This window comes from Sus scrofa, chromosome 16 (assembly GCF_000003025.6).
Source record: "Sus scrofa isolate TJ Tabasco breed Duroc chromosome 16, Sscrofa11.1, whole genome shotgun sequence".
In the NCBI taxonomy this organism is placed as follows: Eukaryota; Metazoa; Chordata; class Mammalia; order Artiodactyla; family Suidae; genus Sus; species Sus scrofa.
This window is the reverse complement of record NC_010458.4, coordinates 24,583,188-24,871,545: the sequence shown is the minus strand read 5'-3', so window position 1 is coordinate 24,871,545 and position 288,358 is coordinate 24,583,188. Positions and strand designations below refer to the sequence as shown.

The following is a 288,358-nucleotide window of genomic DNA, read 5'->3' as shown; positions in this document are numbered from 1 at the left end:
AGAAAGCAATTAATTTGTGCAATGAATAAAAACTCTGGAAAAGATCACCTGAATATAAAATTATCTGACCCATTTAAAAAATTTTCAAGTGAGGCATTTCAGTAGATTTTGAACTAATTTATTAAAATTGTACAAAATCCAATTGTTTTATATGATTAACAAACTGAACTTAAGGACTATATAAATGTACTGATAAAAATCACCAAATAAACCCTTTATTTACTTTGTGACTGACTTTTAAAAAATAATAGTATCCTGAGCTAGTAAAACAGCCCATAATGCACTTGTGTTATTTGGGTTTGCATGTATTTATGAAAATCTTCCTCAGCTATGATAACCAGTAGTAATGTGTCACAAATTGCTATATAGAAATTAACAGAAAAAAAACATTGACTTACATTTAGTTACATTCCTTTCCTTCCAAAAATACCAGTCTACTAATCTGTGTGGGCTCAGTTTTGTTTTTGTTTTTATTTGGGGGGAAGAGAAAAGAGGGGGGTGATGGTAAATAGCTAAAATTAAAAACAAAAACTAGGAGTTCCCGTCGTGGCGCAGTGGTTAACGAATCCGAGTAGGAACCATGAGGTTGCGGGTTCGGTCCCTGCCGTTGCTCAGTGGGTTAAGAATCCCGCGTTGCTGTGGCTGTGGTGTAGGGCGGTGGCTACAGCCCCGATTCGACCCCTAGCCTGGGAACCTCCATATGCCACGGGAGCAGCCCAAAGGCCCAAGAAATAGCAAAAAAAAAAAAAAAAAAAAAAAAACTAATTCAAAATAATTTCCTCATACTATTCTTATTTTCTGTTTCATTTTTATTTAAAATTTGCATAATGTATTAGACTAGAAATAAGTATATAGATTATAAAATAATGAAAATATGCATATTTATTATAGGAATATGTTCAGTCAGTATGTGTTAAAGTGTTCTTAATGATAAAGGAGAATAATTAAAATCCTGGAGATACAACATGAGGCTACCAAGAAGAATGTACCAGCTTACATAAAAAAAAGGAGCTTATATACCAAACATTTGAAGAATAAATGCCTATTCTTCTCAAACTATTTCCAAAAATTGAAAAGGAAGGAATGCTTCTGAATTCACAGCATCAACCTGATGCTAAAACCAAAGACATAACACACAAAAAGGAAAATTATAGGCCATAATCACTGGTGAACATAGATGCAAGAATTCTTAAAAAAATACTAGCACATCAAATTAATCGACATGTTAAAAGAATCATACATCATAATCAAGTGGGATTGATCCCAGTGATGCAAGGATGGTTCATTATTCACAAATCAATCAGTGTGATATGCCACACGAACAAACTGAAAAATAAAAATTATATGATTATTTCAGTTGCTGCAAAAAAAGCTTTTGATAAAGTTCAATATCCATTTATGACAAAATCTCTCAACAAAATGGACATTAAGGGAATATGATAAAGGGTATATATGGTAAGACCACAGCTAATATCATTCTCAATTGTGAAAAGCTGAAAACATTTCCTCTAAGATCAGGATTAAGACAAGAATGCCCGCTGCCACTTTTATTCAACATGGTATTGGCCGTCTTAGCCACAGTGAGACACAAAATAATAAATAAAATAATCTAAGTTGGAAAGGAAGAAGTAGAATTGTCACTGTTTGAGGTTGACCTGATACTATATATAAAAAATCCTAAACACACCATCAAAATACAATTAGAACTAATATATCAATACAGTAAAGTTTCAGGATATAAAGTTAATATACAGAAATCTGTTGCATTTCCAAACACTAACAATGAACTATCATAAAGAGAAATTAAGAAAATAATCTAATTTGCAACTGCATCAAAAAGAATAAAATATTTAGGAATAAATCTAACCAAGGCATTATAAGACATTGATGAAAGAAAGCGAAGACAGCAAAAACAAATGAAAAGACATAACCAGCTCATGGTTTGGAATAATCAATATTGTTAAAATGAATATACTACTCCAGATAGGACTCGATGCAGTCCTTATCAAAATGCCAATGGCATTTTTCATACAACTAAAACAAATAATTCTAAAGTTTGTATGGAAACACAAAAGACCCCAAATAGCCATGGTGATCTTGAGAAAGAACAAAAGTTAGCATGCTCTCTGATTTCAAATCATACCACAAAGTTACAGTAATTAAATATTTTTTACATAGTTATTAATCATGATCCTCTCAACCCTCCAATTTCAGCCTGTACTCACAGTGGGAAAAAACCGACTATTGCATTATGAATGACAATAATGGTAATAAACATAAGGGTTATAATCATATTCCGCAGATTAAAAATAACCTATTCTCTGTCTGAGAAGGTAGTAGATTTGATGACAGAAGTCTTGGATTTAAAATGAAAAGACCTGCTTTTTTGTACTGATTCCACTTATTATTTAACTGTAGACAAGGAATTCACCTTCTCTCTACTTCAGTTTCTTCACATGCAAGTTGAGGATATCTGCTCTGTCATCTCAAGGGATTGTTGAGGGTATCAGATAATATTCGCATGTTCTGTATAAGCTATAATCATTTATATTTGCTGTAATTTGATTTAGGATAGTATTATTATTTTATCATATGCCCATGTACCAAGCTCAGGCATGAGGTTATAGGAATATAAAGAACAGAAAGATATATAAAGAATAGGAATGTAAAGATGCTCAATAAAAAAAAAATAGGTTTGAAAGGCAGATAGTTAGGAAAATGATTTTTTATGGATTAAGCCCAAATCATGTACAAACCTACTACAAAATGTACATTTTTCAATAATAGTTCAATTAGTATTTTTTTCCACTGAGTCCTAGTCAAAGTTGACATTAACAAGTATCAGGGGAGTTCCCTCGTGGCGCAATGGTTAACCAATCCGAGTAGGAACCATGAGGTTGCGGGTTCGATCCCTGCCCTTGCTCAGTGGGTTAACGATCCGGCGTTGCTGTGAGCTGTGGTGTAGGTCGCAGATGTGGCTCGGATCCAGCGTTGCTGTGGCTCTGGTGTAGGCTGGTACACAGCTCCAATTAGACCCCTAGCCTGGGAACCTCCATATGCCGTGGGAGCGGCCCAAGAAATGGCAAAAAGACAAAAAAAAATAAAAATAAAAATAAAAAACAAGTAATCAGGTATTTGCTGTATAAACTGTCTTAGAAAATCAATAAGAATTCAAAGCAGATGTACTTATCCTCATAGTCTATTCTTTTTGAAATAGATTGCTGCCGGAGGGTGTAATCATTACATCTAGCTATGCTTGTGAAAAAAGTTACAAATGTATTTCTGACTCATTTAGCTTCATAGTGAGAGACACTATTTCTCTGAATTTTGCATTTGTACAAACATTTGCCTCCTTGAGTCTGAGTCCCAGAGAATTTTGCAGAGATCAGTTGAGCTCATATATCCTATAACTCACTGTCTGTAGTAAGAAGCAGTATAATTCATGGTCAGTTTATGAATCTGATTCTTTTGCCCAATTTTATATAAAACTGGGGTTCTATTGGACAGTTGTCTTGGAATAATAAGAGTTGGCCTAAAGTTAACCAAAAAAAAAAAAAACTGTGAAACAGAACATAATTATTTAGAATAGACCTTTTCTGTAAAGTGGCAAGTAGTAAATATTTTCAGCTTTGTGGGCCATACAGTCTTTGCTGCAATTACTCACCTCTGGCACAGTGTAAAAGCAGCCTCGGGCAGTACATAAATGAACAGGCAAGGCTGTGCCAACAAAACTTTATTTACAAAGAGGGACCATGGGGCAGATTTGGCCTGCAAGGCAGAGTTTGCCAACCCTGATTTAAAGATTACTGGAGGTTTATACCAAGCATTAAAATTAATGAGTTTCATAGATTGCTTTATCCCCTTGTTGAAATTAGCACCCAACTATTCTAAAGCTAACTCTTTCATATTTTAACTAGTGCCTCCTATATCTTGTCTTATGAAATCTTTTCTAAAAGGAGGTCTGTACCTTCTTCCCCATGATACTTAGTTTTACTTGAATTAGCTTTCTGCTCAGAGTATCTTGCTTTCTCCTACAAAACATTGTGCCAAGTGGAGTAAAAAGTGATGATGCTTTTCTTCTTAGAGTTCAAGCTCAGAAAAATATTGAACAGATAGAAACAAAAGACACAGATATAACACAAGGCCTGGCTTATGAGAGCTGCCTAACAAAATTAATAATTTTTAAAAAGGTACTAAAGAAACAATGAACCCAATAAAGAAAAGAAATTCCCTTGAATCTATTAAGGATACACTCATGTAAGAAAAGTATCTAGTAGACTAGTTTGTCAGTCCTCAAATGTTATCATTTTTCAATAACACACTTTTCTCCAAAGATATTTAAATAATTGCTTCAAAAGACCTTCTTTTTAATATGTAAGGAAAAAGTTAGGTATTGGTTTGAAACCTACGAAGCTTCCCGGGTGAAATCTGAAATTGGCCCCTGTATGTAGAAATCAAGGATAAAATGAAGAAAGAGCCAGACCATTCCAGATTGGTAGGTGGCAGTTTTAATAGGCAAGGGAACTTACATAGGAGGCTTGTCTTGGGCAGCTGTAAGAAGTATAGATGTCTGAGCCCACCTACCAGAATTTTAAAAGTTAAATAGAAGCCTTTACTGGGTTCAGTCACATATACCCACCAGATGGGCTCAACAACACATTCCTCTTTTAAGGCTGTGTCCTTGAAACAGCTCTGGCTATGGGAACAGTGGGCTGAATGTACATTCTGAGGACAGGCGAGAAGGTGAAGAGCCTTTAATTGCCTGGGTCCAACTCATAGGTCAGTCGGTGGTCACGTCCTCCGACAGAAGGTAACATACATAATTTTTATATACATAATATCTTTATTTTTATTACTCCCTTTATCACATTGGAAAGATATTTTTTAATCAAAGATGACATCTGAGTTGGTCTTCACAATCCTTTTTTCTAAGACTATTTTCTAACAAATGGTCAAATAAATCAGACATTAGCTTACCATGTTTTCATATTGTATTCAATATAAACATGTTCAAATTTTGCTTTTAATATGAAAATTAAAACATTCATTTTCCTTTTTTTGTAATGCTTTCTAGGATGTAAACATTCTGGTATACCAAGACTACTCACTATCTTCAAAATAATCTTTATCCATTGAGACTTTTTCATAATTGCAAAAATAATGTTCTTTCCTGGGAAGAAGCTATCAGTCACATCTCACACTTATCTCTTTGAAATCGCTCTTTGGATATTGGGCTTTAATAGTGGACAGTGTACTGAGCTGGCTTTGGCATTCAATTCTGAGTCTACCAGGACTGAAAGCAAAATAGATAATGTCCTCTCATTCTATGCTATTCAAAAGAGTTTCTTTTAACAATGCAAATAACTACAGTGGGCAGATTTTGAACTTAAAGAAATGAATGCGTAAGTGTACTTCTGCAGAATAGAAGTGTTTGGTGTTTCTCACATGAAGGCTTGAATTACCCTTTTTGATTTCATTATAAGCATCACAGTCATAATACCTGAATTTTAAAGCTTTATCTTGTATAAGTTTGTTTTGTCTTGTTTTGTTTTTTTCTAATTTGATGGATCACCATAGGAGTACCTACTTGACATAGAAACTAACTTTTCCGGTGTTCCACTCATGGTCTTGGCTTATCTTAGTAGTTTTATTAAATAGTATTGTATTCACATTCTGGTATCTTGTTTTGTACTTCCAGAGGCAAAACATCTATTCTTGGCCTCCATTCTTCTAAGAAGATTATAACTGTTTGATTAGTTCTATCTAGTATTTTTATTTTATTAATCATAAGGCATTTTATTTTTCTCATTTTTAATCTTCAGTGTTCTCTGTTCATCTTTATTGTCATAGTTTCTTTTCCACTTCATGATCAACTTAGCTTCCGTTTCAAGTACACTTCTGTGGTTTCTTGGTGTCTCTCTCATAGTTAGTTATCTGTATACTCCTTAAACTTGATCCTTTTACTAAGTATATAAATGTAAAGAAATGTATAACATTATTTGTTTAAATACATAAGCCCTTCAAAATCTGTACAATTACTTATCACATCTTCATACATTAATGTTTGTTTTATTTTACTTTTTAAAAATGATTAATTAAATAAATGCTGAGAATTATATACAGTACCTACTTTTCACTTCTCAATGTCAGATAGGTTTCCCCCACTCTCTGAAAGCAGAGCATTCCTATGAAACCTTTGGTAAGCCTAAAGAGTGGAAAGCAAAGAAACAATTACCTTAGGATGTATCTTGCTAACAGAGCCATTAAATTTGGATCTAAAATGAACAGAGGTAAAGCACAGATACTCACAGACACAGTTTAAAACTCTGGTAGTTTGATGCTGAGATGCTGAGAGTAATTCCCAGGGAAGGAGCTTGGTCCCACTTTTACCACTGGGAGTGTGCACTGCCTCTAAAGTGGCTTGCTATTTAAAAAAAAAAAAAAAAAGTGGTGAAGCTATTTTTAAAAATATTTTTATTGAAATATAGTTGATGTACAATATTATGTAAGTTTCAGGTATACTGCATAGTGACTCAAATTTTAAAGGTTATACTCCATTTATAGTTATTAAAATATTGGCTATATTCCCTATGCCATGCAATATATCTTTGTAGCTTATTTATTTTATATATGGTAGTTGGTATTTCTTTCTCCCTTACCCATATCTTGCCCCTTCCTCCTTTCGTCTCCCCAGTGGTAACCACTAGTTTTTTCTCTGTATCTGTGTATCTCTGTTTGTGGATCTGTTTCTTTTTTATATTAACTAGTTTTACTTTTTAGATTCCACATGTAAGTGATATCATATAGTATTTGTCCTTCTTTGTCTGTCTTATTTCACTGATCATAATAACCTCTAGGTCCATCCATGTTGTTTCAAATGGCAATATTTCATTCTTTTTATGGTTGAGTAATATTCCGTCGTGTATGTATACCACATCTTCTTTACCCATCTATCTGTTGATAGACACTTAGGCTGCTTCCATATCTTGGCTACTGTGAATAATGTTGCTTTGAACATTGGGGCATATGTATCTTTTTGAATTAGTGTTTTCATTTTCTTCAGGTATTTACTCAGGAATGGAATTGCTAGATAATGTGGTAATTCATTTTTAGTATTTTGAGGCAACTCATACTTTTTCCCACAGTGGCTACACCAATCTATATTCCCACCAACACTGTTTCACTTTTCACCTTTTTTTTGTAAAAGCAAAAATTGAATTTGTTTTGTTAGTGAAAACAAATACTAATGTTGGTCTTTCCAAAAACAAAGAGGTGTAAAGCAAACCTTTCAAAATTCCTGAATTTATAAAAACTATGCATGTTTTCCCGATGACCGAGATAATCCAGTGCTTGTTGGGTGGACTCTTCAAATGAAACCATACTCAGCTGAGCTTCATGGCATTTTATAGTACAGTTAAGATGAAATAAATGACAAAATTTTACATGCCGTTATTTTTTAATAATGGGTTATTTTTTAAATAAGGAGTCTTCCCATAAAAGAGCATATATGGAAGTTTTTAGAGCAATGAAAACACTCTGAGTTTGAGTAAAACAATAAAAATTTATTTTAAGCAGCACAGAGGCAGGACTGCTTTTGTGCTGTGCCCGTCTTTATTTCTAGTGTGTGGCAGACTGCCTACCCATGGCTCTCCAGAAAGTATTTGTTTAAAGAATATTGACTTTGTTTTAAAACAGAAATTTCTAACAGCACAATGTTTAAAATATTCCTACTGCTAAAGCACCATTCTAACCTTAAGAAAAACACGTAGTCATTGAGAGAGTTGTGTGTGTGTGTGTGTGTGTGTGTGTGTGTGTGTGTGTGTGTGTGTGTGTGTTTTAGTGTGGAGTGTCCAATGAAAAGAGATTTAGAATTCTTACCAGGTCATTTAAAAATCTCGTCCTTTCTGAATTTAGTTGTTGAACTGTTTAGTCATGTTTTGAGTAAATGTTCTGACTTCACCTTATTTTTAAGCATTCTTAGTGGCTCAGCCCCTACTGTATATTAATCTTTCATAACTCTAAGTATTTATCTATTTCCCAAACCTTCAGTTTCATGTCAGACTAATGAAAACTGATCAGAAGACCCACTATATTTACAAAAATGTCCTAAGTTTCTACTCCTCAATAAAGCACAAACCAAATCAACCAAATAAGGAATCGAAAGTGAAGAATAAATGTCAGTCCGTAGCAAAGGCTTTGGTTTCTCTCATTTCCGTGCCAACTGTCATTAGGCTTAGAATGAATGGAATTGCCTGACAGAAAGCAGAGAAATATCTTTGACTAATGAGATAACAGGCATGTGAGGCACTGTTGGGTAGCTACCTTACCTAGTCTGCCCTTGTTTTTGGCTTATTACTTCATCCCAGTGTCTTTATCTGCCTCTTCAGATAGGTTGGCTCACCCTGTGATGTGTGCCTTTAACAACCTGTCCTTCACATTCACTCTGGGCATCACGTGCATTCCACTTGTCAGATGATAAATTCCATGAAAGATTTTTGCCTACCTTGTTCATTGCTGTTGGCCTAGCACCGAGGCCATTTGTTGGCATCCAGTAAATATTTGTTGGATGAATGAATGAAAATGCAAACTGCTTGGGAGATTCACCTTACTGTAACTGATCAGATCGCTGTGGTGGTTGCCTGTGTAATCTGAGAAGGGGGACCAGGAAAGCTTGTGTTTTTAAAATGTCTCTCCAACTTCCTCCCCAGGATGCTAAAATACCACATTAAGGCATTGTTTCTGCAAGGCACCATCTGATTAGATGAAATTTGAAAACAAAGGCCCTTGTTTTCAGTCTCAGATGGTCTCTTTTTTTTTCTTATTTTCTTATTTTCTTTTTTTTTATTTTTAGGGCAGCCCCCGAGGCATATGGAGATTCGCAGGCTAGGGATTGAATCAGAGCTTGAACCTGAGCTATAGCTGCCAGCCTACACCACAGCCACAGCAGCAACGAACCAGAACCGTGTCTGCAACCTACAACACACCTCATGACAACACCAGATCCTTAACCACTGAGCAAGGCCAGGGATCAAACCTATGTCCTCATGGATACTAGTCAGATTCCTTTCCACTGAGCCACGATGGGAACTCCCTCAGATACTTTCATGTGAAAGAGTACAATTAGGGCAACCTAGTACTGAAATTAGCCAAGTGCGAATCTATAAAGAGAACCGGCATAGGAGTGCAGGGAAAAGAAGGGAAGGAGAGGAGAACAGCGGTCCTGCAACTCAGTGGAGGCCTGTCTGTGATGGCTTGCGCTTCAGCTGACTTAGATAAGATACTTAAAAAACAGAGAGCAGTGGAGCTTGGGGCAAAAAAATGCCTGTTCACTACTTTCCTCGGTCTGTTCCTAGTAACGTACATTCTATCATGCAGAGTGTTAAATTCCTCCCAGGAAAAACAAGACTTAGCTCAAGGCTCTTGCCTAGCTCATGGAGAGACATGACTAAAACAAGACTAAGTCTTCCCCAGAATCATGTGACCCAATCTTAAAGACTACCTCACCCAGGAGAATGTCTAAACTTATGTTCATATCCTACTAACAATTCTTCCAAACTGATTGGTCTGTTCCTTTTCACCTTATTTACATAAGAAATGGCCAATCGGCTTCTGCACAGAAACCCCCTTTCTTGGCACCCACATATAACCTCCCTCCTCAAACCGCTGGCTGCTGACCTCCCTTTGTGCGTCAGCTTGGCAGTATACCCCGCTAATAGTCTTTTATGCCTGAATTCAGGTCTCGTCCTTTCGGCCGACCTTACACAGGGAACCACTTTTCCCATACATATGTCTCACTTTTCCCCAATGCTACCCAGAAAAGTTATTTTGTGTACAAAACATAATAAAAAAATTAGAGGACAATGACCTTTTAAAAATTAGCATGGAGTGCATTTATCTGGAAAGTACTTTGGTACTCTTATCTGTTCTTATAAAGCACGAAGAGCTCAGAGTACAGGTAGTATTCCTGGAGAAAAACAAACTATTCCCTTTCAGATCTTAATTATGTATATAATAGGATGTGAAAAGGCGACATCCTTGACACTGGAATCATTTGATCTCAATTTGGTACTGAGTACATATCGAATGGCATTTTTAAATGGGCTTTCTTAGTCATGCCATTAAAGAGTACTTGGCATTTCTTAGCAAGTGATTTGCTAGTAGGTGTGACCTCTAACAGAGAAGTGAACCTTAGCGGATTTGTTTTACATTGTATTATTTATATCACAATATCTTCCTAATTCCAAGGGCCTATTAAGTCCAAAATGCGTTTATATAGGTTTTCAAGTGTGAAACGGCCTGAGGCACTCATCCTTAAATGTCGTGAGATTACCATAGAAGTCAAACACTGTTAAAATGGAAAGTCTAAATGCTTAAGGAGATGAACAGATATAAACTAAGAAAAATCCACTCTAACAGAGTAGAATAGTATTGGAAGTCACCCAAAAAGTTTGTTTTTCTTTTCTCTGTACTTGTTACTGTGTAACAACAAGTTACATTTCTGGCTCTTGCAGTTTTCCAAAGGGACAGGATCTCTTACTTTAGGGGCAGGTTGTCACCATAGCTGGAAACAAGCAGCAGAGCGGTGCAGCTCTTCAACATACCCATTAGAAACCTCATCCAGTTGGGGTAGAAGGCAAACAGTTAGGGACTTAATGCATCAAATAAGCTGTTGACCTTGTTTAGCTTGAAGGTGCCAAGCGGAGGTAGAGGAGAGTGCAAGAGAGAACAGGACACTGGAGCTCTTGGAAGGCTGCCTAATGGACTCTGAGCCTCCGGTTTCCTCATCTGTTAAACAGAGTCCACAAGAGGATATGGAACTTCTCATCCAAGTTCATTGATCTTGTATTCCAGGTCGATATCAAAACATTATCAACTCTATTTGGGGCAGCAGAGACAATAGAGTTGAGACTATAGACATAAGGAAATAGCTGTTTTTATTAAATTAAGGCCACCTTTTTAGATCCTCTCAGCTATTTTCTTCTGTGACTAACAGAGGTTCCTCAAGAAGGGCCCTTAGCACCCCTAACAAACTTCAGTTTTACATAAGAGTTCTAACTACATAATTCATATTAAAGCTCTGTTTATATCCCACAGACACTATGAACTGCATCTAGTTCTTATATTTACAATTGGCATTCCAATCATAAAATCTACTTTGGCTTGATATTCCAGCAGCAACACTTCTAGAATTTAATGTTTCCCAATAGTTCCAGAGACAGATTATGTTGTGTAGATAATATATTTATTTTCTTAATTTACTAAGCCCTCTTTCCCCAAGTAGTGACAACTTTAGATAAGTAAAACATGAAATAAATCTTAAAAATTGGATCATGTAAGGCAACTTGGGAGGCCGAATGTAAATCCCATTTGATTCCTATATACAGATATTTAGACAATTTATAGCACTAATTATCTGCATCTTCCTGGCACTATCATGTGCCATTAATTTTACATTATAATCGTTGCCCAGTGAGCTGATATAGATATACTTGAACACTGATGGTGTATGTTTATACGCATCCTTTGAGAAATTAGAGTTCAAAATGAGGAAAGAATACAAATCAGAAAGAAAGATAAAAACAATTAGTAACTGGGGAAAAGGCCAAAATCATATTAAAGAATTTATCTTGGAACTGTATTTAGATCTTTTTTTTTAAGTGTAATACTCATATATTCTCTACAGAAATAACAGATAATAATATAATCAGAAATCCCTTTTTTTTTTAAATTTGTTCCCACTGTACAGCAAGGGGATCAAGTTATCCTTACATGTATACATTTTTTCCCCCACTCTTTGTTCTGTTGCAATATGAGTATCTAGACATAGTTCTCAGTGCTACACAGCAGGATCTCATTGTAAATCTATTCTAAATTATATCTGATAACCCCAAGCTCCCAATCCATCCCACTCCCTCCCTCTCCCATCGGGCAGCCACAAGTCTGTTTTCAAAGTCCATGATTTTCTTTTCTGTGGAGATGTTCATTTGTGCTGGATATTAGATTCCAGTTATAAGTGATATCATATGGTATTTGCCTTTGTCTTTCTGACTCATTTCACTCAATATGAGCGTCTCTAGTTCCATCCATGTTGCTGCAAATGGCATTATGTCATTCTTTTTATGGCTGAGTAGTATTCCATTGTGTATATATACCACATCTTCCGAATCCAATCCTCTGTTGATGGACATTTGTGTTGTTTCCATGTCCTGGCTATTGTGAATAGTGCTGCAATGAACATGCGGGTGCATGTGTCTCTTTTAAGTAGAGCTTTGTCTGGATATATGCCTGTATTTAGGTCTTTAAAAAAAAAAAAAAAAAACTTCTGGAGCATTCTTTTATTTTTAACTTCATTTCTTTTATTCTTTACTGCATCTTTACTGAGCACTACTATCTGTTCTTATTCATGGATATATTGTCACTAAATGTCAAAACGGGTAAGTGGCCAAGCCACATTGAACTTAATTCTCTTAGCATGACCTTACCTTCAGAATTTGTCATGGTTATAGTAAATTCACTCCCATATTTATGTCAGTGGGATGTGAAAAGCGATTCTTTTACATAACCATACCACTAAATTTAATTCAGATGCTTTAAGAAACAACATTAACTATGTGGGGAAACCAAGTTGGGATATTAGTCAAATAAGTAATACAAATCATTGTCTTCTTACAATTCATCTATAAAAGTTTTCTTCCCCAAATTCTTTGATATGCTGGTCAGGAAGCTGAAGTTCTGCTGAAGATAGCAATTAGATATCTTCTCTTTCAGATCCCTGACCCAGTATACACGGTGTTTGGTAAATAAATTCAAGAGGGCATCCCATGGCCACTGCTTTCTTGAATCAATTCACCAGACACCCTGTACCTATGGGGTGCCTCATCCTGTAGTCAGTGAACTTGGCCATAACTCTAGTTCAGTCATTCGCTAATGTTGCAATCATAGACAACTTATTTAATTCATTAAACCTCAGTTTCCTCATTTGGAAAATAAAGACCATAATAATCTATTTTGCAGAGTTATTGTGAAAACACGAAGTAATAAGTGTTAGACACTGATTTTAAATTATCTTGCCCATTTTGGGTTTTATAGACACATATTTATTTCCCCCTAACCTATAACCACCCAAAGCCAAACCAACTGCAAAATCTAAAAAAACAAAAACACTTCTTTTGTTTAAATGGAAATATTCCCCACCCCTCCTCCACTCCCCCTCTTCCCATCCCCCAACTAAAGGAATCACAAGGAATGAAAATAAAGAGTAAAACAGATTATAATTTTTGCGCAATCATCTTGCTTTAAGGGATTTGACTAAATAAGGACTCCCATTTGCAATATTCTAAGGAAGGATAAACAGTAGTTCAAGAGGAGGTTAGAGAGCAGACCAAACCCAGAAAGGATGGGGATGAGACAGAGCAGAGAGCCTGGGAACCCTGATTGAATAAAAGAAATTTGTGAAGGCAGATGCAGATAGTCAAGTATGTAGCAGGCTACTTAGAGTAGACTTTGGCAGTATAAACTTCCAAAGCAGAAACTTTATCTTCTTATAACATTGTCATATTTCTTCAAAGTATTCACTATTCAACAAATAATTTACAAAGTAAGAAGAATACTGTTAGATAAACTTGACTGATTATTTGATACACCAAAGTACTTCAAGGTCTGTACTTGTGTGTGTGTGTTTGTGTGTGTGTGTGTAAAGAGAGAGATTTATCTATATCTTTCTGTAAGGAGTAGCTTCAATATCACCTGCTTCAGTCTCTTAATATTAAAAAAAAATCTAAGCTGAGGTTGTTTATTGTTTCTTGGAGTTTCCATTCTTGCTCAGTGGGTTCCAAACCTGACTAGTATCCACGAGGATTGGGTTCAATCCCTGGCCCTGCTCAGTGGGTCAAGGATTTTGCATTGCCATGAGCTGTGGTATAGGTCTCAGATGTGTCTCAGATCTGCCATTGCTGTGGCTGTGGCTGTAGTATAGGCTTCAGCTGCAGCTCTGATTCGACCCCTAGCCTGGGAACTTCCATGAATGCATAAAATTATTGTTTCTTAGCTTCCAGGAGCTAGTTAGAGACAAAGAGAAAACACCCATTCAGGTTTCCTGATTCCCAGATGGAAAAGACCAAACACAAGCAGCCATGACTCACATTCAGTCATCAACTCTTGATCCTTGGGTATCAGGTCACTTTTTTTTTAAAGCTAATTCTCTCCTGATTTTTAAAACCTTATTATTTGAAATTTCCCCCACATGTGCAGTTTCCTAAGTTCAAGATTCTTTAATAAAATGATTCGCTTAACTTCTCACAACTGACTCCAGCACAAATGAGCCATCAGGTGAGACTGAGAAGGAAGATGGTAACTTATTTAGGTACTGAGGTTTTCTAAGAAAAGTGGAGGGTCAGACGGCAAAAGAGTGCCACACACTGGGAAAAGAGAATATTGTCTTTTCAGATGTTTCTTTTTGTTTGTTTGTTTGTTTGTTTTTTTGGGGGGGTTATATCACTCAATGAATTTATTACATTTATAGTTATACAATGATCATCACAACCCAATTTTATAGCATTTCTAGACAACTTCCCAGAGCATCCCCAACCCCAAAACCTGTCTCATTTGGAAACTGTAAGGTTTTCAAAGTCTGTGAGTTAGTATCTGTTCTGCAAAGTTCATTGTGTCCTTTTTTTAGATTCGACATGTAAGTTATAGCATTTGACGTTGGTGTCTCACTGTCTGACTGAATTCACTTAGCATGATAATTTCTAGGCCCATCCATGTTGCTAAAAATGCCAGTATTTCTTTCCTTTTGATGGCTAAGTAATATTCCATTGTCTATATGTACCACATCTTCTGGATCCACTCCTCTGTTGATGGACATTTAGGTGGTTTCCATGTCTTGGCTATTGCAAATTGTGCTGCAATGAACACTGAATACATGTATCTTTTCGAATCATGGTTTTCTCTGGATAAATGCCCAGGAGTAGGATTGCTGGATCAAATTCTATTTCTATGTTTAGTTTTCTGAGGAATCTCCATACTGCTTTCCACAGTGGTTGCACCAATTGACAATCCCACCAACAGTGTATTCGGGTTCCTTTTTCTCCACACCCTCTCCAGAACTTATTGTTTGTAGACTTTTGGATGATGGCCATTCTGGCTGGTGTAAGGTGGTACCTCATCGTGATTTTGATTTGCATTTCTCTAATAATAAGTGACGCTGAACATCGTTTCATGTGTTTCTCGGCCATCTGTATGTCTTTTTTGGAGAACTGTCTGTTTAGATCTTCTGCCCATTTTTTGATGGGCTTGTTTGTTTTTTTGGTATGGAGCTGCAGAAGGTGTTTATAAATTTTGGAGATTAATCCCTTGTCAGTTGATTCACTTGCAAAGATTTTCCCCAATTTTGTAAGGTTGTTTTTTTGTGTTGTTTAGGGTTTCCTTTGCTGTGCAGAAACTTTGAAGTTTGAGTAGGTCCCATTTGTTTATTTTTGTTTTTATTGTCAATACTCTAAGAGGTGGATCTAAGATGTTGCTGTCATTTATGTCAGAGAGTGTTTGGCCTATGTTTTCCTCTAAGAGTTTTATAGTATCTGGTCTTATATCTAGGTTTTTAATTCATTTGGAGTTTATTTTTGTGTATGGTGTTAGGGAGTGTTCTAATTTCATTCTTTTCCATGTGGCTGTCCAGGTTTCCCAGCACCACTTATTGAACAGGCTATCTTTTCTCCATTGTAGATTTTTGCCTCCTTTCTCATAGATTGGTTGGCTGTAGGTGTGGGGGTTTAATTCTGGGCTTTCTATCCTGTTTCACTGATCTATATTTCTATCTTTGTGCCAATACCATACAGTTTTGAGGACTGTTGCTTTGTAGTATAGTCTGAAGTCTGGAAGCCTGATTCCTCCAGCTCCATTTTTCTTTTTCAGGATGTCTTTGGCTATTCTGGGTCTTTTGTGCTTCCAAACAAACTTTAAAATATTTTGTTTGAGTTCTGTGAAAAATGTCCTTGGTAATTTGATAGGGATTGCATTGAATCTGTAGATTGCTTTGGGTAGTATAGTCATTTTGATAATATTGACTCTTCCAATCCACAAGCATGGTATGTCTTTCCATCTATTTGTGTCATCTTTGATTTCTTTCATCAGCGTCTTATAGGTTTCAGAGTACAGGTCTTTTGTCTCTTTAGGTAGGTTTACTCCTAAAGTATTTTATTCTTTTGGATGTGATGGTAAACGGTATTGCTTCCCTAATTTCTCTTTCTAATCTTTCATTGTTAGTATATAGAAATGCAGTCGATTTCTGTATATTAATTTTGTATACTGTGACTTTGCCAAATTCATGGATGAGCTCTAACAGTCTTCTGGCAGAGTCTTTACAGTTCTCTAGGTACAGTATCATGCCATCTGCAAATAGTGATAGTTTTACTTCTTCCTTTCCAATTTGGATTCCTTTTATTTCTTTTTCTTCTCTGATTGCTGTGGCTAAGACTTCCAAAACTATGTTGAAGAGTAGTGGCGAGAGCAGACATCCTTGTCTTGTTCCTGATCTCAGGGGGAATTCTTTCAGCTTTTCACCGTTGAGAATGATGTTAGCTGTGGGTTTGTTGTATATGGCCTTTATTATCTTGAGGTGGGTTCCCATTATGCCCACTTTCTGAAGGGTTTTTATCAGAAATGGGTGTTGGATTTTTGTCAAAGGCTTTTTCCGCATGTACTGAGAGAATCATATGGTTTTTAACTCTTCAGTTTGGGACTTCAGAGTTGCTGTTGTGGCAGAGAGGAAATGAATCTGACCAGTATCCATGAGGATGCAGGTTTGATCCTCGCTCAGTGGGTTGGGGATCCAGCGTTGCCATGAGCTGTGGTGTAGTTCGCAGATGTGGCTCAGATCCCACATTGCTGTGGCTGTGGCGTAGGCCAGCATCTGCAGCTCCAGTCTGACCCCTAGCCTCTAACTTCCATATGCCATGAGTGTGGCTGTAAAAAGACCAAAAAAAAAGTACCTAAAGGAAAGTTCTCAAACTGAGAACACTCAAATTTAATTTAATTCTCCCTCTTCCTTTTATTGACATTTATTTGCTGACATCAAGTACAGATAATTGGATTTTGGGTTAGTCGTAATCACAGTTCATGACATAGTCATCACTGTTGCATTGTAGGCAAGGTCTGTTTTTAGTTAGTGAGTTCTTGAATTGGTGTATTTTTAATAATGTTATAAGCCTGATGGACTCATCACCCCAAACAAAAGCAAGCTCTGTGACAATAGCTGCCATGCAGCCGTGACCCCACCTTATCTCCTTGAGTGCCCCTGCCCAGAACAACCAGGCTCATGCAGCTCTGGTCCAGATTTGAGGCATGGTTGTGATAGGCAATGGCAATAATAATTCTTGATTCTTTGTTATATTGAACTAACAATTATCTTTCTAACTGTCACCTCTGACCAATCCCATGACTTTCATACGATTAATTTAATCAAATTTCAGATTTCAAATTGAAGAAACAGTTGGGCACTTTGGCTAAGGGCTCAAATTCTGGAGTCAGACTCACTTTGGTTTAAATTCAGGAGCCACCAATTTTTACTGCCACCTACTTTCACCCCAGCAAGTTGGTGTATCTTCCCTAAGCTTCAATTTCCTCATTACAAAGGATAATAGCTAGTATTATGACAGTGTGATGATATAATCATAACAGCTAACATAGTGCCTGGCACAGAGAAAACACCCAGTTTTCTCAAGCTATTGTTATTTCTGTCTACGATTCTCTGGGCTGTGTTTTTTAAGAATTATGTCTTAAAATGTGTAGTTATAATGTCATGAAACAAATTTCATGTAATTGTGGATGTTTCATTCCAAGGAGGTGATTATTATTACTAAGGGACATGTAATAGTAATGATGTATATTTTTCTAAACTAGATGATTTTTAGAACATCTTTACCTCATCTGATACAAAAAAGAGTTGTAGATGTGTTTCAGCCAGCAGTGTGACTTCAAATGTATTCAACTGAGATTCGGTAACTGGTAAAAATGCATGACACTCATATGCCTGAAATAATCTGACAATGAATAAATTATGTTTGTCTTCAGCCTCTCCATTCTTCTCGGAGAACATGGGCAGTGTTTTAGGAAGTTTTTCCTATATGCAATCTGGTCGTATTTTGTTAACTGGTACAGGATAGACACCTCTTTCTCAGCCAAGGAAATTTATCACTTAGCTTCCAATCATGAACCACTCCTTTCAAAATTCAAACACACGCCAAAGCCTTTTACTTACCTTAGTTTTATTACTATTATCATTTATTATATCCTATGTTAGAGAACATATTTTCATTTCCTTGGAACCTGTCACAGTTCCTCTGCCATTCCTCCTGCATTAGTCAATGAGTTTTCCAAAGCATTTGAATGATATTCAAATTCAGAAATAGCCTTGTAATCTTTTCTGAGCTAGAAGTGACTGGTCTACACCAGCCTGCACTTCCTGAAGCATTTTAATTTCTAGGTTAATAAAGCCCCCATCTACTCAGATTTACAATTTTCATTATTTTATTTATATTACTTTATTTTCAAACTGAAATAAAGTGAGAAATGAGAATCATGGAAGGAAATAAAATTGAAGGAATAGAAGGAGAAGAAAGATCTATGAGAGAAGCTAAGAAATCGTGATTGGTGATTAGGAAGAGATGTTTCAGGGGGTCTTTCTCTCTCTCTCTCTCTCTCTCTCTATATATATATATATATATGTATATATATATACATATATATATATATAAAATAATTGTATGATTGAAGGAAATCTTCAGTGGGTTAATAGCAAAGTGAAGTAACAAAAACTCCACCCTATGGAAACTAAAATAAATAAAGAAAAAGTACATAGTCATCCTTGTATAAAGGAGAAACAAATTAGGTAAATCAGAAAATATTTATGAAAGACAATGAAAAGACAATTTCAAAATTTCTGAATTGAGGGTAAGCAGCACTTTTACATGACAAATGGCTATAGTCATATCATAAAACAGGAAAGACCAAAAAACATAAGAGTTAAGAATTCAGAAAAAGAAATGAGAAGAAAGAGCATTTCTTCGTAAAAAATATGACAATTTTAAAACAATCAAGAAAACTTATTTGTACTCTTTTCCATTTTATTGCCACATCTCAGGCACTGAAACATAGTGAATTCTCAGTAAATATTTGTTGGAGGAAGAGTAGTCTGTTTGTGATGTCAACAGGAATGGAAAACAGGCTGCTGGCACACAAGATGCTACTGGTCCCTCACTCTGTTTTTATTGGACTAAAGTAGCGTGGAATGGAGAGCGTCTTTAGGAAACCAGTGCCAACAATTGCGTATCAAAAATTGAGGTTTATTAGAACTTGGAAAAACTAGTAGATCAGGCAAACTGGGCAAGAAATCCTACAGAATCACTGGGAGGGCCGAGCCTGACCTTTTCCCTTAATATCCTGTAGCTGGGTGAATGCCAGCACATGAAAAGACCTTACCCCAGCTTCTAATCCAGATGCAGTCTAGCCCTGTTGCTATAATGAAATCAGTTCCTGTAGCTGAGACACGTGCCCAATTAGACCACAGCCCCCTCTCCCTGCTGCCTCCACCCACAAAGGACTTTCTGAAAAGTCCCCTGATCTATAAATGACTTAAAAATGCACCAGAAACCCCACAACTGTGCAAATCAGAACAGACATAAGGACATTCCCAAGTCTAGATGAGTTCAGATTTATAAGTAAAGTCAAAACTGACCGTTTTCTGAAATGGATATTTCAGTTAGAATTCTGTTCTAAAGCAAGCAAATCTAAAATAATGGCATTCTTTTTTCCCCCTTTTTTTAATGTTTTATTAAAGTATAGTTGATTTATAAGGTTGTGATAATTTCTGCTGTACAGAAAATCATTCAGCTATCCATGTACACACATCCATTCTCTTTCAGATTCTTTTTCCACATGGGGTATCAGAGAATATTGGGTAGAGTTCTCTGTGCTATACAGCAGAGGTCCCCACTGGCCAATCATTCCATATACCTCAGTACGCTTATGCCAATCCCAAACACCCAGTCCATCCTTCCTCCAACCCATCTGTCCCCTTTGGTAACCATAAGTTTTTCAGTCTATGAGTCTGTTTCTGTCTTGCAAATAAGTTCATTTGTATTCTTTTTTTAGATTCCACATAAAAGTGATATCATGTGATGTTTGTTTTTCACTGTCTAACTTCACTTAGTATGATAATTGCTAGGTCTATCTTTTGTTGCTGCAAAAGCCATTATTTCATTCTTCTTTAAAGCTGAATAATATTCCATTGCATGTATGTACCACATCTTTATCCACTCCTCTGTTGATGAACATTTAGGTTGCTTTCATGTCTTGGCTTTTGTAAATAGTGCTGTAGTGAACATTGGGTTACATGTATCCTTTCAAGTTATGGTTTTCTCTGGATAGATGTCCAGGAGTAGGAATTCCGGGTCGTTTGGTAATTCTATTTTTAGTTTTTTGAGGAATTTCCATCCTGTTTTCCATAGTGGTTTCACCAATTTACATTCCCACCAGCAGTGTGAGAGGGTTCCATTTTTTCCACACCCTCTCCAGCATTTATTATTTGTAGATTTGATGATGGCCATTTTGGCTGGGGTAAGGTGGTACCTCATAGTAGTTTTTATTTGCATTTCTCTAATAATTAATGATGTTGAGCATATTTTCATGTATTTTTGACCATCTGTATGTCTTCTTTGGAGAAATGTGCATGTAAATCTTGTGCCCATTTTTTGATGGGATTATTTATTTTTTTGATATTGACCTACAGGAGGTTTTTGTATATTTTGGAAATTAATTGCTTCATTTGCAAATACTTTTCTCCCATTCTGTGGGCTGTCTTTTTGTTTGTGCTTTCCGTTGCTGTGCAAAAACTTTTAAATTTAATTGGGCCTCATTTGTTTATTTTTGTTTTTATTTTCGTTACTCTAGAAGGTGGATCTGAGAACATATTGCACAGTTTATATCAGAGAGTGTTTGGCCTATGTTTTCCTTTAAGAGTTTTATAGAAATATGGTCTTACATCTAGGTCTTTAGTCCATTTTGAGTTTATTTTTGTGTATGGTGTTAGAGAGTGTTCTCATTTCATTCTTTTACATATTGCTGTCCAGTTTTCCTAGTACCACTTATTGAAGAGACTGTCTTTTCTCCATTGTATATTCTTCCTTGCTTTGGAATAGATTAGTTTACCATAGGTGAATGGTTTTATTTCTGGGTTTTGTATCCTGTTCCATTGATCCATATTTCTGTTTTGTGCCAGTGCAGTTTTGATGACTGTAGCTTTGTAGTATTGTCTGAAGTCAGGGAGCTTGATTCCTCCAGCTCCATTTTTCTTTCTCAGAACTCCTTTAGCTATTCAGGGTCTTTTGTGTTTCCATACAAATTTAAATTTGTTTTCAAGTTCTGTGAAAAATGCCTAAAATAATGGCATTTTTTAAACATTAGAAATGGATTTCTTTTTCACTTAAAAGAAGTCTTGAACTTGACAAAACTGTCAGGGACCCAGGTTCCTTCCATCTTGCAACTGTCATATTTGGCATGTGGCTTTCTCCTCATAGCTCAGTATAGCTACTGGAATTTCAGCCATCCTGTCCATATTTTCACTGATAGGAAAAAGGAAATAAGAAGAGCATGCTGTCTCACATCTGGAAAACACCCCTAAAGTCATATACAACACTTTTGTATATCCCATTAGCCAAACATTAGTCACAAATCCATAACCAGCTACAAAAGGCCAGAAAATAAATATTTAACCCAGGTAGCCATTCTTGCAACTACAAATGGTAAGTTATGGTGAAAGTGAAAGAAAAAAAAGATATTTGGTCTAAACTAGGCACTTCTTCCATAAAGAGCAAAAACCATCTTCTGGGACTTTCTGTCCACACTACTGAATCTCTTACTTGCCCCAGTTAGTAACTGCAAAAGGAGGGCAGAGCTTGGTGCCTGCAGCATACTCTTTGAGTAAAGCTGCTGCAACTCATTCTGCATCCAACTATTGTCTCAGTGCTGGCCATTAAGAAGCTAGTCTTGACTTAATGAGAGCGAATAGGACAACATGAGGACATCAATTACTAACTAAATTTTCTAAAAGCTTAATTTATCTGATGTCATTTTCTTATCACTGTAGCTGGAACAGAAAACTGGGGCACAAGCCTTTAGTAAACATAAAACATCCCTTTCTGCTAATTTTTTCTTCCATCTCTATATTCCTTTCTTTGATTCGTAAACAGTCTTGGAGTTTCAGGGATTGCCAAATACAGGCTTCAGCAAACTAGTGTCTGCTGGCCAAATGTAGCCCATTGCTTGTGTTTATAAATCAAGTTTTATTAGAACACAAGTTAATTCATTTACATATTGTTTATGACTGCTTTCATGCTATAGTGGTAAAATTGAGTAGTTGTGGCAGAGAGCATTTGGCAGACAAAGTCTAAAATAATGATCTAGGTGGTCCTTTACAGAAAACGTTCACTGACCCTACCTAGAATCCTGGACTAGAACACTTAGGAGATGACCCAGTGCACGTGTTCTCCCATCTTTGACCCTTCAACAAATGTAGTACTTACTTTTCTTTCCAATGCCTTTTGTCCTAAAAGAGTGTATCTACTCTTTTATGCACATAATGACTTTCAATTAGAATAGCTTCTCAGCATGGGGCAACTTGTGGGGCTATGTTAAACTGCTCTTGTTGCCTTAAAAAGTGAAGAAACAGGAGTTCCCATTGTGGCTCAGCAGGTTAAGAACCTGACTAGTATCCATGAGGATGCAGGTTCCATTCCTGACCCCACTCAGTGGGTTAAGGATCTAGCGTCACTGCAAGCTGTGGTGTAGGTTGCAGATGCAGCTTGGATTTGGCATTGCTGTGGCTGTGGTGTAGGCTTCAGCTGCAGCTCTGATTTGACCCCTAGCCTAGGAACTTCAATATGCCATGGGTGCATCCCTAAAAAAACAAAAACAAAAAAAGTGAAGGAACACTCTTATTCAGACCATATGCCCTGATTGAGGAGGACATAATTGATTAAAATAAATTTTATGTAAAGTGAAATAAAGTTTTCCAAGCCCCCTGACATCCTAAAGGACCCAGAGGGGTTTGAAACCTCAGATTAAGAATTAGAATAGGGGGAGTTCCCGTCGTGGCGCAGTGGTTAACGAATCCGACTAGGAACCATGAGGTTGCGGGTTCGGTCCCTGCCCTTGCTCAGTGGGTTAACAATCCGGCGTTGCCGTGAGCTGTGGTGTAGGTTGCAGATGCAGCTTGGATCCCGAGTTGCTGTGGCTCTGCCGTAGGCCGGTGGCTACAGCTCCGATTCGACCCCTAGCCTGGGAACCTCCATATGCCGCAGAAGCAGCCCAAATAAATAGCAAAAAGACCAAAAAAAAAAAAAAAAAGAATTAGAATAGGTAAGGAAACCAGCCTAGAGAGGTTCTTGCTCAAGTCACCAAGTAAGATTTAACAGTGAGTAAGACCCAGGTATTTGGACTCACCTTCCAATTTATGCTTTGGCAAGTGCACAAATAAATGAGAAACCAGGAAATAATGTGTGGGCCTCCTACAACCTCACTAAATATACCCCACTAAATGGCATGGATTCCTGAGAAAGCTGAGGCCCTCATTGAAAGATCAGGGTAGGTCTGAACCTTGAAAACTCATAAATCTTGGGAGGGAATTTTTTAAAAAAGAAAGATGGGAACATAATATTTTAAAGTGTCAATGGATATTCAATCTGTTTCAACACCTACCTTTCTAAGGCACAACATATTAAAAACACCCTTAATCATTACCAGAGAGTAAAGCAACAGTGGACTCTTCTGAATTCTCTGAAGGAATTCAGGCAATTCTTCATTTCTTCTCCATGTCAACATCGTGTTTTCTCTCTAACATTACCCATTTGGCAAATAGTGCCTTCCTGTCACTGTAGTCTGCTTTTCCCCATAGCGCAAAAGTTTGCAGAAGAGTTTGTGCAAGTTACCAGGAGTGAATCCAGAACTGTACGCTCCGCAGTCACTAGCAACTTTAGAAATGTTTTGCCTTGAAATAGGATTAAGCCTTGCAAAAGTTGGACTGGGAAAAGGCCACACAAATTCCTTGGCAAAGTGGTTTCAGAATCAAACTCTTCTATTTCTCCTTTTAAACGTATTATAGAATTGCTGCTATTATTTTGTGTTTCATTTAGTTCATTCAGAAATAACGTGTGAGCAAGGTGACTAACATTATTGAAGTAGCTTTTATCCATCTATGCATTAAACAAAGCCTTGTTTTAATTTACTAAAGATGCAAATAGGAAATAAAAGCCAACCAAGAAAGAGATATTCCCCCCCCCGAAATGATTTGAAAATCAAAACACTAAGAAACTCTTATCATCTAGCTCAACTTTTTAGAGAATGGCATCCAGCTAGTGTAGTCGGGAACTTGACCAAGTTGTGGAAGGCAGAGCTCTGAAGAACACCCAGGGAGACCTGGGTATCGGTAGCTCTAGGTTTACGGATAAGTGAGTGCCGCTTCCCTTGTCCATAAAATGACAAAGAGAAGAACACCTTGGAGAACATTTCTGCCCATGCCACTCTACGACTCAGTGACTTTGGTGGGATTCCAAGCTCTTGGACCCTAAGTCTCCTGATTCCCAGGGCAGGGATATTTCTGCTAAATCATACTGCCTCCTTCTCAGATTTGATCAAAGTAATCAAACTTAATTGACATATGTCTCCATAATCCATCTACATGTCTTCTTTGATAATGCCATGGTATAATTATCTAATATTTACAATTTTTAAAACATTGTATCCCTAATGCCTCAGTTCTCATTCATCTATTAAACATTAGACCAGTTGTTTTCAAGTAACTACCAGTGCCCAGCACTAAAAAATGCTTAGAAAAAACTCTTGAAAATGACATGGTCTCTGCCCTCAAGGAATTTGTAATTGGCATAGAAAGGGTAGATATTGTTCTCTCCCTCAGATAGATGAAGTAACAGAAACACAGGGAGGTTGAATGATTTGCAATGACCACACAAGGAGAATGAGGCAAATTTTAAGCTAAAACTTGGAGCTCCTGGCTACCATTCTCATGTTCTCATCACCAAATGCAATTAGGCTTGCCTAATACATTTTTCATAGCTTCCCTCCACCCACTATCATAAGTGCTGCAAAATAAAAATAATTAACTCTCTAGCAAAACTTTCCCATATGCTGAAATTAAAGCTGCTTCAAAACAGTACAATTCTGAGATCAGGCTAGAACAGAACTGAAATGAAAAATTGTGATGTGAAAAAAAAAAAAAAGATGATGACAAAACTTTTTAGCTGATATACGTATGTGCTCTTAGGAATAAAAAAGACAAGCATGGTGGGTAAGAATAGGGTGAATTGGATGAATATGGTCCAAAGGTATCAACTTACAGTTATAAGATAAATAAGCGTTAGGGAAGTAATGTACAACACAATAAATATAATTAACACTGCCGTGTGTTATATATGAAAGTTAAGAGAGTAAATCCTGAGTTCTCATCACAAGGAAAATATTTTTTCTTTTCTTTTGTATCTATATGAGATGATGAATGTTCACTAGACTTGTTGTAATCACTTCATGATGTAAGTGAAAGTATTATGTTGTACACCTTAAACTTAGTGCTGTATGTAAATTACATCTCTAAATAACTAGAAAAAAAAGATGAAAGCATTTTTATCTAATCCCACCATCTCATACCTGTTTTTCCTAAATCATTCCCAGAAAAAATGACTTAGACTCTGATTGATTCTAGTGATGATTTTGGAAATTCTGCTTATTGAAACTTTTCATTTATCTCTTCTATTTTCGATTATGTTCTAAATAATTTTTTGAGCCCAGTGCTTCAGGAGTATTAATTGCCTGAATTTCAAGAGTTTCCATAAAACCCTTAAATCCATGAAGTGATGTTATCTAAAGCAAACCCTTTAAATAAAAGGTCATTTAGTTCGTGGAGAAGAGGAAATATAACTTTACACCTAAAGATTATCTCAACATTTTAAAATATTAAAATAATTACCTGAATGGTTTTTCCATCTATTGTCAAATTTCTAGATATTGAAAACCTCCACAGTTGTCCAACTTAGCCGTTTATTTTTTTCATATAATTTTCACATGCAATTATAGGTCTGCCTATTATTAAAGTCGATCTTGATCAGGAATATTTGCTGCAACAATAATTTGTGCTGTAGTAGCAATGTAGGTTGTTTAAGGACTTAAACACCGTTCAGAAATAAAACTTGCAAAGTACACTTGCTATCATTAAATGGCATCAAATGATTTTTCCTATTTATTATAACTGCTTATGAAATTTAAAAAAGAAAAGAAATACTGAATTATTTTGCTGAGGTGTATGCTATAATAATACTGTTAGATTCCAAAAACCACGCCCACACAGTAATAATTCACTGAAAAAAATACAATTATATTGATTTATTTCCTGCATCTTCACCTATCTTGCAAATTTAACAACAGCAAACATGTTTTAATTGCTTTTCTTTCATGACAGTATGTCTTAAAATTCTATTCAAAGTGCACATGCTCCTGGCATTAGAGAATTAGAAAATATTAATTCAAAGACAAGTTTTCCAGGTAGTTTAGAGTTGTCCTTTAACCATTATCCTACAATCAATCATTTTCTGTGTGATTTAAAAAAGAATACAAAGAAAAAAAGATGAGAAAACATCTTCGTGTTTCTGAGACATTTTTTTGCCTATCATTTGTCAATGCTCCATGGAAACATCGCTTTCCATATACTTTAATGAAAGCCACCTTTTTCAGATGCTTTTAGATTTTTGTACTTTGCAGTTTGTGCAAGTAGACAAATTTCCATTTCCTTCAATAGCTGGTAAAATGAACAGAAAGATATTGTCCCTACGTATTCCTAGAGCTCTGAGGCACCAATCATATCAAAGTCCAATTCAGTCACTTGAAGCGACACTAAATGCCCCTTCATCTTTCTTGTTTTCCTCCCCTTCTTAGGTTTTGGCCTCTTTCACCAGAAGCCCATATATAACTTTGATTCAGTTAGTCCAAAATGCTACATTATCAATATTCCACTTGAATAAAACTTCCATAAACTTATGTATTTCCAGGAGCTTTGATTCAAAGTAACCACTGTAGCACATACCCAGATAAAAATATAAGTAGCCATAATATATTTTTAAACCATCTAATAATATTAAATTGGATTCTGTAAGAATGCCTGCGAGTAAGTGGCAAATACAAAAGGAAATTCTGCAATCTAGAATCAACAAACTCCATATTTATACACATTTCCCTAATTTTAAGATTAACTCCTATTCTCCTCAAAATAAAAAAAGATGATTTTAAATTAAGCTTTGTAGTATAAATTCTGGACAATTACTTTGAACTAGCCTCATTGGTTCTCAACTGTCACTCTTCAAATTCACCTTAGGAGCTTCAATGCCCAGCAGAAGCTCTAATTTCATCCAAAGATTTATTCCCATTGGCTTGGGGTATAGTCTGGGTATCAATATTTTTTTTAAGTTCAAGGTATGAATGTAATATGCATCCAGGATAAGAACCAATGAGCTAGGGTTAAGAATAACTTTATTACATAGCCTTTAATTCACCTCCAGAAACTCACCCAATCTCAATATATATTGTCTACAACACACCTGGCCAAATATTTTCTATTGAAAAAATTGATGCCACTTCAAAATATTAAAGCATTCTTAAATGTTTAACATTGCTTATAGAATTATTTCTTGGAGGCACTACTTCATAATAACGATTCTTCCATTATTTCAGTGGAAGATAGTGAGTTCCTTCTGAAACCAGATATATGGTCCTTAGAGATAAGTGGGAACTGATTAAGTATGCACAAACATGCAAAGAAATACTGCAATGTAATTAAAGTAATAATACAGATCTATGTTTATTAATGTCCATGAAATTATACTAAGTGAAATGCAGAGATACAGATGAAAGAATATTACATTAAAATGCTAATAATATTTTCATGTGGATGATATTTTTGGTTATACATATTCCATAGTGTTTTATCTTTAAAATTAGGAGTTCCCTTTGTGGCTCAGTGCTAACGATCCCAACTGGTGTCCATGGGTATGCAAGTTTGATCCCTGGCCTTGCTCAGTAGGTTAACAATCCAGCATTGCCATTGCTGTGGGCTATGGTGTAGGTCTCAGATGTGGCTCAGATTCTGCATTGCTGTGGCTGTGGCATAGGCTGGCAGCTAAAGATCCAATTTGATCCCTAGCCTGGGAACTTCCATAGGCCATGGGTGTGGCTCTAAAAAGCAAAAATAAATAAATACACAAATACATAAACAAAATTAGTATGTATGCTTTTAAAAAAACAGCAGAGAAAACTCACAATTTGGAAGGAAGGAGAAAGGAATAAAAACAAAAAGAAAGAAAGGAGATACTCTGTGCAGAAAAGTTGCTTAGATTACTTTGAGACATCAGAATGATTGCCGGTCTTAAAAGATGATTTTGTAAAACTTTTGAGGAAAAATCGATTCCAATTTCCCAGATGTGTTTGTAACAAATTGTATAATTTCATCATCAGTAATAGTACTAATAAGAGATTTGGGGAGTATTGGAAATCTTAAAAGAAATATGTATTATTTTAAGACATCTGCAGTTTTATAGTTTCATTATTTACAATGGGAAACTCATAAGTAATGGATTAGTTTACACAACCTAGGCCTCCAAATGAAAAACATTTTTAAAATGTTTTTTGGTTAAGGATGTAAGAATTTACCACACTTGGAAAAACCTAGATCATTCTTTAACATTTTCTCATTCATAGAAATATTTATTCAATATCAGCTAACACGTTAGAAGTAAATTATAATGTATATTTCTATCGTCCCTTCATTTTATCCTATAGGTGAAAGAATGCAACTTTGCCATCATCTTTCTTCCAAAGCTATAACATATGAATCTTTAACTAAATCACCTTTAGATCATATTTTCCTATTTTAATGTTTATAAAGCTCTATGAGTCCAGATACAAAAGGGATACAAAGGAGTGATGAGCAAGTCTCTAGGAACTTGGAATACACTATAGAAAAGGCAACACAGACATACACAAATACACACACACACAAAAGGCTAATGTGGAGATATAACTGTTTAAATTTGATTTTATTGGAGTGTAGTTGACTTACAGTGTTGTATTAGTTTCAATCACCATATCAGTGCACAGCTTATTCTCACTGTTACGAAGGTTAATAGAACCCAAAGTGTTCTTGTCTTCGTAATATTTGTCTCCATGGCAGTTCCTAGAAGCTAGAGTGGTAAAAGGCAGAGATGTCAGTCCCGTGGTTGGACAGGTCATGGCTGGCAAGTAACAGCTTCAGTCCCTCAGTTGGTGAACTATCTGGTCAGGCTGCCTGGATGAATGAGCTCACTGCCCACCTCTGACATCAGCCCTAGTATCCTGGGAAGGGCAGAACTGTTGTAGCCCCAGGCTATCCATAGCCCCAGACTGTAGCAGGTTGACCAGCTTGAGTACTAAGTAGCCCTGGGGGAACTTCCTGCTCCCAGGTGTCCTGATTGTGCCTCTGCTCTTCCAGCATCAGGTCCTGCTGCATGTGCTTGGTCATTAGCTGCAGAACATGCTCCCCTATGATTCACTGCAAGTGCACAATCACTCCATCGATTGGGTATGAATGCTCTGGTTTCCGAGGCCCTGACCCCTCCTTGGGCCATAGGGCATGGAGAGTGTCTACTTGGTGGTTCATAATCTGGGTGTTGTATTGGACTCTACAGGTTGGCTGGAACTCTTGAGTCTGTTTTCACTCATCATTTTCCCTAGTCCAAAATCTTGACTCCCAGTGAAAAATTATCCTGGACTATCAGGGCCCCTCCGACACTCTCCTCTTGCTAAGCTTGCTTACCCATCTTTCTTTTTATAATCATCCTAGGAAGTTTGAAGTTGTATTTCATTGTAGTTTTGATTGGCATTCCTACTGACTAATGATGTTGAACATCTTTTCATGTGCATATTGGCCATTTGCGTATCTTCTTAGAATAAAAGTCCATTCAGGTATTCTTTGCCTACTTTTTAATTGAGCTATTTGTCCTCATAGTATATATTATTCAGAGTCAGAGTTCTTTATATGTTATGGACACAAGTCTCTTATCAGACATATGATTCACAAACATCTCCCAGTCTGTGGATTGTCTTTTTATTTTCTTGATTTTATCATATACAGCACCAAAAATTTTAATTTTGGTAAAGTCCAACTTACCTTTCTTTTATTTCTTCACTTTTGGTGTTATATCAAAGAAACCATTGCCTAAATTACAGTTATTAAGGCTTACATCTCTGTTTTCTTCCAAGAGTTTTCTAGATGTAGTTTTTACGTTTATGATCCATTTTGAATTCATTTTTGTGTATGGTATAAGGCAGATGTCCAGTTTCACTATTTTGCATGTGGATGTTTCATTGTCCTGGCACCACTTGTTTAAAAGGCTATTTTTTTCTTCCATTGAATTGTCTTGGCACCATTGTTAAAAATAAGTTTGCCATTAATGTAAGAGTTTACTTCTGAACTCTCAATTCTATTCCATTGATCCATACGGAATCCTTATGCCAGTACCACACCATCTTGATTACTGTAGCTTTGTAGGAGCTTTCCGAACTAGCAAGAATGGGTCGTTTAACTTTGTTTTTCTTTTTCAAGATTATGTTTGCTATTTTCAGTCTGTATCCATTATTCTCAGCTGTTGAGAACACACCCTTCCAGCTTGCATGGTTCCAGACTAAAATCTTTTTTTAGTCCTTCTTCAAATGCCAGACCATTCATCCCCTTGGTTTTCAAACATGTTGCATGCCTCCCCCAAATTATCACTGATGCTAATCAACAAAGAGCAGCTGGACTTCAAGCACAAGATGGAAAACAGGGGCTTTTAACAGAAAATGATAGAATTAGGTCACCAGAAAGTCTTTGAATAGGATGTTGTGAGAACAAAGTGACTGTCACAGTGAAAAATTAGATCATAAATCTTAGTATAAACTCCTAAAACAAGTATCCTGTGTTTTCCTCTTCTTATGTGAACATGAGTAGACTGTGTTGATTAACTTAGTTCATTTTCTCAGATTCCAATGCGAAACCATAAAAGGTGATTCTTCTTCTTTTGCTTTGTTTACCTGGGACCCTGTGAATAAGACAAAAATGGCCTGAAGGGAGATAAGCTCTAAATGAAAGAAGATTGGTTAGAAGGAAAAAAATCCCTAACTTAAATAAAATAGTTATTCAATTATAGAATTAATAGAAGCTGGGTAACTTGGTAGCTCTAGAACACTGTGAGGTTCAAATGTGTTTATTTTAAACCATTAACAAGCACAAAGATTATTTCCCCTGCTCATACCACTGCAGCAAGTTCAGGGAAAATAAACTAATTTCCTTTTTTCTAGATCTTTCTGGTTAAAACAGACAAACAGGGCTTTATAATAGAGCAGTATAAGTATAATAGAACAAGATATATATATATCTGTTGCTATGAACATCACAGCGTATGTATCTTTTCCAGAGTTACTCATTGTTGAATAACAATCCCCACAAAACTTTGGCTTAAAACAGCAGCAAATAGTTTATCTAGTTTTCATATCTTCAATTTTAACAAGGATCTGTGTGGAAGGCTCACCTCTGCTCCATGTGGCAACAGCTCAACTGGGGACTACCAGCTCACGCCAAGCTGGTTCACTCACATGCTGGCAAGTCGATGCTGGCTATTGGTTGGGAGTTCAGTCATACATGCCTGATAAATGGGGCCTTGGATGCTCTCCATATGGACCTCTCTGCAAGCTTCTTGGGCTTCCATACAGTATGGTGACTGAATTTAATGAGGGTCCCAGGTAAACAAAGCAAAAGAAAAAAATCACCTTTTATGGCTTCGCATTGGAGGTCACAAAGTGTCACTACCATGGACAACCAGATTCACGTGGAAAGAACATAGATCCCATTCCTTGGTGGGAGCAGTGTTAAATTTACGTTGTAAGAAGAGCATGTGGAGTAGAACATAGTCTGCAAGTCATCACTATCACAAGAGTGAATAAGGAAAAGGAACAGAAAAACTTTCTGTAGAGCTGATTTCATATAAAAATCCATGTGACACAATTTTGGCACGTCATTTCTTCTAAAACAATGTAGGCCTAAGCACACCAATAAAATAAAACAAATTACAGTCTTTAAATTCATGGGCTTTGCAAAAATCAGAAAAAAATTCAACTTGAGCAGTAGGTTAAAGGAACATTACCACTTACTAATATGATCTTGGCCAAGCTTTTGAACATCTATAAACTCTGACTTCCTCATCTCTAAATTTTGACATTAATAATATTATGACAGTTGAGAGAATGGAATAAAATATTTTATCCAAAGCACAAAACTAGCAAATGCATTCAAACAACATTATTCACCTTCTTTCTTAAGTATAGTGTCATTGGCTATTATCACAACTCTTGAAATCCATAATGTGATAAATTAAATAAAAAATATGAAAGGAGATCATTTCTAGAGGTATTTCACCAGGAAAATTCTAGATACTGGGCTATGGAATTGTAAATTAGAAATTATCTTTGTTACCTATTAACCAAATACTTCATTAAAAGAAAAAAAAAAAAGCTCATTTAATGAGTGGCGTGTGGGTATACTTTAGTCATGGCTCAAATATTCCGTGGCAAGATGTTGCCTACCCAAAGAAAACACAATTAAGAAAGCCTTGGGGAACAGTAAAATTAAAAACAAAAATAGAAAAACACTGCTCAGTTTCCAGTAAAAGCAGGAAATGGGTTGTGTAAAGGAAAGAACCTAGATGTGAGCATGGAAGACACTTAAAGTCCTCATAGCAAATTAGAATCCACTACATTAATGTAATTAAAGTCAAAATATATGTTATTAAATGACAGTCAAATAAATGTTAACAAGCAGTAAAAATATTCAAAATATTTGTGTATATATATTATGCAATCACAATTAATCAAATAAGTACAAAGAATGTTAAATACAGAAAAGTTAGGAAAAGAATAAGAGATATGATTAAAGTTTTAGAAAATGGTAACCAGGGAGTTCCCATTGTGGCGCAGTGGTTAACGAATCTGACTAGGAACCATGAGGTTCAGGGTTCGATCCCTGCCCTTGCTCAGTGAGTTAACAATCCGGCGTTGCCGTGAGCTGTGGTGTAGGTTGCAGACGCGGCTCAGATCCCGAGTTGCTGTGGCTCTGGCACAGGCTGGCAGCTACAGCTCCGATTCGACCCCTAGCCTGGGAAACTCCATATGCCGAGGGAGTGGCCCAAGAAATAGCAAAAAGACAAAAAAAAAGAAAATGGTAACCAGGAGGGAAAATTTCGCATGAAATTTATGCAATCTGACTACAAGGAAAAGACAGCCATGCACTTATTAATAATTTCTTACAAATATGCAAAGCCTATCTATGTAAAATATTTCTTACTTTTTCCTCCCTCAAAATGTTAATTAAGGGGCTTAATCAATGGCAAAGCTTTAAGTACAATGGTTTTTACGCACTTGAGACAAGCCCAAGCCGTAGAATTGGGGTTGCAATAGGTCTTTCTAGGAAGGAGAAAAAAATCTGCCTCTTAGTTTTGGTGTTTTTCTAGCTATAAATCATTAACTTGACTAGTGAGGATTCCCAATACATTATATTCCTGCAACTAAGTTCCTTTGGAGAAAAATGAACTACTCTTTGAAAAAATTACATATAATCTGATCATTTATGTAAAAATAGATAAAATGCCATTCTCATGGCAGTCTCTATGAGAATTCCTTTTATGGAGGTACAAACGTTTGTTAAAACAGTTGTTGATAATCTTGGTTGTGGAGGGGAAGGGGACTGGTAAGGGGTGTTTCTATACATGCAGTGAACAAAGGGACATAGAGATTCGTTTGCTGCTTTTGAGAGGAAGAGGATGAGGGGGAGGAGGGCAGGGGACTGTCAGCCTCAACACCAATGAGAGATCAAACTGTGTGGGCCTGCCTTTAACACATCACATCATCAGTGCATCATCTAAAACTTGACAGGGGAATATTATTCAGCCTTTAAAAAGAAGGAAATCCTGTGATTTGCAATGACATGGATAAACCTGAAGGGCTTTGTGGTAAGTGAAATAAGCCAGCCAGGAAAAGACAAATACCTCATGGTATCAATTATAGGTGGAATCTAAAAAAAAAAAAAAAAAAAAAAAAAGGGAAAAGGAAAGAACAACAGTTGAACTCATAAAAACAAAGTTAGAAAAGTCATTGCCAGGGAGAAGTTGGTGAAAGGGTACAACTTTAAGCTATAACATAAAAAAGGTCTGAGGGTCTAATGTAAAGTATGGTGACTGTAATTGATAACATTGTTATTATATAACTGAAGTTTGTTAAGAGAGTAGAACTTAAATGTCATCACACACAAAAAGATACATGATGGATGTGTCAATTAACTCAACGGGATGAATACTTTTATACTGTATACATATATCAAATCATCACGCTGTATACTTTAAAATCTTACCATTTTATTTGTCAATTATACCAAAATAAGAGATGGGGGAAGAAACTTTACAAGATGCTTTCTTGGATTGGAGTAAAGAGATTTCTTATGAAATCAGTGGGAGGACACTGAGATTTACATCTAAGGTGCTGTTAGAACTGATACATTTAAGTGATTGTCAAGTGCAGAGTGGTGAGTGGTGGGAGAGGTGTAGTCAATGGTGGGAAAGGGGATTGTCTGTAGGAGATTTCAACACATTACTAAACTCAACTGAATGTCTATCTATTTTGGCTAGCAATCCTAAACATGAATAATGCAGTGCTCTTCCTTGGGAAAACAATTGTTTTTTTCCTGCTCTCAGTTCTAAATCTAAACAGTTGCTCTTATTACAGTTGAAATGTAATAACATGTAAGTAAGCTAAAAATTGGCACATTTTTAATACTTATCTTTCAATAGGCATTGTGTTCTACATAGAAGTTAATTTGATGAAATTCCAACTAAACTGCCAGCCCCCAAATATACAGATTTGGTGTCACATATTCATTTTAAGACTAGGAATTCAGGAGTTCCCATAGTGGTTCAGCAGAAATGAATCTGACTAGTATCCATGAGGATGCAGGTTTGATCCCTGGCCTCTCCCAGTGGGTTAAGGATTGGGCGTTGCCATGAGCTGTGGTGTAGGTCACAGACATGGCTCAGATCTGGTGTTGCTGGCTGTGGCATAGGCCAATGGCAACAGCTCCAGTTTGACCCCTAGCCTGGGAACCTTCATGTGCCATGGGTGCGGCCCAAAAAAGACAAAAAAAAAAAAAAAAAAAAAGACCAAGAATTCAATTTCTGGTTTTTTAATTCATTTCGAATTGCTTTTTTTTTTATTGAAATATAGTTGATATACAATATTATATTCAGGCATACAGCATAGTGATTCAACATTTAAATATGTAATGATCACAGTTAAGTCTTATAACCATTTCTCGCCATACAAAAGCAGTGCAGTATTATTGATTATATTCCTAACGCTGTATATTACATCCCATGACTTATTTATTTTATTACTGGAAGTTTGTTCTGCTTAATTCTTTTCACCTGTTTATCCACCACCCACCCCCTACCCTCTGGCAACCATATGTTTGTTCTCTATATCTGTGGGTCTGTTTACATTTTGTTTCATTTATCCATTTGTTTTATTCTTAAATTCCATGTATAAGTGATACAATGTGGTATTTGTCTTTCATTGTCTGACTTATTTCACTTAGTGTGATGCTCACTAGAGTTATCCATGTTGTTGAATTGACAAGATTTCATTTTTATACCTGAGTAATATTCTATTATATTTTATTTATTATTTGTGTAGTATGACTTATTCATATATTATATATAATATATAAAATTATTATACATATTTTATTATATTTATAAAGAAGATGTGAGATATGTATACTTATATATTTTACACATCTTCTTTATTCATTTATTGATAGACATTTATGTTGCTTTCATAACTTGGCTATTGTAAATAATGCTGGAATGAACATAGGGTTGTATGTATCTTTTCTTGTTAAGTTTTTTTTTGCTTCAGTTTTTTGTTTTTTTTTTTTTTTTCCTTCACAGAAAGGAAATTGATTGTATGGTGGTTCCATTTTTAATTTTTTGAGGAACCTTCATACTGTTTTCCATAGTAGCTTCACTCTCACCAGTGTACAATCCAATCAACAATGCACAAGTGTTCCCTTTTTTCCACATCTATTCCAACACTTGCTATTTGTTTTTGTGATAATAGCCATTCTGATAGATATGAGGTGATATCTCATTATGTTTTTTATTTGAATTTCCCTGATGAGTAGTGATTGTTGAGCATCTTTTCATGAGTCTGTTGGCCATTTGTACATCTTTGGGGAAATGTCTCTTCAGGTCCTCTGCCCTTTTTAAATCCAATTAGTTGTTTTGTTGGTATTGAGATGTATGAGTTCTTTGTATATTTTGTTCATTAACTCCTTATCAGATATGTCATTTGCAAATTCAGTAGGCTGACTTTTCATTTTGTTGGTAATTTCTTTTGCTGTGCAAAAGTTGTTTTGTTTTGTTTTTTGATATAGCCTTATTTATTTATTTATTTATTTTTATTTCCCTTACCTGAGGAGATAGATGCAAAAAAAAATTGCTAAAACCACTGTCAAAGAGCATATTCCCTACGTTTTCTTCTAGAATTTTTACAGTTTTAGTTCTTACATTTAAGTTTTTAATCCATTTTGAGTTTATTTTTGTATATGGTGCGAGAAAGTAATCGAGTTTTATTCTTTGGCATGTAAGTGTCCAATTGCCCAACACTATATATTGAAAAGTATGTCTTTTCTTTGTTTTCTGGATTTCTTTTTCTTATGGTTCATTATTGGTGTGTAAATATGCAACAGATTTCCATATGTTAATTTTGTATCCTGCAACTTTACTAAATCCTTTATTAGTTCTAATAGTTTTTTTGGTAGTTTCTTTAGGGTTTTCTATATAGTCTCATGTCATTTGCAAACAGCAACAGTTTTAACTCTTCCTTTCAAATTTGGAACTGGAAATTTTTAAATTTTTTATAATTAAAAAGTAATTATAAAATCTCACTGGTAAAGGCAAGCATATGGTAAAGGCAAGCATATAGTAAAGGCCGTGGATCAACTACTTATAAAGCTAGTAAGAATGCTAAAAAACAAAAGTAGTAAAAACATCTAACCTACAGCAAGTAGCTAAGGGATACACAGAATATAAAGATGTAAAATATGATGTCCCTTAAACATGGGAGGTATTAAAAATGTAGGGCTGTTAGAATGCATTTGAATTTATCAACTTAAAATAGATACCTATATATATAGGTATCAACTTAAAATAGATACCTGTATATATAGGTATCAACTTAAAATAGATACCTGTATATATAGGTATCAACTTAAAATAGATACCTGTATATATAGGTATCAACTTAAAATAGATACCTATATATATATAGGTTGTTATAGATGAACCTTATGGTAATCACAAACCAAAAATCAATAACATGTACTCAAAAAATAAAGAGAAAGAAATCCAGACGTAACTAAAGATTGTCATCAAATCAGAAGGGAAGAGAGCAAGAAAAAAAGAAGGGAATAGAGAAGAGCTACAAAAACAACCAGAAAACAATGAACAAAATGGCATAATCTATCAATACTTATTTTAAATATACATGGACTGAATGCACCAATCAAAAGGATCCAAGCTCCTCCAAATGGCTACCACCAGTGTCTCAGTCCCCAGGGGGTGTCCCAGCTGCCCTTGCCTCTTTGGGAGGCTCTCCAAGATCAGCAGATGTGTCTGACCACTTGCTCTTGGTGGGCCTCAGAGCATGTGAGATTTTGCATGCTCTCTTTAAGAGCAGAGTCTGTTTTCCATAGCCCTCACATAAGCCCCACTTGTTTTCATAGCCTGACCTTCTGGGGTTCATTTTCCTGGTGCAAGACCCTTGGACTGGGGCACCTGATGTGGGGTTTGGACCCATCACTCCTCAGGGAGGACCTTTACAGTTATGATATTCTTCCCATTTGTAGCTTACTGACCAGGGAATGTGGGTCCTGACTAGAGCACATCTCCATTCCTTCTACCCATCTTGTTGTGGCTCCTTCTTTTTATCTTTAGTTGTGGAAAATCTTTTCTGCTAGTCTTCAGGTCATTCTTATAGATAGTTTCTCTGTAAGCAATTGTGATGTTGCTGTATCATAGGAGAAGGTGAGCTCAGGGTGTTCCTAACTCTGCTGTCTTGATCAACTCAAATTGACTATTGAAATTCAGGAATATGTTAGACTAGAAATGATCTCAAACTTCTCTAAATCACATATAGAAATTATAATTTTTAATGAATACATCATTTGAAAGACACTAAAATTGATCTAAACAGACATGATAGTTTTGCAATTTCCTGAATGTATTGTAAAATGAGAGTTTTTATGGATCTCTACCTAACATTCTTGTGCTTTCAGTTTTTCCTAATAAACAGAGAACATTAGGTAAAAAACTAAGGATACTGAATAAAATATACTTAGTTAACAGTAATGTATAAACATCGGTTTATTAATTGTAACAAATGTACCATTCTAATGTAGTTTGTTAGTAGGGGAAAATGGGTGCTGGTATGGTGCTCTTTGAACTATCTTTATGACAATTTATATAATTATTACTGCATGTGAAAGAAATTTTTTTCTAACTAAAATTAATAGACATTGTTCTTTCATCAAGTATGAGCAGATTTGACTGTGCTTTCTATTCAACATGAATATACAAAGAAAAATAATTTCTATAAAGTCACTTCAAGTTTTCAGAAGTTAGGGATTGAATACTCTAGTAATGTTATTTATTATTGTGACAGACCAGTATGTGGTTTATAAGGCTTTATGACTCTGTTACAAAAAACGCATGTAATTTTTAAAAAGCTAGCCTGTAGAGTTCCTGCCATGGTGCAGTGGGTTAAGAATCTGGCTTGGGCTTCTGCAAAGGTGCAGGTTTTATCCTTGGCCTGGTGCATTGGGTTAAAGGATCTGGTTCTGCTACAGCTGCAGCTCAGGTTACACAGCTTCATCTTGGATTCAAACCCTGGCCCGAGAATTTCCATATGCCCTGAGTGTGGCCAGGAAAAGAAAAAAATTAGCATGTAATTTTTTAATGCTGTTATATTTATACTGTTTTTCATGTTTTATGGTCACAATTATATGTATGTAAAAATACACACATTTATATATGCACATATATATATATATACACAAAGTGTAATAACTGGGAATTTTTATCTTTTATTCACACTAGTATTATTTGCTTAATTTCATGATTAGTAATAAAAATACTTTGTCATGTAGAAGGAGAATTTTGTTAAAAAATTACCCACTCCAAATTGTGCCAGTGGACAGATCCAAACAGCATCAAGAAAGAATAAACTGAGAATTAGTAAAAACCTTATCAAAGTTCCAGGGCTAGGAGAATCCATTTGTTACCTGAGTTATACAGGAAAGAAAGAAAGAGGAAAGAAAAGAAAAGGAAACAAACAAATAGGGGTGTAGATATATGTATGAAAACTAGATATTTTACAGAAGTACCAAACTGACCAAAATTTTATACCTAGAAAGGGAATTTTTTTCTTCTGGTTTGCTTCCAGCAAATTTTCTTCTTAAATATATTCTTTCTTTGTATAGGACACTAGTTGTCAGGATTTCTATTTCCCATCCCAAACACATGAGCTTATTATTAATGTAGGGGTAGGGGAGAGGAGGACAGAAAACTTGAAATAAAAACCCTCAATATATATTCGAATTTCTGAAGTACAGAACATAGTGTAAAAATGATTTCCCAAATCATCTATGATTCTGATTAACTCTATTCCCGGGGGCTATGAACCCATCCTCTTGTAGTCATAGTTAACAGAGTTCCCATTGTGGCACTCTGTGGTTACAAACCCGACTGGTATCCATAAGGACATGGGTTTGATCCCTGGCCTCATTCAGTGAGTTAGTGTCTAAAAAGTGTCTAAGTCCAGAGTTTCTCTGTCATGAAAGTCACAGATGCAGCTTGAATCTGGTGTTGCTGTGGCTGTGGTGTAGGCCAGGAGCTCTAGCTCTGATTAGATCCCTAGCCTGGGAACTTCCATGTGCTGCAGGTGTGGCCCTAAAAAGAAAAAAAAAAAAAGAATCCCCGATAAAAGCATCTTCCATTTATTGGACAAACATTTAATAGATATTGATCATATATTGTATCCAGGCTGGGTTTCTCAGTTGTATTCTTAACCATTAGTTAATCACATTAGTGCTATTATAGTCTGTCTCTGGGGTTGAGTAGTCTTCTGGCAGTGCAGAGTGATTTTGTCTCTATCTCAGCTCAAAATCTTTGTTAAAGTGACATGATCCCCGAGTTCCAGAACATCACTGTTTCAAACCAAACATTACCTGGCTTCACTTTTAGGATCCAGCCTCATCTCCTCAGCCGCCTTGGTGATTTACATTTGAGAGGAAGAAGAAGGAGAGTTAGCCCCCAAAACTTAAAAAATAATTTGTAACTACTCATTATTTAAAGCTCCTATTTTCATAACCATTATTTAAAGCTCATTCTTAGCTTTTAGTCCACTGATATCACATTTTCATTTTCCAAGCTTAGGAAATAAACAGAAAGGTAGCCCATAAATTTGATGCTCATATGGTTCTCAGATTTTGAAGGATAGTAAAAACCATTTTATATTTTGCCCTTTAAAAATACTCATATTTAACTTATTTTGTGTTATCATTTTTTGTACAAAAAGTACAAAAGTACCCCCCTCATGGTATCTCCTTTTTATCCTAAATCTAATTGTGAAATCTTTAATTTGTTTCTGTTTTATACATATGTTATTTTGTATAATTTTTATTAGATTCCACATATAAGTGATGTATGATATTTGTCTTTGTCTGGCTTATCTCCCTAAATATCATAATCTCTAGGTCCATCTATCCATGTTGCTGCAAATGGCATAATTTTGTTACTTTTTATGTCCCAGTAATATTCCATTGTATATATGTACCACATCTTCTTTATCCAATCCTCTATTGATGGACATTTAGGTTGTTTCCATGTCTTGGCTACTGTAAAGCACATGAAAAAATGCTCAACATCACTAATTACTAGAAAAATGCAAATCAAAGGAACAATGAGGTATCACCTCACGCCATTCAGAATGGCCATCATCAAAAAGTCTACCAATAACAAATACTGGAGAGAGGATGGAATGTAAATTGGTACAACCATCATGGAGAACAGTATGGAGGTTCCTTAAAAAAACTAAATATAGAACTACCATGTGATCCAGCAACCCTATTACTGGGTGCCTATCCAGAGAGAAGTATAGTCAAAGATACATGCACCCCAATGCACCCTTGTAGCATAGTGCAATAGCCAAGACATGGAGACCTTCTTGAGTTATCAAGAGCCAGTTTGTTTGGGGTTGTAGGAGACAACATCCAAGCCCTATACCAGGAACCAGGCTTATCCTGAGAAAATTTTTGTAGCACAGGGCGCTTTCTCTAGATTTGGAGATTCAGTGGGTTGGGGCACTAGCAGTGCAACAGTGCAGTCACTTCCAGGTTGGAAGTGTCTCTCTAGAAAGCAGACACTTCTCTGGAAGTGTCTAGAAAAGTGTCTAAGTCCAGAGTTTCTCTACATAAACCAATTTTTTTATATATTTTTATCAATAATTTTCCTTGATTGACTTGACTTTACACTGTGGTTCTCTTGAGCAAGTGAAAGGGGAACCTGTAGCTTCAACTACCACCAAGACACCATGCTCAGCTCAGGGAACTTGGAGTGGCAGGAACATTATCCCAGAAGCTTGAACAATCTCATATTTATTTCCCAAGTTCTCATAATCATCCCAAGATGATTTCAGAATCATTTACTCTCTCTAGACCACGTGTAACAGCTGGGAGAAGTCAGGCCTTACTCTTAAACAGTAGACTCCCAAGAAGGCAAAATATTTGTAAGTCTTTCTAGCAAGAAAGTTCCCAGGATAAGATTGTTCCAGCTTTTTTTTTTTTTTCTTCTTTAAAATCATGTCTCTTTTAGCTAATTGTATCAGGAAAATCTCATTTCCTTTACCCCCATTTAAAGTCATTTACTTCTCCCTAGGATGACACAGACCATCATAACGAATTACTGCCCTGGAAGCAACTATGATTTCTTTTGTAAGAGAAAACAAAACCAAAAACTCATGGTATCCTATTTGTTAGTCTAGAGTATGATGATATTATGATCCTATAACTAGAAATGTTTTACTTCTTACTACTGATAAAGATGTTCCAGCTGATTATCCAGGCTAATACAAACTCTGCAGCCAAATCCACTTAAATAGCTTCTAAACTTGGGGAAGTTACCACATCATGCCAAGCCTTAGTCTTCAGTACTGATGAAATGGTGATAATAACAGCACCAAACTAATAAGCCAGATTTAAAAGTAACATATAGAAAGGTAAAAACTATTATGTATAAAACAAGCTACAAGGTTATATTGTAAAACATAGGGAACTTAGCCAATATTTTATAATACATATAAATGCAGTTTAACCTTTAAAAATTATAAATCACTATATTGTACACGTGTAGCATGTAATATTGTATATCAACTATACTTCAATTTTTAAAATGGCTGCAAAAAAATTTAAATTTAAATTAAAAAAACAATGTGTATAAATGGCCTAGCACAATGACTTGCAGCAGAGCAAACACGCAGTAAATGTGTAGCTTTTACTGTTGTTAATATGATTTCTGTCATTAATTTTATTTTCATCCCGACCTAATTCTTTAGATCATTTGGTTTCCTATTTGGTTTGCTACAACCATGTAAATTGTAATCATATTTACATAAAACAATCTCACCTAGTTTACAAGTACTAGGGTTTTTTTTTTAGGTAAATTTGCTCCTCCTTAAATGGTATTTTGGTAATGCTCATTTAAGTCCCCAATTTGTTCAAATAATTCTGAAGTCTAATCCCTTCTAAAGGGCAGCTCTTTTTCCCCCCCTGTTCTCCACTCAATGTAATATTATTGTGAACACAAGCTATGTCATGATCTATATCAAACACATAAATGTTTAACATCAGTTCCTGGAACTTTTCACTATCCAACAAATTCATGAAGGGCAAGGATGATACTTTATTAGTTTTTCCCTTTTCTTTCCATTTCCCTACCCACAAAATGCAGGTAAACTATTAACCTAATTGATGATCATTTTGGCAGGCAAGAATTCTACCACTGAAGACCACCTAGGTCATCATTTAATGCTCTGAACAAAGTAATTTCAAAGCTTTCAGTATAATTGTCCACTTATTGTGTCTATTGCCCTTCCTCCCACTAATTGATGCAGATGTTAAGCATATTGAACTTGAAGTGAGGACATATTACCTCTGTCACTTGAAATTTGTCATTCCATTGCAAAGTTATTCTCCTGTTAAGTCAAATGTCACAGAACATAAGGGAAGACAAACTAGGGTGGAATTTAATATTCTGAGACTCTTTGTCGGCACCAGGGTATGAATATCATCCAAATAGTACATTTTGTACTGTCTGCTGGAGCATAGCTGAAATTTAAGAGGCTGAACAATGTCCTAAATATTCTAACATCTTAAGTAATTGTCATTATCTATCCTAGAGTGGCCTAAAAAAATGACTGTGAAAGATCTGACAAGGCCACATTAAGTGGCAATCACACAGTGTATCTTGATTTTGGGAAGTAAACTAAAAATAAAATCTGGTACAGGGATTTTTAACAGAACTTACAGGAAGTATGGATCTTAGTTGCTTTTTAGGCTTCTGATTTGTCTGTAACTTTTATGGCTCTTCCTATTTCTCACTATCAAATGCACATTTTAATAATAACAAGGCAGTACAACTAATTGGCTTCCACTTAAAGAACATTGGAACATTACTCATGAGTTCAGAATGAAAATGAATAACATATTTCTGATATTAAAGTTTATACACTTTTAAAATTTATGGGTTTAGTTCCCTTGAGGAAATTCTGGGCTGGCCAATTAAGAAAGCAACATTACTATAACTTTTTATATTTGCAGTGTCAGAAATACTGTTTTTAGCATTTCTTTTATGAAAACCTAATAGGAAGATCACTTTCTGGAACTTATAGAACTCCTTTTCATTAGAAAGCTCTATGTGTTATCATTGGTTTATCGATTTGCAGAGAATGCCCTTGTCATGTTTCCTGGCCTCACTAACCTTGGACTTGGTCATTTGATGGGCTTTGGAATGAGAAATATGACATTTGCCACTGTTTAAGATAAACAAAACCAGACACTAGTTAAAGTGGGGAGGATGGATTTTATTCACTAATAAACTCTTGCAATAGGGAAAAGAGTCCAGCGTGAACTGAACTCAACTTTATAGAGGTGACTGGGTGTTTTAAGGAAGAGTGAGGGAGCAGAGGTTGAGCAAAAAACTTTCAAAAAGTAAGAAAAGGGGTCGCTTAATGTGACCAGACCTTCTGGGTTTGTTAACTGGTACTTATCTGGAGGAGAAACCAACTTCTGTATCTTTAAGACACGAGGCAGTGATATAAGAAGTTCGGCTCTTGAGAGTTCTCATTGCGGCTCAGTGGGTTAAGAAGCAGCCATGGTGTCTGTAAGGATGCAAGTTTGATTCCTGGCCCATTCAGTGGGTTAAGGACGCCGCAATGCCACAAGCTGTAGCATAGGTTGCAGACGTGGCTCAGATCCCACATTGCTGTAACTGTGGCTGTGGTGCAGGCTGGCAGCTGCAGCTCTGATGCGACCCTTAGCTTGAGAACTTCCATCTGCCACAGGTGCAGCCCTAAAAGGGAAAAAAAAAAAAAAAAAAAAAAGGAAGGAAGGAGGAAAGAAAGAAAGAAAGAAAGAAAGAAAGAAAGAAAGAAAGAAAGAAAGAAAGAAAGAAAGAAAGAAAGTTAGTTCAGCTTATATTCTTCCATAGGGAACAGGAACTAGAATCTGCTCCCTGAATGCTGAATGTTTGCATTTCAAAGAGATGGGTCTCAGGTGCCAGAGGAGAGGATTTAGGTGGAAGAGTTACCTGTCAAAGGGATTAGAGAAGGGGTTTATAATTGCAAGCTTTCTCAAGTAACTGCTCTAAGAGGGGGTTCAGGGACCTAACTACCCATCACAAGGTTTGGGCTGGAACAAGCAGTAAATTTTACTGGCAGTACTGAGCTTTCTTAGTCAGGAATTTTAAAAAGGACTGGGGCCATCTTCAAAATGTATGGGTGGCAGGAGAGAAGGGGGTTAGGCAAAATCATTGTGCTGAGAATCTGATGTTTTCATTAGCCAAGACTGAGGCCTAGTGGAGAAAAAGGCTCAGAGGAATTTAACTAGAGTTTAACCATGTGGTCCAGAAGAAACTTTAAATCTGCAGAATTGGAGTTCCTGTCATGGCTCAGTGGTTAACGAATCCCACTAGGAACCATGAGGTTGCGTGTTTGATCCCTGGCCTTGCTCAGTGGGTTAAGGATCCAGGGTTGCCATAAGCTGTGTTGTAGGTTGCAGACGCAGCTCGGATCCCACGTTGCTATGGCTCTGGGGTAGGCCAGTGGCTACAGCTCTGATTAGACCCCCTAGCCTGAGAACCTCCATAAGCCATGGGAGTGGCCCTAGAAAAGGCAAAAAGATTAAAAAAATGAATAAATAAAAATAAAAATAAGTCTGCAGAATGACTTGTATTATAGGCTGCCCTTTTGCTCTGGCCTTGCATCGTGGTAACAGTATATCCCCAAAAATTCACTACTAAAACATAGAGCTGAGTCTAGCCCAGTAGAACCCAATAGTGTTCAGAAAAGTCTGAAGCCATAGAGTTAAGTAGAGTACAGCAGAGCTCAAAAAGGCATAAAAAAAAAAAAAACTAGCAGAGCCCAATGGAGCCAGTGAAGTCCAATAGATCCCAGGAGAGACCAGGAAAGTGGCAAATAACCACAGTAAGGAATAAATGCCATTTCCCACATGCTGTTGTTTCCTGCTGTAGCAAAGCTGACTGATAAACCATGAAATCATTGTCCTAGAACATGCTTAATCACCTCATCCTTCCCTTTCATTCAGGCATGAGAGGTGAACTACGTCTACCCATGCCCAGATGGATTAAAGCAAAGGAAATCCAACTGTAATTAAATTGGGTCTATTTGCTTCCTAATTGCTCCAAATAATGCAGAAAGTCGCAAAGAAAGGAGTGGGCTGGGGATATCTGTCTTACAGATATTGAGGAGAATGTTTCCTTTCACACGCAACAATAAAAGCTTTTGATTCCTCAGGCTTAGAAAACCATCATCAGCAACAATTGTTAACCAGAATATATCCAAAATCCTTTGTATGACATACAAGAGCCTTCATAAGCTGGCTCAAACCTGTATTTCCTCTCTCTGTTCTAGCAGCATAGAACCACCCACCATCCCCTGAATGGTGTTTTGTGTCCACGAACTTTGCACATATCATTCCCACTGCCAAGCATACCTACCATTACATTTTTTTTTCTATCTAGATAGTTCCTATTTCTCTATGAGATCCAGGTCAGATGTATTGATCTATTATAATTCCACATGTCTCCAGTATCCTTGTGGTTGACTGATCCAGCAATCATACTTCTTTGATTTCCTGAAGTGCCATGGTCTTCACATTTATTCCATTTCATCCATCTGCATCTATTGATGGAAAGCATCCATGGGAATTGACCTCTGAAATCTTAAATTCTAAAATCCTGTACTTCCTGTTGTGGCTCAGTGATAACAAACCAGACTAGTATCTATGAAGGTGAGGGTTCAATCCCCGGACCCACTCAGTGGGTTAAGGATCCAGCATTGCTGTGAGCTGTGGTGTAGGTCGCAGACATGGCTCAGATCCTGCATCGCTGTGGCTATGGCTTAGGCTGGCAGCTGCAGCTCTGATTTGACCCCTAGCCTGGGAACTTCCATATGCCTCGGATGTGGCCCTAAAAAGACAAAAAAAGGAAAAGAATCTAAAACCTTTTTTCTGATGACAATTTCCTCTCTCTTTCTCTCAAAGTGACAATTTTTTAGTCTCATCCAATATTTCATTAATATTGGTTTCGATCATTTCATTAACATCATCATGGCTGTTGTCATGACCCTCCCCAGGCCCAACCTCATGCTTTTAGGGAAGCACTTGCCTACATCTTCAGCTGCTTTTATTCAGACACACTCACCCTATAAAACTTCAACCAGCAATTCAGTAAATTGCCTCATTTTATCTTAATCTAATGTTCTGAGGACTTTAAGAGAAAAACCACAAAACTATTTTCTTTTACTTAGGGAACTCTTAGCTGCAAGCCATGGAAAAACTAAATGAAAATACTTTAAACAATAAGGATGTTTATTATTTCATATAATAAGAAATCCAAAGGAACAGTGCTTCAAACATTGATTCATCAGATGGTTATCTTGGCGTGGTCTTTGGGCTTATGTCTTTAAGACTTCAAAACAGTCACTAGAGTTTTATGCATCCCACACAGATAGAGAAATATTCAGGCCAAGAAGCGATGAATATAATCCTGTTCGTTTGTTTGAATGAGTTGAAACTCTCTCTGAAAATCCTCTCAATGTGTTTCCCCTAAGCTTTCATTGGCCAGGTTTGGGTCATAAGCCCTTGACACAAATGCAAGAAATAAAGCAAGGCTCTGGCTTTTTAGTAGGAGTTTGGGTTTGTCAGCAAGCATGGAGGGCCTTCTGGATAGGAAACAGTAAGAGTTTACTAAACATTAATATTGACACTTATAAATGCATGATCTACGCTTCACCTGTCCCTTCAGTGCTGCTTGACAATGTGCCTGCTCGTCCCAGTGCATCTCAAATTTAATGTATATACAAGTCACCTGGAGATATTTCACAATGCTTATCTGATTCATTTGGTGGGGTGCTGAGCTCTGCATTTCTATCAGGCTACCAGGGGATGCCAAAGCTGTTTGACTGATGGCTACGCTTTGAGTCACAAGGCTCTATCTCCTTCCCTTATGTCAAATATTCACCACCACTCTCCATTAACCCAGCACCATCCCCATCACTGTTAGCAAATTACTTCCTTCTCTATTTCAGGGAGAAAACAGACCCCTACATAAAGTAGGGAACTCTCAAGAGATAAGATTGTATGCACATCAGGAGAATGGCCTGTAGCATTAAAAAGCTGAGGTTTCCAACTCTAGATATGCTACTTCCTACCCTGTGATGTTTTTCAATATCTTTAACCTTTCTGAGCCCAAGATTCTTAACATATAGAAATGAAAATAATAATGCCAAACTCTCAATGTATTTGAGAATTGAGATAATTTGAATAGGTCTTTTTTGATTAAAAAGAAACAACTTAGAAAACAATTTAAAGGATGTTAAGTAATGTATTGGTTAAGATTAGTTTTGACTGTAAGAGAAAAACTCAAAATATCAGTGACTTAAACAAGTTGGCTACTCGTTACTCTGTCAGAGTCAAGGGCCTGGAGATACCCTTTCTAGGTAGGTCTGGCTCTCCACAGTGACAGAAACTCGGGCTGGGTTTCTTCTAGTTGTTGAGAATCTTTAGTTCAAGCGGACACTTGGAAGTAGGGATGGACTCTGCTTCACCAGGCTTACTGTGGGATGGAGTCAAATTAAAACTCTATACATCAGCTCACTGCACAAGGTTCCACTATTCCTGATTGGCCATTGTGTTTGTGGTTTCAGGAGCTGGCGCTGACTCACAGTCTGTACCCAATGAAACCTGAAGGGTCTAGTTATTTCCCTTTGCCAAGTGCACACTTACTCTAATAAACAAATGTACACATATTAGAGAAAAGTAAAAAGAAAATGCATAGGAAATATTTGTGAAGTGATTGATCTGTCCTGCCTCAGAGTTCCCCAGCATCTTTTCAAGTCAGGGGATGTTCCATCTGGAGTTTGGGTGAAAGATTTTGACTTTACATCGTGATGGCTTAAATCAGACCTCTGGTGGACAGACCTAGAGTCCATTCATTTATACAAATCAAGGGTAGTACTAGTGGGTTACATATATATTTCAGTTCTGTATTCAGATCTTTCTGATTACTATGATACACTCTCTGTCTACTTTGATAAACATAGCCCATCTGCTGTCTGGAAGTTTAGAACTGTCACTTGTCTCCAACAACTTGAGATTCTTTAATTTTCACTGAAATACAGGAACAGATTTAAACAGCACTTTCTCTGCCAGGGCCTACAAACAACAGAAAACAGTCAATAAAATGCCTCTCAAAGCTGCAAATGTTCCTGACTTTTACCACTACCACACACACACACACACACACACACACACACACACACACACACACACACCTCTGTATAAAGGAGAGGTATATATATAAGACAAATGCATCAATCTACAACAACTTGGAAAATAAAATAGCCATTCACAATAGATGGTTTGAGAAATAGTGCTAATGCATTTGTATATTTGCATGGACCTCCATGAAATTTGGGCTTTAAAACTTTAGCGAGAAAATCAATCCTCAACAAACACAATTTAAGTATGTTTATATCTCCTCATTTGAAATGTGGTATTCTCTCAGCATTTGTGTTATTTAGCTTTCCATATTTTAGCTATTTATAAGCAACCCAGAAGGTTCTTGGCATTTAATACTTTGTCATTTAGCAGAGGCAACCATTTGAATTTTGTTTGAGGCTGGTGTGTCCAAGTGAGTCATTGGCTAATAAGAAAGCCTTGTTTGACCCAACATCCATCACAGTGTGATTCTGTGACATTTGACCCCTTCTCACCCACACAATTTATAGTGAGGATTTCATATTGTCATTGTATTAAGGAGTATCAGAACTTCACAGGAGGTTTTTTCAAATGCCTCTAAAAATCACAATTAATTGAATAATCATTATAGTCAACATTAAATAGACATTAAATAGAAAATGATTTAAATAATATCAGAAATATAAAATAGCAAGGAATATAAAATATATACATGCACTCAAGAGAATAAGAAGACGAGTCACAGAGTATAAGAAAACATTTGCAGAAGACAAATACAATACTCAATGGAAAAAAGCTGAAAGCCTTCCCACTAAAATCTGGAACAAGACAAGGATGCCGACTCTCATCACTATTATTCAACATAGTATTCGAAGTCCTAGCCACAGCAATCAGACAAATTAAAGAAATAAAAGGCATCCAAATAGGAAGAGAAGAGGTAAAACTGTCACTGTATACAGATGACATGATACTATGTATAGAAAACCCTAAGGACTCCACACAAAAACTACTTGAACTGATCAATAAATTCAGCAAAGTAGCAGGATGTAAGATTGACATCCAGAAATCAGTTACATTTATGTATACTAACAATGAAATATTAGAAAAGGAATACAAAATTACAATACCTTTCAAAATTGCACCCCAAAAATCAAACACCTGGGAATACACCTGACCAAGGAGGTGAAAAACTTATATGCTGAGAACTATAGAACATTAATCAAGGAAATTAAAGAAGATGTAAAGAAATGGAAAGGTATTCCATGCTCCTGGGTTGGAAGAATTAATATTGTAAAAATGGCCATAATACCCAAAGCAATCTACAGATTCAATGCAATCCCTATCAAATTACCCATGACATTTTTCACAGAACTATAACAAACAATATAAAAATCTATATGGAACCACAAAAGATCCATAATTGCCAAAGCAATCCTGAGGAACAAAAACCAAGCAGGAGGCATAAGTCTCCCAGACTTCAGGCAATATTACAAAGCCACAGTCATCAAGACAGTGTGGTACTTGTACTAAAACAGACATACAGACTAATGGAACAGAATAGAGAATCCAGAAATAAACCCAGACACTTATGGTCAATTAATCTTTGACAAAGGAGGGGAATGTAAAATGGGAAAAAGAATATAAAATCGAAAAAAAAAGACAGTCTTTTCAGCAAGTATTGCTGGGAAACCTGGACAGCTGCACGCAAATCAATGAAACTAGAACACACCATCACACCATGCACAAAAGTAAACTCAAAATGGCTGAAAGACCTAAATATAAGACAAGACACCATCAAACTCCTGGAAGAGAACATAGGCAAAACATTCTCTGACATCAACCTTACAAATGTTTTCTCGGGTCAGTCTCCCAAAGCAACAGAAAATAAGAGGAAAAATAAACCAGTGGGACCTAATCAAACTGACAAGCTTTTACACAGCAAAGGAAACCAAAAAGAAAACAAAAAGGCAACTTACAGAATGGGAGAAAATAGTTTCAAATGATGCAACAGACAAGGGCTTAATCTCTAGAATATATAGGCAGCTTATACAACTCAACAGCAAAAAAGCCAACAACCCAATTTAAAAATGGGCAAAAGACCTGAATAGACATTTCTCCAAGGAAGATGTACAGATGGCCAAGAAGCACATGAAATAAGGCTCCACATCACTGATTATTAGAGAAATGCAAATCAAAACTACCATGAGATACCACCTCACACAAGTCAGAATGACCATCATTAATAAGTCCACAAATAACAAATGCTGGAAATGGTGTGGAGAAAAGAGAACCCTCCTACACTGTTGGTGGAAATGTAAGTTGATACAACCACTATGGAGATCAGTATGTAGATACCTTAGAAAACTATACATAGAACTACCATATGACCCAGCAATCCCACTCTTGAGCATATATCTGGACAAAACTTTTCCTTGAAAAAGACACATGCACCCACATGTTCAACTGCAGCAGTGTTCACAATAGCCAAGACATGGAAACAACCTAAATAGCCATAGACAGATGATTGGATTAGGAATATGTGGTGTATATACACGATGGAATACTACTCAGTTATAAGAAAGAACAAAATAATGCCATTTGCCACAATATTGATGGAACTAGAGACTCTCATACTAAGTGAAGTAAGTCAAAAAGAGAAAGACAAACACGGTATGATATCACTTATATCTGGAATCTAATATAGGGCACAAATGAACCTTTCCACAGAAAAGAAAATCAGTAGACTCATGGTTGCCAAGGGGGAGGGGGAGGGAACAGGATAGATTAGGAACTTGGGGTTAATAGATGCAGACTACTTGCCTTTGCAATGGATAAGCAATGAGATCCTGCTGTGTAGCACTGGGAACTCTGTCTGGTCACTTATGGTGGAGCATGATAATGTGAGAAAAAGACTCTATACATGTATATGTAACTAGGTCACCATGCTGTACAGTAGAAAATTGACAGAACACTATAAACCAGCTAAAATGTAAAAAAATAAAAATCATTTTATATATATATAAATAAATAAATAAAAGAAAATATTTGCAAAAGACATATCTGATAAAGGATTGTTATACAAAATATACAAAGAAACCTTAACACTCAACAATAAGAAAATAAACAACTTGATTACAAAATGGTCAAAGATCTGAACTAACACCTCACAGAAGAAGATATACAGGTGGCACATAAGCATATGAAAATATGATCACCATCATATATCAATAGGAAATTTCAAATTAAAACAACAGTGGGATAGCACTATATATATACTTGTAAAAATGGCAAAAATCCAAAACACTGACAACACCAAATGTTGGTGAAGAGGTGGGGCAATAGGAACTCATTCATTGGTAGAGAGAATGCAAAAGGACACAGCCAATTTGGAGGAGAGTTTGGAGAGTTCATACAAAACTAAACATACTCTTATCATACAATCCAGCAATTGCACTCCTTGGTATTTACAAAAACCTGGATATGGGTATTTGGATAAGCTTTATTCATAAATGCCAAAAGTTGGAAGAAAGATGTCTAACAGATGAATGGATACATAAACTGTGGTACATCTAGATAGTGGACTGTTACTTAGCACTAAAAACAATGAGTTACCAATCCAGGAAAAAGCATGGAAGAACCTTAAATGCATATTACTAAGTGAAAAAATCCAATCTGAGAAGGCTATATATTGTAAGATACTAACCATGATACTCTAAGAAAGACAAAATAATGAATACAGTAAAAAGATCAGTGCTAGGGTTTGGGGAGTGATAGGAGAGAAACAATGAATTGACAAAGCACAGAGGATTTTTAGGGCAGTGAAATTACTATGTATGACACTATAATGGTGAATACATGTCATTATAAATTGGTCAAAACCCATAGAATGCACAATACCAAGAGTAAGCTCTAACATATACTATGGACTTTGGGTGATAATCATGTATCAGTACAGGTTCATAGATTATAACAAATGCACCAGTCTTGTGTGAGATATTGATAGTGGGAGCTAGGATTATGTAGGAACTTTCAGTGTTCTGCTAGATTTTACTGTGAACCTGAAAAAATAAATCCTATTAATAGAAAAAGACATGCAGACAGAATTTATTCATAATTAATTTATAGACAAATGAAGCCATAATTACATAGTTTAGCATAGTAATTACAAAGAAACCTTAAAATGGTCATTTTTTCATTTAAGGTGTGCCCATGGGAATAGATGCATCATACATTATTTTGTAAAAAGCATGCTTTATATAACCAATTAATTGGCAACACACTCTCTAGAAATGGGCCTGATCAATTCGATATGGAGCATTTATCTAGTAATGTGTTTGTTTTCAAAGTCACATGTTTATTTACCAAAGATTAAAGGCTACATTACAATGCCAAAGGTTTTGTTTCAATTAAAAGATTTTAATGCTAATAATTCCATAACTTGCTCATAAAGCAGACAATTTGGGAAAACAATGTTTATTAAGTACAAGTGTTGCCTTTACTGGAAGGAAAGATAACTCTCAAAGATAACTCTCAAATTATAATGTCCTACATATTTTAGAATTAGCATGAAGATTCTGAAATGCATACCCTTCTGGCTTGTTTTCTGATTGTGTCATTTATCTTTGCTCCTCATAATTTAATATTTGACAGAGTTAAGTGGGTGTTATTTTGTTCTTTACTTATATTACACAAAAAAATTGAAATAGCCTACTCTCATGTCAAATAATTATCTGATATGTAAACATTTGACAAAAAATAAATTAGTACATAGGAATTTGGTAGCCATCTCCTACAGCAATCAAGGTACATTCATTCTTTTCTAACTCTTTTTTTCCAACTTAAAGGAAATTTTGCTGATAAAAACACCTAGAATTAGATTCAATAAATCAAATATTACCATATTTTGTCATTAATAACGTCAAAAGAAATCAGTGTGTAGAGAAAACATAAGGAACATAGTATATGCTAAAAGTATCATCTTGGAGTTCTCATTGTGACGCAATGGGTTACGAACCCAACTAGATCCATGAGGATGCAGATTCCATCCTTGACCTTGCTCAGTGGGTCAAGGATCTGGCATTGCCATGAGCTATGGTGTAGGTCATAGACATGGCTCAGATCCTGAGTTGCTGTGGCTGTGGTATAGGCCAGGAGCTGCAGCTCCAATTCAGCCCCTAGCTTGGGAACCTCCATATGCCATACAGGTGTGGCCCTAAAAAAGCAAAAAAAAAAGTATCATCTCAATTAGATTTGAGAAGTATTCACTTTAAAATCATTTGTACTTGTTATTTCCAAAAAGTATGGGCAACGGTTTGGGAAAATTCAATCAGATTTTTATTTAATTATGTTAAAAATAAAAGATGACATAACTGTTTGCATGTGTAGTAGGCAAAGATCCTAATCTCTGGAACCTGTGAATATTACTTTATTTTGCAAAAGGGATTTTGCATATGTACTTAAGGATTTGAGATTATCCTAGAATATCTGGGCACTCTAAATGCAATCACAAGTGTCCTTGAAGAAGGAAGGCAAAGAGAGATTTGACTACATAAGTGACAATGGAAGAAGTAATTTAAGAAAGGGATTACTAAGCCAAAGGACACAGCCAGTCCAGAAGCTAGTTGTCCTTTATTCATTACATGATGCTAGTTAGTGACATAGATTATATCCTGGACCTTTCACCAGCAGAGAATGCACATGAGATTTAACTTAGAAGTAAATGTGCATCTAAGATGATCTAGCCAGTTTTTCTTTGATCTCCCTTCCAACACACAGGGGGTTTCTTTAGAAACTAGCTCACCTCAAGTTAGCTTGAGCATTATAAACCAAACATAAAATATGAAGTGCCTCCAACTGCTGTTTTCTATAATAAAAATTATTTAACCATTCTGAAGATGAGATACCACCTCAGAAGTCTCCCCTGGAAAAAGAATAAGAATATTACAGTGAGGGAGTTCCCTGGGGGGTCTAATAGTTAGGATTCAGTGCTTTCACTGCTGCAGCCTGAGTTCAGTTCCTGAACTGGGAACTGAGATCCCACATCAACCCTCCACATGCTTCAGCCAAAAAAAAAAAAAAAAAAATTAAAGCAAGTGAAAAAAAAGAAAATATTATAGTAGATCTAATCAATAGAAGAGTATGTAGCCAGTGCAAATTGTTTTCAGGGAATTTTCAGCCATCAGAGTAAATGTTCATAAGGATAAATGCTCTATGAAATAGCAGTTATGTAGAGTTGTTTCCATGGTATGGTCTCAATATTTAACAAAATCTTCTAGATAGAAATAAATACCAAATATGAAGACCAGAAGAAAGAACGTAAAATTGTTGACAGTCAATTTTCTAGATTGCAGGAAATGGCCTTTTTTTAAAGTTTTATTTAAGTATAATTGATTTACAAAGTTGTAATAATTGCTGCTGTACAACAAAGGTCTTTGTTTCTTTTAGTTTTCTCCTGCATTTTTCTTTTTGCTTTCTTTTTTTTTTGTTAGAACCATGAATCACTTTTATAATAAAATATCTAATATAAAAGGTACGCTTACGAGTGTGTGTGTGTGTGTGTGTGTAAGTGGACAGTGTGATCCTATGAAATCACGGCAGCAGTGGTTCTGATCTTAGCAAACTGAAGGGGTCATCACTACTGAATTCCTCCCTGCTCACTTCTCAACTTTGTGCTCTGGTTCTGCATTGCAGTCACCAAGAGCACTTTTTAACCTCAAATGCCTGGACCTTATCCTTAGAAAGGCTGAGATTTTCTTGAATGGGGACAAGGCATTTGTATTTCATTAAATTCCCCCGAGAGACTCTAATACACAGGCAGATTTGAGAATTATACAGCTAAGCGTGGTTCTCAAACTCTACTATGTAAAGCTACCACCTGGTGCTTGTTAAAAAATACAGATTTTTGGACTCACACCTTTAGTTTGAGGCAAAGCCCAAGCATAAACATGCCTTTTTTCACAAGCACCCAGCTGTTCTGATACATTCCTTTAATAGGAAACATGTTATAAAAAAGAGCAATTATGCTTTAAAGTATATGTGGAAGTTGAGAGAAAATATCTTATGAGGGCAATTTTTAACTTTACTCTGAATTCACACTGCCATGAACATATATGTATGATCTATTTTCTTTAACTATTTCACAACTGTTTGTAGTTTACTTTATAAATATGGAGCATGATAATGAGAGACAAAAGAATGTATACATGTATGTGTAACTGCGTCACCATGCTGCACAGTAGAAAAAAAAATTGTATTGGGGAAATAACAATAAAAAAATTTTTTTAAAAAAGCACACACTAAAATATATCTGTTAAATTAGTTTGTCATTATATATTTGGCTTTTCACTTAGTTCCTTGAATCTGGAATCCTCTTTGAAAACTGAGGAGATGAGTATATGAAAGATGTTTATATAAAAAAACCTAGGAATTATTACTCCACAGTTGACCAAAGAAAAGGATTTCTCAAATAAACAACTTAAGAAAAATAAAAATAAACAAAAAATAAATACAGAAGGGTCATCTAGGGGTCAAAAGAGGTAGCTGCAAATTTATTCGTCTGCATTATATTATTTATCTGTATTTATTCCATTTCTAAGAACTCCTTGTCCAAACATTAGAGAAGCAAGACAGTTTCATGCTGAAAAGAGTTCTGAAGTCCCTCTGATCTTTGACTCCTTGTTTTACCACTAACTAGCTGTATGGTCCTCTGAGTCTCAATTCCCTTATCTGAAAAATGGTGCTGTCGGTAGGTTGTACTTGGGTATCAGTACATGAAAGTACTTAGCACAGCATTTAGTATCTACTACAAGCTCAGTGAAAGGCTATGTTTTTTTGTTCCAAAATCCATTCACTAAATTTGATTCATATTTAAGTGGAATAATATGACTCCAGTGGTATATATTATTCTTGATCATTGCAAAAGTGCCAGCATCCAAAATCTGGAATAAAAGTTTTACCTACAGTCACACTGATGCAAACTACTTATCTTGTTATGATTACTAGCCCTAACATGTGTACTCAAAACTAGGATTGGGTTGTTAATTCAAATTAGTTCAATTCTTTTTATGACCTAAAATTTATACATCATACTCCAAGGCATACTAAGTATGAGGAAGTTTCTTTTTTCCATGGGTGGGCAATTGCCTCTCCTGAGTCCTATAAGATTTGTTGGAAAACACAGCCAACAGCCTATGGGCCACAAGTAGCCTGTGGGTAATTGCATCTATCTGTGTTCCACTTGTCACTTAGTAGAATACCTATTCTCCATTGCTTTCCAGAAACACTGTGACCAGTTACCTATGAAGCTGTGGTGACAGGATGCTCCCCAAAGCCACCCTGCATACCCGGGTCAACAAATCTGCTTCTGTCCTCTACATGAAAGGCTACATACCATGTTGCAAAGATAGCTAGTCTCAGGGTCATTAGCTCAGTTCCCTAGAACATGAGGTTCAAGGTAATAATGCCAAGGATATGACAGTACTAACCTGAGTGGGGTCCATAGTTTATCTGACCCCAAACAGGTGTCACTCCTCATTCTCCCTCTCCATCTCTCTCTCCCTGACTTTTTTCTTCCTCCTTTCCCCCCATCACATATATATGTATATATGCGTGTGTGTGTGTTAAATATTATGTTGTAATAAATGAGAGTGTATATAAAGCTTTTTGCACAGTGGTGGGCACATATAGCATATTTACTTTGTGCCAGCCAGTATGCTAAGAGCTTTACATACTTTCATATTTATTCTCACAGTAACCTTAAAAAGTATAATAATATTCTCACTTTACAAATATTGCAAGATTATAGAAGTTAAATAATTTAGCCAGGAGCATACAGCTATAAAGTGAGAGAGCCAGAATCCATTATTCAATCTCGGGATTTCTAACTTCAAATTATATATACATATGATATTTTACATATTTTACAGTGATATGATACATATGTGTATGTGTGTGTATATTTGAAGTTTTATATATATATGTTACATATAACATGTATATGTTTAGATGTATAGTTGGTTTTGTTTTTCTTTTTCTGTACCTGCAGCATATGGAAGTTCCCCAGGCCAGGGGTCAAATTGGAGCTGCAGCTGTGGCCTACACTACAGCCACAGCAACACTGAATCCAAGCTGCATTTGTAACCTACACCTCAGCTTGTGGCAACGCTGGATCCTTAACCCACTGAGCAAGGCTAGGGATGGATAGACCAACATCCTCACAGAGACAATGTCAAGTTCTTAACCTGCTGAGTCACAATGGGAACCCCATATGTATAGTTTTTTCAATGGAAAAGTACATATATACACATATATGTATATGTATACACACACCTATATATGTTTACATATGTTTATATATATTTATTTTTAAGCTACTGATCCACTGTTAGTAGAACAAATGTTTTGAAGTACTTTCTCAGTTGTAGATGAATTTAGGTTACATTTCTACTTAAGTTCGTTTTAGTTCATTGAGTAACATATACGTGTATATGTGCTTTAGCTATTTTACACACATTTATATGTATATACATATGTGCACATTTATCATACGTGTTATACATGTATATAACATACATATATACCTATATGTATGCATGTAAACGTTTTTTCAATGAACAAAAATGATTCCAGCAGAGGTGTGACCTAACTTAATTCACAAGCTGGGAAAATAACTCAAAACATATGCCCTACCCCTGGTGAATCGGTAGCTTAAATTTTACGGAATATGCCAATTCCATGAGTTTTATGCAATCGCTTAGTTGAAAGGTACCCATTTTTTTATTTGGTTTCTGATCCTCAAAGAATAGGAGGAAGGATGCAAAGCTTTAAGAGATCATTTGGGTTCACAGCAGATATATGCATGGTTGGTGTTAATCCTTGTTTAGAACTGGGCAAAATCCAGAGACATCAGAGCTCTGTCCAACATTCCTTCAATGTTATCATTGGAAAATCAAGTTACTCTATATTAACCACACAAATGAAAATCTTCATGCTTTAGCCAAATGGATGGATTTGTAAGACCTTGTTTACTTAACCTCTTTCTCCTTTCTATTCTTTTAGAAATTTCCTTTTTTAATTGTCCTGTATGTGTCTATGCATTATCTATCTTGATTATTAGCCAGATTAATTTTTAAAGCCAACTAGAATCTGTTTTCAATTTTTGTTTAGAATGGTCACACAGCATTCCCAGCATTCAGCCTGAAGTTTTCAATTAGGTTGCAGTGACTTTTTAACTTGAAAATATTGCTGTTCTCTCTGGCTGTATACTTAACAAGAAAGGAAAAACAACTTTTTCTTTACTTTGATAGTCTTCCACAAAATAATAAAAACCTGACCCAAAGCACTAAAGTAGATCAGCCCATTGAAACTTGTGGGAAGTAAGACACAATGAAAATGAAGTGGCATTGAAAAGTTTTGACAATAAGTTAATTTTGTATGTTTCTTAAAGAAAGCTAACATAACCAAAGCAAACGGAAACTCCGAGTTGTGGTGTTTTAAAATAACATTTGTTCTATCTTTAAAGTTTATTACAGAAATGTTTTTGATTCTGATTATTGTGATGTTTTCATTCTCAAGATCTCCGACTTCAGTCTAATTTGCAATTTCTATTTAAGGATGATTTAACAAAGGCATGAGGAGAAAATCATTTTGTATGGGCTATGTCTTAATAAGAGAAGGCACAGATTCATAAGTTTCCCATTTGACTGCTTTATTTCTAGTGCTGAAACTATGGAGCTTTATTATCCTTGATTTTCCACGATTTAGTGAATACTAGGTGTTTTATTCAGACTCTGGTTGAAAACTAATGCTCCACGAGGGAGAGCAATTTGCCAACATAGTAAGGATACCACTAGTATTCACTGAAAAAAATAATGTGTAAGGAGTTCCCATTGTGGCTCAGCAGTAACAAACCTGACTAGTATCCATGACATGGGTTCGATCCCTGGCCTTGCTTGAAAAAAAAGGAAAAAAAAAGTGTAAGATAAAAGTTACTAACACATATGTTGTAGGTATCCAACTGCCAGAGACTATCAACAGACACCAAATTCCAATCATTTCTTTGTTATTGGCATTTTTTTCTTGTGATTTTTCTACTGATAGGGCCAGCAATCCATCTAATCATTGGTTTGGAGAGTACGAAAATGAAACACTAATTATTTTGTTCCATACTATTAATTATCATATAAACATATAACAGATTTTAATAAATATGATGACAGCAATCACTTATTAAGTATGTGCCAAGTACTCCGCTTAATGCTTTACGTGCATTTTTTCCATGTAATGTTCATATCGACCTTAAGAGATAAACATTATATTTATCTCCACTGATAGAGGAAGAACCTGAGGTTCAGTGAGCTTCAGTGGCAGTTAAGTACACTGTCAATTAGCATCTCTTGATTGTCTTTTGTTATCCATGCCATCACTTAAGTTCAATACCCCTGAGCATCTGTATCTCTCACCTTAGCAGGCAACATAGACATGACATCTTTTCAGCCTTATTTCTGGATACCAAAGAATGGCTGGACTTGCAGCCACTTGTTCCCCAGAAGAAAAGCCAAACAATGGGCAACAGATTACAAATACAAATTGTATCCAAGTGATTACAAATAAGATTATGAATTTGGACAAGGACTTACCTTTTAGAGTTCAAAAAGAATCAGTTTTACCATCCAAGATAGATCAAATCTGATGTTATAATCATTAGCTAACAGAAGCCAAGTTTTTCGATATGGAAAAGCCAGAAACTAACATCTTTATTGTTAAGCAGCCAAAATAATTTACTAACTGGGGAAAATGAATGTCAACATCATTTTTGCCAGGTAAATAAATTATCAACAACAGCCTTGTCCCTTCCCTGGACAAAGACTTTGAAAGCATCACCTATTCTAAGAGCATTAAGAGTCTACCTGGAAAAAAATGTTGCCTCCTTTCTAAGTGCCTGGCCCCATTTGAGCCCAGAATCCTGTAAAAAGTAAAGTCATAATCAACGGCCCTGATGCGTCATATCCTAAAGAGATTCTCAGTGTAAAAATTATTCCTCCTCAAATACAAGCAAGATTGCTCTTTGCCACAGAATTACTGGTATATATCTTTCTTCCCCTTGTTCCCATCTTCTACTAACTCCAGCCCTTCCACAACCCTTCTTGGCTTACATGTTATGTAAACATAACAATATGTTACTTTCTCCAAAGCTCAAAGGCTTACTTCTAAAAAGCATCCCCTTGGGGTCACAACTCTGAGTCTTTGGGAAAAAGAGTAATCTAGAAATATTTATAGAAGTGAAAAGTGAAAACTGAGACTCCTTTTAGCAACAGGGTTTAGTAGTTCAATCAAACTTTGCCCAGAAAGGATAAGACCACAGACAGGTTAATATTTTCATGCATTGATTACTTGGGTAAGGAGTTATCTTGTCAAATAATAGTTTATCCATCAAATTTATGCATCACATCTTCCCTTGAGTCACTCACCTCACTCTATCCCCCAATCCTAAACTGTTATGTCACAAATTTGGGCCAGTCTCCATCATCTTTCTACCTTGAAACACCTGCCCAGATCCCAACCCCCTACAGACATCCATTCAGACTTCCCTCTTGTGAGAATCTGCTGAAATCAGTCAAGATGATGTTCTGTCTCACTGCAGTGATTTCTGATCTGTTTAGCTGTGCTTAATTAAATGGTTGCTTTTTAATATTTTAGGGAATTCAGTAAAAGAATGTCAGTATGGTACAGAGATCTGGAATCTTCCAAATGCTCATCAAGAATTCAAGCTGTTCTTATTTAGTTCATTTTATAAGCATCTTTGTTTTTCAAGATTTCAGGGAACACATTTAGATGATTCCATCACAACCACAAGCACAGAGATTTCACAGAGAGAATGTCACGATATTTAACGTATTCTCATAGATTGTAAGTGCAGATCAAAAATATTCTTAAGCGGTTGACTTTAAAGTGTCAGCAGTTTTTTAAGGGAGGGCAAAAGACATTTTTTTTCCAGTTTGTGTGTGCATTTCTCACAAATTAAATCCAGACTTGTTTCTTAATGCAGCATTTGGAAGATATTTCTTAAATAGAGCAACAACAAATTATTTGTCCACTTAAACAAATAAGTAGTTTAGAGAAGGTAATTTCTTTTATCTTGTTACTTTAAAAAATCAATTCCAAAAGTAACAAAAAAAGGAAAAACAATTGATTTACATTCAGAAAAGTAAAAAACTTAAGAGAATTAAGCTGTAGTTCTTAAATAAACATTTGTTAAAAGCCTCAATTTCATTTACCTGTCTTTTCATGAAGTATTGTCAGCTTTATCATTTAGGAAGAAATTTTTGACCCAGCTGTACAATAAAACAGGTGTCTTAATAATTGTCTGTTTGAATACATGGTATAAATACCCTTTCACTGCAAATGCATTAATATCTATGCTAGCTATACCTATCATCCATGTTAACCGAGGCTGTACTGACATACTACTTGGTTAAATACCTTTCAATTAGTCACTTTTTCACTCTTAGTAGGAAGCCTGGAGGCGGGGGGGTTGTTGTTATTTTTCTTTTTTTGCTACCTTGTGGCATATGGAGTTCCCAGGCCAGGGATCAGATCAGGGCACAGTAGCAACCTATGCCACAGCTGTGGCAACCCAGATCTTTTAACCCACTGTGCCAGGCCAGGGATCTAACCTGCACCCGGCACCGCAGAGATGCCACTGATCCCTTTGTGCCACAACGTGAACTCCTAGTAGGAAGTTTTAATTCAGGGGATCTGACCTTGGTTTATGGACAAATAGCTTAGCCTTTTACAAAAGATAGGAAGAACTATTGCCATAAAGATATTTCTACTTTTCCTTGGCAAAAATCCCTAGCCTATGGACCCACCCACCTCATTGGATCAGATGAAAGAGGAAAGAAAACTTAAATAAAATAAAATAAAACAAAATGCACAAATAAATTGCCTCAATGACTTAACCAGTCTCAGAGCCATCCTGTGGAACAGTGGAAGGAAATAGAGCACCTCTCTTCAGCTATTCACTTTTTGACAGAAGAAGAAACACAGGGGCTAATTAAAATGTAAATAGCTTAATGAGTAGAAGGAAATTTTAACCTTAAAATAAATGGGTTTTGGACTAACAAAACATAGGCTTTATTGTCAGGGAATCTGAAACTACCACAGGAAGAATACCAATATGCCAATAAGAAAGAACAACCAAGGAAATTTTTAGCAGAGGTATAAGCTAATTACTAACTCTGCTGTGGAGATTACTCAAAATGGTCATTTCAATTTGTTTATTTATTATTTCATTATATTTATCTCCATTATTTAGCCATAGGAAGAAAATGTAACAATGTAGATCTTTGAGAGTTGCAATTAATTTATATTTGGTTTAAGAAAGTCATTGAGAAGTTATATTTTGATAGGGAATTTTGGTATAATGGCTAGGGTTGCCATGTGGTACCCCTTCTTAAAGCAATAGTGTGAGATGGGAAGGCAGAGAGCCTGTAAGCCTGTGGAGACAAGGCTTGTGTCTTAGTTATCTTTGCAGTCTTGGTGTGCAGCTCAGCATCTGACAATTAGTAAGCACGCATTTTTTAAAAAATTATTTTATTGAAATAAAAATAAGTTTAAGAAATGAATAAATTACAATGTTTAGTTTAGTAGGCACCTAATTCATAATCTGTGAAGAGCGTGGTCTTGAGGAGGTTAAAGGACCTGGATATCTCCAATTACACATGTCAATCCTATGCAGTTGTTTTGCTTAGTAACTCATCTTAGAGGTGGAACTGGGAAACTATACAGCAAGTTTACCATCATTTCAGCAGCAGCAGGGCTAGAACGGTTATGGAATCAGGTGGCCAGAGTTCAAATTCCATCTCCAGTGCTCACTCACGGTGGGACTCTGAGCAGGTTCCTTACCTTCCCTGGAGGGGCTCTCCTTGCTGGGAAGTGAAGGTAGGAGGAGAAGCTGCCTCAGAGGACTGTTGGGAGCACTAATGAGGAAATCCATGCAGAGTGGTTAGTGTGGTTGCCTGGCCCAGAGAGGACAGTCAATAAATATTGCTTATCACTGTTCCCTACACCCTAAAATAAAATCATGAAATGTTTGATAACTAACTGTATGCGTGTCCTGTGGCTGCTGTCACAAATTACCACAGACTGGTGGCTTACAACCACAGAAACATTTTTTCACAGTTCTGGAGGCCGGAAGTCCAAAATTTGTATCACGGGGCTGAAATCAAGGTGCTGACAGGGCCGTGGTCCCTCTGAGGCTCTGGTAGAGAATGCTTTCCATTCCTGGCCTCTTTCAGCTTCTGGCAGCTGCCACTGTGCCTTGGCTTGTGGCCACATGGGTCCAAGCTCTGCCTCTGGGGTCACTTAGTCTTCATTTTTCTGCATGTTTGTGTCCATCTCCCTCTGTATCCGTCTTATAAGGATACACATGATGGCATTTATGTCCCTCTCTAATAATCTCATATTCAAGCATCTTAAACTTAATCACATTTGTAAAGTCTTTTTTGCCATGTAAGGAAATATTCACAAGTTCCAGATATCTTGGGGGGACTGTTATGCAGCCTACCACATTGATATTTAGTACTTCAGAAATCAGAGGATTTTGCTTCCCCAGCAGTATATTATAGGAGTAATCCCTCTCTCTCTCTCTCTCTCTCTCACACACACACACACAGACACAAAATCCCTCCCTCTCTTTCTCCCTCCCCTTCCTCATACCCCGTCCCATTTACCTAATATATGTTTGTATGTGTGCGTGTATATCTGTCAAGTGCTTGACTAAATAGAAATTTTTCCTTGCCTACTGAAAGACTGGGATAGGCAGCTGCAAGCCAGTGAGGACCTGTATCTCTGCAAGATTGCGATTCTTTTGGATTTTATAGCATGCCTATTGCCACATGGTCACAAAAAAGCTGTCCCAGACCCCAGGCATTCTGGAAGGAAGGAATAAGAATTTTTCCAGCTGCTTCTGTTTATCAGTAAACCCAAACTTTCCCTGAAAACTCTTAGGAGACATCCTTTTATGTCCTTTTGACCAGAAGTGTGTCCTTCATCACCAGGTGCTTAGGAAGCTGGGAAAGGAAAATCTAGCTTTTCTAGCATGGATAATAGAAGGCATCAAGACAGATGAGAGATAACTGCTGTGTAAGCCACGCAACAGGGTCTCAGGATACCTGGTCTGTAGAAATGTTGGAGGGAGGGTGTACAGGGCAGAGGAAGAAGGAGAAACAGAAAGGTAGAATTCTTACTGAAGACCGACTAGGAGTTGGGCAAGCCTAGTAGTTCCAAACAATCTTATTCCATCTTCACAAGAATCTTCTGAGGGCAGAATTAGTATCCCCATCTTGCAGAGAAGAAACAGATAGGATACAAACCCACGCTAGGATACAAATGATCAAGCCAGGAATAAAACTTAATTGTGTCTGAGTCTAGACACTAAGCTCCTTCTAGTGTCCAAAATGAATTCTCAGACCAGTTAGAACATCTGTAGTTGACTTTTTTCCCTAGCAGCCACCCTTCTTCCAAAGCTATTTTATTTTGACAGTGTTGACCAAAACTCAGAGCACTTCACCCAGATCATAAGTCTGCTCCAGGGCTGTGGCTATAGGGGCAGCTAAAATACTCCAGTTTCATCATAAACCTGTCAGGACAGGCAGGGCCTGGTCACCACATTGCAATATGCAGTGGAGACGGGAATGTGGCACAGTGAGCCTGAGAGCATGTCCCCACTGCGGAGAATGGGATTCCTGGGCTTCCCGTGACACATGTGATGCTTCTCACCAAGAATCATTGGCTAAATTGTGTTTGTTGGTGACAAGTGCTAACAGGAATGTGGCTCAAGTATTGCTGCTGACATTTGGAGTTAAATCAGACTTATGTCTCCAAATCTGCCTTTTATAGACATGAGTTTCCAAATATATGGTTGAGAGAACTTTATAGAGAGGAAGCTCCATTGATGGAGGTTGGCTTATACTATTAAAGAAAGGAAACTCCTCTGTTAAAAGTTTTTACAAGCATAGAAAATGTAGACAAGAAGAAAAACATATCATTTACAAATCTGCTCCAGAAGGAAAACAGTCCTTTTTGGATGATCTGAATTGTGTCTCCTTTTACCTCCTCTCCTTCTCCTTGAATGAATCCAGTGCTTTCTGTCCCTGTTGGGCTTATATAATTCAAACTCAGCAGTTTTTGTGTGCTTTATGAAAACAGTGGAGAAAATAAAAATCTTGGTCCAACCAAAGAAACACACCGTTTAAGACAAAACAAGTTTTGGATTTACATTTTGTTTTGATAAAGTATCGTGATTGTAGAAATACAAGTTAGCCAATATCTAGAGGATCGCAGATCCTAAAAATGATTTTATTCCCTTACAGTTAAAGAATGTTCCACACAGTGAAGATACAAAGTAAGATTTCCTAATTTGCACATTCTTCATGGTTAATAGGGGTTACTGAATTTATTCATCCATGAAAATAAGCACTGGCCCATCTTCCTATGGCTCTGGAAGAACAGGTAAGTGCTAGAGACTCAGGAGTGAGGAAACCAACTCCTGGAAGAGATCTAACCCCTTTAAAGTGAGTAAAACTAGAAAAGAAATCTGCTTGAAAATCATTATGCCATATACCTCAAACTTATACAAGGGTATATGCCAATTATATTTCAGTAAAACCAAAAGAAAAACAAAGAGATCTCTTCTCAGCTTGTTGGGAACACACACTGGGTTTGGACCCAGATTCTGTATTACTCAAAGCCAGTAAGTCTAACTCAACACACCCTTCATGCCTACACTTTCTTTGATTACTGGCCAGCAAGAATGGCCCCAGAGACAGGCACCAAATGCCAGCAGAGTCACCATTACAGACCCACATGTGACACCCGCTATCAGAAAGAGACATTGGATTTGAGCCCTGTTGGATCTGTGGAGACTCTGGCTCCCCCTAAGTCTGCCTGGAGAAGCTGAGTAATGTACCGGGAAGTACAAGAAAGTCATTCCCATAAGGGGTGAATTTGGACCAATGCAAAAAAAGAGATGGGGAGAAAGCCAGAAGATAAATTGCCCACCCTTCTTCCTCTACAGACAGTTCTGAGATAGTCTGTACAGCTTTTCTAAAGATGTTCTGCAAGATGAGCAACCAGTTGTGTTTTGCTATGGCCAGCTCAGTAATGCTACCACCGTCCTTCATTCTAGATTTCCTGGGACTGAACCCCCAATAAAGTATGAGCTTCAAGTTTATGCCTCAGGCTTTGTTTTCTGAGGAAACTGTGTTAAGACAGGGAGTAATAAAAATCACACCTGCTCCCAGTAATTTATAAGGCAGAGGTGGCAGGGACTTCGTGCTAGGCATTTGTGAAGTTTAGAGTGTGGAAATGGGTGTGGTAGGATGGGGTGGTCACAGGTTTCAGTCAGAGCCAGTACGAAGCAGAGAAGACATCCTCTCCTGTGGAAATGGACGTAGAATCAGGAATCGCACTTCCCCAGGCCCAATGAAGACAGAAGATCAGAGGGAGAAAGGGCAGGAGTTCTCTTCATCTCACCCCTCATCACATTGAGATTTTCAGAACACGACTTTAGAACAAAGAGCAAACAGTTTTCAGTACAAGTCAATGGAAGGCAGGAAGAAGACGGGACACGTGTGAAAAAGAACTTTCTTCCAAACCTTTATGTCTGCAAACACTAACAATGGGCTCCCCCAAAGTGTTAGGAAGGGACCAGCCTTAGCAGATGTGAAATATCATGAGAACTTGCCTGAGGAATAAAGGAAATTTCCCCAAGATGGCAGCTTCACTCATCTCAGCAAATGACGGGTACCCATCTTTACTGGGCACAGGTAAAACAATCAAGTGCATTACACAAAGCATATGAGAGGTCATCCAAAATTAGGATTTCAGTAAAATAACAAGGACAACTGTATAGCACAGGGAAATCCACTCAACACTCTGTGATAGCCTATATGGGGAAAAAAACCTGAAAAAGAATGGGTATGTATAATTGATTCATTCTGCTGTACACCTGAAACTAACATAATATTGTAAGTCAACTATACCCCCAATAAAATTAAAAAAAAAAGAAAGAAAGAAAAAAGGATTTCATTGTCAGGTCTGCCACCTGCTACTTTTGTGATGTTAGTCAAGTGCACTCCAAATTCTGAGTCTCAATATCTTCTGTGGACTCACCTTCCAAGATTACTAGTGGGATCAATGAGATAATGTGAGAGCTCTTTTTAAATTGCTGCCTCAATTTAAATGTTCCTGGCTACAAAGTACAAAATATCCAACTACATGCGGCTGAAAGTGAGGGCATTCCTCATGACTGGAAGCCTGGAAATGACTTCCAGTGTTGGCGAATGCTGCAACTTAATGCCACTGTTGTGCTTCAGCTCTCTTCAGTTCTCCAGCTTTCCTCTCTGAGTTTGCCACAGCTACAAAAATCACACCGTTGTATTTAAAAGTAAAAATCTTTACCTGTTTTCCCTTGTACCAGAGGAAAGAACTCCCAAAATTACCCCCAGACTTCCCCTCAGCTCTCATTGGCCAGAACAGTTTTTATACCTCACTCTCAACCAATCATAAATGAGGACGTGGGCTGTGCCAAGTTTTGTTTAATCCAATCACCATTCACCTCTTGGGCTAAGGGCAGACTTCCCCTCCCTTCCTAGAATCCCTTGTCACCAAAATAAGAGTTTTGTTGACACAAAAGTGGGAATGGCTGTTGAATAGAACACCGAAAGTGATTGTCAAAGCTTAAAAGTGCTAAACAGGTAGTATTTTTTTAAAATGCATTGTGTGGCAAAAAATAAAATAAATAATAATAATAATAATTAATTTTAAGAAATAAGAACAATGGAGTTCCCGTAATGGCTCAGCAGAAACAAATCTGACTAGTATCCATGAGGACGCAGGTTCCATCCCTGGCTTCTCTCACTGAGTTAAGGATCCTGTGCACTGTGGCTGTGGTGTAGGCTGGCAGCTGTAGCTCCGATTGGACCCTTAGGCTGGGAACCTCCATATGCTACTGGGGCAGCCCTAAAAAGACAAAAAGTAAAAAAATTAAAAAGACAAAAAAAAAAAAAAGAAATAAGAACAAACTCTTGTCTTTAAGGATCTTAAGGTGTAACCTAACGAAACAGCTTTATTGAAAATAGAAGGATCTATTTCCAGAATCTGTTTTCTCTGTGAATCTGGATTCCGACAACTTCCAAAGTAATGATCAGGCTAACAGGTGTAAAATATGTTTACCATTTACCCAGTCAATCGATTCTGCAAAAATGTAAAAAGGAGCAAATGAGTGACATGCCCTCGCCATTAAAAAATAAATTCTTATTTGTTGAAACTCTGAGTTAAAATTGCATTTCTGATTGTTACAGGTCTAAAAAGAAAAAAAAAATCAGTTTCTTCACTTTGTTTGTACATAAAATTTGCCTGTGCAGCCCTCCTTGTACGTAAAATTTTGCCTGTCATCTACCAGAACACAGCATTCACAGCCCTCCAAACAAGTCAACGTGTGGCATGGGACACCTAGCAGCAGGATGTAATTTCATCATCTGCCACTTGATGGGACTGTTGACAGAAATGGTAAGGGTAGTTTCAAAGAATTAAAAGCAGAAACAGGTGTTTGGGAATTTATGAGCAAACTGTAAACTGTGCTGTAAAGAACATAAGAGTTCCTGGAAGATACCCCCCCACACCCATCTTCTTCCTGTCTTTACGTTCCATCATCTGTTTTGAAAATTCTGTCTTGCTATTAGTTTTTAATGAAACCAGTATGTTATCATATTTGATGGCAAATTTGGTTGTTTGCACCTCAAGGCTATGTTATTTTTTTCCTCGGACAGATTCAGCTGGCAGCCTCTGCGGATTCCTTTGCACAAAAATGACACCGTGACACCAAAGTTCTAGTGACAAGAAGCGAATTCTACACCTCAGTAATCCTGCCAGCAAGATAAAGCATTGCCAACTGATTTTTCTTTTCCTTAAGGAAAGAAAAAAGGAGATAGAATTAAAAGTTTGGACATAAAAACAGGCTCACATGTCATAACAGAGCATTGAGCTCTAGAGCTTCCTATGATCCTAAATGCTTGGTTGACGCTACAGCAGCCCCTTCAGAGCTATCACTTGCTGCAGTGTCAAAAGATCTTGGACTCTGGGAACAGATTTGATTAGCATGACTAAATCTCATAGTCCCAAAGCCTCAAGCATCAGCAACAGAGAGGAGCCAGGCAGACACTGAATAAATAATAAATAATGAGAAACATGTTGTGACATTGACTGTCAAATTATATTTCCAATTTTTTCTTACATCCATAAAATTTCTAGTAAAACAAAGTTATGCTGTTTCATTAAATTATCTAGATGTCATCTAAGAAGAAAACGGAAAACAGCTTTAGTATAATTTCAAATGTCTCCTTCATGGCCGACACAAACATATAGAGAGCTCTCTCTGCTGTGTAAAAATTTCCCCTTGTTCCCTCTGTCCAGTCAGTCTAATGACCCTTATCTTCCCTTCCCTTTACTGCCAACCTTCTCAAAAGAGAGCTTACACTTTTTCTTGTTCTCTCCATCTCTTTCTTGTAATAATCTTTCTGCCTCCATCAGTTTATTTAATGGCTTCTCAAAGTCCAATGGCCTCTTTACAAATGATCTCAAAACTTTTTGAAGTATCTGTTGCTCTTTGTCCTTGTTGATAGGCTCCTAAAGACAGCACATTCACTTGAAAATCCTGATAAACTTCATCATCAATTTCTCCTAAATGCAAGCATTCTCTAGAAGGTTCCCAAGACTTTCAGCCTTTTCTCTCTCAGACATTTTCATCTGTTTCTGTGGCTACAAATAGCCACTACTTCGGCACCGATCTCTTAAATTTTACTTCTCATTCAAACAGCAGACCAGGAGTTCCTGTCGTGGCTCAGTGGAAACAAATCCAACTAGGAACCATGAAGTTGCGGGTTCCATCCCTGTCCTTCCTCAGTGGGTTCAGGATCCGGCGTTGCCGTGAGCTGTGGTATGGGTCGAGGACGCGGCTTGGATCTGATGTTGCTGTGGCTCTGGCGTAGGCCAGCAGCAACAGCTCCAATTAGGCCCCTACCCTGGGAACCTCCATATGTCTGGGGCATGGCCCTAAAAGGAAAAAAGACCAAAAAAAAAAAATTAAAATAAATAAATAAACAGCAGACCAATTGTCAACTGCTAAGTAATTATTAACACACGGATACAACATGGCACTTCAAAAAAACGTCCTGTTGTCCAAACCTTTTCCTTCTCCTTCCAGTTAGCTTCCCCCAAACCAGGATTAAAACACAAGCGTTATCCTTGGCTCTCCCTTCTCTTGAACTTCTAATGTCTGATCAATTGCCCAGTTCTCTCACTGTACACCTGCAGGCATTTCCTCATCTAAGCTGTAGGTTTTTACTGCCACCCTAAGATCAAGTTCCTATTACTGTTCTAGATCATTCCAATTTTTTCCACATCTTTCCACTCATCCTTTCCCTGTCAGGGTGGTTTTCCTAACATAAACTTCTGACCATGCTCTCTTGACTCAAAAGCCATCTACTCTTTCTACATAATGAAGACCAGTTTTGAGTTTAGCATTTAGGGTTCTTTGTAATTAGAGTGTTAGAAAGATTTGCAATCTTAAAATATTTTGTGTGGAATGCATAGTTTTTGCTCACCACAGAGGAATCACCAAAGAGAACAATGAGGAATAAGTAAATAAATTAATAAGTTGTCTTTAAAAAAAAAAAAAAAAATGTTGACTGGTGAGTTTTTGAACAATGATTGTATTGCCATCTGCTGGAATAATTGGAGCATAACATTTGAGATGATCTTTTTCAAAAGTGTGAAACACTTGGCTTCATTTTTCAAAATTCTCTCCAAATATGGCTTTTAATGTATAATCTAATAGTAGATGTTAAAGTTTCATATATAAGAAGGATTTTTGCTTTAAGAGCACACCAAATTACAATTAACAAATTGGCATGACCTTTGCTTGTTAGACTGAGTGTTCACCATGTTCACCCTTTATTACTGAGAATATCCTAGTGAGTCCATGAACGAAGTGATTAGCTTTATGAGAAGTAAAGGGTCTTGTCTAATATCAGGGGACTTTCAGAAAATCACATTTTCTGATGCTACTCAACAATTCAAATATTTCGCAAACGTTGAGACTCAGAACTAGAATTTGCCTTTTCCAACTAAAGTTTCCTATGCCAAGTCTCACCCTTCTTGAATTCATAGAACTTACTCTTTGCATGTACCCTTCATTTGGGAGATTAAACACCTACATTTCCGTGTTTGCCTCTCAACATGCAGTCATGGTTAAGACTCTGGTCCCTAAAGTCAAACTTCCTGTTTCAAAATGTAAATTTGCCACTCACTAGCTGCTATTTAGTATTTTGGTCATTAGCTTCCTCCTCTGTCAAATAGATATAACAACATTTCTCTTACAAGACTGTTAGAAAGATCACTTTAGCAAAAACTGTAAAATCACTCAAAGCAGTGCCTGCCATATAGTAAGTAAACCCTTAACAATTAATAGCAAGGAATGTACAGTATACAATATGTATATTCAAATATAGAAATAAGTGGATTAAGATGTGGTGTATTTATACAGTGGAATACTATTCAGCTGTAAAAAGATGAAATTTTGCCATTTGCAACAATGTAGATGAACCTTAAGTGTATTATTCTAAGTGAAATAAGTCGGAGAAAGCCAAATACCCTATGAATTCACTCATATGTTAATAAAAAGAAATAAATTAATAAATAAATAAGACAAAAATAAACACATAGATACAGAGAACAGAGTAGTGATTATCAGAGAGAAATGAGTAGGGGAATTAAATGGGTAAAGGAGATCCTGTATAGTGATGGATAGAAACTTAACTTCTGGTAGTAAGCGCACTGTAGTGTATACATAGGCGAAATACAATGTTATATACATGAAACTTATGTATGTTATAATCCAATGTTATCTCAATATATTAAAAAAAACCTTTTAGGTACAATATTCTGTCTACACTGACAAAAGATGTAATAAGCTATGTGAACATTTGATATCAGAAGAAAATGAGTATTTTGGAGTTCCCGTTGTGAACAGCAGAAATGAATCCGACTAGGAACCATGAGGTTACATGTTTGATCCTGGGCCTCGCTCACTGGGTTAAGGATCAGGCATTGCTGTAAGCTGTGGTGTAGGTCATAGGCGCGGCTCAGATCTGGCATTGCTGTGGCTGCGGTGTAGGCTGGCAGCTGTAGCTCAGATTGGACCCCCTAGCCTGGGAACCTCTATATGTGGCAAGTGCAGCCCTGAAAAGTCCAAAAAAAAAAAAAAAAAAGAAGAAGCAAATGAGTATTTTAATGAAGTTCAATCAAAAGAAGAAACATTTGAAGAGTTCCCTTGGTGGTGCAGTGGTTAACGAATCCGACTAGGAACCATGAGGTTGTGGGTTCAATCCCTGGCCTTGCTCAGTGGTTAAGGATCCGGTGTTGCCATGAGGGTCTAGTTCGCAGATGTGGCTCGGATCCCGCGTTGCTGTGGCTCTGGCATAGGCTGGCGGCTACAGCTCCAATTCGACCCCTAGCCCGGGAACCTCCATATGCCACGGGAGCAGTCCTAGAAAAGACAAAAAGACAAAAAAAAAAAAAAAAAAAAAAAAGAAAAGAAAAGAAAAAAAGAAACATTTAAGGAGAAAAAAAGAATGACAAAGAAAATCACACTATTTAAAGAAAAATAGAGACAATTTTGAGGTTGAAAAGCTAGACAGCAATTCAAGCAATTCTGCAAGAAAGTCAATGCTGAGATGTTTTGTATCCATGAGAAGGTGTGTCAAGAGCAGAAAGCACAGACAGAATTCAGTGAGGAGCTGAAGAGGCAGAAACTGGTGAAAGAGGAGATGTTCTCAGAATTCTGGGAGGAAGACTGATGAGGCAAAAAAAATGTGAGAATCCCAGGGGACCAGGAAGCAGAGAACACACATCTGGGCCTAGAAGCCCAGGTCGCCAACATCAAATTACAAAGGCAGGTAGTGCAGCCACTGAGGGAATGGGAGGCAAACAATGTGGAAAATGATGGGGTCAACTTGAGAAAGAACAGGGTAAGCTAAAGGAAAGAAGGCAAAGCAGATCTTCTTTCTCCATCCTTCCATTGATTGACATTTAAGGTGAAGTGTGGTACATATATATGCAATGGAATATTACTCAGCCATAAAAAATAGTGAAATAATGCCATTTGCAGCAACATGGATGAACCTAGAAACAATCAGACTAAGTGAAATTAGTTAGACAGTGAAAGACAAACATCATATGATAGCACCTATACGTGGAATCTAAAAAAAATTAAGCTGCAAATGAACTTATTTGCAGAACAGAAGCAGACTCACAGATTTTGAAAAACGTATGGTTACCAGAGGGGACAGGGTTGTAGGGGGCGGGAGATGGACTGGGTGTTTGGCATTGGCGTGTGCACACTGAGTTGTATGGAACTATTGGCCAATGGGGACCTAATGTATAGCTTGGAGAACATTACCCAGTATTCTGTGATAATGTATGTGCGGAAAGAATCTAAGAGAGAGTGGATATGTGTGTATATATATGTGTGACTGGATCACTTTGTTGTACAGCAGATATTATCACAACCTTGTAAATCAACTATATGTCAATAAAACTTTAGAAAATAAAGTAAAATTACAAAGGTTAAAAAAAAAAAAGAAGGCAAAGCAGGAAATTACGACCTTTTTGCAAAAACCCACTGAGAGACGCTAGGACTTATTTGACAGGAATAGAGAACAAAGCAGGTGGTGCATGGAGCTCATGCGAAAGGCCCTCCAAAGTTCCAGGAAGAGACTGATAACAAAGAGGCAAAAAGAGAAGACACAGGAAGAAAACAGAAGCTATCTCATGGATCTGAGGCAGAGCAGCCTGAGGGGGAGGATGCTCAGGAGAATTGGACAGACTAATAGAGGGAAAGAAGGAAAAGAATGTAATGAGAAGGACAGGGAGTTAAGACTTGAAAGGGAGGCAAGGAAACAGCTTGGGAATGAGGTCATGTGTACCAAAAAAGTTCAGGTTCAAGACAGGTTGCAAAGAAGAGCAAAAGAGCAGGAAAGAACGTGCCATGGAACAGGATCGCATAAACGGAGGTCTTAAAGAACTTAACTATGCCTAGAAGAATTGAGCAAGATGCTGAGGGTTAGCCCGGGAGCTCAGAAGCCTCCTTTAGATGTGAATATCCTACAGCAGTAGGCTCAGGAAGCAGAGGAGGATGAGTCTGAAGCAGAGATAGCAGCAAAAGAGATTTGCCAAGACAAAATCCAGAAGGCCTGGATTACCCATCAAACGTCGTCCAGAAACGTACATTCCTCCACGGAGAGTTTGCCCTAATAAGAGTTTCCAGCACAGTCTCATATATACCAAAAGATTTGTTTCTCAGTTTCTTAGTATTTTTGACTACAGTATGAATGTTCTTTAAAAATAACAAAATACAGCAGCGTCTTCTATAGCCTTTTCAGTTTTATCACTGTCCTTGCAGACTCACAAGCAGCCCAGGGTATTGTTGTTAAGGAGGGAGATTCCTTAGAACTGGCAGATTTCCAGGGGAGTTGTGAGTTAGCAGACAGGGAAAAAAAAAAAAAAAAATGCTTTACTATCCCAGGGGGCTGGTGACCACGGGCCAACCAGCTGTGCTCCTGGAATTAATGGATAGGGAGAGAAGCCTCCAGATCGCCAGATCCCTGGGCTTCTCCCAGATCCTGTGGCAAAGAAAGCACCAGAGGGGAATAATTTGGCTCAGCCAGACAGGCCTCTTCTGGAAACTCTAACTGTGGCTGCCCCTCCTGGGGTCAGTGAGGTGACAAGCCTGGGCAGCAGGGTTACCTCAAGCACCTGTAGTATCACTAGATTTTGTCCCAGGCTCTTTAGGATGCGCTAGCCTCTTTTCAGAAGCTAAGGTTTTCACACACACACACCCCGCCCCCACCATCCCAGGGCCTTACAGGGAAATCACATGGCTGCCCCCACACGGTGGCCAGGAGCCCTTGATCTTTGCTCTGCAGGTTGCAGAGAAACCCCTCTCCCTCCTGACTCTACAGCAGGCTAACATTTCCCTCCCTCCCACCTGCCCCAAACTTACACAAGTCAAATCCTCAAGGGCCCAGTGGGGACCAGGCAAGGGAGAGAAAGAGGTCCGTCATCTGTACTCAGCCTACCATCCTCTCAGAATCCTTGGCAAATTATATATTACGCTTTTGTTATAATTGTTAAGTAGTTTTACTTCTTTCCCACATAATATCTGTTCTTTGAGAATAGAAATATTATCTTTTAATTCTCTCTTATCTCTGCTCTCTGGTTCACGGGGTTTGGTGTAAATTTGAAATGCAGTAAATTTCTTCTGTGCCCAGAATCTGCTTTAGATCACCCTTCCAGGCAATTCCAAGTCATACCTATAGGTGGGGCATGTGATCTATTTCTCATACCTGAGAAAAGCCAACCAGGATTCTATCAGGTGGTTCTGAGACTTTCTGAAATGTTATTGCTTTTCAAGTTTGGAAAGGATCTACCTTAAGTGAAAGAGGTGGGCAAAAAAAAAAAAAAAAAAAAAAAATCCCTAAAGCCTTAAGAAATTGTTTCTGTGGGTGAGGGAAAGAAAGGAACTTCCAAGTCCAACACCTCCCAGCATTAACAAAGTGAAATGTTTATTTCGGAAAGTGAAAAGAACAGATACCAGGAGGGAAAAAATGTGCTAAAAAAAAAAAATTCTTCTGCCAAGACTTTATCTTCTGGGGTTTTGATTTAAAATTCTACTCAGACCCTTTTTTTTTTAATGCCAATAAAAAGAGAGTCATTCCCCCAGCCCGCCTACAGGACAGGCTGCAAAAGTTACTTTTTTTATGCTTAATTGACCTTGACTGTCCATCTTGTTCCACTGAAATGAACAGGTTATTTTCTCTAAAGGTAAATGCCTGAAACTCTTTTTATAGATGCTGGTAGATTAGATGAAGCTGCTCTCTGTGACCACTATTCAAGGGTTAAAGATCAAAGTTCACATCAGCTCTGTTGAAGTATAATCTGGTGCTTATACAGCACAAAATAACATTGGTTTACCTTCAGTGCTGCTCTTGGAGGAAGAAGGGTGAATTCAAGGGCAATTCTTCTTAGTCTGTTTACAAAACTGAAGAGAAATCTAGAGAAATTATTTTGGAGGAAAAAGATATAGTGATTCTAGTTAAGGAAAGCATGCCTTGGATTTTCTAACCAAAGAAATGGCATTGGATATTGTAAAAGAAACAACTTGCCAGACACACACTGACCTATAGGCAGGAGCGCTTCCTGCCTGGTGTACTTCTGCTTAACCAGGCTTCACCAGCACAAAGGCTGGCCACGAACCTTTCCACAGTGGTCTACAAACCCGGACTTACCCAGAGCATGGAATCACACTTATTGGTAATGACACTAGTTAGGAAGCCACGACCGAGTGATGCGTTTAAATGAGCATCTTTGACCAGCTGGACTGAGAAGAGACACAGCTGCCTACAGAGCTGCCACTGTGTGCTTGCTCATTGTTGTGTCTTTTGGGGGGAGAGGTAAAGGAGAGCCTGGTGGCTCTTGTTTGAGATCCTTAGATTTATAGGTGAAGTGCTAGAAGTTGTCAGAACCCTGTTTCATTCATTCCTCCCAAGATTCTTGTAACAGGGTCAGAAGCAGTTAGACCTACTCAACAGAGACTTAAAAAGGCAAGCTGTTAAAGGCTCAGGTGAAAAAATATAGCATGGAATTTTGGAGAAGGCTGAGTCGGGGGTTGTCTATATCCCCAGATCAGCAGTACTATGTGCTGACAGTTTGACCTGGATCTTTGGGGGATTCTGAAACAGCCAAATGGGAATGTCTTCCTTGGTGATTGACAAGGCTGGGGTTCTCTTTCTGAGTCAGCTTCGTAAGCAACTGTTGCACGTAAGCAAGAAAGGAAAATAGAACAGATGCCCTGCAAAGTCCTAAAATGGCCTAATTATGCTCTAGCATTGCTCTAGTCAATTTCTGACAATGAGCATCCTTCTTCCCTAAGTTAATAGACAAAATAATACATCTTTTGTTGAGAACATACCTGCAGCAATCATCTGGTATCTGTGATTCATCTTCAGAGCAATCCCTTAGAGGGTTAATATTACCATCCCCATTTGGTAGATGAGGAAACTGAGGCCCAGGGAAGAAAAATACCCAAGATCTCACAGATAGTAAGAGGTAGAATGAGGATTTAAATCCAAGCAGTTTAATCCCAATCTATGACTGTAATTGTCTATTTTTCAAAAGCAAAATCCCCCACTTATATAAATGGGTGTGGGATGTAAGTATGGTCATTATTTTAGATAGAAAAAAGCTTTTTTATGTGTTACAGAAGCAAAGGTGTAAGTAGCACAGGGAACAAGGTGATTAACTCTGGGTTGATGGGCCTTATCAAAGAGATCGTAGCAGGAGAAGCAGGGATTAAGATGATGTTTGGAGTTCCTGCTGTAGCTCAGTAGTAATGAACCCAACTAGTGTCCATGAGGACGTGGGTACCATCCCTGGCCTGGCTCAGTGGGTTAAGGATCCGGTGTTGCCATGAGCTGTGGTGTAGGTTGCAGATGCAGCTCGGATCCAGTGTTGCTGCGGCTGTGCTGTAGGCTGGCAGCTGCAGCTCTGATTCAACCACTAGCCTGGGAACTTCTATGTGCCGAGGGTGCAGCCCTTAAAAAGAAAAAAAAAAAAAAAAAAGTTTGTTAGGCACAAAGGACTAGGAAAGGGAGTCCAGGCAAAAAGGACATATGTGCAAAGTCTGGACAGCACTGCAGAGCGTGACGTGTTGGTGTAACTGGAAACAGACTGGTTTAGCGGGCAAGTGAGGCACAGGTGAAGAAATGAGGCTGGCCAGGTAGACAAGGCTGATCAGACAGGGACTTTGGGAGAATGCTTTCTCCCTGGTTGGGAGCAAAGGAGTTTCATCCTATGATGTCAAGTCACTAAAAAAATTCTAGGCATCCAATGTGTGTGTGAGGACGGCAATGACATAGCTAGCCTGTCATTGCAAGCGGAAGAAACTACAGTGTTATCTTCTAGAGCAGGGTCACCCCACTTCATTTTGCCATTAACCAGTATGGCCATTTCAGAGGAACACTCACGGCCAAGGGGGCATTAAATGAAGTGAAGTTTCCTTTAAAAGCCTCACACATTTTCCTCCAAGCCACTCAACAAGAAAACGGATGCTTTGTTCCCGCTGTCCTACAGTAACAATCCTTCCTCCACCTGATTCCCAGTAATTTAGAACAGCCCCATTGTCTCTTTTTCTCAAATTACTTGTCTGTGGTGCAATCAAAATACATTTCTCAGTATTTTTATGTGTGATTCAAGGTTTCAATAGAGAGTTGACTTTCCTGGTGCAAGTGAGTTGACAACCTAGAAAATCCTCCCACTGATTCTAAATAGGGAGCTGAAGTCTTTTCGCCACTAGCAGGTCAAGTTTGTTTGTTTCACACTAACAAATTGTGTGTGTTTATACAGATATGTGGATATACAGAGTTGGGTATGTATCTATATACAAATTCGCAGACCTATATGTACATACTTTATTTTTAAGCTTTATTCTTGTAAGCCAAAGGAAAATATTATCCTAACATTCGATATTTTTTAATTTATGGGTTAGCAATACATAATTAACAGGGTTGTTCTAAGACTTAAATGATGTGACATAAAATAGGTCTAACACAGCCTGACCCAAAGCAGGTGCTTTCTCACCTCTACCTCCCTCAACTTTAGCAGATTATAATGGAAATAAAGAACTCCACACTATATTTGTCTGGATAATGTCAGGCAAAGGATAGAAGCCTACCAGTGAAAAAGAGGGGTTTTTTGTCCTCTGTAGTAAAGAAGTTCAGAAATGGCTGGAGCCAGAGCCCCCACTGGATTAGGTGTCTTAGAGATCTCTCCCCCTCCTCCTTCTTTCCTTCCTTCCTCTTCCTTCCTCAGTGTTGGCTCAATGCTCAGGAGTTTTCTTCCCAGAAGTGACCAACACAGCTGCCAGCAGTTCTAGACTTAAACTTTACTAACTGAGCAGTCTCCAAAGGGAAGAACACATCCTTCCAAAAGCTTCATTGAGAATGTCCCCCAAAGCTGGCATGACCTAAAAGCCATGGAACTTCTAAGAATCACTAGAAAATTATCATCACAGCCCCTTTGTGTCAAATGGGTAAATTACGCCTAGAACACTGTATGGAATTCTGGTCAATTCAAATGTAGAAAAATATGCTAAGTATTCAAAAGAGGACTCCATATTGTGTCATAACATAAGGATTTGAGTCTAGCCTAGAAAAATGAGGGCTTCAGGCTTGCCCATAGCAAGTCTTTCTGTAGAAAAATAAGGGGGAAAAAATCCAATGGCCAGTGCCCTTAAAGGGGGAGAGACAGAAGACAGACATGGGGCAGGGTGGGGGGAAGAAACTCATGTGAAGACAGAGGCAGAAATTAGAATGATTCGGCTACAAGCCAAGGAAATTCAAGAATTGCTGGCACCAGCAGAACCTGGGGAAGAAGCATGGAACAGATTCTCTCTCTGAGTCTCCAGAACCGTGAGAGAAAACAAAATTCTGTTGTTTGCAATCTAGTTTGTGGTGATTTGTCTCAGCAGCTGTAGGAAACTAATACAGATGGCAATATGTTGCAACATAACGAAGATTAAAATCCTCAGCAAAAGATTTGTTTCATTCGCTCTACTTTTTCACACCCTTGGAGAGGCCAATTATCAGGCTGAGTGCTTATTTCTTCTGTCAACTTATAAGATTATATGAAAATTAAATCAAACCTTTTAGAACTATACTGGATATTCCAAAGTGTGTTGGGTTAAACGTGAGGGTCTAGAAAGATGGGTTCTATGGTGAAGTAAGTTTAGAAAATCCTACCTGTATGACTTTTCTTCAGAAGACTCGCAACACAAGTTATTAGATAAAAGACAAAATGAAGACTTGTAATTTGGAATCTATTTAGTTTTATTTAATCTCCAAATTTCTTTGACTATGACATATTTTCTCCGAAGAACTCCAATTCATATCTTGTAGATGCTTGCATGGGTTTGGAGCACAGTATGAGAAACACTGCAGTATGCCATTGGAAGATACTCTGTCTTCAGGGAATATACACCTAGGGATTACTTGTGTCACTATTTATGTACGATAAAATGGAGAACACTTGGGAAATCTGCAGAAATTATCACCCGTCTTCATGGTAGTGTTCCTGCTTTTGCATCTTGCCCACGTGGCTTCTGTTGAGTAGAATTGAAAGAGCTGTGTGAATGGAGTAACAGGTTTGATAAAATGCGTGCTACACCCCCCAAATCCGGGAGCAACAGAAGTTCCCCTGCCTCCAGAAGGATGGCAGGAAGGAAACAAACTTCTGCTAAGACGCCTCCGTATTCTGGGCCCCATGACAGATAATTTCAAAACGTTATCTCATTTCACTGAAATCTTTGTGGTCTTAATGTTTGTATCTTAAAACTTACACATGAAAAAGATATTTAAGTATGAACATATATTTCCTTTAAAACCAAAACCAGCTTAACATTACATTATTTATTAGCACTTTTATTGGCAATGGAACATAAAATGAATATTTAACAGTCTAGACCAGAATCCCAGATCATAGATATTTCAGATTAGAAGGATTCTTTCAGGACTTTCGTCTCATTGAACTATCAACTGTTAACTGTTTCCCTGCAACTCTGAGCTATGTATGAGCTAATTCATTCATTGGGGTAGCTCTGAGAATATAGCAGTGAGAGTAAGAGACATAGTCCTTGACTTCCTGGAGCTTGTGTTCTAGAGGAGGGAGACTAAGCACAAACAAAGAAATGAGTGTAAATATATGTAAAGCAATAATAACACCATGAAGAAAAATTAATCAGTGAAGTAGAATAGAGAGTGAGGCTTGTTATTTAATATGCATGGTTAGGGCAGACCCTGCTGTACAAGGGACTTTGAGCAGAACCTGGTGGTTAGGATAGGATAGTCAGGACACCTGAGGACAGAGAAGGGAGTACCAAGCAGAGGAGAACAAATGCGACCAGCCTGCCACTGGCAAGGGAGAATACTCAGCATATTCATGGAGTAGCAAGGAAGCCCCGTGTAGCTGCAACAGTCATTAGAGGGTAGAGAAATAAGAGATGAGGTCCATCAATGGAGAGTGGGAATGAGGACATAGATCATGTAGGGACTTCACAGGACATGATGGTAAGACTTAGACTTGGACTTGACCCTGGAGTGAGTGGAGAAGCAACCTAAGGCTTTTAGCAGAGGAGTGGTATGTACGTGTGATTTATATTTACAAATATCATTCACGTGGAGATGATGACTACGGTATGGGAGCAGAGACTGTGGATTTGGGAAGACCTGTTAGAGACTGCTAATCCGAATTTTTCTAATTGAGAGATGAAGGAGGCTCAGTTCAGGCTCTTGTTGTAGAGGTGTTGAGAAGAGTCAAGGTGTTTTGGAGACAGAGCTGATAGGATTGGCTGATGAACAGCCAATGATGAGAGAAAGAGAAGTGTTTTTGTGAGGTTTAAACCTAAGCGTCTAGAGAGATGAGGGTCTATTGGGTGAGATAAAATGAATGAATAGGGGCAAATTATTTTTTCCTTTTCTTTTTTTGTTTTCTTTCTTTTTTTTCCGTGATGGAGGGTGAGCAGGTGGAGAAGGAAGAATCAACAGTGTGGTTTGGGACAGCTTCTGTTTTAGATGCCTTTTAACTTGGAGGTGATAAGTAAGTAGGCAGGCAGTTGGATCTACTAATGCAGTATACAGGATAGTCTAGGCTTGGAGTCAGCTGCTTACAAATGATAATTAAATCCGGAGTTCCTGTTGTGGCTTAGTGGTTAACGAATCCGACTAGGAACCATGAGGTTGCGGGTTCCATCCCTGCCCTTGCTCAGTGGATTAACGATCTGGCATTGCCGTGAGCTGTGGTGTAGGTCGCAGACATGGCTCAGATCCCGTGTTGCTGTGGCTCTGGCATAGGCTGGCGGCTACGTCTTCGATTGGACCCCTAGCCTGGGAACCTCCATATGCCTTGGGAACGGCCCAAGAAATGGCAAAAAAAAAAAAAAAAAAAGAAAAAAAGAAAAAAAAATCCATGAGATCACTCAAGAATTGAGATTGGACAGAGAAAAGTAAAGGACAGGCAATTAAGACTCAGGGTACATCAATGTTTAGAACATTATTTTAAATTTATTATTGGTTCTTTATTGAAGTAAAATTGGTTTGTAACATGGTATGAGTTTCACATGGACAACATTGTATTTCTACCTCTGCATCCCTTTCAGCCTGCTCACCACCAAAACTTAAGATTTCCTCCATCACCAAGCAGTTGATCCCTTTATATGTTCCCCACCCCCCACCTCATTCCTTCTGGTAACCACTACTCTGTTCTCTATATCTATGTGTTTGTTTGTTTGCTTGTTTGTTTTTGGTTAGCTCTTTTATTTTAGGTTTTCATTTGTTATTTTCATAGTCTGCATATGAATGAAATCAAACAGTGTTCCTCTTTCTCCACCTGACTTATTTCACTTAGCATATAAAAATGGAAGACCATTTTTATACATGAGGGACAAAAAGGTATGGTACCTTAGCTTGGGTAGTAGGGCTGGAAAGTGAGCAAACCAGGGTACTTTATCAGAGGCAGTCAAGTTCCTCATCATGTAGCATATTATACTCCTATCATGAGAAAGTTTAGCAGGGGATCTAGAAAGGCTGTGCCTGCCTCCTGAGGATGTGGTACATCTGAGGGGACTCTAATGAACCCTGATGAATTGGCAAGAGCCAACATTTTTATTCTATTTATGTATTTATTATTTGCCTTATCCATGGCATGTAGAAGTTCCTGGGCCAGGGGTCTAACCCAAGCCACAGCAGTGACAATGGTGGATCTCCGTGCCACCAGAGAGCTCCAAGAAGCAAAATTTCATTTCACTTCATTTCATTTCATTTTGTCTTTTTTCTTTTTAGGGCCACACCTACAGCATTTGGAGGTTCCCAGGCTAGGGTTCAAATCAGAGCCGTAGCTGCCAGCCTACACCACAGGCACAGCAATGCAGGATCCAAGCTGAGTCTTCAACCTTCACCACAGCTTATGGTAATGACAGATCCTTAACCCACTGAGCAAGGCCAGGAATCGAACCCGTATCCTCATGTATACTTGTGAGGTTCGTTGACCACTGAGCCATGACAGAAACTCCAAGAAGCAATATTTTAATCACACTGATTTCACTAGGCATATAAAGCCAGATATTCTTTTGATTTCTTGGGATATAGAAAAAAGGTATGGATTCAAGATCATAAACATTATATATATATATTCATTTATATCATATATATGAAGATATAATAGATATTCCTTTATATGATATATATGATATATAACATATATATTCCTTTATATGATATATATGAATATATAACATATATATTCCTTTATATGATATATGATTCAATATATATGAATATATAATGTATATATATTCATTTCTGTTGAATATATGCCATCATTTATTGAGTGCTACTTCACCAGGCCCTTGGCTGATCATTTCTGTGCTGTATACTTTCCATGCCTCTCCATATCCACTCTCCATCTGGCCCTCCCATCTCTGCTCTGTTCCCAGGAATACTGATCAGTGTGGACCTCATCACGTGACTCCCGTGTCCTCTGTTCCACACAACTGTCCTTGCTCTTCACCCTTCCCACTCCGCTCACCTCGGCCCTCTATGGCCTAAGAATACAGTACCAGCCCTTGAGGTGCTGACCCTACCGCCTCCTCACAACTTTGTAAATTGTCCCTTTCTTCAATTTTCTTCCAAGTACTCCTGGTTGCATGTATTATCTTTTTCCTTTGGGAGCCTTGAGTAATAGCGCTTTTGAATGTTGTCTCCTTAGCCCCTCACCTTCACTGTGTCATATGACATAGGTATCACTGTACAAATAGGAGAAGAGCAGGCATTTGCCTGAATTCACACCAAATGGGGCAGAGTCAGCATTTGAACCCAGGTTTGTCTGACTCTGATGCCTGCACTCTCAAACATTTCATCATATTGCAACACAAAAGCACTTCTAGCCAATAGTAATGACAACATCACAGGCAGTTACAAAGTTATTGATGAATCAATTCACGGTATATATAAAAAGTGAAAAAAAGAAGTTCCCATTGTGGCTCAGTCGGTTGAGAACCCGACCAGTAGTCATGAAGATTTGGGTTTGATCCCTGGCCTCACTGGGTAGGTTAAAGATCCGGCCTTGCTGCAAGCCACAGTGTAGGTCACAGATATGGCCTGGATTCAGTGTTGCCATGGCTGTGGCATAGGCCTGTGGGTACAGCTCCAATTTGACCCCAGCCCAGGAACTTCTATATGGAAAAAAAAAAAAAAAAGTGAAAAAAGAAAAAAAAGAATGACTGACTTGTTATATGCCAGCATTTCATAAGCATTAGCTCATTTGATGTTTACTCGAATCCCATCATTATCACCATTTTAGAGAGAAAGAAGGTGAGGCTTATCCTCTAAATATTTTTAAAGGAAAGAAGTTTCACAGAAAAGCCTCAGTGAGCAACTTGGCTTTTAGTAAAGACACGAGGGTGACACACAGGGAGAGAGATGCCAACATACCCCACAGCAAACCAATTAATAACTTAGTAATGTTTTTACTCAAAGCTCCTTCTGGTCTACCCTCCTTGTGGGGGCTCCCAGCTCATCCTTCTCCACAGATCCTGTGCTCCACTCCAACCCCCCTGCACTCCTCTCTCCCAGGTCCCCTCCCTGCCCCAGCATTCTGTATACTTCCCCCATTTGGACGAATATCAATGTTCCACCCCAACCATATACCCCAAACTGCACACTTCAACCCCATCCTTGTTAGTCCTGGTTAGGATTGTGGATGAGTCTTCTCTTTAGCATCATCTAACCTCTTACGAGAGTGGTTAGAATTATCTATGATATATCATTTATCTACCCTCTATCTATCATTCTTTATCTAGGTATGTATTTGTGCATATCTATGGATATATTTTGAATTATATCAATGGTTAGTTTCCTGAACAGTGTAGAGTGGGAGATGTAACTTTCCAGCTAACAAGTTATCCTGCAACAATTTTATGAATGTGGTTGGAAGATAAAAGAAAAAGAAAAAAGAAAGAGAGATTTAGGGTTTATATAATTCCTCAAGGTCACAACCAATTAATCGCAGACTGGGATGCGAATACTCCAAAGCCTTTGTTAACTTTTATGTTACATTGCAATGAGAATACTTAGGCACAAACATGTTTTTTTTTTTTTTTTCTCATCGATGAGAGAGAAGAAATTAGTCATATTTAATATACAAGTTAAGCATTTTGAACAGATTATACTTCTCTGCCTGGAATGCCATAAAGCTGACCACAATGTCCATGGACACCGTGTGCTGACTACTTCTGTGGTTGATATTATCTATCAGCAGAAGCCAATCAAAGCTTGGCTGTTGTCTCTTCAATGCATCTGATAACTACTGTGACTTGCCAATCATTCATCATGCCCCATGCCCAGCACTGAGGTGGGAACCCTTGTGTGGGACATTGAAAATGTAACACATGTTCTCATTCTCTGCCTTTAAGATTTATATTGCTGAGGAGTTGAGCAGAACATATGAAACAATGATTCACTGTGTAAGATAGTACATACTTGTGTGCCAAGTTGCATTGTGAGCTACAAACATCAAAGGAAAGAAAAATGGGTTGGGGTGTTCATGGGTGTTCGTGAAGGAGCTGGGCTGACATCCTTGTTGATGTAGCTGTGATTCCTCTCTTTCTGGCTTCCAGAGATTAATTACTAGAGGTTAATTGTTAGATATTCATCCTTCAGTCCAACATTCTTTGGAAATAAATTGTTAAGTAAAAATGGTTACTTTCTAAAGGTAGTAATTGTTTTAAGCAACGTTTTTCAATGAGTGCGGAGGGTTTCTTGCCACCTCAGATTCCAAAGGAGGTTAACCAGAGCAGACGCCTCCTGAAAGCTTCTTCCACAACTCACATTGATCATTTGCCATTCCTCAGCAGACCTCAGAATCTCAGCTCTCTTTAGACTGCTTAGCAGTCATGGATCCCCAGGCTGTAAGGAAAGCACAAGCCTCCTCCTTGGCTCCCCTCCTCAGCCCTGTGCTTTGTTCCTGCCCGGGGTTGAAGTGCAGGCAATGCAAAATAACGAGTTCAAAATTTTCATGGGTGCAGGCTTTTCAGACTCTGATCATGCCTAGTGTGTGGCCTGTCGGGATGATAGTAGGATGTTTTATTCACTTGAGCGGAGACTGTAGAGTATAATTCAGAAACCCAAGCTCTTATGGAGTCACCAATAGAGAAATCATTGTAGGGGAGAAAAGAGACTTTTTTTTCTAGTGTTACTTCTGAACTTTTTCCCTCTCCTCCTTATGAATCCTTCTGCTCACCCAGAAAGAAGCAGAGTCATCCTGCCAATTCCTCCCTAAGGAGGGACCACCTGATTTGCTCCACATGCCTGACCAGAAAATCTGAATATGCACGAGCATGTCTCCATGGGAGCCGAGGGCTGTGAGAGCTCAAGGGTAGGACCCATTCCTCTGTGTCGGCCAGATGATGTCAGTATCACAGAATGTTAGCACATTTATAGGGGGAAAAAAAGGACATTTTGGCTCTCCTTTTAAAACTAAAGCCATAGCATAGTCCATGGCAGTCAAGGTTCAAAAGGCTAGCAGCGCAATTAGTCTTTTAAAGTCTCAGCAGTTCATATGGTTTAGCAATTTAAAGAATGGCATTAAAATGCCATAAACATAATCCACAGAATGAAGTTTTCAGAGCTGTTTGGTTTTAGTTTTTGTTTTTTTGGCTTTTAAAGAAATGAAGCCCTTGCCTTTATGAGTCTTTTCACAGGGATTCCATTTCAGAAGCCTGGGTTTTAAAGAAATAAATAAAGCAAATTCCAAGGCACATTGAGGTCTCACCCCACTCCCATGGAGAGGTGGCATTGAGAAGCTGATTGTGTCAGAAGTGGGGAACGGGGGGGGGGGCATTAGCAGTCACTCTTTTTCATGTAGGGGGGGCAGTGGCCTATATGGTGAGACTTCTAAAAACTGTAGGGCACACAACCTTTCCTAAAATTAATCTTCCATGCTCTGCTCCTGCTTTAAAAGTCATGTCTTGTTTCAAAGCCAAGATTTTCCACATGCGTTTCCTGAAGCCCCTGGCATTTTTATCAGTGCCTGTGGGGCTGTGGAGGAAGCCAGACGGGTGGTCTCCTGGACCCCTCTCTCATTTTATTCCCATTTATTCCCATTTTGTTTGAAACATCTACTAGCAAATGGATTGAAATATTTAATTTACAAAAATAGTCTTGCTAAAAAGTAAAACTGAGAAGAACAACAATAAACCACCGCCAAATTTAGAAAACTTCTGAGTCCAGTTGTCACTTTCAGTTGACAGTGTATGAACATGCCTGGTGCCATGTGCAGTGAGAACTCTGGGTGGAGCATTCACAGGGGTCACACCAGTGACCTTAGCAAAGAGCAGGGGTTTGAGGATGGAAGCCCCAAACCCCAAATATGACGGAGGGTGGTAATGAGGAAGACTGGGACCAGTCAGAGGTCAAAAGGGATGAGGAGGACCAAGACGGCTAAGCTCTAGGGAAGTGACACATTTTAGGGACTTGGTAGAGTATGCAGCATAAGAACCTGGAAATATCCACAGAAGACGCTAAAAGGGTCAGAGAACACTGGAAAGAGATGATATGTAATATGAAATGGAAAATTCAATTGAAATGCCATGTAAACCACCTCAGATATCAAGTAAGAGGAGAAGCCGTCAATCAAGATGCCAAGTTCAAAAGAAATTGCTTGGAACCATGTACATGACTGGGGGCTTTCACCCACTTCAAGAGTATAAAGATTCTCCAAACTGGAAATGAAGAGAAAGATTTAAGAGTAAGCTTTAGAGAAAGAAAGCTGCACTGTAATACCCTCTACCTCAGGGCAAGGGTGAGACCCAGCTCCTGACTTAAAATCTAGGGGGAGGGCTTTCAAAGGAGACCACTCAGAGAATGCGATTTTGCCTCTGAGTTTGGGAGGCTCCTCTGACACATACCAAGCCCCTCTGGTGCTCAGGGAGAGTAGTGGGAACTGCAGCTAGGATATAACGTTGTTTTCCTCTGACTGCAAGTCAAGACCTGTGATGCCTAAGGACAGGGGGAGATTCCAGGGAAGGGACACCCCCAGTCCCAGGTCCTTTTATGTGGGATTCTAAAGACGTGCCTAAAAGAACTTCTGCCAGAGGACAAGGGAGTTGGGACTGAGAGCATCTGTGTAAAATGAAGCACCAGAAAATCGGAGGTGGGGGTGGGGGGGATCGGAACAATAGGCCAAAGGTGAGGAGAAGTGTTGTCTGATACAGTCCAAGGGGCTGAGTGGGCTGGAAGCCTGGAGGACCATCTGTGAGGCTCTGAGAACAAGAAGGCAGCCTACAGACAGGACAATCAAGTTGATTTTTTCTTACCCTTTTATCTGTCTTTCCTGTTTTCAGCCTGAGTCAGAAAGAACAGCTATTGAGTGACAGGAAAGATTGGCAAGGAGGCAACATACCCATCACACTCTCTTCTCCAAAGACAGACTCGTCCAGGGCCAGCTCTAGCAGAGGGAAAACAAGTCTTATTTGTGCATGCAAATTGTAGTATTAATTAATATATTATGACTGAAGATTCTAATTTCTGATATAAGACTTAAGACATTGTGGATTTTTTGTAATAAAATTAGAATGACCTTGGGAGTTCCCTGGTGCCTCTGGGTTAAGGACCTGGCATTGTCACTGCTGTGACTCCACTTGACTTACTTCTCTCAGGAAGACTATTCGGAATTTCTCAACAACGGAAGTCACAGTCACAGAACAAACAAACAAAAAAGAATAATTAGCTTCAGGAGGAAAAAAACCCCAAACATACAAATATTCATAAGACCAAAACAATAGGTACAATATAACAACACATCATTGATTTGACCCAGGATGAAATGGGACTGGGATAAATGGCTCAAGAATTATATGGAAAAATATCGCTTGTTGGCCTTTTGGCTACGATCAAGTGTAGTACCTGTTCTTACCAGTTTGGCATGTGACTGAGTCCTCTATCCGAGGACAATGTATTATATGGATTTGGGGAGCAGGGAGTTGGAATAGATGCTTGCCCCATCCCCTCCACGTATCACCTATCGACCTGGAATTGCAGTACCTCAAGGATCAGTGTACCCCCTCGCATAAGGATAGTTGCAAACAGCACGTTTGGCTTCCTCTCCTTTTCTTCCCGCTTTGCTTCTTTCCTCCGGTTCTTCTTTGCGGCGCTTGCCTGCGAGGGCGGTGCTGTTTTTCTCGCGCTTTCCCGCGAGGTTTCGCGCAGCCTCCGCTCACCCTCCTGTGGGCAGAGCGGTCTGGGATGTTTTCTCCTCACCTTTTGGCCTCGCGTGAGGGACTTGCAGCAGGTGGATGGCTGTCTTTACTTTGAATATGGTGTTGAGTTTCATGGTTTTTAACCAAGGGACTGGTGAGTGTCTTTATTATTACCACGCTATTGAGGGGCTGTCGCCGGTCCAAGGACAGTTTAGGGTAGCCCTTAGAGTCGCGGCAACCCCAAATCCAGGAACTAGTTTTATCCAGCTTTGCGGAAGTGATGTCTTCAAGTAACGGAGGCTTCAGTCTCCTTCGAGGCACCATGTTCGCCCCCAATTCAAGCCCCCCTGACCACCAGGTGTTCACACCTTCAGTGGTGCGCACCGCCAGCCTGTGGCTTCCTCGGGTGCCGCCGTGGTTGTGGTCACAAGGAACCCGGGCCTCCCAGCCCTTCCACATTTCCAGCCTCTGACCCTCTAAGGCTCTCTGGATTCGCTTGGCCCTCTTCTCCAACCCGGCTCAGATTTCTGAAATCTTGTTCTTCTGACCATCCACGCCACTCTCAACCTCCCTTCTCTTTTTGTTTTATTTTTTTAATTACTCAGTGAATTTTATTATATTTATAGTTGTACAACGATCATCATACCTTCTCTTAAATACAAAACAAAAACGAACAACAAAAACTTACAAGAAAAAGCATCTGAGAACCCTGTTTCCTTGGGGTTTGAGGAAGCACTTCTCATGAGCTGTTTTATTCATAAAATATTTCATCATATTTTATCAGAACAGTACACAGTAGTCTAGAGAAAAACATCTAGTTCTCTTCCTGACTCACAGATAGGGGAGGAGCTTGTGCATCATGGATACTGGGGGGTGGAGGAGGGGAGGCTTGAGCATTTCTGGATCCAGCAAAAAAGCAAGAGTGGCACTGATCATTGTCAGGTCAGGTTTCCACCTTCTCACAGGCAACACCAAGGTGCAGTTACCCATTCATGTGCTTAATAAGCGCCAGAGTTGAAGTCAATGATAGTTTAGAAGACAAGCTCAGGCTCCATCCCCTTCCTAACTGGGTGATGGCAGCAAAACCACTTAATCCCTCTAAGTCTCTGTGTCCTTACTTTAAAGCAAAAAATGATACCAGTCCTGACCTCAGAGAGTTTCTGCGAAGATTCAGTAAGCCAGTGATGTGGGGGTTCATGTTTTATGCTCTGAGAGCATCACGATGAATGCCCCCAGCTGTTGTTTGGGATCCACTACCATATATTTCCACAAGCCACTCCCAGCCAATGACCAAGCAAGGTCATTGCAGGTACCAGTGCAGGTCATTTGAGATATGAGACCTTTCCCCCACGAAAAGATCACTTTGGTTCAAGAGTCACGTTGGCTTGGCAGAATAATTCTTGGAATTGCACTACTGCTGAAGACCTTCCTAACGGATCTCCCATCCTCCCTGGCTTTTCCACAGGTGTCAGAACATCACTGTGGTAGGAAGATGACTGCCACTTTCTGCTGTTTCCTCACCTTTTATCCTTTACAGGTTTTTCACCCTCAAGAATCCTTTTTCTTTTTTCCTAACCTTAGTGTATGCACACAAACACTGTTGGTAAAAACCAGCATGTAGTATGCATAGATACACATACCTGAACAGCTATCTCTGGTATATAGTACATGCTTTATAGATGGCATTTTTTATTATTAACAAATAGAGTCATAGGTAGCAGAAACATGAATACTTTGGAGAATTCAGAGACAGAAAAAGGCATTTCAAACCAAGACATTCAGAAAGACTTCATAGGTGAGATAGACTTAGAGGTAGCTAGAAGAATCTCTAAAGTGAGGTTTATTGAAAACTGGGGACAGGTAATTTGAGCTGGGAAAATAATAAAAGTAGAAATACCAGGGCTGGGGAATGGAGATGCTTCTAGATTGGCTGGAGTATAGGATGCATGTGCTGTTGTCACACTCATGTCAGTATGGAAATGTAGACTGAGGCAAAACTGTGGAGTGGATTTTATATTAGTCAGTTTTGCTGGTGTACCAAGCAAATCCCAAATCTCAGTGGCTTACAGAAACAGACATCTGTTTCCCATTTGTGTTCCATGTTGGTAGCTGTGGATCAGCTGCTATGGCTCTTCTATCATGTGTCCTCTCATCTTATTCTTCGAGTCAGACTGAAGGATCTGCTTCCACTTGGGAAACCTGGTTTCCCAAGGCAAAGGACTGGCAGAAACATATGATGATTTTTGAAGCTCTCTCCAGAGACAAGACATATATCTGCTCATATTCTGTTGGCCAAAATAAAGCCTATGGCCAAGCCTGACATCCATGGGCAAAGGATACCCCTTCAATCCAGGAGGCACTAAAAGTCACATTGCCTTGGATAAAGATATATAATCCTCTCTCAGGAAAGAGGCCTAAGTAGTTTCTAACAATAAATAAACCTACTATAGGTGAGAAATTATTCCGCTGACCAACTGTAATATCTTTTAGTAGGCCAGTGACATCATCAGGGTTGCCTTTGGGTATGAGATGAATCTGGAATGGGGGGGGGGTGGAGAAAAGAATAAAACTGCATAGGTCCAGGCAGGAGACAATGACAGGCAGGCTAAAGTCGTGACAACTGGCCCTCTCTTTTGGGACCCAACTCTCCAGTCTTTATTCTGAGACCTACACAAGCAAGTGGAGGGGAAAATCACCTATTAGGGTGAGGAACAATGAAATCACTTTATGTAAGTATCTGGATATTGAGGAAAACAGGACCAGTTCTCAGGTTAGGCTCAGAAAACTATGAGAGAGAAGGTGATTTTATATTCCGACTCTACTCTCTTCCTTGAACCTATCTCCTCATGGACCTCACGATTTCCATCCTTGTTGGCCAAATGCTAGCTCACAGTGCTCTCATTTTGTCCCAGAGAGGCCCAGGTCTCCCCACCTATTGTCTCCCCAAAACCCTCCCTTCAACACCCACTGCCTCTGGCTTGAGCCTTCTGCCTCAACCTACCTTCTTCAAAGAAGCACTTCCCAATCACCAATGTCATCCCCATCATCAGGGCGTGGTTAGTTAACTGGCTAACTGTTCCCGCTAAAAACACTGTTCACTATAATGTTACTTTACTATCTTGAAATATTTAGATTTTGAATGAATGTCTCAGGGAGTTCCCTGGTGGCCTTTCAGGTTAAGGATCTGGCATTATCACTGCTATAACTTAAGACACTGCTATGGTGTGGTTTTGATCCCTGGCCCAGGAACTTCTGCATGCCATAGGACGTGGCCAAAATAATAATAACAATGATAAATGAATGTCTCAGATGGAGAATACCTTCGTATCCAAAAAGCAGTCTCTTACATAAGCCAGTTGAGGGAGATGTTCTTAAGCAAGGAAAACAATTAGGAGTAGGTCTTAAACCCAAGCCATGCAGGCAAGTTCTCAGTGTGTTAGCCCCCATCTCAGCCACTTCCTAACAGAGTATGTGAAGTGTGTCCTATGCTGTTTCCTGGTCTGCACAGATGATACCAAACACCATTCTCTTATCCTAGAAATACATTTTAATGAGAGTAGCACATTCAGAGCCAGAGACCAGTGCCTGAACATTCCAGAACCTATAATGATCATGCTGCGTGCTACAAAACTTCTGATGGTGTCAGTTCCCTTGCTGTAATACTCTCATACCCACTGACAAACTTTCTAAGTCATTGTTTTTGATGGGAATAGAAAGGCAGAGAAAAAGGTGACTCTGGACCAGCACTGGGTTGGTAGATAACAGTATATCTGGCCTCAGCTTGAGATGCAAGATGTCTTTCACCCACCAGAGCATCAGCGCCCTGGATTGAGGCAATTTTTTTTTTTTTTAACTCAGTGATTCTAACATCTGCCTCTTGGGTGAATAAATAACCCAGCACCTTCCTTCCAGTGGCATCAGGTCACACAGTAATCTTCATCACACCATCTTCCACAGGCACAGAGAGGCAGAGGCCTCCTACGGCCACAGCACCCAGATTTTCTGCTCTAAATAAGCCGTGCATCCAGTTGGACCTGAAAATATATTGCCTGCAGCCAGTTGCTCCTGAGCCACTGCTGAAGTCGTGCAACAATTATCAATCCAGCAAGGCTAAAAGACAAGTCACCTGGAGGCCTGGTTACTCTGTGGCTTGGCAGCTCTACCACCACATCGGTGCCACTCTGCCTTGGACTCTGTGGGACTTTTGGCATCAGATTCCCTTCCACGGAAGGAAGAGACAGTCACTGCTTCTACCACAGGTGAGTTAAAAGGCATCTGTTTTTGAATAAATTTCGCCCAGTTTGCATGGAGGGAGGCAAGATCGAGAAAGCTGAGCTGAGCTGAGAGAGGCTGGGATGCTTGGGCTGACTTGGCAGATGACAGGTTTTGTTACAGATTTCTAAAATAATGTTGCTTTAAGAACAGAAAGAAAGCCCAGCCAAGAAACATCAACAGTAAGTTTTCCTTCTTTTTCCCCCCGAAGATATGCTGAAGCCAGGTTTAATTTTATGTCAGGAAAGAATTCCCTCCTGAGACTTTCCTGGCTACGGTTCAGTTGAGGATAATGTTTTCCAGCCATGCTTCCAGAGCCCCTCAAAGACTGAAGGGAAAACGGCAAATAGGCACGAAGCCTCACTTTGAAGCAGCAGGGGGAGCTGTTATGATAAAGAAACTGGGTGGTTTCTTCTTGGTCGGAGGTTATTTCAGAAATTCAGGCAACGTTCTCTACATTTTATTTTCAGCACCGGGGAGTACCTAAAGAATAAAATATTTACAGATGCTAGCAGATTTTATACCTCTGACTTTAATGCAAAGACTTCATGTTATATTTTACATCAAAAGGGAAGAAGTTGCTAGCATCTGCAATGCGTGACTATGCCGTGATTACTTCCATCAGCATGTAATAAAGCATAGCTCATTCGATATATTGCAATTCCAAAGTCCCTGATGGAAGTGGATGTTTAATGTTGGACTTCCAGGGCATAAAAAAGAGCCATTGTTACAACCTCACAAAAATTTACCTACCCTCACCACATAAGGCATCTCAGTTCTGCCCAGTAATTATTTCTGTCCAGTAATTTTGGTTTTCAAATTGCTTGAGCCCATTTAAAAACTGAGAGAGAGAAAGGTAGGGAGGCCAGACTCACTACTTATCTTTAGAAACAGCCTTTCTTCCATTTCTTATTGGGTTGTTTTGAAGTCCTACTTACAAACGCACAATGTGACTTCGCACAGAGTTAAGAATTAGATGACTATGTTATTTGTTGCTATATGTATTATACTATGCTACTTGCTACTATATGTTACTATGAAAATGTTAATGCATTTTAGCTAATTCTCATGGCCACCTACCTCTGATGACTTGGTTCCTTCTAGCATCAACAGAATCCTTATGCATAAAACCTTCTGAGGCTAAAATTTGACAATTATCAGTGTTTCTTGTACACATTTCTGTGATTGTTGCTTATACATTATTGTCGAGGATGCCCCAGGAGTAGAAAAAAATAGCTTCCAAGGAGAATTGGCTAAAGGGAATGCTAAAGTTCAGGGAAGCCGAGTCCCAGAGAAGAAGGAGATAAGGGGGGAATTGGCTGAAACATAGAGGATTCAAGAGAAGAAGCAAATTTCACTGAGGAAGTTGAAAAATCAGAGACCTCTCCAAATAGGTGTATGGCTAATGCAATACCTTAAAGACTAATATTATATCGTCCAAGGAATTCCATTACAGCAGAGTGCCTCAGATTTTCAGAGGGATTATGGGAAAATGATCTGAGAAAGCAAGAAATTGGCCAGAAAATAGACTAATAAAGGGCTGGCAGGAAGAGAGTTGACAAACAAGTGATACGCCAAGCAATATATATGTGTGCAATGGAGGTGGAAGAGTGAGAGAACAGAGAGAGAATTAGACAGAAGTATTTCAAGGATAGCTGTTACTATTTTATAATATCATGAAACATTTTGCGAGAAGAACAAACACATCAGCTATCTCTAAACATGGCTGGCTTATGTAATATATCTCCTGATATGCTAATCAGCAGTTCTCCATGGTTCCAGAAAGTTCCAGATCACCCTGAAACCAGTTAGGCACTCATTCTCAGCTGTGATCTGAGTAGGGACTTCCCTTTGTCTTCACTTTATTTTTATGCTGTGAGCTCCTTTGGGTCAGAACAAGACTGCCTTTCTGCATGTCCTCCATGGGGACCTTTGACCATGTTCTGATCCCCAGAAGGTCCACTAGGGAATATAGTGAATGGTGTTACTTGTCAGATTCAGAGATAAATCAGTAATAGAAGGAAGGTTTCTTTGATAGTGGTTTGGGGTTGAATTTGTTTCTTTCTGTGCAAGGTGTCTACAAATTTCAGTGGGTTTCTACATGTACCTAAATTAGAAAGCATTGCTAACTCAGTAAGAAATGTGAAGCCTTTGTATTTATAAATCATTCTTCCCAGCTGTTCTATAATCAAGTATTAATTCTCTACTGGGAGGTAGATCTCTTCAGGCATCTGAGGCAGCTCCAAAATTTCCCAGTTGTTTCCAAATATTAAGCCTCAGTGCAGTCAGTCATTAAACATGAGTTTATCTTTACCTTCTGCCCTCCTCCACTTTCCCAGTGCATGTATGAACTGGCACCCTGCCTAACTGCAGGCCTATCTCAGGAGCACTACCACCTTGTATTCCCCTCTAAGATTACTCCCCCTGGGTGTTGGGCTGACGGGAAAGACAGAGAATGAAGAGTATTGTGCCAACAGGCCACTGTGTAACATCTCTCTCTCGGCGAGTGCTGATTCTCTGGCCACAGCCTGGCTGGGGGTGCCCTCTGTGTGGCAGGCCTCCAGATTCTGGCTTTCTCTGGGGACTAGAGATGTGAGTTCTTTGCGCCCCAATCTTTGAGAAGTTGGAAATCCAGCTCAACCCTTTGGAGCTCTTGTCACTGGCCATATCCTCTATAGCCTTCTGCAGCTGAGGTGCAGTGGGAAACTGTCTTGGAACTGGGGTGAAACAACCTCAACTATGTTCTAAGTAGCATCCACTTGACCCACAGAAATCTCCTAACTTGACCATTAAACCGGGTGCCCCTAGTTTAACACTGCCCTCCTCTCTCCCTCTCTCACCAAGATTCAGAACCCCTACTCCTATGATAGATTCACAGCAAGTGCACAAGTAGGGGACCAAATGATACAACAGTCTTTGTGAACCATTCTCTTAGAAGCCCTAAGGAGACCTTAGGGAGAAAGACAGGGTACCCTCGTGTCCATTCACCATGGGAAGGGGAGGGAATTGCCTCTCATCTCATACAAACTGTATTCTAATGACCCTTGGATTTACCACCTCTCTCTCTAGCTCCCAGTTTTATCACGTAGCCGATGGAGGTGGTAGTAGCTGACCACACACATCACTTTTTAGGGAGTGTTCGCTTTGACTCCAGTGTCTGTCAGTGCAGTTATTGAATTCTTTCTCTGTCCTCACCTTGAGTCCTATCTGCCAATCACAAGAGTCCCACTGACAGCGTGTTGCAGATTGAGAGTAAACAGAATTCTTTAGCAGAAAGAAAATACAGAGTAAATATTTAGGATGGGAATTTGGAATCAGTTGGGCCATTCTTAAGATTTTCCATTATAATAATTTTCCATCATTCCATTAATTCCATTACTTTAGCAAATAAATAAGAACCCCAAATTTACCATGAATCAGACATGATGATAGACTTTTGTAATGCAGGAAAGAAGACGTAGCCCCTGCTCTTTAAGAGTCCATTAATATTACGTAATATTCACAGTTCAGGATGCAGATGCTAGTGTAAAGGTAAGCTTGGGGCAGGAAGAGCAGACAGAGGACGTGCTCCTGTAGAAGTCAGGGTGGACTTCAAAGAAGAGATGGCATTTGATGTGGCTCTTGAGAAATAAATGACATCCACCATTAGGCAGGGGAAAGAAGACAGGGGAGAACATCTCAAGTAGAGGTGATAATGCCATGTGCAAAGACAAGGAGATATGAAGATTATAGTGAATTGAGCATATATGCCTTTGGGGTGGGGTGTTGATAAAAGATGGGCCCAGGAGAGTCACTGGAGCATAAACTACAAATGGCCTTAGAATGCCTGTTAAGGAATTGGGGATCTTTGTGCATGTGAAATGGGGGACATCAAAGATTTTAAAGCAAAAAGATGATGTATTAAATGTCATTTTCATAATAAGTCTCTGACATCAATGTAGACTAGATAAAGAAGCAGGGAGTTAGGAAACAGTGTGATAACCTGAGGGAGCTGGTGAGTGCCTGAACTAAGTTGCACTTAGGGAAGGAAGAGATAGGAGAAATCTTTCTAAGGTGAATGGAATTAAGAATGACTCAGTGATTTTAAGGTTGGGTGTCTGGGTGCATGAAAATACTCCGGCTGAGATAAGAAACACAGGAAGAGCTGGCTGAGAAGAAGATAATGGGTTCAGTTTGGGATATGAAGAGTCCGAGGTGAACTGTGGGACATCTGGGAGGAGCTGCCCAGGAGGTATTTGGGCTGGAGTTCAGGAGAGAAGTCTAGGTTACATATGGGAAAAATCAGTGAGCAGACAGGGCTGCAGGCTAGGCGAGTGGATGTGAGAACGTCCAGTTAGAATGTATAGAAAGAGAGCAGGCAGTTAGCATTGTGGCTCAGTGGAAACAAACCCAGCTAGTATCCATGAGGATGCAGGTTCGATCCCTAGACTTGCTCACTGGGTTAAGGATCTGGCGTTGCCATGAGCTGTGGTGTAGTTTGCAGACTTGGCTCAGATCCCTTGCTGCTGTGGCTGTAGTGTAGGCTGGCAGCTGTAGCTCTGATTTGACCTCTAGCCTGGGAACCTCCATATGCCTTGGGTGTAGACCCCCCCCCCAAAAAAAAAAAGGAAGGAAGGAAGGAAAGAGAGAGAAAGAAAGCAAGAAAGCAAGCAAGAAAGATAGATGAAAGAAAGAAAGGAAGAAAGAAAGAAAGAAAGAAAGAAAGAAAGAAAGAAAGAAAGAAAGAAAGAAAGAAAGAAAGAAAGAAGGAAAGAAAGGGAAAGAAAAAGAAAGAAAGAAAAAGAAAAGGGAGCAGGATGCTAAGGACAGAGCCAGAAAAAGTGAGAGGAGCTATGGGAAAAGGGTGAGAAAAAAAAATCATTAAGAGAAGAAATCAAGATGTACCATGTTTCAGAAACCAAGGCTGAGAGATTGTCAAACAGTTCCAGAGTTAAATCTTAGAGAAAAGTATGCAGAATACAAACTGGAAAGGAAAAAAAAAATTATAAAATAAAAGAAATTGGGAAACACTTTGGTGATGCTGGGCTTTAACCAGACTGTGTTTTTCTTATGTTTAGATATTCGAAATAAGTCTTTTAAAATAGGCTTTTTAGAGAACTTTGAACTGTCTCTTGGATCAGAAATCTCTGCAAATGCTGATTTTCCCACAGACCAAGAAATGTGCTTATATCCTTACATTTTTCTTTAGGATAAACAATTTTTTTTAGCAAATAAGCAAAAAGGAAAGGACTTTTTTTTTTTTTTTTTGAAAGAGTAAACTATACATGAAAATGGCCATTACTGAAAGGGTTGGAAGTGATAACAGCAATTTTTCTCTGTAGGAAAGGAAATAACTTCGATTCAGGAAAAGTAGCTTGCTGACAAGGCAGTCAGTCACATGGCTCCCCAAAGGAAGTTAAGAGATTGGTTTTTTAAGGTCATGGTTCAATGAAAAGTGAAGTTGATGTTCACTTACATAAAGCTTTCTTCAGTAGTACTGAGTGGACTGTCAAAATAGCCAACAGAAACCCAAAAAGCTGGGATGGTGATGCCTTCTTCCACACTCCCAAGCTTCTAAATGGCAAGTCAGATTATTTGCTGAAGGAGTAAACATCTTGAAATATGATGGGAAAACGTATAAATATGTCTTTGTTCAACATTCTAGGCCCATTTTATACATGTAAACAGATATTTTCTTGGACAAAACATCAAAAAGAAAATGTTTTCCAAAGACGATGTTTTCCTTGGGTGAAGAAGTGAATCAATGGCTCACCATATAACTATATAGTATGTTTTCTTATAATCAGAGATGACACAGTATCAAGTAAAGATGATTTTGTTATGTTATTACTACTCAAAAAAGTATCTTAAGATATGTGAGGACTCAAAGAGGATGAATGAGAAAGGAGATAAAATTAAGCACCTGCTGCAGGCACATGCCAAGAATTCTGGTAATATTAATGGCAAAATCTATGAGCTGTGTCCAGTACTCAAAGAGATAGAGTATCCTCAACACTTGGAGAGGTCTCCTAAGCTCCCCAAGCCCCATTCAGTGTATATATTTTCATCCTATGGTTGTCAGACACCTTGGACCTGTTCCATTCTGGATCATGGATAACTTGGATCTAAGACTAAATGTGTTTTTTTGTGTTTCTGTTGGTGAATGAAGTGGAAGATTGTCTCGGACACCTCACTATGATTGCTTCCACTCTTTCTCCAGATGCCATCTCTTGGCTGTCTTTTTCTTTTTCTTCTTTTTTTTTTTTTTTTTTTTTTGTCTTTTGTGTTTTTAGGGCTGCACCTGCAGCACATGGAGGTTCCCAGGCTAGGGGTCTAATCAGAGCTATAGCCACTGGTCTACACAAGAGCCACAGCAACGCCAGATCTGAGCTATGTCTGCAACCTAAACCACAGCTCATGGCAACACCGGATCCTTAACCCACTGAGCGAGGTCAGGGATTGAATCTGCATCCTCATGGGGTTCTTCACCCACTGAGCCACAGTGGGAACTCTAAAATCTATCTTGTTTTTAATTCTGCCTACCATTACTAATTCTGTCATCTAGAACACCACAAAAATAAATCAAGTTTTCAAGTATTTCTATTCCATTAAATACTGAACTGTCCATTATTGGGAAACTAAATGAATAGGACATCATTTCAGGCTGGAAATAATCTCAGGTAATAAAGGAGAAAGGATATGTAGACATATGTGTTCGCATAGGACATACATTTAAAGTGTTTAGGGGTTCAGTGGAATACATTGTGCATTCAGTTACTAAGCAAACAGAATATGGGTAAAGGACAAGAAGAAATAATTATTGGAACACAAAGAAAGAAGTGAAGCCTGCGATTGAACATAATTAGTGGAAAAGGAGTTCTGCTATGCCCTGAAGGATGTGCAAGACACAAGGAATCCTGAAAGAAACTTCATGCAAAGAAACCCCAGGCATTTTCAGAAAATGAGGACTCATGCCGTTTTACTAAAGCAGATTTTCCAAACTGTGGGCAGTAGGCATGAATCTTTGGTTTCAAGGGATTTGGTGGTCTTTATGGATCAAACATTGGGGCTAGATTGAAGGAAATAATGCCTCTTACATAACTGTGCTTCTCTTAAATGCAGCTTTACTGCTGTTATAATTAATAACATAGTCATAAGTCTGTATTTCCTTCATCTGTGAGTACTCGAAGTACAAAGTTGACTAGTTAGAGAGTCCTTGAAAACTATTCATGTTGAAAAAGACATACATACATGTAAAGTTAAGGACCCACCATGTCAGGCTACAGAGTAATGAGTAGAAGGGGGCCATTTTTCCCATTTGGCGGAGCTCTTCCCTTCCTCCCTATCTCATCTATTTGAGGATACCACACTGGCAATTTGCCCATTTTAACTTTCTTCTTACTGCCACAGCTTTCTCATTACCATACAGATCTGCTGTGATTTCTCCCAGTCTGGAAAACAATTCATCTCAACACTGCTTCCACCTCCAACCAGCTACTTATTACAGAAAAAGAAAAAAAAAGAAAGCCTAGGAAAATAAAGTGGTGTGGTGTATATATAGTTCCCAATTCCTATTCTAATAGTTTCCCTGTGGGCTTTGCTTTCAAAATACATCTGCTATACGACTTCTTATCACCACGTGTACCACTGCCACTCTGGCCCAAGCTACTATCACCTCTCTCTTGGATCCCAGTAGCCTCTGAACTAGTCTTCTCCACCCCGGCCCCAATAGTTTGTCCTACTTTATTCTCAACACAGCATCTGGATGTGATTCTGTTGAAACATATGTCAGATCATGTCATTACTCTGCTCAGAACCACTAAAGTTTCCCATCCCATTTAGAATGGCATCCTAGTGCATACAGTAATCTCTCAGGCTCCATGCTCTCCACCCTCATGGTTCTCTCTCTGACTCCATCTCCTGCAGCTCTCCTCCTCACTTACTCTGCTCCAACCACACAGGCTTCCACACAGTTCCTTAAGCTTGCCATGAGATTTGCCTTGTCTCAAATGATTAATGTGTCATATGCCTAATTATCTACTAGCAAGTTTTTTCTTTTCAGTATTATCTATTCTTGTAATAGTTAGATTGGTCTACAGTGAAAAATTAGCTCTGTCTGTGATTTGAAAATGTTATCTAGAAACTCAAACACATTTATTTTTTAAATGTATCCCTCATGACTTTCTAGATAATTTTTTATCATGTGACCCCTTTTCAGCTTTCATCCTCTTAAATTATCTTTATGTTACATTATTGACAGCTCCTTTCTACTTGAAAGTCTCTTCTGGTTTTTTCTTCAAAGGCACTAGTCCCTGTAAATATCTCCTACCTTCATGAGTGCTTTTCAACCTCCTTCACTGGCTCTTCTTTCTCAGCTCCCAGTGCTTTGGGAACTCTTCTATCATCTGTCCTTTGCTCTTTGTACATATCCAACCCAGGAAATCTTATCCTTTTAGTAACTCAAATCTGCAGCTATACACTGTGTGCTCCCAAATTGAGCCCAGACTTCACCTCTGAGCTCTATTCCCAATTGCCTACTAGCCAGCTCTGTTGATAAGTTCCAGTGTCACTTCAAACTTAACATGTCCCAAATTGGACTCATTAAATTCTTTTGTAGTCAGTTTTTCAAGCAAGTCAAATCCGCAGTGAAAGCACCATTATACATTCTAAGAATCTCCAAGTCCTCACCCCTCTGCCACATTTATTTCCTTGCAGAGGTCCTTAGGAGAAGGCTTCTTTTCCAAGCCCACAGCCTGTATCTTTGAATACAAGAGTGTGGCTTAATGCAAATCTATCCTTAAAATTAGAAACTGGGGGTTACCATTCCTGGCTCAGCAGTAATGAACCTAACTAGGAACCATGAGGTTGTGGGTTCAATCCCTGGCATCACTCAGTGGGTTAAGGATCCAGCATTGCTGTGAGCTGTGGCATAGGTCACAGATGCAATTCAGATCTGGCATTGCTGTGGCTGTGGTATAGGCCGGCAGCTACAGCTCTGATTGGATCCCTAGCCTGGGAACTTCCATGTGCTCCAAGTACAGCCTTAAAAGGCAAAAAAAAAAAAAAAAAAAAAAAAAAGACATTAGAAACCATATTCTGTGTCCAACAGAACAATCTCTGCGCACCCTAAAATGATGGATGGGGATCTGAATACCAAAGAATCAGCTGAGTTTATATTCTGGCATTTCCTTTTATGGTCTTAAGAAAGTTAGCAAGCATTCTTGAATCTCGGTTTTCTCATCTGCCAAATGGGGATAATAATAATTACCTCACACATTCTTTGGAAAGATTAACTGAAATAAATGATATGCTAGCCTCTAGTAACACACTGATACTTTTAAGGGGCACTCAAAATATTTAGTTTCCCTTGTTCTTTCCAATCAAATTAGGCAATTATGCTTGCTTAAAAATTCCTCTGCTCAAATATGTTGGAAATGTGCCTCCATTCCCCTAAAGAACAGGTTGTAAAAGTAATCCAGCTGTGATTTAATATTGATAAAGCCGAGGGGGTTAGCTGAAGGGTGTAATTCACCTGATTCACAGGCTATCTGATGTTATCTGGAATGCATAAGTGATCTTTTTAGTGAAATCTTATGAGATGGTGTGTTTTTTTTATTTTGTTCTGTGGAGTGATGGGAGTCTGTTCTTGATACTCTTCTGAGAGCATTGGAACTCCATTCCAGAACCAGTTAACGGAATGAAAGGAACAGATTGGTGGTGATTAAAAGCCTGGGCTCTGAGTAGAACCACCAAAATTCAAATCCCCTCACTAGCTATGTAGCATAAGGCCAATTATTTAATTTCAACTATAATGGAGTGTTGCCATGAAGATTAAATAACATAATGAAAGGACAGAGGAAGGAATATTCGTTTAACACTGAACACATTCCCTCAGGGAGAGAGCATAATCTGGAGGTTTCTATTCGTAAGAAAAGAGTAGGATGACCTGGTTTAAAGAAATTATCAGAATTACATTAAACAGTAATTATGAGAATTGACAACTGAAAGACATTTAAGAATTTTTGCATATTGGTTTTATATATTGTTCTTTGTATTCTCATTCTTTAGGTTCTGAAGTCATATTTCTTGTTTAGTACATAATTTAGGGCACTAAATTTAGGTTTTTAGAGACAAGCTATTCTACATTAAAAGCCCAAGTGCTAGTCTTCTAATCTATTCCCATCCCTCTTTATTATTCATGGACTGGAATGACCTTGTCCTTGCACCTATGCTTCCAATAAGGGATACAATTACCCATTTCATTGCAGTTGTCATGAAAATGCACATGGTCCTAAGGATAAATATGTAACCCATATAGGGCTAGAACGTCCAAAGTTTGTATTTTGAAACCTGTGAAATAATGGCAAATGTCACAAGCAAGAAATAAGACCGCTTTTATATTTTGAGAATGTTTTTAACTGGATAATGATAACCAGCTATTCTGCAATCAGCATGATCCTTTCACCATGGGCTTAATATGAAACATTTCACTGTCCGCTCTCCTAAACTCCCCCTCTAACAACAAACTTTCCTACTGACTCCCTAATATCTCCCCACTAGATTCTTTTTGGATCCTGGATTCTCAGGAAAGAGTTACACCTCTCTGAAGTATGTGCATTAGATCCCCATTAAAGTCCTGATGTTCTTGGATGAAGCTGGGCCATGCCATTTTAGCATCCAGTTGATAACCCCACTTCCTGTCCTCACCAATCATTTTAGGGACTCCAGAAATCAAGCTAACTAATTTGGAAGATCAATTCTATCCTTTATCTAGCAAAGCAATCATTCCACCACATAAAAATAGTCTTATGTTTCTGTCACTATGATTTTATCATAAAGCAGAGACTAAAATAATGAGAAATGGAGTCCAGTTTTAATCATGGCTCCCCCAGTTAGACCTGGACTACCTGAAGCAAATTGTTTAGTAGTTTCGTGTCTCAGTTTCCTCATCTGAAAATGGATATTACAACAAGAGTACCTATCTATAGGATTATTGTGAAGATGAATTAAAGTAATTTATATAAAATGACTGGGGTGGTTCCATGCATGCATTAAGTGCTTAATAATTAGTATTGTTATGGCTTTTGTTTTCCACAATTCCTGAAAATACAGCAAGCTATGACAAGGTGCGATATGGGATGCCAAAATATGTGGAAACCCTTATGCCTGTTGTGATTTAAATGAGAGTCCAGACTACTCAGCCAAAGAAAGCCAAAAAGTCCCTGCAAGCTACAGAAACATATGTTCAAAATCTAAATAGAGTGAATACTGGATAAGAAAGACAAAAAAGAAATATGTGAAAATAGAAACACAGTTTCAAACTGTGCCTTAAAAAACCAAAAAGTGGCATTTTTCACATGAATGAAATTGCATTTGCATCCTGGGGATCTTTCAGAGTAGAAGCCTTTTGACTTTTCTGGCCCCAGTCAGGGATAAATTACTGCCAGCATAGAGAAGACCCCACTAAGTACTGACATGAAAAATATTCACCTAAATATTATGCACCTCATTCCCTACTTCCTCTCCCAAGACAGATGGAGTTCACATCCGGGCAACTATTCTGACTTTATTCCTCCCTATTATAATGCTGAGTAAATAGAGTCCACAAGATTAGGACTGTTCAGACAAGCACTTGTTTTAATCAGAAGGAAGGAAACTACTACTTCATCTGAGAAAGAGCCGATGAGATTACATGGCTGGGAAAGACATCCATTTATTTTAAAAGTGGTAACAGTCCCATCCTCTGTGTGTATCTCGCAGTACAGTTTACTGCATATCATGTGGATAAGCTCCTGCAATATTTTCCTTTCAATACAAGAGGTTTAAGTGGTAAGGCTTTAAGGGCAAAAACAAGCAAAAACATCAATTTAGTGCCCTTCACAAAGTTCTGAAAGGTTGAGTAGGAGATTTCTTGACCAAGTTAAGAAATATTTAATTTTTTTTTTTTTTTTTGTCTTTTTGTATTTTCTAGGGCTGCACCTGTGGCATATGGAGGTTCCCAGGCTAGCGGTCTAATCAGAGCTGTAGCCGCCGGCCTACACCAGAGCGACAATTATCAGATAGCTCAAAGCCATTTAAAAACATTAATTGAGCTAGTATGTGAATAGTAATACAGTAGGTAGTGTAGACTATTTGACCTCAAATCCAAGTACTCTAAAGTAATTTATTATAAAACCTTATCTTCAATATCAAATATACATTCAAATAATATCAGAAGGCACACAAAATCATAAGTGGCCAGGAACATGAGAAGTAAAAAGAAGTTACTACCCTGTGGTAACCTGAACTGAATACAAGATGTTCTTTGTATGGAAATATCAATGCCTTTGGTGACAGACTGTTTAGGGATAATGAAAAGAGAAAGGGAAGTCTTTTTCAACTCATCAAGAAAAATATGAATAAATAAAAATGAAGTTTAATAAATAAAAAGGAAATCAAGTGTTATAAATGAAAAGAGGAAAGGTTAGACCGTGAAATAAATAATTGTGTTTATATGATTTGGGAGAGAAAAAGAATCTTAGATGACAGAAGGACGTATGCTTAGGGGGTATGAAAAGACCACAGGGGAAAAGAGATTGTGGAAAAAACTGGAAAATGTAAGTCAGTACAAGAAATAGGGAAATTGGTTCTAAAAACTGGGACAGAGAAAGAGAGAGGAGATTAAAATGCCTTACATTTTATTGCACAGTATACTTTCTAGAGAATCTGGCAAAAGCTGTCTTTCTTCATTCCTCCTTCCAAAACTAGACTTTCAAATAAGCCTGTCTCCTTCCTCACTGGAAAATGCCTTGAATCTAAATACAGATGACCTCGATGCTCTGACCTCAAGCCAAGCTTTTGCGGGGGCCACTCTGGAGAGGGTTGCTGAGAACTGGGGCCAGAAAACATCTTAAGGAGGGTTCCTGTGCAGCAGAGGAAAGGAATGCTTAGCTGCAAAACCTTGGGCATGTAAGTGTAGACAGTTCATAATGATATAAAGAGACAAGTGACAAACAATGCAAAATCTGTAAGGATTGCATGTCCCAGGATTGTTTCCAGAGGTGGAGCTCAGTGTTAGACTTGAAAGAAGAGCAGACTCAGCAAGGAGTTGGGCATTCCCAGAGGGGCCAACAACATAAAGGAAAGCTGAGATAGGAACACTTCAGTGTGCTTACAGGACAGTGGGACAATGGATAGGGGGAAAATACAATTGCTAGGGTTGGTTGAGTTCTTCCAAGTTTCTCAACCATCAGGCAAACGAAATGGGATTTTTAATTTATTTATTTATTTATTTTTACCATCTTAACATGTGGACCACATGGAAGATTTTGAACCCAAGATAAGCGTTATGAAAGAAGCATTTTTGAAAGTTCCCTTTGATGACAGAGTGCAGGAAGGCAGAAGTGAGAGGAGACCAAAGCAAGATCCTATTTCAAGAGCCCACATATCAGATAGTGGGCTAAAATGAGATGGTAAACGAAATTGTTGTAGAAAGTGTAGAACTAGGAGGTCAAGAGACGATATAAAAAAAAGTGACTTGTTACTGTGGGTGGAGGAGAATAATGAGACAGCGTCATTCTGTCTGATGGCTGTTTCTTCTCTCCTTCTAATATAAGTGTTGATGTGAAAGACCTCTTGGCACTTTGATAGTTGCTGAAGCATATTTCTCAGGAATACTTATCTTCCCTGACTTAATGGTCATCTCTCTCATACCCATCACCAATATTGTTTTAAGAAAAAACAAACAAAAAAACCCACTACTGTTTAACAACTTCTAGGCCATTTCTCAATTTCTCATGGGAGATTGTTGTACAATATAGTTCAGTGGGAGAAATATGCAGCATTTCAGTGATTCTATGCTTGCTAACAAGCAATAAAACCTCTAGAAAACATCTTCCTTTTAGGAAGAGGCCTCTGAGGGCATCCTCAATACTATCAAAGAATGGGGAATACAAGTTCATGACTAAAAGACCACAGATAACCTGAAAAAAAGCATTTTTTAAAGCTCTGATTTGAATCAACACAGGCAACACGGATTCTATATGAATTCCTTAAAAAAAAAAAGTCTCAAAAAATCAGTGCCACAGAGTTTTCTGTTGAAAATAAGGGCAACATATTTGCATTTCATCTTTTCCCTCCATCTCAGCTATATCAGGGGAAGGGGAAGGGAGACAGAGCCCTCGAACACCAAGGAATATCCCTATTCCTAACCCTAGGAGACACACTGATCCTCTGACTTTGACTCAGTTCTAACTGGTATCACTTGGATGTCTGCAGTCATGCCAACAAATCCTCCCTGTCTGAAGAGGACTCCTATCCATGATCAATCTCCCCACCACTCCCAATCCTGGAGCTCCTCCAGGACCCTTCTCACAGTGCAGCCAATTATAGCAGCTAGAATCTTAAGAACTGTACTTGAAATCCTCCTCATCCTAACTCCTTATATGAAAAAAGTACCATTGAAATCAGGTCCTCAATTACTGTTAAAATTGCTCTGAAGTGTGCTTGGAGTTCATCCATTCCTCTCCATCTCTACTGCCTCCATCCACTTCCAATGCACCATTACCTCTCATTGGGACTGAGGCAATGGGGTCCTTATTTTCTGCACATCCAGTTTTCCCTTCTCTAATGCATTCTCCACCCAGAAGCCAGAGGAATCCTTTTCCTCTAATGGATTCTATTGTGTTATATCACTCTCCTCACTAAATTGTTCAGGGGCTTCCCAGGGCACTCAGAATAAAGCCAATTCTTACAAAGACTCGGGGAGCATACCTGGGCTGACCAGTGTCCTCACCAAACTCATCTCCTCTGTTAGCCTTGCTCCAGTGATTCTGGCCTCCTCTCCATCCTTGAGCACAACCTTGCATGCACTGTTCCCTCCATATTTACCCACAATCTGCTCATCCTTAGAGGACCATTCCAGACCTCACCAAACTATATTAATTCCCCTGGTTAGTTTCTCATTTTTAGAATTCATCCTGCTACTCTGTGCAAATGCTCCTCTAGTCTGTGATTTCATGTATATTTATATATTTATTTGGTTAACGTCTTCCTCCCCCATGGGACAAGGCCATGAGAATAGAGACATTCTCACTTTATCCCTGAGGCATGAGACCAGTCTAACACACGGAATGAACCCAATAAACACCTGAAAAATAAATGAATCAAAAATGTAAACTTTGATAGGGTAGTAGTCATGGATCACTGGTTACTGTACTGCTGTGTAGAGATATGTACCTTAGAAACACTGGTAGATGCCACCAAAGTATTAGTTCAATAAACAAGTAAATCAGCTGTTTTTCCCACTAACAGCGAACTCCATTGAGAGACAGGCCTAATTATAGAGTTGTTTTTTTTCCTCAAAGTGAATTGAGTTCTCTCAGTCTGTCACTTCTATCGTTCTGCCCTTTGATCTAGACATGACTACACAGAATAAGATTAGTTCCTCTTCAGCCTGAAGTGGAACATGCCAACTTCCCTTAGCCCATTTTCAAGTGAATGGCATGGCTTCCTTATTCTGCTGCTTGTTTCCTGCATATGTTATAGTTCTATTTTTTTAATTTTTTTTTTTTTTTTTTTTTAGGACTGCACCCACAGCATATGGAAGTTCTCAGGCTAAGGGTTGAATTGGAGCTGCAGCTGCCAGCCAACCCAACAGCCACAGCAACACCAGATCTGAGCCATGTCTCTGACCTTTACCACAGCTCACAGTAACACCAGATCCTTAACCCACTGAGCGAGGCCAGGGGTCAAACCCTCATCCTCATGGATTGTCGCCAGGTCCGTAACACGCTAAGCCACAGTGGGAACTCCCATAATTTTTTCTCTTAAAGTGCATTGTCCCAAATGGTATCTCTAACATTTACTTAGGTATTATTATCCCCATATTTTCCTGCTGTGTATTTGTACTAACAGTGCCTAATTACACACCCTGGCAGTCAGGCTCTATTGTATTCATTTATATTGAACTCTCAGCATACGGTTAAACTCCAGGAATGCAATTAACCAGGTCATCTATGTCTACTATTTATGCATTTGATTCTCTGAACCTGGTTAGGATTTTCCATTTATCCCCAGTAAATAACCATGAGACTTAACTCTAATTTCCCCACTCTTGAGACCTTTTCGAGTCCTGGTTCCGCTATTCAGTGCACTAACTATCTCCAATTCATATCATCCAACTCCCTAAAATGCTGACTGAACCTTCATTCTAAAAACTCTCTCCCTTATGAGAAATAATTCTCTCCTAGTTGACTGGCATCTTTCTAAATACTCCTTCTTAGTCTTCTCTGAGGCTTTTTTCTGTTTACTTATTCATGTGTTCATTTGGTAGGTCATGAAATAAAGGTTTACTGATCATCTCCTCTGTGCCAGGGGCTAGGCTGATGCCCTAGATGGAAATTCAGACATGAAGAAGACACAGCCTTTGTCTTCAAGCTCATTTCCCAAAAGTTCCTGGGCCGTCATTTACTATTGTGCAATTTTACCTATAATCATTGCTAAAACAAACAAACAAACAAACCAAAAAAACCCTGTTTTCCGCTGAATTCTAATCCAATGGATCTATCTTTATAATCTCTCCAGAGCTCTAGATGCTTATTTTTTTCAATGCTTTCCTAGGTTTCACTTAACTATCCCACAAACACACAAAAAATCTCAGTCAACATGGCTAAAACCCAACTCATTATTTATTACCACTCCTAACCATCCCCAGTCACTTTGTATACATGCCTGATCCTGATTGATGGCATCGTCATTTGCCCAGACACCTAAACTAGCCAAATAGGAGTCATCCCAGATTTATTATTATTTACCTTTGACATAAAATCGGTTGCCAGGTCCTATCAATTCAGTCTCTTGTATACCTCTCTTCTTCTACATCCCTACTGCAACTATTTTAGCTATAGTCTATCAAATGGACTATTTTTATATTGACTTTCATACTTCTAATCCCATTCTCTCCAAACACATCCTCCTCACTGCAGACAGAGCACCAAAAGGAATTAAGGAGTTTTATAAAACCTCTATTCTATGTACTAGTAAGATCGCAATAAGCAGAAGAATAAAATATGAGGCAAAGCAAAAATGATCTAGGAAAATGAGACAGAGCCAGGAATAATAGCTAACACCTCTTCGTACTTCCTGGGACTCTGATCCTGCTCTAAGGGCTCTGCATGTGCTATCTCATTCCATCATAAATACCCTTATGGAGACTGATAAGGAAACCCAAAGGTTCACATGTCCAAGGTCACTTGGCTAGTGACCTAGTAGGTCTGAACCCAAGTTGTCTGTCTCTAGAGATTTTTCTTTTCTTTTTTTTTTTTTCCTTTGGCTTTTTAGGCCCACACCTGCAGCATATGGAAGTTCCCAGGGTAGGGGTCAAATCAAATCGGAGCTACAGCTGCTGACCACAGAGACAGCCACGCAGTATCCAAGCTGCAACTGTGACCTACACCACAGCTCACGGCAACGCTGGATCCTTAACCCACTGATCGAGGCCAGGGACCAAACCCACAACTTCATGGTTCCTAGTTGGATTCGTGTCCGCTGCGCCACGACGGGAACTCCTAGAGCTCATGCTCTTAATCACTCATTATACTGCCTTCTAAAAATGAAATAGGAGTCCAAAAAATTATGCCATGAAATTTGATGTACTTGCTACAGCGACCAACGGATTTAACTCTTAACTGTCAAACAGCCAACACAAAGGGGAACGAAAATAGATGTAAACTTCTCAGTGTTGGAGAGTGAAAACAAACCAGATACCCATGGAAAACACTGCAATGCTTAATGCTTAGATCAATTTTAAAAATAGGGAAAATTAACATAAGCCAAGCTGGCTACTCAAAACTGTGAAGTTCCCTTGGTAGGACCTATAGCCTCTGAGGGTCAGGTACATTCCTTCCTCCAAGGGCGGCACCACGACGTGTTAGCGCATCGTGATGAAAGCAAGTCTCCCTCTAAATTCTGAATTTCTTTTCAGCACTCAGGAGCAACCAGGCAGAAGAAAATACTGCCCCAGAACCTTAGAAATTTAGTGAAATCTCAGCTTCCACCTCAAGCACATTGTAGGAGTGGTTCACGCAAGCCAGATGTAGCTATATTCCAGCAGCCAAATGGGCCAGCTTTCTAGTATGAGCAAGGTAAAGAATCCTCTGTTGAGTGGTGGGGTATTTCTTCACTTGTTAGGCTGCTTCCCATTCCTGCAAGGACAAGAGTATCTTTACAGCATTTCCAGCAATTCTATGAATCTTGAATGTCAATCATACATCAGTGAAATTTATTTCTATCATCTCTTTACCAGAGGTTCTTAACACTATGTTCCGTAGACGTGTTTGGCAGTGTGACAAAGAGTGGACTTCTTTGTTATATGTTTTTGTTTTCCTTAGTTATATGTTTTTAAATACATTGTTGGGGGGGAGAGCATGACGTTTGAAAGCATGTCATCACGTCCATAACACGCTTTGGGTTCCTTATCAGTCTCCATAAGGGTATTTATGATGGAATGAGATAGCACATGCAGATATTGGAATGCAGTTATCAAAAATAATGTCTAAAATATATGCTTCTCTTTTAAAGCACTGAATAATAAGGCTTAAAAACTACTGTAGCTCCTCTTAAGTAATGATGAATCTAAATTGTATTTTGAAATATCTGCAATAACTGTGATGCTATTGTGATGCAATCTGAAAACTGATCAGATTGTTGGTGAAGGATGCTTTCACTGATGCCAGTATTTCATGGTATAAGATGATCATTGCTTAATATATCCATCTCAAATTAGACATATTCCTAACACAGAGATTGGAATGAAAATAAGTCCACAGACCTGGGCAGATGTTTGCTAGGCTGAAAATAAGTACAGCAAGCAACTTTCATTGTGGTTTAGATGACAGTGTTCACATTTGAAAAGAATCTAGCAACTGATGAGTGTCCAAAATCTATAGGTAGCAGAATATATGAAGGTAGAAAGATTTGCTCACCAAGCACCATTCAGGGTCTAGAATCTTGTTTTTAGAAAACATTTAGTTGTAGAGGTTTGACTATACCTATTCTTACCTGTTATGTATTAACCTTTGGTTCAACTCTTAAAATATGGTAAGGAAGCATGGGAGCTGCCTTTGCTGGTCGCCTTATACTAGAAGGACGTTCCACAAAGAGGCAGTTAAGTGAGGTCCATGGACCTTTAGGACTTCTGTGGAAGGTCATCAAGGAGTCTCTGATTCTCCTGAGCACAGACACAAACTTTAGTGCAAACAGATAATCCATAGCTCTCACCAAATCCTAGAAAGGGACCTTGATCTGACAAAAGATAAGAAGCGTTTTTCTATACATTTTTTTTTTCCTTCCATGACATACCTGTTGGTCTCCTTGATGATAGTTTTGCATAGCTCTTTTAGGTATATTTTCTTTTCTTCAGAACTTCAATTTAAATATTTCTTGGAGTTCCCGTTGTGGCTCAGTGGTTAACGAATCCAACTAGGAACCATGAGTTTGCAGGTTCGATCCCTGGCCTCGCCCAGTGGGTTAAGGATCTGGCATTGCGGTGAGCTGTGGTGTAGGTTGCAGACGTGGCTCGGATCTGGCATTGCTGTTGCTCTGGTGTAGGCCGGTGGCTACAGCTCTGATTAGACCCCTAGCCTGGGAACCTCCATATGCCATGGGTGCAGCCCTAGAAAATACAAAAAGACAAAAAAAAAAAATTAAATATTTCTTAACTTGGTCAAGAAATCTCCTACTCAACCTTTCAGAACTTTGTGAAGGGCACTAAATGCTTTTCCCAAAAAGTCCTTCTCATGTGTGAGCACCAGTTATACACCCATACCACCTAAAGGATTTTAAAGTGGGTACTCACTGAATTTGGAGTCAACATAGAAAGCTGGTAAAAAGAAAAAACCTTCCCCTTCCAAGATTTTTCTCCTTTTGAACTAAGCTTTAGGAGTTCCCATTGTGGCTCAGCAGAAACGATTATGACTAGCATTCATGAGGATGCAGGTTCTATCCCTGACCTCACTCAGTGCGCTGATGATCTGGCGTTGCTGTGGCTATGTTGTAGGTCACAGATGCAGCTCGGATCCCGCATTGTTGTTGGCTGTGGTGTAGGCCAGCAGCTACAGCTCTGATTTGACCCCTAGCCTGGGAACCTCCATATGCTGAGGGAGTGGCTGTAAAAAAAAGACAAACAAAGTAAAATAAGCTTCATACTTGGGACCCCAAGAATCTGGATGAAGAAAGAAAAAAGATCAAAATCACATTGTTCTAAATACATAGCTATTTGAAAATATGTAGAAAACCATGAAGAAATCCATGGAACTAGGAGCAAACTACAAGTGCATAGGAGGGGATTTGTCATGCACAAATTGTGGATCAGTCTCTATTGTCCCTGATGGCTCCAACCAGGGAATGTGTCTGTCCTCCTGTTGACATAGGGTGGGCCTAGAACAAAGAAAGTTGATGACATAAACATATCCTTTTCCCAGCACTTGAGTGTGTGTGATTTAACCTTTAACTCCTGCTTGTTGATGTAGGTGAGATGTCACATACTTTCAACTGTTTTAAACTGTTGGCAACTGTTTAAAGTGTTTTCATCACCCAGTCCACTAAGATGGAGTCAGGCTCAGTCTAACCCTTCATTGTAATTAAGCCGCCTCCCCCACCTTCTCTCTTTTCTCTTTGCCACTTCCTCCAGACCACAACAGGAAAGCAGCGACAAAGACCAGGGCTCAGCCTGGTAGTCACTGTAAATCTGCAGTTACTTCAAGTGTTGCTTCCTGTTTTTGAAAGAATACATTCCTAGCATGGAATAGAGACTGAGGTCTTGTGACCAACTGTGAACAAATGATTTAAATCATGACACAAAACAATAGGGAGTCCGTATCAAATACTGTAATCCCGTTTTCATCCTCCTTTAATTCTTCAGACTCAGAGATAAAGCCTCTTACTTCCTCTAGATCAAACCTGAGATGAAAAGACAAAACAGTGCCTTCTACCCAGCTCACACTTAAAGGAAATTCGTTCCACCTTTTCCTGAGGTAAAATCCATCTGTCTACTTTATTCAGGGCAGAAATTTTAAATGGACATATATCTGTTTAATGTTTAAGCAAAAAGTGTAAAATTCTTGCTAGTTTTGCCTTTGCAAGACAACGGTCCTTCTACCGTCAGAGGAGGGGGGCGTAAAAATTCTCAGCAGTGTAATTTCATATGTATTTTTTTCTTAATGGTCATTCTTGGTTTCCTTAGAGATAGGAGACAATTCTACTGTAAGAATTGACTCTTACGCCACCAGCAGAATGACAGTGCATAGAGAACACATACCTGGAAAAATGAACTTGGATAGACTAGACACTACCATCAGCATTTTCATCTTTTCAGTCTGAGCTTGCGCTCATTTCTTGGAAAGGAAATCTCTGTTTCATTAAAGAAAGTGGGTTATGCAAAAATAACAGTGGGAGGCAGTGGGGTGGAGGTAGGGTAGAGGAAGGTCACTGCATGACTCAGGGAAGCTTGTTTCTATAATTAATATCTTAAGCCATTTTACTTCATATTTAAAATAGAATTATATGGTCAGAAGGGGAAAAACCAACACACAGCTAAAATAGAGTTTAAAATCATACATATAGGATACTGATACTGTTACATAGCTAAAGTGGGATGTGTCAAAACTATACATGTATATGTACATCTGTATGTACAGACAGACCTACATATAATCACACATAGCTAAAGTAGGGTGTGTCTTTTATGTGTTTATTAAACATAGATTTTGTTGTTAAAATTTTTATTTTTTATTTATTTTTATCAAAGTATAGTTGATTTACAATATTTCAGGTGTTCAGCAAAGTGATTCAGTTATACATATACCCAGATATATCTACTCTTTTTGAGATTCTTTCCCTTATAGGTTATTGCAAAATATGGAGTATAGTTCTCTGTGCTATACAGTAGGTCCTTGTTGGTTATCTCTCTTACATACAGTAGTGTGTGTGTGTTAATCTCAATTTCCTAATTTATCCCTCCCCACCGTCTTTCCCCTTTGGTAACCATAACTTTGTTTTCTATGTCTCGTGAATCTATTTGTTTCTTTAAATAAGTTCATTTGTATCTTTATTAAAATGTAGATTCTTAAATCATCCATGCTAGATAATAAAAGACCATCTCAGCTGAACTGTCTACTGGGAAATGCATTAAAATCTTTCCACAAAAATGTTTAAAAACCATAGCTTGAATTCTTATTTCACCAGTCATTTAAAGCTGTCACATCCATTAATACACCTTGAAAGTGGTGGGAAAAGTCAGGCACTTTTGGAATCATGATACCTGTTTTAGGTACCATCTTTAATCACTCCTTGCATTAAATAATCCAGTCGCCCAGTGGATTAATTTTAAAGAGTTCATGTACAAGTCAGAAATGGCCTTGAGGATTACCACCTAAAAATATATCCCCTGACATAGAATATCCCATCTGTAGAGAACAAAACTTGGGAAATTGATGTTTTATGGTGCATGCTAATTAAACATTAGAAGCTCCAAATTCAGATTTAAGGCATTATCAAATTTCTTTTCTTTTTTTTGCGTAATAAAGTTTTATGGGAACATAGGTATGCAATCATTTACATATTATTAATGTCTACGTTTGTTAATGATTTCTAAATTACAAGTTAGAGAATGTGAAATTTTACATGATTCAGTCCGACACAGCAGTAATTATCCAGGGAACTACATACTTCTTGGCCTTCATATTTTGACTGACAAGTAGACAAGAAAGGGCAGAAACAAAGGGCAGAGGCAGATTAAGCTCTGCATGATATCAGAGCAGCCCATTAAAGTGACATAATTTAGTCCAAAGCTAATATCACTTGACAATTTAATGTTTTAAATAAAATTTGGTCAAGATGTTTTTGATATAAAGACAAAACCTGCAACACCTGAAACTGTATTTTGTTTGTAAAAAGTATTCCATTAACGTGATGTATGTTTTGTGGCATTTATGCACATCAAGGTATTAGGACAAGGCACAGGAGTTCCCATTGTAGCTCCACGGGTTGAGAACCTGACAGTGTCCATGAGGATGCAGGTTCAATCCCTGGTCTTGCTCAGTGGGTTAAGGATCCTGCATTGCCCCAAGCTGTGGCGTAGGTTGCAGCCATGGCTCCGTCTGGCACTGCTATGATTGTGGTGTAAGCCTGAACTGTAGCTTTGATTCAGTCCCTAGCCCAGGAACTTCCATCTGCCACAGGTGGGGCTGTAAGAAGAAAAAAGAGAGAGAGAGAGAGAGAGAGAAAGGAAACCAGAATAACCAGAATCAAGACATTAGTCAAAGTACCGCATTGGAGAGGGACATCACTGAAGAGTTTGGATGTCAGAGAAGCAGCAGATGGAAAGTGACTTACTGGGTCATAGAGAGTTTGAACCTGCTTCTTATCAAAGTATTCACTGTAATGGTTTGCCTTTCCGCTCCTTCCCAGGCATTCCAGGGATCCCCTCCCCTCTTTGTTTCTTTTACGTGTTCCTTTTGTTCTTCTTTCTCTAGACTCTATGCTGTTGACAAAGCTTATAATTCACAGCCTATAATTTAAAAACTGAAAATGCTGTTTTATTACTGAAATCACATGCCTACAGTTCCATATTATACATACAGCAAAGTATACGCACGTACAGTTTGCTTACTCCTGTAAATCAAATACACAAAGAAATGTGTGGCTGTTCATGATAGATGAATAAGTTAATCATTACATCTTTACCTAGCGTGTCACTTGGTACGTTATAAAATAAGAAGCATACCACACCCACTTCCATAAGAGCCATTTGGGGAGATAGAAGGGAAATCACAAGACAGCTCATGCCCCTTCCCGTCCCCTGCCTGGCCCTGCACAGTTGTTAGTACCTACCCCTCTTTCCATGTTTCCTGTTTTGATCCCAGGAGCCACCATCCAGTTGTCAGCCCGATTCTTCTTGCCACGTCATGTTTTCACATTATTTTAAATTTGCTTACACCATATTGACATTTATGCTTTTGCTATTACCACATCCTATGGTGTTGCTCACAATTCCTCAGTCACAGTCAGGTACCAGTAATGTTCATTTGGGGATGACATGTCCCCAAGACAAAGTATACAGTAGTCTGGGTCTGTGATGTAGCAGATCAGCACATCAAGACAATTCAAACGGAACAAAGAATCCGTTTGCTCTAGTGGAGTGAAGAAGTCCATGTGTGTTGGCCTCATGTCTCCCAAAACAATAAGCTTGATTGACCAACTTTTTCTTCCCTCCTTCCTCAATAATTTAGTTTGTTTGCTTGTTTTTGAAACCTAGGGTTTCATTGGAGTATCTTTCTCTAGCTCTGAATAAGGCATATTAAAAAGGAAAAAGGCAATCAAGAGTAAGTTTATTTTAAAATTAACAACAAAAAAAGCTTTCACTTTTAAATAAGAGGAAACAAGGTCCAAGCAATACACACACGTAAGAGAAAAGAAAAAGGAATACAGTGTTTACTATAAAATTTGTTTGAATTACTGCAATTTAATTGATTTAATGATAATATGGAATATTGACAATGGTACTATAAAATAGTATTCTTATTAGAGCAATTTCGTATTGGAACATACTTTTTGGAAAATAACTGCCAATATGTTGGCAAAAATCAGAACGTAAGTTGACAATTTATTCAAAATTTTCATTAACTTGACTGGGTAGCTCTAGTAGTATAAGGGCAGCCTATAATGAAAACCTAAATTGAACATCAAGATTTATGTACAAAGCTGTCATTCCTTAAAGCAGTGTTACAAACAGCAAAGGATTGGTAGCAACCTAAATTCTGACAACAGGTATATATTTAAATTATAGTCAATCTATAGAATTTAATGTTGTGTAGACATTGAAGATCAGATTTTCAAAGACCACTACATGACATGAAAATTTAGTAATGTTCAAGAAGAAAGTGCAGGATATTAAATTGCATATGTAGCAGTTCCCAATGTATAAATATATGTGAATAAATACATATGAATAAAAAACAAATGGATAAATTAGAAAGAAGGGGAAGGAAGGGAGAAATTGGAATGAAATATACCAAAATGTGATTATTTTTGGATACTAGGATTACAGAGGCTTTTGGTATTATTTTTCCACTTTTCTGTGTTTTTCAAATTTTCCTCATTCACATGTGTTAACGTGTCTTTAAATCCAAGCAACATTTTTTCATCTACCTCTGCACTCTCCCCCAACCTCTTTAAAATCTGTTAGTAACCTATCGCTGATATTTTATTTTTTCTTACATTCTTACCTTAAATGTTAGATCTTTAAATGTTTAGATGCTGCTGCTGACTGATAATCTGCCAACTGCTACCTGTGTCTTGCTGTATAAACTCTGATAAGGGCCCTTGTCATGCTTCAGACTCCTACAGAACAGCTTTGTGGTCTCATCGTTCAGTAACTTTGTAGATAATCAGAATGTCTTGGGTAGGAGACCCTAAAAAGCTGAGTCTAAGACAGGGCTTCAGATATATGTGACTTTTAAAGAGAATAATCTTTGGGAAAACCTTGAAAGGAAGTAGATTAAACTGGACAGTGATGGGGAAAGAGCCGAGGGAAAATGTGGACTCAGGTATAATGTAGCTGTGGCTGGTACGTGGGAGACTAAGGCATAAATCCCACCACAGACCTGTCTCACCTTGAGGATATGAGGCCTTGAGATTTTTATAGAACTAAACCTGCTAATCATTGGACACTCCGGAGGGTAAGGGGAGACAGTGAGGGTGACAAGGTCACTGTCCCAGCAGGTGGCTCCCATCCACTGTTGGCAGTTCTCCAGAAAGAATTCAGAACACCTGAGGGGCAGATGCACCAGCTGGCAAAGGAAATTGAGGTGAGGCCCCAGTGGAATCTACTACCCACGGTGGTGATGGATGGAAAGAAAAGGAAATGGAGGGGAGGGAGGCGCATTTCGCACCTGTCCAGGTAGTGTCAAAGGATGCCCTTTTAATTAATGCCCCCATCCCAGTTGGAAGAATGCTGGTTCAGGGTGATGCAGCTGCAACAGTCCAGTATAATCAGAGACCACAAAGTAGTCTGGGAGGATATAAGGCATTTAAAATTTTCAAAATTTTTGGCATAGAAGCTGAAAGAGATTCCTGTTTAGATGAACTCTCTATTTGCTCTGAACCGCCAAGAAAATATTAAGCAGGTATACTCAGTTTCCACTCATATGAATACTTTTTCCATACTGTTATGAGCCTTAAAAACAGCTACTCAACTTCCTGTAGAGATGGCTTCATTTTGGAATCGGATGAAAGGCCTCCTTGGTCCAGTGGTGCAAATGACTGACACTGGAATAAAAAGAACTATGCTATAAAACTTCTACCATTCCTAGCTTTGCCAACAAATGTGATATACTTTCCAAATGTTCCACCTCATTCCATCCTGCTCTGTGGGATGGGCTGAAAGGGACAGCAGAGGCGTCCCTCTGGTAGCAGAACAATTTAGGTCTTATGAGAATTACTTCAAGGCCTAGATCTCTGGGCTCAAAATCTGCTGTCACTTGAGAAAAAGAAGTCAATCACATTGATTACTGGATGTTAGGTGGGTCTGAGAGCTCCTTACTTTTCAACACGTTATGATCATATTTTGTAAACCTCCTTTCAAAAGAGCATGTTATTTTCTCTCTTAACTCCTCACAATTCAAAGAGGAAAAGCCCTAAAGCAGACAGTGAAAATATTAACAGAAGGTTCAGAGGCAGGGAAAAGAAATTTTTAGAAATGCTAGGAAAAGCGAAAGAAGTGCAAAAGAAGAGAGACATTTGAAAAACATCTTTCTCTCTACCAAGCAATTTGTTTCCTCACTTTTTGTGGCTCCAGTGATAGTCTTCAGGAAACTTGGTGATGTCATTTCCTTTCAATTGGCCAGTTACATAAATGTTGGGAAAGAGCCAAGTAAAACAGCCCTCAAACAGATGGCCATGTGTGTAAATGCCAGAAAGTGAGAACAGCCATTTGTAGTTATTTTTTTTTTACCCCACACATGGTATAATGTTTATTTTACAGCCTCTCTTATGGACTTATGTGGATCATTCTTGTCATTTTTCTTGAAAAAAAAAAAATCCCGAAGGAAGCAGTCATAAAATATAAAAGACAAATCATGAAAAAGTGAAAAATAAGGTAACTAGCAGAAGTGAGCATTGCATGGGGAGAATCTAAACCATCAAAGATTGGTCCAGGCAGAACTATTCAGGTGACCAAACATGCTGGGAAAGGCATTTCACTGTCAGGAAATTTCAAGCAAGGGAGATTTCACGAGGCAGATGAATTCACCTTATGATCCTCAAGTTAGAAATGAAATGCCTATATGGCTTTCACCAAAAAAAAAAAAAAAAAAAAAAAAAAAAAAGGCCAGGCTTTCTAGATTCATTCCTCCAAAGCAAATCAAAATGCAACTACAGAGTTTCTTGACAATGAGCGGTCTTCATCCCTCCCTATTCTGAGTACAGACTGATGCAATCAAGAGGAGTTTACACTTTTGTAACTGTGAAGAATTTCAGTTATGCATAATAAAACCCAGCAAGGAGTTTAAGGCTTTTCAGTTTCAAAACCTAAACTTTGGTCTTGTTGTCTGCATTGACTAGGAATAGCATTTTCTGTCCTTTCTGCCAATGAAGAGGAAATATGGGTGTTCTTTTAACAACTAGTAAGGGCACACTTTAATGTTATGCAGGTTCAAAGTCAGTTAATCCTTCATAAATTCTATCAATTAGCTTCCTTTGATATTTCAGTATTTCAGTTAAATAAAGACATGTAAATTCTTTTAACTCTATCCTCTTAAATCCAAGTGTCATAGAAATCAGCAGGGAGGGAAAAAAATAAGAGTAAGCTAATCATGGTCCTTTTGATTATTTGCTTCTTTGTTAAAATGTTTCTTTTATTTCCATGGAGATTAAAGGATTTGCTTTCTCTTTCATCCATCAAATTTCTACAGGTATATAGCTAGCTATGCATTCTAATCTCTGTTTGAATATGTAGCAGTAAAATGTCAGATTTATTTGTACACAATTATTTATTAAACAACAATTATGGGCCAACGACTGTGCTAGAAATGGGTAATAAAAAGATGCCAACTGAGGGATCATTACTGAAACAAGTCAAATATTTTACAGACTCTTATTTAAATATTAATTTTTGGTCTTTTCAGAGCTTCTACCAACTTTTGTGCTATTCTAACACTTGAATCCCAGGAAAATATTTGGAACTCTGCTATTTCCTGTGAGAGATCTATACCTCTTAGGTCAGGAAAGGACAGTTTTAGAGACCCTGTTACCTTAAGGTAGGATTGTGTCCTCAAAAGGTTTTTATGCTTTTTTTGGATCCTGCTGCCTGAACTCCACCAAGCAGAGTAATAAGTTCCATATGCCCATTTTTTTGAAGAACACATTTTCAAAGCAGCAAATGTTTTGATGGATTGGCTCTTGGAGAGCCTGAATACTGTTATACACATCATTTAGCATTTCACAAGGCCCCTACTGTTAAATTCTGGGAATGGGGCCAGGGTAACCTACCTACTGGTGCTCTAAGTAACGTTTAAAATATTGAGAATTCTCAACCATCATGCTTCACTAAGACATATCTGGAATGTGAGGATTTCTTTGCTGCCATGGAACTGTTCTGAGTGTGGGTGGGTGTGGGTGTGTTTTTGTGTGTGTGTTCGCGTGCGCATGAGTGCGGGCATCTGTATATGTAGGTTATAAGTAAAAGAAAAGAATAGGTCCTTAAGAGTCAATAAATGAAGGGAAAAAAAACTTGATAATGAGAGTTCTGAATGTTTAAACTTTTAAATTTTTCATCCAAAGTATTTACTGAATTCTGATCTTAGATATATAAGAAGCAATGGAAAGTAACAAAGATACAGTAGTGAGTATACAATAGGTTTTATTTATTTAATTTATGTTTTTCTTTTTAGGGCCACACCTGTGGCATATAGAAGTTCCCAGGCTAGGGGTTGAGTCAGAGCTTCAGCTGAGGTGTATGCCACAGCCATGGCAGTACCAGACTGAGCCACAACTGTGACCTACACCACACCTTGCAGCAATGCCAGATCCTTAACCCACTGAGCACTGAGCGAGGCCAGGGATCGAACCCACATCCTCAGAGAGACAGTGTCAGGTTCTTAACCCACTTAGCCACATGGGAACTCTAGGTTTAATTTAACGTTGGTTTATTCATGTAAAGAATTTCATAAAATCTTCTTGCTTGACTATCATCATCATCTCTGTGTATCCTGTATTACCCATGTAATAAGCATTCCTTGGCTCAGTCTTCCCAAATTTGCCTAAACATAATATTCTTCTGGGATACCTCTTCCTTCCTCCCCGCCCATCCCCACTCTAGGATTCAGAATCCTAGAATTCTAGATCTGGAGTTGCGCCCTGGAATTTCTGTTTTTAAGTTACCTCCAGTCTTTCTCAGGATGCAGTATGAAACCTTTAGGAACTTTTAAGAAATCTTTCAAATGTCAAAAAATAAGACTATGTCTGTGTACAGCCACAAAGTCTACTATTGCTAGTTATTATTTTCTTCAAATTTATTGCCCTCTGAATTACTTTCATGAAATCTATCCTTTTGTTAATATCTTAAATCTTATTAATATTTTTGCATTTGCCCTTTCTCATTGTTCCAATATCTTTCTCTTTGTCCATGCATAGTGAAAATAATCATAGATAGGTGGCGTATAAACAACAGAAGTTTATTTCTTACAGTCTGGAGGCCGGGAAGTCCAAGATTAAGTCAGTAGCAGATCCAGTGTGTGGTGAGTGCTCACTCTCATGTTCATAGACATTGCCTTTTAGCCGTAACCTCACATTGCAGAAGGGACAAGGGGCTCTCTGGGGTCTCTTTTATAAGGGCACTAATGCCTTTCATGAACTAATCACCACCTAAAGGTCTCACCTCCAAGGCCTTTGGGGGAGGTGATTTCAACATATGAATTTTGGAGGGACAGAAATATCATTCTGTAAATGTCTGTCTGAAGAAAATATTAAATTCAGTGATCTGAGTGTTCAAAGTGATACTTTTTTTGTCATTTTGACTTCATTGATTTGTGGAAAATTTACCCAAAATGTCATTGTGTTTCATGATTTATTATTATTATTATTATTTTTAAATAGTTATTTCCCCAATACAGTTTTTTCCTACTGTACAGCATGGTGACCCAATTATACATACATGTACACATTCTATTTTTTGCACATTATCATGCTCCATCATAAGTGATTAGACATAGTTCCCAGTGCTATACAGCAGGATCTCATTGCTAATCCATTCCAAAGGCAATAGTTTGTATCTATAAACCCCAAGCTCCCCAACCACCCCACCCCCTCCCCTTCCCCTTTGGCAACCACAAGTCTGTTCTCTAAGTCCATGATTTACTTTCCTGTGGAAAAGTTCATTTGTGGCATATATTAGATTCCAGATATAAGTGATATCATATGGTATTTGTCTTTCTCTTTCTGATTTACTTCACTCAGTATGAGAGTTTCTAGTTCCATCCATGTTGCTGCAAATGGCATTATTTCATTCTTTTTTATGGTGTATGTATACCACATCTTCCTAATCCAGTCATCTGTCAATGGACATTTGGGTTATTTCCATGTCTTGGCTATTGTGAATAGAGCTGCAGTGCCACAAAAGCAATTCTGAGGAACAAAAACCAAGCAGGAGGCATAACTCTCCCAGACTTCAGGCAATATTACAAAGCCACAGTCATCAAGACAGTGTGGTACTGGTACCAAAACAGACATATAGACCAATGGAACAGAATAGAGAACCCAGAAATAAACCCAGACACCTATGGTCAAAGATTAATTGACCATAGGTTAATCTTTGACAAAGGAGGCAAGAACATAAAATGGGAAAAAGACAGTCTTTTCAGCAAGTATTGCTGGGAAACCTGGACAGCTGCATGCAAATCAATGAAACTAGAACACACCATCACACCATGCATAAAAGTAAACTCAAAATGGCTGAAAGACCTAAATATAAGACAAGACACCATCAAACTCCTAGAAGAGAACATAGGCAAAACATTCTCTGACATCAACCTTACAAATGTTTTCTCGGGTCAGTCTCCCAAAGCAACAGAAAATAAGAGGAAAAATAAACCAATGGGACCTAATCAAACTGAAAAGCTTTTGCACAGCAAAGGAAACCAAAAAGAAAACAAAAAGACAACTTACAGAATGGGAGAAAATAGTTTCAAATGATGCAACGAACAAGGGCTTAATCTTTAGAATATACAGGCAGCTTATACAACTCAACAGCAAAAAAGCCAACAACCCAATTTAAAAATGGGCAAAAGACCTGAATAGACATTTCTCCAAGGAAGATGTACAGATGGCCAAGAAGCACATGAAAAAAGGCTCCACATCACTGATTATTAGAGAAATGCAAATCAAAACTACCATGAGATACCACCTCACACAAGTCAGAATGACCATCATTAATAAGTTCACAAATAACAAATGCTGGAGGGGGTGTGGAGAAAAGGGAACCCTTCTGCACTGCTGGGAATGTAAGCTGGTATAACCACTATGGAGATCAGTATGTAGATACCTTAGAAATCTATTCATAGAACTTACATATGACCCAGCAATCCCACTCTTGGATGTATATCTGGACAAAACTTTCCTTAAAAAAGACACATGCACACGCATGTTCACTGATTTTTTTTTAATTATGGCTGATTTACAGTGTTGTGCCAATTTCTGATGTATAGCATAGTGACCCAGTCAGACATATATATATACAGTCTCTTTCTCGTACTCTCTTCCATCATGTTCTATCCCAAGAGACTGGATATAGTTGCCTGTGCTGTACAGCAAGACCTCATTGCTTATCCATTCTAAATGTAATAGTTTGCATCTACCAACCCCAAACTCCCTGTCCATCCCCCCCTTCTCTTCCCCTTTGGCAAAATAACACATTTTTAATTCTTGGCAAAGCATGTACAAGAGGGCCCCAGTCCTCTGTTCTATGCAGACCTTAGTGGAATGGACAGAAAGTAAACATGTATTGAATAAAAATAAAACAACTTCAGTAGTTCCTGAACCTAAATAAAACAGACCTTTAGGAGTTCTGGTCAGTGGTAACAGACCCAGCCAGTATCCATGAGGATGTGAGTTCAATCCCTGGCCTTGCTCAGTGAGTTAAGGATCCAGGAGCTGTGGTGCAGGTCGCAGACATTGCTCAGATCCCCAGTTGCTGTGGCTGTGGTGTAAGCTGGCAGCTGCAGCTCCAGTTTGCCCCCTAGCCTGGGAACTTCCATATGCCACGAGTGTGGCCCTAAAAAGCAAAAAAAAAAAAAAAAAGAAAAAGAAAAGAAAAGAAACAGAACTTCAGCTATCTCTATATGCTGGGAAGAAAACAAGACAGGGTAATGTGCTGGGAGTAACTAGAAATGAACATTACCTAAGACAGCCAAGAACATCTCTCTCCTTGTTCAGGGAGATGGTACGGTACTCTCTGGAAAGTAAAAGATAACTGGGAATCTGCTGTCCAAGGATGCAGGAAGAGCAGTCAAGGCAGTGGTAGGAAAAGGCTCCTGTGGATGGACAGTGAGATGGAGGGGGAGGGGAGACGAAATGGAATAGGAAGCAGGCAGAGATCAGATGCATGCTTCCTCATTTGATTGTTTCTTTTCAAACTGGAGATATACATATTTGTTAAAAATAAATTATTCTCATTTGAGGATGGGGGCAGGAAAAGTACTTTTAAGTTATTTTTCCTTTGGTTTGGTTTAGTCTTTTAAAGCTTGTCTCTATCCAAGATGGCTATTCTTTGTGGTTGACATTTATTCTGATTGGTGGGGGCCCTTGCCATATATATTGTTACATCTTTTGAAAATCACAACTTGTATTTGATATTTCATTTTTGACTTGGAAAAGTACAGATGAATTTTCCTTTAAACCTAGAACAAAGAATGTGCTCTATGACTTGTCAGTGAAGTTTAAAAAAAGGCCTATTTCATTAGAATGCAGTGCTCAACATTCCCCCCTTTTCACATTGTGTTCATTGACGGCTGTTCAGCTTTCTAGCTAATTTTCCCAGGCTGTTAAATCATTGCCTACTCAGTTACAAGGACCTGGTGCTCTACCATAAGGAAAGTTGCTTTTTAATACAATGAACAATTGTATGCATAGTCTTAGGACTACTTTCTATACATTTCTATAAAAGAGGAACAATTGATAGCAAAATCAGCAATTGCACATTTTATGAAAAAATAAGGACTTTCCACAGAATTACAAAATTTCACGGTTGGAGTTTGCCCTTGAAGTTTACTGGTCCAAACCATCATTATAGAAACAAAGCAAATGAAACCCTCAAATGTAAGCCGCTTTCACAAAATCACTTAATCAAAAAGAGAAGTTCTAGCTAAAATTCAAATTGCTTAATTCCATGGCTTGTGCTCTCTCTACTCAAAAACACACAGGGACACATATGTTTGCTGTATATGAAGGAAATTGGATTCTTATAAAGACTTAAAGGAAACATACATAAAAGATTTCATTCAATCACAGTGTGAGTACATTTTATTTAATATTCATCTAGGACAAAATCATCCTTATTGATCCAAGCTTCCAATAAAATGAGCTTCATAATCTATATACTACATCTTTTAGTAGCTCTAAAATATGAAATTATGGAAGACTAAAGAGCAGGAAACTTATGTACCCCACTTTGCAAAGATTTAGAGGAATTTGTAATAAATGTGAGTACAGACCCTTGTTTTCAGGCTATGATTGGACTCCTAGATTCATCTGTATTTAAAACTGTAGGAAACTACTTCAATTACATTCTAAATTCTCTTATGAGGTTATGGCCAGAGGGCATAATACTTATATAAAGAGGAGTGTGGCAATTTCAAAATTGAGACTTTCAGGGTTTTTTTTTGGCCAAACTAAGAAATAGGCTTCTTGTAGGGTTTTCCACTGATAGGTGCTCTGTTCCAGCTGGTAAGAAGTAGGACAAAAGGTCACTGACCTCCCACTGCCACCATTGCCATGTCAGCGTGTTCTGGCCGCCAGAGCATGGTACAGAGGAGTTATTTGGCTTTTATACACAGTAATGCAAAGCAATATTATGTAAGGAATGCTGATGATGTCTTTCTCTAGGGTAGCTGGATGGAGGGCCTATAGTACCCCATGCTGGGTGGTAACCTGCCAGACATGGAAACTAGGGATGCTCCATATCAGATCATGAACACCTACAGGTAGGCATTAAACTTTCCATCTCAAAGGTGGAGCAGATGGCAGGCAGCAGCAAGAGGAACAGGCAAATGCACATTAAGTTGCAAAGTGCAGGGGAAGAGAGAAAGAAAATGAGTATGTATCAAATCCTTTCTATGAGCTAAACTCCGTGGGAGTCATTTTGAACATTATGTCATTTACGTTTCCCAATACCCTTTGAAGAAGGAATTAAAGCTATTTCATAAAGAAGAAAAATGAGGATCAGAGAGGTTAAATAAGTTCCTCAAAATTACACAGTTCCTCAGTGGAGAAGCCAGAATTTAAACTGATTCCAAACCAAAGCTCCTCCCACTGAACTGAGGCTTAAGTTCATAACCCAGTTCTATATCCAATGAGGGCATCCAGGTGTGAGAAGCAAGAAAGTATGTATGGATTTGGTTAATTTATTCCAAGGGAGAGTGTGTGAGCTGCTGTTTTATTTTTCTGAGACATGGGTCTGCCAAGGTTTGGACAGGAGAAAAATCTTGTTTCTTGGATCTGGGATTAAATATTTTTGATCCCCTTTCTTGCAACATCAGAAATGTGGCTTAGCTTCAGAAAATATGTCTTATAGATAAAGTGAGGATTTAAGTAGAAGCGAGTACTTACCCCAACTGCTGACATAACCATTACTGCTTCATAGCTCTCAAATCTAAAAATTTCCTGCATCTTACCTTGCCTACCAGGAACTGCCACTCCCCAACCTTGATTTCATAATTTCCATTCTCAGATCCAAATGTTCAGCCCCTGTAATAAGACAGGTCGAATCAGCCAATGCATGGAAAATGACGATCTTCAGGTATAGCCCGTTGGCCCAGGCATGGTTTTCTTTATAAACAAAATAGTCAATCTAGGTCCCTGCTCCAGCGAGTAAGAATGAAGATGGGTTGTGCTTCAGGGGCTCACATGATAGAGCAGGGAATAAAGGTTGGATGGCTCCTCACCTTTTGGTCAGGTACCAACCAGCAAGATCTGGAAAAAAGGTTTGAAGGCTTTATTACATTTCGAGAACCGTACATGTGAGAAACATTCAATCCATTTGCCTTTATCAATGAATATTAAGCAGAAATAGTTCTGTTATTACATCAATAGGATGATTATAACACTAGCCAGTAGTTATTGATCACTTAACATAGGCCAGACCTGTACAGGGACTTCACATTTGATTCTCACATGGGTCTGTGAGGTAGGAATCATTATCCATGTGGGCCGTAAGAACATTGAAGTTCAAAGTTGTTATATAACTTCCCCAGGTTCGCAGGGCAAATGGCAGCACAGGCCATGAAGTCCAGTCATACCTGAGGTTGAGCCTTGGGCATAACTGCTCAGTGGGTCCAGTTTCCTCTAAGTGAGTTCAGATATTTAGACTTTTGCAGCCTGCCTACTGTTCCAGAGAACTCAAAACAGGGAGGTAGATTGTATAGCAAAGTGTAAAAGACTAGTATGTTACATAAACATAAATTTTAATGTTTACCTAATATGTCAAACCTCTTTTCCATCCAATCTGATGATATGCCTCTGCCTCAGACATTCTGATTTGCCTTGAAAATGCCAGTGCTTATGAATCCTTCAACCATGACTTTACCTGAAGCCTTCAACGTATTTGTGTTTTCAGTATCAACCAACTTTTTGATGACTTCAATGACACACAGTAAAAATGCCAATGCTAATGAAAATGGTTAAAACTACTGCATGCTTCTCTTCTGTGCTCATAAATATCTCAACTAATCCTCACAACAGCCCTGTGAGAAGATAATTATAGCAATCTCTATTTGAGATGAGATGAGGAAATTGGGGCTCAGTGAGGTTAAGTCCCTTCACTAATAATATTCAATTTGTAAATGATGAAGCAAGGTCCCCACCTACCTTTAAGTCCACAAAGTGTGCTCTAAACCCTGATATTCAAAGTGTGGTCCCCAGACCAGCCCCAGCTCGTATCATCCAAGAGTTAGTTAGACATGCAGAATCTTTGGCTGCACCCTGGACTAAGGCTGCACCCTGTAAATGGGGATGTGACTTGTAACAAGTACTGCAGGCATTGGGGATGCACCTTGCAAGCTGAGAAGCACTACTTTAAATGACACTCTTGACTGGAGGTGAGGTGACCCATTGTCCCATTTCACTCAGGACTAAGGACTGCTTGGGACATGGGATTTTCAGTGCTGAAACTGAGGAAGTCTCAGGCAGACCAGGATAAGTTGGTCATGCTTACTACAGGACTAGGGCATTGGGTCCTCTCTGCAGAGAGATCGATGAGTATTTTCCCGTTTTCTGGGCCTGGAGCACATCCTGTGCTGGCTTTCTGCCTCCCCTGTGGTCACAGGAGTGTGTGAGTGTGTCCTGGGATGGTATTACTGCTACTCTTCAGTGTGGATGGGAGCACCATCGAGGCAAGATGGACCTTAAGCCCTCAGATCAGTGTCCACGTCTGGGTTCCTGAACCTTGACACTTGACCTAGGTCATAATGGGAAGTATCTTTTCCCTCTCATCAATCTTCCTCACTCCATTATAATCCCAAATGAACACACAGTAATTGCAAGTAAGTGCATTCTCACTCTCTGCTTTCTGGCTTCATTCATTTAGCTCTTGGACCTGTTTTTCTAAAGCTTCCATTAAATCTAGATATGTGAAAATCCTTATTGCTTTAATATTAATGATTTCCATGAGAGAAATTTCAATCCATGCATTTATAATTGACCCAAACATCATTATCTTAGTGGCAGAAACTACTAAGCCTTCAGCCATTGCTACAGACTTTGCCTCATGATGATTTTGTAACCCAAATCATAGCCGAAAAATAGATTGCTTGTTTTCAACAAAGAGGATATGTAAGTTCTACTTGTAAATTCTATAATATTTCCTTGTCCCAAGGGGGGAAATTTTATATATTTTACACAGTAATATTTATACACAGAAAATACAGCAATTTTTGATATAGGGGGCAGCATGATTCCCCTAATTGGCTTTCATTTACTTTGTGGGTAATGAGAAGGTCTTGCATTATTCTCAACTTTCAGTACCCTGTGGAGAGATGGCTAAGACTGAATCTCCCTGTTAATATCATTATTTAGTTTTCTCCTGAAATTTTGAGTCACTTGCTCAGACCTTACCTGGTACCAGCACTTGCTGTGATTTCATTGTTATTTATGTTTAGGCTTTGTCTCGCCTCTCAACCACATTGAGAAATTTTAATACAATCACTGCCATTCATTCATTTATTCAGTAAACATTTATTGATCACCATTATGAGTTAGGACCTGCATCGTAAATAATAAAAATATGTTTGGTGTCTTAAGTGACTATGAGATAAAATTGTGAAAAATAAGCATAGTGCAGTATAAAAATTTTTAACAGGCATTACAGAAAGACAAAAGCCTGAGAGACTTCTTACTGGTAGGATCAAGGAAGAATATTAGGGAGAAAATCATATTTTGAGTTAGCCCTCTTGTGAGATTTTTAGAGAAGGAAACCACATGCAAAAATCCTAGGGCAGGAAAGAATAGAACATGTCATGGGGATAAAACATGTCTGATCTGGCTAGAGCTTATGAAGAGGAGCTGGGAGAGATGAGGTTTCAAAGGAATTTGGAAACTGATCATGTGGTTTGGAGTGTAATTCAGTAAAGATCAGGGAGTCAATGGAGGTTTCTAACCAAGGAATTGTCAGAGTCTGACAAAACTATGTTCACCCAGCCAGAATGTGTAGGAAGGACAGAGCAGGAGGCAAACAGAATTTATTTGGAGCCTGTTAAACTAGACCCAGGAGAAGTAATAAAACCTACATTAGAATTTCTTTTTGCATCCCTTAGCCATGGCTTCTTTTTCCTCAGATACACTTACTTAGGATTCATCCATCTGGCTCTCAGCATCTTTGAAGGAATTTTTTTTTCCTGTGCCACATAGTCTTCAAATCATTCTTAGGTAAGAAATGCACAAGAGGGTAGGCTTAACAGAGGGCACAAAGAGACACTTTTCAACAAAAAATAATGAGAACTCTTTTAATAAGGACATATTATATCGCATACAGCGTACTAGGTGCTCTGCATATGGTTCATTTAATTCTCAAAATAACCACATGAGGATGGTATTATTATTATTTCTGTTTTGAAGATGGGGAAACTGTGGCTTAGGCAGGCTGTTTCCATATATGATCTAAGGCTATTGTGTTATTGTTATCTCCAACAGGAAGAATCCAGAATTTTTACTTTAGAAGACTTTATAACTTTGCTCTATTCCTAATTCTAGCTTTTATTCAGAACAACTCATAATCAGTGTTCATTAACCCTGAGGGCACCCAGCCAGAGAAACTATGAGGGAATAATGAGGAGGCAGGGAATGGCAGTCCTAGGACACAAGGTTCCAGGTGACACTGGGTGGAAATGGGGCAGAAAGATTAGAATGGTGATGACATTGTTAATTTTTAATATAAATAACTTCTTATAATACACTTGCAGATGTTGTAGGGACCTTGGGGAAATTGAACCTGGGGCCTTTTAAGCATATATTCTCAATTGGATAAAATTCATTGGACCAAATGAACAAAATTAGGGTAAAATTCAATATTCTCAGTACAGGCAAATAATCTTTGGGTTTCTACTGTCACTTGTTTCTGCCATCAAATATCCTTTAGAATGGCCACCACAGTGGGTCTAATACCCAGCAGACTTTCCTTATAACTGCATGTAAAATTGAGGAAACATATTTCATCTTTTGGAATTAACTATATAGCCATGGAGTGTCTGGTGAAACCAGATCGGTTTGAATAATGAAAGCATGAAATAGCTTCCCATTTTTCACAGAAAAGGCTAGAATATTTAATAGAAACCAGACAAGAACCAGTGTCTATGAACCTATTTTATCAACATGTCCCCTCTTAACCATAATTCTCAGGGAAGTAATTGTGGATTCTTCCTCTTGGCAAATCTGAATATTCCTGTTTTATCCTTAGAAATAAAAGGGAGGCTCATGTTCTGTCCAGCCACAAAGCTCAATGATCAGGCAATCAAGTAAAAGAGCCCATTTTCCCTTTTTCTCTTGACTAGACACTTTTCTTGGGGTCTTTTTCTAGAGTCTCTAACTCACACTCAATGCAATCAGCTGTATGTCTGAAAATGACACATTTCTAAAAGTCACAGTTTGGGGAGGAGGACTAATTGGTGTAATATGGTGCCATATTCCTCATGGTTTTCCTCTTCACACAGCTGGAAGCTAAATGTCAGAGGAAAGGCTTCCTCAAGTCTTTATGAGGTGGAAAATTTTGACTGTAGAGAAAATCAGACTAAAAATAATTTATTCAGCATCCATCCATCTATTTCACAAATAGTTATTATCTACATGGCACTCAGCTAGGTACTACGTGGCAACTTTTGAAAAGTAATTATGTGCAATTACAAATTATACTTAGATGACACATTCCAATGGATGTGCATGATGCTTCTGGAGATTTACACAGAAATGACCTAAACTATGAAAACACAACCCCAGACTGGGTTTAATTAAATACGTGTTCATAAGACGATGATGGTAACCATCATAGCATATGCTCTTGGCATTTCATCCATGTGTGATGGCCATGTCATTTCCAAGTGTTGGATGTGGAATAAACCATCTTTTTTACTTCCAAGATCTCACATCTCAGATATAATTATTTTTATATCTTTTCTGCATGTAAAATTTGGTATATGGCTTATTTTTATGTTATAATAATATGTTTATACATTACATAAAATCACATTTAGTTTATGTGCACATATGTGTGATTAGTAGGTAGAAAGAAAAATAAGGAAGGAGGGATTCTGGGGGAAAGAAGAAAGGGAAGAGAGTGAGAAGGAGAGTCTGTGCTTTCCAGATGTTTCCATTCCTTCCTCCTCTGTCAAGTGAGTGAATTTTTCCACAAATTACACCACAAATGTCACATTACTTTTTCTTTATATATCTAATTTAGGTCCCTCACTGAGCAAAGTTGATAAGAAGTTTGACATCAGTTGTTTTGGGGTCTGAAGTCCCATAGATGTTCAGAGAGGAGGACTGTCCATCCCATCCATTCTTCTACATCTTCCTTCCTCCAAGACCCCCGAGCTGGTAAGGTGTGGCCCTCCATCACAGGTCTCACACCATGAACACTTGCCAGATGTTGGCCCAGCCCACTATGGAAGGGGTGTGTGTGTGTGTGTTGCAGGGACAGCAGGGGTTGGACGGGATCATGGGAATCATGGGAACCTCTAGTCTTTTTTTCTGAAGTATAGCTGATTTACGATGTTGTGTTAGCTTTGGGTGTATAGCATAGTGATTCGGTACTTTTGCACATTACATTCCATAATAGGTTATTAGAAGATAATGGGTATACTTCCTGTGCTATACTGTATATCCTTGCTGCTTATCTATTTTATATATAATAGTTGGATCTTTTAATCCCATACCCCTAATCTTTCCCTCCCCCCTTTCTCTCTCTCCTTTGGTAACCATGAGTTTGTTTCCTATATCTGTGAATCTGTTTTGGTTTTGCACATTTATTCATTTATAATATACTTTTAGATTCCACATATAAGTGGTATTACATAGTATTTGTCTTTCTATAACTTATTTCACTAAACGTAATATTCCCTATGTCCATCTATGTTGCTGCAAATGGCAGTACTATTCCTTTTTATAACTGAGCACTATTCCATTTTATGTACATACTGCATCTTCTTAATCCATTGGTCTGTTGATGGACACTTGGGTTGCTTCCATATCTTGGCTCTTATAAATAGTGCTTCTGTGAACACTGGGGTGCAAGTATGTCTTCAAATTAGTGTTTTCATCTTATTAGTATATATGCCCAGGAGTGGAATTGCTGCATCCTATAGTAGTTCTATTTTTAGTTTTTTAAGGAGCTGCCCTACTGTTTTCCATAGAGGCTGCACCAATTTACATTCACAGCAATAGTATAGAAGGGTGTATGAGACCTCTGGTTTTAATGCTGAGTTTCTTCGTACAGATGCCCTACCACTACCACCTGAGAGTCTGCCACATCTGAGAGTTACACAGCCCTTTCTTTCTCTAGTCCCCACTATCCAACCACCTTCTTGAGGTGAGACCATTCCTCTTTATGTTCTCAGGAATCCTTCCATCTTAGACAAAGCAGTTTTAACGCCTCTACAGGTTAAAACTTGAAAAAATAAGAAAACATAATGCCTGAATTAAGAGAAATCCAAACTGAAGAATTCAAAGGCTTCTCTCTCCTCTTGGGAAGGAAAACATATCGCATTTTTTTTTCTATATCGCAGATAATTATATTTATAGATATTATCAATATCTACTTATCTACATCTATATATTAATTATCCATCTCTCTATATATATCAATCTATATCTACATTTCTATTATCTGTCTGTATCTCTCTCCATAGCTACCTGTATCAAATTATTTCCCAATGGATCATTTGCCATACTGTGTTGTCAGTAAACCATCTTGATGCACTTACTATCTCCTATTAACCATGCAATTCCTGTGGAAGTGTTGCAAAATCAAAAAAAAAAAAAAAAAAGAAAAAAAAAAGTAGGGCCGAAAAGAATCTGAGTTGGCTTTTTTAGTATTTCTTAAACTTTGAATATTCCAGCAGCACATTTACAACTTTTGTTGTACTCACTCATTATGGTCTATTATTTTCTGGATATATTTCTTTAAATCAGCTCCTTTATTATACTAAAATACAATATTTTTAAAGTAAATCTATTGGCATTCATGGAGAATAACTTGCAAAATAATTTGCTAAGAAAAAATAGAATGAAAACCAAACATTGTTCAGTCCTAGTTGCTGCAATAGGCAGACTCCGGCCTTGAGACTGTTTCTTGCACCATTTCTTTCTGACCAAAGGTGAATTAAAAAGATATGGTGGGGAATTCTTATCATGACTCAGCTGGAATGAATCTGACTACCATCCATAAGGGTGCAGGTTCGATCCCTGGCCTCACTCAGTGAGTCAAAAGATCCGGCGTTGCCAAGAGCTGTGGTTTAGGTCACAGATGTGGCTCAGATACCACATTGCTGTGGCTGTGGTGTGGGCTGGCAGCTACAGCTCCGATTCGACCCCTAGCGTGGGAACTTCCATATGCCACAGTTGTGGCCCTAAAAAGACAAAAAGCAAACAAACAAACAAACGAGGATTTCCCATTGTGGTTCATTGGGTTAAGAATCTGACTAGTGGAGTTCCCTTCATGGCTCAGCAGTAACAAACCTGACTAGTATCCATGAGGATGCTGGTTTGATCTCTGGCCTTGCTCAGTGAGTTAAGGATCTGGCATTCCTGTGAGCTGTGGTGTAGGTTGCAGATGCAGCTTGGATTAGGCGTTGCTGTGGCTGTGGTGTAGGCCGGCAGCTGCAGCTCTGATTCAACCCCTAGCCTGGGAATTTCCATATGCCATAGGTGTGGCCCTAAAAAAACAAACAAAAAATTGGCTTTCTCTTTGTGTTATTTAATCTTACTTGTGAGTCTACATGTCACACACACACACACACACACACACACACACACACACACAAATTGTGTCTCCTACTTTGAGAAACACTGAGGGAATTTATTCCCTCCACTTTGCACAAGAATTTAGCCCCAGAGAAAATGAGTTCTTACCTTTCTTCTGACAAAGCTAGGACTAGCCTCTGAGTTTCTTGACCTTGAGCTCTATGTCCCGACCCACATCATCCATCTGTCCTACTTATAGGTTATTATAGGACTATATCTTTATCTGTGCCTCATCACTCTAGCTGGATAGCCAGTCCTCTGAGGTCAGGAGCTGTGACAATATTCTTTACATACTCTTCTGCACATGGTGTCTTGCACTCTATAGGCACTTTATTAAGAAATAAAAGTTGAGTTTGCGGTGAATACTAGTTGTGTCATTAGTTAGTGTTTGTGAGGAAATCAGAATTGCCCCTCTGTCACTTCCAGATTAGGATAAAGGGCCATCCTGGCCAGACATTGTTCAAGAGACTCTGGCAACTGAGCTCTAGCTCTGCCACCAGGAAAGACTGTGAGGAAAGTGGTGGCATGGAGAAAAACAGATGGACAGGGAACGAGTTTCTAGATACAACTCTCCTAAAGTTAAGACATGCAATAATCATGCTGGTTATGAATGACTTAAGAGCACAGAGGGAAGAGCCATTATAAGACTAAAAACAGATGAGGAATTAAAGTAGAAGAGGAGGAGGATAAAGAAGAAGAAGAAAGGCAAAACGTATTGGTTCAGAAGACTACAACTCTTTAATATACAACTCTTTAATATACTGAGGGAGGAACAACTCAGCCGAAATTAAAACTCCAGAGAAGCTCAGCTGTAAAGTTGGTGTTAAAATGAGAACACCCAGAGCTCCCAGAGCACCGCTTTTGGTGCTTCCAAAATCTATGTCCAGTATACAGAGCTGGGTTGGCCATTTTGGTCCACAGCCTCTCTCTCTCACACCTACTTAACGTGGCTGTGTGGTGATCATGCTGGCAGCCTAAATGAGTTGCTGCAGGGAAGAATCTAGTGCCATGTGGGAAGCTCATAGTCATGGACCACCCAGGCCTCAGGTGATGGAGCAAACGTAAGGAAAGTCCACCCTGGAGCTGAGGTGGGTCCAGCTGTGCAGCCTGACCTGGTGGAAAATTGTTTTGTGTCCCATGTAGAAACTTTTTTCTTGTCCTTGTTTTTTAACTTGCCTGAAAGCCAATTTATGCTTCTGAGAAAAAGCTCATTCCTTGGGTAATATCCATCTACAATTTCCCTTTATTGCCATATTACTGTAAACAGAAGAGAGCTTGGGGCAGCTGTGTTGGCCGAATCTCTTACTGCTGTATTTTTATGAAAACTTAGCAGCTTTTCAGTCCCCTTTATTTTTCCCCCCTTACAACTTCCCACCCTCACACTGCTGCCACCCATCCCCACCTCTGCTTCTTCTCTGGACTCATTATTTTTCTTGGAGATGTTCTTTTACATATCAACTAACCAGAGGAATTGGCCCCGATGCACTCAGGCCTGGAGAGGATTCACAGTTATGTCAGAAGGAAGAAATGTCCAAGTTCACTTCCAAGAGAACTAATTAGCTTCTAATAACAAACCATCTCCAGAGAGTGTGATGGTCTAGGTGTTTGAGCAAAAAACACAGGCCAAGCCCCCCTACTTCTAACACTCGTTTTTCACTCCCAGATAAATCAATTTTTCCAAACACTTCTAAAGAATTCTCATTCATTTTTGTAGCCCCCCTGCCACGATCTAACTATGCAGAGCTAATGCTCAAAACAGGTTTTCCAAATGAATAATTCATGAGAATTAAGGAATTGTCCAGGGTGTTAAATATGTGGTAGATTTATAGATATCCAATAACTTTCTGATAATTCAACCCCATCACTGAAGTTGTATTACCTAGAGATTTCCTGTAGATTACTCATAACTGAAGTACTTGAAGGTCATATGTGACTTCTTGGTAGTATTCTTGGTTGTATTTGTGGATTCTAGAGCACAAAGTGTTACTTTAACCTATATGATTTATTAATTTAATTGATAATGCCTATAGCCTGTGGAAGCACTCTTACTATTTTGAGGGTTCAGCTATGAGGCTTTCAAGATACTGCCTACACAGGGCCATCTGGAGAAGGAGGATAGAGATAACTAGAGAAGGTGTTGAGAAACAGAGGAAGGTGGAAAGCACTAACCTGTCTCACAACAGGGCCTCAAAAGAGGGGACAGGAAACTGGTCAAAGCCCCAAGAACAAATTTCAAGGCACAGCTGATCTTTTCCTGGGTCAGCAGTGCTATCAAGGGGGTCCGATCTGGCAGACAGAACGTGGTGGCAGATTCTAGGCTGGGGTGCTTTGGGAATTCAGGTGACCAGCAATCAGTATCGTGATTCCAAATGGTCCACCTGGTTTAAAGCTCAACTCCCGTTTAATAACTGGGGAGGTGCCTAGGAAATTTCCGATATAAGAAAAGTAGATTGGTTTAAAGAGAAAAAAAAAAAAAGAAAGAAAACTAGGCAAGAATCCTGTCATGGGTTGGATTGTGCCATTTCCCCATTCATATAATGAAATCCTGCCCCCATATCTGAGAATGTGACCTTATTTAGAAATAGGGTCATTGCAAATGCAATTAGTTAAAATGAGGACATACTGGAACAGGGTGGCACCTAGTCCAGTACAACTGTGTCCTTTTGAAAGGGGAAATTTGGACATAGACACACACAGGGAGATTCATAGAAAGACTGGAGTAATATGGCAGAAGCCAAGGAACACGGACGTTTGTCAGCAAACCACCAGACGCGAGGTGAGAGGCGTGGAAGAGCTTTCTTCCTCCTAGCTCTCAGAAGAAACCAACTCTCCTGACACTGTCGTCTCAGACTTCTGGCTCCAGAAGTGAAAGACCATCAGTTGTTGAAGCCACTGGTTTTTGTGGTGCATTGTTTCCGCAACCGGGGAAGCTAATATAAACCCCCAGTCAAGTCAACTGGCAAAGCTCCAGGGAATTGGGGCACCAAGGCAGAAGGGCAGTCAAGGGGACTGGGCAGGTGTGGCACAAGTACGGAGGGACAGCTACAGTACATCCATGCCATCTTAGTCCCAAACCCACAAATCCCAGATACTGGAAATAAAGCAAATCTAACCTCATACCTACCTCCTGGGGTGGGGGTCGGGGGGAGCAAACCTCCTGTTACACCCAGAGCTTTGGTCAGACTGGTCCAAGGCTTGAATGGGCCAAGAACAAGGCTGAAATCCCCTTTGCCTGTAGGAACAGACAGCAGGCAGTTGATATCTTACAGAAAAGGCTGAATCAGAGGTCACTGCCAGCCAACTCTGAATTTGCAGTTCTTTTCCTGATACCCTCTTGCAACCACCCCCTAAATTTTTTCCATCATACCTCACATCCCTTTGGTTCTTAAAGGGTTTGGCTTTTGATATTTCAATCTGAGTATATCTGCCAGTAGCCTAGATTCCCCAAACACCCCTCTTATAAATTCCACCCCCAATATTTGTTTATCATATTTGAATTTCCTTTGGTTCTTCAGTGGGCTTTGCTTTTTGGAGTCAGGTCTGTATATACCTGCCTAGACTAAATATCCTCCCTGTGTTCACCATTGTCCCATCTGCCTTTTGGGCTCCCTTCTGGGCACCACCCTCCCATCTCTGGCAAGTGAATCCTTTTCACTACTTGACCTCCTGTAACTAGTCACACCCCTAGACACTATTTCTGCTAAGTTCTGTCCCATGGGACAGGACACCTCCCAAACAGGCAGCCAAAAGACAGATTGGGAAATCACATGAGCCAAAACAGCTGCTGTGGGAGAGGCTGATAATCCAACATGATGTGAGTACAGAAAATGACTGGCTGTCTAGAAGCATAGAATTTTAGAAATGTATCTAATACAACTCTTATACAGATCAGGAAACAGATGAGCAATTGCATCATACTCGCAGCGCTGGCAATTCAAAGAGCCGGCGGTTTGCACTGTACCTGAGGGGACTTGCTATACTTGGGTGGGCAGCAGATTCTACAGAGAGGAGCCAGCAGCAGTGATTTTGACAGCAGTGGGAGAGTAAATGGGTACTCTGGGCACAGGTACAGAACCAGACAGAGAATGTGTTTACAACAGAGGCCTCAACAAAATGTGCCCAAAGGGAGCTGAGGGAGGTGAGAGAAATACCACAGAGCCACAGGATAGTGAAGATGGACAGCTGAGAACTAAGGTGGATAGGTGAGCCTGTGCTCCTGAAACAGCCTGCAGCCGAGCATAGAGTGATGGGAGAAGGAGCTTTAAAAGAAAGATGAGAGTCTTACTGCACTGGGTAGAGACCACATTAGAGAATGAATGTATCACTTGTTCTCAGATTTTGGTATATAAGATACAGGTACCCAATCCTAAAGATGCCCAGTGGAAGCCTTTGGAGTAAAGACTCGAAGTGTATGTTTTGAACAACACCCACTGTACCCCATGATTCTGTGACTCATTACTGCATGTAAATATGATAAAGACCCAGACTGTCTCCCAGGCTTTTGCAGCTTCTGTGTGGGTATGTGTTTGTGCTGGAGTCAAGATGCTGGGGGAAGGGAGTATACTATTCTCAAAATAAGACCTTAAATTTGCAAAATTTAAAGGAAAACTACATTCAAGCCATTATGATTTATTAATAGTAACAGCATGATGTATTTGCTAAAATGTTAGCATGTAGAGTTCATAGTGAATCACAGTTTGAAGGAGGGGCTTGGGCTGCCAGTGACAGGGAGACAGGGAGAGAGGACAATGCCTTCCGTTCATTTCCTTGCTGCCACGTGTGGAGTGAAAGGAGCTCTGTAATTTGATGGATTTCCTGTAATCCCAGATACTGACAGCGCCCAGCTTGTCAACACCTGAGCCCTTTACACAGCTTTATCAGCAGAGCTCCCAAGCAAAATAAAAAGGCAGATTGTCCATGGCTGCCTGCAACTGGAGCTGTGCAGACCTAGGCCAAGAGCAAACCTGACCCAGCCCAAGGCACGCACGTGAGCACATACACAGGCATGAAAAGCAACCCACTGTGGCTTTTTTTAACCATCAAAGTGGAGGAGTCACGTGGTATTACCTTTGAAAACAGCTAGCACTTAGTCATTTTTCGCAGCTGATGGATTGTGTTTCCTTTAGCCTTTTGGATTACATTTGAAAAAGAAAAAAAAAAAAGAGCAACCACAGGATCTGCATGGAAATCACCAGGGAAAATGATCTGCATTGAAATCACCAGGGGATCCACATTCCCCTGCTTTATCTTCTTTTGCCCTGTGTGTAGACATACATATATTTTTCAAAACAAGAAAGAATTTGAGACCCTGTGAAATTTTTGTAAATTGTTCCTGTGAATCACCCTGGAGTCATCCAGAAGGAGGCCTCTCCATCCCATTCCAGTAAATGTTATTCCAGTTCATGACTGCTTGCTGGCTGCTGCAAGATCCCTGGGAACGACTTGGACCTGGCAGGATGGGTCCTCAGAGTAATGGCCTTCCCTGCCTGCTGGAAAGAATCATTTTTAAGTTCAAGAACAAATATCGTCTTTTGCACTTCAGCTGTTGGTTTTTATTAACCAACTGTGTCCACTAAAGGCATCTTGACCTAAATATTAAATGTCCATTTGAATCTCTTCTCTTAGTGATCGATTTTTCATACATTCATTGACAAGTAGATATTGAATACCTACTTTTTCTCTGCATTGCACAAACATTATCTGGAAATGACCTTTCTATAGGAAATGAAAAACCTATGCACAGCCAACAATTCTTAGTTCATGTAAGATTATATACATGATTAAGTGTCAAAATTAGGTAGAAGTTCAAATTCCAAGTGATGTTCTCATTTGTAAGTATATTAAGCATGTAAGGTGTCTCTATGTCAGAAATCACCCAAAGTGAGGACTGTAAACCCAGTTGTAAAGTTAAGCTTTGGTTCTCATGCCCAAGGCTACAGATGATGCTGGATTCTATGAAGAGATATAAGCTTAACATGTAAATAATTCTGTTACCCACTTTTTAAAAAATTTATTTTTAATTAAAGTATAGATGATTTACAATATCGTGCCAATTTCTGCCGTACAGCAAAATGACCCAGTCATACATGTATATACATTTTCTCATACTATTGCCCATCATGTTCTGTCCCAAGAGATTAAGTGTAGTTCCCTGTGCTATACAGTAGGACCTCGTTGCTCATCCATTCTAAATGTAATAGTTTGCATCTCCTGACCAACTCCCAGGCCATTCCAGCCCCTCCCCCTCTCCCTTGGCAGCCACAAATCTATTCTCTTTATCTGTGAGTCTGATTCCATTTTGTAGATAGGATCATTTGTACTATATTTTAGATCCCACATGTAAGTGATAGCATGTGGTATTTGTCTTTCTCTTTCTGACTTCACTTAGTATGATAATCTTTAGTTGCATCCATGTTGCTGCACATGGCATTATCTTGTTCTTTTTCATGGCTGAGTCATATTCCATTGTGTATATGTACCACATTTTCTTAATCAATTCTGTCTCTATTTTTTTAACCCACAGTAGATGGATTTTCATTTAAATCTAAAATTATGGGGGGTCTATAAGTGCATTTGTTGCTTCTCAATGTATATTCAGATCAATAGGTTTCTAATTTCATATCTATTGAGTGACTGTGTGATGGGGGAGAGAAGATAGGTCTAAGAAAAAAAGTTGACACTAAATACACTTGAATGAGACTAACGATAATTTTGATATGATGAAATGCATTTACTTATTCATTTTAAAAAAGTACAGGACTGAATTTGTACAGGTTAAATTTAAATTGTTCATAGCGTAAAACTTTCCATATCCCTCTGTGACCTAGCCACTATATATCGAGGTGTTATTTCAGCATTGCTTAGAAGTAGATGCCAAGACAGAATTAGATGTGCAAGAGATTTACTGGGGGAGGAAGCAGGAAAAAGCAAGGAGATCCTTGATACAGGGATACAGGTCTGCTACTGGTTGGAAGAGAAAGGAAAAGAAGGAGCATTGGATGGAAGAGCTGCAGATGGCAATGCAAGTCCAAAAAAGTTTTGGCCAGCCCACTGGGAACTCATTGGGCCTGGTGAAAAGTCCTGCACCTCACAGCAACTAGCCTATATTAGTCTCCACCATCCCCACCTGCTACCCTATGCTCAGTCATAGCTAGGAGCAACTCTTGGGAAACACACACACAGTGATGGATCCAGAGGGTTGGAAGCTGAGACCCTCCGTCAGCTACACTCCCTATAGTAGTTGGCTTGAGCAACACATTTTAATGTCACCACACTCTGACAATAAAAACATCATCAAAGATGTGGAGCGATTTACAATACTTGTACAAAGTTGGTGGAATATAAAATGGTACAGGTACTATGGAAAATAGTATGAAGTTCCTCAAAAATTTTATGATCCGGCAATTCCACTTCTGGTCTATGTTCAGAAGAATCAAAAGCAGGATTTCAAAGAGATGTTCATACACCTATCAACATTGCAGATTCACAAGAGCCAAGAGGTAGAAGCAACCCAAGTGTCCATCAATGGATGAATAAACAAAATGTGTTATATACGTACAATGAAATTCAGCCTTTAAAAAAAGAAGGAAATTTTGACATATGCTACAATGTGGATGAACCTTGAGGGCATTATGTTAAGTACAATAAGCCAGTCATAGAAAGACAAATACTGTACGAGTCCACTTATATGAGGTACCTAAAGTAGTCAAACTGTTAGAAACAGAAAGTAATGGTGGTTTTCAGGGGCATTCAAGAGGAATGCAGAGTGTTGTTTATAGATAGAGTTTCAATTTTGCAAGATGAAAAAAAGTTCTAGAGATCTGCTCCTAACAATGTGATAACATATAACACTGCTGAACTACACACTTAAAACTGATTAAGGTGTTAAATTTTACATCTTTAAACCACAATTACAAATTTTAAAGATTAATAAAAGCAGCATCATAACCAAAGTTTGTGGGTTGCATTTGTTCAATCTACAATTGATTGTATCAGGCACCATGACCCATACTGTAGACTCTATGGAAAAAAACAAGTCTATACTCTCATGGAGTGTATTGTATAGAGTATTAATATCCATGAAAATACTGCCTGATATTGAGGATCTCCTTGGCTACAAACGTGTTACCACCAGTAATGGTTAAGAAAATAACTATTTTGGATCTTAATTCAAACTGTCTATTTTGGGATTGAGTCTGTTGTAATTTACTGTTCAGTGTCTGCTCAGAAAATCACCACAGCCGTATAAAATGATCCTGCCTGTGTTCTGCCCTAATCTTTTAATTTTAATACATTGAAACAACTAACATAAGTCTATAGTTCTCAAATATATTTGTCCACCCAACCATTCTAAACTCTGTATGTTTGTGAATTTTCCCTCCAGTAGTTGAGTGTGACTTCTAGAATAGAGGATGACGGAGACATTTAGAGATGAGGGGATATGGTAGGGATGGGAAGAAATTATCCTAGTTTTTTTTCCTCCAACTCATCATCCAGTTCCTACCTCAGTACCTGTTCCTTCCCACGTACCACAAAGCCTGAAATTCTAGTGTTAAATATTAATCCCTTTGAGGTGAGGATCACCCTCTCTGAGGGTTTTTTTTTGTTTTTGGTTTTTTTTCAAATTGCGAATCCTTTGAGAGAAATACATCACCAACACCTTTGTGTGATTGAGGGTATCAGCTCACTTTTCCTGAATGAGAGGAAAGAATGTCATATTGGGAATACAAGATGCCTGGAAGTGAGAGGGATCGGAATTGATCAACTCTAAGTGTGCCTGTGGTCAAGAGAGGGAAGGTCAAAAAACACAAGTTGCAGCATCATCAGTGAGATGGATGGTGATGGTAAACTTGGGCTGCAAGAACCCAATAGGAGGATTGTCTCTGAACATATTCCAGCATTCTTATGCTGTCATTGCAGAGATATGCAAAGAAATTCATGTTTCTAATCAATCCTGAATTTGCAGAACAATAAAAAACTAGATAACCTGACCTGTCAAGTGCAATAACGAGAGCAGTTTTCATGGATATCCACAGCTTTCAGAGTTATTGTGAGAATAGTTAAATAGATAAAAATGGGTTTGGGTTCCCCTTAGCTCTGCTTTTGACACCCACCAGTTCCCCTTCATTCACCTACGTGAAGATCCTATATCCTGAGGTCTCCCCAGGCCTCCTGACCAGTATATCACGTTTGGGACCATGTCCGACTTCCCACATCATCATCCTTATTATCATAGCCAGTATCTACCAAGTGTTTTATCTGTGCAGGCATGTTACATGCATTATCACATTGAACACCCACAACTCTAGTAGATGTCTAGGTTCTGTTACCATCCCCATTTAATGGATGGGTACTTTGAGACTCAGGAAGGTTAGGCAACTTGCACAGGATAAAGAACTAGGATGTACAAGAGCCGAGTTTCAAATCCAGGCTTGTCTGTCATTAAAACTCACACATTTACCTGATACATGATCAATTAGGCTACTAGTTTGGGGAGGTGGCCACCAGGTACATCCTAAAATCTGTCTAAGGAAAGGTTCCTCCCCATGTACTACTCTGAATACTTTGAGTGCCTCTATGTGTGAATACACACATTTGTGTGCAAGTTGAAGAAATACTCGCCCTTACTGGACTGGGCTTCAGAAATCTTGACACAGGATCTATTCTATAGCGATTAACTCTGAGCCATGCATTCCCATCTCAAGATCAAGAATCTACAAGTTCCTGCTGTGGAACTGAACCTGACTATACCATAAGGACAGGGGTTTGAACCCTGGCCTCGCTCAGTGGGTTAAGGATCCAGCATTGCGGTGAGCTGTGGTGTAGGTCGCAGACACAGCTAGGATCCCATGTTGCTGTGGCTGTGGTGTAGGATGGCAGCTACAGCTCCAATTTGACCCCTAGCCTGGGAACTTCCATATGTCACAGGTCTGGCCCTAAAATGACAACAACAACAAGAAAATCTATTGAGGTTTTCCATAATAACTCAGGATCATGACCCCCCCCCCAACTTTTCTACTTCCATTTCCATCAGGTTTCTGGGTAAGAACAGTAATTTGTTATTCTCTTTATTTAGGAGAGAGTATCACAAATGATAAATGGTCTCTATCATGTTTCCCTAGTTTCATTTGCAAGCAGCTGTGATCAGGCCACAAGAATGGCCTCTTGTACATTTTAAAATCTGCATGAGAATGGCCATATCAAGCCATGTGACTGATGAAATGGCAAGTAGCCACTATTCGTGGTACATTAATCATTCAACACATACTCAAGGAATGTCTTCTCTGTCAGGCACCAGGCTAGATTCTGGAGATGCAGTGAGCAAGGGAGACATGTTTCTTGGCCCCACAGAACCTGCAGTTTATAATCCCAATACCCAATATGTGCAAATAATCACCATGTTCTTTGAATTCTTATGTATATGGTCCTTTACGTAAATTAGTTCTAATCTTTAAAACAACTGTGTGAAGTAGGAAGATAATGGACCCATTTTGCAGATAACTAAACTGAGGCTCAGAGAGGTCAAGGAATTTATTCAGTGTCATATGGCTAATAAGGACAAAAGCTGGGATCAAAACCAGCTATTTTTGACTAGAAAGTCTGTTATTTCCTTCGTGTTATTACTCATAAAGTAAGCATGAGGGAACCTTGACTCCAGTCCTAGCCCTCTCCCTATGCCATCCCCTCTGTGTTTCAAGATAGACCTCTTAGAGTCTAAGGAAATCCCTTTACCTCTTTATGTTTCATGTTTCTTCATTTCTGGAGGGAATCACTGTATTCTATTCATCCTGTAGTTCCTTGCAAAGTGTTTGGAATATACCAAGTGTAGAATGTAAATGGTAATTGCACTTTTACAGGAATGCTTAAATGACCCCAAAGCTATTAAAAGACTCTGAAAACATTTATAAATACTAAATACCATTATTAATTTAATAACATGCCCCAACATTATAATTCCCCAAAGTTCCCAGTTAAGACGAATTAATATTCCTCTTGTAGCCTAAGCGTATGTAGAGAGAAGGCTCCTAGAGCTTCCTCCCACTCTAAGTGATTTTTAAGCAAAAACTGGAGTTGCTTTTGGCTCCTCATAGGCAAACCTCAGCTTTTTGGGAAATGGTGCCAGTGAGTATGATTCAGTTGAAAATCAATTTCACTAAATTGGTGGTAAAATAGAAGTTCTGCCCGTTTCAATAAAACATGGTGAAAAGAAAACATTGAAATATATATAAAACAATTAACACGGCATCTGGAACACTGGATTTGCTGACTAAGTTGGATATTTATATGGTCCCGGTTTTCCTGGCCCAGCTCCAGTTTATGCTGTAATACTAATAGATTTCACTTTTAATTAATAATTGGATTAGGAGTTCCCGTCGTGGCGCAGTGGTTAACGAATCCGACTAGGAACCATGAGGTTGCGGGTTCGGTCCCTGCCCTTGCTCAGTGGGTTAACGATCCGGCGTTGCCGTGAGCTGTGGTGTAGGCTGCAGACGCGGCTCAGATCCCACGTTGCTGTGGCTCTGGCGTAGGCTGGCAGCTACAGCTCCGATTCGACCCTAGCCTGGGAACCTCCATATGCCACGGGAGCGGCCCAAGAAATAGCAACAACAACAACAACAGCAAAAGACAAAAGACAAAAGACAAAATAAATAAATAAATAAATAATTGGATTATTATTTAACTAGCAGAGTTGCCAAACCAGAATAAACCCATCTCAAGTAAGGTGCTTTGCTGAATGATAGTTCAGAACGACATAGGTTTTGCTTTAAAGACCAAAACACTATATGATCAGAAGCCTAATAAAGTGACAAGAAGCATCTATGTTTAGTCAATACTCTGCCCCTGGCATAATCCCAATAAGGACTGGCATAGGATTAGAGGTCACTACTTTGGAATGTTAATATCATGAAATCTTAAAGCACCATACCTTTGCTTAAGCCCAGAATCTCCACTCCCCCTAGTTAATTCAACAGTGTCAGACAGAAGTCAGAGAAGTCGTTTACACCAAAATAATCAGCACCCCAGTAAAAGACAATCTGCCTTTCAACATGGATGCATCATTGTCACCAGCTCCCAGAAGAACTTTCTTAGAAAAACAACAATTGCATGTACCATCCTCTTCTCCTCTTAGAATTACCACATTCAGAGACCATGCCACTAATGTTCGGGTTCCTTAAAATTTGAAAGTCAGAAGGCTACCTTTTAGTGAACCAAAATATCTAGTTATTGGGCCCTATTAGCCTAAAGTGTTAATATGGCGGTTCCCAAAGTGTGGTGCCCAGAATCAGAGAGGCCTCACCTAACAACTTGCTAGTAATTCAGATTCTCAGGCTCTCTCCCAAACTCACTGAATCAGTAGCAGTAGCTCTGTGGTCCAGCCCAGCAATCTGCATTTAACAGACCTTCCAGGCAATTCTGATAAAAGCCAAAGTTGCAGAACCACTGAATTAATATTAGTCCCCATCATTTCTGATTTGTTCTCAGTATGTAAGACTTTTGCAGCTTAGCTCAGGAGCCATGAAATAGAGAGTTCAGCAACTAACGAAAGTCAGGTTTGATAGATTGACTTGCTTGATGGAATGGAATCTCTGTATGAAGTTTCAAAATATGGAAAATTGAGCTCTGAAATGTTATGATGTTGGTATTGGCAACCAGTACTGCTGAATTGCAGAGAAATACAGGATCCTCCTGCTGTTTCCTTTTCGCTGAATTCCTTTCTGGCCTCTTGGAAATGTTCCCTTGAGGCATTTCTCAAAATATAAACCTCCCCATGTAAATGAGTTGTTTACCCTCCTGATCATTTGTTAGAAAGCATTGAATTTTGCTGAATCAGGAGTAATTGCTTTTGACAAGCATGCACATAAAACAGTAAGTGATACTGAAAACACTTGGTGCAAGTCTCAAAAGTTGGAACACTCTAGACGTTTGGCACATCTTTTCATGTAATCTTAAAGTCAGGCCAACCAACAGAATATGAAAAGTAAGTATTAACAGTTGAACACAAATGAGACCTTATCTTGATAGACAGAATATAAGCGACATGAGACATCAAAATGGTGGAGCTTTTAAATATGATAAATTTAAGCTAGTCTGTCTCAGTTCTACTTAACTAGGAAGAGACAGATCTATAGAGAGAAAAACTGGACTCAGGGAAGTGGACAATTTTTTCCTGCTTCAGAAATAGAGGGAAAAAAAATTTTTTAAAAGCAAACATATTTTTAAAAGTATATTGACTTCTAAATATGGTTGCATTTCAATCCTTCGGTGATTTTACTTTATGTGTAACTTAGCTCACATTTTCTTTATTTTTTAATTATGAAAGTAGTTTTAAATGTCGGTATTAAATTCAAATATAAAAGAGGAGAGGATAAAAGATAAAATACTCCCCCGCCCCTGTTCATTTCCTCATTTTAGTCTATCCATAGTCGAAGAGGATACAGATAAAAATTGTTTGTTATAGATATTTCCAGGCAATTATATGTGCCTGTCTTTAAATTTGGATCATATTTCTGCCTATTAGTCTTTAACTATGTCACATGAAATTGGCTCAATGAATACTCACCAAATTTGGAGTATATTATTGAAGATATCTTAGATAAAATAAGCAAAGAGCAGTTTCAAATATGTGCTCCAAATCAAACATGAAAAGGGCAAATATTTGAATTCTATGTGTTTTTATTTGGGATTAAGCTGCTTCTCATTGTAAGCACCAATCTATAGCATAAGCCAAGATACACTGCATCAGGTATTTGTATAGTTGATAGTATTTAGATGCCTCTTGAGAAAAAAATGGACACAATAGGTTTGTTTTATATTTATTGTGAAATAAGGCCTTGTATATATTGTCACGTATCATGATTTTTTTTCACTTTATTTATTGTCATCAACTTTGCATGTCAGTTTATTCAGATTTACTCATTCCTGTGGAAATAGATTAACAGCCATCCTATAAATGATGACTGTACCATGATTTCTTAAGCCTCTTTTCATTGATACGCTTTGGTTGTTTCCATTTACATGTCCTTCAGTAGCCATCCTTGTATATTAATTGTGTATTTTTATGAGCAATTGGGTAGAGTAGATTCACAAAGCTAGACTTTCTGAATAAAAAGGAGCATTCAAATTTTGATAGGCACTGCCAAAGCACTCTGTAAAAGGCAGCAGAGCATGAAACCACCTATATTCCCACAGTCACCAAATCTGAATTGTAACACTTTTGTTCATAGAATGGGATATCTTGCTTCAAGATTCATTTCTTTTAAAGGATTGAAAAGCCATTCTGTGGATGTTTTTCACTTTCTTGAAGGTGAAGCACAAAAGTTTTTTATTTTGAAGAAATCTAATTTATCTCTGTCTTCTGTTGCTTATATTTTCGGTATCATATCTAGGAAACATTGCTTCATGCAAGGTCAGAAAGATTTAGTCTGTGTTTTCCTCTAAGAATTTTATAGTTTTAGTCTTAGATTAGGCCATTGATCCATTTTGTAATTTTGTACATGGTGTAAGGTAGGAGTCCAGCTTTATTCTTTTACAAGTGGACATCCAATTGCCCCAACTCCACTTGTTGAAAAAACGATTCTTTCTTCCATTGAATTGTCGGCACCTTTGTCAACATTCAGTTGCCTGTAGAGAGTTCCCAGTGTGGATCAGCAGGTTATGAACCTGACTAGTATCCATGAAGATTTGGGTTCAGTCCCTGGCCTCGCTCAGTGGGTTGAGAATCTGGCATTGCCATGAGTGAGCTGTGTGTAGGTCGCAGATATAGCTTGGATAACCACGGTGCTGTGGCTGTGGCATAGGCCAGTAGCTGCAGCACCAATTTGACCCCTAGCCGGGATCTCCTGTATGCCACAGGAGGCCCTTAAAAAAAAAAAAAAAAAATTGCCTGTAAATGTGATTTATTTCTGGATTATCAATTCTATTTCATTGACCTATATGTCCATCTTTTTGCCAGCATTACACAGTTATGACTGCTGTAGCTTTGTAGTAAGTTTTGAAATTAGAAAGTGTGAGTTCCTTCATTATGAATTTTATGACCACTTTGTTGATTTCTCCAAAATCTCCCTACTTGAGATGTTGATAGGGATTGTATTGGATGTGTAGATTTATTGGGAGAGTCTTACAACCTACAGGTCCTGATTTTTTTAAACATATTATTTGCCTAATGGCATATTGACCAACTTGACTTTATGAAACTTTATAGTTTTGTTCAGTTATTCATTCATTCACTTAACGCACTTTAAGCAAACGGTTGGTATATCCAAGGCACTTTGCAAGGGATTCCAGGATGAATAGGATCCAGTGATTCCCTGCAGAAATTCATGTATAATGTAATCACAGGTAATTAAAATACAAAGCAGTATAAAAATGCCACAAGAAATATGACATTTTTCATGTGGCATCAACTATGGCAGGGAAAGCTTCCTTGATGAGAAGTAATCCAGACAGAGTGAGAAACAGCAGCTATAAGCCCTTCCTAATTTAAGATTATAAAACTTTTCTTTCTCAGTGTACTTTAGAGGGTTGTTCCGTTCTTATGGATCCATTTCATCATGTTGATAGAAAAAGGAGTGATAAAAATGAGCTTCAGTGACTCTTAAGTAAGTTCAAAGTTGCTGCCCCACCTGATGCTGGAGGCAGTCGGGCAGGGCTTCTAGTGCCTGGAAGGCAGGCATAGACTTCCCTCAGGCTAAGCACCCAGGAAGAAGTTCCAAATTCTACCACTGACCCTTCACCTGCTGGGATAGTAATTTGTATATCACTGAGCCTCTTGTCACAGAGTTTAATCCTAAACTTTTTGGTCTGGGCAGGTTATTTAGAACTGACATTAATTTAGGGGCATGCGTGTGAATTCCAGTACTAAGATGTGAACTAAAACTGAAGGTGGACCAAAGAATAAACTGCCCACCCAGAAAGCCATATAGCCCACCCTTGATTTTAACAGAAAAAGGAAAATAAATCCCTGCCATTTACTCTGAGCAAGGCAGTAGACAGAATGTGGAAGACTGTTGAATCTTGTTGAATTGTTTATTCACTTCTCAGCTTGGGATTTTTTTTTTTTTTTTTTTTTTTAACTAATCATATTCCTCTCAACCTCCCTCTTCTTTGCTGAGGAAAGGGAGTGGAATCAAGGCCCAGAACAACCATAACTATCTTAAGCTGGCAATAAGTGGGGGAATGGCTTCTCCCCCATGACCAGGCAGCTGACCTGCTGGGTCGTGGCACTGTGCCAGGCATACATTATCCAAATGGCCTGCGGCGCCCCAGCAACCACACTGGAGGGCAGGGAAGCGCCCCCAGAAGAGCTCACTGTTCCCTCTGGAGGGGAACACTGCTCCACCCACGCCCGCAGGCCAGTGCCTATGTAGCAAGGATTGAAAGAATTGTGGATAAAGGCAGTTTCTTCGTTTAAAATAAATGTTTTATCTTCTTGGGTTAACACCCCCTTAAACATCCACCCCAGTCCCTCAGACACAAGGGCACATTGCTGGTTCCAAATAAATCTCTATAAATTGCTTTGAAGGCAAAGGAAGCCAGGTGCCCCCTTCACCCCCTCCTAAATTCTAGGCTTTGAAAGAAAGAGGTTGTTACTTGGGCCATGGCGCTATCTAGCCAGGGATAACAAACATTCCGAGGTGACATGTCAATAGTCATTCTTAAAACCCTTCACTGTCAGTCATTCCTGCCCTCCGCGGTATACTTTCCTCGGTCTGTCCTTTCCCCTCCTCAAGACAGACCTTGTGCTCATCGTAATCTGAGTTCAGCTCTGTAAATGATGTTCTGATCCTGTCTTCATTTGAGATTTTGATACAATGATTCCCTCTAGATTTTTTTTATCACGAATTTCTTTCTTTTTATTTTTTTCCATTTTGCTAAAACACTTTACGTCTGTCTGTATAATCCAGATTAGCAAAATCTGAGAGCTGCAAGAAAATAGGCTGCCGATATCTGTACAATCTATGAAACTCCCATCCCTGAGCAGGGCCTGGGCACCACTGGGGAGAAATGTACAGGGGAGAGCGGGGTCTGTGCAACGCTCTGCGGGTTGCTGACAGCCCAAAAGGGCCCTTGGTTTCTTGCTTTTTTAATGAACATTTTTTAAAATTGAAGTAAAGTTAATTTACAGCGTTGTGTTAAAGTGTATAGCAAAGTGATCCAGTTATATACATTCTTTTTCTTTTTCTTTTTTTTTTTTTTTTTTTTTTTTTGTCTCTTGCTATTTCTTTGGGCCGCTCCCGCGGCATATGGAGGTTCCCAGGCTAGGGGTCGAATCGGAGCTGTAGCTGCCAGCCTACACCAGAGCCACAGCAATGCAGGATCCCAGCCACATCTGCAACCTACACCACAGCTCACGGCAACGCTGGATCGTTAACCCACTGAGCAAGGGCAGGGACCGAACCCGCAACCTCATGGTTCCTAGTCGGATTCGTTAACCACTGCGCCACAATGGAAACTCCTACATTCTTTTTCAGATTCTTTTCCATTATAGTTTACCACAAGACATTGAATACAGATAGTTCCCTGTGCTATACAGCAGGTCCTTGTTGTTTATCTATTTTATATTTAGTAGTGTGTATATGTTAATCCCAAACTCCTGATTTATCTCTCCCTCCCCACACCACCATCCTCTTTGATAACCATACGTTTTTTTCCTATGTCTGAGTCTATTTCTGTTTTGTAAATAAGTTCATTTGTATCATTTTTTTAGATTCCACATATAAATGACATCATATGATATTTGTCTTTCTCCTTCTGACTTACTTCATTTAGTATGAAAATCTCTAGGTCCACCTATTGCTGCAAATGGCATTATTTCATTCTTTTTTATGGCTGAGTAGTAGTCATAGATAGATACACCACATCATCTTTATTCATTCATCTGTTAAGTGGACATTTAGGTTGCTTCCATGTCTTAGTTATTATAAATAGTGCTGCTATGAACATTGGGGTGCCTATATCTTTTTTAGTTAGAATTTTCTCCAGATATATGCCCAGGAGTGGGATTGCAGGAGCATATGGCAACTCTATTTTTGGTTTTTTTAAGAAACCTCCATACTATTCTCCATAGTGGCTCTACCAGTTTACATCCCCATCAACAGTGTAGGAGGGCTTTCTTTTCTCCCCACCCTCTCCAATATTTATTATTTGTAGAGTTTTTGGTGATGGCCATTCTGACCAGTGTGAGGTGGTACCTCATTGTAGTTTTGATTTGCATTTCTCTAATAGTTAGCAATGGTGAGCATCTTTTCATGTGCCTGTTGGTTATCTGTATGTCTTCCTTGTGGACTTTTTTGCACTTTTTAAATGTTGCATGAAAACATTATTTACCTTGATGATTGAATTTTGGGGGCATTCTGTGCATTCTGCTCCCAAGGCAAGTGACTCCCTGGACTTGCCCTAGTCCTGATCCTGATCTGCAGGGTTACATTCAGGATCGGACAGCCTCCGATTTTCCCTCCTCAAGTCATGGCTCCGAGAGCCAAGTTTCTTTGGAAGTATTAGTGTATCCAAGAAGATACGGAGTTCCAATAATAAACTCTATCGTACCAGATTCAGACGTGCTAGAACCCAGAAGGACAGTAGCATGCCTGCCTCTCTTCCTGCAGCTGTGTTTCTGTGGAATTCTTCTAGGAATGTTCTAAGAAACATTTTTGTACAGCCTAAAGACACATCCATATAACATTATCCCTTTGTTCTTGCATTTCATTTTGCTGTGAAGTGCTCTTATAATAAGTATGAAATTATAAAGTACAATGAAGAGAATATCTTGAGGTACATATTATTTATTCTGAGATAATAGTCTCATGCTGGTATATGAATGCTGATCAAGCACAGAGGAAACTATGGAAAATAAATGATGAAGCAAAGCTGACAAGTTTATTTTCAAAGCAAGAGACATGGATCCTGTAATAACTTTCCACTATTGTGACTGTTCTTTTATTCCACATGATTGATGTATGTTTAATGATTTTTATCTGATGTGTCTGGAAACTGGAGAAATGCAATTCCTTAGGTTAGTGTATGCTTCTTTCTTAAGAAGCAAAGGTTATTTTATCAGCAGAACAGAGATCATGTTTTCAACTTAGAATCAGCTGGTGGTCCCTTCACCTTGAGAGATGCAGTCCAGTCACCAGATTTGACCTAATGGTCCTTATGCTCCTGATACATCACATTTGTGGGAAACTTACATGTGTGTGAATTTGTTCAACTGCTCATAACACCATTTTGCAATAGGTTAGACAGTTATTATTTGTCCTCCAGTTTCATGGAGAGGAAAACAAGGCAAAAATAGGATAAATGAACAAATAGCTATGTATTTAGTCAATGATGGGCTCAGGACTACATGCTCCAGCCTTTGGAGTGTGCAGCCTATGCTCTGCTCTTAGCTAAATTGAAGATTCAGTTAATTTCTGTTTAGATTATTAATACATCCACAAACACATGAGGTTCCATCTATTTTATATGTCAGTTATATACCTCTTTAGTTTCCTGGAGCACATGTCATGTCTTCAAGCTCACCTCTATCATTTTACTTTTATTTGATTTGCACTCCCTTAATCAGACTAAGAGATCCTCCCAGTTTCAGAAGAATTGGGTGAGGTGAACGGGTCCTGGGCAGCAGAAACAAGAAAAGTATTTTAAGTGTTGGTATCTGAACTGATTTTACCAGAAACAGGATAAGACAGTCAACCTATAGGATCAGATTTGTCTTCAGCACATTTTTCTTCTGCTGTATTTGCCCTTGTTCCCTCTCATTTATTCTGGTTCCTCCCTTTGGGGCATATGTTATTCATATCTGGAGATTCCTTCTATGCCTTCATATCGAATCTCTTTCTGAAAGCCTTTTGGTCTCATTGTCCCTTTGGATTCTGGAACACATTTTCAACTCTCCCCTCCAACTCACTCCATTCATCTCCTTCAGTTTCCATTCTGCCAGTTCTTCCAATGTAAATATAACCCTGTGATCATAGTTTGGTTTTCTCTTACCGTTTCCCTACCCCCTTTATAGTTCTCTGTTTACTTCTGCTTGCCTCCCAACGAGAAAAGTTCTGTTTTGTTTTGTTTTTAAATCCCAGTCTGCTATCGTATCACCTCATACTTATTCTCCTGGTTCATAAAGTCCATATGCTCTTGATTTTTATTAAGCATCAAAGCAGGTGCTTATAAAAATTAATTCTCATTTTTGTAAATGCTTGTGGTTCCCACAGCACCTTTAGTTAAATCTCTTCTTCTGTGTTAGGCAGGCTTTTAATGGGCCTTATGCTGTTTTGTTCTGTTACTCATGGGTGAATGAGAAAATGTACACTAGGGAATTTCTCTAAACAATGTGGGTCGATGCTCCTGAGTTTCAAGGTTACTCCTAAACGGTCTTTCTCAGATACTAAGCTAGAGGACTGACATATGTGGATTACCAGCCACCATATGTGGAGAACTGGTGGGAAGAGAGGAGAATCCCAAGGAACAAACAACCCCCACTATAACTTCTGTCCCTGCAGAAGCTTCCCTGGTGAAGTCTCACTGCTTGACTGGAGGTCTTGCTGCTCACAGGCCTTTGAATGAGGGGCAGCCCTGGACTGGCTGGCCTTTTATGGGTGTGGCCACCTGTTTTCTCAGAGGTTCTATTTACACTTTTGCTGCACCTGCTACTCACTACTTCCTGTGCCCATGACATGAATCCAGCGCCTCCCAGAGGTACTGAAATGCCACTTAGCTCCAGGCAGTTAAATGGAATCCTAGCAGTGTGCTCTTCCAAGTAAGACATTTTAATGCAACCACATCAGAGTGAGATTTTGATGTAAACTCTTGGACATATAGTCTTGTGTCCAAATGGGCCTGTGAGAGTGTAAAATCAGTCTTTCTCTCTTGCCAGCTAGAGTTTGCACAAACATCCCTGAATCCAGTGCTGATTATGGTAGACTTTTACATTTGTTGTTGTTTCTTAAATGTCTGTATTGTTGATTGTTGCCCCAGATATTAAATCCTAAGGGAATCAAGTCAGTACATCTCAGCTGACTGTGGGATTCTTTAGTCAGACCTTCCTCTGAGATTCAGTTCTTACTCCATCACTTACTAATGATGTGTCCATGTACCTCAGTTTCCCCAGCTACAAAGTGGGAGAAATCATAAACCAAGCTTAGTATTTTTAAAAAGTTAGAATAAATTAGTTAATATACATATGGCTTTAGAATAGCGCCTGCCACTGGCTAAAATAGTGCCTTTTCTTTTTGGCTTTTTAGGGCCGCACCCGAGGCATAAGCATATGGAAGTTCCTGGGCTAGGGGTCGAATCGAAGCTGCAGCTGCTGGCCACAGCCACAGCCATAGCAATACCAGATTCTACCCACATCTGCTACTATACCACAGCTTGCGGCAATGATGGATCCTTAACCCACTGAGCAAGGCCAGGGATTGAACCCGCGTCCTCATGGATGCTAGTCGGATTCTTAACCCACTGAGGCACTATGGGAACTCCAATTTTAGACATCCTTATATTTTAAAAAGATTTTTACAAATAATAAATATATGCAGGTTTTCTGGAAGAAATGTGTACACTTGTAAGACTATAAAAGAATTGAAGTTTACATTCCAAACCCTTCTGAAACTCATCCTTTCTATCACAAGCTGGGATAGGACACTAAGTATTTGGGGGCAATATATCCTTCTTTAGGACTACCTGCTACAATTCCTCTCACATATTGTGCATGCAGTAGATGTTAACTTCTACTTAAATGGTCTATCTGTGTAATTGATTCCGGGGCATCTTATATATTTCTGGCCCATAGAACATTTCCATATGGCATCAGGCATCAGAGACCACAACTCCTGACCAAAGTTATTGCGACATGCTGTTTTTAAAGAGACATTAATGAAGGCTATAAGCTGATTTATTCTAGACTATGGGGAAAGTATAAATGTAGCTGTATTTAAATACTAAAATTATGAGAGACTAGCCCAGAGACCACCTGGAGGATCCTGAAGGGCCACCAGTGGTCCCAAACCGCACTTAGAGAACTGCGGATTTATGTCTGTTTATATGTTCCACTCACGAGCTTGCTTTTGAAAATGACACTGCTCTCTTATTTTGTCATGGTCAGTTTGGGCTTCACTTATACATTGCCACATCCTTTTCCTTCTCTAGGGAGATACAGCAAGTTTAAAATTAATTTTATTGCTCTATTCCATTTTTAGTGTCATATAAAATACAGTTTATAAAGACTTAAGCAAAAGCCCATAAATGCTTCTATCAATGCCAATAAGAAGTCAGAATAACTCCTAAAAGCATAAAATGAAAAAAAAAATTGAATTGCAGTTTCTCTAAGTCTTCCTCCCCACCAAATTCTATTCCTATTTCTCCCCATTGAGGCCCAGCTTTGAACCTGGCACTAAGCAGTCAGACTGGCCATTAAAGATTCCATTTGACTCACTATGCCAAGCAAACCTAAATGCCAAAGTCCTGAGTAAACATACTGCCTGGGACCTTGGGAGTCAAGAAGGGAAGATGCTTGTACAGGTCAGGGGCACTGGGCTTTCCAGCAGCCATCACCACAGATAGATTCTGGATCTGAGCAACAGTGCAGATTTCTGGAATTAAGATTGCCAGCCCTCGAGGCAGGAAGCCTGATCCGGAAAGCTTGAAAAGCCAGTGCTCTGTAGGAAATAAATAGGGGACATTTTCTCCCCAAGTATTTCCTGTTTTAACGAAGAAGTAGCAGAACTACTAAATATGCTGCCATCTTCTCGAGACTCTGGTTTTTTTAAAAAATATATTAAAAACAGTTTTTAGGAAGCAAGCCTCAACGAGGAGACTTATGCTAACTGGAATTGTGGGAGGAAGATTTCTCCCTAACACTTAACAACTCTTCGGAGCACTGGAGGAGGAGTCAAGCCCTGTGATTTACTACTACAAGTCCTCAGGCACTTCATGACCATGGCTGAGTCACATTTTGAAATCAGCAACATGAATTTTTTGATGGAGTATATTTACCCTTAAGGTCCTTTCTAGGTTTGGAGTCTTTTCTGATGCACAGTACTATTCTGCTAATGATTTCATATGCTCTGAATTTGACAGTACAATAGTGAATAAGAAAGTAGTACATTATTAACATCAAGCCAGTGTACATCTTAGCACGCTTTTGTTTTCTAAATCAAAACAATCATTACATTAGTGCACAGCCCACCCCCTTTTTCTTAAAGCTCACTGAAGGAAAAAAATGGAGATTTTATGTATATAATATGAATAAAATGGAATAGGTATTTTTCATATAATATTTTATATATTAATAGTGTATAGATAATTTTATAATATGTGTAAAAACTCCAACAAAGCACTGGGTTTCAAAATATATAAAGAATTGCAAATCAATAAAGACAAAAAGGACTGTCTTATGGAAAATTCGTCAAATGACTTGAAAAGGCAGAGTACAGAAAAAAGGGCAGCTACATCAGCAATAGACATATGAAAAGATGCTCATCTCTGGTAACCAGGAAAATGCAAATTAAACTGATGATGAGACATACAAAGATGAGCAAAGCTAGAGAGTGTCACAAGTTCAGGTGATGGTGAGAATGTGGAACAGGAGAAACATTCATGCACTGTAGGTGGGAAGATGAATTTGTATGACTCTAGAAAACAGTTCGACATCATATAGTAGAGTTGAAGCCTGCAATGTAGCGCTATGACCCAGCACTCCAAGGGATAGACCTTAGGAAAGTGTTGGCATGTGTTCCAGGGCACATAAACAAGAATGCTCATAGCATGCTCGTAATAGCCCCAAACTGGGAACAACACAAATGTTAACCAGCAGTAACATGGGTTATCTTTATATAGCGGAATACTACATAGCAACGCAAATGAAGAGGCTATTACTAACCAAAATAAATAAATCACAAAATTGAGTAAATGAGTATTTATAGTATAGTTCCCTTGGTATAAAGTTCAAAAACAGTATAAATAAAACTATACTATTTAAGGATACATAGACTGGTAGAAAAACTATAAAGAAAATCACAGTACAGAATATCACAAAAGTCATCCAGTGGAGAGGAGAGGATGTTATGATGAGGAAAGGGGTTTCTGGTGGTTCATATTTTGTGTTTCCGGACTGAGTGATAGTGACATGGATATTCTCTTTATAACCACTTTGTCAAACCCGGTTTTAGATTTTCTGTTTTCCCTGAATGTACTTTATATTTCACAATTGCAGAATTTAAAAGAAAGAATTTTTTAAAAAAGACTATCAGGTTAATGTCTGAAAATTGGGATCTATATTGAAGAATCTAACATTTGGTGATTTAGTGGAAATGTTAGATAGTTAGAAGTCAAAGTCTAGTGTAGGACGATTCCAAAATTAGGAAATTAACTTCTAAGATTAGGAGCATATTTAGTTCCCAGAACAGGCAAACTATGAGCCAAAAAATTCCTTTAAAAATTTTTTGCTTTTATTTATTTATTTATTTATTTATTTATTTTTGGAAAGGAATTTAAAGATCTAAACTGGTTCTGTGTATAAAATCGTATTGAGGGTAACTAGTCACCTTGATTAAAATGTTTAAACAAATCACACATATTAACATAATGAGTAACTTCTCTGAAAAATCTGTGAAGCCAGTAATAAGGCCAGAGATTCAACTGAATTGGTCATTAAAGAGTGAAGGACTCATCTCTTCAATTCCTACATATGATTCAACCATCTAAATATTTACATACACCCTAGTTAATTAGTTCTTTTTTATTTTCATCAACAGTATATTATGTTGAATAGTTTACCTAATTCCTCTGTACTCCTATTTAATCTGATCTATTGCCACAAAAGATGGAAATGGACAAGATATAGATAGATGTATAGGTAGGTAGGTAGATAGATAGATAGATAGATAGATAATGACTTAAGTTTCTTTCACAAATAATGCAGTATTTTCAGCCTTAGCTATTTGAGCTTAAACAGTTTCAGTTTTTGGCAGGGTCCCTGTAAATCTCAGCAGTTGCAGGACTTCTTGTATTTCCCCAATTATTTTTTGGTTCACTTCCTGCCACTCTTTATAATGTCTACAACCATAGGGCGGATGTTTATTTTCTCCTTACAAGGATTGCATGTTAAATTTAAAAATGTGAACTGCTCAAAAAAGAATAAATAAATACAGAGGTCATTCATTACCAAAAATCTCGACTTGAGAATGTAATTGTCATTCTGAGCGGACTGCTGGTCATCCAGCAGAGGCAGGTGATGATCCTGCCATGTGGTCCGGTGGACAGTAACATCACACGGAAGCAAAAATATCTTTACTTCAGTAAAAATACAGGAGCAGGGGAAGAAAAGGGGAACAAACAGCACTAACATTTTGCTTCAGATATCTGCAACTTCAGATGTTTATGATTCCTAATAATTCATCCCAAAATTATAGGAATACATTCTAATCCTAACTCTAGACTATGTATTTTTCATTACATGATCTAAGCATCTTTATTACACTTTCTTGGTTGTGTCCTGAAGTTCAACTTTGACATTTCACAATCACTCTTTTGCTCAAGCTTAACATATGATGGTCTCAGGAATATTTTCCTTACTAGAGGGCAGACCATCAGAACATGTTATTTTGCTTTGGACTCACAAAGAGAGTCATTTTCCTTAACACAGATTCACCTTGAGATCTGAAACTACCCAGTGTCGAAATGACAAGGATGCCAGAGCTTTGCTGTCTCCACTCCCCTCCCCTTCAGTCTGTCCCTAAAATTGAGAAAGAGCATTTATACCAAAGGGGCAGGATGTCAGGGTGGGTGGAGGCCTGTAAAGGAAGGTGTCCTCATGCTGTCACTCTGGATGGGACACTGTTATATCACCTGACAGATGGACTAGAACACAAAGTAAGAAAGACTCTTTCTATCATGGACTTGGAGAAGAGACTTGTGGTTGCCTGATGGGAGGGGGAGGGAGTGGGAGGGATCGGGAGCTTGGGCTTATCAGACACAACCTAGAATAGATTTACAAGGAGATCCTGCTGAATAGCATTGAGAACTATGTCTAGATACTCATGTTGCAACAGAAGAAAGGGTGGGGGAAAAAACTGTAATTGCAACGTATACATGTAAGGATAACCTGACCCCCTTGCTGTACAGTGGGAAAATAAAAAAAATAATAAAAATAAAAAAAAAAAGAAAGACTCTTTCTTTTAGGAACCAACAAACCCAGTCTTTTATCTCATCTATTTCCCACACGTAAGATACCTGAGCATATGATAGTCAGAAAAATGTTTGTATTTCATCCAATTGTTGACTCCTTTAAAATATATAAGAAGAGGAGTTCCCGTCGTGGTACAGTGGTTAATGAATCCAACTAGGAACCATGAGGTTGTGGGTTCGGTCCCTGCCCTTGCTCAGTGGGTTAACGATCCGGCGTTGCCGTGAGCTGTGGTGTAGGTTGCAGACGCAGCTCGGATCCAGCGTTGCTGTGGCTCTGGCGTAGGCCGGTGGCTACAGCTCCGATTGGACCCCTAGCCTGGGAACCTCCATATGCCGCAGGAGTGGCCCTAGAAAAGGCAAAAAGACAAAAAAAAAAAAAAAATATATATATATATATATATATATATATAAGAAGAGAGATCAAAGTGTCTTTTTGTTGTTGTTGTTGTTGTCTTTTTGCTATTTCTTGGACCACACCTGAAGCATATGGAGGTTCCCAGGCTAGGGGTCTTATCAGAGCTGCAGCCACCGGCCTACACCACAGCCACAGCAACTCGGGATCTGAGCTGAGCCTACAACCTATACCAAAGCTCATGGCAATGCCGGATCTTCAACCCACTGAGCAAGGCCAGGGATTGAACCCACAACCTCATGGTCCCTAGTCAGATTTGTTAACTACTGTGCCATGACAGGAACTCCTCAAAGTGTCTTTTCTAAAGCCTCTGCCAGTTTTTTGCTCATCCAGAAACCTGGCCTAGTTGGGTTGAATAACCACAGTGCAAAGTTACTCTTTCACTGTGGCCTCGACAGAAAGGTAACTCTTAACAAGAAATAGGTGAATCCATGATTGCTGACTTTTTCAATCTCCATGATGTGACTTGGGGCCATTGTGTAATCAAGAGCCTCGTGTGATAGCTACAAACAGGCCTGGAACATCCTCAGCCCATCCACTCTTCCCATCCAGATCTTTGGTTAAGTCACTGAAGTTTCTTTCAGCCCCTCACTCCTACACTGTCCACTAATCACCCCCAGGGCATTTTCTCTCTGACCACAAGTTCAAGTTGGCTATGGCAACCGTAGTCGACCATGCACATTCCAGTTACATTTTATGTTGTGGATTCACATGTCAGTCTAAGGAGTTAAGTTTCTTCAGAAAAATCTCTCTTTTAGTCAGCTCAAACTCAAGAATCCCCAGTGCAATAATAGGAAAGTTCATCCGGGCAGCCTTTCATGATTAGCTCACTTATGTTGGACAGGACGAAAGGAAAATTTCCTCCTGCATGTGCGGAATGGAGCTGTGCCTTTCCAGGAGCCAGTTTCTGCATTTATGAATTGTGATGTGCTGAAACTAAAGGAATCCTAAGAAATATACTCTGGAAGACAGAGTAAAAGCAAGGCAAGGAGAGGGAGTTCAAGAAGAAAAAGAGCGAGGATCTTTATTTTAGGGTGTCAGGAGCCAGAGCCTCTTCAAGGCTGATGGGGGAACCTAGCCAGGGAGGGGCAGAATATGGGTTTGGCCGACGGCGGTGCACTCCTTGAAGAGGGGTGCACTCCTTGAAGAGGGGTGCACTCCTTGAAGAGGGATGCACTCCAGGCTTCTGAAATGATGCTCTGAATTCATGGCATTTCGCAAGACCATTGAAAATGCTTAGTAATTGTTTGCAGCTGCTGTTCAGCCATTTCCTTTACATTCCATGGCCCTGGAGACTGAAAGAAAAAAATTCTTTCTGCTCATTTTTGGGGATCATAGTGTTAGCTGTAAATCCACTGTAGTCTATAAAATATAGTTTTTATTTCAGTGTTTCTACTTCATGCCAAATCATAAAATCTTTAAAAATAAAATAAAAGGGAAGGAAGAAACAAATAAAAACAACAGGAAGACTCTTTTAAGGAAGTTGCCATTCATGTAGAGTAAAACTCAGTGACTCAGATCTGTCTAGATTAGTAAGAAGTCTGGACTTATTTAGGTTGTTGTATGTAAAGATGTGTGTGTGTGTGTGTGTGTGTGTGTGTGTGTGTGTGTATCAGGCCTTTCTTTTCTAGGGTAACATGGATGGCGTGGTATGTGGACTGTGCTAAATGGAGCCCTGGGACCACTAACGGCCTCGGGGCCACAGGCAAAGTTCCCTGAAATGAACTTCAGGACTAGAATGGGGTGGTTAATATGTGGTACATGGAGAGGAACTTTCCGTCCTGCTCCCATGGGCAATTTTATTCATCTGCCGCAGCAAACTTTCTATTAGCCCTGGGAGCAGCCTCAGAATGTTTCTTAACACAGACTTCCAGTAAACAGTCATCAATCTGTCAGCCTCAATGTACACCATTAAGTCTATGGCTGGGACGAAGATATTTCAAAAATTCTAGGAGCATTGTCATTCCAAAAGGCAGACAGAGCTGAAGGAAACCGCTTTAAGGAATGCAAAAACGCAACCAGTGTATGGTTTATGATATACAAGCCCTTTCCAAGTTGCTTTACATGTACTTAAAACATCAGCTAGCTTCACAGAATACAGTAGTTCTCACCAGACTAAGGTGAAGGGATAGCAATAAAAAGGATAAGGCTGGGGCTTGGAATCATCTAGGGAGACTTTAAAAAATACCTAAATCTGGGACTCGCCCCTTCCATTATCATTGAGTCTGCGACGGAGCCAGGAGAATATGCTTGCTTAAAAATCTGTTTGTTGAGTTTTGAAACATACTCCTGTCCAAAGATCCTTTTCTGGAGTCTTTTTAAAGTGATTTATTTCTTTAAACCGTCTATTATTTCCAGAAAAGACAACAGTAGATGTTATCTCAGCCCTTGCTCAAATTAAAATTACACATTTCAAATGAGTACAGTGCAAGGAAAATGATTTTACCATTGAATGAATTTGCAGCTTTATTTCTGGAACCGAGACGTTGCATGTTTCAGATAATGATGTCCACTCAATCCTTCCAGTTTTTCAGTCCAAAAACCCTGGAGTCCTTCTCAGCTCTTCTCCTTCTCTCACAAACCTCATCAAATATATTCAGCCAATTCTGTCAGTCTTTGCTGCTTCTCACCACCTCCTCTACTAGAACTTGTGCCCATTATTCCCATAGCTTTGTAGTTGGTTTCCTGCTTCAATCCTTGGTTTCCATTGTCTATTCTCCATTCAGGACAGAGTGATCCCAATAAAATTTAAGCTGGATCATGCCATTCCTCTTTTAGAAACTTCCAAGTACCCTTGCAACTTAGCACCAGTCAAAACCAGAGTCCTCAGGATGGCCTGCCAAACCTTAGACTTCCTGACCCTCCTTCTGTCTCCTTTGTTCACTCAACCCTGGCCTTGTTGTTCCTCAGTTTGTATCCTTCTCCTGAAAGTCTTTGCACGTGCTGTTCCTTCTGCCTGGGAAGCAATTCCCCAGATCCCCATTTGATTATCTCCCCCAACCTCTTTCAAGCCTTGACTCAAATGTCATGTTATCAGTGAGCACCTTCCCAATCGCCGCTCTCACAAAAATTGTAACCCTACTCCCCATCCTGCTTTCCTGCTTTAATTTGCTCTGTAGTATGTATTGCTATATACCATAAAAGGAAGTTTTTGTTCTTTTTTTTTTCTTTTTTGGTCAGCTCCACAAAATCAGGGGTTTTGGTCTGCTTTACTCACTTCTCTATCCCTAACATCTAGAAAAATGCCTAGCACATAGAAGATGCTGGATAGATATTTGCTCAACAGTAGTGAAAGAATGAATCAGCCAAGAGATAGTACGATTCAGTGACTGGAGAAAGCAGTATCAATAAGCATGAATAATTGCGCCAATTTTTTCTGGGATTTTCCATATTCAGTTTCCCCACCATAAAATTGACTAATCATTCTTCCCTTTCACCAGGTCACGAAGTTACCATTGAAACAAATAGGAATTTATTTTAATACTTTGTAAGAAATGTTCTCTCTTATCTAAATATTCAAGAAACAAATCTACAATTTGCTATTTGTGCCATTTGCCTCTTCTTTTCTTTCCTTGCACTGTTTCACTTAGCAATTTCATAAAATACCAATAGCCAAAGAAGAAGTAAAAGAAAGTTTCAAATAAGCCCATTGTGTTACTTATTCATTTTTTTGTAACTGAAGAGAAGAGAGTTCAAATTATTAACCTAAAACAGACATGGAGATTATCTGTTTACTATAATCTCCTTTCTCTTTAGATAGAGCCATCATACTTTACAAATAAAATATGTTAGATTTCAAAAATAATTTGGGGGTTTCTAGATATGAAAGACAATCTAGAATAAATAGTATGACACAAAAATATTAGAGTTAACCAATAATAATGGCTAATATTTATGAGCATTTTCTAGATAGTAGCCATTATACTATGGCTTTGCATGCGTAATCTTATTTTATCCTCACTTAAACTCTAATATGGAAGAACATATGAAAAAAATTGAGGCTTCAAAGTGTAAAACATCTTACCTAAGGTCACAGAACTTAGTGGGTGGCAAAGCAGTGATTCAAATTTCAGTCCATCCAAATCCAAAGACAACATTTGTAAGAGCTCCACTTTTCTAAGACAGTGGTTTATGGGGGGAAAGACAAAATATTTCAAATCAGGATAGTTCTATAAAAATTGGGTCATAAGTTTAGAGTGTTTTGCATTATCATGAATTTCTAAGTGTTGACTATAAAAACAAAAGTTACTATCCTAACAAGTCAAAAGGAGAAAAACTGCTGATAGTGCCACAAGGTGAATTTCCCCCAGGAACCACAAAGTACTTTCATAATACAAACCAACTAAAAAAGCCTTCACAGCAAAAAATAGAATGGGGGGTTGGCATTTGTCCTGTTAATTGGATCAATGAGATACAATTAGAGAGCTGGATGACTCAGCTCTCAGAGTGATTTTTTTTTTCATTTTGGATTATTCAAATATCTCTCTCCAGAAATCAATGAATTGGAGCTGGGGCTACAAAGTCACCTCCCTATTTCCTGTCTGGACCATGACTTATTTCCTTATTTCCAAGTGAAGGCATTTTGTCAAATTAGCACATCAAGAGTTGTCTTCAGTAAGTCTGTCATTTGAAGTTAAATGTCTATTCCTCTGCCTATTGGAAAGCAAAGGAAGTGGCTGGCAGACTTTGCAGAAAGAAAGGAGAAAATAGTAGAGGCATGCATATGTGGTATTGTATGTGCGTTTGTGTGTGTGTGTGTGTCTGTATGTGTGTGTGTGTGTAGGTTTTTGGGTTTTTTTTTTTTCTTTTTCCAGGGCCGCACCCACGATATGGAGGTTCCCAGGCTAGGGGTCTAATCAGAGCTGTAGCCACTGGCCTACACCACAGCTCACCGCAATACCGGATCCTCAACCCACTGAGCAAGGCCAGGGATGGAACCCGCAACCCCGTGGTTCCTAGTTGGATTCGTTAACCACTGAGCCATGAAGGGAACTCCCGTATGTAGGTTTTCCCTGTCAGCTCATGGCATATCAAGACTGAGTGTGTGTAATAGGATGGGAGGGGTGCTCTACGAGGAACCTAGTTCCTCTCATTCTGCTGTTTCCCAGCTAGGTTGCAGGAGTACTTCAGCTTTCAAATATACCAACCAATCACAAAAGCAATTATTGATACCTTCATTAACTCTAACGTCTTTTTCTTTATAATTTTTTTCGTTTTTTAAAGTTTTATTGAAGTATAGTTGATTTACAACATTGTGATCATTTCTGCTGTACAACAAAGTGACTCAGTTACACACATACACACATCCCTTCTCTTTCAGATTCTTTTCCCACAAAACTTTGGGTAGGTACTCTGTGCTTAGGTGAGCATTTTCTAGATATTGTGAAACTGGTTATAAAATGTTGGAAAGGACTTTCTCTCTATTTAAAGTATTTTTTTTCCTTTTTTAAATTGAAGTATAGCTGATTTACAAAGTTGGGTTAATTTCTACTGTACAGCAATGTGATTCAATTATTGCTTAGAACTTTTCAGTCATTCGTTCATATCCAAGTAGACCTCTCAAATGAAAAGATAGGAAACAGAGACTGTGAATCAGTATAATTGCATGAGTGGAAGATGGAGGAATCTTGGTGAATCGAGGAGAAAGTCCATGGAAGATCAAGGAAGTGCTGGGAAGGAAGAGAGTGATGATGACGAATGGCTTATGGGCCACTTGATACTGGCCCATGTGCCATCTTTGGATTATGAGCTGAACAATATGACTTCTGCCACATAGGTGGCTGTTTAAGTGTAATAGGTGCCCAGTAGCTTTGACCTTTAATTAAAACTTTACCTCTTTTAGTATGAGAATGGTTATGCTAAACATTATCCAAAAAAAAAAAAAATATTAAGTACACAGAAAGACTTCATATTTAAGAAGCTCTCGGAGCTCCAGTGGCACAATCAGTTAGCGTGTGATACTTATATAAGAAACTCTTGATACTAGAGAAACTATCATAAAATTAACTGGGATGAAAACATATGATTTCTTAATAATAAAGAAAATACAGCCTCCATTTGTGGAAAAGCAAATGTTCTTATTAACACTATTAAAAAATGTACTAACTTAGAAAAAAATTACTATATTTACAGGAACTATCTTTGTAACTAAGGCTGAAAGTATACAGTGAGCAAGTCTTCAGTTTCAAATGTCCTTTCCCCTACAGACTTCTGCTACAGAGTGGAATGAGTCAGGTGGAAGCACTTCCATGGAGGGCTAGATCAAAGCAGAGATGTGCCCAGTAATGGGGGCTTTGTAGATGCAACCAGAGATTCTATAGTGATTAAGAATACAGCCTCTGGTGCCAGACTGCCCAGGTTCAATACCAAGTTGTGCCACTTACTAGCCGTGCTGTCCTCAGAGATATTATTTAATTATTTAACATCTAAACTGCTCCTTAGCTTTTTCCTCCAGAAAATAGAGTTAGGGAGTTCATATTGTGGCTCAGTGGGTCAAGAACCTGACTAGTATCCATGAGGATGTGTGTTCGATCCCTAGCCTCACTCAGTGAGTTAAGGATCTGACGTTGCCATGAGCTGTGATATAAGTCACAAATGCAGCTGGGATCCTGTGTTGCTGTGGCTGTGGTGTAGGCCGGCAGCTGTAGCTCCAATTCAACCCCCAGCCTGGGAACTTCCATATACTGTGGGTATGGCCATAAAAAATAAATAAATAAATAAATAAAAATGAAGCCTTCTTCATGGGATTCTCATGGATCAAAAAAGTTAACATCTTTGCAGAACCTGGAACTGTGTCTTACACAAGGTCAATACCATGTGGTATTAGCTATTGTTATTTTTACTGTTACAGGCAAATAGAGAAACAATGGAAGCTAGAGACATCACTAGGGTATGTGGGTCACTCCTATGACAGGAGATGATGTAAGCCTTAATGACAAATCACAGGGTGGTACATGGCACAAGGTAGATGATTAATAAACATATGTGGAATGGATAATTAATATGTGAAAGTCCCAAGATCTAAAGCAAAACTGTATGTGTATGAGAATAGCAAAGAAGATGAAAGCAAACTAAGATGGCCAAGACTTGGAAGGAAACAGTGCCGGACTTGTCAAAAAAAAAAGAAAAAAAAAATTACTGACCTGAGTCACTCACTATTTTGAAGACTTGTACTTTAAGTAATTTTTCTTTTCTTCTACTCCAGGCTCAGTGATTTGATGTATTTAAGATGTCTCAATAGTAATGCAAAATGACATTGTAATTCACTGGATAATTTTGGTACAATAGCAAATAAGGAAATGTGACTACTCTGTCTTGGTCTTATCTTTTTCCTGTAGTAATATACCAGCTATTTTGGGATGGTTGAATATTGTCTTTCCTTCCCATACACTCCCTTTCCTAAAACACTTTTGGAGGTTTTGTTTGTCAAAAGAAGTCTACTCTAACTACTTCATTCACAGCGTGCATTCTACAGGCTTCTGATGACAACAGTTCCCTCTTGTACTCTAAAATAATTGTGTCCTAGAACTAGTACCAAGAAGGCTTTGCTGTGTAAAACTTAGCATTCTCAGGTTCCTATCTGGTCGTTACCATGGCTTGGCCAAGTCAAAAATGAAGGGAATGGCATAACTCTCTAGGATCAGTTGAGAATATCCATTCTACTACGTTAGGTCTCTGTCCACTAGCCAGTGGTATAGGGGTTACAGTCTTCAGGTTATCAGCATGAACTCAAGTGAGTTAGAAAGAATGATGAAGGAATGGGTAGTCATGATGTTGGCGGTACCCAGTATCTCCAGGACTCAGATGTGATACAGAAAATGCAAGTGGTTTAATTGTAGATTAAATTAAATACAGATTTAATTGGCATGTGGTGTCTGGATCATCTACAGGGCAGCCTAGTGGATTTCAGTCAAATAAGTCAGGAAGCAGAGACTGGATAGGAGCAGCTCAACAGCTCTAGATGAGAACTGACTGAAGCTTTCAGAAGTTTCTGCTGTCTTTTCTCCTAGGACCACTGACCCATCCCAGCTCAATCTTATTATTCCTGGCCAGCTTTTTGGGTTTAGGGGGTCTCTGTCTATTCTAAAGTGATCCCCTTACATCTGTATCTTTCGGCAGGCACGTTTTCTTGAAAAAGCATGGGGGATTGGCAAGAGAAATAAACATTTGAGGAAAAAAAGCTTGTGTCACAGATTTTGCCACTCCTGCTCTACTTCAGCTAAGCAATATTGTAAGGAAGGTCAACAGTCATGAAACAAAATTTATTTTAATGTTATGTGTGTGTGTGTGTGTGTGTGTGTATAGTTTGGAGTTTTTGATCAAGAGTAAAAATAACAATGGATGAAATTCTAAAAATTGGATGTCACTATTTTGAACGTCAAATGAACACAGGTCAGGAGTTCTCTTGTGGCTCAGTGGACTAAGGATCTGGCATTGTCACTGCGGTAGCTCTGGTTACAGCTATGGGATGAGTTCTATTCCTGGCCCGGGGAACTGCCACATGCCATGGCTGAGTGCCCCCTCCCCCCTCAAAAAAAAAAAAAGAATTAGAAAAAAATGAATGCAGGTCAGAAAGTCTCTGAATGAGAAAGTTTGGGGTCTGATTTGGCTCAAGTCTGTGGTTCACTATCCTGGCTACACATTAGTATTGACCGGAGGGCTTTTACGAAATTTATACCTCAGATAGGCTAAGTCAGAATCTGGGAGAGGAACCCCCAACACTGGCACTGCTAAGTATATCCCAAGTGATTCAATAGGCATTCAGAATGGAAAACCACTGGCAAAAATTATCCTGATTGGTTGGTTCCCTTGACCAGAGGTTCCCAAACACGGCTGGTTTTTTTGTTGTTGAGTTTTTTTGTTTTGTTTTGTTTTGTCTTTTTAGAACTGCGCTTGTGGCATATGGAGATTCCAGGCTAGGGGATGAATCGAGGCTGTAGCCACTGGCCTACATCACAGCTCATGGCAACGCCAGATCCTTAACCCACTGAGCAAGGCCAGGAATGGAATCTGTGTCCTCATGGATGCTAGTCAGATTCATTTCCACTAAGCCATGACAGGAACTCCAAAACATGACTGTTTAAATGCTGTTGAAAACAGATTCCTAAGCACAGGGGATGAATCAGGATGAGTCTTTAAGGGTAGAGTCAGTGCAGGAGGGTGTTGGTGGTGAGCTGGTGTGGCAATAAGGAACAGAAATCTGTATTTTAAGAGTAAGTTATGGGAACTCATTTCATTTTACCATCCAAACTCTTAGGAACAATCTGATGCTTCATGTTTTGGTTTGCTAAAATAAGTAATTACTGGGTCAGACCACTTGGTTCAGATGGCTCAGTCTTACTGAGAATATTACCTTGACTTTGCTTGATGCTAAACAAGTTTAATTTTCCAGATGCTCTTCTCTGTCAGATTTTTCACAAGATAGGACTGCTTTGATAAAGACTGCTTTTATAAATAGGTGTGTTGGGATTTTGGAATTCCTTGCTCCATAAGCTCTGTGAATGTTCATGCCATGTGCTATGGTGAACCAGAAAGAAAACTAAACTAAAAAGATACCGGTTTTTAAAAGCTGAGCCTTATTAGTGATCCCGACTATAAGTGACCACCATACCTTTCTAGTCTCTTCTCGTGGACTAACTCTTCTGAAGGTTTCCCATTAGCAAGCGTTAAAGATCACCCTGCTCTCCCAAAGGACAGCCAGTGCTGGAGTGTCATTCCCTGACACCCAGCTGGAGCAGAAGGCTGACTTCCTGATTCCCGAATGTGTCTACTTCCACTGGCCAGCAATATTGTATTCTTTGTGGTTTCCCAGGCCTCTCAGTTTACTCTTCCTCTCTAATGGAAAAAGTAGAAAGCCACCCTCTCTGCATTTCTCTCCAATCCTTCTGTGGCCAAGCACACTTCTGTTTCATGGGGGAGGCTTATCCACTGGCAAAAAAGTCCACTTCCCACTCACCATTGACTTACTTTACCTGATGTATTTTAAACTCTGGGATGGGGCGTTCCCATCGTGGTCCAGCGGCAACAAATCTGACTAGGATCTATGAGGATGCAGGTTTGATCCCTGGCCTCACTCAGTGGGTTAAGAATCTGGTGTTGCCATGAGCTGTCGTGTAGATTGCAGAGGCAGCTCGAATCTAACATTGCTGTGACTGTGGTGTAGGCTGGCGCTTACAGCTCTGATTTGACCCCTAGCCTGGGAACCTCCATATGCCTCGGGGCGGCCCTAAAAAAAAAAAAACAAAAAACAACTCTGGGATCTGGGTGCTAACCCACACTGCCTTGTTTTGTTCTGAGGCTTTCTCAGAAGAAATTACAGCTATGAGTCCACCTAGTACTGCTGAGAGGAAAAAATCTGCAAGGGCTGGGCAGACAGTAGGTGTTCTATAAACACATTTCCACAAATACCTTTGACTTGACCTCCATCTTATCAAATAACAACAGACCTTGTGGCAGACAGTCCTGAGGCCATAAATTCAAGAAAGACTTCCGTCTCTTAACCCAGTGGAATAAAAGTTTTGTTTATCCCAGAAAACTTTTCTAGTTCTAAATGTATAAACTTTCTCTTAGAAGATTGGGTCTAGATTAGTGATGAAGGCTGCATGCATTGATCAGAAGCCCTTGGAAATAGCTCAACTTTACACTTCCATCAACCACTGAAATAACCATAGTCAACCACTGAATATAACAGTAGTCAAAAAAGAAATGTCAGTAAATAGAACTTTTCAGGGAAATTTGAGATCCGAGTGAGTAAGATCAAAGGGAAGAAGATATTGAATACTGACTTCTAAGAACTCAGTTTATGCATAGAGAGCAGATACACGAAAATGAGGAAGTGGATGAGGGAATCATTGCATCTTAAAATCATCCTATCTTAAAAGCATTTTACAGTGCATCCACCATAGGGTGAAGCAAAATAAAACAAAACAAAAATACTAAGGAACTTTAAACATTGAGTTATTTCCATAAAAGCTACTACAGTCTTTGTAGGAAAATAAGACAAACACCATGAAAGATGAAATGAAAATACAATGTAGTACTTGACTAGATTCTGAGAAATTGGAGCTGAGAGCAAACGTGGTCATAGTTCAGAGGATTTTTTGAGTAGGGCATTGTCTTGAACCAAATAGGATGCAGCTGAGCCTTCAAAGATCAGTAAGATTTCAAAATAAGGATCTGATTATACCAAGAAACATAATTAAATGACTATTACAATCCTCATAATCTTACACTTACAAAAATAAACAATAATAAAGAATTTGTTTATTCATATGTAGGTGTTTTGAATTACTTTGTCTTCATACAGTACATGTAGGCTGGGTCTGGAAGCTCTCTCAGATTTCATGCACCTGAGAGAATCTTGGATGATTCTACTGACACTATAGTTGATCCAAAGACCAAGCCTAACTCTAGTTAAAGCCTTCTGAATCTGTATATCAAGTCATGCAAAAAAACTGGTCTCATTACTTGATATTGACCCCCGCTTGATCCCCACTCATTCACCAAGCTGGATTCCAAACGATGAGAAAAACTGAATCTATTCTCAAAGGCAGATGTTTTACCACTAATGAGACTATTCAAAAAAATATATAAAATAAAATAACATACTGCAGGTTACAGCGATAATTGCAAAGAAAGGGATTCCAAAATGGTTTCAGGCTGTGGCATCACCACCAAAATGAATCCATCTTTTTAATGATTAGAACGTGAAGCAAATACCCCTCACTTTTTTTTTAAGATATGTCTTTGTCATTGTAGTGACTTCTCAGTACATAACCTGTGCTTTCGCATTTCACATGCTTTTGCCTCATCTGTGCACAGACAAACGTGGATTTGAGTTACAAGAGGACTGAAAGGTGGGTCAGGATTCAAACCAGTGCTTGAACCCTACCTGGCTTTCCTTTTCAAAAAGCATGGGTGGACAGTTGCCCATCACTTTGGATCAATACCGTTTGATATCATTTTTTAAAAAGCCAGGCCCATTGTTCTTCAGTCATACCTTATATAAATGATGTGATTCAAGGTTTTCTTGAGCCCTCCCCCCAACCAGTTTTCCATTTGACCTGGGGTTAAGGGAGATTAGGCTGAATCACTCCTTGATTCTTACCTTGGTGAGCCCAGAGCATAGAGATGGGGAGCAACATGGTGGAAAGGGCCCACGCCTTGGTGTCAGGCTGAATGTTTCAACCTTGGCTCTACCTTCCTTAACTGTGTGGCCTTGGATAAGTCACTCAGCCTGTCTGAGCCTCAGATACACCATCCTAAAACAGAGATAATAGGAGTTCCCTTCGTGGTGCAGCGGAAACGAATCCGACTAGGAACCGTGAGGTTGCGAGTTTGATCCCTGGCCTCACTGAGTGGGTTAAGGATCCAGCGTTGCCATGAGCTGTGGTGCAGGTCACAGACGTGGCTCGGATCCTGTGTTGCTGTGCCTCTGGCGTAGGCCGGCAGCTGTAGCTCTAATTAGACCCCTAGCCTGGGAACCTTCGTATGCCAGGTGCGGCCCTAAAAAAAAAAAAAAAAAAAGAAGAAGAAGAAGAAAAGAGAGATAATATATACTCTATAACATCTATAACAAATACCTTCTAAAGGTAGATTCTCAATAGGCAAGAGTAATGATTCTGACATCATCACTAGTATTTACTTGTGTTATTATTTCTGCTGTGATTCTGGAAACATCTTTAACTCTTTCCAGGTTTCAAAGGCCCTGCTTGTGCATGAGTGAGACCTCATGACAATCTATTCACTTCCTTCCAGTTCTAAGATTTTTATGAAGGAAATCACATCTGCCACCAACCTAAACCACAAACATGAGTTAGGAATTTCTGCTGAAAAGTAGTTCTACTTCTGCATTGATGGAAATTTCACAATTTACTTAAAGAGGGCAGAGCGTGGAGGCAGAGGATTTGCTAGCTACATGTCTCTCCAAAGCCTACTCTCCAAACTGAGCTCTGGGTGAAAACCCAGTTTGGGGAAGGGGAAGAATACCATCTGTTGGAAACAGGAAAACAGCCCTGATGTTTTCCATAGGACTTATTTATTTATACAGTGTTTACATCATTTTTAGTGATCTTCTTACACAAGAGTGTCTGTAATTCAATTTGCTATGGCCAAGGAAAGGGAGACAGGCCAGTTGGAAGTGAGGAGGCCTTGCTTTGCCAACTCTCCCACCTGCCAGCTTGTGACCTGATACCTCTTGTCTTCTCAGCAGGACTAAGAACGTCCACTGTTAGGGCACCAAGCATTGGCATTGCAATAGGCCTGGGACATAACAGGGAGTCAGTCCCAAAGATCTTCTCCTCCCCACTCCTCAGGAACAGGGATGTTACTCAGTCTTCTTGGTCAAAAAGCTGCCAGCACTAACGGTCCAGTAATAGATATTCAGTAGCCATTTGCTGGATGGAACTGAACACCTGGTCTTTCAGGAATCAGTTGACTTCCAGAAAAAACTGAAACAGTTCATTTTTTTAAATGATAACCAAAATAGTGATCCGCCAACCTTTTATCCCACATCCAGAATCAGATTGACTTAAAAGTTGCATTTCTCAAAGTGTTCAGACATGAGCTCTTGGAGAAAGGAGCCCAGCTATCAAATGTCTTTCTAAATGTGTAATACCCCCCCCCCCAGCACACACATGTACTTGGGGATTCATAGTGTAAAATAACCAGTCAAAGGCTCTAGAAAATGCTGCAGCAAGAAATTTGTCTTGCTATGTTTAAGCCAATAGTATTTGACCATGGAACCCTTTGAACAAAATTGAGAAATACAGTTTTTTTCGAGTAATGGAAAGGAATTAGCAAGTAGGCATAATATATTTAGATTTTGAAGGCCATTATAAAATCTGTTTTAGAATTTCAGCCAGTATGAGATTGGGCACAGTATTTAAATGTGAATAAGAAACTTTAAATAAGGCAGGTTCCTACTGTGGCAGAGTGGGTTAAGAATCTGATTGCAGCACCTCCAGTCTCTGCAGAGGTGCAAGTTTAATCCCTGGTCCTTGCAGTGGGTTAAAGGATCTGGCATTGCCACAGCTACAGCATATGTCACAACTGCAGCTCGGATTCGATCCCTGACCTGGGAACTTCTGTGTGCCATGGGTGCAGTATGAAAAAAAGAAAGCAAAAGAAAAGAAAAGAAGAATGGAGGGAGGAAGAGAAGGAAAGAAGGAAAGAAAGAAAGGAATTTGATTAAGACTTAAAAAGTGTGGGAGTTCCCTGGTAGCCTAGATCAACATTGTCACTACTGTGACTTGAGCCACTGCTGTGGCATGGGTTCAGTTTCTGGGCCAAGAAGTTCCACATTCTGTGGATATGGCCAAAAAACATTAAAAAAAAATTTTTTTAAGGGAAAACTCAGTGTGATTAGCAAGTGGACTACATTGCTGGAAATAATGTTCCCAGACACTTATGATCTCTTTCCCCAAACAAGTATTATCATTTAATATCTAGAGAATTATAGACAGCAATGAGCTAACATTGATCAGTGAACAATAAATAGATATTATGAAATAAATTAATAAAAATTTAATTTAAATTAATAAAATAAAAAAGTTATAAATGTGTCTGACATTAAACTACAATTCATGAAAATTCAAGTCTAAGAAAACATATTTTAAGATTTAATAAGTCTATATGTGGCAGATGAATTTTAATGTGAATATTTAGATCTAAATCTGTAAAATTAGGGAGATCCTGTTGTGGCCCACTGATAAAAAGTCTGACTAGTATCCATGAGGATGCAGGTTCAATCCTGGGCCTTGCTCAATGGAATAAGGATTCCCACATTGTCATGAGCTATAGTGTAGGCCACAGCAGCCATGGCTTGGATCTGACGTTGTTGCACCTATGGCATAGGCCAGCAGCTGCAGCTCTGATTCAACCCCTTGCCTGGGAACTTCTATATGTATCAGATGTACAGCCCTAAAAAAAATTTTTTAGCAAATCTCTAAAATTAATTCAAGCAATATATGTTTTTTGAGCAGTATTATATTTCAGGTAGGGTGATGTGTTCTCTAAACAAAACAATGGAGAAAAATACCTTGCTGGCATGGAGCTTACAGTTATATAGGAAATAAATATAGATCTAATAATAAAAATGTGTCCAGTGTGCCTGCAATAAGTCTTGTGGAAGAAAAAAACAGGACAAGGAGATCAGGAACCACCCATGACTTGTTTACTCTTGTATCCCAGCCCCTGGCACAAAGCCTGGCACAGAGAAGTTTCTCAGTAGATATTTGTTGAATTATTTAAATGAAAGAATAAGTGAAAGAATGAATGAATGTAGGAGGATATGACGTAGAGTTGTCCGGGAGGAGGATCCCTAAATGAAACTGACTTCTGAAGGATGCATATCAAGTAAAGAAGGGAAGGAAGACCATGCCAGGGAATTCATGTGCTGGGGAGGATGCATGGCACATGCATGGAAAGGCAGGCAGCCTGGGGAGGCTGTCACAAAGAGGATGGAGTCATCTACTCAAGATGGCACATGGGCTAAGCAAGGGAGGGGGCAGGTCCTCTAAGACCAGTTAGGGGATTTTATTTTTATTTTAAGGTCAAAAGAAAACCACGGAGTACTTTATAACAATGAGATTTGAGCTTGAAATTTTTGCCCTTTCTATTGAATGGGGGTGGAGAGGGAGGAGCAAAAGGAGAGGTAGGTGGGCTGTCAGGAAAGCCAGTGCCATAGTGTCTGTAAGAGATGATGGTGACTTGGATTAATGCAGTTCATGGAGAGTGGACTGGTTTATTAATGCGGTTCATGGAGAGTAGACTGGTTTATTAATGCGGTTCATGGAGAGTAGACTGGTTTATTAATGTGGTTCATGGAGAGTGGACTGGTTTATTAATGTGGTTCATGGAGAGTGGACTGGTTTGAGAGAAATCCAGAAAGGAAACCTAAGGTAGAAGGACAGAGAGATGAAGAAAAAGAGGTATCAAGGAAGCCTCCTAGGGAGTTCATATTGTGGCTGAGTAGTAAAGAACTCAACTAGTAACCATGAGGATGCAGGTTCGATCCTTGGCCTCATCCAGTGGGTTAAGCATCTGGCGTTGCTGTGAGCTGTGGTGTAGTTCCCACAAGAGGCTCAGATTCTGCATTGCTGTGACTGTAGTGTAGGCCAGAAGCTACAGCTCTGATTCAGCCCCTAGCCTGGAAACTTCCATATGCTGTGAGTGCAGCCCTAAAAAGCAAAAAAAAAAAAAAAAAAAAAAAAAAAAAGCTCCTAGATTTCTGGTCTGGTTTTAATAAGCCAAAAGATTTATGGATGATTAGCAGATAATGTGAGGCCCAGAGGACTCATGGATTCATTTACACTTAGGGAAGGAATGGTTGGGAATGAACAATTTAGGGCTCAAGAAAAAGAATCAAGAAATATTTATTTGCCTCCTTCTTTCTTGTCTAATTTATAATTAGCCAGCACCAAATTTAGCCAAGGTTATGGTAGCCATTGCTTTTGAAAGACACCGATCAGTGTGTGTCCCTGAATTGTTTTAAAAGCCACAAGGAAAAAAAATGTGCATAAATAACTATGTGACCTCTGTGTGGTGATGGATATTAACTAAACTTATTGTGGTGATCATTTCTCAATATGTATGTATATCAAATCATTATGCTGTAGACCTTAGACTTATAAATGCAAAAGTGTATGTCAAATAGCCTCAATAAACTGGGGGTTGGGGGAGCCAATATAATATTGTGCATGTGAGAAATGACTTTACGAGTCCTTATACTTGCCCTGCACAGAGATGAACTATATCTCTCTCCAAACATAATGTGATCTAAGCATCATTCTCCTTTAGTATCATTCTTTTTTTAAAAAGACATTTATTGGAGTACAGTTGAATTATAATGTTGTGTTAGTTATCAGGTGTACACAAAAGTGGATCAGTCATACATATACATATATCCATTCCTTTTCAAATTCTTTTCCCGCAAAGATTATTACACAGTATTGAGTATATTTCCCTGTGCTATACAGTAGGTCCTTGTTATTATCTGTTTTATATATAGTAGTATGTATATCTCAATCCCAACCTCCTAATTTATCCCTCCCCCAGCATTTGCTCTTTGGTAATCATAAGTTTGGTTTTGAAATGTTTGAGTTTATTTCTTTTTTGTAGGTTCTTTTGCATCATTTTTATTAGATTCCACATATTAGTGATTTTATATGATATTTATCTTTCTCTATCTGACTTACTTCACTTAGTATGACAATCTCTAGGTCTATCCATGTTGCTACAAATGGCATTATTTTGTTCTTTTTTATGACTGAGTAGTATTTCATTATATATATTTACCACATTTTCTTTATTCATTCCTCAATGGGCATTTAAGGTTGCTTCCATATCTTGGCTATTGTACATAGTGCTGCACTGAACTCTTTTTAAAATTATAGCTTTCTCTATATATGCCCAGGAGTGGGATTCCTGGATCATATGGTAGTTCTATATTTAGTTTTTTAAGAAAACTCAATACTGTTCTCCATCATGGTTGCACCAATTTACATTCCCACCAACAGTGTAGGAGGGTTCCCTTCTCTCTGCACCCTCTCCAGCATTCATTATTTACAGACTTTTTGCGGATGGCCATTCTGAATGGTGTGCAGTGATATCTCATAGTAGTTTTAATTTGCATTTCCCTAATAATTCATGATGTTGAGCATCTTTTCATGTGTTTTTTGGCTATCTGTCTGTCTTCTTTGGAAAAATGTCTATTTAGATCTTATGACCATTGTTTTATTGGGTTGTTTGTTTTTTGATGTGAAGTAGTGTGAGTTGTTTGCATATTTTTGAAAATTAATCTCTTGTCAGTCACTTCATTTGCAAAGATTTTTGCCCATTCTGTGTGTTGCTTTTTTATTTTATTTGTGGTTTTCTTTGATATACAAAATCTTTTAAGTTTAATTAGGTTTCATTTGTTTATTTTTGTTTTTATTTTCCTTACTCTGGGAAGTGGATCAAAAAAGGTATTGCTGCAATTTATGTCAGAGAGTGTTCTGCCTATGTTTTCCTCTAAAAGTTTTATAGTGTCTAGCTTTATGTTTAGGTCTTTAAACCATTTTGAGTTCATTTTTGTGTATGTTTTAAGATGAATGTTCTAGTTTCATTCCTTTACATGTAGTTGTCCAGTTTTCCCATCAGCAGTTACTGAAGATGCTATCTTCTCCATTGTATATTCTCACCTCCTATGTCATAGATTAGTTGGTCATAGATGCATGGGTTTATTTCTGGGTTTTCTGTTCTGTTCCACTGATCTCTATTTCTGTTTTTGTGCCAGTACCATACCATTTTGATGACTGTGACTTTATAGTATAGTCTGAAGTCAGAGAACTTGATTTCTCTAATTCCATTTTCTTTTCTTTTCTTCCTTTCTTCCTTCTTCCTTCCTTCCTTCCTTCCTTCCTTTCTTTCTTTCTTTCTTCTTCCTTCCTTCCTTCTTTCTTTCTTTCTTTCTTTCTTTCTTTCTTTCTTTCTTTCTTCTTTCTTTCTTTCTTCTTTCCTTTTTAGGGCTGCACCTGCAGCATATGGAAGTTTTCAGGCTCAGGTTGAATTGGAGCTGCAACTGCTGGCATATAACACAGCCACAGCAATGCCAGATCCAATCTATGTCTGTGACCTACACCACAGCTCATGGCAACACTGGATCCTTAACCCACTGAGCGGGGCCAGGGATCAAACTTGCATCTTCATGAATACTAGTCCGGTTTATTACTGCCAAGCCACAACGGGAATTCCACAGTTCCATTTTTCTTTTTAAAGATTAGCATCATTCCTTTTTCAGAAGCTCATAAAGAACTGAAAAATGACAGTAGAAGTGCAAATGAAATAATATATTGTTAAGGATTAGAGGTAATTCCTCTAAAAGTTCATTTAAGATACTAAAAGCTGAGTAAAGAAAAGATAAAGTCTAAAAAACAACTAATAAAGAGAAATAATTGTTCCTTCTTCACAGGGTTAGGTTATTATAAGATAATTATGGGCCTGTTATATTTCCTAAATGTTAGCTGCTGGTATTAAGTCATAGTTTCAGGAGGTGATTGAGACTAAAAGCACAAATTATTAGAAAACTGTTATAGGCAACTTCATAGTTGATGTATTCACAGCTATCATAGTTCTCAAGGTGGATTAGAATCTTAGAGGCTGAGGCATATCACTATGGTCTATGATTACTGAGTTTAACCTATTAGGTAAATTTTATATTTTATGCTCATTATTTCTCCTTAGTCCATTCAGGCTGCCTGCCAAATACCAGTGCCAGTAAAACAGAATTTTACAATTTCTGGACATAGAGGACTCAAATTGTCAAAAAATTTAACTGCAGAACTATCATAAAAATATGTTTATGCTCAAAAAATTGCATGTTTCTATACTAATAGATTTCCCCCTCCATTTCTCTCCCAATAAAATGCTTTTTTTTGTCCAACATCAGAGATACATAAGTTATTCAGATTAAAAAGCATGAGGAGAGAAGAGAATATACTCAGTTGATCTCATTGAACATGCAGTGGATTTCAAGGGAACTCTGTTTCTTTCTATACACAATGTGCCCCTCAGGTCCTTCTGGAATACAAGAGGGGAAAAAGCCCTTCAAAAATAATTTATTTATTGACGTCAGTTAGTTTGAAGGAAAACAGTTAAGTGCTTTCAGCTCATTTTATCACAAACAATTGTGCATTGAGAGTCTAGCCATATGTCTACCATTGTCCTAAGAGCTGAGCAAGGGCAAGAAGTTTAAAAGTCTATTCCTAGGCCCAAAAAGTATATGACTGATGTGTCAGAAAGCAATACACACATGAAGCACAGCAGTGTGCAGAGTACCATGTGAAGTGGCTTTCATAGGAGATTCCAAAGGAGGATAGAAATTGGGGTGACTGGGGTTTCTGGAGAATATAGTCTGAGGAAGTAGCATTTGATTTGGGCCTCAAAGAGTAACTAGATTTGGGTGAATCTAGGAGTTTGAAGGTCATTCCTGGCTGAAGTAACAAGAGCTAGCTTGGCAGTGCATGGGGGTGGAGGACTTGATATCATTTTGTGTCTGCAGAAAATAATGGAAAATTGTAAAATAATACCATTCAGTGTAGTGGGGCAGGACAGAACCATGAAAAGATTTTGACAGTCAGCTGAGGAGACTGGAATGAAAGAGGGCAAAGTGTTGGAAGCAGAAGGGTGTGACTGAATATATGTATTTATATACATATACCTATATATACGAAGGTATATGTATATAAATACATATATGTGTATTTATATGTATATATGGTTGTATGTGTGTGACTGTATATATGGGGGGGGGTGTGTTGAAACTTCCACTTCCAATGTAACACCAGGTGATAATTCTAACACATATATTATGTGTTTGTAACATGTAACATCCAAACTTTGTCAACAAGGAAAGAATTCAAGAGTCAGAATGTGTGTTCATCCAACTCCCCATCCAGAAACTCACATCTAGCCATAGATAGAAGGACTCCTGACTTGGAACATTTGTAAGATTATGAAAGAACCTGCATAGAATGATTACATCTACACTCTCAAATAAGAATGTCATGCACTTTAATTTTCTAATTATAAACAATTGTTTACTGAAGACCATCAACATGTTCTACTAAGCAACTAGTCATAAGACTTGTCTACATGGCTATTTGTCTGATACTGTCTGATCTTTTCTGGGTGTCTGTAGTTATCTGCACAATGTAATGTCTGGTTTGGGCTGGAATGCTCATTTCTTTCTTCAGAGTCCTTATTTCTAAGTCTGGGTCACTAGTCATGCCGTGGCTTCTCTTTATGGATGAAATTTTTCATAAACTCTCCCCTTAAATGCTGACCAGGCTTTGCTGCACTATCTGTGCTGTGTGTGTAAGCGCCTTCTCCTCGGCAGCTGTGTTTCCTCTGGGAGAACAGTGGTCTTCTGTCTGCTGTCGCAAGCAACAGTCACTTCTTCTTGTAGTGAGAACTGAAACCAGAACCACCATATGCCATTTCCTGGGCACTTCCTATTAAAGTCCCCTCCCCTTCAGCCACAGAAACTGTAGTGTAGTGCTCAGGAGCATGGGTTCTTGGATTTGAACGTCAGCACTCCACCTTATCAACTGCATCCTCTTGGACATGTAACATTTCTTTATGTCAGCTTTCCTTTTTTTAGAATGGGATAATAACAGTGCCAACTCACAGAATTATTATGAAGAATAAGTTAATACATGTGAAAGGATTTAGAGGTGTGTTTGGCACATACTAAGTACTATGGTGATGATGATGATGATTTAATCCTCTTGTGTCACACTGGAAAGTGGATTACCTGTGCACATCACTTACTCACTTATTTGTCCGTTGAAAGTAGATTCTAACCCTACGGCTTTATCATTGTCATTTGACTAGGTACTTGCGTATTTCTATGCATATTTACTTCTATGTGCCAATATGAATGGCAATACCAGGCATGAGAGAGAGTAACATGACCATTCAGTCCTAACCCTTCTACCTATTTGGAAAAAAAAAAAAAGTCTTGCTGGGAATGGAGAAATGATAGAAGACTTTTGGTGCATGATGCAATTGACGAACCCGAAATTTCAAAGTGAATGAAACTGATATTCTTAAATGCTTTACCAGCTATACCTTTACAAAACCTCTACAGAATTTAGGAAAGGTCTGTCAAGTAGTCCATCAGCTAATTGACACATCCCTGAACCTTGAGGCAAACTGAAACAAGGTAAAGCAATGTAATTCTTATTGATGATCTTGTTACAGAAATGAGATTTTTGTGTACAAAAAAATTAAAAAGCAATACAGAATTGAGAGTATTATGGGAGGTCAGGAAGGAGTGAGATCAGATAGGCTTAAACTGTGTGTGAGGGATGTAGAATAAATATCAGGAAACATTTATGAACAGTAAATGCTATTAAAATGGGGTCATTACAGTCTCCTTTCCCAGGAGCCCTTAACAAATGAGGATTTAGATATAATCCTATTTTAGCTCAATAATTCGATGCATACTTTAGAGGCAAAGGGATTGGATTTGATTATCTTGTTAAGGTTTCTTTGGTCCTCTGATGCTATAATTCTGAGGGCAATCTCCTGGTATTCCTAAATCTCATGTTCCTCAACTAAAAATAGGAGAATGGTAATGCTAAACTGTGTCTCCAGTGCTCTGAGATCTTTGAGCTAAAGGTGTTAGAAGCAGCATGCACACAATGTTTTTATTACTAGTTGGGGGAATTGGTGACTTGAAGAAGAAGGAGGTACTCTGAAATTTTTAGATGTTTAAGTCTCTTTTATCACTTCTTGAATGTAGAAACATTTACCAGTAACCAAAAACATTAGACAATATTTTAAAAACATATTTGTGCCATGTACAGCAAAAATGAACCCTTCCACAGAAAAGAAACTCATGGACTTGGTGACCAGACTTGTTGCTAAGGGGGAGGAAGAGGGAGTGGGAGGGACTGGGAGTCTGGGGTTAATAGATGCAAACTATTGCATTTGGAGTAGATAAGCAATGAGATCCTGCTATATAGCACAGGGAACTATATCTAGTTACTTGTGATGGAACATGATGGAGGATAATGTGAGAAAAAGAATGTATATGTGTGTTTGTGTGTGTGAGAGAGAGAGAGACTGGGTCACTTTGCTGTACAGAAGAAATTGACCAAACACTGTAAACCAACTGTAATGGAAAAATAAAAATCATTTAAAAATAAAAACATATTTCAGTAAAGTTTTCCTTAAAGAAGAAAATTGCTAAGCAAATACAGTTACCTTCCCCTGCTAAGATAGGGAGTCCATAAAGAATGTGTATCTACTACTAATTTAATGAATAACCCCAGTTTGATTTCTAGTTGCACTATGTACAAACTTGAAAAAGTATTAAAGGACTCCTTTATGTATCTTTCCTATGTGACCTTATAGAGAAAAAATTATCCTCTTTCTAGTCATTTGACAATCATTTTTGAGCACATAAAATATGCCAGATGCTGTGTTGGATGTGAACTAGAGAAAGACAGTAAAAAATAAACAAATAAGAAATTTTGAAGAATGATATGTGCTGTAATGAAAAAAGAATGATGGGTTAGGAGGTGTCTGGGTAAGAGGAACTACTCTAAGTTGGGTGACATACCCAACCTTGAACTGATTTCATTCAGATTAATCTCTCCCCCATGTCCTGCTTGACTCTGTACCACAGCGAGGCTGACCTTGCAGGTTATAATCTACAGGCTCCTGTTAGCTAGCTTGTGGCTGGGTTTAGCCAATGGAAGCACTGAGTTGAAGCACCAGAGAAAGGGAGAAACCAGGGGGTTTCTCTCCATCTCCTTAGCCGCTCCTTTGGACTATTCATACCTTGAGTAATGTCTTAAGCCAGAGCTACATGCCTGATGTGGTTCTAGCTTCTGCTGTGGTCCTAGAATTCAATAGACCCACCTCTTTTTTTAATCTCACCAGTCTAAAATTGGTGGTCGCTTTCTGCTGTTGCCAAACTCTGGGTTGTTTTACCATCTCCTGTTTGGCTTCTCAGCTCTTCTGCCACATGTTTAACCAATGTTATGTGTTAAATTTTCTGTTTTAAATACTTAAGAGTGGTTTCATTCTCCTGGTAGACTCTGACTGTGACAGAGTACAAGGTAAACCTAAACTGAAGAAGTGAGATTTAAGAAAAGAACTAGAAAACTGAAAAGATCCAGATATACAATGCTCTAGAAGGAGGATGGTCCAGGCTGATAAACATTAAAGCCCATAAGAATAAGTAATTTTGAACTCTTCAAGGAGCATAATGCAATCCAGCACAGATGAAGAATCATGTGAGAAGGGACAGTGATCAGTTAAAGCCAGAGAAGTAGGTGAATACAGGATCACAAAGGTTTTTATTCTAAAGTGTAAGAGAAATGGACAGACTTTGATTTGAATTTTTCAAAGATTATTCTGGCTACCTTGTCTATAATGGATTCAGTGTTAGAAGGGAGGATAATCCAAAACAGTAGCTAAGGAGATGGAGAAAAGTGGAAACATTTACAAAGAATCTTATAGACCAGGGAGTTCCTGTTGTGGCGAAGTGGAAACGAATCTGATTAGGAACCATGAGGTTCGGGTTTGATCCCTGGCCTTGCTCAGTGGGTCAGGGATCCAGCATTGTTGTGAGCTGTGGTGTAGGTTGCAGACTCGGCTCAGATCCATCTGCATTGCTGTGGCTGTGACGTAGGCCAGTGGCTACAGCTCCCATTAGACCCCTAGCCTGAGAACCTCCATATGCCGCGGGTGTGGCCCTAAAAAGACAAAAATAAATAAATAAATTTTTTAAAAAAAGAATCTTATAGACCAAGTAAATAGGCTTATTAGTGGTGTCAAGAATGAGGATGCGAGAAGAGCCAAGGATGACTTGTAAATTTTTATCTGAGCAATGAAGTGGATCCTGGCATCATCAATTGAAAGAGAAAGATAAGAAAGAAGCACCTTGAAGGATGAGAAACAGAGAGAATGAAGAGTTCTGTTTTGGTCCTGTTCAGTAGAAATACCTTTTATATGAAATACATAGGAGGCAGCGGGCATTTGAGTCTGGAGTTCAGGGGAGAGGTTAGTGCTGGAGAAATAAATTTCAGAGCTGTTGGTATATAAATCGTTTTATAAGTCCCAGATTTGGATAACATTGCCTGAGAAGACAGTGAAATTGGAAATGATTTATTGCAAGCCATCAGTGATTGTTCTAAACACAGAGTTCTGAAGGGAAAAAAAGTCATTAGACATAACCATCTTTTAAAAAATAGACTTTTTAAGAACAAGTAGAAACATTTCGTATGTGTGTTTAAACACGGTCTAAGAACCCATAGGTTAGCCTTACGCAATTAATTTGATTAATGTAGACAGCTTTTCAAATAATTTAGTATGCATGACAGATTGCCTGAATGGTCTTTGCCATGTACATCGTCTAAGTGAAGCAGATCCTAATTAGAAACTCTTTTCCTTCAGATACATAAAACTTCCCAGGCAATCAGTCATATTTGATGCATCGTTTGAAGTGAGTGTACAAATGCCAACTGACTCCGAATATTACAAAGCTTTAACAATTTATCCTCCGCTTCCTATATCCCTACCAGAGCAAGTAATATATCATCTTTCAAATATTCTGAGTACAAGCTCTGAGGAAACCTCAGCTACTTACTGTCTTTGACATTCCATGTTCAGTCAGTTAACCAAGCGTAACATTTACTCTCTGTAGTTCATATCTCTTCTTAGTCCCCCTGCTAGATTTCTAAACGTATGGTTCTCATCTCCTCTGGACCGTCTTCCTCCTTTCTGCATAACCCCTACCCACTACCATCCCCTTCACATGTGCTCTCACTGTCATTCCCAGAGTAGCGTCTTGTCCAGGTACCTGGAAATCCTAGAGGGCTTCTAATTCACTCCTAATTACATCTGTGTCTCTAGTCCTCCACGAGAGCATCCACACTGCCTTACTGGAAATCCCAACCTCTTGGACATCTCCAAAACATCACTAGCTGCTTGTATCAGTGGGCTACAGGCGATTCCGTGTAAAAAGTTGCTATGCTTTGTTCAAAGTGAGAGTCTTGTTTTGTTTTGTTTTGTTTGCTTTTTTAGGGCTGTACTCACGGCATTGGAAGTTCCCAGAATAGGGCTTGAATCGGAGCTACAGCTGCCAGCCTACACCACAGCCACAGTAATGCCAGATCCAAGCTGCGTCTGTGGCCTACACAACACTGCATACTTGATCCACTGAGTGAGGCTAGGGATCAAACCTGAGTCCTCATGGATACTAGTTGGGTTCGTTTCCATCACGCCATGATGGGAACTCCCCAATGTGTGTTTTTAAACATTCAGAGAATACTAGATGTAGTCCCTAAATAAAGACTAAATAAAGTTTATTTTAAAGAGTTAGAATTATAAAAGAGGCTGCACTGCAGACTGAGTATTGATAGTGTAGGGAGAGAGAAACTAAACGGAATGAGTCAGTCCCGTATTTAGTGGCTTCTTTGTCCTAACTGAAAAGCATCTCGGAGTTGGAGGATGGAGTTTTAGTAATGCAGAGTAGGATTTTCCCCTCTGCTTTTCTGATCATGGTTAGAAAAGGAAAAAAATAAAGGCACTCTAAGTGTAGAGAAGAGATAAATGTAAGCTGTCCCAAAGATCATAAGACAACTCTATTTCTGAGAGAGAAATATAAATTTCAAGAACTGAGAAATAGTAGGAGGAAGCCATGAAGAGGTTTCAAAACCAAGCCTTGGACAAAAGTAAGGAAATGTTAACCCCATCCAGCACAACTGGATACATACCCAGGTTGGAAAAAAGAAGAGGTTCCTGTCTTAAACAGGACAGTTAAGAGTAGCATGATGACAAATCAAAGTAATATTATTCTTTATTGTATTTATTATTAAAATCATATATACAAATGTAATTATAGTAGTAAGTCACTTAGAGATTGGCGGTCTTCATCTAGGAAAATACCTTGAAAGTTTGCTTTAGGTAGAAAAAAATGAAACCTCCTCCCAAAACATGGTGTGTAAAATGACAGTGTTTTTAAAAAGATTAGATAAGCTGTTCTTCACAAACAGCTGACAGTTATTCAGTGACTGGGGGAAGGAACAAAGAGAAAAAAAGGGTGAAAATTAAGAGAGGGGAAAGGGCTAAGAAACACAGCAGACAGGAAAGGCTAGAGAAGCAGGACTTTGTGAGAAAGCCCAGGGGTGGGGGAGTAGGGGTCATTTGTGAATAGCAGTGTTAATGCTCAATTTAAAGTTATCTGTGGAGTTCCCATCGTGGCACAGTGGAAACAAATCCGACTAGGAACGATGAGGTTGCAGGTTCGATCCCTGGCCTTGCTCAGTGGGTCGAGGATCTGGCGTTGCCGTGAGCTGGGGTGTAGGTCACAGACGCGGCTGGGATCTGGCATTGCTGTGGCTCTGGCATAGGCCGACAGCTGTAGCTCCGATTAGACCCCTAGTCTGGAAACCTCCATATGCCGTGGGTGCGGCCCTAAAAAGACAAGGAAGGAAGGAAGAAAGAAAGGGAGAAAGGAAGAAAGAAAGGGAGAAAGACAGACAGAAAAAGAAATGTGTAGTGCTGTGATGGAAATCCCCTGCATTGCTCTAAACCTTCAGCAAAATCTGCTACACACGTGTGCATTGAGTCTTTTAGAAAATAACAAAGTAATAGGCTTTATTCAAGCTTAGAATGGCCTGGAGCAAAAGAAAAGAGGAGCTTCGGTGGATGAGACAGGAAGGGAAACATAAGCTTTTCCTCATCACACCACCAACTCCTAGATACACTTACAGGAACAATAAGATATGGAATGAGGGATAGAACCACTTTTTACTTAAATCTGAAGCAGAAGATGACCCCTCCCTTGACATTTGGATGACATAAGCATTAATAGTTGTTAAATTCATTGGGAGAAATTATTTAGTTTCCAATGCAGCTATTTTTAGGTCTTATATTATGTCATATATGCATGTTTTTTAGCTTGTAAAAACAGTCGTTTTTAATTATCTTTGTTGAAATCCTTATTTTTTAATTAAAAAGTTACCTTCCCTTTAGGAAAACAAGTTAAACATTGACTGGATTGTGAACTAAATGTTGGGAGGCAGCAATCTACATCTTAGAAGGGGTTACCTCTTGCTGGCACCCTCCTCACCAAGCCAAGGATTTTAGTCCAAGGGCCTAGGAGGAAATTATGACTGATGCTGAACTGTCGCTAGTTCCACGGACCTTTGAAAATCTTTATTAAATTGTGGATCTTCCATCCAGATGAAAAATACTCACTTCAAGGCATATTTGCATAAAGTTTCAGAGTTTTATTTACTCCCATAGATCTAAGAAGGCCAGCTCTATTGTGTGTGCTTTTAAAAACGAGAAATGTGGCTCCATGGCCTGCCTGCCCCAAACCATGCTACCAGTCCCTATTGTTCTTATCAGATGACTCCTGAAATCCTATGTTATCCAAATTAACTTCACAAGTTGATTATTTACTTGTGCTGTACGTTCTAGACTTTTTTGGAAACATCTCTGTTTGGCATTAATGAAAATCAGTTTGGGTTGGATTCTGACCCATTGTTCAGAACGGCTTGGACTTTACTTATCCTCAGTCTGAGGCTGGCATAACAATGGGCTCTGCTTACGCAGGTTCCATGATTCTTGGGGCCCACCCCTCAGAGCTCTACCCCCACTGGTGGAACTTGGAGCACGTTAGTTAGGCTCATACTTAGTCACTGAGGAAGTTTACGGTTTCTTCTGGCGCTAACATTTTATTCTTCTTACTGTAAGATCTTATGAGAATAGGAGTTCCCGTTGTGGCTCAGTGGGTTAAGGACCCGATATTGTCTCTGTGAGGATGTGGGTTGAATCCTGGCCTCGCTCAGTGGGTTAAGGATCTGGTCTTGCTACAAGCTGTGGTGTAGGCTGCAGTTGCAGCTCTGATTCAGCCCCAGCCCAGGAACTTTCATATAATGCAGGTTCATCTGCAAAAAGAAAAAAAAAAAAGATCTTATCAGAATAGATAATCCTCTTTCTGATCATAAATTTCTGAAGGCAAGGCTGTGCCTAGTGCCTCGGTAGTCACTATTTAAAAAGTAAACATGCAGAAAAATAGACTCTCGTGTATAGTCCCAGAACATTACACATCGTCGGGAAAGGATGTAGCCATCTACTCCTTTTCAAAATGTGTATGTTCTTAAATCACAAACATCACACTATGGAAAAGTAGATGAGATGGTATAGTGGTAACAGTGTGATGAATCCTCAGGATGACTGTTTCCATCCAAATACATTTCCTTCTTCTCTGTACTGTGGCGTCAGCATCCCGGATTGCTACTCTGCAAGCCAAGGATCATGGAGTCAGGAGTCAGGCAGATTTGGTACTGAGTTTGCCAGACACTAAAGCATTAAAGCCAGATAATGTGTCATCTTCAGTCCTAAAATGAGCAGCAGAATCCTAGTGCCTTTTAGTAGGTAATATAACCTAACTTCTATTAATAAGCCTTTGGATTGATTCCAGTATTTTTAATAGAAACAATGCTGCCATGGACATTTTTGGATAAATGCCTTTGTGGATACATCTGAGTATGTGAATATGACATCTACAAGACCTTCATTTGGTGATCATATTATCAAGATGTATGAGGTCTTTCAATCAAATTACAAGTGATTAGACAAAGGTAGTTCAGAGTCAGATGGATAAACCAACACCCCACCATTCTTCTTGTCAGTAGAATGTCCTTTGAGGTAGTGACTGAATAGTAAGAGAAAGCCATGAAATAATGCATAGGTTCAGTTGATATTATTTTAATATATAAAAAGGTTATGATTGGAAATTAAGATAAAGAATGTAGGTCCCCACCAAGTTTTACAACCTGTAGAGTTAGATAGAAAAAACGATTTATATCTTAAAACTGAAAAAAAAAAAAAGCCCAAGTTTCTTAGGTAACCAATTTGATGGAAGGTAAGGGATCCTTTCAACAGACTGGATTCACAAGGTAGGACTAAAATACCAGCCTTCAAATTATGAAGTCGCTGTTATGAATTCTTAATCAGGACTCAGTATGTTCAGAATTTAGTAAATGTCCTGACCTAAATTTCTGGTTGTTAAGCAACCTCAAGCAAGCTGAGAAGTCAACTCCAAAAAATGATATTAGATGACATAATTCCCTTAGTAGTTAAGCATCCTTCAACCCTCAAAAAACTTGGAATCAAGTATGAAAACATTTAAGGGGATCAAAACAATCTTATTAATATTTTGGTTTAAGTGATATATCCATGTTTGGAAATTGTGAAATATTAGTAATATTTAAGGGAACTTGGCATACTAAAACAAAAGATGAGGTAGGTAATTGCAATTTAAAATGCATCATGAAATAGTTGATATAGACTTATCACTTTAACTCATGTACAAAATTTTTAAAAGCTTGGAATATGAAAGAAGATTAACTTCACTGTTTATGTGCTTGGGGTTTTTGTTAAGATCTTTTAAAATATTAGGTATTTGGGAAGGTTTTTCGGGTAGACAATCAACATACTTAAAAAGGAAGTCAAGCAACATACTTAAAAAGGAAGTCAAGCAGATGAAATTTATAAAATTAGTTTTAAAAATATATTAAGGAATTTATTTCATATATAAATATAAAACTAAGTGCATGAAAGTAATTACACACATTCAGATTTCTCTAAAAATGATTACTAAAATCATCTAGACTCATAAATAGAAGAATAATTCTGTAAACTGAATTTAAAAGCTTAATAAGTATGGTTTTGGATTTTTAACCAGTAAATTAAATGCTAAACTTTTAAGCAAAAGTAAATCTCTGGATATTTTTTCCCACATACAAAAGCTAATTTTTTTTTTGCTTTTTAGGGCTGCGCCCACAGCATGTGAAAGTTCCCAGGGGTTCGAATTGGAGCCACAGCTGCTGGCCTACACCACAGCCACGGCAATGCCAGATCCAAGCCGTATTTTCAACCTACACCACAGCTCACCACAATGCCAGATCCTTAACCCACTGAGTGAGGCCAAGGATCGAATCTGCACCCTCATGGTTCCTAATTGGGTTCATTAACCACTGAGCCACCATGGGAACTCCAACAAAAGCTAATTTTAAGGCAGAAGTATTCAGGAGTTCCCATTATGGCTTAGCGGGTTAAGACCCTTACTAGTATCCTTGAGGGATGCAGGTTCGATCCGTGGCCTCACTCAATGGGTTAAGAATCCAGCATTTCATTGATCTGTGGTGTAGGTCGAAGATGCCGCTCAGTTCCTGCATTGCTGTAGCCGTGCTTTAGGCCAGCAGCTACAGCTCTGATTCAACCCCTGGCCTGGGAATTTCCATATGCCACAAGTGTGGCCTCAAAAAGACAAAAAAAAAAAAAATTAACTCTTAATAGTTGCCACCTGCACTATATATACCTTCCACCAATTCAGTAGAGCTAAAACAATTTTTTTTTTTCTTTTGCCTTTTCTAGGGCCGCTCCCGTGGCATGTGGAGGTTCCCAGGCTAGGGGTCTAATCAGAGCTGTAGCCACCGGCCTACACCAGAGCCACAGCAACTCGGGATCCGAGCCACATCTGTGACCTACACCACAGCTCATGGCAATGCCGGATCCTTAACCCACTGAGCGAGGATGGAACCCGCAACCTCATGGTTCCTAGTTGGATTCGTTAACCACTGTGCCACGATGGGAACTCCAAACATAATTTTTTAAAAAGAATTTCTTAAGCCTACACATAAGTAAGGACAACCTGTTTTTTAAATTGGCTAATGTTAAAGGAAATGAAATACAAACAGCCCAAAAATATGAAAACATACTTTACTTCATTCATTGTTAAAGACAGGGAAAGAAATCAAAAGTGTGGACCCACACAGAGTCAGTGATACACAGGCACTCTCACAGGTAGATCAAAATGTTAACTAGAACTACTTTTCTTGAACGATAATTTGCCAGAAACTATCATGTTTTAAAAAGGCATCTGTCATGTGATAAATTCATTTGAGTAATAAAAAAAAAAATGAAAAAAATAAAAAAATAAAAAATAAAAATGCATCTGTCATCGGACTTGACATTACCCCTTCCAGGAAATTATTATGTACACATATTTGAATGTGTTCAAGGCATTTATCCAAACAATGTAGCATTGTTTGTAATTAAAGAATTGGAGTTCCCGTTGTGGCTCAGCAGTTAACAAACCCAACTAGCATCCGTGAGGAAGCAAGTTCAATCCCTGGCCTCACTCTGGGTTAAGGATCTGGCATTGCTGTAAGCCATGGTGTGGGTCACAAACGCGGCTCGGATCCTGCGTTGCTGTGGCTGTGGTGTAGGCTGGCAGCTGTAGCTTCAATTGGACCCCTAGCCTGGGAACCTCCTAAAAAAATAATAATAATAACTGGAATGATCATCAGTAGAGGGCAGGTCCAATATACAATGAATCCATGCAATGGCTTAGTACACAGCCATTCAAAATATCAGAGTAGCCCTTCGTATGTTGAAATAGAAAAAACCTCAATAGTGTTAATTAAAAAATAGGTAATAAAGCCAAGTTTAGAGGGTTTATGATATGCTTCCAGTATATACTGGGGTAGGGGGAGAAAAGGTATTCATGTGTGCACATGCATAGAAATTTTCTGAAAGAATATAAATACATAGATGTCTTTTAAAGGTGATTGACTCTAAGGAAAATGCATTAGCTTCCTAGGGCTGCTGTAACAAAGTACCACAAATTGAGTGGCTTGAAACAACAGAAACTCCTCTCACAGTTCTGGGGTGCAGAAGTCAGAACTCAAGGTGTTGGCCGAGTTGATTCCATCTGTGGAGGAGAATCTTCTCCAGGTCTTTCACCTGGCTCCTTGTGAAGGCTGGCAATCCTTCGTGCTCCTCTGCTGGCTTATAGGGGTGTCAGTCACACTCATTCCTGCCTCTTTCTTCACATGACATTCTCCCTGCATCGCTGTGTCTTCATGCCTTTATTTTATAAGGACAATAACTGTATGAGAGTAGAGACCCCTGCTATTCCAGTGTGATTTCAATTTAACTTAACTAATTATATCAGCAGCAATGTTCTTTTCCCAAAGAAGTGACATTCTGAGGTACTTCGACGTATCTTTTTGGGGAGACACAATTCAACCCATAACAGAAGGATGTGGCCATCTGGACTTAGAGTGAAACCTAAAAAAAATCATTACTAGGAAAACACTACTAGTTAAGGGATGCAGGCATGATTAAGTGCTATTTATGATCCTGATCCCTTCTGAGATAAACATTTGGACAACAAATACCATGCTTTATAAACTGATTATCCAAATCCCAATATTTGGCATTCAATTAATTTTAACAATGTTTCTCTCCCCTACTCAGAGGACTTACTTTTGGTTGAAGAGAGCAGGAAGTTAAAACTCAATTTTCCTCAATATATACATATATATATGGAAGTTCCCAGGCTCGGAGTTGAATCAGAACTGTGGCTGCTGGCCTATGCCACAGCCAGAGCAATGTCAGATTGGAGCCGTGTCTCTGACCTACACCACAGCTCAAAGCAATGTCAGATCCTTAACCCACTGAGCAAGGCCAAGGATCGAACCTGTGTCCTCATGGATACTAGTTGGGTTCGTTAGCATTGAGCCACCATGGGAACTCCTCAAATGATATTTTTATTCCTTGTTGTCTCAGAGGTGAAAGGGTCTTTAGAGATCTTTCTGTATATACCTGTAATGCTTGATAGTATCTTCAGAAAAAGGTCTCTGCATGAACACCTTTAGGAATGAAAATCCTACTGCTCCCTAAAGCAGCCCTTTCTGTGGCAGGGCTGTCCTGATGGTTAGAAAACAGATACTGAGCCAAATTCTACCTCCCTAAAATTGTTATGGTTTTGTCCTTGGTCAGCCATCTAAGCTTTGCAAAATTACATGTATATTTAATGTTTAATATTTTAAAATGTATGTATATGTGTGTAAACATGTTTTATAAAATGTATTAAAATATATTTTAAAATATATTACAATTACTAAAATATTGGTGGGGGGGCATCTTTTGACTCTATCCCATGTCTTGTCTGAGTCAGCTGTCTAAAATGATGAATCAGCTAACTAATAAACAGTAAGTTCCCTCATTAATATTGATCCTTGCAAATTGGAGGATTTGTAGAAAATGCTCATCATGTAATTTGATTAACATTTTTATAAGAAAATAGCCAATATAAGTTCTACTAGTTTTCTTTGAAGACTCACATCTTATTTCCAAGATATTCCTAAATATATATCCAACTGGGGAGAATGTTAAAAACAGAAGAGTTGTCTCATATACATAAGGAAGAGCTGAAAGCCTTGAAAATAATAGCAGAAATTTTGTGGGAGTTTTGCCCAGGAAATCTTTTAGAAAACCTAAATACTTTAGGCAGCTTGAACAAAGGCATGAATTCTGTGTGTGAAAGGATTCCATAAAATGGTGACAAATTGCTCCATTCACAGTTACTCTGCCAGATTTTGTCACACAGTATGAGAAACATTAATAAATATATGTCAGCTTGTCATTCCTTTGCAAAATACTCCCTGCACCCAAATAAATGGACTTGTTTGAGGCTACAATAGCCATCTTTGTCTAAGAAACACTCATTCAATTTGTAGATACATGCTGTTTGCTTGCAGCACCAATTTGCACAAAACTCTTTATACCTGGACAAAAACAACAATGATATTTCTTTGGAAATACGAAAGATCTATGGAGCTCACAGAAGTGCTGCAACAAAGTGCAATCATCAGTCACTTCGATTTTCAGCCACCATCAGAAAACCAAACCTAATGTATTATAAAAATGAAGCTCGGTATCAAAGTAATTTTGCTACCTAAATATATAGTGAGGTAGCTCAGAAAATTGAGTATGCAAATTTATCCCCTTTCTTTAATCAGTTGTAAAGGATATTTCTTCATCACCTCTGTATTTTAAAGAAAACAGAAAACGTCTGGAGTTCCTGTTGTGGCACAGTGGAAATGAATCCAACTAGCATCCATGAGGATGTGGGTTCGATCCCTGGCTTTGCTCAGTGGGTTAAGGATCCAGCGCTGCCATGAGCTGTGGTGTAGGTCTCAGACATGGCTCTGATCTGGCATTGCTGTGGCTGTGGTGTAGGCCAGCAGCTGCAGCTCCATTAGACCCCTAGCCTGGGAACCTCCACATGCCACGGGAGCGGCCCTAAAAAGCCAAAAAAAAAAAAAAAAAAAAAAAAAAAAGAGAGAGAGAGACATTATTATTTAGCCTTTTTAGAATTTGTGTTTAAAAACAAACAAACAAAAAAAAAACAAGCTTGTTGGCTAATTCTTTACTTTCCCTTTAACAATGATTTTTATAGAACCACTCATGACTGTGCATTTAGAACTAATAAAATCAGACAAAATGTAAAAAAAATTAAAAACCTTAATGAAAGAGTGGTGAAAGGAGGGTATATGCATTCAAGATATCAATTCAATTCTGTTTTAAGTTAATCTGTGTGTCCTACATCATACACTGCCAAAGGTCACTGCTGGAAGTGCTGCTTGTCTGGAGATCCATATTAATAATTAGCTCACAAATTGCCAAAACAAATATTTTTTCGCAAATCAAGTCTCTAATATTATTGTAACCTGCCATCACTAAATTTCAGTAGTGGTTCAAAGGTAGGGTTTTTTTTCTTCTTAGGCTAAACATTCTGCTATTCTTCTAAAAAAAAAAAAAAACTTTCTAAATATCGTCAGTCACTTGATTATTCTCAGCCAGTGTTGGTTTGGGACTGGGTTTTGCAAAATCAGGGGTTTTACCCAACAATGGCTAATTTGGGTTTTGGTTTGGTGTCATGGCCTGTAAGACCATGGAAGGTTTCCACTTTCCAAGTTTTCTTAAGCTGACGGGTGACGCATCCTAAAAAAAGAATCCTTGTTTTTCTTTTCAATAATTTGTTCCCCCTTCTGGCAGGGTGGCCTGTGAAACCTAGTTAAAATGGCGTTACTTCAACACTACTGAACAATAAGTCAAACTAAGCTTTACAACTTACTTTGTTGCAGACTTGGGTGAGTGTACTGGGGTTAGGAGCTTTGTCAACCTGCAGCCTATCTTGTTTATTTGGGAAAAACTCCACAGCTTCCCTATACTGCTCTCATTCTTCTTCCACAGCTCTCTTTCCTCTTCTGTCTCTGAGCCAACAAAGTTTGGTAGCTCTAAGTGCTTATAGTCCTTGTCCCCCATACTCTATATAGCCCTTCACAAACGTAGTGTACATGTCATACATATACTTAACTCATATGCTCCACAATTCATGAACTCTACGGCTCCTGTGATTGCTGAGGACATACAATAAATGTGTAACAAATGAGAGACAGTCTTTGTGCTCCAGAAGCTTTTCCTTTAAGGAGTGGATACAGAAAAGAGCTAGAGAATTATGATAGAGTGACTATCACTATACTAGCCAGAAGCACAGAACTCCAGGGGAGCACAGTAAAAAGTAACCTAACTCAGTCTTACAGAGATTATGGAGAACACTGCAGGAAGGCAGCATTCGAGCCAAATCTCAAAGATATTAGCTGTTCAAAAGGATAAAGCAAATGAAGAAAGGTTTCAGGTAAAGGAAAGCTGTAGGCAGCTGGAAAAATTCTAGCTTTGTGTTCTGGTGAACGCAAAGGTCTCCCCATAAGACTGCAAGACAGGAAGAAGTGAGGTGAGCTAGAACCAGCTGGTGAATGGTCTTGCCTACTGAGCAGAGGTAATGAAAATTGATTTGGAGGAAATTGGTGAACCAGTGAAGGTCTTAAGTATAAAGTGACAAAAATAAATTAATTAATTTTAATAAATAAATAACTCTTAAAAAATGGAGTTCCCAGGAACTAGATCTAGACACCTATGATGGAGCATGATGGAAGATAATGTGAGAAAAATAGTGTGTGTGTGTGTGTGTGTGTGTGTGTGTGTGTGTGTGAGTGACTGGATCATTTTGCTGTACAGTGACAGAACACTGTAAACCAACTGTAATGGAAAAAATAAAAATCATTAAAAAAAAAAAAAAATGGAGTTCCCATAGTGGCTCAGTGGTAACAAACCTGACTAGTATCCGTGAGGACACAGGTTTGTTCCCTGGCCTCACTTAGTGGGTTGAAGATCAGGTGTTGTCATGACCTGTGGTATAGGTTGCAGACACAGCTCAGATCCAGCATTGCTGTGGCTGTGGCATAGGGCTGAAGCTGCAGCTCTGATTCAGCCCCTAACCCTAACCTGGAAACTTCCGTATGCTTTGGGTGTGGTCCTAAAAAGATGAAAAAAAGGAGTTCCCATCGTGGCTTAGTGGTTGATGAATCTGACTAGGAACCATGAGGTTGTGGATTCAATCCCTGGCCTAGCTCAGTGTGTTAAGGATCTGGCGTTGCCATGAGCTGTGGTGTAGGTTGCAGACACAGCTCGGATCTGGCATTGCTGTGGCTCTGACGAAGGCCAGCAGCTACAGCTCTGATTGGACCCCTAGCCTGGGAACCTCCATATGCCGTGGGTGCAGCCCTAAAAAGACAAAACAAAAAAAGTATAAAGTAACAAGATTAGTTTGACCCTTTATTTTCATTTATCTTACCTTTACTTTTTAAGAATCAAGTTAATCATGAATAATTGGATCACCTCTGTATCCTTGACTTCTGAAGTATCACTGCGATTGTACTGAATACTCAATTTTTTCCTCCTGGAGATGACTGTCTATCCATTTTGGTAAATTTCCTTTAGTTGTCTATAATTTTCTTCTTCTAATATCACTTTCTAAAATTCCCATGAGTCAGGTAGTTTGCTCTCTATATTGATCTTTGATTCTTATTCAAAATTTCTATCTCCCCATCTTATTATTCTATTTCAGGGAGATTTCCTAGAATTTATCTCCTAACTCTATTATTCATCTTTTTATGGAAGGAATAACACTATCATATTTTTAATTTCCAAAATTCTACTGGGTATTTTTTTCACAGCAATCTGTTTGGTTTATGGATTTAATAACTTTTCCATCTCCCAAAGAATCGTTATAGTTTTAGCATATGATTCCTGCATCATCTCCATTTTCTTCTCTTTCTCTGATTCCACCTTGTTTACTTCGCTCCCTCTCTCTATGGTGAGAACATCCCTTAGTGTTCTGGTGATCCAAGGTTTTTATTCTCTTAAGAGTGGAGCTTTAAACTCGAAGTGGAAGCACAGTGCACAGGGACAGGGTTAGTTGACTTCCCTTCAGGGAGATCTTGCAGGGAGCTGGCCATTCTGTTCAGACTTCCCAACCTGTAGGGGGTCTTCTACATGAGTTAGTCCTCCGAGACCTTCTAATCTCTTGTCTTGGGGACAGCTTCCTGGTTATGTGTGCACAGGCAGGAAAAGGGGACCTTCAGAAATCAAATTATTCAAGAAGTTTCTAGTGAAAGCAGATTTTATTAGTTTCCTTGTGTTAAACCATGACTCTCACTTTCACTCACCCTCGACATGCCTGGTATCTTTGAATGACGAGCCACTCTCATTTAATCTCTCCAGATAATAAATAAAGCTTTGGTCTCTTGTAACAATGGGCAGTTGATGGTGTGATAGGCATTAATGTTCTGTTCATGGTAGGCACTGGATAGTTGGAAGGACCTGGCTGGTTGTTAGTGTTCTCTTCCTTGGAAAGAAGATCCACTTATATAACCTTATCATCTACCCCCTGGTCCAGTCCCTTGCCTCGATCATTCATCTACCATAACAGCTACTTCAGTAAACTAAACCTTTCCAGGGTTCTTCAGTCAACTGCTTCTTTATAGTTATTGTGCTACCTGCATGTACATGAGGTCTTGACTCTCCTGGCTTACTAAACCAACATGTACACCTTCATCCACTATCCATTAATTCAATGATTTGTTCAACTCTCTTGCCTGCTGACTCCCTCCTCTGTTCTCTTTGTCCTTCTGGGTTTATAGCCTTTTATTCATTTCATAAGAGTTTGGTGGGGGCTTGGAAGAGAAGGAGGGTAAACATGTGAGTTCAGCCTCTCTTCTTTAACTGAATACTATATTTGCAATTTAGATTTGCCAAATTTTGACTCAATTCCTTAAGTTCATATATGGAATAAACATATTTTTGGAACCATAAATTAGTAAGCATGATAAGAACATTTGAAGTCAGAGCTACCCTGAAGTATATAATCATAGTTCCTAAAAGACATCGATTCTTTGCTTTATTTTTATACTATTTCTGGCCTTAATTAAATTTTTTCAAGTCATAAGCCAAAATGGAATAGTAATATGTCAGAAAAACTTGAACCCAGAAACCCTCACTTCCAAATCCCAACTTTTTCACTTTTCCCCACCATAGTACTGTCACAAATATGTCAATGAATTTATACATCCACTTTCAGACTTACACATATTTTTAATCTAGATAATGGGCAACTTTTCCACTTTTAGAAGGATGTATCTTTTTGCTTTTTCACATGTGGCACACAGCACAACTGAATCAACAACTAAGGCTTAGAGGAACAACTAAGGGTTCCTTTGCACTTTGTGGTAGGTCCAGCTACTTAAATCCAGTACTCACTATTCTCTTGCTCAGTTCGAATTCTTCCTTTTTTCTTGTACACTTTTTCCTTCCAATCTTCTCAACGAATGCACTCTAAATGGAGAAAAGCGTGGAAAGATTCTCAGACACCAAACATTTTTAAATATATACATATGCATTCTCCCTAAGGAGGGAATAGTTTGATTTAAAATGTCTTAATAAATCTTTGGAGAGTTCCCATCATGGCTCAGAGGAAACGAATCTGACTAGTATCCATGAGGACACAAGTTTGATCCCTGGCCTCACTCAGTGAGTTAAGAATCCAGTTTTGCTGTGAGCTGTGGTGTAGGCCAGCAGCAACAGCTCTGATTAAACCCCTAGCCTGGGAACTTCCATATGCCATGGGCGTGGCCCTAAAAAGACAAAAATAAAAACATAAACCTTTGGGGTAAATGATAAGAGGGCATGAAAAGGCTTGAGACAAAAGAGATTATCAAGATGTCACCAATAAGAATTTAAAAGTTTGGGAGTTCCTGTCATGGCGCAGTGCAAACGAATCCAACTAGGAACCCATGAGGTTGCGGGTTCGACCCCTGGCCCCGTTCAGTGGGTTAAGGATCCAGCATTGCCATGAGCTGTGGTGTAGGTCGCAGATGTGGCTCAGATCCCACTTTGCTGTGGCTGTGGCATAGGCTGGCAGCTACAGCTCCGATTAGACCCCTAGCCTGGGAACCTCCATATGCCTCGGGTGCAGCCCTAAAAAGACAAAAAAGCCAAAAAAAAAAAAAAAAATTTAAAGTTTGCGTATATCCTCCTGTCCTTCCATGTTGCAAATGGCAAAATTTCATATTTTTATGGCTGAGTAGTATTCCACTGTGTGCGTCACATCTTATTTAATTCATTCATCTGTTAATGAATACTTAGGTTGCATCCATGTCTTGGCTATTGTAAATAATGCTGCTACGAACATTGGAATGCATGTACCTTTTTGAATTAGTGTTTTCATTTTCATCAGATATATGCCTAGGAGTGGAACTGCTGAATCCTACAGTAGTTCTATTTGTAGTTTTGTAAGGAACTTCATATTGTTTTCCATAGTTGCTGCGCCAATTTACATTCCCATCAACATTGTACAAGGATTCGCTTTTCTCTACATTCTTGCTAATATCTGTTATTTGTGGTCTTCTTGACAATAGGCACTCTGATAGGTGTGAGGTGATAACCTCATTGTGGTTTTGATCTGCATTTCTCTGTTTATTAAAAATGTTGAGCATCTTTTCATTTGCCTATGGGCCATCTGTATGTCTTCTTTGGAAAAGTGAATTCATATCTTCTGCCTATTTTTTAAATTGGGTTGTTTGGTTTTTTTGATGCTGAGCTTTATGAACTACTTATATATTTTGGATATTACCCCCTTATTGGTCACATCACTTGCAAGCATTCTCTCCCATTCAGCACATTGTATTTTTGTTTTGTCGATGGTTTCCTTTGCTCTGCAAAACATTTTAAGTTTAATTAGGTCCCATTTGTTTATTTTTGCTTTTGTTTCCTCTGCCTTAGGAGGCAGATCCAAAAAAAATATTGCTGCGATTTATGTCAAAGAGTGTTCTGTCTCTGTTTTCTTGTAGGAGTTTTATGGTTGCAAAGACATGAGGGAGCAAAAAAACATTTCTAAAAACACTGCCTATGAAAAAAATAGGAATTTAAGCATAGGAAAAAAGTATGGCTCTGCGAAGGAGCAAAGAATAAGACTTTTAACAACAGGGATGTCTAATACTTAAGTATATATCGTGTTGTATATATGCCAAAATAAACATACATGTATTTAATATATATTAAAACTATAATGTATGTTTAGCTAATGTATGTATATAAAAATAAATATACATGTCAATATAAGTCAGAGAAAGACAAATATTATATGATTTCACTTATATGTAGAATCTAAAAAACAAAAGAAATAAACTTAACAAAATAGGAACAGAATTGTAGATACAGAAAACAAATAGGTGATTGCTAGAGGGGCAGGGTGGGAGAAGAAAGAAATATATGAGGGAGATTGAGAAGTACAAACTTCTAGCTCAAAAAATACATGAGCGAGGGTGTAAGATGCACAGTCAATAACTATGTAATACTTTTGATTATATATTATAGCTAGACTTGTGATAATTTTGATGTGTATGGAAATATATGTTTATACATTTATATCTATATCAAATATAAATAAATTTAATACAAGTATATATTAATGTGTAAATATATTTATATTAAATTTATAAATATATGTTGTTTATATTAATATTTATATTAATTTAAATACACATTTAAATATATATATTATAGCTACATATATACTACATATATATAATAACAAGAACTAACATTGTGCTATAAGTCAATTATACTTCAAAAACAAAGAAAGTCATAGAAAAAGGTATCAGATTTGTGGTTACCAGAGGCAGGGGGTAGGGGGAAAAGGAATTGGATGAAAGCAGTCAAAGGTATTAACTTCCAGTTACAAGTACTAGGGCTTTTATGTTCAACATGATAACTATGATTAACACTGCTTCGTGTAATATATGAAAGTTAAGAGATTAAATCCTAAGAATTCTCATCACAAGGGGAAAAAATGTTTTCTATTAATTTCATCTGTATCCGTATGAGATGATATTCACCAAACTTGCGATAATCATTTCATCATGTATATAAGTCAAATCATTCTGCTGTACGCAGTTCTGTATGTCAGTTATATCTCGATAAAACTGAAAGAGAAAAAAAGAAAACCTTAGAAAATAAATAAACCCCATTTTATTTCCATATGCCTTCAGAAAAGCCTGCTGACTGCACAAATCTCTGTAGTTAGGTGGGTTTCACATGGGGTAGAGTGACCTGATCAAGGAAGGATATTGAGTTTGACGTGGTGCAAAATAGAGATGGCAGACAAGGAACAGCAAAGTGAACCATGAACTGGAAAAAAAAAAAAAAAAAAAGCAGAAATACAAGCTTCAGGCTAGCCAAGAAAACTGTAAATCATCTCCCTTCCAGAATTCACAGAGAGATAGGAAAGAACTCAGGGTTCCCACTCTAAGTTCATAATACATCAGCTGACATCTGGGTTAGTTTTATGCGATGTCTATGAGCCTTAAAAAAAAAAAAATACAAGTAAAACCTGTAGCTTGCTAAAGGAGACTGAATCTTATACTGTATCTGCTTTTGATGAGGATCAAACAGAAAAGGTATTTAACCTAAGTAAGGACAGGACAGAATGCCTCAGGAAATCCCCTTTGCTGAACGTGTTCTAGAGTGAGTTGAATAACTTCCTGGGGCAGGAAGGGTATTGTAGAAAAAAATGTAAGTACTGGAAAAGAGACTGGACTGGATGGGGTTCTTTAAGGTCCTGAGAATGTATGGTTCTAGGAGCTATGCAGACCATTTCGGTTTTCCCCAAATGTTATCTGAAGTTAAACCAATGTTATGTAAAATGCCTCAAAGCTCTCTTAGCAAAATTCAGCACCACCACATGGTGGTCCTTATTCAAGCCAGTGGTGGAGAAATGGAGGTTTTGCAAAAACAGTCCAGCATTTTCTGTTGGACAAAAGCTATCATTCTCCAAACACCAAACAAGGAAAAGTGAAGAGAGTCAGAAGTATAAAGCTTCCAAAACCAGAAGGACTGGGCCAGGTTTGAAGAGCAGGGTGTCAGCCTCTTACACAGAGGTCTGCTTCTGATAGGAATTAGGCTTTCATTTCTGTGAAAGGGCTGGTATGCTAAATTATTGTTTGTTTTTTTGTGTGTGTGTGTTCTGTTTTTTTTATTTGTTTGTTTGTTTTTTGCTTTTAGGGCCACACCCACAGCATATGAAGGATATCAGAGCTATGGATCCAATCAGAGCTACAGCTGCTAGCCTACACCACAGCCACAGCAACACCTGATCCTTAACCCACTGAGAAAGGCCAGGGATCAAACCTGCAACCTCATGGTTCCTAGTCGATTCATTTCCCCTGTGCCACGACGGGAACTCCTATTGTTTGTATTTATGGTGCTTTCTCATAAGCACCCTCTGGGGACTTGTATTTTAATTCAAGATGTGGTCTTTATTTTAGGGATACATCAGTAAAAAGGGTCTGCACTAACCTGTCATTTTCCTCTTCTATTTTGAAGCTCTCTGTATGGGAGTTAACTTCTCCCAAAAAAAGCATTTGGAAAATTCCTGGTTAGGCCACTTGCTTGTTTTGTGAATGACGTTTGTGGTCAGCTATTACATATATAGCACGCCTTCTTCTTATGGCTGCCTTTTTCATGCATGTTTTTCTTATTTTGGTATTCTTATGGAAGTGATTAAATATTATTTGGTTTCAAACTGGTGTAGAAATTGTGGAGTTGTAGAAAATACCCTAGCTGAAATCCAACATATGCATCCCCACACAATCATAAACACACACACATATGCATGCAACATTCCTAAAATAGGTCCAGATAGTTTTTGTTTGATTCAGCTCTTTTTTCTTTCTTTGCTTATTTTCTCTTTCTTGAGAGAGAGACAGAGACAGAGAGACAGATAGTGGAGGGAGGGCAGTGAAAGTATGATTCCCATTTCATTTTAGGCTTGCTTTCTAATGGAAGTAGCATTGTTCGGATGCCCAAGCCTCCTGCTTTCATCCAGAGTTAAATGTAAAATGTTGCTTTCAGTTTTACTCAGAATGACAGAAATATTTTTGCAGGGTGTCTCCTTCCAAGCCTTCGTTGATGTTTACAATTGCAATGGCAAATTGTTTGCTATAGGAATTCTTAAAGGGATATTTGTTCCCTACCCCATCCCACCTCCCAAAAACATTAAGCTGAAGAGAAAATAAATCTTAGTAAATAGACCAAAAATTCCTGACCAACTGATTAGTAACTTCCAAAAAGTATCCCCAAGAAGTAGACTATTTCTTAGTCTATTAAATCAGTTTCATATCGTGTTGTATGATAAAATCTAACAATTTTAAGAGAAACTCTGGTTTTGGTTATAACAAACTTCAACTTTTTTGTCACAATTCTGGATCCTTAACCCACTGCGCAGGCCAGGGATCAAATCTGCACTCTGGCACTCCAGACACCACCAATCCCATTGCACCACAGCAGGAACTCCCAAACTTCAACTTCTGTTGACACAAAGAGGGAAGCATGAAAGAGTAAGTTGCTGGAGTTTCCCTTGTGGCTCGGCCATAACAAACCCAACTAGTATCCATAAGGACAGGAGTTCAATCCCTGGCCTTGCTCAGTGGGTTAAGGATCCCACGTTGTAGTGAGCTGTAGTGTAGGCTGGCAGCTGCAACCCCGATTTGACCCCTAACCTGGGAACTTCCATATGCTGTGGATGCAGCCCTAAAAAGACAAAAAGAAAAAAGAAAACAGGAAGAGTAAATTGGGAATTGTGCCAAAATAAAAATTTTTGTGAGGAATTCCTCAACTATTAGAAGAGTTTAAAAGTCTATTCAATAATTCTTATCTTCCTGTAGACTTAATGAGAGAAAAAAAAAAAATCTATTTCATTTGATTATTTCCTAGAAGGTTGAATTGGAATATTTGGCTTTATTGCTATATAGCTCAGTAGTTGGGTCTGAATAATATTTATGATATAACTGAAAGGAGATTATATATGTGGATACATTTAAAAATATTCTCTACATATGTTATTATTATAATAATAATGATTGGCGTTCCCGTCGTGGCACAGTGGTTAACGAATCCAACTAGAAGCCATGAGGTTGCGAGTTTGGTCCCTGGCCTTGCTCAGTGGGTTAAGGATCCGGCATTGCCGTGAGCTGTGGTGTAGGTCACAGACTCGACTCGGTTGCTGTGGCTGTGGTGTAAGTCGGCGGCTGCAGCTCCGATTGGACCCCTAGCCTGGGAACCTCCATATGCCGTGGGAGTAGCCCTAGAAAAGGCAAAAAGACAAAAAAATAAAATATATAATAATAATGATTAAAGGCATATTTAGTATTTTCCTTTACCTATCCATAGCATTTAGTTGCTAGGAGACAAATATGAACCATTTGATATCATTATTGTTAAACAAGTCATAATCCACTTTCAATTTCACAATGCCTATTGCTTGGGATGTGTAGTTATTTAGACTCTGTAGACATATTATATACTCAGTGCAATAACAACATCCTTCTCTGCCTGTTCTGTCATTTGTAATTTGGAGAAGCATTAATAAACATAAATCTTGCTAACTAAGCAGGTTGAGATTAAGGGTCCCCTAAAAAATAAGATGATTTCTAACTCAGAGCGTTGTCTGCCTTTTTTCTTTTTCTTTTCGCCTTTTAGGGCTGCACCTGCAGCATATGGAGGTTCCCAGGGTAGAGGTACAGCTGCCAGCCTACACCACAGCCACAGCAATGCAGGATCCAAGCTGCATCTGCAACCTACACCACAGCCCACGACAACACCGGATCCTTAACCCACTGAGCAAGGCCAAGGATCAAACATGCAACCTCATGGTTCCCAGTTGGATTTGTTTCCACTGTGCCACGACAGGAACACCCAAATTGTCTGCATTTTAACATTTTTATGATTTATATAAAGCAGTTGAAAGCAAAAAAAGCTTGAGATCTTTAATTCTCCTTTTCACATCAAAAGTGTGTAATGAGAGCTCTTTCAACATTAGAAGTATTTTGTATAATATTTCTGTCATGATTGACTTTTTTCTCTCTTGTCATGATATGCAGGACAGGTATTTTTCAAATTGAAGATTAGGACATTAGTCACTTGCCACAAGACACAAAGTAGTGGCTGTGCCGTATTAGCCACCAGGTCAATATACCTGAGCCCTGTGTACCTGCTATTGGGCTGAAAAAAGTATCTTTTCTACTGAGGAATCTCAAACTTTAGCTTCTTTGCTGCCAATAATTATCCTATGATTTTGTGCCCTCATTAGCACTTTCAGTTCTCTAGAGTATCTCCTATTGTATTTGAAGAAGATCCATTCAGATAAATAACGATTGTCTTTACTACTTTACTTAAGGTAATACTTTTATTGCTTTAAAAAAAAATCCTTGAATTTTTGTTGCCTCTGGACTTAAATGACAGTTCAGTTTTAAACTACTCAATAATCCTGAATAGTACAAATTCTTTAAAAAAGATGATCTCAACTCAAAAGTTTCCCCAATCTAAAGAGTAAGTTTTCCACGTGATTCAGCTCAGGTTTTACTTGTTTGTGTTAATAACACTTCTTGGCCAACCATACCCCTATCTCCTCACGTTGTTTTCCTTGCTTGGATCTCAGGCTGTATCTCCTCCTATGGCTTTGCTTAAGATTGCCACAATCGGTGAGCATTCCTTGGTTAAGGAAAACCAGATGGCCGTGAAGAGATGTTAATATTCCCCTCATGTGTCCTCTGGGCAATCCTTCCTCATAAGGCACAAGTGTGCTGAGGTACCGCCACTCTGCGACGTAATCTCTGTAACCAGGGACAGTTGTCCTACATTGATGGCAGGCATCAGCCAGAAAGACTCTGCCTCTGTGTATCAACTTGTTTAGAGACAGCCCTGAGATGTGCCATATATTATATATAGTACCAAAACAGTATTCTGATCCAACAAAAATATTTTAGGCAAAACAGAAGACACTGTGATTTTATAGTATAATGCCCAGACATACTTGGAGATTAAAAAGAATATATATCGGAGTTACCGTCATGGCTAAGTGGTTAACGAATCCGACTAGGAACCATGAGGTTGCAGGTTCGAATAATAATAATAAATAATAGCTATAGTAATAATAAAGCATAGCTAAATTCATAGCTAATCAAGACATTATGGATAATTTAAAGGAATATTTGTATTCTCCTTGTTTTTCGTCAAATGTTTAAGAGTTCATACTGATAGTTAAAAGGTCACTCGCTGGGCAGAGTGATAAGAGTTAGAATAATTGATTTGAATTTTGGCACCTTGACAAGCAATCTAAGTGTACTTGAAGGAGTTCCCTAAACTTTTCTGAGATATATTTCATCATCTTTAAATTGGAGACAATAAACTGGATTAAATTACAAGATGGACGTTAGGATCAAATAGGAATGTATTTGAGGAGTTCCCATCATGGCTCAGCAGTAACGAACCCAAATAGTATCCATGAGGACGCAGGTTCAATCCTTGGTCTTGCTCATTGGGCTAAGGATCTGGCGTTGCCATGAGCTGTGGTGCAGGTCACAGACATGGCTCGGATCCCACGTTGCTATGGCTGTGGCGTAGGTGGTAGCTATAGCTCAGATTCAGCTTCTAGCCTGGGAACTTCCATGTGCCACGGGTGCTGCCCTAAAAAGTAAAAAAAAAAAAAAAGAATATATGTAAAGATTATTAAACTATAAAGTTGCATGCAAAAAATGCATAACCAGTGTCATCTTCATCAAAGTCAAACTAATTTCCAAGTTCTAACCCATTCCTTTTCTGCCCTTGGTAGAAGTATCACAACTCTTGAGCAACAGAAGAATAAGAAAGAAAAGTGAAATCCCCCAACCCCAAAATATCAACAGCACCCTCACACTGTGGAAGTGCCTTTAGTAGCCATATCCTGACTACCAAAGTCACCTCTGAAAGGAAAGCTATTTGAAGCATTGCAGATTAATTTCCTGACTTTATGAAGCCAGAAAAAAGAAAAAAACAAGCTCTGGGACATCTCATCAGACAAGCACATGACAGCAATATGGGCCTCTTTCTAGGGCTCAGAAGCCAAACAGACTTTGTCCCTATTTGTTCTCCGTGCTCCCATGGTGTGAAGCAGACAGGAGAGACGAGGTCATCTTGCAAATCATCTGACTCCAACCTGAAATCAGTAACCCAGAGGGAAAAAACTTGGGCACATAAGGGCCTCAAAGAGGGGGCCAGGCCTGGGCCTGCTGATAAGGCCTACTGTTGAGCGGAGAGTGGTGAATGAGACACAGTTGACCCTGGGAGACACTCCTCCAGCACACACAGATGTCTGGGTCCCCTCTGGAGAGGAATGAGGGAAAAACAAAGTCACTCTCTCAGCCAAGGGGTACTATAATATCCAAACACTGACAGAATATTGGTTTTCCTATAAAATAGCTCCATTGAAAAGTTCTCTGGGCCGAATCATGGAAATCCTAGGGTAAGTTATGGCGTATTTACCTACAGCACTTACTGGTTTCACAGCAGGAACTAGCCCGTGGAGAAGTCAAATGAATGAATTCCACGGGACACTTGATGGTAGCAGTGATCTTTAACTTTTTTTATTACAGTAATTTTTAAATATAAACCAAAGTAGAATTGTAAACAGAACCCCTGTATACCCAACGCTCCACTTCGACAATCTTGTTTCACCTATTTTCTCTTAATTTGGGGGATGGAGTAGGTTATTTTAAAGAAAATCCAAGATATTACATCATCTCACCCATAAACACTTTACGGTCTCTGACCTGGAAACAATGCATTCACACACATGGTGAAATTAACAGTAATTCCTTAATATCTTCTAAAATCTCATTTTTTTTAATTTCAAAAAAGATTTTTTTTTTCTGTTTTTGACTGTACCCATAGCATATGGAAGTTCCTGGTCCAGAGATCAAATATGAGCCACAACTGCAACCTTCAGCACAGCTGTAGCAAATGCTGGATCCTAAACCCACTGTGCCACAGCAGGAACTCCTTCAAAATATTTTTTAATGTTCGTTTACTAGAATCAGAATCCAAACAAGTCTCAAAAAAAATGCATGGTTGTTTTTTTGTTTTTGTCTTGGTCTTTTGTCTGCATAAATCTACAGCATTCTTTCCCAACCCACCCCACTCCGTTTTGTTAATACCATTGACTTGTTGGAGAAAGCAGGCTTTTCTATAGAATGTGCCACATTCTGGGTTTGGCTTTTCTATAGAATGTGCCACATTCTGGGTTTGGCTTTTCTATAGAATGTGCCACATTCTGGGTTTGGCTTTTCTATAGAATGTGCCACATTCTGGTGGTGGTGTTTAACTTGATCCTCTATATGTGTATCTCCGCTAAACTGGTAAATGTAGCTAGAGGCTTGCTTAGAGTCATTCTACTTCAAGTATACCTCATACCTAACGGGGTACTTCCTTTATAGCATCTCACAGAAGTGATCTTTGAAAAAGCACCAAATGGCGGAAATCCATTTGGCCTGTCTATATGCCAAGTATAGAATATAACAGGTCCACATTCTAGATGTACTAGAAATTAGACCCTCAGATGAAATAATACATACTCTCTCGTTGGTTTTATTTGTCGTAATGGATCTGTATGGGTGCCAGAAGTACATGCAGCTATTTTCTGGAACCTAGAACATGAGGAACAGTAGACGTTGGACAGACTTAACGGGTATTCCCCTTACTAAGTGAGCAATGCCACACATGTAGGAATAAACATTACCAGTTGGAAGAGTAGGTGAGAAGGGAAAGTTAAGTCATGTTTGGAGATGACAATGACTTGCTGATCACTGTAGTCGTGAAAGGCTTAAGGAAACCTTAGAAATCATCAGGTTCTGTCAGTTAGTGACAGGCACTATGGAGAAAATGTAAATCAGAGAAAAATGAATAAGGAACGAATAAGGCAGCAATTTGAAATCAAATGGTTGTGTTAGCTTTCTAGGGCAGCTGCAATAAACTATCAAAATCTAGGTGGTTTAAAACAAAAGAAATTTCTTCTCTCATAGTTCTGGAGATTAGAGGTTAGAAATCAAGGAAGCATCAGGGTCCTGCTCCTGAAAGCTTTCGGGGAGAATCTGTTTCATGTTTCTCTCCTAGCTTCTGTTAACAGTCTCAATTCTTGGTTACCTAGGCTACAGCTACAGCATTCCAACCTCTGCCTCCACCTTCACATCACCTTCTAAATTTCTCTTTTCTTTCAGTTTTTCTCAGTTTTATTGAAAGAGGATTGACATACAGCACAGTATAAGTTTAAGGTGTACAGCAGAATTATTTGACGTATGATAAAATGGTTATCACAATAAGTTGAGTGACCATCCATCATCTCATGAAGATACAAAATTAAATAAATAGAAAAAAAATTTTCTTTGTGATAGAACTCTTAGGATTTACTCTCTTACCATTCATATATTACATGAAGCAGTGTTAACCATATTTATCATGTTGAACATTATATCCCTAGTACTTATAACTAGAAGTCTGCACCACTTGACAGCCTTCATCCATTCCCCTCCCCCAGTCTCCCACCTCTGGTAACAACAAATATGATCTCTTTTTCTGTGAGTTCCCTTGGGTTTTTTTTTTTTTTTTTGAAGTATAATTGACCTATAGCATTATGTCAGTTCCCGTTACATATGTATGTATAGTTACAATATATCACCATACGAAGATATTACATGGTTGCTATCTTCTTCACACTGTACATTTCATACCCATGACTCATTTATTTTGCAACAGGAAGTTTATACTTAATCTCTCTCTCTCATCTTTTTTCAGCCCCCAACCCCCCTGTCCCCTCAAGCAAGTCCTTGTTTGTTCTTTGTATCCATGTTTCTGTTTTGTTATGTTCTTTTTTTTTTTTTTTAAGACTCCATAAATTTCCTTTTCCTCCTAAGAACACTAGTGGTTGGATTGAGGGCCGACCTAATTCAATATAACCTTATCTTAACTTGATTACATCTGCAAAAATCTATTCCAAATAAGGTACCTTCATAAGTTCCAGACTGGCCATGAATTTAGGGATGGGGGGCGGGAGGACACTATTCAACCCAGTACAATGGTCAAAAATAGTCTCCATGAGAAGGTGACATTTGGCCAACTATCAGTTGACTGGTCATGAGTCTGGAGAAAGACAGCTCAGGGAAAGAATATCAAGTATGAAGGTCTGATTTTGCCTGGTGAGTGAAGCAAGTGAGGGGACGGTCATTAAGAGTGACAGTTACAGTGGTAATGGAGGTGGAAGGCCCTCCCCTATTACCGTGGAAACCATTTCTAAAGATTCTGGCTTTGACTTTGATGGAGAAGAAAGTTATTAAAGGGTTCTAAACAAAAGTGTGATACTATTGGATGTTTCTCTTGAGAATCACCGTCTGCTCTGTTGACAACAGACTGTGGGAGAGATAAGAGCATTAAATAATGAGAGGTTATTTTAATAATTCATGCAATAAATGATGATAGTTTGGGCCACAATGGAGGGAGCTGGAAGCTATCAAGTAATAAGAATAATACATTTTAAAATTTCAAATATTTTCTGTCAGTATCTATCTACTACATTATCAAGTCACCTGTTAGTACTCAACAGAAGACAATGGAGGCAAGACCAAAAGTTTAAGAATTCTCTTCATGAGAAAATCTTTTTTTTTTTTTTTGTCTTTTTTTGTTGTTGTTGTTGTTGTTGTTGTTGCTATTTCTTGGGCCGCTCCCGTGGCATATGGAAGTTCCCAGGCTAGGGGTTGAATCGGAGCTGTAGCCACCGGCCTACGCCAGAGCCACAGCAATGCGGGATCCGAGCCGCGTCTGCAACCTACACCACAGCTCACGGCAACGCCGGATCGTTAACCCACTGAGCAAGGGCAGGGATAAACCCGCAACCTCATGGTTCCTAGTCGGATTCGTTAACCACTGCGCCACGACGGGAACTCCAGAAAATCTTAAAATGAGAAGAATCTGAGCTATTTGCCAAGAATTTATCTTACATACATTATTGTATCATTTAACCCTCAGAATAAACCTGCACCACAAGCATTGTTTCCCATTTTACACATAAGTTTAAGGTTCAGAGAAGTTAAGCAATTTACCCAGTCATATGTATAGTTAATGACAGAATCAAGGTTTGAGTTTATATACATTTAATCTCAATCCCATGTGATTTTCACTGTATGAACTAGGAAAACAAAAGTCATTATTCTTTTTACATATCTGATTATTGTGGCTCAGATTTTTTGACACCATGTTCTACAGAGGTTTCACTTGATATTCTTCATTTACAGGTAGTTAATTTATCAACTTGACTGGTTATTATTGACCAAGAATATTGTGAAAAGAGACACTGTAGTGGTCAAGGTATTGGGAAAGAAAGAGGCTAGTACATGCCTTATAACCAGGGTGCACTAGAGCTGCTGCCCCTGCGCACGAGCGCTGATCTCTGTCCATCTCCACATTCAGTGACATCACATACCCTGAAATAAGCCCTAGTGGAGGTGGTTACCCTGTAGAAATCAGCTAAAACAGTGTAGCAGAGCTTTCTTATTCAGAGACCTGGTTTACCAACATACAACTACCTCTAACTCAAACTCGATCATAATAAAATACAAAGGGGTGTGTGTGTGTGTGGTGTGTGTGTGCGCGCCGCGTGCACATGCGTGCGTGCACGTGTGTGTGAGAGACAGAGAGAAGAGAGTGTGTTATCAAATTACTAAGTGTAGTTAATATCTAACATGAGTTTAAAAACTGCCTCAATATAAAGTGAAATAACACGAAGTGTCTGCTTGACAGATAAACACATTTAAAGTTTATGATTACACATTTCCTGGTTGGTCTCAGCAAAATGACTCTAGGACTTAAGCATTTTCAGCTGTAACTGCAGAGTTTTAGACTGGTTTTCCCCCTGCTCAAACTGCATCTCACCTAGCCCTGGCTTCTGGTGTTTCTTCAGCAAACACACCTTTGATGAACTCAGTTATTCCAGGGAAGACTTAAGTGACAGCAGTCCTGGCAGAGGCTGGCCTATTGCCCAGCTGACATGGAGGAATGCTCTTTCACCAAGGAGAGACTGAGAAGGGAAATCAGCCTGGATATAACCAAAATAACTATGCGTTCTTTGCCATGGAGAAAAATCGGGATACCTCCATTTAAACGGAGTGGTTATGTCTGAAAGCCAGGTAGAAATTGTTTGAGGGTTGTTGGTTATTCTGAATTACCCCCACACCTTGTATCTTCCACCAGCATTTCTTCTAAAACAAAGAAGCTTAGATCTTGAACACACACACATCTGCTTCTAACTCTACTTCTACCCAAACTCATAAAACCTGTCTTATAGAAAACATTCCTTTGCAGCGCACCTCGTCATTGCCGTCCTCAGCTGGAATGTGTAACTTCCATCTCTTCTCTCTCTCACTGACCATTGTCCAAAAGGGCCAGAGCCAGACTTAAGGTCCTTATGGTCAAAGACCAGATACCAGAGATGGCCTGGAAAAGATGCTAAGGTCATGGGCAAAGACAGAAAAATGAATCCTAATGAGACCATAGATCTAGAGAGGAGAACAGAACAAAGAGAGCTGAAGTGCAAAACCAGAGTGGGATGAGAAAGACAGGGAGCCTGGAAAGCTGGGGGTGCAGAGCAGTCCCAGGAACCAGCAGGCAGAAGTGACCAGCATGCCTTTCACAGTTGTGCTGGAGTGTCAGCTGACTTACAGCCTTGATTAAGGAGAGTCAGCATTGCCTAGGGGTTAAGTCACAGACCCTGGAACCACACTCCTTGGGTTCAAAACCTGGCTTTGCCATTTATTAGCTCTGTGACATTAATCGGTTTCCTCAGTTTCTTAATCTGTAAAATGGAGATAATAATACCGGTTTTAACTCTCAGGATTGTTATGAGGATGAAGTGAATTAATATCTATAAAGTGCTTAGAAGAGAGTCTGTATTTTTTTAAAAGCTATAAAAGTAAAACAATACAAACCTGTATATCCAGAATCAAGCCCAAGGAAAAAAATTATCACTCTCTTTTATTTATCACTCTTCCTTCTCCCAAAGGAAATAACCATCTTGAATTTGTGATTTATCATCCCCATGCATCTTTCTTTTTTCTTTTTCTTTTTCTTTCTTTTTTTTTTTTTTTTTTTTTTTTTTTTGGCCACACTGGTGGCATATGGAAGCTCCCAGGCCAGGGATCAAATCTGAGCCCAGCTTTGACCTATGACACAGCTGTGGCAACACCAGTACCTTAACCCATTGCACCACAGATTGCACCCTCCCCTCTGTAGAGACCTGAGCGCCTACAGTGAGATTCTTAACCCATGGCACCACACTTGGAACACCAATGCATCTGTATTTTCATTGACATGAACAGTTGTATCTCTAATGAGTGATTTTATTTTGGCCACGCCTATGGCATATGGAATTTCCCGGCCCTGGGATTGAACCCACACCACAGCAGAGAACCAAACCATTGCAGTGACAACACTGGGTCCTTAACCTTTTGTGCCACAAGAGAACTCCCTATTTTTTATATTTTAAACCATTATATGAATAGTTCTATCTCTGGGATTTTGTTTTTTATATCCTAAACCATAGACAAAGGCAACACGCTTTATGTATTCATCTGTGCCTTGTTCTGCTTACTCTCATCTGTGTTGATACAAGCAGTTTTGGGTCACACATCTGTGTCATTCTTATTATTTTTAGAGTATTCCCAATGGATGCATGCACCACAATTTATTTATCTGCTCTCCTGTTCATGGACACAAGTTGCTTCTACTTTTTGCTATTCTAAGCCTTCTTAGACATATTTCTTGGCAAATGAATTGGAGTTTCTCTAAGCTAATTTAGAAGTGGAATGTCTGAGGTTTAGGGTAAGTTTATTTTCACATTGAATTGATATTTTTAAAATTATCCTTTAATGATACTCAGACACAAAATCACATTATTGTCAGCACTCTACTAGGTGCTAACTATTACTGCAAGTCCTTTAGACTAATTGGCTTATTTAATACTCATAGCAACACTGAAGGAAGTTCTGTTATTTCCTTCATTCATTGAAAAGAAGTTCAGTAACTCTCAGATCTCACAATAGGTGAGCTGGAATTCACACCTAGATACACTGGCTCCAGGGAGGTGCTAAATGAAAATAAGATATAGCAAAAAGCCAAGATATTGTGGCCAGAAAGCATCACAGGGCAGATAAAAAGCTTTCACTGAAGGAGATGAGACTTCATACAATCCAGTAAGACCTTGTCTTAACTAGTTACATTTACATAAAACTTCTTTCCAAATAAATCCTATTCTGAAGTCCCAGGTAGACAGGAACCTTGGAGGAAAACTATTCAACTGAGCAAAGGATCCCCTTCCTCCAAAGAGAGGGATCTAATCTACTTCCCACAGGACAAACCTTTGAATAGTAGGAAAGAGCTCTACTATCCACAGGTCTCCACTCCCCATCCCTGGCGACACAGGTGCAATTCAGTCAGGCCTTGCTAGCCAAGTCCACAGTAGTTCTCTGTCCCCAGGAAAATTCCCCCACTGTCCAAGCAGCCCTTTTCTGGAGCTCCTTCCATTTGCCAGTGTCTACCATGAAGGGGTATCTACCACAGATATTGGCCAGACCAACACAGGAGACAGGACCCCTAAGCTTTGTCACTAACCACCATGATTAAGGTTGGGTCACAGCTCCATAAGCCATATGTTCTAGGTCATTCGGGAATGTTGAGTAATGGTTCTAGCTCTGTCTCTAACTTTGTAAACAGAAGTAAGTCAACTTCTGTGCTTACATCTCTTAACCTTTAGAAAAAGGAATGCTTGCCCTAACCTGTTTGGCAATGATGTCGAGGACACAAATCAGATTGGTGCAAAAGACTCAGATAAAAAACCTCAGATAAAAATGAATAGGAAGAATGTGACTAGACAACCGTAATGCAGTGGAATTTAATCTTTTTTATGCCATGGAGTCCTTTGGTTATCCAGTGAAATCTACGGTGCGCCTCCTCAGAAAATGCACATAATCATGGGCACACACACATCCCTAAGTTTCAAATTAATTGGGGAGTAAAATTACCCTGGAGTCCAGACATGGTTTCTCTCCATTCTTAATTAAGAAGTGATTTTGAGCCTAAGCATTAAATGAGTACAGCAAATAGTATTCCCCCTTGATTCACAAGTAGCTAATCCAGTCTAGAAATGAGATTATTAAGCCAACCCAAGAAGCCCAGGACAGCACGCATGGCCATAGTTGGAGCAGAGTGGACATTTTACATTTTTTTTTGTAGTAAATTGAACGTCTATGGATGCAGAGGCCCCTTTTTCAGTAGTGGCAACAAATCTCCAAAGCAAAAGAGGTTGGTGCCTATTTATTTTCTCATTTTCAGCCTTTTCCCCCTTTTAACATCCCTGGTAATATTCAGCAGAAATTCATGTATCTGTCTGACAGGATGAAACGGGATCCATTACAGTAATCCTCACTAATATGTTAGAAAATCAGGGCCTGGGACTAGCCCAAGGGATCAGCCTTAAGAAGGTTCACTATAGCCAGAGGAACATGGATTAACTAGTGATAGAATTTCTGATATTGGTGGTGGAAATAACTTGAGACAAAACCACCTTTCTTATCCCCCCAAATAATGTATTTTTGCATAACTTTTACATAATTTATAGTATTTATATAATCTCAAACTTTCCAGAGTCCTCTCAGGAATATAACTTCCTTTTCTTCCCACCAAAAGCCAGAATGGGAGGAGAAAGAGCATGCCTGTTTTATAGATAAGAAAATTGAGTACTTAAGCCATTAGGTGACTTGAGAAAACCTTGCCTTTTAGTAAGAGATCGAGCCTGAATTTTAACTCAGATACGATCTTAAATCCCACTTTGCTTTGCGGTATCAGAAAAGCAATCATATGCATAATATATAGTTTCAATTTTCAAATGTTCCATTTGAAGCCAAGATGTAAAATGACTTCAGGGTAGTAAAGGGCCATCCTAGGAATTCGAGGCCCTGAAACCTTCTCTCTGTCTGGCTAACCTTAAGCTGGGTGCAAGGTGGAGTTGACAGTTGCCTCCACGCGCTCAAAAAAGGGAGAAAAAAAATCCCTGTCCTTACTAATGCCTGAGATCCCCTTGAACACTGGGCAGTGCCTTTCACGCCACAGTAAGTGACAAGGGTGGAAATGCAAATATGAGGGGGCAAGGAAAGAAGTCCCCATCAGAGCCAGGATGCTGTCTGAAGCTTCATAGAGCTGAGGGGAGAGAGAAAGTGTAGTATCTAAAGGCTAGTGACACCTGTTTCCTCTCAACCCTGCTGTTTTCCCTCTCCACACAGTTCTCAGGGCTCAGAGGGGAACAAAACAAGTGTCTTTATAACCACCAGAGAAAGTCAGTGTTTCTCAGAGTGGTCCCCTAAGACCAGAGCATTTGAATCACCAGGAAGTGCTGGTTAAACATGCAGATTCCCATGCACTGCATGCCTCCCCTCCCCCCCACCCACCCACACCTTTCCAGTGTCTGGGGCTGGGCCTGGAGAATTTGCCCTGCAGCAAGCTCCCAGGAGCAAATTAAAGTTTGAGGACTCTTGCTCTAGAGGCCAAATTAGATCTGGAGAACACTGATGAATACTCACTTCTGAAAGACCTTGAGGAACACACCTCAGGTAAAAGTTATTTTACAACTTTTCTTTTTCCTTATCTTAAAATCACTTGGTGTTTTTTTTTTTTTTAATTATGCAAACCTTATGCCTATATCGTTTCACTTAAATGCACAAATGCAGTCTAACTGTATCGGCATATGGGCTCCTTTCATTTCTTTTCCTTTTTTTCAGGGCTCTTACCTTCCCTGCCTGTCTACTCATCTCCCACGGGTCCCCAGTAATCTATGTTGTAAAACCCTATCTCTAGTCTCCCTAATAACTACACACACAAACACACACTCACACACAAGCACGTACACTCAAACCTACGTGCTTTTTGTATTACTAAAATATTTGTGTTACCAAAATAGAAACATATTTTACATTTTTTCTGTATCTTGCTTTTCTCACTCAACACTATCTAATAGAAATCCTTCCATATTACAAAGTTCAACTCCAGTTTGTTCTTTTAAATGACTGCATATGATTTCACAGTGCAGGTGAATCATAATGTATTCAGTCATTCTCTTACTGACAGGCATAATTTGTTCCCAGGTTCCCACTGCTATGGACAGTGCAGCAGTTAACATCTTTATATTTTTGCATATGTTTTATTTTTAGGGGGTAGATTCTTGTTCATAGGATTAGAGAACTGTATAAGCATTTGCTATAATAATAATTATTATTGATTTTGCAGGATCATACACATTTTTATTTTTAATAGCTTTTTAACTTACTTTCCAAATAAATAATATTATGACAATAATTTCTATAAGGACCCTTTTTCCCCTTTACAATTTCTCATTATAAAACTGTATATTCATAGCAAAATGTAACTAGTTGCATAAATCTAACATATTGAATTTTGAAATGTCCTTTACAACATTCCACCTTTTCGAGTAACATTTGAGTTTCACTAATGTTTCATACCACATGCAAATAATAAATATTGAGTTCTGAGGTGCTATATGGGTATAACCAAGAAAACAAACAAAAGCCACCAACAATACAAAACAAAAACAAGCTGCCTTCAGTGAGACTACCCTCCAAATATTTTAGATTTTAGACAGATAGTTAGATGGTGATAGGAAAAAGCCTCCAACGTTTGCCCTGCCTTGCCAACAGCCAAATCTGATAGGGCAAGTTTTTCTGCATCTAGAAAAAGACAAGACAAGTAAAGGTCAATGAACAGTTTCTTTAAACAATAGCTATTCTCTTCATTTTTTTTTACAACACCAAGGAAGGAAAAAAAGAAAAAAAAAAAAAAAATGTGACCTTGCTAGATCCAGACTTCAACCAGTCCTTGTTTGGTTAGACTATCTGGAAGCATCCAGCCAGGCCTCAAGGTGCATGGACAGTTTACCTGTGGCGAAGTCTAAAGAACCATTTACAAATCTCGGGAAATGGATTTGGAATGGGGTGTTCAAGGGAGATGAGCACAGTAGGGAAGGAGATGGAAGAAGGGCTGGAGAAGGGAGATAGAGCCTTAGGTCTGTGAGCTAAATGGAGAAACGTACTCAGCTTAATTATGGAAGAAAAGACACACACGTAGGATAGCTCGCACAGGCAGAGTTGCTGTGGAAGCACATTCCAGGAAAATCTTAAGAGATTACTTTAATAATAAACCATGCATTCTTCAGCAAGCCATCACGGGATTAACTACCCCTTTCCTAGGCTGGGAACAGTCGTCAGTTTGGGTTTTTTTGTTTTTTTGTTTTTTCTTCTTCCTTCCCCCTCACAGGCAGGTTTTGTGCAAGGAAAGAGTAATGCAAAGACCACAGTTTTTCAAGCATTGCATTCAATTTTCCTCATCTTGATTTTCTAAACATTAATTTCAGTGGTGGTAAGAAAAGACCATGGTTTAGGCAGGATTAACATCTGGGGCGGGGGCTTCGGTGTGATTCTTCAGGTAAGGATGTTCATTTCAGATCCTACTGAGAAGTGAATTTAGGACAGGAGACTGTGTTCTACCAGGGTTAAAAGGGGTTACGTTTATTTTCATTCTTCCGTCTCTCTTTTTTCTTTCTTTCTTAATGTGAGCAGGACACTGAATTACTGCCAGAGCAGTATCTGAGCCCTAGAGATATAAAAATACACTTTAAATCAAATCACAGTTCTCCACTGTCGACTCTGAAGATTTCTGCGTGAAATGACAGAGCAGTCCACCTCGAGCTCTATGTGTGAGCCCACTGCTCACAAATGAACTGTTTTCATCAAAATCTTCTCTTGAAACTACAGCTCATCGCAGATGAAATCATTTTCTTCCTCTGGCTTCTTAGACAAATCCCTTCCATTTGGTGGGGTAGAGCAAACATAAGTTAACATTTCTTAGTAAGAGTTTTTCGATTTAAAAAAAAAAATAGGTGTGGGTGGTCACTATTGAGAAAGTGTTACATATTGCAGTTAAAGGAGAGACCCATTTTGTGTGTGTGTGTGTGTGTGTGTGTGTGTGTGTGTTCTAATTGTCAAAGCCTCTATTTGCTTGAAAGCAGCTGTCATTTTTCCAGCTACTTAGCCTTTGGAAGTGAAACCAACACTTTGTACTTTTGGATCTTAGGAATTAAGCAGACTATCCTAAGATGTACCAGAATTAAAGTTCTTTGCATAAATGTTGTAAATATAGTCCCAAGACCAAATTTTATCTACTTCCTGTCATTCACACAAAGTCATTTTTTTTAATATAGCAAATTACTTCGGAGGAATATTGAAAACTGTCAGCACCACCCTCCCCGCCCCCACATGTCCAGGTACCATGGGATGGCACAGGTAGAAGAAATAGTAAAGGCCGAAAGAGATGGTGTTCTCATTGTCACCAGGCTTTACTGCTCTGCACCCCTGAGTTCTGAGCTTTCTAAGCCTGACCTACTTGAGAGCAGGGACTGTCACTCACACTGAGCTGTCCCAAATTACACACTGGCTTTGCAGTCAGGGCTAGGCTGGGACCACAAAATACATCCTTGGTGTCCCATGAGCCCAATTTGAAGCCCCAGTTTCCAGAGGTAAAATGCAAATCCTGTGTGTTGCTTACTCAATAAAATCAATAACCCCTTCCCATCCAAATCATAATTTAATATTTTCACATTTAGTACACACTGTTTCAGATTTTTTTAAAAAAGGGAAACATGCTTTTCACAAGAATAATTTCATAATTCTTAAAAAGGAAGAAAGCTTCTGAAGATGTTTTACAATTGTTCATGATTTTAAAATATGGAGAAAATGAGTCCCCAGCTTATAAAGGTTCACTAAGGTATGCTATAGAGTGCCTTCCACTGATGAGTACTGTAGAGCAATATTTTCAACCATTTTATTTTTCATATTCAGATACTTGTTAGAGTTGCAGGAAACACTATGGAAATCAGTACAGAGAAAGTCCTGTTATGCCCACACTGTGCGGGAAGCCAGTATATAATCTCTCTGTTTATATCAAATATACAGCTTATTTAGATAGGTTATATAGATGTGAACATTTTTGTTTATATCAGTTTCATAGAGAGTATTGTTTTTATTTCTGTATATACAGGATTATATGTCATATGTAAATAAAGTATGTTTTACGTATACACTCAGATTACCCACCAATTTAAGTGCACCCACAGCTGCCATAAAAGAGACAGGAATTCCTTTAAAGGGGGCAGTCACACGTGCAACTGTAGAGACAGCAGATCTGAGCTGGTATCCACTGCCTCTTGCCAGGAAAGTCAGGAGTGAAGGCAGCCCTTTGTTCAAAGGGCCCCACCGGTTTAGGATGATTTGGGACGCCACATCACTGGAAGCGGCAATCCGGACAAGGAATTTGTGAGATGAAGGTCGCTGGGTCCCACCCCTTTCCTGCGGAGTTTCCCTTTCCTGTCCTTAAGCGCACCCTCCCCAGCGCCTGGTCCCCAGCCCCGCGAGCCGGGCTCTGGACGGCGCCCCAACTCTTTCCTCCTCCCTGGCGCTTGGGCTCCAGGCGATCGCCCCCCGCTGGCGGGGCTCCGGCCGACGCGAGCCGGCCCTGAGCGCCGGCCGCAGTTTGAGTTAATAAACAGTTAAGTTTGGAAGACTCAGCAGACACGTTGAGGGGGAGTTACCCAGCCCAGGCAGCAAAAACATCCCGGCGCATTCCTGGGGAGTCCTCAGCTGCCAGCATCTGATTAGAACCATATCTCGCCGGGAGTGGCCCGCGGCTCCGAGGCTCCCGGGCCGGCGGCTATTTAAGCGCGGCCGCCGTGTCGGCTGCGCGGCAGCCAGGAGGCTCGGGCACCGGGAGTCATGCTCGCATCGCAGAGGCGCTAACTAGCCTGTGAGTAGCTTTTCGAGCCTTCTTCCCTTTGGCTCCATTTCTGACGACCTCCCCTCCCTTGCTTTTCCCCACCTCGGGACACAGACGCAGGATTGTTGGGGCATCATAGAAAGGAGACGGGGTGCTTGGGCAAACAGGCGGTTTTGTGGCCTGACATCCGAGGAATGCTCCCACGGAATGCTTTTACCTTTGGGGTCGGACTCCAGATGTCCCCCTTGTGACATTTAATAAGCACTTAGTGTGTGTGTGTGTGTGTGTGTGTGTGTGTGTGTCTGTGTGTGTCTGTGTGTGTTTGTCTGTGTGCTCGCGCGCCGCGCGCGCTCGCGCGTGCGTGTCTCTGTGCTCCTTTAAAAGCTCTGCGGGCACCCAGGGTCGGACGCTGGTGTGGCTGCTAACCGCCTAATTAACTCCTCCAGGGGTGTTTATTTTTGTCTGTGACAAAGGCTAGGGACCTGGTTTGTGCCCAGGAGAAGCCTTCCCTGGTGTCTGACAAGAGTACAGCATTAAAATGTGAACTTTGTCTTACACCCGCATTCTTAAGAAAAGTATTTGCCCAAGAGGCTGGACAAACTTATTTGAAATCCCTGGAGCTCTGACCGCCGTTTAAATGCTGTTTGCCTGCTTTCTGTAATCTGGAAAAATTAAGTAAGAATTCTAGGAAAGGGGGAAAAAAATGAATGGGTTAAAACGGTGGAGCACCAGTCAACATAGCGGTTTTCATAGCATAGAGCTGACTCTGTTATTTGTTTCTGCTGCCCTTTCCTCTTGACTTAATTCTTAGCCTGGAATTCAGGTCCACAGTCAGTTTTAGCAGGGAGCCGTTTGGATCCAAAGGGAAATCTAACTGGATTAAAAACACTTAAAGAATCTGGATGTTATCTCCACACCCCCACTCCACCCCCTCCCAATCTTATCCTTTTTCTTTTTAGTTTGTGTTTGGAAGCAAGAGAGGCACTCTGTAAAATGAGAAGAGGAGAAATAAGCTTCCAGACACATGGAAAGACTTAAAAATTATGGAAGGGCGACTTCATGAATAGTAAATGTTGTTATTGCACTATAAAGTGACTTAATGAAAAAATTTCTGGCCCTAATCAGGCAAAGCACTGGAGTGGGGGAGAGGGAGGTAGAACTCACTCAAACAGAAGGAATGGCTGAGCAAAGAAGGCAGCTGCAAAAATGCTTTCAAGACGTCTGTCTGATAAGGCTCTTGGAATGGCTTTGATGGGATATATAATTGATCTTCCTGCAGTCTTGAGGTTGGCTCCCCACACAGGAGTGTCAACTGGGTGTTGAGGAAGGAGGAACTAGCTGGGAATGGGGGAGCTTAGATACCAAATGGCTTGCCTCCATTCTCTGTGACACCTCCACCTGGCTTCTTCAGCCAGCAGCCAGACCTTGGTTAGGCTGCCCTCCCCTGGGCCCAGTGCTCTGCCCATTCCAGGTTCCGCCTCTCCCTCATGGAAGGGAAATAGGCCTCCATGACACTAGCAGAAAGTTTATTGCCTTGAGAATTCGAGAGTATTTGGGATCGAGCTCTCCTTAATCTTTGGGGAAGGTCTCTTTTGGTTGAAGTGCTAGGTGTGTGGCAGTAAACAATGCTACGTTTAATACACTGTGCCCTGTGCAGTGTGGATAGTCTTGTTGGGAGAGCACAAAGGAGGCCTGGTGGTTTTCCCCAGTGTGTATTTCTGGTACAGGTTATTTCTTCTACATCCCTAATCGGGATCCTCCTAGAGCAGTCTCGTTTTTTTTCCTGTTGGTGATGAATAACTTCACTTCCCCTTCCCTTCCCACTCCCGGCCCTGTCTCTTCTTATCCAAATGGCTGCCTAAGAAATCAGTTCTTCTTAAGCTATACCCTTCTCCATTTTAATGTATGGCCAGAACAGGCAGATGGGAAGGGAACGTCTTCCAACTTTGAGCCTTGACACACTGGTCGTTGCCATTCTGATGATCTTGGACCCATCAGATCTTCTCCTGACGATGTGAGAGAGGGACAGGAGCATGGCACTTATTCAAAGCCTTGCCTCATTTGTTAAGGGCAGAATCCAGAGTCTGCATTTCCACTCAAAACTTTTTATAGTTGTGGATTCAACTAAAAGCCTAAATTCCTGTGCATTAGCTTACTTGTGTTGTCCAAGAGGTTGAATGGATTTCAGCCATCTTGTTTGGGTTGAAGGGAATTGCTTTTAAGATGCTCGTTGGCTTGAGGGGGTCCAGGGATCCCTGGAAGCTACTGACCAGCCAGTTGGGGTGATATTTATGGGCCTCCTCGGCCGCAGTTACCTGAAGATTTAGAAAGCAGGAAGGCAGAAGCTTTGGTCAGCAGGAGGCTTTGCGAAGACACAGGCTGTTAGTGGTACAGCCAGTATGCACTGCTTCATTTCTCCTTCTCCCCTCATATGTCTGTAAGCCTGTCCTTGCTACCACCAATATTTTTTACCAGAATAGCTTTGAAGGTTTCATGTGTTTCCCTTCCTCAGTCTCTCCTGACTTGAGGATTTAATTAATGCTTTTCTTGGAGACAAAAATAAGATGCTGAAAGATTTGAGAAGGGTGCCAAAGACAGAGCTCTCCAGGGTGTTAAGTTGCCCTAATGGCCAGTGGAAGGCTTGAAAGTGGACTGGTTGGGGAGGTTTTGATATTTGACCAAACGCATAAGGTGTTCTACCCTCCAGGCAGAACCAGAATGAGAACTCGACTGGCAGTATGAAACACCTGTGTAACAGGATGTGGTATTTGAAAATTCTTGAGCACTGCTGTGTAATTCTAAAGTCGAAGCTGTGCCACTGAACTGCACAGAGGTAGGCAGGAGTCACATTTAGTTGAAATAGCTGTAGTGTCAGATCTGTCGGCTTAAGGGAAACCTAACTCATGGTAATGTATCCTGCCTGGATTAGTCCTGTGACTCAGAAGGAAAGGAGGCCATCTAGTCCCCTTCTACAGAGGACATGCTAATTTCTGGTGAGGGGAACAAATGACGCTAAGTATGGACATAAGGGGCAAGCACACAGGCTGGCTTCCCCTTCCCACCTAGCACAGCTGAGTGGTGGGAGTGGTGGTTGAGAGTGTGGGTTCTGGAGCCCATTGCCTCAGTTCAAATCCCACAGACAGCACTGGTGCTCATGTGACCATGAGCAGATTGCATCATCTCTCTGTACTTAAGCTTTCTTATCTGGAAAGAATAATAATACCTACCCCCAAGGCTTATTGGGAAGACTGGTAATCTAATGTGCTTAGAATGCTTTATTTTATGTTTTGTTTTCATTTTGCTCCCTGAACCACTGAACCACTGAATTATGTACCTGGGTGAAAACTGACAGTGGAATAGGGAATTTCTTTGTCAAAGTTGGACCCCACCCGCCTACCTGAAAAATGTTAATCACTTAAGCACCTAATATTAACAAAGCCAGGGAGTTTGCTGGGCTTATGCGAAACGGACTGAGAGTTACTCTCTGTTCTCTGCCTGGCGCCTGCAGTTTAGTTTGGTCAAGCTGACCTCCTCTGGTCTCATTTAAGTCTTTCCCACCTCCCTCCCCCGCCCCCAGACTCTCTACAGAAAGGGAGCAATCCTTCCCCCTGAAGTCAGCATCATAGCAGAAGGAAGTGGGAAAGGAGGGACCACCCGGACTAAACTGAGGGCCTCGGCTAGAAATAAAAAGTCTGAGTCAGTAGAGCCCCATACTGTCCTTGCCCTCATAGCTGGGCAGGTTGCCATGGTTACTCCCCTTCCTGACTCTTTCTCCTACCTTGGAAGGAAGCCTGAGACTCCAGGGTAAGCAAAATCTGAACAAATTGCTTCCTGGTCTGAAAATGGAAGTTACTTTTTCATTAAGTGAGGTAGAATCTCCTCTCTACCCAGCTTATCCTTTTCCTCTTCTTCCCAACTTATTCTAATCCAAAATTTTACTCCAAATGTTCAAATTCTTGCTAATTCCTACATTGTTGCAATAGAGAAACAGTAGGGCTTATGAAGCTTCAGGAACATAAAAGCTATTGTCTCAATATAGAAGCAGCCTGGCAATGTTTCTCTGCTGCCATAACTTATAACTTAGCCCCTAAGCTAGCTAGCGGCAAGTGACCTTTAACTACTGTAAAATTTTGAGTGAACTGGGGGGTGGAATGGGGTGGTGCTGAGTGAGTGTCACCTGCAGGGACGTTACCAGGAGGCAGAATGCATGAGCGCTGTCACTTAGATTTTTAGGTAACGATGGAGAAAAAGGAGCAGGTAGATTAGGAAGTAAGAAGACTGGAAAAGCTGGGTTTGAAACGTTCTCCAGCCTGGAAGGGATTGGAGTGAGGGGTTTATGGCTTAATATTTTCTCTGGGTAAAAAGCTATCTTACTTCTCCTTAGCAATATGATGCAGACTTAGATCTTCATGTAACAGATGAACTGCCATAAGTTCTCATTTAACTGTTAAATTCATTCATTCTTTCAAGATGGGACACTTAGGAGTTCCTATTGTGACTCAGCAGTTAATGAACCTATTATCCACGAGGACTTGGGTTCGATTCCTGACCCCGCTCAGTAGGGTAAGGATCTGGTATTGCCGTGATCTATGGTGTAGGTCGAAGATGCGGCTCAGATCCCACGTTGCTGTGGCTGTGGTGTAGGCCTGCAGCTGTAGCTTCAACTTCACCCCTAGCCTGGGAACCTCCATATGCTGCGGGTATGGCCCTAAAAAGACAAAAAAAAAAAAAAAAAAAAAAAAAAAAATGGGACACTTAGTTAGCTAAATGTAGTTCATGACCAGAGAGAACTCAGCTAAGACTGGTTCTGGTTCTTAGAGTGTGGTCCCCAGACCAGCTACATCAGCATCACTTGGGAACTTGTTAGAAATGCAAATTCTCTGTTCCCATCCCAGATCCACTGAACCAAATATGAGTAGTAGGGCCCATCCAGCTGTATTTCAACAAGCCCTTCACATTAATGTTCATAATTCAGTTGTTCAGTGGAAAGCATAACAAAGTAACTGAATTCCTACAGCCATGAAAGTAATAAAGCAAAGCATTTAAACATAACTCAGTTTAACTGAATCTCAGAAAGATGAAAAAGCAGAGACCTTTACATTTTTCCTACTATCTTAAGTATTTCTTTCTCGATTCTTGGAAAATCAACCTCCTCCTTAGTTTCATATTATCAGCTTGTTTCCAATTTTTTTCCTTTCCTTTGGGTTTTTTAATTTTAATTTTTATTTTTTGGCCTCTCCTAGAGCATGTGGAAGTTCCCAGGCCAGGGATCAAATCTATGCCATGACAGAGCCACAACAGTGACAACACTAGATCCTTGGCCCAATGCACCACAAAAGAACTCCCATTTGAGAGTTTTTCAAAATATAATTAATTTGCATTTATTAGGAGACTATCCCAGTTACATCTTTAAAAAAAAAAAATTCTGCAAACTAGATCATTACCTTTGAACCAGATGGTTTTCTCTAACCTATAAAACTTTTTATTTTGTTTTTTCAAGCCATGCCAAAGTGCCCATGAAGGCCTCTCCTTAACGGTAAAGGAATCTACAGCACTTCATGTTTATGGTTTATGAAGCACTGTCCCATTCTCCCATTTGACTTTCACTTTAAATAACTTAAGGTAGAAGAGATATCTCCATTTCTTAACCCCAGTATGATCAGTAGATATCTGCTTGCCCAAGGTCGTATCTGTAAGTGGCAGAGCTAGGATTCAAGCATAAATCTTTAAGATTCAAATCTTGATATTTATCTGAGTATTTAGTAAATACCTAGTTGTGAAGTATGTTGCTAGGCTAGCAATGGCAGAAATCCCAGTGAGGAGATACCTAGAAGTAAGTCTACATTGTGTGAAGTAAAGAATGTAGACCGTGGGTCTGCTTTGGAATGACAGTACTGCCATTCCTCAGGCATGCTACTCAATGGCTCTGACCATTAGTCACCTTGCAGAACAGTCCTAAGAAAGACTGATGTTAATCAGAGACTAATGTTTAGCAGAGATCACACCTTAAACTGAAAGACACAAGGGTATGCCCTTAGAAGGAGAGAATTGGAATTCTGGCTTTGAAGAAGCAACATAGGTTAGTGGTGAAGAGCATGGACTTTGAACTACAAATAACTGTCCACAACCCAGCTTTGCTATTTAAGACGAGATATAACAGTTGAGCTTCATTTTCTCCATCAGTGAAATGAGTTGCCTCCAAATCGAAATTAAAGGAGAAGCCATAAAGAAATTACTTATAACTAAGCTAATGATGGAAAATGGTTTTGTTCTCATTGTCTGTGGTCTTTAGGCAAGCTAGACTCTAGAGGTGGACACATCTAGGCTGAAAATGAGAAGACCGTCTTTCTTACATACTGTGGAACCATTAAGTGTGCGAGTCAAGCAAGAAAATGTGGCAATGCTTCATAAACCAGTGCAAGCACTTAGATGTTACCTCTTAAGGTACCATTAAATCTCCTCTGGGCAGGACAATTGAGCCCCTGATGTCTAGAACTGATCCATACCCAAATAACTGGAAAGCGAAGAGTAACTTCATTGATGTAACCATGTTGGGTGTAGCTGCCCTCCTTGTTCTAAACATTTCACTCACATGACCTCACTTATTTTTCGTATTTTAAGTGTCCTATTAAGGGGCCAAGACCTGTTCTAATCTATAATATGTAATACAGATGCTAAAGTGTTTTGTGTTGCCGTTTAGTGTAGCAGAATTAAGCCAAATGCATTTAAATATTTGTCTGAGCGCTTGCATCGACCTATGAAGAATGCTGAACCATTCTGGTCTTGGGGCACAATGCTAATCCAGATGGGAAACAAATAACTTACTTCTGGATCAGAAGTTGGAATGGCACGCGTAGTAGGTGCTCAAATATCTTAAAGGAAAATGTCAGCCGTGCTTTACTACATCAGCGTTGGGTGGTGGTGGTGTTATTTGGTTTTGCTTGGAGTTTCTTTTTTCAATCTTTGCCTCTAAAGTCAAACATCTTAAAGAAAATCCCATTTTTGAAGTAGAAAACAACTACGTAACCACTGATAGAAGAGGCTCTTCCATCTATAGCTGTTGACAATAAGGAGATGGAATATTGATTTCTGCCCAGATCAAGGTTCAACTATAGCTGAAGCTTTTCAGAAACATTCATGTAGTTAAAGTGAAATGATAGTTTTATAATGTCCAGGCTGTCTTCTGAAGGATGTATTGATGCATAGATGCTTGCTTCACTGCCTAATAACTTGTTTTTGAGGTTTCTGACTTGTCTGGCTGGTCAAATTTTTCATTGGTTGTGACTGAAAGTTGGATGAAAGTATTTACCTAACACCTTCTAGGGAACACATAACCAGCAACAATTGCTGTAAGAAATTTAGAAAAAATGACAACTGCTCAACTAACATATGGTTTTATTATAATTAAGTGGTACAGGGTAGGATTTAGAGAAAAAAAAAAAGCATGGGTGTGATAATGGACTTGGCCTTTAAAGGGATGGTGGAAGTCAGATCAGCAAATATAGAAATAGAAATGCATTTTAGACGGAAGCTTATAAGCACATGATGCAGAGCAATGTCCAAAGAATACTGATTGGCCAGTTTGGCCAAGAGAAAGTACAGGCAGGAGAGAGGTAAGGATGATATCATTTGGAAAGGAGGGATGGGTTCCACTGAGCTTTTGATGTCAGGGCAAGGACTCAGGTCTTTATCTGCTAAGCAGTAGATTTCTTTATTAAATCAGGAAAACAGAGTGCTGACTCATCAATTTATCCGGCTACATTGGCAGGATGAATTTGAGTGGTGATTGCTTAGCAGTTGAAGAAAAACCTATATTTCACGAAATATCAGCAAAGTAAAAATTTAATCTTCAGGAGCAAAGGGCAACTCTGTATTACCTCTAATGTCTTACCTGCCCTGCTCTCTACCAGACTGTGGGGACTAGAAAGGTAGGATAAATGATTCCCTGCCCTCAGAACTTCATTGAGTGAGGGGAAGAGTTCTACATAACTCTAAGGGCAACTATAGGTCATGGTATATGTAGCGAAATGGTGAGGCTGGAGGGAGGCCAGTGAAGACCTAAGACAGTGTGCCTGGAGTGGACTTTGATTGACAGATAGGAATTCAGTAGGTAAAGGCAGTAGTATTACAGGCTAGGGAAGTAACAACAGAAGGCATCGTGTGTGTGTGTGTGTGTGTGTGTGTGTGTGTGTGTGTGTGTGTGTGTGCAGGGCAAGTGGAAGAGATCGGCTTCTCTAGGGAACAGATGACCCTGCTATGATTTCAAAGTATGAAAGACTTTGAATCTCACCTTGACTGTGAGTAAAGGAATTGATCACTGCTCCTGATGAATACGAATTTAGGAAGACCATGGGGTCTGATAGGGTACTGCTGTAAGAATTCAGCCATGAAAAGTAGATCAGGTATAATAACTTGAGTCTCTTAATACTTAGATTCTCATTGGATCCTTTTGAGAAGATGGAAGGAAGAATTCATCCCAGAGTTTTCTACTTCAAGTATGCTAAATGTATTATGAAATACTTGTGTGGTGTGCCTAGAAAATATAAAAATAACATTGTAATAGGAGTTGGAGGAACAAGGTATATGACACAAGGTAATATAGCTCTTTTGGAGGCAGGAATTTGGAATGGCTCTGAGGCAAGATTGGGGAGGAATGCCATAACAAGGAAGTAAAAAAAAAAATTTTTTTTTTTTTTTAGTGGGAATGGAGGAAAGATGTGGAAATAAAGGGTAATTATGGAAAATAGAGGGTCAAGAGTTTGCCAGATTCAGTAGATATGTGAACAGTCTAAGATAAAATCTTAAGTTCATTCTAAGCTACAGACAGTACTGTTGTTGATCTTTTAGGTAGATCCATGAACAAAAGAAAATCTGTAGGTCTGTTGCCAGATAGTGGGTAGAGATATAAATATTTGGCTTTCTAAATAAGAACTTTAGTAGAAACAGTGAATGCAACTGTGCTCTGTTTGAGGATCTGGATTCTTATATATCATGCAGCCAAACTTGCTGAGGGCCTTACTATCTGGGGTGATAATAAACTCAGCCTTCCATTTCCTTGATGAAGGCTAAACTTAACCAAATGTTACTGAATATTCTCCTGCTAATGCCCTTGTAAACAAAGTAGTGCTCCTTAAATAACTAAAGCCACTAGTAGGGGCCCATAGTTAACGTTTTTAAAATATTGCTTCTTTTAAATCTGGAGTTCAGTAGTTTGGTCTGATCTGAAGTTGACACTGCTGTACCCTTAGAAAAATCTGGTAATTAAGAGTGCCACAGAACGTGTGGTTCTAGAATATAGAGGTTTGTGTCATCTCTGAATTGCTTGTGCAAATTCAGTGACAAAACTGATGCCAAATGAGCACAGTGTTTCTTTCCTGTGTTTATGAAAATGGTGTCAATTCAGAACTTTGGATTTTAAGACACCGTTGCAGGAGCATCACTGACATTTCTTAATAACCTAGCATGTCACAAGATTTTTTCTTTTCTTCCCACTGGTTCTGCCACATAGATGCTCTTCCGGTTGCAATATTGTTATAGGAGATTCCCAAATATTCAGTGTAAATATCCCCATATAATTAATGTTTTAAGTAAGTGTCATCATTTTAAAACTGTCTCTTGAAGACAGTGATTAAGACAAAGTTTGCATGTTTCCCTGGTTAGTATTAATAAGAAAACAATTTGTAGAGGTCCTTGAAGTGGTCTGATTTTGTCTTCTCATAAACATTATTAATGGCAGTGAAACTTTCTACCCTAATCAGAAACATTTCCTCTTAACACCAGTTGCAGTTATTCCTTGCTATTCTTTCTTCCCTGCCTATACAGTAAGCCCTTGAGAGTAGAGACCATATCTATTTTTGTCAGTCTGTAGCATTATACAGTGCTTGGCACATAGTAGGTATTCAGTAAACACTAACTAGATCATCAGGTGAATAAGTGATTCAAGCTACTGTCTGCAACATTGACTGGAATTTATTATAAAGTGAGCAAAATGGGGAACTTCAGCTTGCCTTATCTGTTGACATAAGCAAAAAAGTTCTGAGTCTTTTTTTTTTAACCTTAAAGTTATTTATAATGAGCAAGATCTCTATGTTCCTCTAGTTTATAGCTACTCAGGGCCTGAGAAAGGCAGACAAGCTGTTACTGAAATTCTCCAGATGGTGTGGTTTTTTTCAAGTCCTTGGTTAAACTCGTACCACTGGAGTGTTCATCATGGTGCACACATCTCTCTGACCCAATGGGTATAATTACCTGGCTGATAATGATCATACCGGTGAATAGTTTTCAACCTGATCTTTCAAGGACAACTTTTTACTCTCCTCCTGTTTCTCCTTTTAAAAGCATCTACCAAACCATTTACTAAACAACTAATAAAAATTGAGAAAACAGATGAAAACTTAGGCTCGGTACTGGATAATTAAAGTTATCCCTTTGATAGAATACAGTTTCTGCTCAAATCAAGGAAAACTTTTTTTTTTTTTTTAATTTGTGTGCGCAGCTATATTGTAGGTAAAAATTGATATCCATTAGGTTCTTTAAATGCTTTAATTAGGTTGCCAACTTGTTCCTGTCTACACAGACCCCATTGGATCTAAGAAAACCAGTCTGAAATCGGCTATAGACCACATTCCGACCAACTTTAAAATCCTAGCATAAAAGTTTTTTCAAACCCTCGTGAGCATTTGATTCAAAACTTATGCTCACTTGTTGTAATACATCAGAAGCTTTTCTCAACAACTTTGGATAGATAAGCATCAGTTAAACTCTAAGACAGTGTGGAAAGCTTGCTATGGACAGTGTTCTGTATGCTTCCAGAGGTGTTCAAGTTCAATATATAAGTTCTCTTAGCTTTTGTTATGAAGCCACACGGAAAGTCCAGTTCTCTTAGCTTTCTTTAGACTTTAATTTCATGTACCTGATCCTAGAGTAGCTTCATGATTTTATCCTTAGCCCGAGTTAAACTATAAATCTGCCTACATTTTAAATATTGCTGCCTGACAAATTAGCATGTCTCTAAGGAATTCAATTTTTGAAATACAGAAAGGTGTGTCACCCTAATACCGCTATTCTAAATGTTTAAGAAGCAGAGATCTGTCTCTCACCCCACTGCCACTCTTCTTAACCAGTATTTCCTTGGTACTGATCCTTCTAGTCTCTCAGTAGTTATTTGGAGAAACAGATATACAATGGGAAAATGCTGTCTATTCTGCTTTACATAAGGAGCTATAATGCCATGACTATTTTAGTCAATAGCTGCTTTTTACAAAAGATGTTCCTTTAGGTGTGCATATTATCATCACTTACACACGTTTTTATAAAACTGACAATGGGAATCCTTTTTTTTAGGGTTTAGAATGAAAGTTATAAAATATAATGGCCTTCTTTTTTTTTTTTTAAGCCACTTTTAGGACATATTGTTTATTTGAAGTTTGAGGGTCACCAAACTTGGCAAGATGGGATAACCTTGAATCTGACATTTGAGATTGTTAGGCCTTAACCTTTCTATTAAAAGGCTTTGTTTCCAAAAGATTAGCCAAGTAATTAAATGAAAGAAACCGGCAGTGTTGAATCACTCAAAATGGCAAGTTCGTGCAGCTATCATACTACAAAGCTATCTGACTCTTTGATGCCATGGCTCCATACATGGATTTGTCACCACCCTGACCTCCACACCATTGCTCAAAACCTCAAAGTCTTCTCAGTACCGTCTAGACAAAATATAATTCTGTAAACCCATCCAGTCTGACCTGCTTTTCAACCTTTTCCCATAGTATAACCCAGCATGGGTCCAGTATTCTGGCCAAGGTGACATAAATATCCTTCTCCCATTGATATCAATTCCTCTTTCCCAAATGTATTTCTGGCTAATGCCCATTCCACCTATTGGAAGAACTGGATTAATTCTCCCTTTTTGCCTGGGTTGTTCTAAAACAAATTAAGAGCATAGATATTAGACGTGTGCAACTTTTAGAGGGCTGATGAACTTCCGTACTTTAGTTTCTACTCTTGTCAAGATGGATTGAGGATACCTTCCCCTAGGACTAAATGAGAGAGACATAGCATCACACCTGGCATATAATGAGTGTTCAATAAATTTAACCTTTAATAATATGATATTCCTTCTGTGTTTCCAAAAAACCTATGAAAGCTGTCCCCAACCCTGTACTCCAACTCACTTTACTCTGATCACTTTTTCTAGAGCACCTGTTACGTTCTGAAAGACTCTAATCCACTTATGGGTTTCCCCTGCTAGTGTGTAAACCCTATAAGGTAATAGATGTTTCTTTTGCTCACTGATGTATCCCAACCTCTAGAATAGTGCCTGGCACGTAGTAGGGACATAGATTTGTTACATGAATTAATTTTTTGGTACTGACCAATGGCATTTAGGGGTAACTTTGTTTCCTGTCTCGAAGTCGTAGTGGCTTTGAGCAGGTATCAATCACTATACCCTGTATGCTCTCCACAGCAATGAAAAAAGCTGCCAGTACTTGGAGGCCTTTTAAATTTTCGAATGGCATGGCCTCAGGGCAAAATCTGGGGTAAAGCCAGTGATTCACCATCTGTGGAGTCACACTGACTAGGCATAGTATGAGACGGGTGACATGCTCTTAAGAGTCAACAGGAATGGCACTTGACTCTTAAAGGAATTTCTTCGGTGGAGATGCAAAGGTAGAATGACATTTCAGTGAGAGACCCTCAACACTGGAAAGACTGACTCTGAGAAAAAAATTTTATATCCTGCTTCTGTTAATGAGACCTAAAACACTGTTCATCTTAGAGAAACTGAGAATGCGTGTTAGTGTTGTTTCTCTCACTACTTTCTTTGGTGGAATTCCTTGCCTACACACTTCTGTAATTTAAGGAATGCATTCTGATTTTTAAAACATTACCACTCTATCACAAACTACTATAATAAAATAGATACACAACAAAGTCCTACTATAGAGCACAGGAAAACTATATTCAATATCCTGTAATAAACCATGATGGAAAAGAAAGAAAATTACAATTATAAACATATTCCTAATTTCAAATTTTACTGCACTAGAAGGCAGCATTGGGTTATAGAAAAGCTTGATCATTACTTTTTTGAGGATTTGTCTTATCCTCCTTGTCTACAGTATTGAGTCTTTTTTAATAAAGATTGGATTAGGAACTTAATAGTGTCTTTCAACTTGTCTTCGCGCGGGGCTAAAGAGTTGAGCTAAGGAAACAAATGATCTAATTGCATTCTCTGATGCTAAAAATGCCTACATAATAAGACTAGAAAATACCAGATGCCACTGTGGAGTGAATCTAAAAGTTCAAGGACCAACTCAGGTTAGTTTTATTTAATGACCATAATAGACTGTAAAGAGAGGCTACAAATGGAGTTCCTCTCTGTTCATGTATATCCATTCATGTTTTCCTCAAGTATTTAAATGCCAATGACTTGGCAGACACAGAATTTTGCAACAGGTCATTAATGGTTCAGAGAACAGATGAGATTGCTCCAAAAGCTAAAGAAACAGCTTGCTTAAATATTACATTTTTTATGAAGCAAGGATACTTCCTTCCCAGTGAATCATTGATGTTGACATTCCTGTGTAGACTAATCAGAAATCTTTTTATAGTTGAATATAAATATGACATCTAATAATGAGCCGGGAGGTCTCAGTGGAAGCCCAGCAAAGTGGCCTGTGATAACGTGCTGTATCTACCAGTTCATCTCATGCTAAAACTCTAGACCCACATGGCATCCCCATGATTTGTCATGTTAAGAAGGTGATGAAACCCAGCAGGGGTGATACATTCGACTGGCCTGGGAGAAGGAAGGATTCTCATCTTATCCATTTATTCTAGGAAAGTCTTCCTGTAGTGAGCCAGATTTTTGACCAACTGCTTGCCCTAAAGCCAAGCCAAGTGATACGTGAGATTCTGAGTGCTAGGCAGGTTTTGTATAATAACTGGATGCGAAGGACAAATACTCAACATCATTTCTTTTCTTTTTCTTTTTTTCTTTTTTTTTTTTTTTTTGGTCTTTTTGCCTTTCCTATTGCCACTCCCATGGCATGTGGAGGTTCCTGGGCTAGGGTCTCATCGGAGGTATAGATGCCAGCCTACGCCAGAGCCACAGCAACGCGGGATCTGAGCCACGTCTGTGACCTACACCACAGCTCACAGCAACACCAGATCCCTAACCCACTGAGCAAGGCCAGGGATCGAACCCACAACCTCATGGTTCCTAGTCGGATTCGTTAACCACTGAGCCACGACGGGAACTCCATCATTTCTAGCTAAAGCTCTGAGAACTAGAAAACTGAATATATTTCACAGGCTTTTAGCACAACTGTTAGACAATACAGTACTCACATTATCAACTCAAGTCAGAAGGTTACCCAGCATTAGAGTGAAACTAATGCTATTACACATTTTAAAAGACCACACATAGATCTAATATATCAGTCTTTATAGTCCACAAAGTCAGAAAAGCTAGATTTTCCTAGTATATAAGTTTATCATTTCAAACATGTTAAGCTCTTTGGGAGGCACCAATTCCTTGGTCACTATATGAACTGTTGATTTATTTAGTTATGCATTTATTTCCTTTTAAAATATCCAAACTGAGTTTTTTATCAGGGTAGTGGTATAGGTTTATAGGAACTAGAATATTGCATTAAATATTACTTCATATAAAGATAAGACACTTGTTACTTCTTTAATCTTGTAGAATAATATCTAGATCAGAAGTAAAACAAAAACAAAATTATGTTGATCCTGGGAAAGAAAAATAGCATTTTTCTAAGTTCCTCAAAGTCATCTGTTCATGCTGCCTCAAGAACTTATCTTTAAAAAAAGAGAAAATAGGGAGTTCCCTTTGTCGCTCGGTGGTTAACAAGCCCAACTTGGATCTATGAGGATGCAGGTTCGATCCTTGGCCTCACTCTTTAACGGATCCAGCGTTGCCCTGAGCTGTGTGGTGTAAGTGTCAGACGCAGCTTGGATCCCATGTTGCTGTGGCGTGGTGTAGGCCGGCAGCTGCAGCTCTGATTCGACCCCTAGCCTGGGAACCTCCATATGCCTCAGGTGCGGCCCTAAAAAGACGAAAGACAAAAAAATAAAAAAGAGAAAATAGTAAATGAAATAGTCAAGACTTGAGCCTTTGAAAAATTGTCTAATGACATAACCAGGACACTTTTCTTAGATAGCTTGTTTTTAATGCAGCTGGTATAAATTTGATTTTTTTCCCCTTTTCCCCAGCCCTGGAATGATTTTAATGTTAGAAAAGATGACTTAAGAAAACAGTGAAGTTTAATATATGTTAGAAGATCTTCAAAGTCACTCTTTAAATCCCAGAATAAACTTTTCAAAATCTGTACAGATTAAGGTGATACTTGAGATCTTTCCTTGTGTTCTTTGATCATGACAACAAAGAAAGAAGACCTCGTAAGAAAGCTGTGTCTTCATTGTCTAAGAACTCTTAACTTAGTTCCCTGGAATGCCACATCCATTTTAACCTTGTTTGTAGAAGTCACGTAAATAACTTGCCGAAGGTGGAATAGAAACTGACTTCCTAAAAGTATCTTTAGATTAATAATGTTCGATGTTTGGAATCATTTAGGGGTGGCTTTTTTTCCAGAAGGCCTTAGTAGATATGAGGTTTCTCAAATTACTCTTCCAGACTTGCCAGTTGTTCATCATGATCCCCAAGGCAGATGTTTAGACATGTTTGTGGAAGTGTATTTATTACCATGCATGACTATAACTGGTATCATTTTGATTACATTCACATGGATTTATGTATAGAATTCATGAAACAAAACCTCTCTCACCTACTTAGACTTTATAAGCAAAAGTCTGATATTAAGGGGTAGGTTTTTTAAGTGTAATTGGAACTTCTTATGCTCATCCATCTTTGCAGTGAATGAACCAAAGACTGATATTTTGATACATTAGGACACTTTATTGTTCAATGTAGTTGCTTCAATGTGGTTAACCGCGCAGCAGTGAAAACCCCAAGTCTTTCATTTAGCAGGGGCTAATGTGCTACCGTTTAGATTTTGTCCATCCCTCAGTTTAAAAATGCATTGATTTACCTCTAGATACTTATTCGGTCCAATTTCCCAACACACCATTGCTCAAAAGATGAGAGAATAATGACAGTGTGAATATTAGCTCAAGGATGCTTGTGCCTTTCCGCCACTTTGTCCATCTCACTCTGCAGCAGCTTTTTAGAATATTTGTGGTCACAGAAGTTCAAAGCAGGTGGGTTAACAATTTCAAACCATTTTTGGAACCTGTCTCCTAAATTTTCAACACTTGAGTAGAATTAATATATCGCCGCAAAAGCAAGAAAACGGGTTGGCACATTCACCTTTCTCCTTGTCTGACAGAACCTGCAATTACCAAGGAATTTCTTATCTGTCAACCTATCTAATTTGACCAGAAACCAAGAAGTAAGCAAAGGAGCCTATAAGCCTTTTTTCTTGTGGATGAGTTCCCCCTGGCCTTTTAGAAAGCATTCTGGAAACTTCCTAATCCTTAGCATGGTAGAGACTTGGTGTTGTGGGGGAGGGGGGGGATGATTATGAGGTTGCTGGTCCTCTGTAAACCTAAAATTTGACAAATACATAGAAAGTCCTCTTTTATTTTCAAATGACTCTTTTTCCTTCATCCTGTTTAAAAGCAGCCAAGTCTTCTCTGAGGGAAGTAAGATAAATCATGAAGAACCATCCATTAAGTAATAATTGATATATCAAGCACACAGATAAGAATAAGAATGGTAAATGTTTTTTAAAAATTATCATTAGACATGAGGGTTAGCAGGACCATCATTATTCTTGGAGGTGAAGCCCAAGTGCCCTGTTGGCTGTGGATGTCTTGCCAGCTAGAATAAATCATCTCAGATGTGGAAATATAAGCCTGTGGCAAGTCTCTTGTGGAAAGTTAATGCCAACTTTGAGGGTAGGTTGAACACTAAAACAAAGGGCATATTCTACTGAAAAAGCCACCCAGGACCAGAGACAACATAATAGAGTAAGGTAACTAAAATTGATCTTGTGTTGGGTCTATATAACTATAAAAACTTTTTTGTGGTTTTGGTCTATATACAGAAACACAACAAAAGGGAAACCCCACCTGTCCACACAAACGTACTACATACACCTCAGTTTGTCTGCTCTGTGCTGATGTTACAAGGCAGCTGCATATTCTTCCATTAAACTATTCAAAACCCAGTATATCTCTGAAACATGAGTTGCAGAAAGGTACAGAAACATTCAAGCCACGACTTTGAAGATGATGTGAATGTGAGGTCTGCCTAGAAAGGGAAGCCACAATGGGATTTAGTATAATTCAGCCAGGCTATTAAAGAAGAAACTAAGTATCAGACGGTGTTTCTTGCATTTGTTTTCTGAAAAAGAAAAGTTTTAGATGACTTGCCTGTGTTTAAAGTGCCCTGATAAGGTCTATCATCAAATAAGTATCTTAGTGGATGCAGCTGTCTGCCACATTATTAATATGCAAGTGCCTTACTGTATAGCACAGAGAACTATACTCAATAATTTATAATACCCTATAAGGAAAAGAATCTGAAAAAGAATGGATATGTATGTACTTATAATGGAATCACTGTGCTATACACTTAAAACTAAGGCAAACACTGTAAATCAACTATACTTCAATAAAATAAAAAGAAATCATGCATATATGTGTCAAAAATAGGTAGCAGAATGTTCACAGAAGCCCTACTATAGCAGCTTCACACTGGATAAAATTTATGGCATGTTCATATAGTAAGATATGTGGCAATGATAATGACCAAGATGGAGCTTGGCTGGAACTTCATAAATACTACGTTGAATAAAATAAACCAGACCCAGAAGTAGAAAAAAATAAAAAAATAAAACTCAGGTGCTTCTAAATAACACGTTTTCTTAAACTTCTCACATCCACATAGACTTTCGAGATGACTTTTGTATGGCAGTGGAGTAGAAAGTGGAACATGTTTAACAATTAAGATTTTTATATATGAGCATCATAGATGAAATCATGGAGGAACTCAAATGAATCAGCTGTGGATCCTGAAGCCCATTTGTTAGCTGTGCTACACCGCCATGCTGACTTCATTCGGGATTATTTCCTATGGGAACAAGAAAGCACAACTTGCTGGTGTGTGTTCCAGGAAAAAACTGCTAAGATTCATTTCTATGATTTAAAAAAAAAAAAAACTAGCCCAGATTTTTTGTCTGTTTGTGTGTCTATTTGCTTGTATTGCAAAGCCTGGAACATATTTATAGGCTATAATGAAGGAACTGTTTCAGAAAAGAGCAAGTAGTGGTGTGAAAGGCAGGATAAATAACTGACCAATCAAAGCCCTGGTATTGGTGAGAGGGGATAAAACTGCTGACAGTGGAGGGTCTTACATCAAACAGACAGCTAAGGATGGGTATGCAAGCATTGTAGGTGCAGAGAAGAAGGTCACTCCTCTTGTTGAGGTTATCTGCTAGGCAAATATTCCAAGGTGGTGACCATAATCCAGGGAACTTAAAAATAAACAGATTTGGAATAGCTGCTTGAGTTCAATAGGAGAGAGAGGTCGCCAAACATAATCGAAAGGAAGGTGGAACTGGATTCGGGATCTGACTGAGGTGGGTGACACATTTGTAGCAGAACAGTACTGAACAGTTGCGCCCTATTGTCCTTCAGTATTCAGTCAAAGTGTACAGATGGATTGTCAAGTTACTCATTCTAAAATTAGTATTCTTCACCATGATGAATTCAGTCAATTAGGATGCATTCTTCTTGCAAAAAAATAGAAAATTGAGCAAGGTTCAAACAAATGTGAGTCTATTTTTCTCACCCAATGAAGTCTAAAGGTAGATGGCTGTGGACATTGGTTGAACAACTCGATAATGATTATAAAACAAGTTTCTCTGTAAAGAATAAATAAATAAATAAATAAATAAATAAATAAATAAATAAATAAAAACTAGCCTGGAATTAGGCAGAGGAGTGAGTTTCAGTAGAAATATGTTGACCTTGGGAAGGATAGAAATGAAAACAGTGAAATGTTTGCTGGTCTGTTTGGGGAGATATATGAGGACATGAGGGAGGATTGTTGGAAAAGGGATGAATAATGTCAATATATCAGCCTAGAAATCACGTGATACAATGACAGTCCTTTATCTGCGCTCTGTCATTAGTATTTTCACTACATTTTCCTACAAGGGTCAAGCATAATATCCACTGTACATTTAAATGGCAAATTCAAAGTAAAAGATTTCTTACTAGAGTTCCCATCGTGGCTCAGCAATAGCAAACCCAACTAATATCCATGAGGATGTGGGTTCGATCCCTGGCCTCGCTCAGTGGGTTAAGGATCCAGCATTACCATGAGCTGTGGTATAGGTCACAGACTTGGCTCAGATCCATTTGTGTTGCTGTGGCTGTGGCATAGGCTGGCATCTACAACTCCCATTCAAACCCCTAGCCTAGGAACTTCCATATGCCAAAGGTGCAACCATAAAAAGCCAAAAAAAAAAAAAAAATCGTTGTTACTATGTTTTTGTACCAGCTCCATAATGCCTCTCAAATCATTTCCCCAAAGGCCCAGCAACAGAAAATTCTAGAGGCTTCCATGTTAGTTGTTTCGTTGTGTGTTTTGTTGTTGTTGTTATTTAAAACCATAAAATATTTCATGTAAATTGTTCATTTTTCAGAATATCCCCTTGGATTTAGGATGGGAGGGAAGCAGAATGAAATATAGTATCCTACTTTACTATTTCATAGTTACAAAATAGAATTCTTCTCAATTGAAATTTTACAACTGATTTATTCCATTCACCCTTCCAGTTATCTATGAATCCTTTAGCTTTTTAAAATCTTACTGCTCCTTCTTGCTTTTTTTTGCTTTTTTTGGTATACTTTCTGGTTACTGTCACTTCATAACTAGACCAGGCTTTGCAAGGGCCCCCTTCTGTCACTGTCACTGCAGCCTGGTGTGCTCAGCCTTATGCCAGCACCCCAGTATGAGCTACCACTAAACCACGCTGGCTCTGATGACTAAGGCAGGTACTGAGGGCACTGGTCCTGCAGTGGTGTCCCGGGGTGGGGAAAGAAGTGCCTTACAGAGTTCCATCACATCCCCATAGGCCCACCAGTCACACAGCTCTTTCATGGTGCTCATACGTACTGCCCACCAGCCAAGGCTCTGAGGCTTGCCCCACAATGCCACTGAACTTTCTGGGCTAGGTTGGTTGGGAACCCTGACATTTAGGCCTTTATTTGGATAGCATTAAGCTCCTTTTCCAAGTCTTAAACTTTCCTAAACACTCTTTATTATGGTGAATATTTTTTAGGCTCTGTAAGGAGATATTCCTAATAAAAACTTATTTTTTTAAAAAATGGGTGGGGTGGGTATAAAATTAAGAGAGGTCAGAGTGAGTCAAGAATATTGGAAGTTGCCAACTTAAGAACTCAACTTCCTATCATGCTAAAAAAAAGAGCAAAAAGGCCAAGCACTGAATAGTAGAGAATGTACTGAAATAATGTGAATTCTTTGATCTGTGAGTTGCATCTCAAACCTAGCCAAATACTTTCTTCCAAGCAGCCGAGTTAACTTTAATGAGCCAGTTTGATCAAGTAGGACTCTAGCTACATAGGCCAAAAGAATCCAGTGATAACTTATCATGAGAGCATGTAAAATCCCTTTTTTTCAATTTTGGTTTTGAAAACATCTCTGAAATTTCTGTGTTCAAACTATTCTACTAAATTATCTTCTTGTTCTTTGCTTGGTATATCTACTAACTGGAAGATACTCTTGGTTCAGTCTCTATTTAATGGGCCTTGTGCAACATTCTTAAAAAATCATTTTAGAAAGTTCCCTTGTGGCACAGTAGGCTAAGGATCCAGCATTGCTGAAGCTGTGGTGCAAGCTGAGTCTACAATGTGGGTTCAGTCCCTGGCCTGGGAACTTCCAAGCACTATGGGTGAGAACAAAAAAGAAAAGAAAAAAATGTTTTTAAAAAACCTGATACATACGATCTGTAGCAATAGGACACTAGAGTCTTATTTGAGGATCTAAATTTCTGCTGGTACCAACTCTTATCCACCACCAGGTATTTAACAGTTAGGAAAGATATATATACCTTCTTGCCCTCAGTTTCCTAATCTTTATAATGAAAAAGTGTGACCAAATCATTCCCTAGGTTTCTTCCAGCTCAATAGTCTAACCCACTTGGTATTTCTTTAAGGGGACAAAGGATTGTGGAAGTTAGTCTATTGAACCTCAGACTTCTCAGTGCATTAGAATCATCTGGGAGGAGTTCCTGTTATGGCTCAGCGGAATGGAAACTGACTAGTGTCTATAAAGATACAGGTTCTATCCCTGGTCCCGCTCAGTGGGTTAAGGATCGGATGTTGCCATGAGCTGTGGTGTAGGTCACACATATGGCTTGGATCCTGCATTGCTGTGGCTGTGGCGCAGGCCAGCAGCTATAGCTCCAGTTCTACCCCTAGCCTGGGAACTTCCATATGCCACAGGTGTGGCCCTAAAAAAGCAAAAAAAAAAAAAAAAAAATCATCTTGGAATCTTTAAAATATATTGGTGCCTGCATCTTTTCCTCCAGGGATTCTGACTTAATCAATGTGGGTGTGGCAGGGACATTGATGTTTTAAGAGCTCCCCATAAAAGTTCCTCAGGGGGTGTAAGGTAGACCTTCTAGATTGCCAAGTGGGAATGATGTGGGCTTGGATTTGACTCAAGATTCACTAAAACAGGCCTCTCTGTGTAACTTAGAGTAAACTTTGTTCCCACAGTCCTCTTCCTGTCAGAACCTACCTTCTATAGCCACAAAAGCTGGACAGAAAGTGGCTCTAACCTTGACAAATTTTCACCTGGGCCTTACTTATTAAAGCACCACATCCCTCCGTGTTTCTGTTTACTCATTGGTCCCACTTGTTCTAAAGCTGTTTAAACACTTGCTATGGAAAAGCAATGTTAGCTACATTACAAGACTGCATACATGACACATAGCGTCCATGAAACCTAGCCTTGATTTAACCATAACTACCATTGGTTGAGCATTTTCTAAATGCGAGGCACTGAGGCCTCTACCTAAGTTCTCATTGTTGATTTCCTCTAACAACTATGCAAACTATATTCCCATTTTGCAGGTGAGAGAAATGAATATTAGGTGAGTTGCCTCAAGCTACAGAGCTAGAAAGTAGTGACAATGTGTAAGACTTCCAAGCCTTAACGCTGAGCTGCTGTACTATCTCATCTCTACCCAAAATTAACTGTATGGTGGGAGTTCCCTTTGTGGCACAGTAGTTAACGAGCCTGACTAGGATCCATGAGGATGAGGGTTTGATCCGTGGCCTCACTCAGTGGGTTAAGGATCCTGCATTGCCATGAGCTGTGGTGTAGGTCCGATCCTGCATGGCTGTGGCCGTGGCATAGGCCAGCAGCTGTAGCTCCGATTTGACCCCAGCTTAGGAACCTTCATATGCCACAGGTGTGGCCCTAAAAAAAAAAAAAAAAAAAGAAAGAAAGAAAGAAAAGAAAAACAGTTAACTATATGGGGAATTCTTAACTCTGGTCTGACTTGGTTCCAAACATAGGGGAAAGTTTTCTGGTTCAGAGCTTTACAGGTCCTGTAAGTCCTGTAGCATCCTTCCCAGGGGTTAAAAGCAATGGTATGTGCTCTCTGTAAATGCATAACTAGGGTATACCTCCTTGAACCAGGCATGTTTTGTTCCTGAGGCCCCTACGGCAGTGTCAGCATTTATAAGAAAATCTCCTAAGGACTTCTTTTCAGTGTGTATTAACATAGCCTCATTTCCCCAGTTAAATAGGTGGCAAAAATCTTACTGTCTACTCAGCTTGGCCTTTGCAAATAGAATAAGCCTTTGTAAAAAGTATAGGCATTTGAGCTAAGGAATTTAGGCTTTACATCAAATATCAGAAATTTGGCTGCATCATTTCTGGAAGCATCCCTTTTTCTCAAAAGGCTACTTTAAAGATAGTGGTGAAGGCTGTTTGCTGCCCTCTTGGACCCCAGGAGCTGCCTTAGAGGTTAATATTTCACATGTCCTAGTTCAGTACCCCAGCTGAGACAGGCATAAAGTTCCAAAGGACAAAGAAACACATTTCTGACCCATACAAAATGCTGGACACTTTAGCAAGGATATGTTGCTTTGTTCTGGATTCTCCTTAATTTCCTTTCCTGTGTTCAGTTTATGTAGTGCTTTCTGAAAAGCTAACTAGTATTTTTTTTAATTTAATGTATCTAATTATTTATTAAATTCTTTTAGGGCCGCACCCATGGCATATAGAGATTCTCAGGCTGGGGGTCGAATTGGAGCTACAGCCGATGGCCTACCCCACAGCCACAGCAATGCCAGATCCAAGCCACATCGGCGGCCTACACCACCTCTCACGGCAGCGCTGGATCCTTAACCCACTGAGTGAGGCCAGGGATCAAACCTGCGTCCTCATGGGTATTTGTCAGATTCGTTTCCACTGAGCCATGACAGGAACTCCACTAACTAGTATTTTAAAATCAGTAAGATTATGACTTTGAAAGTGGTTTATAAAATACAGGTTAAAATCACTGATATTAGGAAGGTCTCTTGTGGCATATAGGGTTAAGGATCGGGCAGAGTCACTGCAGCAGCTGGGGTCATTGCTATGGCGAGCGTTCGATCCCTGGCCCCCCAGGAATTGAACACATGCTTCAGACTTGGCCAAAAAAAAAAAAAAAAAAAAAACAATGGAATTAAAAAAAAAAAGAGCAGCAGCATATATAGTTGGAAAGGGAACACAGATCATGTTCAATAAACGCAGTGGCTTATTAGTGATTGATCTTGTGTTCCTGAGTACATTTTAATATTCATAAAATAGAGACACATTTATGTCATAGAACTTCCAGGATAAGCGTTTTAAGGGCTTGGTAGGTTAGGTGTTTGTCCCATTCCCCTTAACATTCCCCATCTGTGGAAGGGGGTTACAGTTAAAATGTTCTTAACATGAATGATTCCTTTTACCAGCTTTGAGACTGATCAAGAAAATCCCCCTCTGCTCAGCAAAACAGGGTAAAATAATAGACTGGGAGGGAGGTGGTAAACTCGTCATGGTATTGCTTTAGACCCCTGTAATCATTAATTCATATCATTGCTGATGTCAGTACTTTCCTACTGATGGAAGAGGTAAGTAGGAATAGGATGCACCAGCAAAATTTGTCCCTATGAAAATGTGTCCCTATTCTGAGTATTCCTGGATTTTAGTCCCTGCATGAATCACTTTAAGGGCTAAATAAACTACAGCACAGATTGTTTTCTACTGCAAAGGACATAGTCATCCTAAAATGACTCACAGTCTTCTGGTATACATTTCTCAGAGCCTTCTGAGAAACCAAAAAAAAAAAAAAAGTTGCAAAATCTCTCCTGGTCATCTGATTCTTGTGCCATGGAAAGGGGACATCATCCCCACATTCTTCCAGAGAGGTTGGTATTGAGTCCAAAATCCACGTTATGTATCTTCACTCAAATGAAGGTAATTTCATCGACTCAGCCTAGTTTCATCTACAACTTTCTATTGTATAATGGACTGTAAAAAGGAGTCAAGACTATACAATAATGTTCGATCCTCATCTGTTTCCAGATGTGTATTCTTATTTCTTTTCCAGCTTCCAAAGAAGGAAACAGCCCATTCCTAAAAGTAGAAAAACTAACCAGCTAGGTTTAGAGGGGAAGCTGCTCATGTGGCTTTTTGTATGGGTTTTTGAATGTTAATTAGTAATTCCTCTTTTATGATAACACCCCTTGTGTGTTTCCTGATTAATTTTTGGTCCTTGGTCCGAAGAGTCCCTGGACTAAACCCAGTAAATGAAAAAGACTATACTGGCTGGTTGTCCTGCACCCACTTGTTCCCCTTTATATGTATATATTTAAAACAAAACAAAACAAAAAACACCTTTTACCTTACTAAAGCTCTAAAACAGATCCCAGAGTTCCCGTTGTGGAGCAGTGGAAATGAACCCGACTAGGAACCATGAGGTTGCGGGTTCGATCCCTGGCCTCGCTCAGTGGGTTTAAGAATCCAGTGTTGCCATGAGCTATGGTGTAGGTCTCAGACACGGCTCGGATCCTGTGCTGCTGTGGCTGTAGTGTAGGCCGGCAGCTGCAGCTCCAATTAGACACCTAGTCTGGGAACCTCCATATCCCATGGGTGTGGCCCTAAAAAGACAAAAAATAAATAAAATAAAATAAATAAAATTAAATAAAATAAAACAGATCCCATATCTTGATGCAAACTAGACTTTCTTCGGTGATTCCCTAGTTTAAGAAAGCAGTCACAGAAAAGAGTAGGCATCTTTGGGTCCCCATGTCCTCTTTTCAGCCCAAAGTCTTTCCAAAAAATCAGCTCATTATAAAAGCTGCTAAAGATTTTGTGAGCTAGTTGACAATTCTGTAGCATTGTTGGAAGCATTATGCATTTGAATTTTAAACGTATTTAAGTTGATCATTCCAACAGAGGGACATAAGTCTGAAAGCAAGACTTCTTCTGTCCACCACATGTCAAATGATAACTGGGGCATTTGGGGATTCTGTGATGAGGGGTTTTCTCTTTAAACCTGGAGAAAAAGGTGAATGTATATCACTCTGGCACACGTGTAACTGGAGGTACACTTTTGTTAAAATTTTTCAATAAACTTTCAACATTCCTTTATAAAGGGATTTATCTTTTGAGTCTTGGAGCCTATGGGGAGAATCTACCTTCCAGTCATTTCAGGGAACTTAGATACCTTTTAGATTGTATGGCCTGTGATGAAGACCAGCCCTTGATTATTATAACCCAACCTATGCCTCCCTTTTCTTCAAGGAATATGCTAAAATACTAAAGGAACCTTTTCTCCCTATTTTTTTTTCTCCCTTGCCCCTTGTAACTGCTCACCCCAAACAGTGAAAGGATATAAAGGATACCACATACCTTAAAACAATTCCATTGCTGCTACATGTTTTGGACACCTAGTGTCCAAAAAGAGAATTTTTGGAGTTCCCACTGTGACGCAACAGAAATGTATCTGACTAGGAACCATGAGGTTGCAGGTTCGACCCCTGGCATCGCTCAATGGGTTAAGGATCTGGTGTTTCCGTGAGCTGTGGTGTAGGTCACAGAAGTGGCTTGGATCCTGCATTGCTGTGGCTGTGGCATAGGCTGGCACCTGTAGCTCCGATTTCACCCCTAGCCTGGGAACCTCCATATGCCACGAGTGCGGTCCTAAAAAGCAAAATAAATAAATAAAATAAAAAGAAGTTTTCTGGAGTTCCTGTCGTGACTCAGTGGTTAACGAATCCAACTAGGAACCATGAGGTTGCAGGTTCGATCCCTGGCCTTGCTCCAGTGGGTTAAAGATCTGGCGTTGCCGTGAGCTGTGGTGTAGATCACAGATGTGGCTCAGATTCTGAGTTGCTATGGCTGTGGTGTAGACCAGCAGCTACAGCTCCGATTAGACCCCTAGCCTAGGAACCTTCATATGCCACGGGAGTGGCCATAGAAAAGGCAAAAAGACAAAAAAGAAGAAGAAGAAGTTTTTGCTGTAAAACCAAGGTAGCACCAGTCATTTTAAAACTCATCCATTTTGGCTCTGTCTACCAACACTAGACTTGATACCTGGTCTTGAATTATAAGGTTGTTACGGCTTGTGTCACTTTTATGACTAAACCACACACCACTATTTCTTCTCCCAAGCCCCCTCAAAGTGCTTTGTGGCACTTCTCAAATTCCTTTAAAATACTCTCACTTTAGAATAAAATGTACCATATTTAATGAGCTCAGTCTTTTCTTGTCAGAAATAATATCCTGTAGAATAGTGCCCAGGCTTTGAAAATGGGCAACAAACTCTTATGCCAGGTTACTTTCCAGCCAGAATTTTTCCCAGGAGGAGGGAAAAATCTTCAGGGACAAATAAGTAACCGAGATGGGCAGGAATATGGGAGATGAAGGGGTTCTGCTCATTTGACAAGGGAAGGGGTCAAAGACAAAACGTTTTCTAAAAGAAATCAGAAAAATTGGAGTCTGTATAAGAATGAGAGAAAAAGAGATTGAAGATAAGTAGGGGTAAAATATTTAAGTCTCACATACAAAATGAAAAAGTCTCAATCTTTCTCCTAAATGCAAGGAGAGCCCCAAAATTAAGTAGGAAAGCATCCAATGTTATTCTGAAATTTAAAGGCATTTCATCATAAAATTAAAAAAAAAAAATCTGGAGTTCCTTGGTAGCCTAGCCCTTGGGAATTTGGCATTGTCACTGCTGTGGCTCAGGTTTGATCCGTGGCTGCAGGAACTTCCCTGTCTGCAGACACAGCGCGCCCCCGCCCCCCCAAAAAGGAGAGATTTTAAAATGATAATAATAGTAATAATTTTAAAATGAGGTTTAGGAGTTCCTGTTGTGGCTCAGCAGTAATGAACCCCACTAGTCTGCATGTAGATGCAGATTCAATGCCTCGCCTCACTTAGTGGGTTAAGGATCTGGCGTTGTCACAAGCTGTGGCATAAGTCACAGACGCATCTCACATCCAGTGTTGCTGTGACTGTGGTGTAGGTGGGCAGCTGCAGCTCTGATTTGACCCCTTGCCTGGGAACTTCCATGTGCAGAGGGTGCGGCCCTAAAAAGACAAAAATAAGTAAATAAATAAAATGAGGTTTAAAAAAAATCCCGGATTATCCCAATTCAAGGAACACAGCCATAGGCCAGAGCTTCAAGGTTGTCATGGGAGCAAAAAATGACGGAAAAAAACGGTTCACAAAAAGGTATAGGTATCTAATGCATGAAGCCAAATACTCCCAAAAAAGATGAAAACAATGTCACTGATTTTAAGAGAGCTAGTAGCAGTTGGAGTTGACCTCCTGAGACTGGAGTTGAGATGAGACAGTCCTTTGAGGGGAAGGGAATATGAAAAGGCAGAGAGTAAGTGACCCTCAGTTTTGGATGTTTAGATGGTGAGTGATAACCGAGGACCACAGGGCACTCCTTAAATCCGGGAAGATCCCAACTCAAGATCCTTAACTTAATGACAACTACAAACACCCTTTCTTAGATAAAGTCACATTCAAAGGTTCAAAGCTTCAAAGGTTAGGACTTAGACATATCTTTCTTGGGGGAGGGACTCTGTAGGTATGTAATAGAGCATCTCTGTAGCTAGCAGGAGGTTTCCCATATGAGACTCATTAGTGCAGTGTTTGAGGAACTCTGGCTTGGGGCCAGACAGCCTGGGTTGGAGACCTGGTTTCAACTTAGCAGCTGTGTTGTTTAAAACCTCTGTGCCTTGGCTTTCCATCTGGAAAAGTGAAATAATACTATATCATAATACTCATAGGGTTACCATGAATGTTCTGGAGTTAATACAGTTAATACAGCTAAGAGTGCCTGGCCCCCAACTAAGTCTAGAGTGAACAGGGCTTCAAGTCCCCAATTGTCTTCATCTCTAACCAGACCTGTTTCCCCGCTGCCTACCTGTTAGGTGTCTTCGAGCAAAATTAAATACTAAATCTGAAAATGAAACAATTGTAACACATAGATTTATGTGTTTGTGGGTGTATGTATTTTTAAAGACTATTAAGATTGGGAAGACTGTTTAAAGACTTATGGAGGGAGAGATTAAGTACTGACTCTCAGGAAAACATATTGACATTTATGAAGAAAGGTAAGTACCACATAAGCTGACTGAGCAAAACCAGGAGACTTCTTATTTTCTAAGTATCTAACAAATAGCAGATATTCCCGTGTGGTGCACTTGGCCCTGGAATTTAAAAAAGCTCAAATAAATGGGTGCTGTAGGCACAGAATAGGGGTGGAATGAGTGTACCAGCCCGCCGATGGTCTTTACAGGATTACACTCCTGTGAATGGCTTTTCTTTGCCTCTGGTCTTCAGTTCTTATAGAAAGTTAACTTCTAGCTCTCTCAGGAGCTGTGTAGAAATTCTGACCCCCGGGGGTCGGGGGCGGTGGAAGAACTTTTTGAAATGTTAGCTCACTTCTGTGTGCTTGCGGTGACTTTTTCTGTTTTACCAACCGTGATACTCAGGGGAGCTTTATGAGCGCACATACCAAACTGTTTGGAGGGTAGTAATGCTAAATAATAGCATAAAGTATGTACACTCAGTGAGACACCGATAATTCCATTTTTTCCCTGACGTGTGCGCGGTGTCAAAAATGAAGGACTTTTGAAACATAGTACATAGATAGCCCCGGAGGTCATATACAGAATCCTAACATTTAAAGCCTATTTATCCATATGAATAAGATAAAATACCTAACTCTACTCATCACTTGCTATATAGTAACATGATTTTTTGGAGAACACGAATTGAGAATGCCCAATTTCAGATGCCAGTTGCAGTCTTCTTAGGCCTGACATTCAATTTATTTCAACATTGTTATGAAACCTTATTCACCCCTGATTTTTTTTAATTTATTTTATTGAAGTATGGTTGATTTACAGTTTTTTAATTTCTGCTGTACAGCAAAGTGATTCAGTTATACATATATATGTATATATACATTCTTTTAAATTCTTTTCCATTATGGTTTATTATAGGACATTGAATATAGTTCCCTGTGCTATACAGTAGAACCTTGTTGTTTATCCATTCTATATATAATATTTGGCATCCGCTAATCCTGAACTCCCAATCCACCCCTGCTCCACTCCGCTTCTCCTTTGCAAACCACAAGTCTGTTCTCTATATCTGTATTCATCTATGTTTTGATCACTATCTTTAATACTAGATTGTATGCCAAAGCTCCAATATGAATTTCTTAGCTATATAAGTAATAACATTTTTAAAAATTTTTATTGAGGTATAGTCATTTTACAATGTAAGTTTCAGGTGTACAACATAGCGATTCACAGTTTTTAAAGATTATACTGCATTTATAGTTATTTTAAAATTTTGGCTCCATTCCCCATGCTGTACCGTATATCCTGGTAGCATATTTATTTTATACCTAGTAGTTTGTACCTATGATCACATTAAATGTTACCAGATATCAATTACTTAAAGAAAAATCTGGTAAATACTTTCTTTCCATTTTAGAAACTACAAAGGAAACAGTCCTACCCACTCCCCTGTTGTCAGAAGTCAGTCTAACAGAGAAGAAAGAACAGAATGAATCTGAAGAACTACACTTACACATCACTGGTTGTAGGCCTATTAAGACATAAAGTCTGGGTTTGCTGGGCTACGATCTCATTACGCCTCTAAACTCTGCCCACAGGTGTCTGTAGCTGGTAATGTTGATTTGAGCTGTCTCCATCGGGGATCGCCTGGTGCCACTTGGTGTCTGCTGGTTCAGGGTTTGCTGTCTGCCTTCTTACAATGTCTAACGAAGTAGAAACGAGTGCAACGAATGGTCAGCCTGACCAACAGGCTGCACCAAAGGCACCATCAAAGAAGGAAAAGAAGAAAGGTATGGAGAAATCCTTCTGAGACCAGTGAGGGGAGCTAGTGGTGGTTATCAGTAAAGAAATGTGGAGTATAAGGCAAAGTAAGAGCCAAGTGTCAAGGTCTCCTAAATAGGAAAGTACGGCTTTGGCAGAGTAGATTGGTTCCAGCCATATGTGATAAGACATACCTCTGAATTCTGCAATTGCACCAACTTGAGTCCTACTGGGAAGCTTTCATAGATCCTGTTCAGTTGGGAATTGCAGCTGTTGAGTATTACATAGCTATCTTTCAGGAACCTCTTTCCCACTTTGCTTTATTGAAGTAGCTACTTTGTAAAAATCAAGGTCTTTATTTTATGAGACCCTCTTTGTTTGACCCAAAGTACCACTAGGAAGTACAAGCATCCTTAATCACTCATAGTTTGAGCATATGCCATGATTTCCTTGTCTTTCATGTCCATACTTTAGAAATGGGAGTGAGACCGCCCAGGCCTTTTAAGAGAAGCAAAAGAAGTTATAAAGATGGGCTAATTGTCATAATGATTTTCAAGGGAATTTACCATAATTCTCTTCTGCATTACTGATAGTTCAAAAATGTTAGTAAATTATGCAGTGGCTTGTTTTTCTTTCATTTTTTTTTAAAAGGTATGATTCTCTTTATATTCTTTTTTTTAAAAAAATTTAAAACTATGATGAAGAATATTCTCTAATCCCACCTCACATATGCCTATATGTTTCCCATAACTCAATCCATTCTGCTTCTTTAAGAGTTTATTTTCTCTCCACACCAACACCATACAGTTTTACAAAGGATGATTTTACTCAAAGGGAGTAAGGATAAGGTAGAATATCGCATATTTGACCAAGGATAGTATAATCAAGATTTATACTACTCACATTTTTAAATCCTGTGGTATATTTGTTCATATAAGCCGGTATTTCAATGCATTTATAAACTTCACCCTCTTTCTTTTCTTTTCTCAGGCTCAGAAAAGACGGATGAATATCTTTTGGCCAGATTCAAAGGTGATGGTGTGAAATACAAGGCCAAGCTTATCGGCATTGATGATGTGCCAGATGCAAGAGGGGATAAAATGAGCCAAGATTCTATGATGAAACTAAAGGTAAAAGGGGAAAGCATGATTTTTCTTTATCTTAAGCAAAGGTCTAACAGAGGGAATGGTATTATAAGCTTGTGTTTACCTGTATCTTGATTATTGGAAAGAAAAATTTTTCTAATCACATAATTGATCCAGCAGTGCCCCCACTTTATGAGAAGCCTTGAATGTGCACTTTTTGAGTGCTGGTCTGGGGACCTGATTTAATCAAGGACAGCAGAACTTTAGATGCCTTTTCCTTTGAGCAGACCAAATTTTAGAACCTGGGGATATTCAGGTAAAACTCGGGACTCACCTTGGACATGGTTGCTCTTCAGTGCTAGCCCTTTGTTTTTGTAAAAGTTTTAAATACTAATACTGCTGGCTCTGTGAACTTAATTAAGGAAATAATACTCCTTAAATAAGACAAAGCCTAGAAGGAACATCTTGGAAGATCTTCTTGTCTTTGCCAGTGACTATTCTGAGGCCAAGTGAATCAAAAGGACCTGTCCAAGTTCACATAGCTAACTAGGGATCTCCTTGTTCAATGTCTCCTATCCCATCCTGCTGTCCCTTATGAATGATGCCTGATCCTTTCATATATGGTAAACCAAGCTGAAAACAAGGCTGATTGTCTTTGAAAATTTTAGAGTCAGAAGCATCACAGGGTACTTTAAACTAAATTTTTCTTGTTTTCCCAACCTTGTCAGGGAATGGCAGCCGCTGGTCGGTCTCAGGGACAACATAAACAGAGGATCTGGGTCAACATTTCTCTTTCTGGAATAAAAATAATTGATGAGAAAACTGGGGTAAGAATTCACTTTCACTGACACTTTTCTGACCACCTGAGTCTGACAAATAACTTGTGACATAAATTTCAGCTCCCATTTTGCCTTTTCAAACTTCTGGAAGAAAAAGAATAGTATATATTACTGCACTTCTCTAGCAGTGACAGGCAAAAAAAAAAAAAAAAAAAAAAAAAGGAACAGACAGACGAGGTAGGAGGTAAGGAGTCAAGGTACTTTATTTTGAAATTGATTTCCTATTATAGATGAGGACCTCAAGTCTATGTACATAGGTGCGCTATAAATATCAATTGGGCATTTAGGGGACACCAGGTACACAAAACTAGATAAATCCTAACTCCTTATTTGTGATGCTATCATAGATCTATGTAGGGGTCTCATTTTAATATATTGGTTACATGTGAACTTACTAGCTAACTAATTCTACCCCCTTTTCTTCTTCTCTTTTTCCTCCTCCTCCCCACATAGATGTAACCTTGCTCATTTTCTGTGGTTGCTGTTATTCTATCACATGAATGGTCTTGCTTACTTTTTGTTTGTTTGGGCCTTATCAAAAAGCTATCATACTGGAGATCCCAGATCATGGCTCAGTGTTTAACAAATCTGACTAGCATCCATGAGGACACAGGTTCGATCCTTGGCCTTGCTCAGTGGGTTAAGGATCCAGTGTTGGGTTGTCATGAGCTGTGGTGCAGGTCACAGCTGCATCTCGGATCTGGCATTGCTGTGGCTGTGGCATAGGCCAACAACTACAGCTCCGATCAGACCCCTAACCTGGGAACCTCCATGTGCCACAAGTATGGCCCTAAAAAGCAAAAAAAAAAAAAAAAAAAAAAAAAAAAGGTATCATACTTTAAGTCTCCTGGGACCTTTTTTTCCCTCTACTCAATATAACATCATCAAATTCATCCACTTCAAATGTTTTCATTTTGGTACAATACTTTATTGTATAAGATACTGTGAGAAGACCTCTACTTACTCCTCAGCCCTTCCTAGAGATTCTCCTTATCTAATATGTGAAACCTGTTGCTCAGACTTAGGGTCCTGGAGCCCTGATACATGCTCACTCAGTCTGCTGCTCCTCCCACACTGCTGTTTCCATTGTCCCTTATCTTTCAACTCTTGTTTTCCCAAGCTTGCCAGAGAATGGCAGCAGGTTTCCCTCACCAGCATTCTCTCACTCCCAAAACTTCTAAAATGCTCAATATAAACTTTTCAGTAGCCCTAGGTGTTTGGAACCAAAAGCCAAGACACATCCCACACACCCACATATATCCCTGAAGAGTTGAGCTCTACTGTCTACTTGACAGAATGCATAGAAAGGGTGGGCGAAGAATAGAGGGGAAGGCACCACTAAACCAATAAACCCCTGCCACATGGAACTCCTGGAAAATGACATGGACCTCTATGTGATGGTGACAAATACCGGATGGCAGCTTTTGGTAACTTGCAGAATGTACTGGGGATAATTGTCCCAATAATACTTAGGATGGTTCCCTGGCCACGCTGAGCTGTTGTCAAAGGCTCTCTGTGAACCTTCCTCTGGCTTGGTTAAGCCGTGCACTTGACTTTGTCTTTGTGTCAGGAAAGTAGACCTACTTGGAATGCTGTAGAAGTTATATGTCCCATCTTTGCTTTAGAAAGTCTTGATTGCTTCTGCTGAGGCATCATGTCTTTGGGATGGAGAAAATCAAGAATAGATATTTTGGAGTTCCCGTCGTGGCGCAGTGGTTAACGAATCCAACTAGGAACCATGAGGTTGCGGGTTCGGTCCCTGCCCTTGCTCAGTGGGTTAACCATCCGGTGTTGCCGTGAGCTGTGGTGTAGGTTGCAGATGCAGCTTGGATCCCGAGTTGCTGTGGCTCTGGCGTAGGCCGGCGGCTACAGCTCCGATTCAACCCCTAGCCTGGGAACCTCCATATGCCGCGGGAGCGGCCCAAGAAATAGCAACAACAACAACAAAAAGACAAAAGACAAAAAAAAAAAAAAAAGATATTTTAAGAAAGATCATTCTTTCCATTTCTGTTTCTGACCCTTTATTGTTAGTTTTGGGGTTCCCCCCCTTTGGAGCCCTTCCTAGCAAGGATAAATGTAGCAGTGGCCTTCAAATAAGAACAAAAAAAATCTTCAAATGTTTTAGCCTTTTCACATATGCCGAGGTATCTGGTGCGTAGTTGTACTAGCCCACAAATATTCTCACTTTCTCAATAAATCATTTCTGATGTTCTTTCTTTTAGGTAATAGAGCATGAACACCCAGTAAATAAGATTTCTTTCATTGCCCGTGATGTGACAGACAACCGGGCATTTGGTTATGTGTGTGGAGGAGAAGGCCAGCACCAGTTTTTTGCCATAAAAACAGGGCAACAGGTAAGCTCTCTGCCTTGAGGTATACCTGCTGGGGAACTTGAACATAAGAGCATCTGTCACTCAACTAGAGAGCCTGCTGGAAACAGTTGGATGTAGGAGGACTGAACAGTGCTTCAGAGGATGACTCTCTTTAACTGGTCTAAGGAATCTTTTAAATGTCTTTGTTACCCATGTAGTGTGAGGCACAAGAGTTGTTAGAGTGGACTTTCTTGTAAGGTCATTGCTTTTAGAACGTAGTGAATTATTCCCAGAAATCTTGAAGGGATTTGGAAAATTACCATGATGCTTCTTGTTTTATCTAAATACTTTAGATATCTAGGGGATGTTGGGTATCTTCCGCAAACCAGAAGAGGGTAGTAAGAAGCTTTAAGAGAAAGGAAGAAAACGGTACTAATCAGAATGAATGGGGGACAAAGGGAAGAAAATAGTAAGATTCAAGTACTGATAAAGATGCTTTCTCTTTCTTCAGGCAGAGCCATTAGTCGTTGACCTTAAAGACCTTTTCCAAGTTATCTATAATGTAAAGAAAAAGGAAGAAGAAAAGAAAAAGGCAAGTACTACAGGCTCTCTTCAACTTATGACAATACTCAGGATCATGTCTGGGTGTTCCCACTGTGGCTCAGCAGAAATGAATCCGACTAGTATCCATGAGGTTGTGGGTTGGATCCCTGGCCTCACTCAGTGGGTTAAGGATCCAGCGTTGCCATCAGCTATGGTGTGGGTCGCAGGTGCAGCTCAGATTCTTCGTTGCTGTGGCTATGGCATAGGCTGGCAGCTACAGCTCCAATTTGACCCCTAGCCTGGGAACTTTCATATGCCATGGGCACAGCCCTAAAAAGGAAAAAAAAAAAAAAAAAAAAAAAAAAGCAGATCTGAGCATATGGCCTGTCTGGAGAGTTGGCTTCAATGTGGCTCTTCCAAGTATAGAAAGTAAAGAAATATATTTTCTGTTCTTCCAAACAGGGGAGTGGATGGGTGTTATAGTTAGGCCCTTCTGATTTCTAGTCCCTGACACTTGTCCTTTCTCCCTGCAAACTTCACATTGATTCTAAGGACTATTACAGGAATAACAGGTCCAATAACTCTATTCAAATCCAGTATTGCTATGAAAAAGGGAGGGGAATGTAGGACAGAAATAGTATGCCAAGAGTCTGCTGTCTTGCCCTATGCCTATGAACTCATAAGTATATGTGTTCCTGTCATTTACTAAGGTCATTGAATTTGTGTCCTTCCTTTTCAGATGGAAGAAGCCAACAAAGCAGTAGAGGTAACACAGCATCTTTACTTCTTGCGACTTATGCATGTGTGATGTTACAAGCCCTTTTTTGCCACCTTCCCCAAGCATGCATCCTTCCTGGTTAATTACTGTGTGTTCATGACACCTCTGGTCATGGAAAAATGTGCAGTAGGATGATTAGTGCTGAAATCTTAACTGCTTAGCAAGCCAGTACGCTAGGAAATTAAACTAGGTATGGAAAAGTTGCCAACTAGACCTTTAATATTTGCCATCTTTTCAGAATGGGAGTGAGGCCCTAATGAATCTTGATGACCAGCCTTGCAAACTGAAACTGGTATGTATGTGATTTTTTTTTTAATGATTCTTGCTTACCTGAGCACAGGCTTTACTTCCTAAAGATATTGCTAATGCCAAATCTGTATTGAATTTGTATGAATATCCAATTGTGATAACTCTTTCCCAAAACATGAGCGTAACATTTATGTCAATATACAAAGTAATCTTTTAGTAAACACTTCTGAATCTAATCCAAATACTTTTTTAAAAGTTTGAATGAGATGGATTTGTTTGGGGACATGTCTACACTTCCTGACCTAAATAGTCTAATATCAAATCTGTATTAGTTAAGTGAAAATCCAATTGTGACAGTTATTTTCCTAAATTTTAGTTTAGGAAACAATTACAACAATATACAAAGTAATCATTTTTAATAGACACATCTGAATCTAATCCAAATACTTTTTTAAGGGTGTTGACCAGATGGATTTGTTTGGGGACATGTCTACACCTCCCGACCTAAGTAGTCCAACAGTAAGTGTCTGTTTTTAAATTTGCAATGTAATGGAAATGACATCTATAACTCAAATTGGCAATTAACTGGAAATCTTGAGCATTTCATTGAAACTAGGAAGGTGACTGCTGATTTTTTTCCACATAAAGTGTAAATGGCTACTAGAACAAATTTGTTATCGTAAATCACCATGGGAGCCTATCAGCATTACTTCAGATACATTAATATTGCTTAGAAGTTAAATCTGAGCAACGGGTCAGGCAATGTAGTCCATCTTGGTATTACTTGGGATCAGAAGGAGGAGCTGAATATTAATCCATGGTATAAGCCTACTTGAAGGAAATATGTTTGTTAGATGTCTAACTATATAGACTCCTGGCCTCTTCATTTTTGTTTTCTTTCTGTTTGATTTAGCAGCATAAGCTTGGTGTAAAGTAAGACTTAAAATAAACAAGAGGCTCAGTTATGTTTAACCAAAGCTTGTCTTTGTTAAAGTCACTCATTCTCTACAGGATATTATAGTGTGTCGCGTCTTCTTATGAATTGATCCATAACAACTCGGTGAGAATGGAGCAGTATTTCCCTTTACAGATGAGGAAATGTTGATTCAAAAAGACTGGTTTACTCAACCAAAGGTCCAGTTTCAAGGCTTAAGCCTGAAGCTCAGACCTTCCAAAACAAGCCTCAAGTGAAGTTACTCATGATTTTGGGGGGGGGGGGGTATTTTTGTTTTGTTTTGCTTTTTAGGGCCACACCCGCAGCATATGGAGGTTCCCAGGCTAGGGGTGAAGTTGGAGCTACAGCTGCTGGCCTACACCATAACCTGAGAAATGTAGGATCTGAGCCACATCTTCGACCTACATCACAGCTCACGGCAACGCCAGATCCTTAACCCTCTGAGTGAGGCCAGGGATAGAACCTGCAACCTCGTGGTTTCTAGTCAGATTTGTTTCCGCTGCTTCACGACAGGAACACTCGTAATTTTGAAAGACTTCTTACAGTTTATTTTATTTATTTAACAGTTTCTTGAGTACCTGCTATTAGCAGGACACAGTATTGAGATTCATAATGTCAGTGACATCATGGAGTTTACTGTCTAGCAGGGAGGCTAACCTTAAAACTAATCCCAAAGCCTAACAGTTGATGTCACAAGGTATTTATCTCGTCTAGAGGTTCAGATAATGCCTCTGAGTAAGTGAGTTTCTGGACTTGAATAGAGGGAAATAACTAGACAAAAAGGCAACAGTCTAGAACGATGGGGAGAATGTCTATCTAGGAGTTTCTTCCAACAGCGACTTATCGGGCAAGCCTCTTGACCAAGAGGGTCATCGGAATTAAAGGGACAGCAGATTGAGGGCTGGATAAAAATCTCACTTGCCGGGGTCTCGCAGAGAATGGCAGGCCTGTGAAATTTCACACAAATGCCCAGGCCCGGTGAGATGTGGAGTACCAGGGCATGCAGACACTCTTCTCTGCTCCCAACTGCAAGAGATTCACAGTGCTTAATATAGCGTTTGAGAGGTCCTAAAAACCTGCAATAGAGAAGCCTGTTTAATGTTCTTTCAAGCAGTGAGTCCTAACTCATTTGTCTATAAAACCTTTCATTCTTCATAACGTTTGTTACCATTATAAGGATAAATGTTTTGAAATAGCAGATTAGAAAATCCTAAAAGGCCCATCCTAGATCTGGGCTTTTAGATTCCTAGGCAACTCTGCCCTCTCCTCCATGAGTAGCTTCTTTCCCAAAGTAAATTGATATCTGAATGACCTTTTTCCAAGCATAACTGATTTTCAAACAAGAAGTATATTATGGAGTTCCCTTGTGGTGCAGCAGGTTAGGGATCCAGCACTGTCACTGCAGCGGCTGGGGTTGCTGCTGTGGCACCACTTTGATCTCTGGTTCGGGAATTTCCACATGCTGCAGGTGTGGCCAAAAAGGAAAAAAAGAAACAAACAACGACAAAAAAAAAACAAAAACAAAAACCTGCAAGTAGTATATTGAAATAGATCAAAACACTCAAGCTCTAATGTAGAATTCTACTGGGATAGGCGAGGAAGCACTATTTAATCTCCTTCTGTAGACTTCTAGAAAGTTCTAAAAAAGGAAATGAAAAACAACATGAGTAATCCTGAGTCTCATTTACATTAAATTTCATGCATTCTAAGAATTTTTGGTAAATAGAAATAAAATGCAAGTTTCAATTAAACTAATACTAAATCAGAATGATAAAAATACCATCAAAGTGATGCTATCTGCTGAGTAAAAGAATGCTAGGAGTGCTAATTAGACTTTGCCAGTGTGTTCTTACATACTGACTTCATATTCATAGGTGGCAAAATAGATTTATCTCTACTCAATAAAACCAGCATATTTAAAAATTTTGAAATCTCACCACAGTTGCTCTAGAAGAGATGAAAAGAGGCAGAAATCTGGAGTTCCCGTCATGGCTCAGTGGTAATGAACCCAACTAGTATCCACGAGGATGCAGGTTTGATCCCTGGCCCCTCAGTGGATTAAGGATCTGGCGTTACTGTGAGCTGTGGTGTAGGCTGGCAACTATAGCTCTTATTCAGCCCCTAGCCTGGGAACTTCCATATGCCAAGGGTGCAGCCCTAAAAAGAAAAAAAAAAAAAAAAAAAAAAAAAGGAAGGAAGGAAGGAAGAAAAGAAAAGAGGCAGAAATCTAAATTACCTAGAATTACCTAGACTTTGTTAGTGGTTCCCTGTCCCTTCTGTCCCTCCCCCAACATTTATACAGAACAGCTTTTTGCATTTCAGATAAAGCTCATATTGCAAACTAAGCGGCATCATCTAGAATGCAATTTTTTTAAATCAGAAAACCACTTGAATAATATTTTCCCATATTTCTTGAAAAACCAATTGAAAAAAAAGGAAAACAAAGAACAAAAAGACACGATCCCTAACTTTTTTAAATTCACTATTTAAAAGCATGGCCATTATGAAAAGAACAAAAGATGTGGTTCCCCCATCAAATCTGGTGCGAGGATGAGATGAGGATTCAAAGCATAGTGTGTACATAAGATGCCATGGGTGGGCACAGTGAAGCTGAATAGAAGGGTCGATGGGGAAGTACTTTGTAAAGATTCTGAACTTGAGGAGTTCCCGTCGTGGCGCAGTGGTTAACAAATCCGACTAGGAACCATGAGGTTGCAGGTTCGATCCCTGGCCTTGCTCAGTGAGTTAAGGATCTGGCGTTGCCATGTGCTGTGGTGTAGGTCGCAGATGCAACTCGTGGCTCTGGCATAGGCCTGTGGCTACAGTTCTGATTTGACCCCTAACCTGGGAACCTCCATATGCCACTGGTACGGCCCAAGAAATGGCAAAAAGACAAAAAAAAAGAATCTGTACTTGAATTGGGTCTTTGAAGTATATAGGAAAATAGAGAGTAGTTAGGCTAAAAGTAAATGAGATACCATTGTGGGTCATTTTGAAAGTCTGGCTAATGAAGCTTGTTTTAATATAGGGCAGTGGCCAGAAGCCGCTGAAGGCTTTGAGTAGGGAGGTCCAGGATTTGGTAGGCTGGAATGGTTAGGCAAGGTGAGCTACCTGGAGAAGAACCAGTCTATGGTACTCAGCAATGAAAACCTTGCCTGCCCTGACACCTCCTTGGTTGTCTGTTTGCCCCTCTTATTGGAACCCCTTAAGAGCAGAGACTATATTTCTTTCACATTCATCGAATCCTCATCTCTCAGGAGCTCACATGTCAGCCAAGTGGGTGCAGTGTTTACAGTCCCACAAAGAATTAATGAAATTCTGACCAAGGGGGTGGATGAGGAGTCTTATATCTTTCAGTTGCAGTCTGTGGAGCTCGACTCTTAATCCTGGATTAACAACAAACTCAACCTGAGGAGAGCCTTATACATTTTACTTATAGGGTGGCTATTCAGAAGCCTAACATTGTGGTTCCTGTTTGGTGTCCTCAGAACTTCTTCTCAAGTATTTGAAGGAGAACTCTACCAGCTGTGAACACCCAACTGTTCTAACCCAGAGGTGGCTCATAATAAATGAATAAATATTGCAATCACAAGCTTTCGTAATACGTTTTGTCCTACCTTTTGATTATTAAAGATCCCTCCATTAAGAAGTCTTCCAATCAATTCCTTTGATTTAAAAAAAATTTTTTTAATTACAAGCTGTCTTCTGACAAGTTCTTCTGGTTATAAAGAGAAATTTTGGCTTCTAAAAATTGTGTCTTTATACCAAACAGTAAAGGAAGATGGTAGAATACTAATTAAGTCTGATTTAGGACCTAAATTTAAAAAAAAGAATTATTCTTTTAAAGCCAAGGAGGCCTATTTAGTCTCTCTCTCTTTTTTTAAAAAAACTAGTTTGAGATTTTATGTCCCCTTGAGGTCGTCTTGATCATTGTCCCGATGACCAGAATGTTCAGTAGTCAGCCAAGGACAATGCTAGAAAACTAACTTCCATTTCAGCTAGGTGGTTTTTATTGTTTATATTCTTCTGTAGCTAGCGCAGTTAATTATTTAATTGATCAAAGTCAGTCAGAAGGAAGGTCTGTCAGTATGACATCTATATCCCAGGGTGAATCCTAATTAGTTGTGTCATTGACCTGAATAAAGACACGTCAGGTTTATCAAATTTGCTGCTTTTATGCCGAGAAGGATGTCTTCTCCGATAGCTCAGAATCCAAATAATTTCTTTTTCTTTTTTTTTTTTCTTTTTTTTCTTTTTTTGGCTTTTTAGGGCCGAATGCACGGCATATGGAGGCTCCCACGATAGGGGTCCAATCGGAGCTACAGATGCCAGCCTACACCACAGCCAGAGCAATGCTGGATCCAAGCCACATCTACAGCCTACACCACAGGTCACAGCAACACCAGATCCTTAACCCGCTGAGCAAGGCCAGGGATCAAACCTGCAACCTCATGGTTCCTAGCCAGATTCATTTCCATTGCGCCACAACAGGAATTCCTGAGTCCAAATAATTAACCTACCTGAAAAATGATAGAAAAGGATTAGAATTTGTAGAGTTATGCATTTGCTATGTCCTACAAATTAACTCTTAAACCCTTATCTCCACTTTCTATATAAGGGTTTCCTTATGCATAAATTAAAGATGAGTTAAAAATTACTTGAATGTACCCACTAAGTAGATGAGATTACTGTCACAACACTGGTAACTCTAAGCTGTATTCTGAAAAAAGGCACAAATATGAGAGGTTAATGTGATAGATTCTGTTAGATTATATCAGTATGTTGAGTACCACCTTCTTAGAAGGACATGGACAGAAGGGTATGTCCAGGGGAGAGACTAGGATGATGAAGATTTGAGACTCAATTTGGCAACAGCTTCAAAAAGATCCTTGAGTTTTTAAAGAGGCATACCTAGCAGGCTGTGATGGGAGGGGAAAATCTTTTTTGCCTCCCCTAGAGGAAAGACCAGTTGCAGTGAAATATTTGACCTTAAACGATATTATAACCAGAACTATAAAAGATGAAGACATCAGCCAGGGAATTTGCTCATTTAAAAGAAGGGATGTTACGTGACTCCAGGGGTATAATAGAAGGGACTGTGCATCAGGTAGGAGATTGGGCTAGGCTTCTGAGGTCATTTCTTTCATGCTTAATATAGTTAGATCACCGCTTAGAGTAACATAAAGTCAATTCCCTTGAAGACTTTCAAAGGCATGAATTGCAACAACCACAATTATGAAGTCAGCCAGAATGAAAGGGTGAAGGGGACATGAATAAAGTAAACAACAGCAAGATTTCACTTAATGAAGGGCCAATGAAGTTGAAACTTAATTAAAAGGACCCAGGAGGGGCAGGGAGGACCTATTCTGCATCTAGTAAACAATGCACTTGGAGATCTGTCGGGAAGAGGTAATGGTCAACCTGTAGGACAGAAGTCTAATGGAAATTTTGATAATCCTGGTCTTTCTTATTTAAAGTCACAACGTGGACTAACACTCTTTTTTTTTTCTTTCTTTCCAAATGTGCTAGGAAAGCAAAGATATCCTGTTAGTGGATCTAAACTCTGAAATCGACACCAATCAGAATTCTTTACAAGAAAATCTATTCTTAACAAATGGCATCACCTCCTGTTCTCTTCCTCGACCAAAGCCTCAGGCGTCTTTCTTGCCTGAAAATGCCTTTTCTGCCAATCTCAACTTCTTTCCCACCCCTAATCCTGATCCTTTCCGTGACGATCCTTTTGCACAGCCAGACCAATCGACACCCTCTTCGTCCGATTCTCTCAAATCTTCAGATCAGAAGAAAGAGAATTTGAGTAGCTCGGCCACCCCTCTGAGTAATGGGCCCCTGAACGGGGATGTTGATTACTTTGGGCAGCAATTTGACCAGATCTCTAACCGGACTGGCAAACAGGAAGCGCAGGCAGGCCCGTGGCCCTTATCAAGTCCGCAAACACAGCCAGCAGTGAGAACTCACAATGGGGTGTCTGAAAGAGAACAGAACGGCCTCCATACCAAATCCTCCCCGAACCCTTTTGTGGGAAGCCCTCCCCAAGGACTGCCCGTCCCGAATGGCGTAAAGCAGGACTTGGAAAGCTCTGTCCAGTCCTCACCACATGACTCCATAGCCATTATCCCACCTCCACAAAGTACCAAACCAGGAAGAGGCAGAAGGACTGCTAAGGTGAATTGTCTTCTCCACATATCCATTGGCAGAATGCATGTTCGGTACCAAAGGGTGGTGTGATGCAAGCTCGCTTTCCTGCTGCTATTATAGTTTCCTGTGTGGCTGTAAAATAGAAGGTGGGATAAGGCACATCGTTCTCCAGGAATACTTGCCTCTAATCGGCACCCTTTTTAAGCTTCTCGCTCGGCAGTGTTTGTCACAGCCTGCTTTCCGTTTGCATGTCTTGTCACGTATTATTAACTAAACACGAGTTTTTCCATTTTTAATGCTGCTATGCTTCTGTACCTCTGGTAAGTTTGATCATCGTGTTCTGGGAGGGGAGGGCAAGGGCTCCTGTGATTCCTTGTGTACCTTCCCCATACTAATACACGCCCCACGCCCCCTCATACTGCGTTCACGTCCAAGATGGTGGTGTAAAATTCTTGAGTTTGTCTCCTCTGACTAATGACTGAGTAATCCATTGTCTTAAGAGAAACTTATATGTTTATTATTGCCACTTCCTTCAAAAGCAATTTAAAATGTGGTTTATATAAGTTTCATTTGAAAAAATCTCATTGGAATATGCAAGCTGACCTAATAATGATTAGACTCCTGTATTACCTTCTTGCAGAATGATTTAAATCCAGGAGAAAGACCAAAATATTTAGGCCATGTACTTATAGTTGTCCTTCCTTTCCCAGCTTCACGCTTTCAGCTGATAAGGAGACCAGACAGATTCAAATGTGTAAATGAGCAAAATAGACTTCACTCTGAGAGGCCTCCATTGCATTCACACCAAGACCCAATATTCTGTCTGTTGCCGGGATCTGTGTCTTTTTTTTTTTTTTCCCCCTATCTATTTGGTTTTTGTAGTCATTTATCAAAAAGGGGGAAAAGTTTTTCTTTTGGTGCTCCCAAATTCAGAGCACAGAGTAGGGAAGAGAAAAGAACTGTATTTCTCTGTTACTAAATAACTACTCTGTGTCCCTCTCTGCCTTGTCAGTCTCCAGCAAAAGACTTACTTGCATCAGACATCTTTGCTCCTCCTGTCTCAGAACCTCCAGGCCAGACATCTACAGGACAACCTGCAACCCTACAGACCAACCCTCTGGATCTCTTCAAAACAAGTGTTTCTGCCCCATTGGGGCCCCTTGTGGGTCTAGGTAGGTGTCTAGAGATGCAGTTAGGTTTATCTCTGTTACTTTCACTCGTAAGATGACAATTCAGAGGAAGAAAGCACTTCCTAGCCATAGAGTTTCCTGCGGCATATGATTTGAGCATCCTGGGGAGCTTTTACCTCTGTAACCACCCCCATTTGGTACTCTCCACTTGTTAACTGGAATTTGGCTCCTTGAGTTGGCATGTGAGAAGAAGTCCATTTTCAGTATTCCCCTCACCTGAACCAACTGCTCCTGGCTTACTGAAGACAGTTGTAAGGATTCTGGAACTCAGACCAGCTTCACTAAGGCTGAGAGAGCCTTGGCCATTGTCTCGATTTGAAAAAGTAGCTACATGCATGTCTTCCATGTAATTTGCCATTACTAAATGGAAGCTCTAGCCCCTATGAAACGACTAGCCCTCTTGGAAAGGATATTTACCCCAAGTTAAACCTGAAGCAAGCGTAAGTCTGAACGAAAGTCCCGGGGTTCTGAGCCCAGCTCTATTCCTAGGCATGTGGTGGGTGTGAAACTGAAAAGATATCCTGATCAGTCTCTCTACTGGAGCCTTAGCAACTCCTTGCTAATATTTTGGCCAGTTGAGTCTGTTGCTGGAGTAAAAAGATAAGTATAGAAACTTGAAGTTGAAAAGAACACGGAAACAAGGGAAGAGATGGAATTTTATCAGATACCTACAAAGTGCTACTGCCGTCATTCAAAGATGTGTCATTAGCTCATGTAAGCCACTCTGTGGCAGGACACTGGGGAAAGGCCACTAGGCTGAGGGCTGGTCCTGCCCCTCTTTGCCCGCAGCCTCCACGGTACAGTCTTCAGAATCCTCAACAATAGTCGTTGCCGTCCTGCTGGGGGTTCTCTTTGTTTTTCCACTTCTTGGCATCTCTACAAGCTCCAAATGGACTCCGCCTTGGGAGGGGGTTGAGAGTGGCTATAGATGAAGAGGGACTCTGGGTTCCTGTTTTATAAAATTTGACCAGGGATCTTGGTTTTCTCTGCCTCCTGCAGAGTCGATCATCAGGGCTCTTTGTTCCTGCTGTTTTCCTGCAAAGGAAAATATTTTGGTTCTGTCACATTAAATCTGTTCAATCCTATCTGGAGGATGGTGGCAAGAGAGGGGTAGTTTCCCAACTGCTGAGCGGCTGAAATCCCTTCGGGGGTGAGAAGCCAACTCGTTTCAGGTCTATACTTGCATCTGCACCACCAGGAGACTCTCCCTGAGCCCTTCCTATCCTTGGGGTCTGCCCCTTTCTGTATCTCTTTTTCCTGTACCCCTGAGTGATCTGCATGGTGCTTTCCCTGCAGAAGGGCAGAGAGTCTGCCTGCAGTGCCTGCCACTAGATCACTTCACAGAGCTTTGTAGTCTGATATCAATGCTCTGAAGAATTTTTATAGCCAATATTTAACAAGTCAGACTGAAAATACAGCTGGACCTATAACTGTTAATTTATTCAGACGAAGTGAAGCTTTCTGGCGAGGTGCCCCTGTGGAGGCCTTGGGGTAGACAACTGCAGAATACTGATGAGTCTTCCAGGTTTGGACATAGGACTCAGACTGAGCCCTACAGTATAGCCCCTGTCCACTAGCAGGGATCCTCAGCCAAGCCATGGAAGGTTGTAGGTCTGGCCCAGCTGGGCGACTGTCTCCTTGGAGAACTGGGGGTGGGGAAAGGGCATGGTAGAAAGCTGGGCCTTTGGCTTTGACTGGCTGCCCTGTGTTTTAATCTAGTATCAGGAGATACTAAAAGTAACTTTTCGTACCCACACTTTCTTTTTCCTTACCTTCTGCCTCTACTTTCTACAGTGGGGCCTTGAGGATCTTGAAAACCCAGTGCATGGAATCTGATAGATGTGAAGGAAGGCTGCCCTAAGTATACACCGGGAGTATACACGAAGTATACACTGTTTCATTCCTGGCAATATATTTTTCTCTTTTACTGCCATTCCCATTAATGCCATCTATGACTAAAGCCACACATTTTCCTAAGGGAAGACAAGTCATCCACCACGAAAGATGACAAAACTCTACCCAGTTTGCACAGTTAATTGATGTGAATCATTAGTGAATGACTCTGGCTTCAGTTAATAAAGTTTAAATAATGTGTTTTTAAATGCTAGCCGTAACTTCGTTCAAACTCAACCCACTTCTAGAAGCCTTTATTATAGAATCGAAGAGAATTTTTCCCTTGATTGGTTGTGAAAGAAATACAGGCATACCTCGTTTTATTCCATGCACTTCATTCTATTGTGCTTTGGAGATAGTTTTTTACAATTGAAGGTTTGTGGCAGCCCTCGAGCAAGTCTATCAGCACCATTTTTCCAATAGCATTTGCTCACCTCATGTCTCCCTGTCACAGTTTGCCAATTCCTGCAATATTTCAAACTTTTTAATTATTCTTATATTGATCTGTGACTGATGATCTGTGATGTTACTGTTGCAAAAAGGTTATGACTTACTGAAGGCTCAGATGATGGTTAGCATTTTTTAACAATAAAGTGTTTTTAAATTAAGGTATGTAGATTGTTTTTTGTTTTTTTATTTGTTTTTTGGGAGGGATTCTGTTATTGTTGGGTTTTTTTTTTTTTTTTTTTTTTTTTTTGTCTTTAAGGGCTGCGCCCACGGCATATGGAGGTTCCCAGGCTAGGGTCTAATTGGAGCTGTAGCCACCAGCCTATGCCAGAGCCACAGCAATGCCGGATCTGAGCCTACACCACAGCTCATAGCAATGTCAGATCCTGAACCCACTGGGTGAGGCCAGGGATCGAACCCGAAACCTCATGGTTCCTAGTCGGATTTGTTTCTGCTACGCCACAACAGAAACTCTGTGTACATTGGGTTTTTTTAGACAAAACGCTAGTACACATTTAATAGACTACCATATAGTGTAAAAATAACTTTTATATTCATTGGAAAGCCAAAAAAATTTGTGACTCACTTTATTGCCATATTCCCTTTACGGCAGTGGTTTGGGACCAACCACGCGATATCTTTGAGGTCTGCCTGTATGTATATTCTTGAGTGTAAATGAGGTCTAATTTCTGAATATGTATAATAACTTTTTGAATTAACATTCCAATAAAAAATAGAGTTCTGTTCCTTGATGCAAAGGATACAGAACAGGAGGATAGGGCGCTAGATTTGGAGGTGGTATGCCTGAGTTTTATCTCTAGATATCACAGACTGTGACCTTCCCAATTTTAACAATTAGTATTCTTTTATCTAGTTGCCTTTCCTCAAAAATAAGCATGTTAGTTTAGCAAGATGCCTCTTTCTGATCCACACCACTCTCTGTGAGCACACCTGTGTTCATGGCCAGATAGCTAGTGTTCATGATGACAGAGTTGAATCAAGTAACACCCTGTCTCCAATCCTAAGAAAAATTCAAGATAGAATGTCTTGTTTCATCAGTTCCTGAACACCATTTTCAAAATATTTCTCACTCTGGAAACAAAAACATTCCTAACCAGAGTTTTAAGGCCTTTTCCTACATTGGTTAGAAAACTTTCCTACATAAAGAATGCTCTGCTCCAATCAGCTATACTTCAATAAAACTTAGCAAAGGAAAAAAAAAAGAAAAGAATGTTTTGCTCCAAAGCTCAAAGCAGATAGGTTTTGAGAGCAGAGCATCATTTGTGAATAGGTATGAGGCTGAATTTAGGTTTTCTGTTAGTGGTGATGGTTTAATGGGTCATTAATATACATGGGAGGAGGCAGAAGAGAAAATGTCCTATGTGTTAGAAAAAGATGTGGGGAATGAGCTTCTCAAGAAGACAGGGGCTGGAGTCTCTTGGTGGCCTAGTGGTTAAGATCCAGCATTGTCACTGCTGTGGCCTGGGTCACTGCTATGGTGTGGGTTTAATCCCTGGCCCAGGGGACTTCTGCATGCCTGGGGCATGGCCAAAATAATTTATTAATTAATTATAAATAAATAAATGAATATAGAGCATGTTTAAAAAAGAAGAAGAAGAAGATGGGGCTAACATTGGAGAGACCTGGATTTTAGTGATTTAACTAATTATGAATCAACATGGCAAGGATGCAGGTGCTAGATCTGTTCCCCCATAAAGAGCAGATGCCTGGACACAGCCAGGTAGTTACATTGCAAGAGGATTTCTTGCTTCACTTTATCTCCTCTTCTTCTCTTCCTCTTTTAAATAATCTCTTCTAACTTCTGGCAAAGTTTTGTGAGTGACACATGGCAGGAAGCACTTTTATTTGAAACAGCTCTCCCAGGATAACCAGCCTTTCCTCCATTTTTAAATATAAAAGTCTAAAACTGTCTTGGCATCAACCAAATTTTATCATCCTTTTATGTAACTGTGTCAACCTTGGCAGCATTTAAAAGCAAGGAAACTTTGAAATGGTTTCTTTGGGATGCAAGTGTGTTAAAGCCTTAGACACATGCCTGATAGCTGGTTTCCATAAGACTCTGGACATGAGCCAGTTGCCAAATGAAAAAATTAAATCAATGACTCAAGAGTATCCAATGGGTTATCTTAATTAACTACTTCCTAATCAGCACAGTTTATATGTGTAAATGTATTTACTCAACATATAGGTTCATGCTATTGACAGGCTCTGTTCTGCCTGTTTGAGTTATACCAATGTACTTAGGAGAAGGGCTCATTTTTTTATGACTACGTACTTATGGATTGTATTACCCATCTAATAAGGAAAGTGAAAGGTGTGGTAGAAAGAAAGGGCTTCAAAATGCAAGCAGCATTTAAATGCTCACCACAGCTTAAATAATCTTTAGGGCCATGTCATCTGATAAAATCCATGTCAGCCTCAAGTCTTAATAAAGGTTTGGCAAGTAAATGCGCTCTATAAATGCTCTCAGGAGAGCTGTGCTTTCTGAAACTCAAGAGTGCACTTCACGCTGGTCTCCCGGTAAGTCCTTTCTTCCACTTCCTTCCTTTAGGTGGTGTGCCAGTTATCCCTGCTCAGGCAGGACCATGGAACCCAGCGTCTTTAGTCTTCAGTCAGTCCACTTCAATGGTCACGGGTGCTATGATGGCTGGTCAGCCTTCAGGATTCAGTCAGCCCATTGTCTATACCACAAGCCCAACGGTTCCAGGTTGGAACCAACCTTCATCCTTTGCAGCCTCAACGTCCCCTCCAGCTCCTGTAGTGTGGGGCCCACCGGCATCTGTAGCACCTAATACTTGGTCATCAACCAGCCCTCTGGGAAATCCTTTTCAGAGCAATGTTTTTCCAGCTCCTGCTGTGTCAGCCCAGCCCTCTCCCATGCTGTCCTCTCTCCTGGCCTCTCCACCCCAACCACCTCCCAGAACTGGCCCTCCAAAGGACATCTCCAGCGATGCCTTCGTTGCCTTGGACCCACTTGGGGACAAAGAAGTCAAAGAAGTGAAAGAAATGTTTAAGGACCTCCAGCTGCGGCAGCCACCTACGGTGCCAGCCAGGAAGGGAGAACAGAATTCCTCTGGGACTTCAAGTGCCTTCTCCAGTTATTTCAACAACAAAGTTGGCATTCCTCAGGAGAATGCAGACCATGATGACTTTGACGCTAATCAGCTGTTGAGAAAGATCAATGGTAAGCTCCCTACTTCTCTGTCAGCTGGATCAACAAGTCTTTCACTGTCGTGTGGGCCCGCAGAGTCCCTCAGAAGAACCCTCTTCCAACCCACCAGGAGCCTTACTCTTGCTTTTTTTGTTGTTGTTTATCAGGCATCATGGAGACAACCTTATCGAGTTAACTGTTTACCTTAGCTGTTTCTAGGGGCTGGCCCAATGCTGCCATCTTGTGACAATTCTTTTTTAAAAAAAATTTTATTGTAGTTGATTAACAATGTTCTCTCAGTTTCTGCTGTACAGCAAAGTGATCCAGATATATATATATATATACACTCTTTATCTCATATTATCTTCCATCATGTTCCATCACAAGCAATTGGATATAGTTCCCTGTGGTGTACAGCAGGACCTCATTGCTTATCCACTCCAAATGCAATAGTTTGCATCTACTAGTTTGGACTTAGTAGATACAAACTCTTGTGACGGTTTTTTAAAAGGCTGCCAAGAGCTACTGTAATTCAATGGGTTGTGACACCTGGAGGGCTGTGTGAAAAGGACTGATTTTCATGAGTAGGTATGTATGGACTATACTACTCATCTAACAAGGAAAGCTTAAAAAGTGTAGAAGAAAGAAAGGGCTTTGACATGCAACCAGCATTTGAATGCTAGCTATACTGTATTAGCTGACTAGTCTTCAGAGTGAGTTAATCTCTCGGAGCCTTTTTTTCTGAATTGGCCTCAAGGCTTAATGAAGCTTTGCCGTGTAGGTGCTTTTAAGTGAGGTAATTCTGAAGCTCTGCCACTTCAAATGAATGTGCATGGCTTCCTCTTCCAAGAAGGGATGAATTTGCCTGTAATAATCACCCAGAGTCCCAGGATGTGGTAGTGATTTTTGTTCCACAGATGTCAGTTTCAAAAGTATGGAACTCGATTTCCAAGATAAGCCTGACTGGAGGACTTGTGTACGTATTTGGGGAAAACTTGTCTACTGACTGCTTTTTCACCTTCTAGAACTGCCAAAGCCAGCTCCCAGACAAGGTGCCCTGCCAGTTACCAAATCCGCTGACACTGCATTTGAGAACCCCTTCTCTAAAGATCCTTTCCGTTCATCACAAGCCTCTGTAAGTATCGCCTGCTAGGAGCCATTGTTCCCAAGTACATGCCACATAGAGTTACTGCCCCTTGAACTAACCCTGCTTGTCTCTTTGTCTGTAAAGGACATTTGAATATGATTTACCATTGAGAACCAGCACAGTGTAAACATCAGCTCAAACTGGGGAAAGATTATTTTTGCAGGAACTACTCTCCTGAACTGGAGAAACAAACCTCATATAAAAAGTCCTTTTATCTCACTTAAAAAAAAAAAAAATTGAGCCGAGATACTATCTTTAAAAATCTTTCAGATATTTAAGTTCCTAATTTTCCACCCATGACTATTTAGCTCATAAAAATAGTATTTTATATTTGGGAGAAGGCAAACATAATTCTAAATCTTGGTTTTGATGTAAATAACAAATATGCATCACCAGTCACAAGCAGGCAAACACAAATCTTCATAGACACTTATACCATCTGATTCGTCTATGACCTAAATGATATTTAAAGGAATTTGAGAAGTCAAAATTTTAGGTGTTTTTTTATTGCAATTATAGTTATTGACAAGATGCTTTTATCTCCGTAGATGGCTTCTCCTCAACCCACATCTTCCGATGTATATAGGGACCCGTTTGGAAATCCTTTTGCCTAACTCCTGTAAGTAGATGATCCTATTAAGCTTAGGTTTGGTGGGGAAGGGTGTCACAGAGGGTAAGGGTGAAATTTTAATTTTAGATCTGGGAAGAAGTTAAATCTCTGTAATGTAAAAGTAAAAGACATGGAAATCTATATTTAATTCACTAATGACTAGGCTGGGCATTTATGAATAGGATTCTTATACATATAAAAATCAGTGGTTTACTCATATGCATATGGATTTCTATCATCCTGTGTTTTTGATATTTCACTTCTATAGAGAAGTAAAACTCAGTATAACACATAACAGCCTTCTGGATGTTTGACCTTCGTATTGAAGTGATTGCAAAGCTTCCTAGTAATCACTTGGTTCTCTATAGAAGCTTCAAAATCTGAAGACCTTCTGAAGCCACCAACCAGGTCTGCCAAACAGATAATGATCACAACACATCTGCCTCTCAAATCTATGTGTATTTCTTTGTGAGGGGCCTCAAAATTAGTTTGCCACAGTGTGGTGGTATTAAATCCAAAAGAAGTGACAGCTGCCCATATCTCCTTCAAGAGCAGTCTAAGTTCAGATGAGTCCGCTAGTGGGTTTTGTCCTTGGTGAGTTATTTAACCACTGTAGGTAGAGACCTGGGAAGGGGCAGGAGGGGGTGGGGAGTGGGTGTGTCTTTCTCAACAGTGAGTGGAAACAATTTTATCTAATCTTCAAAGATTGAAGTTAGTGGAGGAGAGGTTTATCTGCATGTTACAGGAGGTAGAGTATAGCTGGAAGGGGCAAACAAGAAGAATGAAAAGAACCCAAACCCACTTTTTTTTCAGTCTTGCCCCCATTCAAGTGAGACTGCTAAACTATGTCTTGATCCATCTAGAATTTAATCATTTTAAAGAGGTGAATATCTGAAATCTGATACCAAAAATGAGATTTGAGTTTATTTGCACCTCACCCCACTTCTGTAATTACAGTGTTTCTTAAAGTGCTTTTCCATAAAACCAATTTCAGAGACCTGAGTGAGGTAACCACAAAGGCAAATTCCTGGACCCCAGCCCAAAGGAATCCCCCTCAGTGCTGAGAAAATGCTTCATTTTTACAAACATCCAGATGATGGCTGATGTTAATCAAGCAGTGGAATATATTGAATATATTGAAGGGCTGGAAGTCTTGCAGACACATTCTTCCCTCTTCTCCAGGGGAGGCATACAGGAACCAATAGAAAGGAATAAACTCCACTAAAAGCCTAGGAGGATTACTTGCACTAAATTGAATTGATGAGAATTCTTTTTGGAGGCCCTTTCTTCTTTAGGTCATGAAGGAAGGATAATTTTGGTTAAGCTACTAAATTTATATTGGGGGTTGGTGGGGAGGAGAACTGTCAGGGGAGAAAATAGCTAACATTATTGAGCACTTGTGTTAATCAGTTCGTTAAGGTTCTACAATCCGTTATCTCATCAAAGCCTCTTGAATCAGTCCCAGGAGATACTGACATTTTGAATAACGACATGATTGAGTACCTTGATCCTCAATCAAAAACTTCTAACCAGGGTTTTTTTTCTTCTCCATACTTCTCTAGGAACTTGGCCTGCTGACTATCCAGAGGAACAAAAAGGTTGGCCTTAGTAGTCAAGGACAAAGCTAATAAGCAGACAAGTCCTGACCTCTGCCCTTGTTCTAGCTTTGACATATTATCTGTTGCCTTATTTCTTGCTGTCTCTTCCACTTGTAGCATGCCTTCTGCTTTCTGTTTAGCTAAGCTGAATCTATGGCTTTAAATAAATTAAGAACCTAAACTCTCTAGCTTAAATGTAAATGAAGTAGTTTCCCTATTTGAACCCTTGCCTATTGTGTCCCTAGAACTTTCTAGAACACTTTGCCATGCACCCTCTGGTTGGGCAACGCAACCACATCAACCCCTCAGATCATACTGTTTTGAATAAATTTTAAAATCCTCATTATTCAAAGTGTTTGGGGGTTCTGTTTCAGAGCATAGAACCTAAAGATTGTAGCAGAACAAGGCACCTTTTTAAAATCTTGCTTCAAACCATCACTTAGAATTCTTAAAGTAAAATGGAAGCAAGTCCAGTTTTTCCTTAGGGACTTTGGAATCTGACACACCTAAGAACCTTTTTAAAGGTATAGCTTGTTTTTGAAGATTATTCTCTTCTCAGGGGCAAGATCTATCTTTCTCCAGCCTTTTGCTGGCTGGAGATGCAAATGAGGGAAAACCCTTTCTCATCTCTCCCCTCCTTTTCCCTCCGATTCTCTTTTCGGTCATTTTTGCTCCTAGGTTCATATAAAATTACCTCTCTTTCACTAACTACGGGGTTTTATGGGGGAAAAAAACAAAAGCAAAGACAAATGATTGACAGATCTGAAGCCTCTACCTTCTCAGTAATCTCTAATCCCAATAACTTGCAAGTGGGCACAACCTTTATCCTCTCTGTGGAATAGGAGGCCATCCTCTTGAGCTGAAGTTCCTCAACAGCAGTTAATGTTGAAGAAAAATTGAACTCAACTCAGCAAGGAAGGAAAGACTGTATTCCGAAGAGCAACACATCACAGAGTTAAATGTGATAGTGCCAAATATATTAGGTGCTTATTTGGGGTCATGCCAGACCTTTCTCAAGTAACTGGAAAATTTTCTTGATGCCATAGTTAGTAGGAAGATAAATGGGGGTGGGGGTAGGATGCTGTAAAACAAGTGTTTGATTTTATCGTCAAAAATCTAATGTCTGCAATATTTTTCTCCTCATAACCTTGGAAACTTTCCCAGTTCATTTTCAGTCCTATTGTTGGCACAGTTCTGAAGGGTATGTTCTTGCCGTAATGAGTTGTGTTTTGTTTTGTCTTATGTCGGGTCTTTTTATGTTGTCTCTTGACCCCTAGTGCTCAGGTTCTTGTGGATATTAATCAGCCACATACAATGTTATCCTTAGATGGAAGAAGAGGGTGACTGCTCAGGTTCTAAACAAGAGGGTGGCCTCTGGAACCTCCTGTGATTAGCCCCAAGTAGTCCAAGCTGAAGTCCTGTTGTTTTCTGTTTATTGGTAATAGCTGATCGTGTATGGCATCAATTTCCACCTGACTTCCTACTCAGTCGTTATCAACACAGACTTGAAAAAATATTTTATATGTCCAAATACCTAAATGTGCTAAACTGGAGGCAGTTATTTCTAGGTAGTTGAATTTTGGAAAGTAGAAAAAGTTTTAAAGTGATGACCAGCCACACAATTGTTTTGTACATACTTTTCTTGTGCACTTTTCTGTATGCAAAGAAAGCTATAAATTTACTCATTTCAATAAATTGGAATGCAGAATCTCATGTGTTACCATCAGTTTATTTGACCTCTGCTTGAGCTGATGTAATAGGCTCAAGGCATAAGAATATACCAGTATAAGGTGACCAAATGCTAGTTGTAATACATTCTGGATTGGCACAAAAATGAAAATGTGGAAATCCGTGAAAGAGAACCACAGGAAAATTACTATCTGATGTCTTTTAAGCCTCTGTTTTCCTCTCTCAGACCTATACATACTGCGTCCCTAGAAGTTTAATGGGAGTCCAGTGGATAAGACCTATGCCAGAACAACCTCAATTATGTCTAGTATAAAAATTCATCAGTGAATTCTTGATTCCTGCCTTTTACCCTTTGTCTACCCTATTCTCTCTTCGGCCCTGTCTAACCTCATCGAAACACAACTGTGTGAGCTGGTCCATGCTGGCGTAGACGACTCAGGAGAGCTTCTGAATGAGGTGGGTAGAGCAACGATGAAATGTCCTTAGCGCTAGGACACTCTTAAACACTCTCCCCTGTTTAAAAGTTCAAGGCTCTCATTCATTTCAAGAAGACCTAGAGCCACAGGGAAGATGACCCTAAGGCCGACCTTGCTTGAGCATAGAAGTCTTGGTATTAACTTTGACTTCTCTAAGGAATAAGATGAACTTGGCGGGGTAGGTGTCATTGATAGACATTTACTGTTATGGGGTGTTTGGCAATATTGCCTTACCTTTCCCCTTAACTGAAACATTTGGTGTCTTTCTGGCAACAATGAATAGAATACAGAGAAACAGTCTCCACACATAAGCAGCTTCCACTAAGCCACAGATGAGCTGGAGAAGGCTGCTGCTAAGAGCATGTTGCACAAGTTATCTGGCTTATCTGGATGCTCTGCAGTATATCTAAGCCACTGAACCTCAGTGATATTTCCATGTGGCTTAAGCAAGATCTTACCAGAGATTAACCCTTGCTCATGTGTGCAAGGGGATAACACTAACTTAAGTGCAGTAGGAACTTCTGTTGACCCAGCAGAAGGAGGTGCTTACTGAAGTGTCCCTGCAAAGTGAAAACAGACCTCCTTTTCAGAGTCTTTAGTAGCAGTGATGTTCAGCGGGCTGCAAGTTCAGCTCTTGGGGTAACCCTGTTATCCCTGAAGAAGGTTTCATTTAGGCGTCTCATAGATCTAAGCTAAACACTGAACTTTAAGCCAGCGTGCCTCCCAATTCCTCACATATAAGCAAGACAAAGGGAGAAAGTATTACTTTCCTCAAGATAAGTTTGCATTTGTGAAGGGCTTTACCATTTTTCCCAACATAACTTCATTCTGCTGCTACTGTAATTCTGCCAGGTGGGATCTGTTACCATTCCAGCTCATCTGAGAATGTCATCCAGTGCTTTAAAATGGCTACAATCTGCTTCAACTCTCAGTGAATGGTTTCCGTGGTATTTTATTGCAAAACTGTACATCTGAAATACTTTTTTTTTTTTTGCCTTTTTGCCTTTTCTGGGGCTGCTCCTGCAGCATATGGACGTTCCCAGGCTAGGGGTCTAATCAGAGCTGTAGCCGCCGGCCTACACCAGAGCCCAGGATCTGCGCCATGTCTGCGACCTACACCACAGCTCACGGCAATGCCACAATCTTAACCCACTGAGCAAGGCCAGGGATCGAACCTGCAACCTCATGGTTCCTAGTCAGATTCGTTAACCCCTGAGCCATGACGGGAACTCCTGAACTACCTTTTCTATAGAAGTTGGTAAAGCTAAAAGCTTGATTTCCCCAGCCTCCCTTGTACCTAACTGTGGTCATGTGACCACCTTCTGGCTAATGAGACAAAGCTGAGGTCTCATTCAGCTGTGTAGGGAGAGCTTCTCAGTCAATGATTTCAGACTTCCCCATCAAATGATAACCGCGGTATCTCCAGACGCAGACAGAGTGGTGAGATCCTGTGTCTTTCCTGTGAGGAACACAAGGAGGGGAAAAAAACAGAGGATGTGGCTCACTCAGGAGTTTGGCTGACCCTGCAGTAAGCTGAGGAGTGAGGACTCTGACCTATATTCCTGGAACAGGTTCACTACAAAGTCTCCTGGTGAAAGACAGGTGCTCTCCAACAGTCACTGGTGAATATTTAATCTATTTTAACCGTTGGAGGAGATTGCTCAATCATTAAAAACCTAATTCTTGCTGGGAAATGTTATGCTTTAACGAACTCCCTTCTGTTAAAAACAAGTAAGTCTCATGGTCGAAGGTGATACGCCACACATGGACACACACAGGCTGTGTGGCAGCAGCCCTGTTAACATGTCCTAATTACAGCAGTGCTGACAGACAAGGCTCAGCCATGGGTCATCTCACTTAATGAGGGACTGAGCCCCTTCATTGTCCCTTGCTTCTCTAAAACTATGTGCTTAAATAGTTTTGTGCTATGTGCTGAAATCCTATGAGGGCCAATCTCCAGGGATGTGTGGACTGCTCGGTGGCAAAGAAACTGGGCTTCTGGGGGGACACAGATGAAGTGGCTATACAAGGAGGGGGAAAAAAATCCTCTGAAAGTTTTCATGACTAAATTTTCTTTATGTTAGTATGGAGTTTTCTGTCAATTTTTTTTTTCATTTGCTTGACTTCAATCACTATTATTTTACCCAAATTGTAGGAAAGGAAAATGACTGCTGTTCCAAAAGTTAGAGGGTGACCCTACTGGGCTGAGGCTGTGTTTTGGATGTTTCTGGAGTGTGTCCGAGGCTGCCTCCACCAGGTACCTACTTACAATGATTGATCATCACAGAACCTTTTGTTTGGGGGGGAGCTAAGAGGAGTGTTGGGAGACAGGAACCAACAGAGAGGGGTGAGGAAGAGAATAGAAGGACTGGTAAGACATTTGCCTTCTCACCTCTGTCACTGGCCTGTGAAACTGGTGTAGAGTCCTGATGGTGGAAACAGCAGGGCTAAAAGCAGGAGGAATTCTCTTCTTTTGACAAAAGACCTTGGACACAGGCAGACCATTCATAGGCCACATGACCATTGGTAGTGAATGGACAACAGGAATGGGGAGGCTCGTGGTGGCTAAATTTAGTAGGGGGTTATGTTTTTTCCCATGAAAGCCTAGATTGCTGACTACTGGTGTTGGCTCAGCAACTCAGCAAGACCCTCAAGGACACAGACTCCTGGCTTTCACTCCAACTTTTGTAGCTTTTGGCTGTCTCTTAATTTGATTTGCTTATGGTCACAAGATGGCTGCATAGTTCCAAATGCAATGTTACCATTCAAGGAAGGGCCGAAAGGGAAAGGCATGACGTTCAAGGTCTGCTCCTGGTACCAGGCATTTCAGTTTCCCCCAAGGCTTTCCAGCAGATTTCAGCTGTGGCTTAATGGCCAGAATGTGGTCACATGGCCACTGTAAGTTGCAAGGGAGGCAGGGAAGTCATGCTTTTGGCTTTACCAACTTCTAGAGTAATGGTAATTAGAAGAGGCAGGGCTGGTCATTTGTAGGTTCCAGGGCAAAATAAAAATGGAGGAATCCATTGTTCAAAAAACAGGGAAAAAGTGCTCTTGAGGGCAATAATATATAAAACTATTTCCTTTCTTCTCAAATCTCTCTCCTAATATATTTTATTTGCCATTTAATGTTGTTCCAAGTAAGGAAAAATTAGGAGTTCCTGTTGTGGCTCAGAGGGTGAAGAATCCGACATGTTGTCCATGAGGATGCAGGTTCAATCCCCAGCCTCGCTGAATGGGTTAAAGATCTGGTATTGCCATGAGCTATGGCGTAGCTCGAAGATGTGGCTCAGATCCTGTGTCACATGGTGGTGGTGGAGGTCTCAGCTGCAGCTCTGATTAGACCCCTGGCCTGGGAACCTCCATATGCCATGAGTTGGGCCCTAAAAAGACAAAAAAAAAAAAAAAAAGATAGGATAATGTTTCTTGGTCATTTGTGAGGGTTTTTTTGGGGGTGTGTTTGAAACAAATTCTGGTTCAGATTGTGACCTCTCAGGGTTGTCAATGTCTCCCACCTCCCACTTCACCCCCTACTTACTCAGACATAACACACTTAGCTTATATTCGCTTTTTCTCCAAGTCACCAAATGCGCACACATCATGTTCCACCTGAATTCCATGTTCATGGGGCTTCATAAACACTGTGTGCATGTGGGGCGGCATGGAAGGGGGGCACACACTGCATATTTCTGCACATGATCCACTTCCCCATCAAACTGTGCTTTCAAAAGTCCAAACATAAAAGTCAGAATTTCAAGATGGCAACAGCAGAGCATGAAGGCAAGCCTGGGGCCCCCCTGAATGCCAAACCCTGTGTTACTTGACATGCCTGTGAGGCCAGCCCTGGCAAGAGGACCTTGGAAACGGGTGATGGGTTAGCTAATGTGTTTCCCACATGCCTGGGTCACATATTAACCCCAGGTTGACCAACCTCCAAGTGCAGATATTGGCAGCCTTTGGCTACATAGCATAGCACCCTCAGGCACACACATCAAGCACAGTCAGCACAGCTAATAGTGAGGCACCTTGACTAGAAGGTAGAAGCTAAAGAAAGCCGAGGACTAGTCTCTGTGTATTAGTCCCATAAGGGTTACCACAAATAATAAAATGGAAGGGAGCAGGGAGCTACAAGTCACAGCACAGGAGGCTTTAATGTTAATACAACCTAAGAGGATGTGCCATTGCAGCTGAAAGGGTACTGTGACACTCCTGAGTAATTACTTACTCAAGTGCTTTGCAGCTCTTTGTTTTACTTCATTGTAAGCACAACACTGCCAGATTTGGGAAACAATAGTAGTGGATTCGGGGATGGTCCCCAGAGATCACCTACCCAGCATTTGCCAAGAGCAGACGCTCTCCTGAGAGAGTAACAATAAACAGCTTAAATTTCATGTTGAATCAATCTATGAGGTGGACTGCTACTCCCATGGACATTTTATAGAAGAGGCACAAAGAACTTGAGTACCTGTCCAACGTCACGGGGCCAAGAAGTGGCCAAAGTGGAATCCCAACCCAGGCTCCAGTGCCCTTGCATCTAACCTCAGGTTAACCCACTTAACCACTCCGCTGCCTCCAAAAACTGGTGCCACTGCCTTCATGCTGGCATATCTTACATTCACCCACACTGTACTCTCTTCACAGACTTCTCCCCTCTTATGCTTCCTATAACCAATATGCTATCACAAAACTGGAGCCTCCTGAAAATATTTTCATCCATTTTTCATTAGGCAAGTTGATCTTCCTTTGGCCTTTCCAGAGCTCATTTTCAGGATGAATTAAGTATCACTTTCAAGTTTGAATTTTCTACTTGTTATGAATGCAGTACACCAATTTACCCTTGTGCTAGTTCTTTCTAATTCAGGTATGTCCCATCAGCATGTTTAAGTATTTTTAAGGCAAGACCCAGACTGCTCACAGTGAAAAGTGAGTTGTGAGTGATAGTCTCCCAATTTCTTCTACGTTGTAAAGAGCAAACTCCCTGCATCTGCTCACAGGCCAGCTGCGTGGTTCACAGTCAAGGAGAAAAGCTGTTCACACAAGTGCATTTTATAACAGTAATACTACAGTACAGTTTCATCAAAATCTAACATCCAGTGGTATCATGATCTTAATGAACTGGATCAAAGCCATGTATTGATGACACATGGTTTATTTTAAACAATGCTTTCTTATTCTCTCCTCCTCCGATTATGGGCTTTAAAAAGCCCCTCAGTGGTGAGGACTTTCTCTGTCTTTTAATTTAACAGAAACAAACCCTAGACCTATAGAAATTAGAAACTGACCAATTCAACTCAAAGCAGGGAGAAGCCTTGCAGCCCATCAGGAATATATACAAAACTCAAGACAAAGAAAAGCTCAAACCAATAGAGAGGGCTGTTGCTGTGGCTCTGGTATAGGCTAGTGGCTACAGCTCCTATTCAACCCCTAGCCTGGGAAACCTCCATATGCCACGGGAGCGGCTCAAGAAAAGGCAAAAAGACAAAAAAAAAAAAAAAAAAAAATCAGGAAGATGATGTTGGACCAGAAACAGGATGAAGTACTTGACTTAAATCATCTATAGTTATTGACTGGCCCTGGAAGAGAAGAAGGATTACTAGAATGTGTCTAGAGAGGACATGTGTGCCTCTGACACGGTCAAAATTCTGCTTATAGGAGTTCCCGTCGTGGCACAGTGGAAACGAATCCGACTAGGAACCATGAGGTTGTGGGTCCGATCCCTGGCCTCGTTCAGTGGGTTAAGGATCCAGCGTTGCTGCAAGCTGTGGTGTGGGTCCCAGACGCTGCTCGGATCTGGCGTTGCTGTGGCGGTGGCGTTAGGCCAGCAGCTGTAGCTCTGATTTGATCCGGAGCCTGGGAACCTCCATATGCCAAGGGTGTGGCCATGAAAAGCAAAAACAAAAACGAACAAACAAAAATTTTGCTTATGCTACACTTGAGGGCAGAAAGAAAACATATCCACGTTCTTCCTTTCCTTCTTCCTTCCTTTTTTCCCCTTCCTTCCTTTTTCTTTCTTCCTTTCTTTCAATGAACCTGATCTTCCTGACAAGCCCAGTCTGCTAAATGTGGATGCCAACATCCAGTCTTGTCCTGGAACCTCAATCCAGTCATTAGGAAAGACTCCCTCTCTAGGTAACACTGTCTCTTTCACATTTGTGCATTTCAAATTTCTTCCATTCTCCCTGCTCTTCCCCACAGTGGTGTTTCGTTTTATGGGCAATGCAGAGGCAGGTGTTGAGAAGGGGCTTAGATGCTCAGACAGGTCCTTATGCAGTCCTCTGGTTCTCCCATGTTTATAGCAATATACCTCACATACCTGGGCATTATCTTGTTAGTACCTAAAGCTTTTGGTTGAGAAATGTAGGATCTGTTCCTCTCCATGAATTTGGGGGATCTACAGGGCCTGGTGAGTCTCCCTGATGCCTGGGCCCCCACCTTGACCCTCACTAACACTAGCCTCCTGAGGTCTGACCGTCAGTGCCTTTCCATCCCTGCCCTCAGCCCTAAAGCCACTTTGTCCCTGATGGTAGCAAGCTTGCCAGCCACCGTCCCCATCTCTCCTCAGGACAGAGAGCACCAGATTCCTCTGTGACACAGGACAGCCAAAGAAACCTCCTTCTCTGCCCAAACACACAGCACAAACACATTTATTCTGATTTGGCTTCCCCCAAACTGGAAAAGTCTGGAAGTTGTTCTCCAAAAGTTCCAGACGGCAAGGTCAAAAGCATCTGTCTTTGACCTCAGCCTACTTAGCATGCTGGCCCCCTTCTGGAATTTGGCCTGAAAAAGTGACTCGGAGCATACGTCTGCAAGCCTGCCTCTCCCACCCCTAGTTTGCCCCCCTCTTGTAATCGCTGAGCCTGGGAAGCTGTCTTTTCTCATTCTCTGTATTGTAGCCTGTGCTGTCCCCACTGCTTTGAGAGTTATAGGTGACAAACTGCTTATTTATTTCACCATCTTCTCTGGGCATAAAGCTTCAGGATTCAGGCCTAAAATTATAAAGT

At 39.3% G+C, this 288,358-nt stretch overlaps 1 protein-coding gene and 1 long non-coding RNA gene across 6 annotated transcripts; one reads left to right on the top strand and one right to left on the bottom strand.

Annotated features, from left to right (window-relative positions):
• Positions 81,262–140,820, bottom strand: LOC102163534. The gene is made up of 3 exons (XR_002339537.1): positions 137,811–140,820; positions 129,872–129,944; positions 81,262–81,554 (listed from the first exon to the last, which is right to left on the bottom strand). It is a non-coding gene; the product is annotated as an uncharacterized LOC102163534 (long non-coding RNA).
• DAB2 (DAB2, clathrin adaptor protein) lies at positions 94,609–280,908 on the top strand. Of its 5 annotated transcripts, none has more exons than XM_021076650.1 (16): positions 94,609–94,960; positions 135,142–135,278; positions 256,059–256,250; positions 257,212–257,351; positions 258,035–258,133; positions 260,368–260,499; positions 260,969–261,049; positions 261,740–261,766; positions 262,017–262,070; positions 262,484–262,546; positions 268,512–269,165; positions 270,151–270,310; positions 275,241–275,873; positions 276,866–276,975; positions 277,536–277,606; positions 279,160–280,908. In XM_021076650.1, exons 3-15 carry the CDS (start codon positions 256,160–256,162, stop codon positions 277,599–277,601), a joined length of 2,310 nt encoding a protein of 769 aa, XP_020932309.1. In that variant the 5' UTR covers positions 94,609–94,960; positions 135,142–135,278; positions 256,059–256,159; the 3' UTR covers positions 277,602–277,606; positions 279,160–280,908. The 5 variants fall into 5 exon arrangements, with proteins under 5 accessions (XP_020932309.1, XP_020932310.1, XP_020932311.1 ...); XM_021076652.1 differs by lacking the exons at positions 94,609–94,960; positions 135,142–135,278 and adding an exon at positions 225,174–225,825 and having other exon boundaries at positions 279,160–279,195; positions 280,038–280,908; XM_021076651.1 differs by lacking the exon at positions 135,142–135,278 and having other exon boundaries at positions 94,648–94,960.

Bases quoted from the DNA above. Each gene is read 5' to 3' on its own strand.
- DAB2 (XM_021076650.1), top strand. From the start codon at position 256,160: ATGTCTAACGAAGTAGAAACGAGTGCAACGAATGGTCAGCCTGACCAA. The intron at 256,251-257,211 runs GTATGGAGAAAT...TTCTTTTCTCAG, and splicing joins AAAGAAGGAAAAGAAGAAAG to GCTCAGAAAAGACGGATGAA. The intron at 269,166-270,150 runs GTGAATTGTCTT...CTGCCTTGTCAG, and splicing joins GAGGCAGAAGGACTGCTAAG to TCTCCAGCAAAAGACTTACT.